General features: G+C 38.3%; 4 protein-coding genes across 7 annotated transcripts; 3 read left to right on the top strand and 1 right to left on the bottom strand.

Annotated features, from left to right (window-relative positions):
* The first annotated feature begins 30,616 nt into the window (after positions 1 to 30,616).
* On the top strand, positions 30,617 to 85,840 carry LOC127432007 (double-stranded RNA-specific editase B2-like). The gene is made up of 8 exons (XM_051682736.1): positions 30,617 to 30,652; positions 34,199 to 34,313; positions 60,149 to 60,317; positions 63,377 to 63,528; positions 63,746 to 63,914; positions 76,581 to 76,762; positions 82,087 to 82,268; positions 83,683 to 85,840. The coding sequence occupies exons 1-8, from the start codon at positions 30,617 to 30,619 to the stop codon at positions 83,857 to 83,859; spliced, it is 1,182 nt and encodes a 393-aa protein (XP_051538696.1). The 3' UTR covers positions 83,860 to 85,840.
* A 915-nt stretch (positions 85,841 to 86,755) lies between these two features.
* On the bottom strand, positions 86,756 to 143,737 carry LOC127431968 (WD repeat-containing protein 37-like). 3 transcript variants are annotated; one of them, XM_051682663.1, is made up of 15 exons: positions 143,541 to 143,736; positions 142,664 to 142,786; positions 139,808 to 139,984; positions 135,714 to 135,810; positions 135,118 to 135,213; positions 133,941 to 134,005; positions 124,519 to 124,654; positions 122,028 to 122,099; positions 121,831 to 121,875; positions 121,083 to 121,159; positions 118,471 to 118,705; positions 117,839 to 117,980; positions 95,235 to 95,369; positions 94,620 to 94,734; positions 86,756 to 91,450 (listed from the first exon to the last, which is right to left on the bottom strand). In XM_051682663.1, exons 3-15 carry the CDS (start codon positions 139,943 to 139,945, stop codon positions 91,319 to 91,321), a joined length of 1,485 nt encoding a protein of 494 aa, XP_051538623.1. In that variant the 5' UTR covers positions 139,946 to 139,984; positions 142,664 to 142,786; positions 143,541 to 143,736; the 3' UTR covers positions 86,756 to 91,318. The 3 variants fall into 3 exon arrangements, with proteins under 3 accessions (XP_051538623.1, XP_051538622.1, XP_051538624.1); XM_051682662.1 differs by having other exon boundaries at positions 142,664 to 142,765; XM_051682664.1 differs by lacking the exon at positions 142,664 to 142,786 and having other exon boundaries at positions 143,541 to 143,737.
* Positions 143,738 to 144,441: 704 nt separating this feature from the next.
* idi1 (isopentenyl-diphosphate delta isomerase 1) lies at positions 144,442 to 151,265 on the top strand. Of its 2 annotated transcripts, none has more exons than XM_051682688.1 (5): positions 144,442 to 144,772; positions 145,261 to 145,425; positions 145,729 to 145,821; positions 149,915 to 150,045; positions 150,238 to 151,265. In XM_051682688.1, the coding sequence occupies exons 2-5, from the start codon at positions 145,284 to 145,286 to the stop codon at positions 150,553 to 150,555; spliced, it is 684 nt and encodes a 227-aa protein (XP_051538648.1). In that variant the 5' UTR covers positions 144,442 to 144,772; positions 145,261 to 145,283; the 3' UTR covers positions 150,556 to 151,265. The 2 variants fall into 2 exon arrangements, with proteins under 2 accessions (XP_051538648.1, XP_051538649.1); XM_051682689.1 differs by having other exon boundaries at positions 144,451 to 144,545.
* Positions 151,266 to 224,062: 72,797 nt separating this feature from the next.
* On the top strand, positions 224,063 to 227,555 carry LOC127431973 (solute carrier family 35 member G2-like). Its single transcript, XM_051682677.1, has 2 exons — positions 224,063 to 224,270; positions 226,081 to 227,555. Exon 2 carries the CDS (start codon positions 226,101 to 226,103, stop codon positions 227,343 to 227,345), a length of 1,245 nt encoding a protein of 414 aa, XP_051538637.1. The 5' UTR covers positions 224,063 to 224,270; positions 226,081 to 226,100; the 3' UTR covers positions 227,346 to 227,555.
* Positions 227,556 to 239,596: the final 12,041 nt, after the last annotated feature.

Here is a 239,596-nt window from a genome sequence, read left to right as displayed (position 1 = left end):
TGTCGAGGAAGGATCGAGACGTGAAAGTACGCATCCTTCAGGTCTACCGCCGCAAACCAATCTTGATGCCGGACGCTCGCTAGAATGCGTCTTTGCGTCAGCATCTTGAACGGGAGTCTATGTAAAGCCCGGTTCAGTACTCGCAGGTCCAAGATTGACCGCAACCCACTGCCTTTTTTCGGTACAATGAAGTAGGAGCTGTAAAACCCTTTCTTCATCTCGGCTGGAGGGACACTTTCTATCGCGTCCTTCCGTAGGAGGGTAGCGATCTCCGCGCAAGGTAGTAGCGTTTTCGTCTTTCACCAAGGTGAAGTGGACACCGCTGAACCTGGGCGGATGCCCGGCAAAGTGAATCACGCAGCCGAGTCGGACGGTCCAGACCAGCCCTTGTGACAGATTGGAAGGCGCAAGCCATGCGTCCAAGTTCCGCATAAGGGGGACCAAAGGGACAATGTCATCGGATGTACCGGCAGGTGGGGCCTCGCGGCGGGGCGGAGCTCGAGGTGCCACACCACGTCATGGCCGTGCTGAGTCTGAGGACATTGAAGCACTTACCTGGCTCCTTGTGACCACCCCTGGAACAGCCTGGGACGGGTGAGGAAGAGGCCTGTCCTCGTGACCCATGGAGACTGTCACATCGGGGGCGGATTTGTGCCACAGCTGGGTGCTCAGGGCGGGAGACTGCCGCTGGAGCGCCAACCTGCCAAATGGAGTGGTGGACAGTGGTCGTGATGCCAGCCGTACACACCGGATACGTGACCCAGGGAACAAGGAAACCACTCTTGCTGAGCTCTTGAGTACTGCAGCCACTTGGGCATGCAGCGCAATTAAATGCAAAAGGTAACAAAAAAGATGAAGATCTGCTTACCAGCTCCAGAGCAGTGGGTTTCGTTGTCCCTGGGTCGCCCGTCTCAAGGGCGCTTTGAAGCCTTTCACGGGTTCTGGGCGGCCGCGAGACGGGTGGTGTCTGCTTCCTGTGGTGGGCTCCACGCCGGGGCCGGGCCGAAGGGGCGGGCTGCGGCGGAGCCGGTGCAGTCACCGCAGGGGGACGCCCTTGGTGATGAGTAGATGGGGTGCGGGATCTTGAGCTGCGCCAGGGCAGGATATGCTGGCTAGCATCCATCTACTGCTCTACCATCGAAAACTGCTGGGCAAAATCCTCGACGGTGTCGCCGAATAGGCCTGCCTGGGAAATGGGGGTAGCAAGGAATCGTGTCTTGTCGGCCTCACCCATCTCGGCCAGGTTGAGCCAAAGGTGGCGTTCCTGGACCACTAGTGTGGCCATCGTCCGCCCGAGAGACCGCGCCGTGACCTCCGTCGCTCGGAGAGTGAGGTCGGTCGCCGAGCGCAGTTCCTGCATCAATCCTGGGGCGGAACTACCCTCGTGCAGTTCCTTTAGTGCCTTGGCGGACTTGCAGGAGAGCCATGGCGTGCAGGGCGGAGGCGGCTTGTCCAGCGGCACCGTAGGCCTTGGCCATCAGAGACGATGTAAACCTACAGGCCTTGGATGGGGGCTTTGGGCACCCGCGCCAGGTAGCAGCGCTCTGCGGGCATAGGTGCATCGCGAGCACCTTTATCCACCGGCGGATTGCCGAATAACCCTTGGCCGCCCCACCATCGAGGGTAGTGAGAGCGGGGAAGCTGAAAAGATCGGGTCCGGGAAGTAAAACGTGCCTCCTGCGACCTTGTCAGCTCTTCATGCACTTCCGGGAAGAAAGGAACGGGGGCGGGGCGTGGCTTTGAGCGGCGCCGCGAGCCCAGGAACCAATCACCGAGCCGCGAGGGTTCAGGGAAGAGCAGTGAAATCCACTCTAACCGATGCTCGCGGCTGCCCGGGAAAGCATGTCATCATCTCCGCGTCAGCCTGTGACTGGGCGATCGACCCCGAAGGGAGGAGCCCAGCTGAGGCTTCCGACTGGACGAGCCCGCTCTCCGATGCTGCGCTCGAGAGCTCATCACTTTCGCGGGCTCCGAATAAGAGGTCGAACTCGCCGTGAGACGAGCCGACGGACTCACCCAGAAGCCCGATTGGGGCAGACGAGCGTGCTGGGGAATGGGAGGTCTGCGGGGGGATACCCGGCGGAGGCGGTCCCATTGGGGTCCCCAAATCGCCCCCAGTGCTAGCCACACTGGCCTCAAACCCGTGGGTAAAAGGACCGAGGCTTTCTTACGAAGGCGAGCCTCGACCGCAACGTTGCCATGGACATATTCTAGCAATGAGAACATGACCATCCACGAACGCTGTCTCCGCGTGAGCAGTGCCCAGACATGAAAGACAGGGATCGTGACCGTTAGAAGGCGAGAGATAATGAGCACAACCAGGAATAACACACAATCGGAAAAGCATCTTTAAAAAGACGCGTCTTTAAAAAGACGTTCCATGTGTGCGCTCTTTTAGAGAAATATATACTCTTTTAGAGGGGAAAAATGCTCTTTCAGAAAATATACTCTCTAGTTTTTCTGCCGAAGCGCCCAGGGGCGTTCTCTGCAGTGCACTAGTGCAGAGGAGGGAGAAGCCGCTGAAATGCGCCATCAGATCCAGCAGAGGTCAATGAACAGTAGTATTCAGCTCAATGAGCATGACCGTTCGGCTCTGAAGAGAAAATCTGAATGAGTGGTTGCATACCAGCTCCTTTTATACCCGTATGTTCGGGGGAGTGGCATGCAAATACCACTCGCCAATTTTCATTGGCCTTTTATCAAGACCAGAGGTGTCTCGGGCTCCCAAGAGTGACCCCTAGTGTCACTACATCGACACCAACGTCGAGTGAGTGACAGATAGGGAACAATGAAACTCACAAGGTAAAACATCATATGTTGTTTAGTTGTAGTGCTTTCATTATAGCAAAGGGTGAATTTAATTTACAATTCACTCCTTTTTGTTTTTATTAGTATTTTTCATACTGTCCCAACTTTTTCGGAATTGGGGTTGTGGAAAGTAGGGGTTGTTGACTGGCATCTAAAGCCAGTCATCGAAAGTTTTTTCCATGATATTTTGAAGCAGGTAAATCAAATGTCAGCGATTACCACGATATTAGACCGCAACAAAGAAGTAGTTAATAAAAAAGGGCATACGAGTCTCAGAGAAAGATTGTAAGGGCAATAATGAAGATATTAATAGAACGTGTGTAGACTCTGTGGTCTGAATTTCCGTCCATCAAATAGGATGTGAAAATATGACATTGTTTCCAACAAACTGATAAAAATCCTGCACCCTGACTACCAGAGAATCAGTGATAAGCCAATTATATTAATTCTGGTTTATGGTCAGTTTAAATTACCAGAGACATTATTAGAGACGCGTCATTTGTATGCATATGAATGAGTGAAATGCCTTTTCATTTACTCTGTTTACTCGAGAACACACATGCACATTATTTGAACTGTCCTGAAAATGGAGTTTATTTATTTATTTATTTTTTGTGTGTGATTTGAGCTAAAGAAGCACAATTTATGATGCAATTGTTGGTAGATTATATTTCGGATTTGAAATACGTTATTTAATCGTAATCTTGACCAATAGTTTTGGAGATCTCTGTCTTTCCCAATTTAAGTCGATAGAAGTTATAATGTATGACAAGAAAATAGCTGCCCGGAGGTACTACAAATATGGCTGCCAAGTGTCCTGACTTGTCTTAAAGGAACTTTGACAGGGTTCCCACGGATCCTTAAAAAGTCTTAAAATTTCTAAAATTCAGTTCATAAAAAGTCTTAAATATTTTAAACGATATAACAAAAGTCTTAATTTTTATTTAAAAAACTCTTAAATTTGGAGGCGGAAAGACAGGAATCATGATATGACCTAATGTGATTATCAAACTTCAAAAGAATATGATTCAATTCAATAAATGCATGCGCTGCGTCTTTCAAAATGAAAATGTGGCACTGTATTTTCTCCATGCACACGGGGGCTTGTGAGTGTTTCCAGCTGTTGCAAAGCAGTTCACAATCATTAAACCATACTGGAAATGTATTAACTGTTGAAGATGATGATATAGTGTTGATGAAATATGACAATGTTTACTTTTAATTATTTATATTGTAATGCACTGTAGATATTGTAGGAGGGCACATTTCATTTCCCTTATTTGTTTGGATGAGAGCTGGAATCAGTGAAGTGCAAACATTTAAAAATAAGAGTCCTTGGGGTATTGCAAAGTTAAAGTTAAAAGTTCCATGCTATGAATCAAATCCCCAATTTTAATATGATAAATATGTGAAAAACATGTCTTGAGTATTTTAAACTTGCATATAGCCTTTCCTGTTTGACTGATAAGCAATGTTAAGGCCATGTTGAATGTGTGCCCCTGCCTGTTTAAGTAAGAGTCTGTGATACATGATTTATTTTGAGATTATGTGGGTTTGTTTTTGGATGTGAATACGGTATTAATTTTATTTGTTCAGGTCTTGACAAAGTTCTTAAAAAGTCTTACATTTGATTTTAAAAACTTTGCAGCAAACCTGTTTGAAATTATTCAGGTTTTTGCAATGTGAAAAAATAAATTTTGACGTACGAATTGGACGCGTTTCTTTTTTTTTTTTTTTTTTTTGGACCCAACATTGTCGAGGCTCCATCAGACATGCTCACACGCAAATCACAAAAACAGTAGTCTACATCACACATCAGTAAGTTTCAACCAAAATAACTTACTAGAGGCACTCTGGCTTTACCAATCTCCAACACGCCACATCGCGTATTCGACATTTTCCTTTGATTCCTTGTTGACCATTTTTGAATTTAAAAAGAACACCTGAAGCTATGAATCAAATGTCAGGTGTGGCAGTCTAGTGGAACTATATCAATATCGAGTGATATATGACCCGCCGGAGGGTTTTCGCAAGGCTAGGATCAGCGCTCACGAGTGTCCAGATTATTGGACCATGACAGAAAGGGCACTCCGTGAAAAGGTTTGGCGCTCTTGCTGTACCCAAGGGTTGGACAATAACAAGACTGCTCATTTCTTTCTCAACAACCTTGAAATGTGACAATTTCTTGAAATTGTGGCACCATGTTGCACACATCATATTTTTACTGATTCTCACGAAACCTTGGAATTTCAGGCAGGGTGTGCTGGTTACCAGGTTTGGCTGCAGATATGGATGGTTTTTTTTATTATTATTTTTTTTTTTTTTAAAGGAAACAGGCTGGTTTGAAGTGATGTCTGGGATGGTGCACAATGCTCACAATGCTCTGTCTTCAAGAGAAACAGAAGGGATGTAGTTTTGATGTGTCTGGTTGATGGTCAGCACATTCGCTTTCAAAGAGGACAACAAAATGCTACTTCACAGAGCGTTTGAATGCATCTCATGTCTTGTAGCACATGGATAGTTCTTATCAAGCTTGTGAAGGCAGTATCTGAGGTATCGTTTACTAGCATTTTTTTTTATTCATAGGTTGATTTTTTTTTGGTTGTATTTCATTTTAATATGTTCCTAACTATGTGCAATACATCAGGTTTTTTTTTTTATATTTATTTTTTTTTATCAGCTGTAAATCAAATATGGCGGCTACTATCAAAGCTCATTTGTTCTCATTGTGTCTCGTGACCAAACTTTATAACACCATGACGCAAGAACCAATGAGCCTTGATGTTATCAAAGTAGCCATCATATAGACCAGTCCTATTGTTTACAGATATTGTAGTGCATGCGCAGTAAGTGGTGTCAGAAAGCTGGCAAACTGTTGTGTTAGATTTGACAGATTAGCCAGCTAGCGCTAGGTAGCTCTTCTAAATATTACTAAAAAAGAATATAGAATAAAATTAGCCTTCAGGTTCAAAGCTAGTTAGGTTTGGGTACACTATTGCTAGTAACACAGGTAGTTATAACCATTAATTAAAAGAAAGTATGACACAAAACCATTATAAATACAGAAATATTCTTAGCTATACTATTATTATAATGATATGAGTTAATAACTATAATAAAATGTTTGCTGCAAACATTGTGTTGGAATGATCTCCTCAGTCCAGTCAGCTCTGTTGATGGAATCCGATAAAAGTGAAGCCCTTGGTTTTTGTCATTGTGATTTTTTAATTTTTTAAAAAAAATTTTTTTACAGCCAACAGTGAAGCACTACATTTTATTTAGCTTAACCAGAAAATTTACCCCTTTGTGCAGTGTTCGTATGTGAGTCGGTGTTCGCGGGTCAAAAATGCCGAACGTGTATGTGTAATAGTTTCCTTTTTTTATTTTTTTATTCAAAGATATGTAAAAACACTAATTTTACTCAAATAAAAACACTAAAGTTGTGCATTTTTAAAGGGATTGTTATGGTATTTAGACCTTATTTAGCTCTAAATTACTAAATTACACCATTCATTTTCATATAAAATAAGCACATTTTATGTTCTTCACTTCAATAAAAAACTTAATTTCAGTAAATTGAAAGAGTGTCAAAACATCACAGTTTGTCATGCATTGGGGTCTCTGGTGATATCAGCTGGAATAAATAAAAACAATTACATGAAATAACAACTATGTTCAGTAGATGGCTCCAGTGCTCCATGCATTGGGTGATCTCTATAAGCCAATGTAGTAACAAACTTAATTTCTCGATATGATCACAAGTTACGCATTGGACATATATTTAGACATTATAAAAAACAATGTTTTTTTGAATTGTAGCATTTTTTCTAAACCACATTTGTTGAAGTGTCAGATTTTGCAATGATGCTCCAATATCAGAATCAGAATGAGCTTTATTGCCAAGTATGCTTACACATACAAGGAATTTGTCTTGGTGACAGGAGCTTCCAGTGTACAACAATACAAAAACAGCAGCAAGACATAGATAATAATAAAAAATAAAAAATAATTATACACATACGTACAAACACACACATACATACATACACACATACACATGGGTAGTGCAAATCTAATACAATCTGTTATGTACAGTGTAAATACAAATCTGTTATGTACAGTGCAAATGTTTTTTTGTTTTTTTGCTTTTTTTTCCAGAGAAATAAAATGGCAGAAGAGGTTGGATGTTTTGGATAAATTTAAGAAAGACAAAACTGTGTATTGCACATAGTTATTGCTCAATGGGGCAATTTAACTGTTCATGAGACGGATAGCCTGAGGGAAAAAACTGTTCCTGTGACTGACGGTTCTGGTGCTCAGAGCTCTGAAGCGTCGGCCAGAAGGCAACAGTTCAAAAAGGTAGTGGGCAGGGTGAGTGGGGTCCAGAGTGATTTTTCCAGCCTTTTTCCTCACTCTGGAAGTGTATAGTTCTTGAAGGGGGGGCAGGGGTCTGATGTCTGATTTTGTAGCTGAACCAAACCAGACAGTTATTGAAGTGCAGAGGACAGACTCAATGACTGCTGAGTAGAATGGTATCAGCAGCACCTGGTGCAGGTTGAATTTCCTCAGCTGGCGAAGGAAGTACAACCTCTGCTGGGCCTTTTTCACAATGGAGTCAATGTGGGTCTCCCACTTCAGGTCCTGTGAGATGGTAGTGCCCAGGAACCTGAGTGACTCCACTGCTGCCACATTGCTGTTTAGAAAGGTGAGGGGGGTCAGTGTTGGGGTGTTCCTCCTAAAGTCCACATTCATCTCCACCGTTTTGAGCGTGTTCAGCTCAAGGTTGTTTTGACTGCACCAGACAGCCAGCTGTTTAACCTCCCTTCTGTATGCAGACTCATCGTCATCTCGGATGAGGCCGATGACAGTGGTGTCATCTGCAAACTTCAGGAGCTTGACAGAGGGGTCCTTGGTGATGCAGTCATTGGTGTAGAGGGAGAAGAGTAGTGGGGAGAGCACACATCCCTGGGGGGCACCAGTGCTGATTGTACAGGTGCTGGAAGTGAGTTTCCCCTGTCTCACAAGCTGCTGACTGTCCATCAGAAAGCTGGTAATCCACAGAGATAGACATGGGAACAGAGGGTTGGTGTAATTTATTCTGGAGTATAGCTGGGATGATGGTGTTGAAAGCCGAACTGAAGTCCACAAAAAGGATATGATGCAATCCCATGTTGACTGCATCATCCACAGACCTGTTTGCATGATAAACAAATTGAAGGGGATCTAGAAACGGTCCAGTGATGTTCTTCAGGTGGGCGAACACCAGTCTCTCAAATGATTTCATGACCACAGACATCAGGGCGACAGGTCTGTAGTCATTAAGTCCTGTGATTTTTGGTTTCTTTGGGATGGGGATGATAGTGGAATGTTTGAAGCAGCATGGGACTTCACACTGCTCCAGTGATCTATTGAAGATCTATGTGAAGATGGGGGCCAGCTGGTTAGCACAGGATCTAAGACATGCAGGTAAAATGCCATCTGGGCCCTGTGCTTTCCTTATCCTTTGTTGTCGAAAGACGCGGCTCACATCATCTTCACAGATCTTAAGTGCAGGTTGAGTAGCAGGAGGTGGAGGAGGGGGGTTGCAGGAGGTGTTGGTGTTTGTGTGAAGTGAAGGTCAGAGTGGGTGTGGGGTGTGAGATTGGGCCTTTCAAATCTACAGTTGAACACATTCAGTTCATCAGCCAGTTGTTGGTCCACCACAGGGTTGGGGGCAGGAGTCCTGTAATTCATAAGCTGTTTCATGCCACTCCACATTGATGCAGAGTCTTTAGCTGAAAACTTGTTTTTTCAGCTTCTCAGAGTATCTTCTTTTAGCCACTCTGATTCCCTTATTCAGTGTGTTCCTGGCCTGATTGTACAAGACTTTATCCCCAACTCTGTAAGCATCCTCTTTGGCCTGATGAAGCTGCCTGTGTTCCGCTGTAAACCATGGTTTGTCGTTGTTAAATGTTAAATAAGTCCTAGTAGGAATGCACATATCCTCACAAAAACTGATATATGATGTTACAGTATCTGTGTGCTCATCCAGATTGGTGTCTGCAGCCTCAAAAACACTTCAATCAGTGCAGTCAAAGCAGGCTTGTAGTTCCAGCTCTGCTTCGTTGGTCCATCTCTTTACAGTCCTTAATACAGGTTTAGCAGATTTTAATTTCTGTCTGTAGGTTGGTAGAAGATGAACCAGACAGTGATCAGATAGTCCCAAAGCTGCTCTAGGAACAGAGCGATATGCATCCTTTATTGTTGTGTAGCAGTGATCCAGTATGTTCCTGTCTCTGGTTGGACATGTAATGTGCTGTTTGTATTTGGGCAGTTCACGTGTGAGGTTTGCTTTGTTAAAATCCCCAAGAATAATAATAACTGAGTCCGGGTATTGTTGTTCTGTGTCTGTGATTTGATCAGCCAGCTGTTGCAGCGCGGCATTCAAACACACGTTTGGCGCGATATACACACTCACCAAAATAAACGAGGAAAACTCCCATGGCGAGTAGAAAGGCTTACAGTTAATAAAGGGCGCTTCCAAATTAGGACAGCACATCTTCTTTAACGTTGTTACATCTGTACACCAACTTTCACTGATGTAAAAGCATGTTCCACTGTTTTCCCCGTTAACTCCGCGGTGCGATCCGCTCTGAACAGCTGAAAGCCCGGCAGATGAAACGTGCTGTCTGGAATGGCTTCACTCAGCTAGGTTTCTGTGAAGCACAAGGCAACAGAGTTTGAAAAGTCCTTGTTTGTGCGGGTGAGGAGATGTAGTTCGTCCGTTTTGTTAGGGAGAGAGTGGAGATTCGCTAGATGAATGCTCGGCACGTTGTTCGAAAGCCCCGCCGACAGAGTTTGACCAGCGCTCCTGCTCGTCTCCCTCGCCTGCGTCTCATAGTGCATTTAAACAACACAGCCGCGCCTCCGAAACAAAACATCCGAATATTCCAAATCCGGGAAAAGATTGACTGGTGTATGTTGTCGAATGTTCAGCAGTTCGTCTCTGGTAAAACTGACCGAAAAAAGATTACTAAACACAGGACAAACAAACAAAAATAACAAAACAATAGAAGCACTCCACATGAGGCGGCCATCCGCAGTGCCATCATGATGTCTATCAATATTTTGTCAAACCTGACCATGCTGCCACATTCAAATCTACTTGTGCTACAAAGAAAAGACAGAGTAATTATTGTGCTCCCTGTCATTTATTTTAAACATCGATGCCATACCATCATAAACTGTCACACAAGGGTCTGACTTCGACTTGTGTGGTTTGTTTGGTATAAACTGTATATACAGGTTTGTCTACACTTGTGAGGGCCAAATGTCCTCATCAGTAGAAAAAATAAAAATAAAAATAAAATAAAATGCTCTTAAATGGGTCAGATGATGTTCAGATATAGTGATGTGCACATGTTTGTGTGATGGTTAGCTTTAGGTTTAGGGGTAGAGTTTGGAAATAGAAAATTTAATTAGCCTGATATGAAATCAATGAATGTCAGTCAGAGATCACTAATATAATCAAACAAACCTGTATGTGTGTGTGGGTGTGTACGTGTGTTTTCTGCACTGTGGATGTTTTATAGTCTCACTGCTTCATTTATATGTGGTTGTTTTCTGCATTGTGTTTGATTTGTTTTATTTTTATTTGACAAATTAATTAAAAAAATCTCAGTATTTAAGTATTTCCTATTCATTTCCCATGGCGGGTCAATTTTGTCCCGAACGCCACAAGTGTCGCTTTTGTTTTACCACCACTTAGACTTATCGAATCAAGTCCAGATTTTGTTTTTGTTTGTGTGTTTAGCTATTTGAGGAAAAGTCACCAAGTCTTTTACCACTCACATAAAGGATACTAGTTTTGTTAAAGAAACAAAGTCAAAATGGGTAAAAAATGGCCCGAACACCACAAGACAGTTAAAGGCAACTGCTAACTTTTTGAGGACTATTGGTCAGCTAAGTACAAGTTGGTTTTAATATTTGCACCGGTGCGACAATGGTATTTTTGCCACTTTTACTACTTCCGACTGTGATGTGGGTGATGATGTCGATAAAGTATTGGTCTGTTTGAGTTAATTAATGATTTGAGAGTGAATGAGGACTTCATCACACAAAGCTATTGTATGGCTATTACAAGAAGACTTTAAATATATTGCATGGCTCATGTTGATTACGTTTAATGTGGTTTTATGGTGTTTTAATTTTTTCTTTGTCCTTTTTCGAGCTTGACAGATTGGAGTTATTTGTTACTTGCAGTATATGGCAAATAAACCCTGTGAAGACTTTAAAAACTCATAATTTGTTTTCCACAGAAGAAAGAAAGTCCTTAGGGTGAGTAAATAATGACATAATTGAAATATTTGGGTGAACTATTACTTCAAGATTTGTGTAGGATACTATTTTTAGTTTAATGTTAGCCTTCCGAAATATTGGTTTCATAATTTATTAGCCAAATCTCTTATGTGGTTTTATATAGGATAAGGGTTCCAAAAGATCCAAAAGATTTCAAAATCTAGCCCTGGTAGCATGTTGTTAGGACAGAAACTACAATTAGCATGGGACAGATATAATTAATTGCCTGACACTTTATTGTGTTGCGTCAAGGAACAATTTAATTCTGAGAAAAATGTAGACATCTTGTTTTATTCCATGTCGTAACAATCTTGTTTTGTGGATATCAGAGTCATTTGTATGCATGATTGGCTGCATTAGCCGGTAGCATTAGCACAGTTTTGGAGTAATGATGCCAGGGTTTTCCATGGCCTTTCCATCCGCAGGGCTCTTCACAATCAGGAGTGGATGTATAAGCATTGTATGAACAGCCCTCACGGTCTAACGAGGGACCACCTGAGAGGCATTCATTAAGAGAACATAACACACTTCCTGTCTATCTGGCAATCTGTTTCTCTTCATCTCCTCATACCTCCTTCGTGTCTCTGTCTCCCATCGCTATCCCCCTCCCGCTCTCCTCCTCACACTCATGATTTCATTCTGAGAGGCAGGTCATGTTATGCCTTTGAAGAAGCCTCTTCGCTGTCCTCTTTATTTGATGCATTATGCATAAAGGCCGTGATGTGTGTTTTACACCCTCTCTGGCATTATTAAGCCATTTTCCCTCTCATCTGCGCTTTTCTATCTTGACACAAGGTTAATAAGGTGGGATTGATGCTGTGCCTTTAAAACAAGCTCCCACTTACTGCGGCTTTGTGTTTACTACTCTGTATACCAGGGCTACACACAGTTTTGAAGAGTTTGGAACTGTGTGGTCATATATCGTAAGTGTAGTGTTGGCTAAGCTGCTTTGAAACTGGAACTTGCAAAGCTACAAGCTACTCATCATTTTAAATAGGGCAAAGGCTATTTGCATTTAGTGCAAATAGTGATAGATAGCAAGTGTTGCACTATGTAAAATGTTACATACTATTTGCACTCCTAATTAAATACTAACATACAGTATCACTGCAGTGTGTTTATACCCCTAAACCTAACCTTACCTTACAAAAAATACAGTGGTTTTACTTATTGGTATTTATTTATTTATTTATTTATATTTTTTCTTCACCCAATTTGGAATGCCCAATTCCCAGTGTGCTTTTAAGTCCTCGTGGTCGTGTAGTGATTCGCCTCAATCCAGGTGGCGGAGGATGAATCCCAGCTGCCTCCGCGTCTGAGACCATCGACACACGCATCTTATCACATGGCTTGTTGAGCGCGTTGCCACGGAGACATAGTGCGTGTGGAGGCTTCACGCCATCCACCACAGCATCCGAGCTCAACTCACCACGCCCCCACTGAGAACGAACCACATTATAGCGACCACGAGGAGGTTACCCCATGCGACTCTACCCTCCCTAGCAACTGGGCCAATTTGGTTGCTTAGGAGACCTGGCTGGCACTCAGCACGCCCTGGGATTCGAACTAGCAAACTAGCCAACTCCAGGGGTGGTAGCCAGCATCGTTTACCACTGAGCTACCCAGACCCCTTCACCATGGTATTTTTTAGTAAAATCATAGTAACAACAAAATTAAACATGGTTACTATATTAACACCATATTATTGTAGTAACACCATGGTTAACTGCATTGAAACTAGGGCTTCTGCCAAAAAGCATGGTTACAACAATATTACTATATAAACTATGGTTAATTTTACCCGGCTCAAACCTTTCTCTCAACACCCCAACCGACACCGTGACCAAATCACTGCAAAGAAATCAGCCTTTATATTAATTTTTATTTATTATTATAAGTAGTATTAAAATAAATATTAAGAGTGGAAACAGGAAAAAGGATGGAAAAAAATTGGGACATAAGGTGGAATTGAACCCCGGTCATCCGCATGAAAAAAGCACATCCACACCATCTTTACACACTACACCATTGCAGCAACACTTTTCCACAACATTTTTAAGTGCAATAGCCACACTGTGTGGCAGGTGCTATTTACACCTAGTGCAAATCGTCACTCCATTTAAGTAGTTCAACTACAATCAATGTATCCTCTTGAAAAAGAGTTAGCTACAGGCCACCAACAAAAAAGCTTTCTCGAAGTTAATTTCGGCAACATTAGGTCAAAAGTTCTTCAGCTCAAATCGGTCAATGCTTACCGAAAATCGAATCACTGTCCCTGGTGACCAAAGCTGGAAGTGTTGTTGAACGTATGGGCACATGTTAGCTTCAGCGTCCGTGTAAATTGTCCATAAAGTGGCACCAAAAGCAAGTTGTTTTTAGTTGTAAATGATGCAATATTGTCATATCAGTATGACCTAACTTAAACACCAATGCTAAACCAAACTGTATGTGGAATAGAAATGTTATCTTAGAGGAAAATGCAACTTCTTAATGAATCAGACTTTATGCTAGAGAGGACAGTTTAGAACAGAACATTTGAATATTGCGTGAGTGTACGTCACTATTGCTGTGGGTGTAACACAGTATGACATTAAAAACAGTAATGCAGCATTTTGAAATGCAACACCAATACTTGAAAACGTAGCTTTACTGTTAAGCTAATAAAAAACATAGCATTTTGTAGCTTCCCTACTTTTAGTAAGTTACTCCTTAACACGGTAAAGCTGTGGTTTTTGTAACTGCGAATCAGGTTTGCGGGCACAGGATTTGTACCCTGGCACCTCGTGGCACACAGATAATGGGTTGAGTGCACACAGAGAGAGAATTAAACCCAAGCAGGGCAATACCGTCATGGTGCCACACTAGACTGTGGCACAGATTGCATCCTAAAAGCTGCTTTTGTATCTATGTTTGCCAGGACCTGTATGATCAGATGGCATCATTGGAGCAGGACAGTTATTGGGCATCAGACCCTGCAACTTACTCATGTGTTCACACACACACACACACACACACACACACACACACACACACACACACAACACACAATTCCAATCAACATCTGTTTTATATGGCCAAATAAGTGCAGGATCAGTCCATCTGTAATAATATGATTATGCACTATATAAATATGATTATGATTATGATTATAAAATCCACATTGCAGGGTTGTTAGTGTGCTTCTGGGTTATAGTCTGGAATATAAAGTTTTTCAGTTTAGATGTTTGAATGTCAATGTGTTTTTTGAAAATTTCAAAAATGTTCACCCTCACAATAAGTCAGGAAGCTTATATGTGCAGGTTTTGACTTTGATGGGAATGATGGACATGTGTGATTTTTGTGATTTGCCTTTTTGCTTGTTTGTGTCTCAGTCCTGATCTAAAATACAACACATCTCAATACAACACTGTATTATAATACAATCTTGATTAATATTGTTATTATTGTATTAAAAATTAGAATATTACAGTTCCTTATTTGAAATCTGGGAAAATGCTCATTTCCGCTGTACCTGCTGGATTATTTTAACTGTTTATGGCAACCTATAACGGCAATATATGAAGCTAGAGTGTTTTTCATGCATATTTCATGACATTTCTGTATTTACATTTCTATAACAGCTGTCAAAATTTATGCATTTAATGCATCCAATTAATTTAAAATGTTTAACGCATTGCGTTTGCTTTAACGTGATTACATTTCTAAAACTGCATTCATCAATTTTCACATTAGATACTGACTTTTTCTTCCAGCTTTCAACTCAGACAAAAAGCAAGTATATTGCATCCTTTGTAAGGTTGAATTTAATAACAACAGAAGCACTTCGACTTTAAACTATCGACTGAAAGTCAAAATACACAATAAATGGGACTGATGAGGGATCGTTGTGGTAGGCCAGCTTGTTCTCCTGTGTTCGGTTTGTCGACGTGCCACTCAGAGTAAAAAAAAAAATCAGCTTTGCACCCCTAGCCGCAGATCTTTTGAAGCATTAGCTAATTAATATCGGACAATTCGGATGGTAGCATCATTACGTGGTCAGTGCCAGTGCTAAAGGCACCTCTGCAGCGCTTTTCATGTGGGGTTCAAAGCGGTGCTTAACGCTGGATATCAAGTGGATAGTCACATCCTGCCAGCTGATTAATATTGTGGAGTATGAGGGTTTAAGAGATTTTAACGGCCATTGTAACAAATATTCAGCCTATGGGGACTCATTTATTCAGCCTCTCATTTAGACTTTGGGAAACATTTGGGTTCCTTGACTTTGAGCTTTTTTAGTGCATTTCTATCTTGATTCTATAGAAGGCTTTGTTTAGAAAATGTCATTGTTACATATGGTTTTCTTTTCTGTCCTAAGAAGGAAATAAATGCATTTTAAAAGAAAATAAATATATACAGTATAATCAATTTTCAGCACTTTCAAAATGTGTGATTAATCATGGTTGTTAAAAATCATGTGATTAATCGCGATTAAATATTTTCATCAGCTGACAGCACTAATTTCTATATTTCAGTCATGACAAGTGTCTGAAAGATTTAGAATGTTCATGTGGGTATGACATACTGATAGGACATTGGTCTTGGCAAACTAGACCTGCTATGCTGCTGCTGCTTCAGAGCAAGTACAGAGACTTTCTACTGCTAGAACATACATACATGCTGAGTTAAGCATGTGGACATGCTGCTGCTGCTGCACAATTAAAAAAACACATGCTGCTGCACAATTAGACATAAATACAATCCCCATGTAGCAGATCTAGACAACTGAAGCTGGGGAGATGTATGGTTTCAGAGAAAACTGCTTACTTGCAAACTAAGAAAATTTAAATGTTAGGCAAAAAGAGAGTACGCAAGTTGACTGGCTACCCGATTACACTTCAAAAGACCTATCAGTTTACACCTTGTGAGCCGACCGGCTTGACATATCACACGTGAGTAGGGCTGTCATGATTATGAAATTTTGCTGCCGATTAATTGTCAAACAAATAATTATGATGATTAATTGTCTGTTTTAGGGCTATGATGATTAATTATCTCTTTCACGATTAATTGTCATATAAATTGTCATATTTCTTAAGGTGCATGTGTGCTTCATACACCTTAAGAAGTCATTTTTACATATTTAACTTCAAATATAGAAATCAAATAATAAAATAAGGATTTATGATTTCCTTTTAAGGCTTTAAAAACTTATGAATGACATGAAAAAATTATGTTTTCAATATCAAAATATTTGTAAATACTTAAAATATGTCTCTTTTTGGTCAATTTTACATTGACGTTGATTTGGAAATCATAAAAAAAATTATAAATATACAGGTATATTTAAAATATATATATATATATATCAAATATAGATTTTAATTATATTTATATTATATCATATTATATTATACTATACTATATTTATTCTAAACTATTTCTGTCCTAATTTCTTTACTTTCACATACTCTTTGATTAAACCCAAGAGCCCTTATTTCTCATTAAGTAAAACTTTTGAGATTTGTTTCATCATTTTATCACTCCAAAGAATAAAGGTGTGCGTTTCCTCCTCTGTCACTGTGTGTCATTAACACTGTGTGTATAAACCCGCATTGACCAGGAATATGTGCCATTACACGATCGTTTAAAGTGAAGCCAGAGCGCTTTGTGTTCACTATCAAAGTTTATATTTGTTCGTTTATACTTTCGCGGGAGTTTGTCGTGAGCCTCTGCTGGCGCGCAGATCAGAGTGCTTGAGAAGTGCTCAGAAGTTCACATGCTCTTCCGGACAGGAGCTGATCTGGTTGACGTCCATGGAGCTGCACAGTAATGCTTGGAGTTCAACTGAATGACACATAAATGGCATGGTGTTCATGGCATTTATATATTCCCTTAAAATTCCCTTGTTTGGCCAGTAAGATGTGATTGAAATTTAAAGTGAAATTACCACGCTTAGATCAAATAACAGTGATCAGACGATTATTTAATAATTATGACAGGCCTACATATGAGTGAGCTGATTGGCTAACAGATAACAATCTCAAGGAACCCTTTCAGCTTGCACCATTCAGAGTTGAATGCCTGAACTTAGTAATTTCTTTAAAATTCTATTATTTGGATGACAATATGTGATTGGAGTTTGTGGTGCACAATAATTGTGGTTATCTTAAATAATTGCATTTAGATCAAATGATAAGAATCAGGTAATTATGTAATAGTATTACACAGCTTTTTGGAATACTCGATTCTGGTTGGTCAGTCACACCATTCAGCGGTCAAATATTTCTAATAAATGACCACACATCCGGGGATTAAATTATATTTCACAGGTCATCCGGGTATTTCGAGTCATCTTTCCTACTTCTCATATCACTCTGCGATCTCTACAAGTCAGCCAATAAAATAATTTCAACTCAAATTAATATTTCATGTCCACGCATTTATTTATTTATTTATTTATTTGTCAAGTAGTCTTGTAATAAGCAAGGTAATAAGCAGGATAATGAGCAGTCAGATGGTAATTTTCACAATATAAATGGCAATAGAACTCTGACACAAACCAGAGGTTGAATTCAGCTGTTTCTAGAGATTCTGTGGTCCCTTTCTCCTCAAATAATACAATTTAAACTCAAATAATTGTTTAATGCCAATTTATTTTTTATTTTTTATTTGGTAGGTTGCCATGTAACAAGCTGGATAATATACAGTCAGCCAGTCATTATCGACATCCTGATGACCCTGTCTGGGTTTATTTTGTGATAATGATCGACGCACTGTTCATTATCCTTTACATTGCGATTGGCCTTATTTGGGTAGTTTTCATTTTACAGGAGTCAAGCCTACAGTAGATAGCTATCTTAACCAGGTCATCACTTTATCAGGTCGACAACTATTTTCCTGATGGTGGAGGTCATTTGTTCCAGGCCACAAATTTGTCATGATCCCTGCAGGCTATGGGGTCAGGTGCACAGTGTGACCCTCAGTTTGGGTGACCCAGCTCTCCTCTGTAGCATGGAAGGAGCAAAAGCCCAAAGCTCTTTAGTCCTGCTATCTGTTTTTTGGTGTTGGGAGCCTTACAATGGGACAGATGAGAAGGCAGCGTGTTTTACGGCATTGGTGCCCCAGCCAGGCTGATCTGAGTGACAGCTCCCCGCTGATAGAGCAGAAACCGTGGCCGGGTAAAAATCTGTCTCGCAGGCTGCAGGGCCATCTGGACCTTCACACACTAAAAGGTTGGGCACGGTTTGAGGCGACATCACAAAGCTGTACACACTTCATTTTGGAAGGGAGGGGGCTTTGTCAGCAGTTTTCTTGTTGCCCCTTTTGGTTTGCATAGAAATAACAGAAAGTGAACTGTAAATCAAAGACAAAAATAAAATTATAAAGCGAAGAAGAGAAAAAAAAGGTATACTTCGGCATAAATGAAAATATTGTAATTATTAAACCTGTATGCTGTTATTTTTTCAGTGGAACGCAAAAGCAGAAATTTTTAATGAAATATTTCGTTCTTCACAACTACTGTTCATAGTACCCAGGGCCTATCAAGCTCCAAAAAGGACCATAAAAGTAGCCATACATCATGTGAGCTATATTTTAAGTCTTCTCAAGCCATAAGATAGGTTTGTGTGACAAACGGACCAAATGTTATTATTCATTATTCGCTGATAATTTGGCCCGCATCTTCTTCCAGATTCAAAAATGGTGTGTTGATGTCATTGATGCCAAAATGTCATTGCTTCTTGTGAGCTTCGGTGATTGGGAAGATCATCAGTGAATAATTACATAAATCTCGGACTGTTCCTCATACAAAGCAATCATATGGCTTCAAGACCAGGAATATAACACATAAGTTGTATCGACTACATTTATGATACACTTATGGTGCTTTTTTGATCACTATGAACTGTTGTTGTACGCTGCAAATGCTGCATAACGATTAAAATCTTATTTTGTGTGTAATGGAAAAATAACATGAGGTTTGGAATGGTATGAGGGTAAAGTGAGTAAATGATGAAAGATGACATTTTTTGGTGAACTATTTCCTTTAATAGCATTGGTTACAGAGAACAAACCAGAGTGAAACGTGTGGCATCATGGGTACCTCCTGGAGCAGGGTTCCAATGATTTTGATTTTGAAAGGACTCACCCTTGGCATCAGGCAGGAGGATGATATAACCATGGAAAGACACTATTAAAACTTAGTGAATGAATTGTTAAATGCCTCTATAAAGTAATAGAAGACATGGCCCCATTTCTTTGCAGGCGCGGGTGCTCTGTTGGGTCCTGATAAGCCGTGGGGTGGGGCGGGGGGTTCTGAGAGATGGCCCTCACATTCGCTGTCGTATGATTGGATTCTCTCGAACTGCAGATTGTAAAACATGGAGTCGTCATGGCCTCACTGCTAGGAAATATATGACACTTGAGTTACATATTGGAAGTAGTTCATTATAGGAATGTTTACACTGTAGTCAACTGAAGAATGTCATTTTAAGGAACAGGTTACTGGTTACTCAATAAAAAGAGAGCTATTGTTGTTATTTCATAATAATATCAAATGTAAAAAAATTAATTATTTTTTTTTTTATTTTCCATGGCATCTGCACATTCAGTCTCATTATTATTAGGTATTTGTACGTAACATTTTAACTTACATTTCTGTATGTTTTGTGTGTTTGTGTGTGTATATATTAACACCATCTAAAATGTAAATATTTTATGTATTTACAACTTTAGAAACATACAAATATTTACAAAACCTTTTAGAATTTGACTGTTTTATACTATTTAAAAATAAAAATGTATGATTAAGTAATGATTGAACAATTACAGAATTTGTATTAATTTTAACATTTTACATTTTTGTTTAGGTTAGAGTGATATAATCCTTTGAAAAATAAGTTGAATTTGTCACCAGAAATCACACAGAACAGAATAAAGGCATTATGATGTCAAATTAGGTAAGTAAATTGTGTTCAATAATGGCATTGAACATTTGATTAAACTCAGTGATTTATAAATACAATAAAATCAACCGATTAATTCTATAAATTAAGTATTGATGGATTCAGTGTAAGGATTCATAAACATATGATTTACGTTTTAGGTGCTGTCAATACATCAATTTTGTACATTTCAGTGTCTATGCAAATGTTATCACGCTTAATGTAAGAAATACCAACAAATACTCATGAGATAACATTGGCACATTTTTGACACTGTACCGCACCAGTAAAGCAGGTTTGACTAAATCAGGTGAGGGACCATTTCACTATAAACAACGGTTCCATTCACTGAAAACACTGTACAACATGACAACAAGCACATACAGTAGTGGCCAAAAATATTGGCACCCATGGTAAATATGAGCAAAGAAGGCTGTGAAAAAAATCTGCATTGTTTATCCTTTTGATCTTTCATTCAAAAAATTCAAAAAAATCTTACCTTTAATTGAAGTAGATCAATTGAAAGGGGGGAAATATCTCATTATTAAATAAATATTTTTCTCCAAAACACATTGGCCACAATTATTGGCACCCCTAGAAATTAATATGAGTAAAATATACAGTTGTGCTCAAAAGTTTGCATACCCTTGGAGAATTGGTAATATATATACAATTTTTAAAGAAAACATGAATGATCAGGCAAAACACATTTCTTTTATTTCTTATGAGATTCATATTCAACTGTAGGTTATAACAGAATGGCACAATCATAAAACAAAACATGGCAACAAAGACAAAAATGAAATCACCCCTGTTCAAAAGTCTGCATACCCTTAGTTCTTAATATTGTGTATTGCCCCCTTTAGCATCAATGACAGCGTGCAGTCTTTTGTAATAGTTGTCTATGAGGCCCCAAATTCTTGCAGGTGGTATAGCTGCCCATTCGTCATGGCAAAATGCCTCCAGGTCATCCAAAGTCTTTGGTCGTCTTGCATGAACCGCACATTTGAGATCTCCCCAGAGTGGCTCGATGATATTAAGGTCAGGAGACCGTGATGGCCACTCCAGAAACTTCACCTTTTTCTGCTGTAACCACTGGAGGGTCAGCTTGGTCTTGTGCTTAAGGTCATTGTCGTGCTGTAAAGTCCAAGTCCCGTGCGCAGCTTTCGTGCAGAAGAATGCAAATTGTCTGCCAGTATTTTTTGATAACATGCTGCGTTCATCTTGCCATTAATTTTCACACAGATTCCCTGTGCCTTTAGAGCTCACACACCCCTAAAACATCAGTGAGCTACCACCATGCTTCACAGTGGGGATGGTATTCTTTTCACTATAGGCCTTGTTGACCCCACTCCAAACATAGCGCTTATGGTTGTGACCATAAAGCTCTATTTTGGTCTCGTCACTCCAAATGACAGTGTGCCAGAAGCTTTGAGGCGTGTCAAGTTGTTGTCGGGCATATTGTAACTGGGCTTTTTTGTGGCATTGGCAACTCGTCCATGCAGCTCATTTTTGTTCACGTATCGTTGTATTGTGCTCCTTGAAACAACCACACCGTCTTTTTCCAGAGCAGCCTGTATTTCTCCTGAGGTTACCTGTGGGTTTTTCTTTGTATCCCGAACAATTCTTCTGGCAGTTTTGGCTGAAATCTTTCTTGGTCTACCTGACCTTGGCTTGGTATCAAGAGATCCCTGAATTTTCCACTTCTTAATAAGTGATTGAACAGTACTGACTGGCATTTTCAAGGCTTTAGATATCTTTTTATATCCTTTTTCATCTTTATAAAGTTCCATTACCTTGTTACACAGGTCTTTTGACAGTTCTTTTCTGTTCCCCATGGCTCAATATCTAGCCTGCTCAGTGCATCCACGTGAGAGCTAACAAACTCATTGAATGTTTATACACAGACACTAATTGCAATTTAAAAAGCCACAGGTGTGGGAAATTAATTTTTAATTGCCATTTAAACCTGTGTGTGTCACCTTGTGTGTCTGTAACAAGGCCAAATATTTAAGGGTATGTAAACTTTTGATCAGGGCCATTTGGGTGATTTCTGTTATCATTATGATTTAAAAAGGAGCCAAACAACTATGTGATAATAAATGGCTTCATATGATCACTATCCTTAAATAAAAGACAGTTTTTTTTGCATGATCAGTCATATTTTCAAAATCAATGGCAAAATTTCACAATTTCTGCCAGGGTATGCAAACTTTTGAGCACAACTGTATCTGAAGTATATTACCCTTCATATTTTACATTGTTTTGTGCACCTGGGTGACTAGGAACATAAAATTGTTCAGCCATGACTTCCTGTTTCACAGGGGTATAAATATGAGGTAACACACAGGCCAAATTCCCTTAATCATCAGTCACAGTGGGTTACACTAAAGAATATAGTTCTGATGTGCAGCAAAAGCTTGTTGAGCTTCACAAAATGGGAAGTGGCTAAAAGAAAATAACCAAAGAATTGAAAATGCCCATTTTCACCATCAGTGCAATAATTAACAAGTTCCAATCAACTGGAGATCTTAAGAATCGGCCTGGAAAAGGACGTGTGTCTATATTGTCTCCACGCACAGTGAGGAGGATGGTTCAAGTGGCCAAAGAATCTCCAATGATCACAGCTAGAGAATTGCAGAAATTAGTTTCTAAAAAATCAGACATCACCTACTTCACCACAAGTTGTTTGGGAGGGTTTCAAGAAAAAAAGCCCCTGCTCTCATCCAACAACAAACTCAAGCATCTTCAGTTTGTCAGACACTACTGGAACTTCAAATGCGACCGGGTTCTATGGTCAGATGAATCAAAAAAAGAGCTTTTTGTCAGCAAACACCAGACATGGGTTTGGTGCACACAGAGATGAAGAAGTACCCGATGCCCACGGTTAAATGTGGTGCTGGATCTTTAATGTTGTGGGGCTGTTTTTCTGCCAGAGGTCCTAGACATCTTGTTCGGATACATGGCATTATGGACTCTATCAAATACCAACAGATAAAAAAATCTAAACCTGACTGCCTCTGCCAGAAAGCTTAAAATGGGCCCTGGTTGGATCTTCCAGCAGGACAATAATCCAAAACACACATCAAAATCAACACAAAAATGGTTCACTGACCACAAAATCAAGGTTCTGCCATGGCCATCCCAGTCCCCTGACCTGAACCCCATAGAAAATTTGTGGGGTGAAACTGAAGAGCAGAGTCCACCAACATGGCTCTCTGAATTTGAAAGATCTGTAGAGATTCTGTATGGAGGAATGGTCTCAGATCCTTTGCCATGTGTTCTCCAACCTCATTATGCATTATAAGAGAAGACTCAGAGCTGTTATATTGGCAAAGGGAGGTTGCAAAAAGTATTGAAAGGGTGCTAATAATTATGGCCAATGTGTTTTGGAGAAAAATATGTATTTAATAATGAGATATTCCCCCTGTTTAAATAGTTTTACTTCAATTAAAGGTTAGATTTTTGTGAATTTTATGAATGAAAGATCAAAAGGTTAAACAATGCAGATTTTTTTTACAGCCTTCTTTGCGCATATTTACCATGGGTGCCAATATTCTTGGCCACTACTTTATGATCATACGTCCCATCACCAGTGCATGAAGTGAACAGGCCAGTATTCTCTTTTATCCCTTTTCTACCTGGTCAGCTAGAAAAAAACTGTTATGCTGCATATTTCATCATCTTATTCTGACTGTGAAATGTCTGACTGATGTTAAACCAATCACACTTTACTTTCTAACGTGATGTTTTGGGATGTTTATAACATCGGCCAGTAGTTAGTAGGTCTCCATATATAATATCTCCTATTCTTACAACTATCTGCCTCAATTTTTTAAAATACCTTTAAAAGATAACTTAAACTTTGTCTGTATCATAATCCTGTTGTGGTGTTAACAAAATTATATAAGCCTGTCAGTTTTAGAATTGACAACTTCGTTGTCATGGCAAAAAATTTGTAAATTTGGATATAACTTTACACAGAAAAGGTTAACAAGTGATTTTATCACTCTTAAGTCATGTTGATACGCATATTGTTTATGTCTTATGGCTATACTTTTGAAAAAGTGAGTATTTTAATGTTAAAAAATTAGCCCCCTTTCACTTCCATTGTAAGTGCCTCATTGTAACCTCGATTTTTGCTTTTTTTTTTTAAAGAAAAGGAGGGACAAGTCGAAATAAATGTTTGTGGTAATCAATAATATGCCACAAATTCTGTCAATTGAGCTTAACTTGTATTGAACCCGGAATATTCCTTTCAAGTTTTTAATTTTTTTTTTACATTTTTTTTTTAATCAGCATTTAATTAAATAATGAAATTACCTTTGGCAATCCCAATATATGGCTGTATTGAGTACACATAATTGAAATCCATGCACATTCTTTATGTGTAGACCTATTATAAAGATTAAGAAATATCTTCAATATCTTCAAAATAAAACAATTACCTACTTGATAGTATCACGCCACCGTAGCTTCTCATCTGTTAAACATATAGTCACGCCTAAAAAACTTACACCATTGGAAGAACCAATGTACTTGTGTTGGGCTGGTTAGTATATTTGATAGCGTCTCAAAGCCAACTCACGTTCAAGTTTGAAGAACTTTGACATGCAAATTAAGAGTGTCGATCAATAGGAAGTTGCTTCATTTGGAAATAACCTAAATAAAATTAATGAATAAATAAAGTGCAGCATAAAAAAGATGCTGCTTGGCAAGTAGTTTTCACAATCGATCTGCCCACGCCTTCTTTCTCCATGCAAAGCTAAATGTAACCGGGCCTTAAGAGTATAATATTAGAGTGGTCCTATTTACGTATTTTATCATATTTAAATCCATTCTGCAGAATCCTGCATTTTCCCCCCAAAATCAGAGCAGAAAATCTGCAGATTCTGTAAATTCCCAATTATTGTATATCAGACATATATGCATTGGTAAATGCCACAAAGCATTTCATATCACACAGATTTTTGGGATTTTTGTTACATTTGAAAACCAATGTATGTTCATAAAATTATAAGAAATGTTCTGCATTTTCTTGCAAATACAGTATTACTGTACATTTTTAGTATGTTGAGCCAGTCGCTAACAGACCGCAGACTCCTAAATGCGAGTTCTCATACTGTAGAGCAAAATCCTGATAGCAGGCAGGAGATTTTTCTGCATAGTCCATACTCTTTTTTTTTTCCCTGCAGAGGAAATGATGCATTGCCAGAACCCTTTTGTCAGCAAGAACCCCCCTAGGAACAGACTTCTGGGTCAGGGATCAGTTGAGAAATTCCTTGTTGACATTTGTTTTCCTGGCACAATATTGACATCTGAGGGAAGGTGACGGCGGCAATGCTACTGACATTCTACATTGCACTGGAAATAAGACTGCTAGAAGGAGGGGTTTTCGAAGAGGTGCAATAAACCCTGTTAAAACATTGTGCCATCGATCCCTTACATGACGCCACATCCACACTAATCCGTTTTCGTTTAACTCCAGTCATTTTTATTTGTATAGCGCTTTTCACAACACACATCGTTTCAAAGCAACTTTACAGAAAATCATGCAATAACAGAAAGTGAAAACTGTAATATCTATAATGTCTTAGAGTCATCATTGTGTAGTTTGATTAAATATGATTGTAAATTGTGTATAAAAATAAATAATTAAATAATAATTGTATTTAGAACCCCTGTGAGCAGCTTAAGGCGACTGTGGCAAGGAACACAAAACTCCATAAGATGTTGGTTAATGGAGAAAAATAACCTTGTGAGAAAACAGGCTCACTGTGGGGACCAGTTCCCCTCTGGCTAAACAACAAGAATATAATGCCAATATTATTTATTTGTGTGCAGTGCAAGTCATGGTTTAAAATTTGTAAACTAAGTAAGTGTTAAGGTCCAGTGTTTAAAATATATATATATATATATATATATACTGGTGGCCAAAAGTTTGGAATAATGTACAGATTTTGCTGTTTCAGTAGGAAATTGGTACTTTAATTCACCAAAGTGGCATTTAACTGATCACAAAGTATAGTCAGGACATTACTGATGTAAAAAAAAACAGCACCATCACTACTTGAATAACGTCATTTTTGATCAAATCTAGACAGGCCCCATTTCCAGCAGCCATCACTCCAACACCTTATCATTGAGTAATCATGATAAATTGCTAATTTGGTACTAGAAAATCACTTGCCATTATATCAAACACTGCTGAAAGATATTTAATTCGTTAAATGAAGCTTAACATTGTCTTTGTGTTGTTTGTTTTTGAGTTGCCACAGTATGCAATAGACTGGCATGTCTTAAGGTCAATATTAGGTCAAAAATGGCAAAAAAGAAACAGCTTTCTCTAGAAACTCATCAGTCAATCATTGTTTTGAAGAGTGAAGGCTATACAATGCTTGAAACTGCCAAAAAACTGAAGATTTCATACAAAGGTATACACTACAGTCTTCAAAGACAAAGGACAACTGGCTCTAACAAGGACAGAAAGAGATGTGGAAGGCCCAGATGTACAACTAAACAAGAGGATAAGTACATCAGAGTCTCTAGTTTGAGAAATAGACACCTCACATGTCCTCAGCTGACAGCTTCATTGAATTCTACCCGCTCAACACCAGTTTCATGTACAACAGTAAAGAGAAGACTCAGGGGTGCAGTCCTTATGGGAAGAATTGCAAAGAAAAAGACACTTTTGAAACAGATAAACAAAAAGAAAAGGTTAGAGTGGGCAAAGAAACACAGACATTGGACAACAGATAATTGGAAAAGAGTAAAACTGGTAATTACAAGGGTATTATGTTATAAATGTGATTTATGAGGACATTTCTAGTGTCCCCATAATTAAAATAACTTAAAAAAAACATACTAACGATGTTTTATTGAAAATGTAAAAATGCAGAAAGTTTTTTGTGAGGGTTAGGGGATATAATCTATAGTTCGTACAGTATAAAAATCATTATGTCTATGGAGAGTCCTCATAATGATAGATGCACCAAATATGTGAATTTACATATGTACATGATATATATGTATTTACCTATTTTATACACACATATATATATATATATATATATATATATATATATATATATATATATATATATATATATATATATATATACACACTAGTGGAATATCCTGTTTTACTCTGAAGGAGGTCACATTACAGTAGTAGAAAGGGTTACAAATATTGTTTCATGTTGACTAAGTTGATTTGTGTGCCATTTAGTGGTCAGCCTGTATATATGTTGATATATCTATAAATTATATAAAACAAATGAATGATAGCAAATTAGATGTTCTGACAGAGATGGTGAAAAAGTTATTTAACACACGTTTACTCAAAATTCAATTTGAGATATTTGAAGAAAGAAATTGTGCATAATCCACTGACCAAGCTGAAACTGACATCATTGGAGCTGACACTTCTGTTAATTGACAAGTGGACACAATTAACAACTAATTGCTGAAAATCTCAAATTGGTCAAAAATCAAGCAGTAGTTGGCCAGTACCAGCTACACACTTATAAGTATTAGCCATTTTTGGTGAAAGAGGACAAGAAGTGTGATGTTTATATACCTTGACAGACTTTTCAAGGGTCTGTTTTTATCTTATATACCCTTTACCTCCTCAGTGTCAGGATTTATGTTGATTAGTGGTCTTTACTAAGGCAAGCATCACTATTACTTTTGGCCATACTTAGAGTTTGGAACATCTTAACCCATCCATTAAACTTGAGCACATAATTTGTGCTAAACTGATAGCTCAAATTGTGTGGCTTGTTTTGAAGAGGTCTACTATTCCTTTTCTACATGATTTGACTTACAATTGTCTAGCGGGTGATAAAATAAATACATTTTAAAATAAAATCCCATTGAATTACATTTATGGTGGGCTTTCTTAGGTCATAGATTTTGGGATGGGCTCTTCTGACTTAAGCCAGTAATAAACCACCTAACAACCACCCCAAACCCCATAGCAACCACCTAGCAATCATAGCACCTTAGCAACTGCATAGCAACGCTCTGGCAACCACCCACAACACAATAGAAAACACATAGAAGCATGCTAAAATCCACTTAGAATTTATTAGCAACCACATAGCATTAGCAACACCCTGGCAACTCCCTGGCAACTCTCTGAAAATCCTAGCAACTACCAAAAAAAACAACAAAAAAAAAAACTCTGAGAACACGTTAGCAACCAAATAGCAACACCCTGAAAACCACCCGCAAAACCCTAATAAATGTATAGCCATGTGGTAAAACCACTCAGAAAAATAAAAAGTATAGCAACACACTGGCAACCACCCATAAAACCGTAGGAAACAAATAGCAACAGGCTAAAATCCACTCAAATTTAGCAACCGCATAGCAACGCCACCTACAACACTCTAGCAAAAGCATAGGCATGCTAAAACCACCCTGAAAACCTGAGCAACCATAAAGCAAAACATTTAAAACTACTCAAAACACCTTAGCAACCGCATAGCAACGCCATGGCTACCACCCACAATATCCTACCATTGTGGCAGTGAGTTGTTCACTGGCAAGCACCACTCACATTTGTTATGAAAAATGTACAAATTGTTCTAATTACCCTTGATTCTCTCTAGGATTGAATGTGTTATCATGAAGGGACATCTCAGCTCAGTGAGGAATGGGTACAATCACTGAATACGTCAGTCCAACGATATACCACACCTCTCTCTTCGAAGTGTGGAAATGTTTGGCGTCCTTCTTAATCCTTTTAATGTCAACAGTAAAAGATGTTTTATTAAGGTGACTTTGGGCTTAGTGTTTAATTACTTCTGAGAGGCATTTAAAAATGTCTTTGCTGCTGGTTTGTCATGCTAAAACTAAAGTAGTGTTTGTGTTTTACTACTAGCTAAAGAGTTGATCATTATTTAGAACAACAAAACCATAGATTGATGATCATTAAAATACAATTAGAACACCTTAGTAACCACACAACAGCGCCCTGGAAACCACCCTCAAAACCATATTTAATACATAGCAACATGATAAATTAAACTCAGAACACCTCAGCAACCATCCAGCAATGCCATAACGACCAAACAAAACACCCTAGCAACTGCCTAGCAATGACCTAGCAACCTCCACATGCACCCTAGAAACTGCATAGCAACATGGTAAAAAACTATTAGAAGACCTTAACAACTGAATCGTAATGCCCTGGCAACTACCCACAACATTGTAGTAAATACATAGCAACATGCTAAAATCCACTCCGAACACCCAACAACCAACCAGTGCCTTAGCAACCACCCAAAACACCTTAGCGACCTCTCAGAGCACCCTAGCAAATATTATTAAAAACAAAGATAATATCTTAGCAACAGCATAACAACACTTTCGCACACTCACATCATAGTAAATACATAGCAACAAGCTAAAATCCACTCAAAACACCTTAGCGACCATCCAAAATACCTTATCAACCACCTAGTAATGTCTTAGCATCCTCCCAGAGCACCCTAGTAACTGCATAGCAACATGCTAAAAACAATCAGAACACCCAAGACACTGCAAAGTAATGCCCTGGCAACACCTGCAACACTGTAGTAAATACATAGCAACAAGATAAAATCCACTTAGAACACCTTAGCGACCACCCAAAATAACCTATCAACCACCTCGTAATGCCCTAGCAACCTCCCAGACAACCCTATCAAGCGCATAGCGTCATGCTAAAAACGACCAGAAAACCTTAGCAACTGCATAGCAATTCCCTGGCAACTACCAAACACTGTAGTAAATACATAGCAACATGCTAAAATCGTCTCAGAACACCCTAGCAACCACACAGTGATTTCCTTAGCAATCACCCAAAACACCCTAGCAACCACCTAGCAAAACCTTAGCAACCTCCAAGAGCACCCTAGCAACCGCATAGCAACATTTTGAAAATAATCAGAGCACCTTAGCAACCACATATCAACGCCATGGCAACCACCCACCACAAAATCCAAGCAAATGCATTGAACTGTATATTCTTTTATTGCTCTCATGTACTATATCCTCCGACTTGCAGTTTTATTGTATTTATAATACAGCTGTCTGTACATTGATATTGCACATTTTCAGTGTCAATCCACACTTTAAAAATGTGTACTCTTTACATATAAATACCTATGAATACTAATGAGATTACATACTGTATTTTTTTTACTTTTAAGCATCCTTTTGAAATGTTGATTAGTAGTCTGCTAGGTCCACAGACAGCCACAGCCCTGTTGCGTTACGACTGTTCTCCGATCAGTTCATCAGCTAGCACATGCTGTGAACAACCTCAGTAAAGAGTTTTTGCATCTGTTTTTGCCCTCTATGTGATTAACCCCCACTTTATTTCACCAGCTGCCTGGACGACCTTTCAGAAATAATAATTATCATCTGGCACTGTGTGTGTATGAATATGTGTTTGTCTTTACTAATTGCCACAAAGAGCAACATAACACTGTCACATGTGGATGTAGTGTTTAAAAAAATCCACTGGTTCGAGAAACAGCTGGCCAGTAGTACAGCGCAGGATGGGCCGAAGCCCCTCTGGTGAATGCAAATGCAGGGTACAGGTTTTTGTTTTTTTTCAGCCTGGCGGGTTTTGCAGTGGTCTGGGCTCAGAGCGATGGACAGATGGTCCATTTGAGACGCCACTCAAGTAATCACGCCGTTTCATTAGCACAAGTGTCTGCGATAAATGTCTGACCACGGGCACGGCGTGGTCTCCTTTTCATCCAAATACTCTATTGATGGGCAATGTTTTGACACAAATTAATTGGGTCAACGTGTTAGTGTAATAAAAAAAAATGCCACGGGAAAGTCACTGTGTGATCATGAAATAGCAAAGCAATTTGCTTGGCTGCTGCTTAAATATACATGATTGGTGATTAAATATGCATGATATATATGATATAGGAAATGTGAAGATGTTTATTTGCAATAAATGATATAGCGGTAGCACTTTATAATAATTATACTTTATAACACTCTAGAATAAATTATTAAACAAGTTTAATTTTCAAATAATAAATTAATAATTTAACTACACTCAAATGTTTTAGCCTGTTTTTTAAGATTTACGCATTTCAGTTTCTTAATAAAATTCAATCAGATTGAATTTTCAAATTTTCACAAAATTTAATTAATAAAACTTAAAATATTACGTTTTTTTTTTCATTTGAAAGATTGTTAAGAAATTAAAATGTATAAATCTTAAAATGTACTTTTGAGTGTAAATTAACAATTTATTAAATTAATCAATTATTTTATTATTAATAATAATTATTAATGTTTATATAATCAGTAACACTACAATAAGGTTCTATTTTTTTTACATGAGTTAATGCATTAGAAATCATAAACTAGCAACAAACAATATTTTTAGCAGTATTTGTTAATCTTGATTAATGTCAATTTATAAAAATACAAAATAATTAATGCTATGTCATAATCAATTAACTAATGTTAACTAATGTTTTAAACAAACTATTACTGAATGACACCTTCAGTCCCCTTTGACTTTCGTTGAATAGAAAACAACAGTGTGATCTTTATATTTTACATACATTTAGAAAAAAACTGAAGTATCACATTGACATAAGTGTTCAGACCCTTTGCAATGACACTTGAAATTTTAGCTCAGGTGCATCCCATTTCTCTGGATCATCTTTGAGATGTTTCTAAACTTTGATTGGAGTCCACCTGTGGCAAATTCAATTGATTGGACACAATTTCAAAAATGCTGAAAATGCATATCAGAGCAAAAACCAAGCCATGATGTCAAAGGAACAGCCTGCAGAGCTCAGAGACAGGATTGTGTCAAGACACAGATCTGGGGAAGGCTAGAAAATTGTTTTGGCTTCATTGAAGGTACCCAAGAGCACATTGGCCTCCATAATTCTTAAATGGAAGAAGTTTGGAACAACCAGGACTCTTCCTAGAGCTGGCCGCCTGGCCAAACTGAGCAATCGGGGGAGAAGGGCCTTGGTAAGAGTGGTGACCAAGAACCCGATGGTCACTCTGGTTGAGCTCCAGAGATCATGTGTGGAGATGGGAGAAACTTACAGAAGAACAACCATCACTGCAACACTCCACCGATCTGGGCTTTATGACAGAGTGACACATAAAAAAGCACCTAAAGGACTCTCAGACTGTGGGAAACAAGATTCTCTGGTCTGATGAAATGAAGACTGAACTGTTTGGCCTCAATTCCAAGTGTCATGTCTGTAGGAAACCAGGCACCGCTCATTACCTGCACAATACCGTCCCAACAGTGAAGCATGTTGGTGGTTGCATTATGCTGTGGGGGTGTTTTCAGTGGCAGGGACTGGGGGACTGGTCAGGGTTGAAGGAAAGCTGAACGCAGCAAAATACACAGATAACCTTAATGAAAACCTGGTCTAGAGTGCTCAGGACGTCAAACTGGGCCAAAGGTTCACCTTCCAACAGGACAATGACCCTAAGCACACAGCCAAGACAACTCAAGAGTGGCTTAGGGACAACTCTGTGAATGTCTTTGAGTGGCACAGCCAGAGCCCAGAATTGAACCCAATCGAACATCTCTGGAGAGACCTGAAAATTGCTGTCCACCAATGGTCCCCATCCAACCTGACAGAGCTTGAGAGGATCTGCAGAGAAGAATGGCAGAAAATCCCCAAATCCAGGTGTGCAAAGCTTTTCGCATACTATCCAAAAATACTTGAGGCTGTAATCGCTGCCAAAGGTGCTTCAACTAAGTACTGAGTTAAGGGTCTGAATACTTATGTCAAGGAGATATTTCAGTTGTTGTTTTTTTTTGTTTTTTTTTTTGTTGTTTTTTTTATAAATGTGTAAAGTTATTAAAATCTGGTTTTTGCTTTGTCATTATGGGGTATGGAGTGTAGATTGATGCGAAAAAAAATAATTTAAAGCATTTTAGCATGCACAAGGCTGCAACATAGCAAAATGTGAAAATGCACTGTGCACCTTCTGAATGCACTGTGTGTGTGTGTGTGTGTGTGTGTGTGTGTCTATTTATATATATATATATATATATATATATATACTGTATATAATATACATTCCAATTTCAAGTTCAGAAATGTAATGAAACTGATTCCTATGTTTATATTATTCATATGTAATAAAAAAAAATGCATACATTCGTAATTGAATGTACATAAATTATGGATCTGTAAAATGTATGCCATTTGTTAATGAAGTATTATTGAAGGTTATTATAAAGTGTAGCTATACTACAGTATGTGATACAGTTTAATACATATGTAAATGTGCATATACAGTACGTACATATACAAATATATAATAAATTGAATATACACTCAAAGATCAGCAGTATTAGGTAGATTACTTTTGAAATCTGTAGTCTGGTACTGATTACAAATTACAAAACTGAAATTGTAATCAGTAATGTAATCTTTTAGATGACACTTTTAGGCAATCTAATCTGATTACTTTTGGATAACAATTTTAATACTTATTTAAAAATACAAATTTTTTGATGACAGTCTAATTTTAGTGTATTTTAAAATATTAAGTTCAAATTTACACTCCTTTCATTTAAAGGTGCACTCAGTAATTATTTCCTCATTAAAAAAAGTTTAACTCCTAAAGACATGAATTGTAATTTAGCAATGTATGTAGGAAATCATGAGCACTCGCATTAAAAAGACTTCAGTCATATCGGTAACCTTATAAAAGCTGTTTTATTCTACATGGAGAGGGTCCACACTTGGGGGCTGCCATGTTAGAATCACATGACCGCCGAATACTACTGGCTTAATCTCAGTAACAGTCCTGTTATTTGACACTTTCACTCATTGATTAAAGTAATCATGACTCACTGTGAATACTACATTTCTACAATGGCAGCTATTGATTTTAAATTATGCTGCATCCAAGCCGCTAGGTGTCAGTGTAAATCCAAGATGATACAAAGACAAAAGTTACTGAGTGCACGTTTAACATTAGGAAACATGAAATAAAACAATGATTTGCAGTAATCTAATTACAAGTAGTTTGACAATTAAATCAAATTACATTTTTATAATCTGATTATTTAATACAGATTACACGAAGCTACAAATTTACCAAGAACTTGTTGTGTTTTGCAGGAGTTTGCAGATGAGATATTCAACCTGGTGCGAGAGAAATACACAGAGCTGGCCGGCTGCTCCTCGCTGCTACATGCGCGTCACAAAGGCCTGGCGGGCATCGTCATGACCAGAGGTATGGCAATGTTTCTGGCTTGTGAATTATTTAACCGGTTCAATATCAAGAGAGAAATCACCTCTGTGTCTCTGTGTATCTTTTGAGTGTGAAGCTTTATATTAAATATTTAGAGCTTTATCACCTTTGAAAAAGAAATAGACAAAGCTGGACCTATATCAGAATTGAGTCAAACAGCAGTCTAAGAATGGACTAAGATGACTGACATGAATAAAAGCCCTATAGATTTCCAAAATGTATGTTTCTGTTCCATTGAAACCTCTTACAATATTAATGAACAGGCTCTAAAGTAGTAGTAGTTCTGTCATCATTTCCTCACTCTCATGGTGTTTCAAACATTTTACTTCTGTGGATCACAAAAGGAAAAGTTGTCCATATTATTATAGCACTATATTCCAAGATTTCTGTAGTCATACGATACATTTGTTTGAGGAACAAGCCCAAATTTAAGTCAGTTTTCACTGAAAATCTTTCACTCCGCCATAGCTATGGGATGAAATTAGACTCAAAATTATTAAAAAAATGTGTGCATACTTATCCGTCAATTTGATAAATGTTGCAAATGTATCTTACAATCCACAGACAAATGCCTTTCAATTTGTGTCTGTATTAAATAAATGTGCTGGGATTTGTACAAATAGTGGCATATTTGTGAACACAAATGTTCCCTTCTCTATAAATGTATCACAATTTGTGGATGCAGCCAAAGGAAGATGTTCCAAATCAAACGCAAAATGGTCTTGTGAAGTATTGAATGTGCATTTGTGGATCAAGCGACATGCATGCATTCATTGATGTCTATTTGTATTGATTCTGTTTGATTCATTTCAATTTTGAGACTTTTGTTTAGCTGTTTTTACCATGACCGACTAACACACAAACAACTACTAATGGATAAGTCCTAAATTTATTCATAAATGTGTTCATATCTACCTATTAATTTGCAAAAACTTAACAAATGTGTATTCCAACCCTCAAAAATGCATTTCAACTTGAATCTGTGAAATGTATCATTAAATAATGTGTTGGAATTTGTACAAAGAGACAGATTTGTGAATTGAAGTGTCCCTTTTTGTACAAATACATCACAATTTGTGTGTGCAACCAAAGGAAGATGTTCCAAATCAAACACAAATTGTTCTTGTGAAGCATTGAATGTGTATTTGTGGAACACGAGATACACACACATTCAATGACATATATTTGTGCCGATTCCCTTTGATTCATTTGAATTTTGAGACTTCCTTTCCGCTGATTTTGCCTTGCATGATCCACATGTAACTTTGTGTGAGCAAAGCAGCTACCACTAGATGGCTCATTTTACAGAAATACCATCAGGTGGGACGTGGTTTATTATGAGCAAGCTTCCACACTTCGAGCAAACAGAGGCTGACATCAGCAGAAAGGATCAAAGGTTTGTCTCAATTTCTCTCATATATAACCAAGGATAATATCATATTTTAAAAGGCGATAAAAGCCCATTTTACAGTCCAAGTCCTGGTGACATTGTGTTTGTGTTACATGTCAGTAGCTTCTAGTTAATAGGATTCAAACACCTGACTGACTCGTTGCTTCTGGCACCAGTCAGCGTTAAAGTCTGCTGTTTTAACCTTAACAAAGTTTATAGACTGGCAGTGGGTTGCGCCAACAAAGAATCTGATAATTCTGTTGCACTAAACTTTTAACCTTGTTTAAAAATAATCACGGTTACATTTGTGAGTACAATGGATCATCTTGTTGGCAGCGCGGTTACCAGTTTCTCCATTGTTTAGGTAATGTTATCTTAGAGATGGAGTCCAGCAAACGGCCAGCTCCCAGCACAACACCAACTCCTACACAAACTCTGAGTAAGCAAAAAAAACAAAAAAAACATTTATCTACTGAATCCCACCTGGCTACGCGGAAATGTGATCGTGGTCGAGCGAAAACTAGAAAGAACATCTGCATTTCTTTCAAATAATTTCAATGATCTTCTCTTTTTACTAAAAGTCAGGTTTATGTCAATGGTAATCTGTAATTATTCAGCAAGGTAAACTACAACAACACATGAAATGAATGCTAGACAATGTTCAAGATAATGCAAAAAGCTCCAATCATTAGTGTAACGTAACTTGGTTATACAGAAAATATATACAATCTATTATTATAAAACAATAGTGCATCGATATATCAAAATGATACTTGTGATGGAATCACATCAATACTGAATTGTGTCAACATATTTATAATGTATAGTCAATTTTATAAACAGCTACTGTCATCATCCACCAAATTTAGCTAACAGCTATTGATAAAGCTGGCTAGCTAGCTAACGCTGACATTGACTGCATTTATATGATAGCCTATGTATCATGCAAAGAAAAGTGATTACTTCAAACTACAGTCTCGCATAGTCAGACCTATATCCACACTTTGTTTTAGCCCTGTTCCAGCACTGGAGGGTCAAATATAATATGTAGTCTCAAAGTTTGTAGTAAAACAATCATAACTGTGTAATTTTAATTATGCTACTTCACCTGTCAGCATGATGCCAGTGAATCACGTTCAGTGTCTTTGTACTTTACGTCATTGTTTTGGCCAATGCTCGTGTCCCTATGAAGTGTGTGTGCGAGCACAAGCAACAGGTAGCTGGCTGCAGTTCACTTAATGGCCACAGCTGTCATTAATAACAAGAGTTTCTGAATCTTACATACTGCACCTTTAACAAAAAAAGTTACATAGTGTAGCTTTAAATATATATGTTCTACATTACAGAGAAATACTAAACCGTAATTATGAGCCTTTAAAATATAAATTTTACAAGCACACGCATGAAGCGAGCTGCAGCGACACCGGCAAAAGTGATTCTGAATGTGTTGAAAAAACCAGCAAGGAGACTGTCTGAACATTTTGTTAATTTATAAAGACAAATGCACATTAGGGTTGTGCTGACAGACGATGATCTCGGGGATCGACGATGGTCAGAGTGATCGCAAATAGCTGATGCCTTTGACGATGTCAAGACGATATTTAGCTCGTTTTCCCATTAATGTATTAAATTATTATTAATATTATTATTATCAAATTAATTTTACAAATAATTTGCCCGTAGACACACAGACACGCGCTTTATTATATTATTAAGAACAGATGACAGAAAAGCCATCTATGTGCATGTATGACACGCTGTTTGTGCGGAGGCATGCAGTCTCGTGGAACACGCGCATGTAAAAGGTTCTCACTCTTTGTTTCTGTCTTCTGATTTTTTTTTTTTTTTTTTTTTTTTTTTGCAAGAACAGTATCGTCTATGAGTGCTGCAAATGACCTCAGACATCTCAGCTCAGGAGGTGCTTTGAGTTCAGTTCACTTTATTTCCACAGAGTTCATTGTGAGCGCAACTCTGCAGCCTATACATCTGTGATTAAAACATAAAATAATACAAAAACACCTCGAACCATGATTTATATTTCAGTGATTATTATCATCATTATAATTATTATTTTTATATTTATAATTGAATTTATGTCTTTATTTGTGTAAGTAATTTTCCGCCTGCATGTTTAGACGGATTCTTGCCTGACAGTAAATGAAAAGGTGTGTATATATATATATATGAAGAGTTGAAGCTGTTATAGCTGCAAAGGGTGGGCCGACGTCATATTAAACCCTATGGATTAAGAATGGGATGTCACTTAAGTTCATATGCGTCTAAAGGCAGATGAGCGAATACTTTGGCAATATAGTGAATATATATATATATATATATATAATTTTTTTTATCACTTCATTATTTTAATTGCATTTTCGTTAAGTTTGGAGTGCAATTTCAATTTAGAAATGTATTTGATTTAAGTTTTTCATTTTTTAAATTAATTAATATAATTTTGAAAGCAAAATCACTAAAGCAAGAATATTCACCTATCCCTCAGCCCGGGGGTTTGCTGATGTAATTGGATATTGCGATATACAGTACTGTGCAAAAGTTTTAGGCACTTGTGAAAGATTTTGCATAGTGAGGATGTCTTCAAAAATAATGCCATAAATAGTTTTCATTTATCACTTAATGTCATACAAAGTCCAGTAAACATAAAAAAAAGCTAAATCAATATTTGGTGTGACCACCTTTGCCTTTAAAACAGCACCAATTCTCGTAGGTACATCTGGTCTCAATTGCTTCTGTCTCTTCATGTAATCTCAGACTGACTCGATGTTCAGTGGGGGGTTTTGTGGGGGCCATGACATCTGTTGCAGGGCTCCCTGTTCTTCTATTCTAATCATTTCTGTTTGCAAAAGTAACGTTTGGGAGTCTAACATTTATATTTCCTATTGACACACTAAAGCTGAAGATATAAATAACCATCTTAAGACAATGCTTTTGTGAAACATCTTATGTGCCTAAGACTTTTGCACAGTACTGTATATATATTGTGAAGGAGGGAACAAAATGAATGTATTCACACACATGATGTATTTTCCCGGACAACGAAATACCCGACCGGTAGAGAATGCACAGATGAAGTAGGTTCTTTGCCAAAGAGATGTTGCCCTTCACAACTGTTATAAAACCATCTTTCAAAAAATTGAACAACACACATTTTAATTGCACTTTTGTTTTTCCAGTTTCCTTTTAATTTTTAGTTAAAATAAATAAAAAAATAAATTTCAAAGTTTGAAATCCAGGTGTCTTGCTTTATTGTGTAGGCCCTAACCCTGCTTAATGTAAATTACCCCATAGTACCACCCAGCGTCCAACCAGCGGTAATACCGGTGTTAGTCAGTTTCCTGTGGAGTTTTTTTTTTTTTTTTTTTTTGCGACCAACCAACCAATCAAAAATTGGTCGACCAAGACTCTTCTCATCAACTAACATTTGGTCGACTATTAGGGGGCAGCCCTACAACTGACATGACACCATGCAGTAACAATGAGGAAGGGTAACCTCAAGCAAAATGCCACAGAGCTTTAGCTGTGATGTTCTATTCCATTGTTTGTGTGTGTATATAAAATGTGTAGAAAAAAGTGAGAAAAATACTGGCACACTGCTGACGTTCCAATTTAATGAAATTGTTTCAACCCAAACAGAACAAACAAACTGTTTCCTTTTGTTTGACCTGATGAAGACCCTTTCGGCATCGAAACGTCATTAAACAATAAAGTTAGCAGTATGCAATAATTTTTTTCCCTTTTTTCTATGGATATTAATTTGTAGATGTACACATGCATTTATTAGATGTGTGTAAACTGTCCTTAAGTGTATTTTTTATATAAAATTGTACCCAAATTTTGTAGTGTTTCGTAGTAACATAAATTGCAATTTGAAACTTACATTATCGCCCCCTTTCCCCCCCTAAAGATGTACCACATTCCTTAGTTGTACAATGAAACTATGTAAAAGACACTTGAGTTTCACATGTTGTATATGTGCATATCAAATTAAATGCCTTTTCAGCGAACTGACTTGCATTTGATTTTTTTTTTTTTTTTTTTTTTTTTTTTTTAACAGACACATTTTCTTAACCTTACTTTAATTGCTTATTATTTTTAAACAAGGTTAAAAGTTTAGTGCAACAGGATTATCAGATTCCTTGTTAGCGCAACCCACTGCCAGTCTATAAACTTTGTTAAGGTTAAAACAGCAGACTTTAACGCTGACTGGTGCCAGAAGCAATGAGTCAGTCAGGTGTTTGAATCCTATTAACTAGAAGCTACTGACATGTAACACAAACACAATGTCACCAGGACTTGGGCTGTAAAATGGGCTTTTATCGCCTTTTAAAATATGATATTATCCTTGGTTATATATGAGAGAAATTGAGACAAACCTTTGATCCTTTCTGCTGATGTCAGCCTCTGTTTGCTCGAAGTGTGGAAGCTTGCTCATAATAAACCACGTCCCACCTGATGGTATTTCTGTAAAATGAGCCATCTAGTGGTAGCTGCTTTGCTCACACAAAGTTACATGTGGATCATGCAAGGCAAAATCAGCGGAAAGGAAGTCTCAAAATTCAAATGAATCAAAGGGAATCGGCACAAATATATGTCATTGAATGTGTGTGTATCTCGTGTTCCACAAATACACATTCAATGCTTCACAAGAACAATTTGTGTTTGATTTGGAACATCTTCCTTTGGTTGCACACACAAATTGTGATGTATTTGTACAAAAAGGAACACTTATATTCACAAATCTGTCTCTTTGTACAAATTCCAACACATTATTTAATGATACATTTCACAGATTCAAGTTGAAATGCATTTTTGAGGGTTGGAATACACATTGAAGGTTTTAAAAAATGTTTTCAAATTAAGGGGTAGAGATGCACACATTTATGAATAAATTTAGGACCTATCCTCTGGTAGTTGTTTGTGTGTGAGTCAGCCATGGTAAAAACAGTGAAATAAAAGTCTCAAAATTCAATTGAATCAAATAGAATCAACACAAATAGACATCAATGAATGCATGTGTTAGGGCTGCACGATATATCGTTTCAGCATCAATATCACGTTGTGCACATCCGCAATAGTCACATCGCAGAACGTGCGATGTAATAGCCTAAGGTAAACATATATCAGTCTACAATATTGTTATTTATTTTTTTCAAAAGGAAAACTAGCATTATATCTGTCTGATATGACCTAATTTACTCCGATTTATGGGTTCTTGGATACACAGAGTTTATTATTTTTTGAATATAAAAGAATTTGGTTGCAAAAAGAAATGCATCTTCAGTTATATGGAAATATTTCAGCTACAGACAGGATTATGTTGACCAAAAACAGATACTTTGTCGAGAGTGCCTTGCAATTGTTGCCACAACACGAGGCAACACGACCAATTTGTTTGATCATTTAAGTCGGCACCACAAATCTTTGTATGCAAAGCCAGATCTGAATGCCGTCCACAGCAAAAAACTATTTCGGATGCCTTTGCCAGTGTTACACCATATAAGAAAGGTTCCAAACAGCAGAGAGAAATCACAGATTCAATAACATTTCACCTCGCGAAAGACATGGTAGCCTACCAATTAACACGGTTATCAAAGAGCATGATCCGGTCATTCGACAAGCGGTAGGTAATACCATCACGCAACTAAAACAAAGTTATTTGTTTTATAAACATTTTATTTTATGTTGTATTTTTGTAAACCACTCAGGGTTGGTGTATAGCTGCTCTTTTCTTTTCTTTTTTTTATGGTTTAAATTAAAAGATGTTTATTGTTTACTTTTCTATTTTCAAAAAAAGAGGGTTGTAATTTAATTTGTAATGTAATAAAATGTTAAATGACTTATTTTGTCATTCACATTAATTCCCTATTGTGATAATGAAACTTCCTCCTTAGTGTAATGCTCCGTTTTAACCTGGTTGGAGTACAGAGATAAAGCCTCCTGTAATCTCCTGGATCCCTTCTAGACACCACACTTCTTCATTCACAAATGAGCCCCTTTATTTTAGGGTAAGCAACATGCATTATTAATATCATAACATGTTAGATCATTGACTTTAGCCTGAATTGATAAAAGAGTATTACATAATTACAATGGAACCATGGTGAATTAAACAGTGTATTAATTATTATAATAAAATAAATTACCCAAAATAAGTCATAAAGTAAAAAGTCATTTTCAGTTTCTTTTTTTTATTTTAATTTTTCATGAAGATGCAGTTCCCTACAAAATCACCCCAATCATTCTAGAATAATTAATTCTTCTCAAATAGAGCTATTCAAGTCATCTGGTGAAGTCATCCTGTATTTTTTTCATATCGCAATATATATCGCAGAAAAACAAAATATCGCAATATCAGTTTTTTTTCCAATATTGTGCGGCCCTAGCATGCGTCACTTGATCCACAAATGCACTTTCAATACTTCACGAGACCATTTTGTGTTTGATTTGGAACATCTTCCTTTGGTTGCATACACAAAGTGTGATGCATTTATACAAAAGGGAACATCTGTGTTCACAAATATGTCTCTATTTGTACAATTCATTTAATTTTGAATTTCACAGACACAAGTTGAAAGGTATTTGTCTGTGGATTGTAAGATACATTTGCAACATTTCTCAAATTGACGGATAAGTATGCACACATTTTTTCATCATTTTCAGTCTAATTTCATCCCATACATAGCTCTCTTTCTTATATTCAAACTGAACCAATGCCTTTTGACATCATTGCCATTTAAATCTGACACCTGATGCGTCATATATGAATACAGGAAAATTTTAATGGTGTGTACAGAAGACGAGAAGATTTTTAGTGACCTTAAAGGGGTCTGTTCCTGTCACAAAGCTATCGTATGGCTTCAGAAGTCTTGGAATACAATGGACGAGTCATATGGGCTACTTTTATGGCCTTTTATTGTGCTTTTTTGTCATTTTTTGGAGCTCAACAGCTCCAGTATGGAAAAGAGCATTCATCAAAAGAAAGGCAAAAATTATTCCTTTAAGAAGCCTTAGTCTTTGCTTCCATTGTTGCTGTAGCTTCAATTTACTGTTATATCTCACCATTATGAATTAAGACAGCTCAGTTGCCTAGCAGTGGCAGGTTGATGTGACATTTAAATGTGTGTGTCAGAGACAGCTGCAGCTTCAGGAGTCATTGCGGGATCAGTATCAAGTTTCTCTTTTGAAGACCACAGCTCATCAATTTAGACTTTAGTGAGATCTGACCTAATCCCTGTCCTCTCTCATTCGCGCTCTCTCGCTCTCTACCGCTCCGTCTGCCTCACAGTAATTGCAGAGCTTGTTTATTAAGACTGTTATCTTCAAAGATCCAGACATCGGTGCCCAAGAATTTGTGGCAGGCGAGCAGACTTGACAGAAACACTGGGGGTTCTGTTCGCTGCTCTTAGCATCTATTGAATCTTTTAGACTGGCACGGGCACCAGTGGAATATTAATGCGGTTCCAACTTTGAACCAAGGGACTTTCGCTGGGGGAGTCATAACCTGTGCGAGAGTGCTCCTCACATGACTCTTATTGGATTTTTTCATCTGGTAACGCAAAAGAAACCAACTCCATTTGAGTCAGATTGTGTGAATAATCTTATTTCAACCTAGCGTGGTACGGATGCTGAGATATCAGGTTTTGAACATCAGATGTACAGTTGAAGGAGTGGTAGATGGAACCAAACGGGTGGACTTACACATTTAGGAAACAGATGATTTTATTTAGAGAAATACTCAAGTGGAAAGACAGATTTGCATGGTGGAAAATGCATATTAAATTCAACCACGGGTGTCTGAAACATTTTCTGTTGACAATTAATGTTTTATATAATTAAAAGTGATATTGCAACTATATTATTATCGTTTGTGTATTTTTTTTTTCATAGATAAACCTCATCATTTAAAGTCAATTTGAAACAGCATTTACAACCCATTTTACTTCTGTTTTGTGGCAGATTACTGAGTGAAACAAGATCATCAACATTTCCCCAAAACCTGTTGTTAATTGCTATTATTGTTGTGGACTTTGTTACTTTAAATTTGAGCATTATTGTTTTTTTGGTTTTTTTTAATGCGCTAACTATTGTGTTATCAAATTTCTAAGTGAAACTGGGTATTAAATCTTAAAAAAAAAAATGAAGGACGGGACTTGAATTTATCCTTCAGGAAGTTGATAGTATCTCAACGTTTTCAGTGGTAATGCTTCTTTTTCAAATTTGTTTTTATTTGCTATTTATGACATACCTTTTATCACATTGCCATTAAACAACATTAAATAACTGTGTTTACTACTTTGGTAATGCATTTCTGAGTAAAACAGTGTATTCAATCAAGAAAAAATTTAGGGTCAGGCTTGATTTAATTCTTCGGGAATTTGATAGTATCTTGACGTATCCCAGAGGTAACGCTTCATTTTCAAATCTGTTGTTCATTGCAATTATTGGCATACCTTCTACCACATTGCCATTAAACAATATTAAATTATTGTGTTTGCTATTTTAATAGTGTATTTTTGAGTGAAACAGGATATTCATTGTGAAAAAATTTAGGGTCAGGCTTGATTTAATTCTTCAGGAATTCAAAACATCTTGATGTATCTCAATGGGAATGCTTCTTTGTCAAATCTGTCGATATTTGCCATTAGTGGCATACCTTTATAAAATTATCAATAAACAACTTTAAATTACTGCGTAAACTACACTGTTATTGTATTTGTGAGTGAAACAAGATATTAAATGTGAAAAAAATTAGCATGGGACTTGAATTTATCTTTCGGGAATTCAATAACATCTTGAGGTATCCCAGAGGTAACGCTTCATTTTCAAATCTGTCATTAATTGCTTTTATTGGCATACCTTTTATCACATTGCCATTAAACAACATTAAATTACTGTGTTAACTACTTCAGTAATGTATTTTTGAGTAACACAGTGTATTTAATGGGAAAAAATGTAGGGTCAGACTTGATTTAATTCTGGAAATCAAAACATCTCAATGGGAATGCTTCTTTATCAAATCTGTTGCCGTTTGCTATTATTTGTGTACTTTTTATCACACTATCATTAAACAACTTTAAAATTACCATGTTAACTACTGTTAATTATTGTGCTATTGTATTTTTGAGTGTAACATGATATTCAACATGACATTTTTTTTGACATATGGCAATAATAGCGCTTCTTTTTCAAACCTGTTGTTATTTTCTTTTATTGCCATGAACTTTATTACATGAACCAGAATCAAATTACTAAGTTAACAATTGGCAACATTTTGAAAAGGCTGCATTACCTACAACAGTAGCTTCAAACTATGCTTAATTCACTATAATGCTATTGGTCAACATTATTTTCTTTCCCACGGCTTAAAGCCTTAGGTGACGTAAGGCAAAAAGGAAAGTTGTTTCAGAGGCAGAGCAAGTCATACAATTTTAATAAAATATTTCAAAGACAAATATTTAGTTTCTTAAGAGTAACGGGCACTGTTGAATCATGCACAAGACGAACGTGAATGTGTATTATGAAAGTAAATAGGGTACATTTTTATTTCATGTTGACTTTATGCATTCGAAATAAACAAGTCATATTTACGCAAACATAACCCCACTACACAGCTCATGGTTTCCATCCGGTGGGAAATGACTCCGGAACGCAACTTGTTAATGGTGATGATGTGCACCATTGTGACCTCATTTAAAATTCAAACATTTTATCATGCAAGAGTGACTTGTAAATGATCAATTCATGAGCCTTTTGATGAATAATGGGATGTAAATGCCTTCTTAGACGATGACCTCAGCCATTGCCCCTGAAGAAAAACGATTTAATGCAAATACAGCGGTTTTCAGAAATAATTGCATTCTGCATTTTCTATTTTGCCAAAATACACACAATTTGTCCTTTTTAGCTGTAATGCATTCATACGATGGGCAAGGAGGAGGCGGGAACCGGCTGAGCAGTCAACGTAAACTTTTAATGACACAAAGGAACTTAACATAACATAAAACACACAGACAGCGTGGCCATGTGCGTCTCTCTCTCTCTCTCTCTCTCTCTCTTGAACTGGCATCCCCGGCTCCTTTTTATCCCTCTCCTGGCTGATTGGGCTGATTCAGCACCGGGTGTCCATTGTGGCGGCCCGGCAACGCCCACCTCCTCGCCACATACCCCCAATGCCCGATTCAGGCCGGAGGTTTCCCCGGATTTTCTCCCCCCCCACCCCTTCCTGGAGGGGAGGTGTTGCCCTTTCCGCCATCCTTCCACCGGCCAGTCTTCCCCACCTCCTGGGAATCCGAGGGGAGTGAGAGGGGAAAGGGAAAGAGCGAGCGGCAGAAACAGAGAGAGAGAAAAACTGGCTCGCCGGTCCCGAACATGCTATCGACTGGTCCTCAGCCAGCTGTGCAGAGGTACTCCGTGACGCCGGATGGCACTGGACCTCGTTTCCTGGTGGACGGCAGCAGGCTCCTCTGCCTTCCGGCAGACGTCAGCGGCTCCTCCATCTCCTGGTGTATAGCAGCGGCTCCTCTGCCCCCTGGCAGATGGCAGCAGCTCCTCCGCTTCCTGGCGGACGGCAGCAGCTCCTTCGTCTCCATGGAGGACGGCATGGTACCTCCGGACCATAACTCCTTGCTGTTGCAACCATCAGTGGCGAGGTCTCTCCAACAGCGCATCCCTCCTCCCTCCTGGGTTTCGGCACCAATGTAACGCATTCATACGATGGGCAAGGAGGAGGCGGGAACCGGCTGAGCAGTCATTGTAAACTTTTAATGACACAAAGGAACTTAATATAACATAAAACACACAGACTGCGTGGACACATGCGTCTCTCTCTCTCTCTCGAACTGGCGTCCATGCTCCTCTTTATCCCTCTCCCGGCTGATTGGGCTGATTTAGCACTGGGCGTCCACTGGTATGGCCTGGCCACGCCCTCCTCCTCGTCACACTAGCCAATCCAAGGTGGTCTATCCTAAACCACTCAAAACAGTGGACGCATAAAAGCCCATCAAATGATTCCTTATGATTTAATGGCCTAATAAACAAGCTGATGAACTGTATTCTTTCCTTGTTTTGTGAAACAAAACTCATTCAGGAAAATGTGGGGGTAATGATGCTTATTAAGCTTATTCAGCATATGGGCTTTCCCCTTACAGAGTCTACTAGAGTGACCCATGCTCTGATTAATAGTGGCTATGTTTGGAACATCATACTGCAATACTACTCACACTGTTATTGCAGTGTGTAGTATGTAGTATGAAGTGTGCACTGTATGTAATTCTTTTTGTGAAATTCTGTGCTTGTCTTACTCTAAAATAATTGCTACTTGGTTCAATATGTCATATTTTAATCCAGTAACATCCATACATTCTACACTGTATGAACATTAATTCATTCAAATGTGGCTTCATTGTCCAAATACTTTATAGGGCTACTGTATGTTTAAAGTACTACAACAATTAATAGAGTTTGACTTTTTTTGTACTATTCTAAAGTATCCTTAAAAAGGAAACAGATTCACATTTTCTTTAGACAAAAGGCACTTTATTGTATGCTTTGCAGGCCTCCTTCTGAGATGTTCCTATAGTGTGTGTTTTAATAGCTCACTTGCCTTAGATACTTTCCCTTTCTTCTTTACATGGCAGCGTGCTGCAGGGTACAGAGAGCAGCAGTGATGTTCACACAGCGGTGTTTGTCTTTGTACCCACCTCACTGGCACAATGTGCTCTCTCAGAGATCCTTATGATTATTGCTCTTCTAAACGTAGCAGTGCCCACAGGCCATACCTCCCCCACATACTAAGAGAAGAGCCTTTACAACAATTTAATTCCGATACTGAGAGAAATTACTACACACTCGCTTGCTTTCTCACTGTCATCGCCAGATTGATCTAAACTATCATTAAATGGAACAGCAAGGAGAGAACAGGGTAACTTTTTAAGCAAAGTGTTGTTGTTGTTGGAGACTGTTAAATAAAGATGCTTGAACATAGAAACCTGGGTACGCTGGATCCCTGCAGTGCATTGCACTGATGAATACTGGGAAAGCTCAAGTAGGGTGGGGTTTTTGATGTTTTAAACTACAGTTGTGCTCAAAAGTTTGCATACCCTGGCAGAAATTGTGAAATTTTGGCACTGATTTTGAAAATATGACTGATCATGCAAAAAACTGTCTTTTATTTAAGGATTGTTATCATATGAAGCCATTTATTATCACATAGTTGTTTGGCTCCTTTTTAAATCATAATGATAACAGAAATCACCCAAATGGCCCTGATCAAAAGTTTACATATCCTTGAATGTTTGACCTTGTTACAGACACACAAAGTGACACACACAGGTTTAAATGGCAATTAAAGGTTAATTTCCCCACACCTGTGGCATTTTAAATTGCAATTAGTGTCTGTGTATAAATAGTCAATGAGTTTGTTAGCTCTCGCGTGGATGCACTGAGCAGGCTGGATATTGAGCCATGGGGAACAGAAAAGAACTGTCAAAAGACCTGTGTAACAAGGTACTGGAACTTTATAAAGATGGAAAAGGATATAAAAAGATATCCAAAGCCTTGAAAATGCCAGTCAGCACTGTTTAGTCACTTATTAAGAAGTGGAAAATTCGGGGATCTCTTGATACCAAGCCAAGGTCAGGTAGACCAAGAAAGATTTCAGCCATAACTGCCAGAAGAATTGTTCGGGATACAAAAAAAAAAATAAAACACACAGGTAACCTCAGGAGAAATACAGGCTGCTCTGGAAAAAGACGGTGTGGTTGTTTTGACTTTTATGTTACAATGTTTTTTATTTTTTTTATTTTATTTAGCAACAAAATCTCAATGTTCTCTCTTTTGTCAAACAAAAAGTGAAGCATTTTACCAATCAGAAATTAGCATAATTGATTCTGATACAAGTAATAGCCTGAATTGTCCAATCACTGCCAACCATGTTAAAATAAAATTATACATTATAAATTCTGAATCTATGTACTGATTACCATTGTCCCATGTCTGCAAACCATGTTTAAACATCATCTGCAGCCTGAAACTGAACTTTTGATTGAATGCACTTGGCTTCAAAGGAAAACTGCAGGATGCTCCCTTGCTCCCTAGCTCCCTATTTAGTGAATGAATTAACCCTCTGGGGTCTGAGGGTGTTTTGGGCCCAGAAGAAGTTTTGACATGCCTTGACATTTGTGCTTTTTTCAGTTGCTTAAAAACATATTAATGGCTAAAATCAGATAACACTGTATTCAGCACAAACTGGGCTACAATAATATGTGAACAATATGTATGTACATGTTTGTATTTTTGAGAAAATAACGTTTATGCGTGGTTTTTGAAAAAACTAAAATTTGAAGTCACTGAAATAAGGCCATATAACACATACTAAACATTTGTTCACAAGACTTTTGAGAACTGGATCTTGTAGCCTAGAGTTTTTGCTACAAAAATGATGTGAAAACCATCCTGATCACTCATTCATACAAAACGTCCTTGTTACTTTCATAACCTCCGTTCCCTGATGGAGGGAACAAGACGTTCTGTCGATGTAGTGACACTTGGTGTCACTCTTGGGAGCCCCAAACACCTCTGATTTTGAAAAAAGGCCAATGGGAATTGGCGAGTGGAATTTGCATGCCACTCCCCCGGACATGCGGGTATAAAAGGAGCTGGCTCACAACCACTCATTCAGGTTTTGTGCTGAGGAGCCGAGACAAGGTCTCGGCAGGTAGTTCAGTATTGTGGCAAGAGGGACACAACGTCTTGTTCCCTCCATCAGGGAATGGAGGTTACTAAAGTAACCAGAACGTTCCCTATCTGTCACTCACTCGACGTTGCGTCGATGTAGTGACACTAGGGGTCCCTATACGAAATGCCACAATAAGCTGAACTGTGTTACGTGGACTGGCAGTGCGAGACGGGCAGACCGCTGTGTGCCTCGTAGCCAATGCACCAGGCCGTCACATAACCTCCTCAAACACTCTTATGAGCGTCGAACGGTCCTTTCGGGGACAAGTTGACTGCCCAAAAAATAGGGGTGCGAGGTCTTGAGCCACGCCGATGCAGGATGTGCTGAATAGCCTCTGTCTGCTGTTTCACTGCCAAGTACTGCTGGGCGATGTCCTCGGTGTCGCTGAACAGGCTGACCTGGGAGACGGGGTCGTCAAGGAACCGTATCTTGTCAGCTTCTCACATCTCGACCAAGTCGAGCCATAGGTGGCACTCCTGGACCACCAGGGTGGACATTGCCTGCCCGAGAGTCCGCGCCGTGACCTTACTCGCCCGGAGAGCGAGGTCAGTCGCAGAGCGCAGCTCCTGCCTCAATCCCGAGTCAGAACTACCCTCATGCAGTTCTCTTAGCACCTTGGCTTGGTGCACTTGCAGCAGAGTCATGGCATGCAGGGTGGAGGCGGCCTGTCCAGTGGCACTGCAGGCCTTAGTCGCCATAAACGACGTAACCCTACAGGCGCTGGACGGGGGTCTCAGGTGGCCCCGCCAGGTGGTGCCATTTTGCGGGCATAGGTGCACCGCAACCACCTTATCCACCTGGGGAATCACCGAGTACCCCCTGGCAGCCCCACCATCAAGGGTAGTGAGAGCAGAGGAGCTCAGAGACCGGGTCCGGGCAGTGAAAAGGTGCATGCCACGACCTCGTGAGCTCCTCATGCACCAGAAAGGGGGCGGGGTGCAGCCGTGAGCGGCGCTCCGGGCCCAGGAACCAATCATCAGGCTGCGAGGGTTCGGGGGGGTGGAGGGTTCCACTCCAGCCTGACACACGCAGCTGCCTGGGCAAACATGGCTGCCAGCTGCACGTCAGGCTGCGACTGGGCGACCGCACCTGAAGGTGGGAGCCCAGTCGAGTCCTCAGCGTCAGACTGGACAGCCCGCTCTCTGATGCTGCAATCGAGAGCTCATCCACTTTGCGAGCGCCGAAACAAGATCGTGAACTCACTTTGAGACGAGCCGGCGGTCTCATCCCAGCGGGGCAAACGAGCGTACTGGGGAATGGGAGGTCCGTAGGGAGTTACCCGGCAAAGTGGCTCCCATTGGGGTCCCAAATCACCCCCAGTGCTAACCTATGCGGCCTCAAACCTGTAGGTAGAAGGACCAAGGTGGGGAGCCGCTGGGGTGGTCTTTCCCTCTAACAAAGGAAAAACCGCGACCGTAACGTTGCCATGGTCACGCTCTCGCAGTGAGAACATGACCCGTCCACGAACGCTGTCTCCGCGTGGGCAGCGGCCAAGCACATAAGACCACGATCGTGGCCATCAGAAGCGGAGAGGTAATGACCACAACCAGGAAATACACTCCGCTAATGCCACTCTTTCAGTAGGAAGAATATACTCTTTTAGCTGCTGAAGCACCAAGGGGCGTTCTCTGCACTTCACCAGTGCAAGAGGGGGAGAAGCCGCTGTAATGCGCCGTAAATCCAACAGCTTTTCGAGGTGAATGGCTCGGCAGAGTAATTCAGCTCAAAGAACACAACCATTCGGCTCCGAAGAGAAAATCTGAATGAGTGGTTGCGATCCAGCTCCTTTTATACCCGTATGTCTGGGGGAGTGGCATGCAAATTCCTCTCGCCAATTCCCATTGGCCTTTATTCAAAATCAGAGGTGTTTGGGGCTCTCAAGTCGAGTCGAGTGAGTGACAGATAGGGAACAATATAGTCATGTAACTTTTGTAAGACACTTTTAGTGTTCGAAATGCCATATGCGAGGAGGCGTGGATGATCATGAATATTGATGTGATTCACACCTGAGGAGACAAAGACCCCTCCCCTGAGAGAGAATGAATGTGAGGAGACTTAATGATTGAATGTATTGTTTGTAGTTTAAGTTAAAAGAAGTAATCTGACTATACATTTTCTTTACATAAATATGTTTTAGATCTGTAAGATTTTTTAATGTTTTTAAAAGAAGTCTCTCCTGCTCACCAAGGCTGCATTTATTTGCTCAAAAATACAGCAAAAACAGTGATATTGTGAAATATTTTTACAATTTAAAATAACTGTTTTCTATTTGAATATATTGTAAAATGCAGTTTATTCCTGTGATCAAAGCTGAATTTTCAGCATCATTACTGCATCTTCAGTGTCACATGATCCTTCAGAAATCATTCTAATATGCTAATTTTCTAATATGGGCATATTTACAGCACATTTTACACATTTACACCCAAACAGATATTTGCAAGCACAAGCTTCGTTGATGATAATGAGGCAGCATAAACACTAGTTAAAATATAATCTAATCATTCATATTATTTTTATATCATATTACATATCATACAGCATACAATTTAAATACCTGCTTTAGCCGAAACAACACTTAAATGTAACTAAAACTTGCCTATTAGGACATATTTCAAATTTCAATACTCTGAATCCTGGCTGGCAAGTCTGGAAATAGTCCAACTAGTAAAATATGCACATGTTTATATAAAATAGCATGTCAACTAATATGTAAGTAAAACTAAATGACTTACTCATCCGAAATTGTCTCCTCGGCTGGATCAAGTCGCTCTTCAAAAGGCAGTGTTGGGGGCGTTAACATTTGCATAGATCACCTCAGCACATTACCGTATGAATAGCGCGCTCTGCTGGTGGGTGTGATCACATTAGCGATAATTAGCTGAGCCAGGAGAAACTGTACATCGCTTTGTTTCATTCAGATTACATTGCAGGAGAATATTTGTTTTAAATTTGAATTGGTTAATTTAAATATAGATATTTTAAGCTTTCTTTAGACATATGTTTCATGTTTGTGTGATAAGTATTCGCAGAGTTTCAGTTAATTTTTGTGACATGTTTCAGAAAGATGCTCGCGGAGACAGAGACGGCTGAAAGCGCACCCTGTTTATTTTCTTTATTTTACAAAAGCACAAGGTTTTGTTGTTATTGTGATTGTACACAAATAAAAGTAGACCCTTTATACTCTTTAATGATGTCTTACACTTATCTGTTTGCCCAAAAATGACAGAGTATTTTAAGTTGGTTCCGCTGTTATGAGGAAAAAATCCAGCAGGACGCGCCGGCGTGTCCGTCGACCCCTGAGGCTTAACCTCCAGTGTGCAGTCTGTCTGCACTGGTCTCAGAAGCATATTTTTTTCAATGTGAAAATGCACAGTAAATATAGGATTTCTAATGAAAACCTTGTGCTATTGTACACATTAGTGTAAATTGTGTTTATCAGCTTGCCGTTTCGCGATAAATTGCTCAAAATTTTAAAAATATCAGATGAAACTAGAGACTCTAATCTTTTGACTCAAATAGGTTTCAATGTAAAAACTTAATTAGGTTTCTTACCAGATTTTTTTTTTCTTCAGTTTTTTAGCCGTTTCTCCCAAAGCCATGTTGTTTTGTCACATGAATCTGTACGCCAAAAGTGTAACCCTTTTCTGACAGCCAAGAGTCTCCTAAAATGAGATCAGTCGGTTTAAATGAAGTGAAATTATGCGTTGCATATAGCAAGGCCAAACTACAACATCTATGCATGTGAACGCGGTGTCGCACGAGGTTAAAGTCACTTTTTGTCTTGTCTGAATGCTTTAATTTTCCAGTGCCACAATATTATATATATCTGTATATATATAATATACACTACCGGTCAAAAGTTTTGAAACACTTGATTGAAATCTTTCTCATGATCTTAAAAATCTTTTGATCTGAAGGCATATGCTTAAATGTTTGAAATTAGTTTTGTAGACAAAAATATAATTGTGCCAAAATATTAATTTATTTCATTATAAAACAAAAATGTTATAAAAAAAAAAAAAAAAAAATTTTTTTGAAATTGATGACTTGGACCAAATAATAAAGAAAAGCAGCCAATATGTGCCCAACATAGATGGGAACTCCTTCAATACTGTTTAAAAAGCATCCCAGGGTGATACCTCAAGAAGTTGCTTGAGAAAATGTCAAGAGTACATGTCTGCAAATTCTAGGCAAAGGGTGACTACTTTGAAGATGCTAAAATATAACACAGTTCTGACTTCAACTGTATATATATATATATATATATATATATATATATATATATATATATATATATATATATGTTGAAGTCAGAATTTTACATACACCTTAGCCAAATACATTTAAACTTTTTCACAATTCCTGACATTTAATCATAGAAAACATTCCCTGTATTAGGTCAGTTAGGATCACTACTTTATTTTAAGAATGTGAAATGTCAGAATAATAGTAGAGAGAATTATTTATTTCAGCTTTTATTTCTTTCATCATATTCCAAGTGGGTCAGAAGTTTACATACACTTTGTTAGTATTTGGTAGCATTGCCTTTAACTTGTTTAACTTGGGTCAAACGTTTTGGGTAGCCTTCCACAAGCTTCTCACAATAAGTTGCTGGTCTTGAGATGTTGCTTCAATATATCCACATAATTTTCCTTCCTCATGATACCATCTATTTTGTGAAGTGCACCAGTCCCTCCTGCAGCAAATTATCCCCACAACATGATACTGCCAACCCCATGCTTCACGGTTGGGATGGTGTTCTTCAGCTTGCAAGCCTCACCCTTCTTCCTCCAAACATAAGGATGGTCATTATGGCAAAACAGTTACATTTTTGTTTCATCAGACCAGAGGACATTTCTCCAAAAAGCAAGATCTTTGTCCCCATGTGCACTTGCAAACTGTAGCCTGGCAGTTTTGGAGCAGTGGCTTCTTCCTTGCTGAGCAGCCTTTCAGGTTATGTCGATATAGGACTTGTTTTACTGTGGATATAGATACTTGTCTACCTTTTTTCTCCAGCATCCAAACATAAGGATGGTCATTATGGCAAAACAGTTACATTTTTGTTTCATCAGACCAGAGGACATTTCTCCAAAAAGCAAGATCTTTGTCCCCATGTGCACTTGCAAACTGTAGCCTGGCAGTTTTGGAGCAGTGGCTTCTTCCTTGCTGAGCAGCCTTTCAGGTTATGTCGATATAGGACTTGTTTTACTGTGGATATAGATACTTGTCTACCTTTTTTCTCCAGCATCTTCACAAGGTCCAATGCTGTTGTTCTGGGATTTATTTGCACTTTTCGCATCAATCTACGTTATCTCTAGGAGACAGAATGCATCTTCTTCTTGAACAGTATGATGAATGCGTGGTCCCATGGTGTTTATACTTGTGTACTATTGTTTGTACAGATGAACATGGTACCTTCACGTGTTTGGAAATTGCTCCCAAGGATGAACCAGACTTGTGGAGGTCAACAATTGTTTTTTTTTTTTTGTTTTTTTTGAGGTCTTGGATGATTTCTTTTGATTTTCCCATGATGTGAAGCAAAGAGGCACTGAGTTTGAAGGTAGAACTTAACATACATCCACAGGTACACCTCCAATTCAGTACAACTCCTATCAGAAGCTAATTGGCTAATTGTCTAAAGGCTTGACATCATTTTCTGGAATTTTCCAAGCTGCTTAAAGGCACAATTAACTGTGCATGTAAAATTCTGATCCACTGAAATTGTGATATAGTCAATTAAAAGTGAAACAATCGGTCTGTAAAAAATTGTTGGAAAAATGACTTATGTCATGCACAAAGTAGATGTACTAAACAACTTGCCAAAACTATAGTTTGCTAATATTAAATATGTGGAGTGGCTAAAAAAGGAGTTTTAATGACTTCAACCTAAGTGTATGTAAATTCTGACTTCAACTATATATAGTTTTTCTGTTTTTCTTTAGGATTTATTTTTCCATAGTGTTCCAATAATCTAATTTCCCTCTATGCATGTTACATGCAGTTATAATGATCTCATGATAGTCATAACATACACTTTAATGCTTCATTTTTTTAAGAATGTGTTGAAAGGTTAGTTTACCCTAAAATGAAAATTCTGTCATAATTTACTCACCCTCATGTCATTCCAAACCCAAATTACTTTCTTCCTCTGAACATAAAAGAAAAAGCATTGAAGAACACAGCATTCACGCTGCTCTTTTCCATACAATTAAAGTGAAAGTGGTCCTGATGCTGCCGAGTTTCAAAAATGATAAAAAGGACCATAAATATGATGCATAAAGATGCTTCAGTGTTGCCAAACATCATTATATCATTAAGAATATTTCAGTTCTGTAGGTCTATACAATGCAAGTGAATGGGTGCCAAAATGTGATGCTCCAAAAAGCACATGAAGGAATCATAAAAGTAATCCATAAGACTCCAGTAGTTAACTCCATATCTTCAGAAGTGATATGATAGGTGTGGGTGAGAAACAGATCAAGATTTTTAATTTTTTGCTAGACATTTCATCTCCCTGCCCAGCAAGGGGCGATATATAGAGAAGAATGTGAATCACAAAAAACTCAAGTAGATGAATGTGAAAGTGATCTGTTTCTCATCCACACCTATCACATCGCTTCTGAATATACTGATTTAACCACTGCAGTCTTATGGATTACTTTTATGCTGACTTATGTGATTTTTTTTTTTTTTTTTTAAGTTTTAAAATGTTGGCATCCATTCACTTGCATTGTATGGACCAAAAGAGCTGAAAAATTCTTCTAAAAATCTTCATTTGAGTTCTGCAGAAGAAAGAAAGTCATACACATCTGGCACGAGGGTGAGTAAATGATGAGAGAATTTGTATTTTGGGGTAAACTATCCTCTTAAGGGCTCTTGTCAGATCTGAATGAATTTGTCAATAAATATAGAGGTTTTGGAAACATTTCAACCCCGGACGCGGAACACTCACTGTGTCTGAAACTGCCCCCTATTCACTATATAGTGCACTATGTCTGTTGTATGCCATTTTGTAGGAGTGTCTAAATTCTGAGTCATCCACTCATCCCCTACTTTTGTTCACTCATTCTTACCCACAATGCACTCTAATTTCGAGTGTACATTTGACGTACACTCAGCGACGGTTAATTGCCCATAATCCACCGCGGGGAAGATGTACGAGCTGGGAGTTTACTGCTTCCTTCACTCCTCCAATGTTTTATTTCATGCTGAATGTATTAAATTACTTTTTGACAAATCATTACTTGATTGAAATAACATAATAAATATAGAGGTAAAACATACAGATACATTTTAAAATGTACTCTATTTATATTTATACAGAATTTTGTCATAAAGAATTCTTTATTTACTAAATAATTCACTGAGGTGATATTATTTTAACTCAGGAGACTGCACACAGTAAAAATTATAATTCTGTGAATGATTTAAATATTCAATTATAACATGTAGGTTATGTTCATTTGGTCGGTTGAGGGCGCTATATGCCCAGAAACGCTACCCATCTTGTAATGGAGTTTAAAGATACTAAAGTATAACAAATAAATACAATAATGTACATTTGATAAAATGTGTTTACTCTTAATATTAACATATAATATGTAACTGTATATTAAAAATGACAAACTGAATGAAGATTTATTGTATTCATATATTATTTAATAAGAAAAACAAGTATGGCCCAAGTATTTTAAAAGTTCATATGTGATGTTGTTTCTGTGACAGCCCCAGAGCTCCGACGCTCGGTGTATACGTCAGCATCCGAATACACTCACTCATTTCGTCCACTCACTGCTGAGATATAATGCACTCACTGCCATTCACTATATAGGAAATAGTGAATGAGTGAATGATTTTGGACACAGCCACTCTCTTCGCCATACGATCGCCTCGTGCCCGCACATCTCTCACGCTCACGCCTCTCTCACCTCACTGTGCACGTGCAGAAATGCTGTCTGTTAGCACTCCAGTTGTCAATCACGCGAATGGCAGGGCAAAAGGCATGTACACTTAACTTGGATGTTAACATGGATTTATACAGTTAATCAGTCGGAAGTAGCTTCGATAGTTGCAAGTAAATGCGTAAATACTGCTCATGACATGCATGACGCAGGACAAAGCACACTGATATATTGCTGCACTAATTAAATAATTTACACTTAGAAACTAATGTCATAAGAGGCTGTATTTAAAGAATCAGCCTGAAAATGACCATCACCATGTCACAGAAAAGCCCACGTTATCATTAGAGCCACAATTTACCTCAGACTCAGTGCTGCCATAAATTGGAGCTTCAATTTTAATCTTGAAATATCTGCTTGTCTTGGTGTTAAATGAAGGCATTGCATGACGAAACTATTCTTTTTTCACTGTGCAGAGCGAAGAAAGTGTTTCACTTTGAAGAGCTTGATGCTGCAGCAGTGATGGACTCGACTTGAGTGACAGTCTGTGATAGCGCGCACAGCTGAACTTCCGCTGTCGTAAAAAGTCCCATTAAATAATCTCTAAATAAATTATGCATTAATTAAAACTAAACCCAGTAATGTAACGACAGGAACACCGCCCATTGTAATGAAGTAATTAAAAAAATGTCATTAGAAATTTACTTGAGTGAGAGTAAAAAGTACCCACTTTTAAACCTACTCCAAAAGTACCTTTTTTTCCAAAAGGTTACTCAAGTAAATGTAACGGAGTAAATGTAGCGCATTACTACCCACCTCTGGGCAGAGGGCAATATTTTCAGCAAATAACTTACATTTTGTGTCTGTTCCCCACACAAACATAGTATTCCAAACTCAGAAAACTTAGAATATATATCGAACAAGTAGTATGGACCACATCAATGATACATTTACACTGCTTTTTTTTTTGTTTTTTTGTACCTCGACAGTCCCAGTCCCCATTCACTTTTTTTTTTTTTTTGGTATGGAAAAGAGTAATAAGATCATACAGCAAAACATCTAATTTGTGTTCTTTGGAAGAAAAAAAAAGTAACACAGAATTGGAACGACTTGAGGAAGAGTACATGTTTCACAGTTGCTTAGAATATCACATAAACCTCAAATTGACAACTGTAAACAAAATGAGCTATATTGACAGCATCAATCTGTCTCTCTCTCTCTCTCTGGCTCTCGTTTCATCTCTTCCTCCTCTTCCCATGGCCTCTCCCCCTCTTTAATCCTTGTGCAGTGAAAGGTGGTAGAATGGATTTCAAAGGCTATGCCTTTAACCCCACCTCAATATTAGTTTTTATTATTGTTATTGCCAGCTACCGTGCTGGTGGCAGCCGGGCTGCGGCGTGCAATTCCGTCTGGGCCCCGACTGATAAAAGCTCATATGTTGCCTCTAGCCTGCAGGTCTGCAGGAGGGAGTGAACACAAAATTTTTGAAGCGATGGGGATTTTTTTTTTTGTTTTTTTTTTTTTTTTTTCAGTGCACAAAGCTTTATGGTTAAGCATGCTGAGACATCCGGTCACACGCTTGAGATGTTCTCAGTTCAGAAATCTGTGCCGTGCCGTGGCTGAGCAGCTGTGAGAGAGGTATGGTGGGACATGGCAGGTGGAGATACTTTTGTGCCGGGCTTGTGGGTTTTATCTTGCAGTGTCTGATGAAAATGTCAAAGAAAAGCTTTGTGCGCTGATGACCAGCAAGGCCACAGCAAGTTAGGAGTCACTCATCCTTGTGTTCAGAACATCAGCAAAGAGCAGACTTTACTGTAGAATACAACAGATTTTTATTTTTATATTTTTATTCTTGATAAAACTCTTGTGTTTGTTTCCTTTTGTAAAGGGTTCATAACTGCTGTATAAAAATAAAGTAGTGGTAACCAACCTCATACATATACATTTCACCTCAAAACTGCAGCGATACATGTAATGAAACAGATAAGGTCTCCTAAGCAGCCAGATTGGCCCGGTTGCTAGGGAGGATAGAGTCACATGGGTTAACCTCCTCGTGGTTGTGATATAGTGGTTCGTGCTCTCGATGGGGCGCATGAGAAGTTGTGTGCGAGATCGCAGGGAATAGCGTGAGCCTCCACACGTGATAAGATGCGTGGGCTGACTGTCTCAGAAGCGGAGGCAACTGAGATTTGTCCTCCACCACCCGGACTGATGTGAGCAACTGCACCACCACGTGGACACAGTGAGCATTGGGAATTGGGCATGTCAAATTGGGGAGAAAAAGGGAGAAAATCCACCACCACCAAAAAAAAATTAAAAATGCAGACCAAAGCTTCAAAATTTGTGAGACTGCAATTCATAACACAACGCAAGTACATGTTGCATTCTAAACATTACTACATGTGGCGCTTTAGCGGACATTTGTGTGAACTGCCCGCTTCTACTGTGAGTTTTCTCTTTCAAGCCAACTAAAAGTCATGGCGGAACAACAGTTTAAAGAGAGTACTGCTGAGCATGTAAGTTAAAGTCCTCAATAATAACATCCAGTTTATTTGCATAGATAGACTTCTGAAGGTAACTATATCGCCCCCTTGAGTACTGAGGTTTGTTACCACCACAGTAATACAAAAACAATGGACCACACTTTGGATAAGTGCTTACATCAAGTATGCAAACTTGCATAAAGTATGGCTTTAGAATTTAACAGATAGTTTTTGACTACTGTACCTTTACAACCTAACTTTGCATATGCTGACTCATTGTATTTCAGGTCTGGATCTGAGACAGGCTCAAGTGGTGGCGCTATCTACCGGCACTAAATGCATTAATGGAGAGTATATGAGTGACCAGGGACTGGTGGTAAATGACTGTCATGCAGAAATCACGACCAGACGAGCACTGCTACGGTTCCTGTACTCTCAGCTAGAGTTACACCTCAGGTAACTTACACACAGTGTGTTTTTGCTTTACTGTGTAAATTTTAATATATGGTAATTATATGTACTGTATATATTCTTTATTATATACATTAAGGTTCCCTATAACGTTATAAAGGAATGCTCTTGGTTAGTTACACTGAGTCCTAACATGTTGCGATGTGTCAAGTAATAAGCAACAGGACATTTTGTGGGTCATTTGGTTTCTATTTCTATTTGTGGCGTTATGATTTATGGTCTCAAAAAAGTCATCCACCACAATTTACTTCAATTTAAGTGTAATCGGATTGCTTTACTGATTACTTCATTGGAAAAGTAATCACATTACTGATTACTTTACTTTTGAGTTACTTTCTAAAACACTTTTACGGTCAACAAATTCAAAACAATGTCTATATTTCCTCCTTGTTAATTGTTGCATGCAAGTCATGCACTCAGCGCAATACGTTTCTCCCTTACAATGACTTTTTATGGGGTGTATGCCATTTAGCTTTTACAGAAACACAAAAAGACATACGTATGAACATGATGTGTTACACGACTTTTTAGATTAGATTACAGTAACGTATTACTTTGTAACTGGATTACACGTAACACTGATCATCAAATATATTTTGATTGGCTGTGATTTTGTAAACAGTCCCTTTCTGGTGTAGTTGCACTTATAATGCTAAGTTATTGCGTTTACTGGCTTTACATAGTCATGACAGGCGACGTCCACATTAATACATTTTTGTTTGAAAACGCATTATTTTCTATACGTTTACGCCTTCCGTTCACACTGAGACTGCATTATTTACAGTGAAAATTGAGCTTTTCGAAAACTTTCTCCCAAGTGGATAAATTTGAAAACGCCGTCTTCGCATTGTAGTGTGGTCAGGAGAAACGGAGATATTTGAAAACGATGACGTATTTGTTGTCATGTGACGCAGTCATGTGATCCATTCAACCCAAAACAATCAAGATGGCGGCCCATGTTGTAGCGGCGTTGTTGTGCCTACTATTTACATTGATAGGGTTGTTAAAGATAAATGTTACTTTGTACAACCTTCACATTGCACTCCTTCAAAGGCAACAGGAAGTTTACTCAGAATTGCTGTCTGGCGATGGTTCTGAGGTCAATTGCATTTCAGATCATACATGGAACGTTAATTTTTTTGCATGTGCAGTTAGGGGATTTAAGAGTTTATATATGTTTCAGTATGGACAAAAAACTTTTGGAAATGCTTGAAAACGGCAGATTGGATGGAGAACGTTTCAAAAATGAAAGTGCTGTTTTAAAATGTATCTGGATTTATGTGGAGGTAGCGTAGAGGAGCGCTTTCCTCCACCAAAAATGGAGCATTTCGAAAACACTCTACATTACTGCATACTTTGGAAAATGATAAAGTTAGGAAACTGAAAACTGAGTTTTCAAATGAATTGTATTAGTGTGGATGGGGTCTTAGTAAGTGATTTTATTACAGTAGTCTCATGTTAGCACATAGTCTGATAACTTATATAACATACTGTATAAACCCATTTAACATATATAGTGTTGTAGATATACTTTGATATATAAAGATATACTTTGTGTGTTTTAACATTTACTCTGCTGCCATGTATTTTGCCCCATAGACTTCCATTGTAAGTGGTAGGACTTTAAAAAAAAGTATTTTTTGATTTTACAAACTGTTTGATTTTACAAACTGAGGGAGGAGTCAAAATAATTTTCTGTAGTAATGGACATGACAAAAATGCTGTCGATCTTAACTTGCATTAATCCTGGAACATTCCTTTATTGCTTTTAACAGGGCCATGGAAGCAAACAATATTTTTGAAGAGAAAATTACTTAAAGGTGCACTCAGTAACTTTTTGAGTGTGTTAACTTGGATTTACAGTGACACCTAGTGGCCTGGATGCAGCATCATTCAAAATCATAGTTTTCAGTTGTAGGATGCCATTGTAGAAATTCACTATTCACAATCAGCCATGATTAATTTAATCCAAGAGTGAAAGTGTCCAATAACAAGATAGTTACTGAGATTAAGCGAGTAGTATTCAGCTGGTCATGTGATTCTAAAATGGCAGCCCTCATGAGGGCACCCCTGCCCCATGTAGGATAAAACAGCTTCTATAAGGTTACTGATATGACTAGAGTCTTCATCTCATGTGAGTGCTCATGATTTTATACATATGTTTCAAAATTACAATTCATTTCTTTAGGAGTTAAACTTTTTTAATGGGGAAAAAATTACTGAGTGCACCTTTAATAGCTTTGCTCATAAAGAATTTGCATTATTATTTAGAATTTGAGCCAGTGTGTTGGAGGTATCAGTGTGTGACAGTAAAGACTCTGAATGTCTTCCTTGATGTAGAAGACTGGTCCATAGAAAACCTTTCTGTAATGTCATATTTGCATACTCGCTGTCCCAGAGTGCATTATCTGCTACTTTTGTTTTGCTTGGTGCAGAGTCTATTTGAAAGATAAGTCATTATGTCCGGCAAATAAAATACCACAATGGCCATCAGAACCTTCCTCAATGGACATATCTAGTGCAACACAACTCCACCCTTGACATCACAGGTCATTTGTGTAATTAGCATTGCTTAGGTGCCAATTAGAGACAAAATGTTGTTGCATGTAATGTGTTCCCTTTGCACAGGTCACCTATTGCACTGTGGTGAAATGTTTTTTGTAAGATGTGACAATGTGGCGGTAACACTAATGATGATGATATGTGTAAAAGTGGGGCAGCACAGCAGGAAACAGTGGTGTCCTCCCTACAACTGACGAGCTACAGATCATCTGGGTTGAAGAATTATAGCTCGCTGTTTTTCAGCCATTTATTTTCGCCTTGTTCTGACAGAGAAATGATTTGAAAGTGTGTGTGTGCATGAGGGGAATGTGACAGTGATGGAACTTGCCCTGGTCGTGGCAAGGCCAATATTTGTCTCCTTTGTGTCTCTGGTCCATTATTAGCAGAAAATGTGAGTGGTGAACACTTTGGAGATGTAACCGTTTCTCATGTCTCCCCTCTCGTGTCTTTCTTCTCACCCGGGGTCTGTGATCGTTCTAAAGCAAGAGGAAAGAGGACTGGGAGCAATCGATCTTCGTACAGCACAAAGACTCCTGTTTGAGACTGAGAGAAAACATCCTTTTCCACATGTACATCAGCACATCACCCTGCGGGGACGCCCGTGTGAACTCGCCCTACGAAATCACCTCTGATTGTAAGCGTCTTTGTCTGTTTGATCAGTCCATTTGACTTTCTTTCTTATTTCCTTTTCTCTTTAGCTGGAGTGGTTTTTTGCAAGACTTTTGTTAGCTACAAAATGTCTGTTAAGCTATCACAGAGACAGAATGTCAAGTCATATACAGATATATGCAATTCATTGTCATATGTTTTTGTCACTCTTTCACTCTGTGTATATTCATGTTGTCACTTAGGGCAAAGTAACAGACACTTGGTGAAGAAGTTTCACAGTCACCTACGAACAAAGATTGAATCAGGGGAGGGAACGCTGCCCGTGAAGACCACAGGTCCCGTCCAGACGTGGGATGGAGTTCTTCAGGGAGAACAGCTCATCACCATGTCTTGCACCGACAAGATTTCCAGGTGAGTCTCGCAACCACTGAAAAGTCAGTCTTGAGCTCCCGAACAAAGAAACAACAGTAATCAAACACGAGTCTTGGCTCTTTCTAGAACATTCTCTTCTGAGGAGGCATTACATGAAAGGTATTATCATGATGTCAGACTGACAGACAAAATGCTTTCAGTGTCATTAGAACGCTTACTGTGTAAAGCTGTATCCAAAATTACAACTTTGTTGCCATGACAATGTAACGGCGGTAGAACCTGTAAGGGATTTTATCACACTACAATCATGTAGAACAGAGATTTTATCACACTAAAATCATGTTAGCATGATACTATTCTTTTGAAACAGTGCGTATTTAAATGTCTATGGAATGGCTTCATTTAATTCTATTGTAAGTGCCTTACTGTAACCACATTCTTTTTTTTTAATAAACAAAGTATAAGTTGAAATAATTTTCTGTGGTAATCAACATTATGCTACAAATGCTGTCGACTGAACCTAACTCGTACCAAAGTCTCTTTCAAGACAAGTCAGTCCACTCTGTGGCCATCTTTGAAATGCTTCTGGGCAGCTATTTTCTATGTATGCATGTGCCATAAAAGTACAGCTCCTATCTACTTGAATGGTGAAAGACCGAAATCTCCAAAACAGCTGGTCAAGATTTCAATCAAAGAACATATCTCACATAAGCAGTTAAATCTGACAACAATGGTATCATAAACTGTGCTTCTTTAGCTCAGAATATACTAAAAACGCTATTTTTTTAGGCTGGTCTAGCTAATGCGCATGCGCATTTTCGAGTTGAATGATATGCGATGTCTCTATCTGAAAGGGGATTGGCTCCTTTACCCGCAAGGCGGAACTTCCTTTTCTACATCCACCATATTGGATGTTCCAATTTCTCCCATTCATTTTAATACTAGTGTTCTGTCTCGGGCTAAATAGCCTCTTCTTGTACTGAACCCAGAACATTCTTGTGAATATAAATAGGTGGAACGAAATATAAATAGGCGGAACAAGAAATTGGATATGCATCTAAATACTGGATCTGTACATTTGGCACTGGAGTATAAATGTAGCTAAAGTCAACATCCATGATGATACTGGTAACAATTCTACCAAACAGGAAGTGCATGTTTTGGCGGACAGTGGACCAACGGTCTCCACTGTGTGATTTTTGAAGCATGAGTGCTGGACAGTGTATTGATTTAAGGTTTAGCTTTATTAGAGGATTAGTTTTTATGAGGGCAAATTAGCTTCATTTAAACAGGCCAACTTTTACATGACATTATAATGACCAATGGAAAGGTTGGTGTGATATTTACCTTGAGGGAGTCAGTTGAAGATGCAGATCTTTGGGACTGGCATTATCCCCATTAGTGTTTAATGATGACTCTTGTACTTAAGCTGTGGCTTTGATAATCCTTCAATAATTAGCTTCAGGGTGGGATACGTCACAGTGTTAATCTTTGTCCTCATGGGAGTTCTGTTTTTGTACATCTACCTTTACCCATGAGAATAGTTTTCCATCATTTACTCTCTCTCTCATGACACGATTAGTTGTGATTGAAAGGGATCATATCACAAAGAGTCAAATTGTGCTTGGTCTTTTTTTTAAATAAAAGTTCATTGTACTATGCAAACATATTGTAACCTTCAGAACTCAAAACTTCCTCCCCAGTCCAAAAAGTAAATTTATTAAAACAAAGCTGCAAAAAGATAAGAGTAATATGTGGGGAAAGTCCCCCAAACCCTGAGCAGTTCCTGGCTGTGTAGCATCTGCCACTCTGCATATCCCTCCAATGGATCCTAACAATAAGAAACAAAGTAACAAGTTAACAAGTCCTTTAACATTTCAGGCTACATCCATATTAATCTGGATTTTCAAAACTCTCTCTGTCCACACTGCCATTTTAAAGAATTTTCCAAAGGTTTCTCATCCACACTGAACCGTATGTAAACTCTTAAATCCCCTTACTGCACATGCGAAAAATCACCGTTCAATATACGGTCTGAAACACAATCGTCCACATCTTCTGTTGCCGGACATCAAATCTGAGTACCCTTCCCGTTGCTTTTGAAGGAATGCAATGTAGGCTAAAGGCTGTACAAAGTAACATGTATCTTTAACAACGCTATCAAAGTGAATATCAGGCACAAAATCGCTGCAACAACATGGGCGGCCATCTAGATTGTTTTGGATTGAATGGATCACGTGACTGTGCCATATGACAACAAATACATCATCGTTTTTAGTTATCTCAGTTTTCCCCATCCACACTACAACGGCAAGATGGTGTTTTAAAATTTATCCACTTGGAAGAGCGTTTTCAAAATTCTCAGTTTCCGCTGTCACAAATGTCGTCTCAGTGTGGAAGAAAGGCCAAAACATAGAGAAAAAGATGCGTTTTCTAATGAAAAGTCTGGACGTGGCCTTAATCTGATTTTAACAGTTTATGCGGCACAATTCAGCGTAGATTGTTGTCAGAAGGTAATGCAGGTTTTACAAAGAGTCTGTTATTGAAAAATGGGTAAGCGCAAACGACTGTAGAACCAACACTTAAATATGCAGCTTGTGAGTAAGCATTGTTACTGATTTCACATCCAAAGAGAATGTTTACAAAATGTCTTATTTAATTGTAAAGGTCAGAAAGAGGGTGGAAAATTGTCATGAAACACAAAGTTATGCCTGCTTTTGGCAGATAAAAATGTAAATAACCTTATAAGTGGACCTTAGGGTTGAAAATACATGATAATACATCACCCCTTTAATGAAGGCCTCATAATGAGGCTGTGGTTAGTTATTGCTTAATAGGTGATGAGAGTGGACAGATATTGGCCAAGGTGTAATGTCAAGAGAGTATAATTACTTCAGTTTCAGACAGTGTGTCTGTTTCACATAGCTTTCTCATCATCACTCGGTCCACACTCTGTGTGAATGCGTGAATCGCTCTACCCACAGATCACACAGCTGTGTTTGAGCTCGCTGCCATACGCTTGATTTAATTACTGCCATCACTTTACTTCTGTTTGTTTATGTACAGTTTCACAACCTGAAAAGTGTGATTATGAACATTTCCGATCTTTCGTACTGTTACACGCACACACATAGGCAGAAGAAATTGCCGTTATCTTATTATGTTATGGAGTTAGGGGTGAGTGATATAAGGGTAAATATTATAAAACTGGTCAAGAATATGTCCGTATCATATTTAACCCAAAAATTAAAAGAAAAAAATATATTTATTTTATAGTTATATTTTGTTTATAAAGACAATGTATTGTGCATTGTAACAGCATTTGTTAAGCACACTGCCCCCCAAAATTCTCATTCTAATATTAATATTATTAATATTAATTTAAAGCAAATTTCTATAGATTTAACTATTATTTATTTGTGAATTTTTTTAAATCAAGATTTTCATAAAATTTGGGGAAATAATGATATACAGTATATTACAGTATACACATTTGTATAGATAAGTGATTCAAAAACTATACAGAAAAAAAAATAATTAAAGGTAATTTTGACTTAAAACAGTGTCCAAAGTAAAATTACTTTCATCCGTTTGAATTAGTTATTTAGCTTTTTGATTTGATTTAAACAATAATGTAAGTTGTAATTAAATAAATGTATTAAAAATACATAACATAATGAGATTTTAGGGGAAAATGTGCTGATAATGGTCCAAAAAAATATAAAAAATTAGATTTTTGCAAAATATTGTTGATTTGTTTTTCTTCTGATTTTGGGGTGAATGTGACCTGAACGTTTTCTGATATTCACCTTAGTATAAAAGCTTGACTGAAATACCAATATTATCTAAGGGGGCGGGGTTTAGCTGATACTAAATTTAACACCACGAAAAAAGTTTTTTTTTATTTATTTTTTATTTTTTTTATTCTAACAAGTTCTTTTTCATTTGCTTCTTCCTTCTTAAAGAAATTAAAACACCCATTATCAACTAATTCTGCAATGTTTTGTAGACTCATGATACAAATGATACTCAAAAATGTAACAAATTTTAACCACTCCTACCTGTAGTGTGTGTATGTTTGGTTAGGTGCAGCAACACAGTCACACTGAGGTGAAGCTCTCTCCCCTGGGCCATTAATTTGACCAATCAGATTGTGTCTCATGGGACCGCAAGGGTCTGATTCTATCTGGCGAGTTCCTCATGTGGGGTGAAAGTAATTACTTTAAGAAAAGCACGGAAAAGAGCATCCCGATCTCTTTTCTGACTGCCACTCCTTTCTCCTTTTTTAGATCCCGGTGAGTTATCCTGCTCTTTTGTTGAGATCACAACTCGTGATCGCCGTTGATGAAGGTCACCATCAAGAGCAGGGCGGAAAAGACGTTTAACATCCTTATAGTCCCTTATAGACCAGCTCCATTCATCTCCACTACCCTCAACCAACTCTCCCTGTTTTTCATCCTTAGCTGCACCTTTTTTTTTTTTTTATCCCATCATCATCTTCCCTGACCTCACATCATTATCCATCTCTCCTCTGTTTCCCCCTCCCTTGCGTCTCAGCTGCCTCCATTTGGCCACAGGAAAGCTGTACGGTGATTATGGGACCTGGAGTTAAACAGACCCCTAAATTTTAGTATTAAACTTTGGCACCTAAACTTTGCACTGTTTGTGCTACGGACATGAATTAACCTCAAATTGTCTGGCTTATTGAAGAGAGGTGTACTATTACTTTTCAAAGAAATAAGACACAATTTTATATGACAGATGAAAAATGATAACAAAAAAAAATGTCCTTGGACTTGCATTGAAAACACCATAGCTACCACCTAGCAGTATCCTAGAGCACAGATCATCCTTGCAATGCTCTAACAACCACCCAGAACAGCACAGAAACTAACCTGAACACCCTAGCAATGCCCTATCACCTGAGAATTCCATGGTAACTAGCCCCAAAGCCTCATCTAACACATAGCAACACACTGGAAACTACTCAGTACACCCCAGCAATGGCCTTAAGCCACTTGAACACCCTAGCTGCTGCCTAACAACACCCTAGAGCCCAGAGCACCCTTTGCAATGCTCTAGCAACCACCCAGAACACCATAGCAACTAATCTGAACACTCTAGCAATGCCCTAATATCTGCCTGCCAACCACCAAGAAGACCCTAGTAACCACCCTCAAATCCTTCGTTAACACTAGAAACCACCCAGAACACCCTAGCTACCACCTAGCAGTACCCTAGACTCTAGAGCATAGAACACCCTCGCAGTGCCCTAGCAACCATACAGAACACCATAGCAACTAACCTGAACACTCTAGCAATGCCCTAATATCTGCCTGCCAACCACCAAGAAGACCCTAGTAACCACCCTCAAATCCTTCGTTAACACTAGAAACCACCCAGAAAACCCTAGCTACCATCTAGCAGTACCCTAGACTCTAGAGCATAGAACATCCTCGCAGTGCCCTAGCAACCATTCAGAACACCATAGCAACTAACCTGAACACCCTAGCAATGCCCTACCATCTTTCAACTACTGAGAATTCCCTGGTAACCAGCCCCAAAGCCTAAGCAAACACATAGCAACACCATATAAACTACTCTGTACAACATAGCAATGGCCTAAAACCACTTGAACACACTAGCTACTGCCTAACAACACCCTATAGACCAGAGCACCCTTTGCGATGCCCTAGCAACCACCCAGAACATCATAGCAACTAAGATTATCACTCTAGCAATACCCTAACAGCTGCTTGCCAACCACCAAGAAGACCCTAGTAACCACCCTCAAATCCTTCACTAACACCTAGCAACATCCTAGAAACCACCCAGAACACCCTAGCTACCGCCTAGTGGTACCCTAGAGCCCAGAACACCCTTGCAGTGCCCTAGCAACCATCCAGAACACCATAGTAACTAACCTGAACACCCTAGCAATGCCCTACCACCATTCAACTACTGAGAATTCCCTGGTAATCAGCCCCAATGGCTTAGCTAACACCTAGTAACACCATATAAACTACTCAGTACACCCTAGCCATAGCCTAAAATGACTTGAACGCCCTAGCTGCTGCCTAGCAACACCCTAGAGCCCAGAACACCCTTTGCAATACTCTAGCAACCACCAAGAACACCCTACTAACCTCCCCCAAACCTTAGCTAAAATCTAGAAACCACCCCAAACACCCTAGCAATGATTTAGAGCCACCCAAACACCCTAGCGACCGCCTAGCAGCACACTAGAGCCCAAAACATCCTCGCAATCCCCTAGCAACCACCCGTAACACCCTAGTAACTATCTCAAACACCTAAGCAATGCCCTAACAACTGCTGACCAACCCCCAACACCATAGCAATCACTTTTCAATGTCATAGCAACCACCCAAACATTGTTACAGAGTTTTGCATGAGCACACACCATTCATGTTTTTTTGTTGTTTTTTTTTTGTTTGTTTTTTTCAGAAAATGTACCCATCTAGATGTGATTATTGTTCAGAGGCAGTAAGGTATGCCGAAATGATTGAGTTGAGTGGATGTTTAATTAAGTTGATGACTGCTTTAATTGATGGCATGAATGGCATGCCTGTGAATATGATCCATCATATTCCATTTGAGTTTTATGTAGATGAACGCATTTTACTGCACAGGAGGTTGGGGGGGGGGTGGAAGCTGGGAGCGAGGGAGGGGAGCAGGGGAGTGAGAGGTGAGGGAGGTTAGGAGGAGGGTACGAGGGAGGGCGAGAGGGAGTCTCCCCCCTTTTATATTTCTGCAGCGGCCAGATGGCTGACTTTTCTTGCATGAGATTGAAAGATGTTTCTAATTCACTGCAATGCGTCCTGGGTAAATTAATGTTGCCGGGCCAAATTGTTTCTGTTTTGGTAGAATTTGTGAGAGAGAGCGAGAATAAAACAATGTTGGCTGGATAGGGTAGTTTTAATTTTTAATTTTATTTCTATTTTATTTTCAATGTCCTTTTAATTTAGTTTAGTTTTCGTTTGGGATGCACCGGTGTATTGGCCGCCGAAATTAATCAGCCAGTTATTGTCCAAATTAAAACCATCGGCAAATCGGTTTTAAGCATGAAAACGCAGATATGAAAAACCGATGGTTCATTTATAATTTATTACAAACACACTTTTTAAAAACTTTTTGAATTCAAATGCACAATCCAGAAATAATGAAAGCCACAGAATGTAGAAGGGTTGGCACTCTTAAGAACATGTAATATTTAATTTATAGCACTGTGTAACAATTTTTATTTTTTTTTCCTGGGTAGTAAGTGTTATTTCCTAATTGCTTATGCCTCAAAAGTATAAAAAATGGCTATTATTACCCACAAACTTTGCTTTTGTGACCAGGACAGTGATATTTTGAAATGTACCTATTTCCAGTGAGAAAATGGACGAATTTGTGTCTTTTCATTCACATAAAGTCAGAAAAAACAACATATGAATCCAAATTAACATGTATTTATACTAAAGTAATATTCAAAGCCGTGCTGGTCCATAATGGTAACAAGTACTCATCTCTTCCCCTGGCTCACTCGGTGCACCTCAAAGAGGATTACAACAGCATCAAGACCTTGCTGGATGCCTTGAAGTATGATGAGTACGGTTGGGAGGTCATAGGAAACTTCAAAATGGTGGCATTCCTGATGGATCTCCAAGGCGGTTTTACCAAGTTTCCCTGCTATCTTTGCCTTTGGGACAGCAGGGACACCAAGGCACACTACCACAGGCAGGACTGGCCACAGCGGACCGAGTTCTCTGTGGGGAGGAACAACGTCAAGTGGGAGCCACTGGTGGACCCCCGGAAGGTGCTGATGCCACCGCTGCACATCAAATTGGGCCTTATGAAACAATTTATCAGAGCTCTAGATAAGGAGTCGGCACCCTTCAAGTACCTTCAAGACTTCTTCCCTAAGCTGTCTGAGGCAAAGGTCAAAGCCGGTGTCTTCGTCGGACCACAGATGAAGGATTTTGGATTCATATGTTGTTTTTTTCTGAATTTATGTGAACGAAAAGACACAAATTCACCCGTTTTCTCATTGGAAATAAAAACATTTCAAAATATCACTGTCCTGGTCACAAAAGCAAAGTTTGTGGGGAATAATAGCCATTTTCTATACTTTTGAGGCATAAGCAATTAGGAAATAACACTTACTACCCAGGAACAAAAATTGTGTTACATTCTCGTTCTCACATTGAGGAAAAAATGTTGCGAAAGTGGCACTTACCTATACATGATGAGGTAAAACCATCTAAAATGCTTTAAATGCACAATACCAAAATTTCAGTAGTCGGTAGTGAAATATGATGATTTTTGACATCAGTTTCAATAACAAACAATAGCCTAACACTAACAAATCTTTTAAGAATTGCTTAAGTTCTCAAGTAATTATTCAAGAGTTGTAAACTGTCAGTAATAAAATAACAATAGAAAAACAATTAATTAAAACTAATTAAAAACACTAGAAAAAAATACAAATTAAGAAAAAGTGCTTTTTAAAAGCTTTAAATGTTTTGAAGAGCAGTATCAAGTATTCAAATAGGCTAAACATTCAGAATGAATGGTATATACTGTAACTACTAGGGCCTACTGATCTTCACTGTATAATTATAAATAATACATTGATACTTTTAAGGCTAAAGTTACTCAGTCAAGAGCAGTGAGTGGTTTTCAAATTTTCTTGTTATGGTTGTTTGATTATTATTATTAACACACAGATAGCAGCAGGTCTTTTAGCTTACATTTATGCTTACAAGTCCGATGTTTTGATACAAATCCATTTTTCCCCACTGTTTACATTGACATTAGACATAACTCATTGTGTTTACATGAATTCACCAAGACGGGCATTTTGGCAAAATTTTGAAGTGTATTTGACCATTCAGTCGCGTATCCGCATTAGCGCGAGATCTCTTGGAATACGCGCATGTAAAGCCCGCACACACAGAAGCCGCATGTCAGTCAAACAGTGCGCAGCTAGATCTCTTTCAAAATGACATGCTCTGGATTATTTTCAACAGCAGAATAAGACTATGAATTTAGTGACACAGGCCTAGGGACAAATATTATTTCTTTTGTTATTTTTTTGTTATTGATGTTTTTAATCAGGCTACCTATCCAGTCGGACAAGTAAAATTCTCTTTCACTTGCCCCTTCAAAAATCCACTTGTCCCGGATAAGCGGACAAGCGTTAATGTCGAGCCCTCCATTACACCACAATAGAACTTATTAAAAGGGCATTTTGTTCCTTTGGTAACTTTTTGTTTTTTCATAATGTGGATGACATTTCGGTGGAATTGCCCAACATATGCATCATATGAATTTGTGTTCTATTATATATGGTACAAACATTTCAAATGTTAGTTTTGTTGTTTTGAACTGCAAAAACAGAAGTGCAATTTTTTTTTAAAAGTACAAATTAAAAATAAAAATTCACATCAATTATCATGTTAGTTATTTTAAATTTTTATCTTTTTATCTTCTATTTATCTTTCATTGTGGCTCTCTTTAAAATTTTGGTCTGTCATGTGTTCAACAGATCCAATCCATGTTCAATGGAAATTATTTATTGTTAGAACAGAGAAAAAGCTTTTGTTTTAATATTTATTTATTTGTAAAAAAGAATTCCTCAGTAAAAAAGTGATCTGATAACAAAATAAGGTAAGTGGCAAAATATCGGCATCAGCTTATAGTTTTTTTTTGTTGTTTTTTTTTTTTTGGTTTTTTGATTTTTTAATCGGTATGGGCCAAAAAATTTCATAGTGGTGCATCCCTAGTTTTCGTTTTCACTCTATGGGTACGTTTACACGACAACGATATACTAAAAACAGAAAAGTTTTTCCTTTGCATTTTTGAAAAGTTTCGTGTACAGACGACAACGTTGTCAAAATGATCCCCGTTCACATGGATCCGCGAAAATGACTAAAAACGCTGCATTATGCATGCCAGGCCAGTAGTTGGCGATGTCACTTTGTAAAGAAACACTACGCGCCTGCGCACATAAGCATTCTTCCACAGAACGGTGAATACAAACAATGAAGATGGCGATCGCTGGTCGTGATGCAGTAAATCTTTGCTGGAGAAGCGTCAATAAACTCAAAATCTTGAGCAGCACAAACACAGTCCTGTACTCCGCCATTGTAGTTTTGAATGTCTCCTGCGTTGTTTTGAACTACTCGTACGCATGCCTATAGACTGAACACATAATACGCGTGCGCATGACATCATCGTTTTCACAAATTCACATTTTTGTATGTTTACACGGAGACAATTACGGCATCATTTTTAAAAACCTGCACTTTGAAACCTGTTTTCAAAAGTTTGCGTTTTCAGGCCCCAAAACGCCATCGTCATGTAAACGGACAGCCAAAACGCATAAAAAGTTTTCTGTTTTTAGTTGAAAACTTTGTCATGTAAACGGCCCCTTAGTTTTAGGGTGGTTTGCACCAATAAGGATTCAACTTAGAGCTAATCCTGGGTTTGTTGATCCAAGTTTTATTTTAATTTGAGTTGTGTTGCACCACTTAATTTTAAATACGGTTTAACAAATCAGAGATTAATCTTTTAACCCATGATTAAAATGGTCATCTGCGATTAATTTTGTCCGCCATGATGGATTCTGAACTTAGCTGTAGATTGTTAGTATACAGGGCTGATGAAGGAGGTTAAGAAAATGTCGCAGCAGCATGTACGTCACAAGCTTTAAAATATGGCATCATAATTTAAGAATAAAGGACCACACGGGTCTCGGATCGACCACCTCCCCTCATCAGCGCCACTATTGTGGCCAGAAATTAACAGCCCATGCTGCCGACTGAAACGAGCATAAGAGAGGAGGGGAGTAACAACAATCACCTGTCGCCCTGTAACCGCTCTCCTTAAATGCCCAAATTACGCTCTACTCTCGCTTCTCCTCGAGAGACCCGTCTTTGTCCCGTGTCCCCACATGTAAAGGATGGGGAAGCAGGTAATCGTGCCACCACCGAAACGAGCCGCCGTACTCGGATTTACACACCGGATTTGAAAGCACACATTGCGGCCAACGGCCCAACATTTCGGACCATAATAAACATAAATAATATGATACACGTCTCTCAGAGGGCTGACGGCACATCCACTGTTCGTTTATCTAGTCATTCATGTTTAATTGTAGGTCAGTTTTTTTATTTAAACCACCTCAGCTGCAAGTTTAAAGTTAATCCCTAACTGAGATTTAAATAAGAGTTTAAAGTACTGGAGCAACAGCATTAAAGTTAATTCAGAATGACTGTAAAATTTAAATCATGATCAAACTGATGGTTAAAATGTAACCCTGATTATTTTTAAACTAGGTTTAAAGTTTGGTGCAACAAAAGTCTCAGCCTTGATTTAATCTAAATTTAAGATTAATCCTTGTTGGTGCAACCCACCCTAAGTGTTTTAAGTGTTTGCTAGTTTCAGTTTAGTTTAAGTATAGTAGGGCTGCCAAGTTAACTTTCTCAGGGCCTATCATTATTTAGTGGCATTTTCATGTTTAATAAAGGCAGGTTTCATTTTGTAATGTACTGTACTGTAATCAAAAATTAAACTGAAAATAATTTGTGGTCGTTTTAATTTTAAATTAGTTTTTAAGTCATAGAAATGTACTTAAGATTTATTTTAATTTCAGTTGATGAAAATGTTTTAATTTAGTTTTCATTTTCATTAACAATAATAACACTGATTGGAAAGATTCCACATGCAGATTATTGCTCAGGTAAACAGATCCATATGTGAGACACTGAGCGAGAGTTATTGAAGAACGGCCCATGTTAACTGACTGCTTGGGAAAGCAAAAACTATAATGACTTATTATTAGTCATGAACAGAGTGAGACTCGCCTGCAATCATTACCGGCATAATAAAGACATTAATTAACCAAAAGAGCAATGATGTAACAATTAGCTGCAAAATATTTGTAAATGATTGCGCTTTTCATAAATGCATTAGCTTGTGAGAGTACTGGCTGTGGTTATAAATAATATGTGTATTCCATCTGGTGAGATTCCGCTTTATGAATTCATGCTGTGATCAAATGCAATTTTGTAATACTGTCATTTTGTCATATACTTGCCATTTAATATTTGCAATTTTTATATTAGAAAACAATATGCACTTCTTGATCTCACTGTATGCTCTAGTCACTTATTAATGCCACACAATTCCCCTTTTACAGAGAAAGAAAAATGAATGAATTATTTACAAACACACAAAAACACATGAATTGTTTCGCTTATTATGTTCTAATGTGGTTATACTGTACTGGAAATTATACTCTGACCCTCAAATAACATGTCCACCTGTGTGTTTATACATATAATTTGCATACATGATACATTTTGTAGTCTAAGCCACAGATGACATGCTTACGGTCGACCCATAGAATTACAGCGCTCACCGCCCATTACGTAATTTCCGGAAGTCAGGATGCAAAGCACACTTTTGGTAGGCCATGAAGCAAAGTCTTGTTTACAAGCTACCAGGCTGATACAGAAATCACTTATGATGAATAAATTGTCAATGAAAATCGCAGATATTAGATTTACTAGAACTGTAGTTGTCCATTTTGCATGTCTTCCTGTCTATGGGGGCGGTTCTTGGGCAGAATGTGCAGCAAAGTGGACCAGACTTTATGGCTGTAGCTACACAAGACTAACCTTTCTGCACTTTCTACAGGTGGAATGTGCTTGGCCTCCAGGGGGCGCTGCTCAGTCACTTTGTGGAGCCAGTGTATCTGTACAGTCTGTCGGTGGGAAGCCTGAGACACACGGGTCACTTCTCCAGGATGATGAACCACAGGCAGGAGATAGTTGGTCCTCTGCCCACCTGCTACCGCCACAACCAGCCTTTACTCAGCGGTTTGTCCTTCAAACCTTTCCTTTGACTGCTCTCATTATTTAGTTTTATGCACAAGGGAGGTCATTAAAATACCCTTAACTAAATTGAATTGCAGTATGTTTAAAAATAGTGGCCATTGTTTGGTCAGTTGGCCGTACCAATTATGAAAGTGCCTGCTGAAGAGATTAGCATGGCTGCATTAAGGTAAAGTGTGTAATTTGCATGACTAGCAGCACCAATCAGAATTTCAAAAATACGTTTTTCAACAAATTTCAAAACATCACCAGTTTACCATTGGTCGTTCAAACAGGTATTACTGCCCCAAACTCTTGCCACTGGTTGAGCCAGTGTTATACTGTGACCAGCATGTGGTTAGCTGTTCTACCATCCTGGCCAGAGTGGTCTGTTTTGCTGGTTTTAAAGGGGTTTGGGCACTTGTCAGGCTGGAAGACCAGCTAGACCAACTGAAGACCAGCTTGGCCATGCTAGGGAACAACCTAAACCAGATTAAGACTGGCAAACCATTTTGGGTTGGTCAAAGCTGTTTTGTTTTTTCAGCAGAGTACACCAGCATAGAAGGGGAACTTTTTACTTGTGACCCTGTTTACTGTTGCCATATCTGACCAAAGAATGTTAAAAATAATGAGAGAAAAGTGTCCACATATGCACCCAAATTTCAGTTATCACCTGACCCAAGCACTCAATCCTCAAATCTTGCCTGTGTTCTTGTTGACGTGACCTTAAGCGAAGAAGGACGCTGTCTATCGCTCTATCATTTTGTTAAGCTGATCTCTTGTGCCTCAGTGTGGCAGATGAACTGTCCTGTTGGATCCACCCCTCCTTCAAATCAATTCTTTCAAACACCTTATCACTGCCATTGAAGTGGAGAAAGATCCATTGACTCTTCCTTTCACGCCCAGTGGGCTGCACGGCTCCGGCATGGCCCCTTTCACCACCATTGATGATCTTCTCTTCCTTTGTGTGGGCTCTCTTGTTGAGGAAAATTGGTTATTTATTTTAAGCACTGGCATCATAAAGGGTTCAGAGTTCCCAAGAAGCAGCCGAGATGCAAATGGCCACTTCAGTCAGCAAGCTAAAGTGAAGCTGTCCTTCAAACACGGATTATATTAGATCTAAGCCATTAAATGCTTTAGAACAGTACTTACATATAATTCACAAAATTGCAATAGAGAGTTCATGGCAAATTTGCCGCAAACTTGCTGTAAATACGCTACTGATAATTTTCACATGCAAATGATCTTTGTGGCAAACTTGCGGCAAATTTTCATTGTTGCCAAAGGTTTGCCAGAGGTTCACTACCGGCGAAAAGCTACAAACTAATGGCAAACATTTGCGGCGTATCAAAAGCTCATTTGCATGTGAAAATAACAAGCAGCAAATTTGCTGCAAGTTTGCAGCTAGTTAAGATTTTTTTTAAGGGTTAGCAGTAGTTGTACTGGATCCGAAATGCAGCAGTCACATTTAGCTAACCACTGTGCTGTGAAACTGTCGAGATTCACCCTTAATAGTAGGAAATATACTCTTGGGAGACTTTAGGGAGGTTGTACTTCAAACATCGATCAAACCTATGCTAAACACTCAAATGCTAAGCACAGCACAGTAAGCATTTAGCAACAGTTGTATCTGAAATACAACAATCACATTTTGATAATTGTTGTGCTGTGAAACTCTTGAAAATTCACCCTAACCCTACCCCTTGGTAGTAGCAAATGCGCTCTTGCGAGACTTTAGTGAGAATGTCCTTAAGACATGGGTCACACCAATATCAAACACTCATATGCTAAGCACAGCACTTTTAGAAAAAATACAGCACAGTTAGCACTTAGCATTAGCTGCATCTAAATACAGAAAAAGCATTTAGTGGCGTCTTGTTAAATGCTCTGCATGATGGATAGACGACAACACCATGAGTGACAGTAAATGATGAAGACTGTTTGAGGGAAAATACAAATTAAATGCTCTATTACAGGCATATAGGGATGAACTGAATGAAGGGAATGAAATGACACCTTGATAAAGAGAGAGCAAGTTCTGAGAAAGAAGCTGTTAGCATTGCGACATAAAGGATATGACTGTTATTTTATCAGGCAATTTATTGTACCTGTTTGAAGGAAATAATTTCCACAAGGATTAAGATGCTTAAATAGAGCGCAACAGTCAGGTTCTGTAAGTCAAAATACCACTAATTTTTTCCAAAGACAAAATTATTTTTAACAATAACTTTTAAACCTTTAAAGATAGACCTACCATGAGCTCAGAGGTTGTTCATCGATGGTATATGCTTCTGTTGAAGCCATCAGTCCGCATTTTTTCAACTTCGTTGTTTAAAAAATTTTGTTGAATTGCGGAATTTGTGCTAAATAACTACACTACCCATAATCCTGCAGAAAAATATCTACCAATCAGAAAGTCGAGACAAATATACTTATTTGTTGAATATCAACTTATATTCAACAACCTAAAATCAGTCGTTTTTAATTCAGTTACGTCTTTCGCAATGCTTCATGGAATTGTAGTTTATTCCCTCATGAAAGATGTTAAGTACACATTATTTCACCTTCCCTTCAAATGAAAGTTTTTAATGTTTTGATTTACTTCAGAGCTGGTTGGTTTGGTTTATGGCTTAGAACTCTTTTATGAAGGATTTTATGAAAGCCTATGGAAAAAAATGAATGGGAAAAATACTTCCGGAACCTAGACATCTGAAAAAATGGGCACTGTTGCGCTGTATTACGCTATATGCGCTCTATCACAATGCAATATAGTAATAAAGGCTAAATGCTGTGTCTTCCATGTAAATCAAGTTTTTGTCCTAACCAACTGCGACAAATGATGAGCGACAGGACATTTTGTCGATCACTTGAGCTGTGTCTCTAATGACGTACTTTCACTATACACTATGCACTCGGCCATCTAGGTGTATGAATTGTCCCAAATGGAACACTGTCTGAATAGAGTTTTTACTACACGGAAGCATTCGCAGTTTGTGGGATGCGATTTGGGACACAGCTAGTGTTTCTACTTCTGCAGCATTGCACTTGGTATCCCCGCCCACTAAGAAATCCCACTGGTCCAAAATACCACTCCACAAAGCTGTATATTAGACATCAAATATGATCTTATTAGCTGTAATTGTCATGTCACGCTGCAGTTTTGTTCATTGTGGTCAGATAAAGTGCTTGTCGCTGGAAGGTTGTCACGCTTGGTTAGGACACGGTGTAAGAGTTGCTGTAAACAAACAAATTTCACGTCTCAATCTGTGAATATTCACTCTGACTTCAATCAAGTTCGCAGTAAACATTTGTACAGCTGCCTTACGTGCCGAATTTTCAGTTTCGTAAACTTGCCACCTTTTTACAACACGCTATACCATTCTGCCTCATGTACAATTGTGCTCAAAAGTTTGCATACCCTGGCAGAAATTGTGAAATTTTGGCATTGATTTTGAAAATATGACTGATCATGCAAAAAAATGCATGATTTATCTTTTATTTAAGGATAGTGATCATATGAAGCCAATTATCATCACATAGTTGTTTGGCTCCTTTTTAAATCATAATGATAACAGAAATCACCCAAATGGCCCTGATCAAAAGTTTACATACCCTTGAATGTTTGGCCTTGTTACAGACACACAAGGTGACACACACAGGTTTAAATGGCAATTAAATGTTTAATTTCCCACACCTGTGGCTTTTTAAATTGCAATTAGTGCCTGTGTATAAATAGTCAATGAGTTTGTTAGCTCTCACGTGGATGCACTGAGCAGGCTAGATACTGAGCCATGGGGAGCAGAAAAGAACTGTCAAAAGACCTGCGTAACAAGGTAAAGGAACTTTAGAAAAATGGAAAAGGATATAAAAAGATATCCAAAGCCTTGAAAATGCCAGTCAGTACTGTTCAATCACTTATTAAGAAATAGAAAATTCGGGGATCTCTTGATACCAAGCCAAGGTCAGGTAGACCAAGAAAGATTTCAGCCACAACTGCCAGAAGAATTGTTCGGAATACAAAGAAAAACCCACAGGTAACCTCAGGAGAAATACAGGCTACTCTGGAAAAAGACGGTGTGGTTGTTTCAAGGAGCACAATACGACGATACTTGAACAAAAATGAGCTGCATGGTCGAGTTGCCAGAAAAAAGCCTTTACTGTGCCAATGCCACAAAAAAGCCTGGTTAAAATATGCCCGACAACACCTTGACACGCCTCACAGCTTCTGGCACACTGTAATTTGGAGTGACGAGACCAAAATAGAGCTTTATGGTCACAACCATAAGTGCTATGTTTGGAGAGGGGTCAACAAGGCCTATAGTGAAAAGAATACCATCCCCACTGTGAAGCATGTTGGTGGCTCACTGATGTTTTGGGGGTGTGTGAGCTCTAAAGGCACGGGGAATCTTGTGAAAATTGTTGGCAAGATGAATGCAGCATGTTATCAGAAAATACTGGCAGACAATTTGCATTCTTCTGCATGAAAGCTGTGCATGGGATGTTCTTTGACATTCCAGCACGACAATGACCCTAAGCACAAGGACAAGTTGACCCTCCAGTGGTTACAGCAGTAAAAGGTGAAGGTTCTGCAGTGGCCATCACAGTCTCCTGACCTTAATATCATTGAGCCACTCTGGGGAGATCTCAAACGTGCGGTTCATGCAAGACGACCAAAGACTTTGCATGGCCTGGAGGCATTTTGCCAAGACGAATGGGCAGCTATACCACCTGCAAGAATTTGGGGCCTCATAGATAACTATTACAAAAGACTGCATGCTGTCATTGATGCTAAAGGGGGCAATACACAATATTATGAACTAAGGGTATGCAGACTTTTGTTCTTTGGTGCCATGTTTTGTTTTATGATTGTGTCATTCTGTTATAACCTACAGTTGAATATGAATCCCATAAGAAGTAAAAGAAATGTGTTTTGCCTGCTCACTCATGTTTTCTTTAAAAATGGTACATATATTACTAATTCTCCAAGGGTATGCAAACTTTTGAGCACAACTGTAATACATTAATAAGTCAGCAGGACCCAAACATCATGTTAAATGCCATGATACTCTCCACTTAAGAATGAAAGAAAGCCATGCTAATTGGTGTAGCGGAGCGGCAATGATTGAGGAGCCTGTGATATTCTTTGTGTCAGGAACCAATGTTTACCTCAAAGATAGCACAGACGACACACAGACAAACTCACCTGCTAATGAAACACTTCGGCAATCACATGCTTAATAGAACCTCCCTTGAGTGCTTTTTCTTTTCCTATCTTGCTGTCTTTCACACTGTCTTCCTCTTCTTTTTTTTCTTGCATGCACATACTTCAGGTCTGAGCAGGGATGACTGCAGGCAGCAGGGGAAGTCTGTGTGTTTGAGTGTGAATTGGACTGCAGGCGACTCACAATTGGAGGTGCTCAATGCATCTACTGGAAAAAGATGGGACTCCGGGGCTCTGTCCAGACTTTGCAAGCTTGCACTTTTTGCACGGTGGATCAGACTCTACCGCAAGGTGAGCTTAGATGTGAATAGAATAAAATATTTTATTTGGAATATGTTAGGCAACTTAGGGGCCGTTCACACTGAACACGCTGTTGCATCCATCTGTGCTGTTTTTGTAAACGTAAACATTTGCTAGACAGACGTCTTTAGCCATTGCACTTTTCAGCGCCTCGTGCAGAAACACCTTGTTTTTTTAGACGCTGTGTCAAGTTGAAAGAACTTTTGACTTATAAAACACATTTCAAGACACCTGCGCTCTGTTCAGTTTGTTGTGCTGCATCTCACTTTTTCAGCACAAGAACGTGTTTGTTCTGAACGGACCCTAACAGTACAACCCTAACCTAACCCCTACATGCAGTGTCGCCAGCTTAAATTGTAAAGTGACTTAAGCCCAAAACATACCCAATGCAAATGAGTGAATGCAGATATTTTTAGCTACACAAGCTTACGTAAGTACAAATTGCATTCTCAGCATTGCTTAGTGTATCCCCATTATGCTTGACCTTCCCTTCTCATTTTAATCTCTCTTTTTTTTTTTTTACAAAATTAGATAAAAATGGGACATTTTCGTATTTTTCCAAAATGATGAGTGAGGTCATGTGACAACAATGTAGCATACTACATAGTTAAAAACACTTATTGTTGCATACTGCATACTATTTTACATAAAATATTTAAGGTAGGAAGTATGCATAATATAGCATGTGCAGTATGCAGTAAGCAGTACTGTTGTATTCCTTTCTGAACAAGTTTGAAATCCCCTTGCTTATTGTACACTTATTGCAGGATCAGTGCTCCTTTAGCAACTTGAAGTCAAGGGGACAATGATGATACTGCAGAAACCTTGCAGGGTTTGACCTCAACCTTTCAATTACCAACCCAGACCTGGTGGCATTTCTCGGGTTAATACAAAGAACTAGTTGAGGATGAAGAATTCAGTGTTTATTAACAGAGTGGCTCCCATTTCTTCAAAGAAAAAAGAATGTGCAAAATTAGGCTCTCATCATGTAAATGTATTGGAGAGATCCGGCTGCTGGCAGTTAAAGTGTAATGACTGGAAATGGTAATCATCTCGAAAAGCACTTGAGCGGCCTCCCATGGCAAATGCTCTGTGCGCGCAGTCAGGGACGCAAGAACATACACGCTAATCTCCAAAGAAACTTTTCTTTTCTCTGAGCCCCTCCGTTCGCCGCACCCCTTTTTGCTTGCGCAATTTTTTTTTTCCGTGTGTGAGTGTGCAACAAAGAAATGCACAAAAGCATGGAGAATGTTCAATTGCTTGTGAAATTTAAATGGAGAGATTACACAGCTGCTCAAATGCCACGTTTGTGCTGGCTCATTCGTTTTGTTTTGCTCTCTCACCATCTCATTCTTCTGTCTGTCGCCCCATCCCTATTTCTTTCTTTCGATTCCTCTCTCTGTAGCTGGTGGTCCGTGGCACGAGTCAGAGTGGTACGTCACTATTGTACTGTGAAGCGAAGCAGGCCGCTGGTACCTACCAGACTGTGAAGCTGCAGTGGCTGAAGGGTCTTCAGGAAGCGGGTTTAGGGACCTGGGTCAGGAAACCTCCTGAGCAGGAAAACTTTGCTGTGACTGTATGAGTGTTGAAGCCTGATCTGGTCGTGATTGTCCCCTAACCACCAAAACCACCTTCAATCTGCCAACCAATTGCCACAGAGGCCCCTTCACACCCCCAGGGTACAGTCAACAATGCTCCACTGATATAAAATCTCCAGTGGGAGTCAACAAGGTTCATTTCTAGATGGTTAACCTAGTTATGTGAAACTCTCGCGAGATTCACATTTGCTGCTACCAAGGTAATTGTGAGGGAGTAGTGTTATAGGATGTTCAGGGTTCAATGACAGTACGCTACCAATGCTGCCGATTGAGTGTAACTTGTAACCATAAGTTAACACAGAAAATGATTTTGATTCATCCCTCAGTTTTTATTTTATTTTATTTTATTTTTTTATGCAACAGCAGTAACACTTAGAATGGAAGTAAATAGAAGTAATATGTGTTAAAGAACTTCCATAAACTGAGCTGTAAAAATGTATTGTCATTTAAGTGGAACTACTTTTCTATTGCAAGACTGACTTCTGGTTATAAATTCCTGACGTAATTCCAGTAGGTAATATTATGTCAGTTTCTGGTATAATTGCATTGGTCCTCATTCAAGAAACTTTCGTAAAGATATGAGTAAATTTGTAATTTGCGTGTAAAATGGACCTTCCTGAAAACTTTTCACCAGATTCACAAATGCTTCGTATTCCAAAGATTTGTTAGTAAAACGTGTGCATGTTAGTGAATTCCAAACATTCATAAAGAGAGAGTGTGTGCACGATTCATTCACAATTATCGTAATCCACGCCCATGAAAACACCATATAGGGAAGGCACCTGACTTAATATCTATGCAGAACAGTAATGAAATCTTTTGTGCATTCACATCGTAAAATCTTTATTTAGCAAGCACAATAGCGTGTTAAAGAAAGTGAGGACTTTCATTGCATGTTTTTGCTGTCATATGATGCTCTTTTGTGTGATCATACAGTTCAAGAAATCAATAAAAATGGTTTGACGTGAGTGTAAAACAGTTGACGCCGGGAGTAGGATGTCCAACACCATTAACCTTCTCTGGTTCATTTCGTAGAGCATCGCCAATTTCTGGGAAAATCATGATGGTAACCGTGATATGCTTGCAACTGGAAGAATCTTCAGAAAAATTAATAGAATGCCTAAAGAAGATCTTTGGCCGAAAAGCTGTAAGATATTACAGATCTGCAAGCAATACGACAGTGTACGGGCTTTTCCTATTTTTTTCCCTGTTGTAGTGTGTTCGCACCTGCCTGCGATGTGTTTATTTATGGATTTAACAGCATTAGCATTGACAATACCTTATCAACTGAACGCGATTTACCTACACTATATTTTGAAACCTAAATTATAAAGCTCATATCAAATAAAAAACAAAACTGTCCAACCAGTCACATTAGAGGGCATTATATTTTTTTAGAAAAATAAAGCACTTCTGCTGGAAAAACGATAAGCAGAGTTGGGGAAAAATTATACTTTGAAAAAACGAATTCAAGCAGTAAAGAAATGTTTCTAAATAAGTACAGGCTATGGTTTAAAAAGAAAGCAAAATCTTTTTTTTTTTTTCCACTAATTTATGTTTTTTTTTTTTTTTTAAGGTTAATTTCAATCCATTAGTAATTTTTTTTCATTACTTATTTAACTTCACTTTTATCAAAACGTAGTCATGACAGTTTGCCTGAATGACCACAAGTTCGGATGTCTTACACACAATTTACATGTGGTCGGAGCAGGTGTAAATTTTGTTCGTACCATCTAACGTTTGGAATATATGAAAACTTTAATGAATCTGAGAATTTACCCCAGAAAGGCTTTACAGACAATTTACACAAAAAATTGTTCTGCTCGTGTTTCATGAATGAGGCCCATTGTGCTGAAGTTACTAGGTTACCGGCTTTATGAGTTGAAATTATTCTCTGTGGTAATCAACATTATGCCACAAATGCTGTGGGTAGATCTTAACTTGTATTGAACCTGGAATACTCCTTTAAGGTTAGGGTAGGGTTGGGTTAGGGTGGGGTAGGGTTGGATGAGGGTAGGGAAGGTGTAGGTTAGGGCTGGGTTAGGGTGGGGTAGTGTTGAGAAAGGGCTGGGTTAGGGTAGGGTAGGCTTGGCGTTGGGGTAGGTTAGAACTGGGTTAGGGTGGGGTAGGGTAGTGGTAAGATAGGGCTGGGTTAGGGTAAGGTTGGCTTGGCATTAGGTTAGGTTAGGTTAAGTTAGGACTGCGTTAGAGTGGGGTAGGGTAGCGGTAAGGTAGGACTGGGTTAGGCTAGGGTTGGCTTGGTGTTGGGGTATGTTAGGACTGGGTTAGGGTAGGGTAGGGTAGTTGTAAGATAGGGCTGGGTTAGGGTTGGCTTGGCTTTGGGGTAGGTTAGGAATGGGTTAGGGTGGGGTTGGTTTGGCATAGGGAAGGGTTGGATTAGATTGGGTTGGGTTATGTAAAGGTAGGATTGGGTTAGGGTGGGGTCGGGTTGGCTTAGGGTAGGTTTGGTTGATGTCAGGGTAGGGTAAGGGTAAGATAGGGTTGTGTTAGGTTGGGGTAGAATTTTGTAAGGTAGGTTTAGGGTAGGTTAGATTAGATTAGTGGTTCTCAACCTGTGGGCTAGGGCCCACAAGGGAGCAAACTTTCAAGGGGGCCTCATGATGACTTAAAATCATTTAAATAAATTAAAATACCTTGATTAAAATCTGCCATGAAATTGATTTTACCACATAAACTGACATCATATTTCTCACTCTGGTGAAAATTAATCACTGTGTGCTGTCTTGCACAAGGTATTTTTTTGAGGAAGGGGTGTGTGAATATTGTCTTGGTCAGTAGGGGGCCTACTGACCAAAAAGGTGGAGAACCATTGGGTTAGGTTAGGTTAGGGTAGGGTAGGGAAGGGTTAAGTCAGGTTGGGTTAGGGTAGGGTTAGAGATGTGTCAGGGCGAGGTTTGCTACAAAACTTCAAATCAACAAAGCGCATGAATGTCGCATGTTATCTCGCGAGAGTTTTCACAGATTGAGGGAAAAGATACAAGAGAAATAGTCACCTCTCTCTCTCTCTCTCTCTCTCTCTCTCTCTACATTGAGTGTCAATCGGCTCTTCTGTAGCTGTCATTCAAACTTGTGTATGTGTTTTAACCTTCGCCAAAGTGAAAGGCAGTTGCCGTCTTGTCATTATCTGCCCGTTTCCGGCTGGCCTGCCCCTGAAGAGCTCCAACACACTGTCCAATTAGAGACCCTGTCAGAGTGATGCGTCCCTTGCTTTCCTCTCTCTGCTTCATTTGAACAGCAACAAAATGAGAAAAAAGAAAAAAAAAAAAAAAACCTGAGTAGGGTTTGACATTGCAAAGACAGGTTAATTCAGCCCCATTTTGGGTGTGCAGTGCAAGGTAATGGTGACAAGCTGATGTAAATGGTGCCATTACGACGAACCCTGGGTCTCTTCAGAGCACTTGCTGTGTTTTGCACCAATACAGCATGCTGCTTTAATACCTCAAAACACGCTCACGTTCACAGGTGGCGGTGCCATTTCTCCGTTGGTTTTCCTTTGTGTGTAAGAACTGCATCTTTACATGGGGCGTTTAGGGCAAAGACCTGCTTGAAAAGGAAAGGGAATGTTCCTGGTTTGATGCAGACAGAAAAGGCGAAAGGAAAATGGAGTTTAATTTGCGCTTTAAGAGCGCAAGTAGAGATCTGTGATTATGGAGTAATTTGTAGTTAATGGATTCATTTACAAACCGAGCAAATTACAAATTGCTCTGTAATGCCCGACCCAACCTATGAAACGCATGCCACTTTACCTGAGGTTTAACCAATGATTCTACTGCAACTGTTTATTTTATTATTTACGTATGTGTCATTCATGTCTTTTATGTAGAATTACTTTTTTATGTATTTTTCTATGCGTGCTGTAAAACCTCATATTATTTTGTCAAATTATAAATATATGTCTTTAAAAATGTTTACTGTTGTACAATTAACATCACCATATTCCATGATTAGTATATTTAAATTTACTGCTAACATTTATTTTAATTCATGATTCCTTTGCTTAATTTGTTAAAATGTTCAATCACACTGTTGTGTTTGAGTAAATGACAGCTCCTAATATATTTTCTCATAGCCTTTTAGCCTGTTTTTTTCAAAGCCGCTTTGTCAGTGCTTGCCAAGATGTCATTAAGCCCCCTTTAAACAGCTGAAATGTTACAGGGACACCTAGTGGTGACAAATATACATATATATATAAATCTCTCTCTCTCTCTCTCTATATATATGCCCCTTCTTTGTGTGTCTCTCATCAGATGTGGTGATATATATATATATATATATACATACATACACTACCGGTCAAAAGTTTTGAAACACTTACTCATTCTTTATTATAATTTTTTCTTCACATTTTAGAATAATAGTAAAGTCATCAAAACTATGGAATAACATAAATGGAACTATGGGAATTACGTTGTGACTAAACAAAATCCAAAATAAATCAAAACTGTGTTATAGTTTAGCATCTTCAAAGTAGTCACCCTTTGCCTAGAATTTGCAGACATGTACTCTTGACATTTTCTCAACCAACTTCTTGAGGTATTACCCTGGGATGCTTTTTAAACAGTATTGAAGGAGTTCCCATCTATGTTGGGCACTTATTGGCTGCTTTTCTTTATTATTTGGTCCAAGTCATCAATTTCAAAAACTTTTTTTTTATTATTTTTAATTAAATTTTAGTTTTATAATGAAATAAATTAATATGGTGGCACAATTATATTTTTGTCTACAAAACTAATTTCAAACATTTAAGCATACGCCTTCAGATCAAAAGATTTTTAAGATCATGAGAAACATTTCAGTCAAGTGTTTCAAAACTTTTGACTGGTAGTGTGTATATACTACAAATAATGAATCTGTCCACCCCAGCTTAAAGTGTGTTAAACTTTACCAAAAGAAAGATGAGGGTGAAACTGAGCATTTGAACCAAACATCTGACCCAGCATTTCCTGTCTAGCTTGTCATCCGAGACTGTAAATGGAAATCAAGTTATTTTATAATGATATGGTTTGTTGAATTTATCACGCTATGACGATAACTTGTAACATCCAATTTGACATTTCAGTCCATAATGGAGGATGTTAGTGCACATGTGTCCCGTTAATGTTTGTGTATTTGTTATTTTAATCATATGAAAAGGTGTTTTGGAGTGGTTTATGTTATATATACATCTTGTTGCAACACTTGTTTTACTTTTGTGTTAAACAGAAACACCTGACAAAATGAAGTACCATCAAGTAATTCCATTTTAAGGCATGATTGAATGGCAATATTGTAATAACTGTACATTTTGTAAAAATGTGTAAAAATGACTCAAGATTAAAAGAATAGCTAAAAGATCACAGTAAAGTGTACATTTAAATTCACAAGCACATGCTGCTAAGGTCTGTAAATTGCACTTCAGTTTAACCTTAAAAGTGAATGTTTATGTGAATAAAAACAGAAAAACAACTTTGCCACCTTTTTTTTTAATTTTTTTTTTTTTTTTAAGTGAAATATGATGGACAAAAAATCATATTGGTAAAAAACTTTTAAAACTCTTTTCACATAGCAACAGTGTATTTAATGAATAGCTGTGCACAATTCGACAGTCTGTATCTGTATTGTTACGGTGTAAAATTGTTAACATTTTTATAGACACTAATCATGTTAAATTGTATGTTTAATAAAAAACAGCAAGAACTAGAATGTTTAAAGAATTTTTACTTTATTCTGAAGCCCAGCAGTGAGTGAATTAGAATCGACATCTCTACATTGTTTTGATGATGCAATATATCATTTGTCCAATATGGTAAATTAGGTTGCTCTAAAAAAAAAAATAATAATAATAATAATTATGGCTCAATTCAGAATGTTATATCAAAGTAATAACGACTAACAAAGTGTCAGATCTCCAACATTTTAAAGGACATTCTGATGAGTCAATTGGCGTACATGATGTTTGCTTGTTTTTTTTGATAGCTGGATAGAAGATGAACGATTTCTATGCAGTTTTGCGTACATTGCAACTCTAGGGTCAAACACACAGTCCAATTACCATGGTCAAAAATCACACAAATAAACATCTTTATCATAATAAACATCTAAGAATTGTTTCGTCTAAATGAAAAGGAACAATCGACACTTTTCCACCAGCATTTCTTATAATGTCCAATGTACTGTAGTTGTAGTAATAGTCCAGTAATGCAGTAACTGCTTGTAACACACCGATGGCAAAGCTTCCATTTAAAGATTCTGAATGTCTCGAATCATTTAAGTGAATGACAGCATCTTCATCGATGTTTTCTGTAGATACAGCGAAGCACAGTGGTTCACACATCACATGTCCAAAACAAGTATGTCTGCAAACATGTAAAGAATCAGTAGGTCACACGAAGCAAATCAACATTGTTTGGTCCAAAAGTACAGACGAATATTACAATATTGAACACACTCACTGCTATAAAAAAAAAAAAATCACTTTTACATAAAAAGTACAGCAGTGACCAGGATGTGAACTCAATGTATTAATCTGAATAACATTTGACTAGGATATTTACTATTACATGACTTGAAAGCCCTTAAAATGAAACTGAACATCAAACCTGGGCTCCAAAACTACTTCACATTACTTGCAAAGCCCTCTTTTTTTGTTTTCATTTGGGTGAACAAGATTACACAGCAATTATACAGCATTTTGCATCACATATTTGACAGAGAGCTGGGTTTGTCATGCAAATGGACTGCCGGCAATACTGCCAGTAGCTGATTGGCCGCTTTAACTGCAGTTCCAATCAGAACATCAAGAAGGTGCAGATCCGTAAATATATTTGCAGATTTCCTTTCACAAAGGCAGAGCGCTCCGTCTCTTTTGCATGTTACAAGCAAAGGCGTGTTTCTATAAAAAGCAAGGCAGATATCTATACAAAAACCAAAAATAATATCTAAAATGCCATCATAAAATAAAAGGTTATCTGTACATACAACAAACTGAACATTGCACGACAAAAATACCACTAAAGTGAAAAGTTATTTAAGTGTAACCACAACAGGCCATGAAGGAACATTTCAGCAACGTTCCTGTCTTGTCCCAGCTTGAATCATGCAAACATGTAAAAACAAGGTAACAAGACTAAGAGTCAGTTCACCACACTATATGACCTCAGAACAGACAGTGCAGAACTAGATATACACAACTTCAATGAAATTAAACATCTGGTACAAGTCTGTTGCCTTCCTCGGACATCACATACATTGTTCAAGGCATGAAAGGATGAGATCTGAATGTGGGACAGTGACTGTAGACGCCAACGTGAATGTACTTTAAATCTACTGCAGGTGTTGCACTGATGAATGTGCTTGAGGAGTCAGTGGCGTTTGTGTGGATGGCCCGTGGTAAGCTTATATACGCATGTGAAACCGCAAATGCGGGTAGCGGGCGTGAACACATCACTTCTCTTGCAGCAGGGCAGGTATGTTGATGTTCCAGCCGATGGCCTGCCGGTCAAAGCCACAGGTGAAAAGATTGCAGGCCTGGTTCTCCTCATTCCACGCAGAGCAGCACACCATGCGGCGATGCCCCTGCACATTAAATGCAACATATTTGTCAGAACACATACAAACATACAAAACTAGCTCATTTGAAATTACAGATAATGGTTGCCTTGCATAACCTATTGAGTTTACTTTTCTGCTGCCGACATGGGTATCTACAAAAACAGCATTCTAATTAAAATGGACCCTCGTCAAAGACTGATTTGAGATGCTCTTCATGGGCAGCAGTTTTGTTAACAGCCACTTATGCGCAGAACAAGAAGTTATGTGAACCACACAAGACACCAGCAAACACTCAAGAATGATTCTGATGTTAGCATGTTAAAAATTATAATAATCGATGAAACTAATCGAAAACGAATTTCATTTTCGTTTAGATGGATATGTGTGGCATGCACCGAGAAGCTCCGTCAATGATGTCACTTTACACTAGTGAAAAATGTGCTTGCATAATGAAACAGGGTGGAGAAATTACCACACTTAAGCTACTAAAATGTATCACTGTAAACTAAAGGCAAATAAAGTGCTGCATCACAGATGTGAGATATTGCTTAAATACAATACAATTACTATTGTATATTCTTATTATTAGTAGCAGTAGTAGTAGTAGTAGTATTACAGTGAATATTACATAACTATACAGCAGTTATCTATTTCTGTTGTAATTGTTTTCCATTTAAATTGAGATTTTATTTTGGTGGAGCTTTTATTTTGAAGTGTTTGTGTTGCTATGACGATAGCTTCTCAATCCGGAAAAGCCGGTCACTAAGTGACTCAAAGTGATTATTAAACTGCAAAAGGCTTCTATTTCATAATAAATATGTAGACTGTATGTGCCTCGCGCTAAAAAGTGAATCAGTGCTCTGCTCACTGTCATCTGCTACAAACAGAGCGTGTGATGCTCATGATGGTGTTTTCCATGTATGAGCCAAGGATCTCTAAAAGGTATGAGAACTTTGTGTCTTTATGTCAGCGCAACACCGGCTTCACACATTCACAAGCACTCATGTTTGAAGTGTGCAGCACATGCAAACTATATATATATATATAAATTAAATCGCAGCTTTTGCAGTTAAATAATCTCACTAGGACATAACATGATTTTAATTTGTGCGCTGAATGTTTACGGAATGACATTCGTACAGATGGTTTTGTTTTTGGTATCAGAGCATTTTTACGAGCACAAGTACGAGTAGAATAAAGGACTCTAAAGTCTGGACATTCAAGAATTAAGAGAAATATTATGGATAAAGTTTTCTTCATGTTTGTATTATATGTTCCCTTCTAATGATGTTTGATATTAGGAAACAAACTGGCCTGGTTTGCCATCATATTTCTAAAGTTTACCTAAATAATTAAGAGCCTGAAAAGAAAACTATATCTGTTGTGGAGTAGGGAACAAACTTTTCACTTGATGCACAATCCCAACTCATTAAAGTAGTCTACTCATGGGTTCAGTCAGAATATTATGAAGAGACGATCTGCACTCCGATAGTAAACTGCTAATGTTTTTATTACATATATTTTTGCCACACAGACCTTCCTCAATGTGTAAAAGGTCAGTCAGAATATTATAACTTAAGTTTTAGTTTGATTTCCCAAAACCTTGAAGAAAAAATACGTCAAATTTCAAAAGGTTCCAGATGTTTAGATGATCAAAAATAACCCAAATATCCAAATATAGACATTTTATTTTATACTGTAACATTTATATTTGTAATATTTTTAATACAAAATGTCTAAAATACAATCATTTATGTTTTTTAATATATTTTTTATACAAAATACAGAAACTAAAATGTGGCTTTTCTATCCAAATAACCGATTAATCGAAGAAATAATCAAAGATTAATCAATCATCAAAATAATCGTTAGTTGCGATTAAAGAGTTAAACTTTTTAAAATTAATACGTGTTAACACTTAAATTTTTCTTAATCGCGATTGACGCAGATACCATTAATAAAGCATAAACCATCAAAAACACTGGTGGAAATAGGTCAGAACCTTTACGATGTGTCCGCCTGGAGTCATTACACTGGCGCACACACAACAACACACACAGAGCAGCGATGGGAAAGGACCTCTTAACGCTATTTGTATGTCAAAAACAAGCCCAGATGGGGCTTGGTGACAGAAAGCAAGTACTTTGCAGCCTCTGTCAGGTGCAATTTAATTACCACAGAAGCACGGCAAGTCTTAACTATCACCAAAATGCAGAATGGGACGTTGTCTGCAGCGCTTTTCAAGTGGAGACCAAAGCGCCACTTGACGCTAGCATTGACGACCTCACGCAAATCATAAATGTGACCACGATTAATATTTTAGAGGATGAGATTTAAATGCAACCTATGGGGAGACAAGGTTCTTTCAGTTAGTCAAACTCCCATTTAGACTTTGGGAAACATTTAATGTTACTTGAATTGGTGCTATTTTAGTGCATTTCTATCTTTATACTGTGGAAGGCTTTGTTTGAAAAGTGTTAATAAAGCATTATATTGTTACATATTGTTTTGTTTTCTTTCCTAAGATGGAAATACATTTCAAATTTCATCACTTTCAAAATGTGCGATTAACTACAAAATAAATGATTCGATTAATCGGGATTAAAAAATTTTATCTACTGACTGCACTAAACATTATATATTACATTATTTTGTAATAGTGGGATTTCTCATTGTATATTCTGATTTCTGATTATATGTTTAAATTTTATCTAATTATCTGTACCTACAATTTGACATAATAGAGTCTAATCCATGCCTATAATGATCAAAAGAAAAAAAAAACTATCAAGGTATATGCAACTCACTAGGATGAGACACTGTCCATAAGACGAATGAAGACTGAAAACAATTCAAGGTGCTGTTTGGTGCTAAGGCTATATTATATTATATTATATTATATTGAGATATTTATGACAATATATTATTATTATTTTTTTAAGTTAGTATAGTATATGGGTGCTATATTATAGTCTTTTATTATCTGATAATATAGTATGTTATCTAACATTACATTTAAGATAATATTTTCAGAATTTATATAATTATCTGTACCTACAATTTAATAAAAAATAAATAAAAAAACACCATCCATAAGAATAACAATTTAAGGTGCTTAAAGTGTGCAAGGCAGTTTGACAGATGTGGAATGAAGAAAAAGAGGTAATAAAACCTCTCTCTGTGAGCAATGTACCTGTCTGTTGCTCCGCGGGAGACGGGCCAAACGGACCCCATTCATGTCGAACAGTCTGACCTGTCTGTTGTCGTGTGGTAGAGCAATGATTCTTTGGTTTGCAGAGACACTTATCCTGCACATTATAACAACAACAAAAAAAAAAATCACTCAACACAAGAAAAAAACTGAATAGAAAATAATAAACCAAGTATCAATCAACAGACATTAATATTACAACCACACATATCCAAATCTAGAGTATCTTCTATAAATAAAATACCATGATATCCAAATTTGACACTTGTGGCTTTTAGTCCATGTCTGTTATCTTTGATGCCATCTATTAGCTAGTGTATTCCTAAAAGTTGACAAAATTAACTGATATAAATAATCAGATAAACACATTTAAAATTTACAGTCTTTCTCATCAGGAAATTTGCACCAAAAATATTATGGATGACTCTCATCCATCCATTTTACTTGGCCTTTAATTTTTTCAGGATACCAATTTTCCAAAGAACTAATTTCTTCAAGTCTGTGAAGTTTGTAAAATAGGCACTTTGTTGTACCTGATTGTTCAGAAACAAAAGTCTCGGGAAGCTGTCTTACACCTCACCAACCTGCTGCTCTTACCTATTAACGGCTGAGTCTGTGCGGATGGTAGCGATCGGAGATCTCATGTTCTTCAAGTCCCACACCTTGACGGTGCGATCATCACTTCCAGACACCACATTGTCTCCCACAGTGAAGACGGCTGACGTCACCGTGCTGAAACAAACAAACGAGCTGTCAATGAAACTTTTCACACCCTCAAACTGCCCTGTGAGCTCCAATCACATACAATTACTCGTCAACACCTCTGAAGCTGAAAATATCACCCTAAACAAATCATGGAGCACATGATTATCATGAGGTAAACTGAGCATACCTTTAAGCACGGATAAAGACAAATTGTTCCAGTGTAACTTTTAGGGTTGTCGCAATACCAATACGGGTAAAATTTTGCAATTCTTGATACCGTAGCAAAAACGAATGTTATTGAACACACTCCTTTATGTAAAAAGTTAAATTTTACTGTCAATTTTAACAAATAAAATTAAAACAATGGCATGTAACATTCAAGTATTTCTCCAAATTAAGCCTGCTTTATTAAGTTATCATTAAACAATAATAGCTAGTCTATTAGACCACATTTACACTAAACAAAAATATATATAAATTATTATAATTTTTTTTATTTTATTTTATCCCCTTTTCTCCCCAATTTGGCAAGCCCAATTCCCACTACTTAGTAGGTCCACGTGGTGCGGTTACCTCAATCTGGGTGGCGGTGGACAAGTCTCAGTTGCCTCCGCTTCTGAGACCGTCAATCCACACATCACATGGCTCACTGTGCATGACACCGCGGACACTTACAGCATGTGGAGGCTCATGCTACTCCTCTGCGATCCACGCACAACTTACCACGCGCCCCATTGAGAGCAAGAACCACTAATCACGACCACGAGGAGGTTACCCCATGTGACTCTACCCTCCCTAGCAACCGGGCCAATTTGGTTGCTTAGGAGACCTGGCTGGAGTCACTCAGCACACCCTGGATTCGAACTCGTGACTTCAGGGGTGGTAGTCAGCATCAATACTCGCTGAGCTACCCAGGCCCCCAAAAATAATATATTTAAACAAATCAGTTTTTTTTTGTCCTGTATTTTTACTAGGGCTGTTGATTTAATGTGTTACTTTAGTGTTAATTATTATTAAAAAAATTAATAAATAAACTGTAAAAAAAAAAAACAATTAAGTAATTAATCATGCCTCCTGACCCGTATGTAAATTCCATAATAAACATACAGTGGCAAGAAAAAGTATGTGAACCCTTTGGAATGACTTGCATTCATGTATAAATTTGTCTTAAAATCTGGTTTGATCATCTAAGTTACAAAAATAAACAAACACAATCTGTTTTAACTAATAACACAAATTATTGAATTGTTCTTGTGCAAATACATCATTCAAACATTCATAGTGTAGTTGTAAAAAGTATGAGAACCCCTAGGCTAGTGATGTAAAAAAAAAAAAAAAAAAAAAATCGAATTAGAGTCAGGAGTTGGCAAACCTGGCATCCAATTAATGAAACACGATTGGAGGTGTGGGTTAGAGCTACTTTGACTTATAAAAAGCACTCAAACATTTTGAGTTTGCTATTCACATGAAGCATCTGTTGACGTGGACCATGCCTTGCAAAAAAGAGATCTCAGAAGACATATGATCAAGACTTTTTGCATTGTATGAAGCTGGAAAGGGTTACAAAGTTATCTCGAAGAGCTTAGATATTCATCTGTCCACAGTTAGACAAACTGTTTATAAATGGAAACAATTTAGTACTGTGGCTACTAGGGGTGTACAGCAAGGCCATCGTCTGTATCTGTATCTGTTCATATGACAAAATTATCTGTATCTGCCTCTGTATTCGGATAGAACCTGATGTGGGCGGGCTTAAATTTGTCAAAACTATATGAAACACCCATTAAATTAAATTGTTATTTTATTATTTTTTTCTTACGAGATGAAGCTGAATTTGTAGGATACATTAACTGTGCAATATGTTGTTAACTGTGTTTTTTTTCTGGTATTTCTGATATTAATATCTGCTGAATTTTCATTTAAGTCTGTGAATGCATGACATTATTCTGCAGGTGTCAAGCAAAATGTGAAATGTCAAGCACACATTTTGCAGTGAATATTAAATACAAATTCAAACATGAAAAGAAATTAAAATAAATCGATATAGGCTACAAACAGGTTAAAGTCACATAAGTATCAGGAACCTTTACAATAGGACACCATTATTTAGTTAAATAATAATAGGCCTAATAATAATGTTAAATTCATATAGCGCCTTTCCAGAGCTCAAGAACACTTAACATACACAAATTTAGCACAGTTTAAAGAAGAAGAGAACATGAGCAGGAATATTCCGAATAGATGAACAGGCTGCTCTATGGAGCATTTAAACCTTTATGGAGCATTTGAACTTTTTTCGGAATAAAGTCTTAACCAGATAATTACCTTAATCACTGAAGTGGATATAAATGTGGTCAACTTGAAGAGATGGATAGACGTGTTCCGACATGAAACCATCACTTCAGGTCAGGGAATTTAACATTGTGCTCAGGTTAAGGCTATAAATGAATACATGGGAATCATTATGAATCGTGTGACACATTAACATAGACATTTCAAGAAGTGGAATGTGTACATGTTGTCGTATCTTAGTTAATGTTACACTTGACAAACTCCACGCACAATTAATGGAGACCGCAAGCAGAGTCGAGACCGCGCCATCTGATCTGAAATCAATCACACCATGCGCATTTTCATTCATAAGGTTTACACTTTAGAAATATTGGCTTCACAGACTCATAAATTCATTGTCATTTTAGATGTTTATTTAAAATGTCTCTTTATCCTTGTGCTTCTTGGATAATCAGTCAAACGAATATTTTTTTCTGTTATTCAAATGAATCCATTATTCGTTTTGTAATCATTATTTGTGCCTTTTTGAATACGGTATTCGGCTTAGGGCACATCCCCAGTGGCTACTCTCCCTAAAAGTGTTCGTCCAAACAAGATTACTTAAAGGGCACGCCACAGAATGCTCAATGAAAAGAAAAGAAACAGAGTGACAGCTAAAGACTTGAAGGATTCATTGGAATTGGTTATCATCTCTATTCATGAGTCTACTATACGGAAAACATTAAACAGGCATGGTGTCCAAGGCAGGACAACACGAAGGAAGCCGCTGCTTTCCAACAAATCATTGCTGTGTGCCTGAAGTTTGCCAAAGACCACCTTGTCACTCCACAACGCTACTGGGAAAATGTTTTGTGGACTGATGAAACCAAGATTAAATTATTTGGGAAAAAATGCAGCACTAAGTATGGCATTAAATGGCACCGAATACCAACGTGAAAACATCATCCCAATGGTGAAGTATGGTGGAGGGAGCATCATGATTTGGGGCTGCTTTTCTGCTTCAGGGCCTGGACCGCTTGCCATCACCGAGGGAAAAATCAATTCCCAAGTTTATCAAGATATCCTACAGGATAATGTCACGGTGGCTGTGTGCCAGCTGAAGCTCAGTAGAAGTTGGGTGATGCAGCAGGACAATGACCCTAAAAATCGAAGTAAATCCACTACAGAATGGTTAAAAAAAAAAAAAAAAAATCCTCCTTTTGGAGTGGCCCAGTCAGAGCCCAGACCTTAACCCAATAGAGATGCTGTGGAATGCTCAAGAGAGCCGTTTCCTCCAGACATCCTAATAATATAGCTGAGCTGAAGCAGTTCTGTTAGGAAGAATGGTCCAAAATTCCTTCTGAATGTTGTGCAGGTCTAATCCGCAGCTACCGGAAACGCTTGGTTGAGGTTATTGCTGCCAAAGGAGGAATGGGCAGTTATTAAATCCAACGGTTCACTTACTTTTTCTACAGCACTGTGAATGTTTAATGGGATGTGTTCAATAAAGACATGAAATTGTACTGTTTGTGTGTTGTTAGCTTAAAGGGATAGTTCACCCAAAAAGGAAAATTCTCTGATAATTTACTCACCCTCATGCCATCTGAGACATGTATGACTTTATTTCTTCTGCAAAACACTTCTGAGATATGTAGAAAAATATCCAGGCTCAGCAGGTCCTTAGAATATGAGAGGATGTGATTGGAAATTTGTAGGTCCAAAAAGCAGACAGTCAGCATAAGAGTAATCCATCCTATCTCCAGCAGTGAAATTAATGTCTGCTAAAGAGAATCGATCACTTTGTGTGCGAAAAAGAACGATATTTGAGTACTTTTTAACTATAAAAGATCGCTTCAAGTCAGGCATTGAAGAATGGCCAAATTTACCCGAGTGCTCCTGTGACGCAAGTGTGGTGGACCTGCTGAGCCTGGATCTTTTTCTACAAATCTTCAAAAGTGTTTAGCAGAAGAAATAAAGTCACACAAATCTCAGATAGCATGAGGGTGAGTAAATTATCAGAGAATTAGAATTTTTGGGTGAACTATCCCTTTAAGCACATTGTGTTTTTCTATACTTGTGACATTAATGAAGATGAGATTTTATGACCAATTAATGCAGAAAACCAGCTAATTCCACTTGCCACTGTACATAGTTTCCTACTATCAGAACAATTCAAGCTTGAAGCACATGTAACTCTGTTTTTATGAGCCGCGTCAGCTGGGGTAAGTCAGCACGTCTCAACAAACCTCACAAGCAGCGCAGCCACAGAATAACAGTTGGCGTCATGAACAAATGAGTCTTCCAAATGTCATACACACTTGAAAGCTGGACGAAACAGGGATCTCGAGACATCATTTTTAAAGTTTCAACTACTTTTAACTGGACACAGTGTCCTAAAAACATGGCGTATATGATGCAGAAAACTAGTGAGATGCTCCAAAAGCGTCCATCTGATGGATATGTACATAATGTAGACTGACATTTAAATATAGCACAGACAGAAGGCAAGAAAGCATCTTGTGAGAACCAGATAGACTGATGAACTCAATTGCAAAATGGATTGCTGTGGAATGTAGTAGGCTTTTGTTCCATGGCATGGGAATAAAACAATATACTGAAATCTAAATCCACTTTTTGTATTGTCTAATCAATGCTTTACTCAACTGCCAAAATAATTCAATATTTCAATCCGAATATCTTAATTATATGTGTGTGTGTGTGTGTTTATTATTTGAATTATGTATTATTTATATTAAATTACACTTTATTTAGTGGCCTTTTTCAGCAAATATTGATTAAATGCGATTAATCGTGATTAATTCGATTACTTAACCGGCATGTCATACAATTTATTTAATTACAAATTTTAAGCAACTTAACTGTCTGTGTTTACATTTATGCCTCCCAATATGGGTATTTTGACCAAGAAGTGCACCTAACCAATCGAATTGTGGCCGTCGTCCTCAATCAATAACGTAGAAAGACAGTTATCGTTAATTAAAAAAATAAAAAAAAATCTATTTTGGTCCTAAAGTATGGTAATATAATGGTCGATGATCTTGGCTGCTAATGCGAATAATCCTGATCAAGAGTCACCCTGGAACTGTTGTTAAGGAGTTGCAAGATGTAGCATTTCTTAAAATTGTGCTCTGTAATAACTGTGTCCTTGACCACAACTCTTAACACCATACCACTCTAGAAGAGATTGTCCCTGAAATAAGTGTAGTGCAAGTCTTTTTGGATTAAAAACAACAGCAAAATGGCAAGATCCTTAAAGTAACCAGCTCAGCACTCAAGTATTCCTCGAAAGCAAGACAGGCCACTCTCGTTCATTGGCATGAAAAATGACTCTGCAGAGTGGCTAAGTGCTAATCTCACAAGGGCTCTGGGGGACTTCATTCTCTCCGCAGTAATGTTGGAGGCCTGTGAACTGCTGTCAGGCATAGTCTTGGCCTAAAACACCATAGCCATCTGTTGCACATTTAGAATTCTGTCATTATTTACTCATCGTAATGTCGCTCAAAACCCATAAGACTTCCTTCCTTCATTCCGTAGAACACAAAAGGTGAATTTTAAAGTCTTCAAAGGATTTATTCACCATTATACAAGAGATTGTCCCTCCAGTCTGTTAAGCTTGAAAAATGTCAACAAAAAAAACACCATAAAACCACCATAAGTGTAATTGATCCAACTTGTGCACTATTTTCCAAGTCTTCTGAAGCGATACAATCACATTGTGCACTTAACAGAACGAAATTTACTCTCAAATCAGATTAAATCATTAATAAAGCGTTTAAAATAAAATATGGTGGCTACCTCGATAACATCAAACCTGGTTTTAGGACCAAACGTCATGACGTTTTGTTGCACGTTTGGTCACAAGACACAATGAGAACCAATGAGGTTTCATGTTATCGATGTATCCACCATATCCGATTGAAGTGCTTTATTAATACGATTTGATCCGAGAGTGAATAACGACTTAAATTTGTATTTGTTCATTGTGCAAAGTGATCGTATGGCTTCAGAAGACTTGGAACATAATGCATAAATTGTGTTGATTTTACGGTTTAAATGTGTTTACATTTACTGTGATTTTATAGTGTTTTTAATTGGTCCTTTTTCGAGCTTGACAGACTACAGTCGTTATTTTCCAGCATTACGGCAAATAAACCCTGTGAAAACTTTTTAAAAGTGTTACATGGAAGAAGTCATACGGGTTTGGAGCGTAAACATAATATTAATTTTTTGGGCGAACTATTCCTTTAAACATTTTGTAACTTTCTGGTGGCATGATAAATCGTCCATTTTGCAGACCCATCATTTTTCCATTTACATCTTTTTGATGCACCATCCGCATAGGAAATAATTTTTTTTGCAGCATTCCCTGATATAGTGTAAACTCCAGTGTCTAAACACCCTAAGTGGCCAGTTCTTGTCGTGAGTGAAATGCGGACCAAATTTTAAGTCCATATTTGAAAGCCAAACTATGCAAGACTAAGTAGCACGTTTTATTAACAGACTGCAAGAATAAATTGGAATTTAAATTGAATATTCCCAACAAATTATATTATTGCTATGATGAAATTATCTCTCCCCTAGTTAGAAACACCACCCTCTGTCCTGTACAGGGCACAAGAACACCAGCAGCCGGGGAAGAATGAGGTAGTGTGCGTGTGTGTGCGTGTGTGTGTGTGAACAGCAGGAAAGTCAGCAGCCCTCAGGGTCATAGCGCACATTTAACTGCTCCGCTCAGCACACACACTTCCATTTAATGGACCTTAATATTTCTAATCTATCACGTCATTCCCTGCTGACATTTCTCTCCTCTTTGTGTTCGCTTCACTCGAGAGAACGAGGGAGAGAAACGGAAAAAAAGAAAAGGGCCGGAGTCGTTGCTCCGCTCGCCTCCAGCCGCGCTAATTTGAATTGACATGATATTAAGGTTTAATTAGGGGCTAAATTCCTCCGCATTAAGGATTTGGGGTTGGGTCTGGCCATATTTAACAGCTTTCCTCGGCTCGCTCCGGCACAGTTCACATCCAAAGCGAAGCGTGGAAACGCTTTCTGACATTGTGGGCTGCCACCGGAAAGCAGGGGTGGGGGCAGAAGTAGGGTCGATAATAGATTAAAAGCTTGATTAAAATCCTATTACAACTCAAATTATATTTTGGGAATGTTCCGTTTCCCCCGGGACCACTGACAAGGAAGATCGAGACTCATTAGGGGAAGTGTGTCTGTGTGTGGTTAATAGAGATCCAGTATGGGAGTATAATTAAGTCTTTAAAAACAATGATGGCAAGTTTTTGTATTTGATAACATGCTATCGATGATGTTGTGAGATATACTGAAGACAGTTTATGATGTTCATTGTTCTTAAAGGGATAGTTCACCCAAAAATGAAAATTCTCTCTCATTATTTACTCACCCTCCCTTAATAAATTCTCCTCCCTGCCCAGTAGGTGGTGATATGCACAAATAATGCAAATCGCCAAAAACAAAAGAAGAATGTGTAAGTGAAAGTGAAGATTTATAGTCAAAAAAGGACTTAAATATTGATCTGTTTCTCACCCAAACCTATCATATCACTTCAGAAGACATTGCTATAACACCTGGAGTCATACAGATTACTTTTATGCTGACTTTGTGCTTTTTGGACCTTCAAAGTTCTAGTCACCATTCACTTGCATTGTATGAACCGACAGTGCTGAGATATTTTTCTAAAAATCTTTGTTTGTGTTCAGCAGAAGAAAGAAAGTCATACACATCTGGGATGGCATGAGGGTGAGTAAATAATGAGAGAATATTAATTTTGGGTGAACTATCCCTTTAATTATAAGACATACAATTAAAATAGCATTATTCTGTGCAGACCTTAAAAGGTAAAGTTCACCTAAAAATTAACATTCTGTAATAATTTACTCACCTTCATGGCGTTCCAAATCCATATGACTTTCTATAATCCATGGAACACAAAAGAAGATGTTTAGCAGAGAGTTTTTCCATATAATTAAAGTGAACGGTTGGGAGCTTCTTCGAGCAGGTTATTTTTTTGTATTAATTTTTTATTTTTTATTTACTTTTTGAGGCCAAGGAACCCCCAAATATGATGATCACCTTGCAAGGACCCACCTTCCGAAAATATAACGCCATATGTTTTCATGTAAAAAGGCCCATTTGAACTGTGTAAGAAAAAATAGTAGTAGTACAAAAAGAATGCAAATTTCAAGAATTCAAAATTTATTTTGTCATTGTACGAAAGCCAAAACAAAATTAAATTAAATTTAACCTGTAAAATAGTTACTATGTATTAAAATGGCAGTGCATCTTTTATAGAAAAAAACAAAAAACATATTTAATCTGAAGATTTATGTCAAATGTAAATTTCAGTACAAATGTGTTAAAAATGTACGTTACGCAATCCCTTGCAATTATTTTGGGTTCCCTTGTAATAAATTAAACATAAAAATGTACTACAGTCATGGTTACTAATCTGTAATATTACTATAGGCCACACACAAACACACACACACACACAAAATTAAAATAAAAAACACAATCATGGTTACTACTACAGTATATTACTATAGTAAAACCATGGATAATTTATTGCGAGGAAATGCAAAACTTATTGCAAGAGAACACAAAACTCTGTAGAATGGGGACAGACATGGTGAGCTAAAAAAAAAAAAAAAAAAAAAAAAAAGCACCATTAAAGTATCATAGAAGTAATTCATATGACTCATGTGCTATATTCCAAGTCTTCTGAAATCATATGATATTTTTTGTGTGACAAACAGACTGAAACTTAAATTGTTATTCACGACAATCACTTAACACGACAGCTCTCAAATCTCATTTGCGCTTCCGCATTTTCAAATTTGTCACGTCGTGATCGGATACAAGCCATGTGAACTGATGTGACACGTTTTTATGCAGCAAGTCTGAATACACGCAAGTGCACGTGAGATTTTCAGAAATAAAAACATACATTTCAGTCCGTTCCTCACACAAAGACTTCAATAGACATGGAATACTGTGCACTAGTCGTAGGGACCACTTTTATGGTTGCTTTTATGGTAGTTTTAATTATTTTTGGAGCTTGACTGCACCTGACCACATTTACGTCCATTGTATGGAAAAGAGCACCCAGCAATCTACTAAAAATCTCCTTATGTTTTTCACAGACAAAAAAGAAAAGACATACGAATTTGGGCTTTTATATTTGGGTGGACTATCCCTTTAAGATTCAGATTACACAGAAAAATGCAAATCACAAATCACTTATAACAGGTTCAGTTCCCATGGAGTAACCTGAGGTTAAGTGTCTTAATCAAAAGCACTTGAGATGGCTCAAGGATCAACTATTGCTAGATTTGAACCTAAAACTTTCTGGCCACCAGTCCAGATCTTTAACCACTAATCAGAGAAACAGGATGAGGTGGGCTTGTCATCCAGTATTATGGTGATCTGTCTCAAAGGAGACACCAGCTGTGATGGTTCCTCAGTGAGAAACCCATTGTGACACATTCCCAGGGACAGCAGGTGTGTCGTCCTCTATCATTCTGAAATCAAAAACACCGGCGATCCTCTCAGATGAGTCCTGACAGATAAACAGAGGCTCTGACAGAAAATGACCTGAAGAGGAAACAGAGGCGGCAGTGGACACTGTGGCCTCTGTGTACAGTGTCTCTACTGTCATGTTTCATTTATACTGTGCCATTCATTAGCATCTGCACAATCATTAGATGATTATGAAGGGAAGTTTCAAGTCCCGGCCGCTGTGCTTTTGAGCGCCAACACACACAAGTCTCAAGTCTTACAAGGCTAAGGGTCAAAGTATGCTTTAGTTTTCCATGTGTCGCTACGTCTCACACACAGCCAGTGATTACCAGGCAATTTGCGAGATGTATCATTACGTGGGTGGTGTTGTATGGAGTTATATATGTGCCAAAACTCAACGCATGCAAAATTGTATTTGGAGCGTGCAAAATGATATTTTGAGCAAACAAAAATGTTCTGTGAGCGCAAGATGTTATTTTGAGCGTGCAGGTTGATATTTGGAGCACAAAAAATTAATTTTGCATGCGCAAGATGATATTTGGAGCACACAAAAATGTTTGCGCGCACAAGATGATATTTTGAGCATACAAAAAGTTATTTTGTACGTGCCAGAACTCAGTTTTGTAAAGCAATGTATCTCCTTGTAAATGTATACATTTTTTGCGTGTGCAAGATCTCGCTCGTTCTCTCTCCTCGTATGTGCTATGCGTGCGCTCGGAACTTTAGACTGCTCGTTTGGTTTTCCAACCGTATTCCGAAAAGTCCAGCCTCCTACATCAAGATTGGCTATTGGGTAGCTCAGCGAGTATTGACGCTGACTACTACCCCTGGAGTCACGAGTTCGAATCCAGGGTGTGCTGAGTGACTCCAGCCAGGTCTCCTAAGCAACCAAATTGGCCATGGGGTAACCTCCTCTTGGCCGCGATTAGTGGTTCTCGCTCTCAATGGGGCGCGTGGTAAGTTGTACGTAGATCACGGAGAGTAGCATGAGCCTCCACATGCTGTGAGTCTCCACAGTGTCATGCACAATGAGCCACGTGATAAAATGTGTGGATTGACGGTCTCAGAAGCGGAGGCAACTGAGACTTGTCCTCCACCACCCGGATTGAGGTGAGTAACCGTGCCACCACGAGGACCTACTAAGTAGTGGGAATTGGGCATTCCAAATTGGGAGAAAATTTACAATAAAAGATTGGCTATTAGAAGGTGCTTACAAGCGCTCTGCGGTTGGACAGTTGAGGTAGCTACAGCAACCATGAACATCTCGGTGTAAATGTAGCAGAAGAGCCAACAGGCACAATACTCCAAGTTCAGTACACACTTAATATACTGTATGCAGTTATCATTACAAAATCCCCGTGGATTATAGACATACCAGGAATACTATAAGGCTTAATTTACTGTAATGTAAGTTTTTCAAAATATAGTAGCCTAAGATCATGCAATGCTAAGGATTTCTTTCTATTTTTTAAAAACTTTTTGCAGTCTCAAACAATTGAGGTTCAATATACTGTACATTTAATTAACCCCAAATTATGACAGGAGACATAATTAGCCTCTTTTCCTTTTCTTCCATTTCTTCTCCTCAATTTTGCCAGAAGGGTTGTGGTAGAATGCATAAACGTCATAAAAACAGCATACTGAATATGCAAACATAAACAGTTTTTCTCATTTATTATCAAGAATAGAATGTTAATTTAGGCAATATTTATAACATTCATAATATCTATAATATACAAGGCTGTCGAAAAAAATAGGAGAGGACATACTAAAGAAGGTGGACAAAATAACATGCTTATTAAAGAAAATAATATTTCATGTAATAACAAAAAGAAGAAGGTTCAGTGGTTGCTGATCTATGGTAGAATGTAATCTGGACACATTTATTTTAATAAACTCGAATATTCTGTTGGATAGATAGAAGTCAACTTAAGTTCCCCCAAAACGACACTATTACCTTAGTCTAAAGAGTTTTACACATGGGAGAGATTAAATTAATATAATTTCAGATGAATTTGGTAGCTAACATGGCCAAGCTAGTAGCTACGTAAGTGTAACTTGGTAACCTAGGTAACCAAATACTAGCCAAGAGAACCACAGTAAGAGAGCTAGCCAGATAGTTATCTAGCTATTAAGCCTATTGGCAGTGTACAGAATAAAAATTATATTTCATAAAGGATAAATAAAAACAGTTAAGTCAACAAAAGAGCTGCTTTCATGTGGTCATAGTGTGTTACACGTTTCCTTTCTCGAAACAAACTACCCCTTTATCCTCTTCCTCTTGTTTTTATTAGCAGGATGATCTGTGGTCTAGCCAACCAAACAAAATGTACCACCTCATCGCTGATTGGCTGAAATTCTGGCACATTATAATGCTGTGACCTTGTTGAGCAAAAAAGCAGTCAAAACTATGAGCACATGCAGAGTGGGTAGTAGGAGAGAGCGAGTGAGATCTTGTGCACACACAATAACACTGGAGTTACGTAAATGTCTGAATTCTGTGCAAATTCACATTCAAATAAACTTCATTCAAGTGCAAAATTGATTTCATCTTTGCAAGAAGATACATTGCTTTACAAAACTGAGTTCACACGTGTGCTAAATACCTTTTTGTGTGCTCAAAATTTCATCTTGCGTGTGCCGAACATTTTTGTGCGCTCAAAATAAAATCTTGCACGCTCAAAATATAATTTTGCGCACACAGAACATTTTTTGCTCTCAAAATATCATACGGCACGCTCAAAATATAATTGTGTGTGCACAGAATTGTGGCACACATATAACTCCATAGTGTTGGTGCAAAAATCCAAACAAAATGGAAGAAAGGCTGATCCTGTGCATATGTAGATGCATCGAGTTGTACGACACAACAAGGGCCTTCAGACTCGTGTTTCCATCTCTGGTCACACTCCATTTTCCATAATTATCTCGGAGAACATCACAGATAAACAGTTTCCAGTAGCTCTAAAAGTAGCACTTTTGAAAGTTTTCTAACACTTATGCCACTAACAGCAGAAAAACAGTGGGCAAAGGCATGAAAGTTTCATCAGTGTCCATATGTCGTAATGCTGTGCTCACGGTGTGTCCTGATGCTCTGGGTTAGTGGAGTGAGTCAGGCATATGTCAGCTGCACAACTCAATTAAACTTCCTTAAAAACTGTACAGGCAGTTTAAGGCATTAGTCTGAATAACATGAACATACTGTACATCTTTTTGTTACATGTTGTATGGCCAATACATCTTGAAGAAAATTTTGCTGTGTGTTCATTTACGATTAAACCAAAAAAATGTAATGCCATGGATCAATATTTACAGTGATACATTATTTTGTAGAGGGGGCCAAAATGACAATTTTCGCCTACGAGTTTGGAATAAAACTAAGGTGGCAGTGTCAATATTTTATTTTTACACAGTGAGAGGTAAAATCAGTTGACATGAGCACCCCAAAAATCCAAAAATTGGGGGAAAATAAACTACTGCTTTGTGTTGTTTTTCCAAAGCTGGAGTGCCTAGCTCCAAAAGTATTAAAGATATCCCAATATACTTTTAGATTTATATGGTTGAATCCCAGAGATATGGGGCTCTCAATGAGGCTCCTTCCATAAATAGTTTAATTTTACTAATTTTCAATGGTCAAAAAACAAATATGGGTCACATGGTATGAAGCAATATAAATATTGTTCCATGGCGTTTAATATTTTGGCTTTTATGCTATTTTGTTTCTCTTTCACCTTTCTTCAGTAAAAAATTATCAAAAAATAACTTTAGCAGAGGGCCTGGGTAGCTCATCGAGTATTGACGCTGACTACCACCCCTGGAGTCACGAGTTCGAATCCAGGGCATGCTGAGTGACTCCAGCCAGGTCTCCTAAGCAACCAAATTGGCTCGGTTGCTAGGGAGGGTAGAGTCACTTGGGGTAACCCCCTCGTGGTCATGATTAGTGGTTCTCGCTCTCAATGGGGCGCGTGCTAAGTTGTGCGTGGATCGCGGAGAGTAGCATGAGCCTCCACACGCTGTGAGTCTCCGCGATGTCATGCACAACGATAAGGTGATAAGATGCGTGGATTGACAGTCTCAGAAGCGGAGGAAACTGAGACTTGTCCTCCGCCACCCGGACTGAGGTGAATAACCGCGCCACCACAAGGACCTACTAAGTAGTGGGAATTGGGCATTATAAAATTGGGGAGAAAAGGGGAGAAAAATGTAAAATAAATAAATAAATTTATAGCCAAAGTTCTCTGGTTGAGTCGACACGGAATGACCATAAAAAAGTCTGTAATTTTAAGAATAAAAGAATGTAATATTCTACAGTAAAACAAAACATTAAATGGTTAACGGGTAGTCTTAACATATAGTATAAGGTAAAAAAAACAATACTATATTTAACAAGACTATACATGTAAAATATATACAGTATATAAAATAAAAATAGAAGTAAAAAGTATGATTTTACCATATAATTAACTGTAAAAATGTGTACTATGTTTAACAAGAGAATACATGTACTTTTTACGGTAAACTATTGTTGTAAAATGGTGAAAAACAATAATCGGGCATTCCCAGAAGTGCCTGCGTAACCAATTACATTTCCCTATATTATATGCAACCTAGTCTCGAAGAATAAACCTTACTATAATTACATTTTTGCAAACTGTGTTTTACATGCCACTTTCTACGCTTCACTGCAGTTTCCCGGTGAAATGAACACTAGAGGTGCTACAACAACTGTGCGTTTTATTCACTGACACACAAGTCACGGCTGATTATGACTTTATAAACACTTATTTTTCACACTGTTACTCGCACACTATGTTATGATATCGAAACACTTTTACTCTAATGCATCATTTGAAAAACTATGACAGACACACCTACATTTACACTCGTAATCAAATGTGATTAACTTCCACGGTAGCTCACCTGACAGAATGTTGGACTTTGGACTCGGAGGACCGAGGTTTTTGCACGAAAGCTAACATGTGACACGAAAGTTTCACAGAAGTGACACGAAATGAAGTGGCGGCTTCATTAAATGCACTTTTTATGTCACATTTGCGTCAAGAACACTATCGGTTAGGTTTAGGCATTGGTAACGGGTCAGGATGTCTGTTGTGTTCACCTTTCATTTGATTCAAGATCACTATTGGTTAGGTTTAGGTTAAAGTTTTAAGATGGGGAGTTATGTTTTACTAATTAAAACTCACCTTTAAAACCTTGTATGATTACAACATCATTTCACTCACTTTTGGCACCCCCAAAATACTTTTCTCTTTTTTTAAGGCTGCATTGCCTACAGTATAATAGTATATTTAATCAACACACATGCAAGGGGTGGGGGATATACAGAACTATGTGAATAATGGCAGTTCCCACTCTGTGTATGTGTGTAAGAAAGACAGATATAGAAAGGTAGTCTTGCATGACTCGTATCATATATGTGTGCTGTGTATGTGCATGAATCCATATAGTCTTGCATGTTCTCAGCATGAATGAATATAAACCTAGCCTGTCTGAAAGTGTGTGTGTGTGGTCTTTAGGAGGTCCTCAGCTCCTGCCAGGACTGCTGCAGAGTTCATTCATCTTACAGTCCCAGTGCAGCAGAGCATTCACTCCTACTGACAGTCTCTCTCTCTCTCTCTCTCTCTCTCTCGTGACTCAATCTACCCACACACACACACACACACACACACACACACACACACACACACACACACACACACTGTATGGCACTCATTACAACCAACAGCTGTCTCTTGTGCCCACACACACAAACATATCTGCATGCAGGATACTCACACACACACGCGCTCACAGACAAAAACTTTACCTGTCAAACATCTTATTAATTTTCTTTCAGTGCATTTCTACTGTATGACAGTAAATGTGTAAGTGTGTGGACTGTTGCTTAGAGCTCAGTGACGAGTGAATTCAGTGTCCCAAAACAATTAGCTGCGTCTCATCATTCAATGAAACTGATGCTTGAGAATTACATCACATGGATTGGAGTTCTTCAGTCTTTAACATCACTTCACACACTGCAAACATACAGCTTGTGTACTACGAGATGACATTAGAGAAGTGTGTTTCCCCCGATCAAGCCTCAACAATAAGGATTCTTTCTGCTGGTTTGGTTGAGCCACCAGTTCAAATTTTAAAGGGATAGTTCACCCAAAAATTCTCTCATCCTTCACCTACCCCTATGCTGTCTCAAACTCATATGACTTATTTTCTTCTCAGGACAATATTTTGAATGATGTGTGTTTGTCCATACAATGCAATTCAATGGGGTCCAAAACGTTCAAGCTCCAAAAAGTACATAAAGGCAGCATAAAAGTAATCCATATCTCGAGTGATTTAATCCATGTCTTCTGAAGCGATATGATAGGTGTGGGTAAAAAAACAGACCAAAACGTATCCCCTTTTTCACTATAAAGCTTGGCATCCATCTAATTGTTACGATCATGAGAAGCTTGATTATACTTCTTCGTGCACCAGGAACTGTAAAAAATCTTCATTTAAGTTCCTCAGAAGAGAAAAAGTCATATGAGTTTGATATGGAGTAAGGGCGAGTAAATGATTAGAGAATGATCCTTTTTGTGTGAACAACATTTTCACTAGCCTTGCCACAAATTTGATAATAAGCCATTTTTGCCCATATTTTGTTTTTTATAAGTGTCAGGAGAAAAATATATATATTTTTTTTTTTAAATATTTTTAAAAGTGTCAGGAAAACAACCGATTTTTTTCTTTTAACACTTACTGGAAAACAATGGCATACAGAACTAAACATTACTGACATGTTTATAATTTTGAACCCATTCTAACTGATAATTCCAAAATTATCACACAACATTTTCACAATTTCAATTTAAATCTGTTTTAAGGTCATTGACAAATAAAGTTGTTAGAGATGAAAAAAAAAAAAAAGAAAACATTTTTTAAAATCTACTTTAGAAAGTTCATTGAAATGTTATCTTTTTGTCCATGTTGGACATAACAATTTAAAAAAAAAAAACATACATTTTTAAAAAAGTCTATTATTTTCTACAAAAAAATGGATTTAAAGGCAGACATGTCAGTCAACATGAGCGAGGAGATTGACAGCAAACGTCGTTAGCTAACGTTAATGTTACCAAACTTAGCTAACGTTAGATTAATGTTAATTATCAATGATAAATTCTGCAGTAACGTTATCTTATACGTTTGCTGTCGTACATTGATAATCAGTTCCACCAGGATTTTGCAGCACTTTTTCATGATTTTTGCGGTACAAAATGACTGACATTGCTGCAGCTTTTCTCAAATTTTGCGATGCAATTTGCGCCACTTTTTGGAGTTGTTTTGCAGTGAAAACTCACAAATCATCATTATATACTTCTGTAACTGTGTTAATTACATTGTAAATTCAATTACATGTAAATATTTTAGTGCATAATAACTGAATATGCAGTTAGCAAGCAAAAAATAAATAAAAAATAAATGTAAAAAATTACACAAAAATACCATACATTTAGGTGAAATCTATGGGTATTGAAAGACCCTTAATTATTTTTGTATTACAATTTTCTGCCTCAGACAATGCAAGAAAACGTATCTAAGTTTAAAATAGATGTACAATAAATGTGTAAACTAAAAACACAAATGAGGATTCAGTAATTAGGCCTGTTGCCATTATTACATTGTCTGATATTTAAATCTGGTATATGGCCATATACGAACAAATACAATTAGAGTTCATGCATTTGAGCGTTTATGTACAAATTTAAATTCCACAAGTGTTTAAAAAAATATGTTACATATATGAAAATTGACATTTTTGTCACACTGTCATATATGTTGCATATACAGTTGTGCTCAAAAGTTTGCATACCCTAGCAGAAATTGTGAAATTTTGGCATTGATTTTGAAAATATGACTGATCATGCAAAAAAAAAAAAAAAAAAAAAAAACCTGTCTTTTATTTAAGGATAGTGATCATATGAAGCCATTTATTATCACATAGTTGTTTGGCTCCTTTTTAAATCATAATGATAACAGAAATCACCCAAATGGCCCTGATCAAAAGTTTACATACCCTTGAATGTGTGACACACACAGGTTTAAATGGCAATTAAAAATTAATTTCCCACACCTGTGGCTTTTTAAATTGCAATTAGTGTCTGTGTATAAATAGTCAATGAGTTTGTTAGCTCTCACGTGGATGCACTGAGCAGGCTAGATACTGAGCCATGGGGAGCAGAAAAGAACTGTCAAAAGACCTGTTTAACAAGGTAAAGGAACTTTATAAAGATGGAAAAGGATATAAAAAGATATCCAAAGCCTTGAAAATGCCAGTCAGTACTGTTCAATCACTTATTAAGAAGTGGAAAATTCAGGGATCTCTTGATACCAGGCCAAGGTCAGGTAGACCAAGAAAGATTTCAGCCACAAATGCCAGAAGAATTGTTCAGGAAACAAAGAAAAACCCACAGGTAACTTCAGGAGAAATACAGGCTACTCTGGAAAAAGACGGTGTTGTTGTTTCAAAGAGCACGGTATGATGATACTTGAACAAAAATGAGCTGCATGGTCGAGTTGCCAGAAAGAAGCCTTTACTGCGCCAATGCCACAAAAAAGCCCAGTTACAATATGCCCAACAACAGCTTGACATGCCTCACAGCTTCTGGCACACTGTAATTTGGAATGACGAGACCAAAATAGAGCTTTATGGTCACAACCATAAGCGCTATGTTTGGAGAGGGGTCAACAAGGCCTATAGCGAAAAGAATACCATCCCCACTGTGAAGCATGTTGGTGGCTCACTGATGTTTTGGGGGGGTGTGAGCTCTAAAGGCATGGGGAATCTTGTGAAAATTGATGGCAAGATGAATGAAGCATGTTATCAGAAAATACTGGCAGACAATTTTATTCTTCTGCACGAAAGCTGTGCATGGGACGCTCTTGGACTTTCCAGCACGACAATGACCCTAAGCACAAGGCCAAGTTGACCCTCCAGTGGTTACAGCAGTAAAAGGTGAAGGTTCTGGAGTGGCCATCACAGTCTCCTGACCTTAATATCATCTAGCCACTCTGGGGAGATCTCAAACGTGCGGTTCATGTAAGACGACCAAAGACTTTGCATGACCTGGAGGCATTTTGCCAAGACGAATGGGCAGCTATACCACCTGCAAGAATTTGGGGCCTCATAGACAACTATTACAAAAGACTGCACGCTGTCATTGATGCTAAAGGGGGCAATACACTGTATTAAGAACTAAGGGTATGCAGACTTTTGAACAGATGGTCATTTCATTTTTATCTTTGTTGCCATGTTTTGTATTATGATTGTGCCATTCTGTTATAACCTACAGTTGAAAATGAATCCCATAAGAAATAAAAGAAATGTGTTTTGCCTGCTCACTCATGTTTTCTTTAAAAATGGTACATATATTACCAATTCTCCAAGGGTATGCGGACTTTTAAGCACAACTGTATCTATATAAGTGACCTTTTTATATCAATAAAAAACATTTATGAACACTTTCAGCATATAAGTGTTCAGCATAAATTGACATTTTCAGACTCGTAGCTGTATTAAGCACTTCAAATTCTAATCACATTTTACTACACAACTAATGGGGATTTTAAGTGAATGTTAGGGATTCTTTGTATAAATGCGGGTTTGTGTGTCTCATTTGCAGCACTCAGATTAAATGCTAGCAGTGATGTATGTGTGCTGTCTGCGGTCCCGTGAAAGTTTAGACAAGGATTTTGAAAGTGAATGCACAACGTAGAGGAGACGAGGCAGAGACGCTTACACTGTTACTATGGAGATGATACAATGGCAGCTGTGCATTTGGATAAGTTGTGACTGCAACAAGCTTTTCAAGCATTTGTTTTGCTGCTGCCAAGCATGAAGGAAAGCCATGGGACTGACTGGGAGTGAGAGATGCTTTGCCAAAGAACAGTGCACAACACAATGTTAGAGATCTTTTATGTTATTATGAGAAGTGAGAAGGCGGGCCGCTACAGTCTAGGTAATTAATGGGAAACACTGTGTGTGTGTGTGTGTGTGTGTGTGTGTGTGTGTGTGTGTGTGTGTGTGTGTGTATATATATATATATATATATATATATATATATATATACACACACACACACACACACACACACACACATACATACATACATATATACATATACACAAACAATTCTTCAAACTTTCTCTTTTTGTGTTCCACAGAAGAAAGAAAGTCATGTTCAGTCAGGATTTACATTATAGGTGAACTATCCCTTCTACAGTAATCTTTGTTAGAAATCCACAAGATCCAAACCAGCTACCAGTGAGCAGAGATATCAGAGAGCGTCCCGTCAGTGTCAATGAAAGTGAAGGACAGTAATTGACTTTGCACGGAGCGGATGACAGTGGGAAGCGTTTAGAAGCACACAGCTAATCTCATTACACTGATTGTCTATTTGAGAGCATTACCCTGGGATCTGACAGAATTATACACGTTAGCCTTGAACATAATGAGCGGCGTGTAATCCCCTGTAATCAAAGACTGCAGCGCCTCCTCACTTCTGTCTTAACTAGCACTAACGACCACACAACTGATTTAACATGGCAGCAAAACACAGAGCGAGAGGGGTTTTACACTGGAAACATGGAAATAAAACGTCACACAGGAAGCTGGCATTGTTTGAACACTTTGAAATTGAGGTGAATACTTGAGTTGTAGTCATTTCTGTAAATGCAGCATTGCCATCTAGTGGTCAAAGTGCAGAGACATTTAAGATGACATTTCATTACAATAGTTTGGCTAATTTGTATGATGGAAACTGTGAACTTCAGTTAAATACATATTAATGTGTGAAACTGGCACTCTGACAACTGCTGAATGTCTGACATTTTTTTAAGAAATTGTTAAAACCAAAAATGCCAATTCTGTCATCATTTACTCACCCATGTTTAAAACACATTCCTTTCTTTATTCCACTGAACACAAAAGGACTTGTTAATCAGGAAGTCCAGGCTGCTCTTTTCAATACAATGAAAGTGCATGGGGACTGGGGCTGTGGAGCTCCAAAAACTACAAACGCACCAGAAAAGTAGCATAAAAGTAGTCGATATGACTTGTGCACTATATTCCAAGTCTTCTGAAGATATATGATAGCTACTTCTCACTGAAAATCTTCCCCTCCATCTCAGTTCTCAAATCTCATTTGTGCTTGCATATATTCAAAATAGGGCTGCACAATTAATGGGAATAAAATCAAAATCTCTCCATCAATAGCGGGTGTGTGGTGAGCATAATGGCGCACTATGGCTGCAGTCGCATCATCCAGGTGGATGCTGCACACTGGTGTTTTTGTTGGTCCCCTGTTCACTGTGTGAAGAGCTTTGAGTGTAGTGTCAGAAAAACACTATATAAATATAACGTTCATTCATTTACTCAAAATCACGATATGACCTTGTGTGATTATGCCTTAGATTTAATAGAAATATAAAATAAATAGTCTGCGTGTGCTGCTCACTTCCGATTTTATGTGTGCTGCTCTGTCTGGTCTGTATAGTGTTAGTGCATTATTACAGTTCTTTCAGAGTGATTCTGAGCTTCACAACTCCTCCTCATGCTCAGAGTATCGGATGTGCTCAGAGTTCGGTTCTATTTGCTTACGTAGAGCATGTTATATTTAGCGCTCCAGATTAACTTTCTTTTAACTTTTGCGTAATGTTTGGTTGCTACAAGTTATTATACAAATAAAATAGCCCATGGCACCGGGTATTTGTGGACAGAGGAGCACACTTAAGGTGTTCCTGCATTTCACGACAAAATAAATGATATATTACTATTGCATAATAATAATAAATATTATATTACAATAATATAATATTCATGTTGACTGGGTTCCAAAAAAAAATTATGATGATGAAAAGTGGGTAAAAACAGGTACACAGGAACAATGTGAATATGAAGTGTTTTTTCTCTTTGTTCACGGTTTTATATTTCTTATTTGTTTATTTTTGGCTGTAGGGAAAAAGGTCTGAGTTTGATTAATTTTAAGAGGACTCTTAAGTCTTTTAATTGGCAGTAGAGCATGGGCAAAACATTATCTAATCTTGGTCAAAAGGTATAACTTAGCTATTACACACTAAAAATAATTTTCGGATTTACACATTTCAATTTCATAAAAAAATCCCATAAAATTTAATTGCGTAATCCTTCACAAAAAATGTGTATATATATATATATATATATATATATATATATATATATATATATATATATATATATATATATATATATATATATATATATATTTAAATATATGTCACGCAAGGTCAATCACCTTTGCGTGTCTCGTAACCATTCACAACATGACATCTAAATATGCAGAAGCGCAAATGAGATTTGAGGTCTACTGCGGAAGGGAAGATTATCAGTGAATAATGACAAAGTTATCGTATGGCTTCAGAAGACTTGGAATATAGTGCATGAGTCATATGAACTACTTTTATGATGTCATTTTTTGGAGCTTGACAGCTTTCGTCCTCAAGTTTGAGGCAAGTAAATAATGACAAAATCTTTTTTTTTTTTTTTTTTACTATTCCTTTTAAAACCAGCACAGCATTTAATGCTCACAAGAGGTGCATTGTGGGAGACAGGAGATGATGTGACTCACTCAGTGTGACCCTGGAAGACGTTGACTGAGTGGATGGAGGGATCTCTGAAATCCCACAGGCGGAAGGTGGTGTCCCTGGATGCGGTCACTACCAGACGCTGGGTAGGATGAGTACAGCAGTGGGTCAACTCCTGGTCATGACCTGCAAACACACCCACATATATGTGACCCTAAAACCCCTGTAAAGGAAACAAGTAAAGCCTCAATGTGGAATGAAATGGAATGAAAATTTTGTCATCATTTGCTCACACTCATGTTGTGTGTTGAAAATTTGAACACAAAATGAGAGCTATGGCAGAAAGGAGATTTTAATTGATGTAAATTTCAGTCTGTTCATCACACAAAGCTATCGTATGGCTTCAAAAGACTTGCAATACAGCACACAAGTCGTATGAAAAATATTCATGACATTTTCATGGTGCTTTTTTGTCATTTTGGAACTCGACCGCCCATTCAATTTCATTATATAACAAAATTTAGCATTTTAACATTTCTCCTTTTGCGTTCCATTCCATTCCAAGACAGTCAGATGTGGAACTACATAAGGGTGAGTAAATGATGACAGAATTGTCATTTTTGGGTGAACTATTCCTTTAACCACACTTTGTCAGAAACATTGATCATAAGTTTACCTGTGAGTGTGTGCACTAACTCAGAGGTCTCTACATCATAGAGGTTGGCGGCTCTATCCCAGGAAGCAGTGACCACCTGCTTTCCACCCACCAGCCAATCAGCTGCGATCACCACCCCCTGATGGCTCTTCAAGGTCGTTGTGGCGACACGGATGGTGGGGCATTCATTGGGCCCATCTGCCTCTCCTTCGGCCTCGTCTTTATCAGAGAAGTCTACGTCATCATCCAGCGAGGCCTGATTTAGAGAGGGGGAGATGAGTGTCAACTTACAGCAAAACTAAAGACCAATTACAAACAAAATAATTCATGTAAATTCTGACAAATTCTACAGAAAACTTAAAGTACACAAAGGAATTGTACAGAGAGCAAGAAAAAAAAAAAAAGACATTTTAATAATTAACCTCTTCAATTCTGCTGCAGTTTTTGGTTGCTGCCTGCAATTTTTCGCACCCAAATTTAAAAGCTCATCTCACACACATACAGTGGACTATTTGCATACAAATGGTCTCATTTGAAAAGATTTCAATAATTCATAAATAACATTGTATATGTTTAAAATCTTATGATGAACATCTTTTTTTTTTTTTTTTTTCATTTTCCTAACTTCATAAGCATGTAATTCTGGTTCTGTTTGCTCTATCTCCCTGCAAAAAGTCATATTTCATTCCACTAGATGGCAGCAAGTACTAGGAAAAAGATGTTTTCCTCTATCACCTTCCATTACATTATACAGATCTGAAATGTAGGGGGCACAACAACATGGGTGAGTGCACACAGCGGCTCATCCATAGACGTCAAGTGTACATATATTTAGAGTGCATAGATCTTCCTCACTGTTCCGTCAAAAATCTCGGTTTTGGAACTGTCTAGAAGCTCAATCGTGATATCGTTGGAAAGCTGAGATCATCAGCTTTGCGATCATGTATAACATTTCATCCATAATAGTTGATAACATATTCTGCAGATGATTTGTTTATCATGCTTTCTCTACTGGACTGCATATTTTGTTCTGAAATTCAGAGACATAACATTGGATTATTTACTCGAGAAAGCTCACAGACAAGTTAACATTGGCTCACTTTAAAGAAAATATCCTAAGGTACGAGTTGATATAAACTTTGTGGCTATTTGGGGCATACAGTAGCAGTAATAAAGCAGACATGAGACGTTTGTGTTGTCTTACAGAGATCATATATCACTTCATGATTCTTTTGATAAACATTCAATATGCAGTGTAATGACAACAAAATAAACTACTTAGTCACATTCCTGAAAATGAGAGCTTTAATTTGATATACAACATGTCTATTTAAGTGCTAAATGAAAAACGACATCATTACCAAAAGGTGGTGCTCATTTGCGTCATACAGAATTTTAGGTCTTATCTTCTTATTTAATTTAACATAAACGCAAAATGATGGAGTTCTGTGAAAAGTTCAGATTTTAAGCTTTCAAATGGTACCACATATGCCTTACTTGTGGATCTAGAGACTTTTATTTTGTAATCCTAAACTTATTACATGCTCCTGGCAACACCCACTGACACGGTACTGTGTCGCAGAGTTGAAGAGAATGAGCACTGAAAGTCAACATGAAACGGCAGTCGCAGCCTATTGCTCCAAATTTCTTATTGGATGCGTCACGTTTGAAGTAATTGTAAAAGAGATGAAAAACACACATCTATGCCCGCACATTCTATATTAATGTGCCAAAGTTGCTACTTAGTATCAACCATATTACTTGCCGAAAGAATAGCCGTGGGGCTTGGGTAGCTCAGCGAGTATTGACGCTGACTACCACCCCTGGAGTCGCAAGTTCGAATCCAGGGTGTGCTGAGTGACTCCAGCCAGGTCTACTAAGCAACCAAATTGGCCCGGTTGCTAGGGAGGGTAGAGTCACATGGGGTAACCTCCTGATGTTCGCGATTAGTGGTTCTCGCTCTCAATGGGGCGCGTGCTAAGTTGTGCGTGGATCGCGGAGAGTAGCATGAGCCTCCACATGCTGCAAGTCTCCACAATGTCATGCACAGCGATCCATGTGATAAGATGCACGGATTGACGGTCTCAGAAGCGGAGGCAACTGAGACTTGTCCTCCGCCACCCGGATTGAGGTGAGTAACCGCACCACCATGAGGACCTACTAAGTAGTGGGAATTGGGCATTCCAAATGGGGAGAAAAGGGGATAAAATAAATAAATAAAAAAAAGAAACATAACAGCTGTTTTTTTTTATTTATTTTTTTATGAATGCTTAAAAAGTGTGCTTGTGCTATCTTTAAAAATAAATACCACTTTGTTTGATTTTTTTTTTTTATATGAGGCATTTCCAGGTTTTCATTGAATGTGGGAATCCTGTATTTGACTGTTTGATTAACATTAGCCAGTGGTCTGCGTGAAAGAATACAAAGACAAAAAAACCTCTTTTCTCGATGAATCATGCATAATTAGGTAAGGAATGTATATTAAGAAAGTAATTTGGCTCAATTTTGATTTCACGTTGAGATTATTGCATGCATGGTCTATTAAATCGATAGGTGATCTGGTGCAGATGGGAGAAGCATTATTAGATCAACCTGAAGCTAAAATATGAAGGTGTGATTATTTTAACACTCACGCTGATGTCTGCCGGGGGCTGGGGAAGCGGCAGCTGTACCATATAACGCCAGATGTGTGCCGTCTGGTCCCCGGACGCTGTCAGGAAACACACACACACACACACACACACACACACACACAAAATAAACACAGATGCACATCATAAAACAAAAGAACAGTCATATATAAAATCATATTAAAATCATCTGACAGGTAGGAGGAGAGAGAGAGAGAGAGAGAGAGAGAGAGAAGGCTAATGAATATCAGTCTGTTGTAAAATATATATATTAATATATATTCCACTGTAAAGAAACAAAGGACATGTGACTTCAGTCATGGGATAAATGACGCATCATTAACAGCATTAGAGTGAGAGATGTGACTGCTGTATCAGCAAGCCCTCAAGTACATTAGACACACTTTTTAATGTGCAATACAAGTTTGTGACCAGTGGATGGAGCCATGGTGCATATGATTTTGGTAATATTTTGTCAAAAATGTAATAACTTTCTCTGACTCTCTTTGACTCTGACATGACTTTCTGCTGTTGTAATAAAGGCTGTGCTGAAAAATACTATTACCATTATTTCCTGCTCAATATTCCCCACTGTGTATATCACTGTGCAGCACACATAGATGCCCAAAGAGGTGTTTGGCTTTATTGCTGCAACTATATTATACTACAGTACAGCTACTACACACTGGTCATACTACAGCAGAGCAGGCATTGTTCAAATATAGATCATCAAGTATGTTGGCAGATTTACCAGTAAGTGCCATCTGCTCCGTAGGGTGGAACTTAATGGAGTTGACTGCAAGAATAGCAAACAAACAGTCATTAGACATATAACAGTGTTAATTAATGCCATACTAATCTCAAGTTGCAAGTATAATTAATTAACAGTTTGCCATGTTTTCCCAGTACAAATCCTCACACACAAGCATACTGTAAAGAGCTTCATACCTGATCCAGCGTGACCAGCATATTTTAACAGGCACTTCCCCGTCTCAATACTCCACAGCATGGAACAGTGATCTACAGTATACAACACAAAAGATGTTAGTTTTTATTTGTGACCATAAAATGAAATCGTAATCATAACCTGACCTGTAAAGATCCAATCTAAATGATCCAGTGTTTACACTCAGTAAAACACAAGCTGCAAAGCTATACAAATGTGAAATACCGTGTGATCGGCTGAATCCCAATCTGCATACTACTTCTATGCACTAACAGTACATTATGTACTTAAAAGGAATATTTCAGGTTTAATACAAGTTCAAATTAATTTTTGTGGCTGTCAATATTATGCCACAAATGCTGTCAATTGAGCTAAACTCATACTGAACCTGGAATGTTCCTTTAAAAAAAATGTAGTAAGCAAGTTCAGTATGTCAGTAATGGAAAACACTACTGTTGATTAAACTGCTAGAGTTATGACAGTAAAAGCAACAAAAATAGCTAAACTTGCGATGGAAAATCTTCCACTAATGTAAAAGCTGTTGGAGGATTTGCAATAGTCACTGCTGTTTTCTTAAGTAGACCGTTTGTACTCTTCGTCTTTGATATGAATCGACCGAATATGACTCAAATCCTTTTTCGATTCAAGTTAAGCTCAATAAACAGCATTTGTTGCATAATGTTTCTTACCCCAAAAAATTATGCTTACTAAAAAAAAAGTGTTACAGATGGAACTTACAATGGAAGTGAATGGGGCCAGTCCATAAATGCTAAAATACACAACGTTTCAAAAGCATAGCCGCAAGACATGAACATGATACATGTAAAAATGATTTTAGTGTGATAAAATAGTTTATTAACCTCATCAATGTAAAGATATTACTAATACCGGTGTTGTGAAAAATCGAGTCCCCCCTGAAAATGAAGTCACAGCAAGTCCATTGGCGTAGGGACCTATATTCACTGCCTGAGTAGAAATCGTTTTATGATGTATGTCGATATAACTTTGTAAATACGACATTTAATGACTTTTAAACCATAAGTTACACATAATAGTATATAACTGAAGTTATAGATTGTGAAATTAAAGATGTGTCATTGTTTGTGTTCTTCAGTTAGCCTAGACTTCAATGACATGCTATTACGATAACATGATAGGTTTTTGCTCAGGCATTACGAACGGTTACCCCATTGGGACTCGATTTACCGGGCGGACTCAATTTATCACGACACCGGGATTACAGGATTTTGCTATCATAGTAATGAAATTGCAATACTGAATATAATTGACCCGCTATATATTAGCAGTCTTTAACTACTATGAACTTAAGCATTTGATACAATGTACTTATTATGTGCATACGTGTTGTTACATCCTACTTACATTTAAAGTACCTGCATTTAATTACATTTTTTGTTACACTGTTAATCTTACCTCTAACACCAAACCTAACCCTACCCCAACCCTTACCCTAAACTCATTACACGCTCCTGGTCACACCCACGGACCTGGTAAGAAAAGAATGAACATCGAAAGTCAACATGAAGCAGCAGTTGAAACCCATTATGAAACCTATTAGTAGGCTCTGATGTCCTCCATTGCCTTCACCTAACCCTAAACCCAAACCCCTAACCCAACCCTTACTGTAAACCCTAACCCAAATCCTACCCGTACCTCAACCTCAGTAGCAGCAAATTTGAATCTTGTGAGAATTTTGCAGAACAAAATGTAGTTATACAGTAAACACATTATATTGTATGTATTTTAATGTTAGTAAATAGTAGTTAAAGACACCTAATATAAAGTGGGACCGATATAACTTCATGCAGATAAGGTAAGTCCGCGAGGTTATCACACTAAAACTTGTCTGGATTTTATTTTAGCATTTCTGGACTGGCCCCATTTGCTTCCATTGTAAGTGCCTTCCTGCAGCCACGATCTATGCTTTGAGTTACGAGTCGAAAAATAGTTTTTTGCGGAAATCATCTTTATGCCACAAACGCTGTTAACTGAGCTTAACTTGTATTGAATGCTCCTTTAAATCAGTGATGTAAACAATCATTCTTATATTGCAATTTTTGCGTGCATTTGGTGCTTAGTGAGGGTTCATTTTGCACCCTGCTTAGGACAGTATTCTGGCCCACTCGTATTGACTGCATGCAAATTGGAATTTAACCATAGATTCCTGTGCATGTACTGAATATGTGTCCTGCTCCATCAATTTGAGTCACTTTGTCCCAGAAACACAGAGTTGTAAGCACTAAAGTAAAAAGGAAAGCATTTCAATGATATCAACCAACACTTAAATTATTATAGCTCAACAACGGTTTGTAGAAACAGTGATATTATTAGAAAGCTGGGGCCTTCCTTTTTACTTTAGTGCACAAAACTCAACATGTGTTTCTGGGTCACAATGCTGGAGCAGGTCACATAGTATCATGCAAACTGAATAATTCTGAGCCGAGTAAGAGATGATGGAATATGGAGAAGTACCGGCTGAGGCCGTGCCCAGAACCAGTGGTTGAGCCCGGGTCACGGCAAGGTCCCATATCCCGTCCCTATGTCCCGCGTACTCCTTCACCAGCTGACACACTGCACGCGATGTGGTGGCTTTGAAACTGGACACAATCTAAAGGGTGGACAGGAAAGTCAGCAAATGGTCTGACACGCATACACGCACACAAACACACAGATCTAACTACAGTACAGAGCGCGAGTAAGCAGCGCAAAAGAATGGGGAAATACCCAAACAATACATGACTGTAACATCTCTACACATCATGTGGTTACACTGCAGGAGTGTTTGAACACACTGAATTCAGTCATACAGACTCAAGAACAATGAAAGTGTAGTCAATACTTCTGAAATGGCAACATTTAAATTAAAACATACAGGCGAGGAAACATAATCTAAAACAAAACAAAAAATGAACACAAGAGCAGCAATAACACCTTCAAAATGTACATTAACTAAATGTAGAACTTCTTTAGAGAGTTGATTTAAAAAAAAAAAAAAAAAATTAACGCAGTGACAAAGTAGGCAGTTGTGGACAGCGTTTTCAAAACTCTCCATTTTCAGTCAAGGAAATTGCTGTTCCAGTGTGGATGAGAGGCGTAAATGTAGTGAAATCGATGCGTTTTCAAACAAAATCTGATTAGTATGGACATGGCCTTGGCAAACAGTAACTGAGGCTATCAGTCCCTAAAATACTGTCTAACATCCGCTTTTTGAAACAAAATGATTGTGGTTTCAAACAACATTGCGAGTAAATGATGACAGAATTTTCATTTTAGGGTGAAGTACTCCTTTAAAAATGCATAAATATCATTGTATTAGATACAAAAAAATAAAATAAAAAATAATATCATCATACACTGCTTAAATGGAGAAAAAAAAAATGAAATACTATTGCTATAGTACTTAGGATGCAAAATGTACATTGAAGACCATTTTGTATGAGACAACATTAGTCATTTTATTGAACTGATGTTAATTCTCACACTGGTTTGATTTGGTCAATAACGTAAATAATAAATACTGTGGCAAGAAAATGTATGTGAACTCTTTGGAATTAGCTGGTTTTCTGCATTAATTGTTCATAAAATGTGATCTCATCTTCATCAATGTCACAAGTACAGACACACACAATGTGCTTAAGCTAACAACACACAGACAATGATATTATTTCTTGTCTTAACTGAGCACATTAACAATGATGTGGAAAAATTAAGTGACCCCCCCCCCAGCTAAACATAACACAAAATAAAGCTACTTAAAGTCAGGAGTTGGCAAACCTGGCATCCAATTAATGAAACAAGATTGGAGGTGTGGGTTAGAGCTACTTTGACTTATAAAAGCACTCAAACATTTTGAGTTTGCTATTCACAAGAAACATCTGTTGACGTGGACAATGCCTCGCAAAAAAGAGATCTCAGAAGACCTACGATCAAGAATTGTTGCTTTCCATACAGCTGGAAAGGGTTACAAAGTTGTCTTGAAGAGCTTAGTTATTCATCTGTCCACAGTCAGATAAATTGTCTAAAAAAGGAGACAATTTTGTACTGTGGCTACTCTCACTAGAAGTGGCTGTCCAGCCAATATGACTCAAAGGGCACACCGCAGAATGCTCAAAGAGGTAAAAAGAACCCTAGAGTGACAGCTCCATTGATTGAAGGAATTATTGGAACTGGTTAACATCTCTGTTAATGAGTCTAATATACGTAAAACGTTAAACAGGCATGGTGTCCATGGCAGGACACCACGAAGGAAGCCGCTGTTTTCCAACAAAAACATTGCTGTGTGCCTGAAATTTATCAAACCACACTGACACTCTTTTGTGGACTGATGAAACTAAGGCTGAATTGTTTGGGAAGAACATGCAGCACTATGTATGGCTTAAAAAAAAAAAAAAAAAAAAAAAGAAAATCCACCTTTTGGAGTGGCCCAATCAGAACCCAGACCTTAACCCAATAGAGATGCTGTGAAATGACCTCAAGAGAGCCGTTCACACCAGACATTCTAAGAATATGGCTGAGCTGAAGCAGTTCTATAGCGATGAATGGTCTCAAATTCCCTCTGAATGTTGTGCAGGTCTAATCCACATCTACCAGAAACACTTAGTTGAGGTTATTGCTGCCAAAGGAGGATCGACTAGTTATTAAATCCTAGGGTTCACTTACTTTTTCCAAAGCACTGTGAATGTTTAATGGGATGTGTTCAATAAAGACATTAAAGATTATAACTGTTTGTGGGTTGTTAGCTTAAGCACATTGTGTTTGTTTATACTTGTAACTTTAAGATGAGATCACATTTTATGAGTAATTAATGCAGAAAACCTGCTAATTTCAAAGGGTTCACATAATTTTTCTTGCCATTGTATGCTGATGCCTGATTTTCCTTGAAGCATGTAAAACCTTAAAAATTTAAGCAATTGCACTGACACTTAAGAGTGAATGCTGCATCACTAGTAGTATCTGCAGTGGTCAGAATAAAGAAGTATTGAGTTACATTGTCATAACTTTATAACAAATGTTATAAAATCACAGTAAACACATGACTTGTATAAAGCAGTGGACTGAAGAAGGTATGCAAGCATGTCAATATGCAGCCTAGTTACTAGCCAGCCCTACTAAGCTTTCAATTTCACTGAAGGTAAGAGCAAACACAGCAAGCACAATGAACTTTTACCTAAGCAGTGAAAATGCTCTTCAATATTAGATAAAACAACACTATGAAAACATATTGGGCTCCTTCCTCACATAGAGTTCTATCTAACATGTCCAAGGTAATGGTCATATAATTCCTCAAAACAGAATTTTGTCATGAAATCTCATTAACTCTTCAAAATGTGATGAAATCAAGTCCACAAAAATTAAATACTAAAGACTTTATTTTATTTAGTTTCTTACTAACAAATGTACTTCCAGTATTTTCAGTGTAAATGAAGAAACATCCTCATCTGGCCTATTTAAAAGAAAGTGTTGTATGTTCTATATGTAGTGCAGATGTCGATTAGATCAAGTTATCTGCAACTGCAATAAATTAATTAACAATTAAGCAAGTAATTGTGTGTGTATATATATATATATATATATATATATACATGTATTTTTTTTTTTTTTTTTTAAGATTTAACAATAAAAAAAAAATAATAAAAAAATTATGCATAGCTGTTCAAAGAATGGAAAATATATTTTAAAAAGATAAAAACTAAATAAACCAACGACTTAAAAACATTGGCTAAACTTTTTTTCAAAAAGGCAAACGGGGCGAGAGACACCCAGTTTTGAGATTTTAAACTTCAGCATTCAATATGTTTTCAATATGTATACAATATGTATAGTGTCTAATAATGCATTAGCAATGTACACTTAAGTTTATCCAATAAAGCTTGACATTAATTGAATCTGTCCATTCTATCCTATTATTAAAATCCACAGGAAAACGGCAGAAGATTTTGTCCAACTTTTAATTGCAGCATGTCCACTGATTTTATGGCATGTACAGTTGTGCTCAAAAGTTTGCATACCCTTGGAGAATTGGTAATATATGTACCATTTTTAAAGAAAACATGAGTGAGCAGGAAAAACACATTTCTTTTATTTCTTATGGGATTCATATTCAACTGTAGGTTATAACAGAATGGCACAATCATAAAACAAAACATGGCAACAAAGAAAAAAATGAAATGACCCCTGTTCAAAAGTCTGCATACCCTTAGTTCTTAATACTGTGTATTGCCCCCTTTAGCATCAATGACAGCGTGCAGTCTTTTGTAATAGTTGTCTATGAGGCCCCAAATTCTTGCAGGTGGTATAGCTGCCCATTCGTCTTGGCAATATGCCTCCAGGTCATGCAAAGTCTTTGGTCGTCTTGCATGAACCGCACATTTGAGATCTCCCCAGAGTGGCTCGATGATATTAAGGTCAGGAGACTGTGATGGCCACTCCAGAACCTTCACCTTTTTCTGCTCTAACCACTGGAGGGTCAACTTGGCCTTGTGCTTAGGGTCATTGTCGTGCTGGAAAGTCCAAGTCCCATTCTTCGTACAGAGGAATGCAAATTGTCTGCCAGTATTTTCTGATAACATGCTGCATTCATCTTGCCAACAATTTTCACAAGATTCCCCGTGCCTTTAGAGCTCACACACCCCCAAAACATCAGTGAGCCACCACCATGCTTCACAGTGGGGATGGTATTCTTTTCACTATAGGCCTTGTTGACCCCTCTCCAAACATAGCGCTTATGGTTGTGACCATAAAGCTCTATTTTGGTCTCGTCACTCAAAAGGCATGTCAAGATATTGTCGGGCATATTTTAACCGGGTTTTTTGTAGCCTTGGTGCAGTAAAGGCTTCTTTCTGGCAACTCGACCATGCAGCTCATTTTTGTTCAAGTATCGTTGTATTGTGCTCCTTGAAACAACCACAACGTCTTTTTCCAGAGCAGCCTGTATTTCTCCTGAGGTTACCTGGGGGTTTTTCTTTGTATCCCAAACAATTCTTCTGGCAGTTGTGGCTGAAATCTTTCTTGGTCTACCTGACCTTGGCTTGGTATCAAGAGATCCCTGAATTTTCCACTTCTTAATAAGTGATTGGAACAGTGCTGACTGGCATTTTCAAGGCTTTGAATATATTTTTATATTCTTTTCCATCTTTATAAAGTTCCATTACCTTGTTATGCATGTCTTTTGACAGTTCTTTTCTGCTCCCCATGGCTCAGTATCTAGCCTGCTCAGTGCATCCATGTGAGAGCTAACAAACTCATTGACTATTTATACACAGACACTAATTGCAATTTAAAAAGCCACAGGTGTGGGAAATTAACCTTTAATTGCCATTTAAACCTGTGTGCGTCACCTTGTGTGTCTGTAACAATGCCAAACATTCAAGGATATGTAAACTTTTGATCAGGGCCATTTGGGTGATTTCTGTTATCATTATGATTTAAAAAGGAGCCAAACAACTATGTGATAATACATGGCTTCATATGATCACTATCCTTAAATAAAAGACCGTTTTGTTTTTTTGCATGATCAGTCATATTTTCAAAATCAATGCCAAAATTTTACAATTTCTGCCAGGGTATGCAAACTTTTGAGCACAACTGTATATACTTGTATCAAAGATTTACACCTGTAAAAATGTGTCTAATTAACTCTATCAGCAAAAAACATGTACATATTTAAATAATTAAAACAAATGATGGCTAACCAAATTCTTGTAAGTTCTTTGAGACAAATTATAAAGTAAATATATTTAAAATCATATTTTAATGTTTGTTTTAATGTCCTGTGCAATTAATTAGTTAAAAATGTGTAATCAGTTCACAGCCCTAGTCGTATCACAATTTAGTACTTAGTGTTTAGAGTACAACAACAATACATGTTGGACAAAAAATAAATAAATGAACATAACATTTTATTTTATGAAATAAGTTAACATGACAAAATTAACTGACAAAATTACCCTAACATCTGAAATCTGCAATCTTAAATTTTAAATAAAATAATAACTTTAAGAGATGATCCATATAACAAATTTTCAGCCTTAAGAGAGCACTTTCAATACTGGACTACACAAGAAACACCAGCTAATGTTCATTTTAACGTGGTAAAGAGCTTTTTGTGTTTTCTCTTCTGTCAAGTCTACAGTCTTGAAGAGGAGGGGTTGTATAAGGGATACCACATTACAGAACTACTCAGCAGGGGGATCAACTTATTATGTTATAAACTGTGATAACATAAATCACAAACAGGGTTAAAGAAAAATGTTATTGTCAGAATTTATTTCTTCAAAAAAAAAAAAAAAAAAAAAAAAGACTCATTTGTTTTAAACTGTCTCAACCGAAATACATAAAAATCATTGTTAGATTTAGTCCACTATCTTGATTCCTCCCAGCCAACACATTTGGCCCTGGTTACCATCAAAACATTTGGCAGTTGCATATTTGTCTTGCTTGTGTGTCAGATTCTTATTGGTCATTGCATATTTAAACTTTCGTTTAATTCAAGAACTAGTATGTTCTCATTCATTTTTGCCATGAAATTATCATCCAATGAGAAGCTTTACACAGCACTAGAATCTTGAATCTAATTCAAGATTTAAATTTGCTCTGGCCAAATGTTTGAATGGGGTCAGATCTGCTGGCAGGGAAGACAACAAACGCCATCAAGTTTCAAAAGCCGAGTCAACTGTTGAGAACTTCTGCAAACGATGCACTGTATGTTTCTGACAAACCTACAATAAACTACTTTTGAAACTATTAAAATACCTACTATGTGAGTGTTGGATAATGTTGAATTAGTGTTTAGATAAGCCCAAATCGATGGCTATTTGGTTTATGGCCAAAGCACATCATTACTGGGTTATGATCCCCAACTGTTGGATAGTTCATGCATTTTGGCACACTGAGGACTGAATTACCCATGAGTCTCCACCCCATAACTCCCAGTTCCCCACATTGAAGTTGCGAGGTCCACCTACTTTCCCCGGGAAAGAATTTGAGCGCTAAATCAGTGAGACCAAGAGAAAAGAACAATTTTAATCTGTGAGGACCAAAACATTTTGTAAAAATTATGAATTTGAATTGCCACTATCCAATAATGCTACAGATCACTATGGAAGTATATTAATGCCAAAAGTCTTTAATACAAAAAAGCACGTTGAATTGCACTAACTGAAAAAAAGATACGTTGGATTAACAATGCTAGCACTGTTAATGAAATGCATTTTTTTTTCAATAAGTGCAATTCAATGTTTTGTTTTTGTTTGTTTTTTTGTTTTGTTTTTTATTAAAGGTGCTGTAAGCGATTTAAACGTTCTTAAGCTTTCACGTGACTAAGCTGCTGAATTAGCCACACCCCCTCATTTCAAAACCCCACCCTCCAAAGATAATTTTGAGACAAAAACCAAGCAAAAGAGCAGCATTGTTTGTTCCTGTGGCTGTCAAATTCAGCAGTGGCAAAATAGCGCCCTCAACTGACAAACATTATGAATCAGAGCCTGAATGATCCGCTTCAAATGAGAACGAGCAAAATGATTGACAGGTGAAAAGCGATTCGCGGGCACATTTTTGTTTGCTGTTTACAAATTCCACAGCTGTCACGGAGACCGGTGAGATATCTCAGGACACTTATTTCATTAATATCTTTAAGGGAGTAGGAACATTTTCTGCATAGTTTTCCATGAGAAAAAAAAAAAAAAAACATTTCGCTTACAGCACCTTTAAAGACATTAATTTCTAGTTCTGAATTTAAACAGGTGCTTTGTTTAAAAAAAAAAAAAAAAAAAAAAAAAAGCAGCAATCAAGTCAAGCTTTCCAACTATCAGCTTTCAAAATGCCCTACTGTTTAATCTTTAAATAAAAAAATAAAACAAATATGCATTTTAAACTTCCACAGAAGATAAAGTGCATACAATGTGTGTGCGGAACTACAGGTAGTTCGTATCATTGAAGCAACCCAGAATCTGAAAGGATAAAGAAGAACTCTACCAATATGCATTTAAGCACAGAATCACTTCATTCACAAAAACACCGAGAAAAAACCTAGATGTAAATAACCACTAATAGTATGTTCTGGGGATGTCAAAAGCACCTGTTAAATCTCATTCCTAAATTAAACATTATCCTAAGCTGTAAGATAAGGACAGAGTTTTAGGCACAAAGTTATTAAATCGTTTCCTTTGAGCCTTTGTTTTCATTGAAATGTCAGCGTTATTATTTAATCAAAATCTTGTTCAATGATCTTATATTATGTGCTAACTCTAAACAAAAGCTAAATGTCAGTTTTGTTTTACATCCAAAAAAAATTCTGTCATAACTTACTCATCCTCATGTTGTTAGAAGACAGAGACGCTAAACAATGCAAGTTCTCGCGTGGGCATGCATGCCACTGTGAACAAGCTTCTCTCATAGCACTCATGAATGCACAACCGACGTCAAGACTTTCACTAAAAAAAATGACTTAAACTTCTGGTTGTTTCTTACCAAAACCTATCGTATGCCTTCAGAAGACTTGGAATATGAAGCCTGAGTCACATGGAATAGTTTTAGGATACATTTAACTTTTTTAAGCTTTAATGTGTGTCATTATCAACTGTTATTGTATTTATATATGGGTTTGGAACAACAAAGGTGGGTAAATTATGACAGAACTACTCCTTTTAAGTCAATACAAAGCTCACAAGGATGTAACGATACCAGTTTTTCAACAGTATGGACAGACGATGGCAGTTATGAATCCTACAATGGTGAAGGCTTAATCATGAGGAAGACCACACTAGAAACCAACGTCTGCAGACAAGCGCCCACTCAAAATTGGAATTTTCTTTGAATTCAAGATAAAAACACACATGCTAAAATCGAATGCTAAAACTGAGCATTTGAATTTTAGATGCGTGCCAAGCACAGACGATGACACTACACGCCACGGCACAGGTATCAAACACAGGGCATGTTGATGCGGTTCACGTGGCAGACAGTACACACAAATGTTAGCAAGCTTTTCCCCTTTTTAAAGAATGAGCAAGGCTAGAGTAAATAATATATGTCCATTGATAATTATTTGGGTCGAATATAATAGAAAATATTCGAGTTGCGCTCCGTGGCAAGGCAGAAATTTGAGCAGCCTCCGGAGTTGTAGGTGGGTGCCGCCAACAGTTGTCGAGTGGCTGCGGCAGTGTGAGCACATTCATAGAAAACAATTGTTTCGAATTTGAGAACACGCCATGTCGTCCGCCAGACGCGTCCGGTGTGCGACCCCCTTAAGATAGTCCTGCCCCCAACTAACGCCATTGGTTGAGTAACGTTGTTGGGGTGGGTATAAGTGGGTCGCTCAAAACAAACACAGGAATTTTTATAGTGCAACCAGACACAGTGTTTCCAGTTTTGGAGAAAATGAATCTATGGCTTACTTATAGTTGTCTCTACATATTAAGCTGGGATAGGAGAAAGTATTTTAACACTGAAAAAGTTACATACTTCAGCTTTAAGCAATGGGTTTTAAAACGCTTTGTCAGGAATGGAGTTCAGTTTGGAAATGTGCATCTCGAGATCCTCGCGTTCAGTTCCATTTGGACACTTTGGGCTTCTTAATATTCGCACAAACTTTTTTAAATAAAAGGAGATGTGTTTAATGGCATTTCAGTTTTGCTGTCAGTACCAATACTGGTATTTTCACTGGTACTGTTGACTATTGACTGCTGACATTTTGGTATGCTGACAAACCTAGCTTGTTTAATTCTAAAGTATTTACATAAGTTAAGCAGCAAATTCAGGACTTTGCTCAGTGATATTAAGACTTTATATAGAGATTAGTGCTGTTTGCCAAGAGAAATATTCGAGCTGGACCCACAGCAACATGTAAGATTTAGCCAGTGTTTCAGCAGGTGAGAACCGCAAAGATATATCGATACCTTGCTTGTGGAGGCCTTGTATGTTGTCTTCAGTTTTTGGGACAGTTGACTAGTGCTGTGACTTGCTGTGAACAAGGAATGAAAAGATTATTAATGAAGTTCAAATAGAGAGTTAGACTTCATCCACACACACACACACACAATACAACTAAATAAGATTAAAGGGACAGTTCACCCAAAAATGAAAATTCTGTCATCATTTACTCACCCTCATGCCATCTCAGATGTGTATGAATTTCTTTCTTCTGCTGAACACAAACAAAGATGATTAGATGAATATTTCAGCTCTGTAGGTGCATTCAATGCAAGTGAATGGTGACCAAAACTTTGAAGCTCCAAAAAGCGCATAAAGGCAGTATAAAAGTAATCAATATGATTCAATTTGTTAAATCCATGTCTTCTGAAGCAATATGATAGGTGTGCGTGAGAAACAGATCAATATTTAAATTATTTTTTCCAAAAATCTCCAATTTCAATTTTAGGAACAAAGGATTTATATATCGATCTGTTTCTGACCCAAATTGATTGCTCCACTTCAAAAGACATACATTAAACCACTGGAGTCATATGAATTACTTTTATGCTGCCTTTATGTGATTTTTGCAGCTTCAAAGTTCTGCTCACCATTCACTTGCATTGTATGGACCTATAGAGCTGAGATATTCTTCTAAAAATCTTTGTGTTCTGCAGAACAAAGAAAGTCATACACATCTGGGATGGCATGAGCTTGAGTAAATGATGAGAGAATTTTCATTTTTGGGTGAACTATCCCTTTAAGTCAGTGGTTCTCAATTTTTTCAGTTCAGTTTCAAGTAATTTACAGCATAAATAATAAATAATTAACAGAATGAATAACATAAATTCGACAACTTATACTTTGTTTGCTAATATTTTTTTTATATCAAACATCAAGCAGGTTAAACTGTTGCCATCCATGTTTATGATCATTTAGGGGATTCATTTCACATTATAATTGCAGTTGCCAAACTTTGTGGTGTGTATGAGACCTGTATAACCCTGAAAAATCAAGAAGCCAATTCAGAGTAACCAGGACATTGCTTTAGGCACACAGTTATCAAATTGTTTTCTTTGAACCATCAAATGTCAGCTTTATTATTTATTGAAAAGCTTATATTATGAGTGCAGACGTTAAACAAAAGCTTTGTTTTGCGTGTACCTTTTGTTTTCAAGGCTCCTTTGCTCAGATCACCACCATCGACTGTCTGTCCTTCTCCATGCAAACGTTCGTTTAGCGATTCAATTTCTCTTCGCACTGCACAATTAACAGCACAATATCAGACCTCAACTGCTGATAAACCAACTAAACCATTGTTACATTAACAAACACTATGTAAACGAGTAAGTTGGTCATTATTGCAAAAAAAAAAAAAAAAAAAAAAAAAAATACAAAATAAATATATATATATATATATATATATATATATATATATATATATATATATATATATATATATGTGTGTGTGTGTGTGTGTGTGTGTTATAGTGTTGGTTTTACTGTGCAATTGCTGAATAATACTATTGAAATACATGTAATTACTATGTATTTATTTTGTAGAGCTGCTTGTACTTACATATTGTTGTTATTACAATAGTATTAATATTAGCAGCATGTAATATGTGTCACACAGATATAGTAAAAAAAAAAAAATTTGTTTTCATCATAACATTAAGTATAAATCATTCAAAAGTGGTCGAGTCATGCACAAAGGATCTTAAATATGATCATGAACAAGTCATTTGGTTATTACTCACACTCCAAGTTTTCAACGTAGAGATTTTCAAACTCGCGTTCAATCTGTCCGAACAGGTCCATTAAGTTGCTTCTTAAGGCCATCGGCAACTTGGAGTCCTAGAAATAAATTTGAAATGATCTGTACTGTAAATACCGAGATTGTGTCATGACAACATCTTCAAACTTCACCAACAACAACAAATGATAAGTGAGTTTCTACTAAATCTGTACCATTCTTTGTAGTTTGTACATAATATTTTGCCTTGATATCTGCCTTAGTTTATACACATAAACATATTAGCATATTTATATAAGAATTATTATAAAATATTATTATTATTATTATTACACATACATACATACATACATACATACATACACACACAACCGGTCAAAAGTTTTGAAACACTTACTCATTCTTTATTATAATTTTTTTTTCACATTTGAGAATAATAGTAAAGTCATCAAAACTATGGAATAACATAAATGGAACTATGGGAATTATGTTGTGACTAAACAAAATCCAAAAACTGTGTTATATTTTAGCATCTTCAAAGTAGTCATCCTTTGCCTAGAATTTGTAGACATGTACTCTTGACATTTACTCAACCAACTTCTTGAGGTATCACCCTGGGATGCTTTTTAAACAGTATTGAAGGAGTTCCCATCTATGTTGGGCACATACTGGCTGCTTTTCTTTATTATTTGGTCCAAGTCATCAATTTCAAAAACGTTTATTTTATTTTATTTTTTATTATAATATTTTACATATTTTTATAATATGTTGCACTGCTTTGGTCAACTGACTCTACTCACATCGAACCTTCATGTTTTTTATTTATTGTACATTTTTATCTCTTTTTACATACATCTCTTTAATTTACAACTTTTTATATCCTTCCGATTATACTTCTCTATTACATACTTCTTTATATCTATATATTAAAATTTAATGCAACAACCTCATTTAGTTGCACCTGTACAATAATAAAGATCTTGACTTACGTAAATTTGCACATACTAAAAATAAATAATTAATAAAACATTTTAAAAATACTAAACAGCACAAAAGGCAATGAAGGGATATTGTAAACAGGTTGTTACTTGGTATCAAAAATATCTGTTCTCAAACTTAATTTATTTTTAAACGACAGACTTTCTGCACAGTGATTAACCAAATTTTACTAAGGAACTAACAAAACATGGAAAATCTGAAAAAGCACAAAAATTAAGAAATCTCTAGACCAAAACTACCAAACTACTCTACCAAACCAACTTACCTCCATTATCAACGATAAGAAGTTCCGAAAAAATTCTTCCAGCCTTATTAAAACTACACAAAGAAAAACAATCCAAAAACAAACATTGCTGCTGTGTAGTTTTGCCCAGTTACATCCATTTTAACTTTTCCACCACAACAAGGTGTGCTGTCATGCCAAGTTAACACAAGGGTTTAACAGTGAAGGTGGTTTGTGTCAACATTACGTAAAAATGCTCTCCACTCTGTCATTACCACACGTGCAGGAGAGAGAGAGATGCCAATTAACACACAACAGCTCGCCGTCTATTCTTATAAAGCTGCTCAATCCTAAAACTTGTGGTCTCCATAGCAACTGGACATAATGACAGCATTGAGAGGGTGAGAGCCGGTATAGTCTGAATCCAGTAACAGTTTACCGAAGGGCCAGCCAATCAGAAATGACCCCACAGAGGAATAGACGGAACAATCGAACCATAGCGTGGGTCGCTCTTTAAAAATGGATGAGGCTATAGACCATAGAAGGGTTTGGAAAGTACAAAGTATACAGTAGATATCTCCCTCCCCACTGAGTATTAATAAAACAGACAATCAAACATTAGGTCTCAAGTCAGACAAACATAAGCTGGACTGCTGTAAACACCTTTTGGCTTATCAAATAAAAATTTCATTTTGAAAAGCAAATAAACTAAAGTTTGGAATGATTATGCATCAGTGATGCAATTATGTGATGCATTCTCAATGTTGCTATAGTGGACATTAGCGTAATCTGTCATAACATGGGCTTGCATTTACCAATCATTTGCACATGCATTTGCATACTTTTGTAAATTAGGCCTACAAAAAAAATCTAAACTAGCCGTAAACTTGCCGCTCGTTATTTTCGAATTTGCGGAACTTCATTTTCGTAAGGGTGTTTCAGCGTGTGAATTATACAACTTACATGGGGACCAACTTTTTAGAGGAATTCCTGGAATACATTTTCTCAATGTGTATCGCAAACCCTAGTTGTCTTTTGCTGTATAAAGCTAGCTACCGCTTTAGCTTGCTGTGCTAGCTAAAATAACATACGCTTGCTTTTACCAATCATTCGCACATGCGTTTGGGTACATTTGTGAAGTAGGCCTATGTTTCAGCGTGTGAATTATCCAACTTACATGAGGACCAACTTTTTAAAGGAATTCCTTAAATAATTTTCGCAATGTGCTTTGCAAACCCTAGTTGTCTTTTAGCAATTATAGCTACCACTATAGCTTGCTCCCTTACAAAAAATCTAAACTTGCCTCAAATTTGCAGCAAATTTGACGCTCGTTATTTTCATATGCAAATGAGCTTTTGATTCGCCGCAAACGTTTGCCACAAGTTTGCAGCTCTTCGCCGGCAGTAATGAACCTCTGGCAAACCTTTGGCAATAATGGAAAATTTGCCGCAAGTTTGCCGCAAAGCTCATTTGCATGTGAAAAGTTTGCGGCAAATTTGCCATGAACTCTCAATTTTCATAAGGGCTGTGTTTATAGCTAGCTAAAATAACATGCGCTTGCGTTTACCAATCATTCGCACATGCGTTTGCGTACTTTTGTAGAGTAGGCCTATGTTTCAGTGTGTGAATTATACAACTAACATGGGGACCAACTTTTTAAAAGAATTTCCAGAATACATTTATGCAATGTGTTTCGCAAACCCTAGTTGTCTTTTGGTGCCCCTAGTTTAGTTAGAAAAATGGCAACAGTCTTAAAGAATTCTGAAACACAATACTGACGTTTTGTGATATTCTTGTGATGTGTAAAGCTCAAAGTATAGTTTGTTGGTACATCTCGCACACAAAGCGTGTGACGCAAATTCCGTCATAAATACTATATGTGCGGACTATCCGCATGCAGCCCAGTTTTTCTAGACACATGGACAGGCCTTTTCTCTTTCTTTGGCAGCAGACATTTCATGCATCCCTAGTTTATTGAAACATTCCTCACGTCAAACATAGAATTACAACTTTTTAGTATTTGTACTTTTCTTTCCAAACACTCTTAACCTTTTGTTTTGACTTCCTTTTGCACCCTGACTACATTTGTTAAACAAACTACCTCATTGCATTTTATTTCAAAATAAAGATGGTCGAACTTCTTTATTGGAAATGTAATACTGACGCCTGATGTAATGATTTACATGAGTAGAACCGTCTCTTATCACTGACATACTACAGTAATGTTTGCATACTGATAACAGACCTGTTTAAGACAAATGTTTTGTGTTAGATGATCTGAATTCCATGGATACATTACAGTATTTAATCAATAGAAGAACTACTCAGTGACAGAAACACTTAACTCATACCACTGTTCAACACATAATGCTTGCACTTTGACATTACATTTCTATCACGACACCACTGTTCACACCTTTTTACACATCCAAACCCGACTCTCTCAGTAAAGACACTGAACAAGTCAACAGTAGCTTTCTTGAGATTTCCAATATGTCTAATGAAATACTTTCCTGAAACTCTCACTGAAAATTCAACTTAATTAAAAAACATACTGGTAATACATTAAGGTTCTATATGTTAACATTAAAATCTAGAAGGTTCTATCTGCTAGCAATGTTGAACAAAACATGATGCATGCATATCCCATCTGTCATGACTTGATGTTTACCAAAAAAAAAAGAATGAAAAAACAATGCTTGGTGTCAATTCTGACAGCACACCTGGGGATGACGGCACGCTCATAACAATGGTTTCTTTCAATATTTGTAACCACAAATTTCAAACCTGGAACTATTAGGTTAGCTCTTGATCATAATAGTTTGCACGAATATTTAAGCAACAAACAAAAAAGAAAGACAAACAAATGGCCCCACCTGTCCCTCCAGCATGTCCCTCTGCATGCCTGGTCTGTCCTGCTCCGTGCTGTTGGTCCTCCGAATGGAGAGACTGTGCGACTTTCGCTTCTGTTTAACTTGACGGGCGGCTGCGCTGTTTCCACTTTCAACAGGCATCACTCCTCAGTGACGTCCTGACGCACTTCCTACCTGAAACTGAGCAAACAAATGGCAGGGTTTGCCCCATCCCACTGCAATGGACGAAAATAATGGGACCTTTGTTGTATACAAAGCAATATCACCTATTCCTGAATGTGAAATGTAAATAACAAGCTAAATATTAAGAGGAAGGTGGATAAGAAGTTTTTGTTGATGCAAAACTTGAGGAATTTGCTATCTTTGCTGTAGGTGTATATTGATTTAATACCAGTTAAGTGTACGTCATAGAAATGATGGCGATGTAATGTTCTGAGGTACTGTGAAGGTGAATCTGACTCCAAATTAATTTATGGTGAATCTAACGAAAATCAAACGCCATATTTTAAAATATATTTTGCACAAAGATTTTTTGTATTGTGACAATTTTTTCATGACAATTAAGCACTTTTAAAGCCACCCTCCACCAATTGCCAGTAGCCTATTGTTATGAGGAAAAAAAAACTAAAAAAATTAATTTCTGCAATGCAATGCAAAAAAAAAAAAAAAAAAAGGTAAATTATTAAATTGTAAAGTAAATTTTTTAACAACATCATGGTCAAATTAGCTTCTTTTTTTCTTTTCTTTATTGTCACATTACAGTAGTGTCAATGAGATTTTTTTACAAGCTGCAAGAATTAGATTCTTTTTTTTTTTTTGCATTGCATTGCATTGCAGCAATAATTTATTTATTTTTTCGCGTTACAGTTACGAGAATGGGATTTTTCACATTGCAGTAAAGACAATAGGATTTTTTTACGCAATAAAGCAGCTGGAATATGATTTTTTCACATTACAGTAATGTCAATAGGACTGGGTAAAAATATAGATTTTCCAATGCATCACCATCTTCATTTGAACAATCTCGATATAGATTTTTAAATCCCAAGAACAATCTTTTACTTACATGTGCAACTCTCTGCCTGTGATTAGTCACTGGCTGGTAAATGTTCAGATTTTCCTCAACACTGATTGAGTGGTATAGAGGCCAAAGACAAAATCCATGCAATTAATTTATCATTGAATAATATCTCTTTTAATATCCTTTTTGTTCTTTACAGTCAATTGTTAAAAAACAACAAAAAAAATAAATTTTAATCATGAATAGTGCAGATGAGGTAAAGAAGCCATTAATTATTAAGCCATAATATTAATTAATATACACTCATTTACAGATGCCATTTACAGAACTGCTGGTTTTCTTAAAGAGACAGTACCAATTTTTAGCACGTGTTCTACAAATCAGTGTAAATAGTTGTAAATAGTATAAATTATGCATCAAAAAATAAACATGAAACAAAATACTATAATATATGCAAAATAATATAATATTTTTTTCTTGGAATACATGGATTTGACCAAAATTAGGAAAAACAAATAAAATATAATTAGTCAAATTAATATTTTCAAATTGTACCTAGTTAGCAGGTCCCTTGTATAATTAACAGAATTAGCTGGGAGAGAATTTCTTTCATATGTAAGTGCAAGGGACATTATAACTGCACATAACTACACGTGTGAATCGATATCGAATCAAAATCGGAATAGAATCGAGAGTTTGTTAATCAGAATTGAATTGTTAAATCTGTATCAATACCCAGCCCTAAACGTCAATGAGATTTTTTTTCACACTGCAGTAATGTGAATGAGATTTTTTCACATTACAGTAGCGAGAATTATTTTTATTATTCACATTGCAGTAATGACATTTTTTTTATTTATTTTTTTTGCCTTGCAGTAACAAGAACAAGATATTTTTGAATAACAAAAACCACAATGTAGTCATTAAATTGTGAGATTGAGATGAGATAGACAATGAGATTTTTTTCGCATTACAGTAGCGAGAATGATTTGTTTCACAATGCAGTAATGACAATAAAAAGAAATTTGGCTTGCAGTAACAAGAATGAGATTTTTTGCATTACAATAACAAGAATTAGTTTTTTTTTCCACATTGCTGTAACGTGAATGAGATTTTTTCACACTGCAGTAACTACAGTGACATTACAGTAGCAAGAATGATTTATTTAAATATATATATACAGCTCTGGAAGAAATTAAGAGACCACTGCAAAATTATCAGTTTCTCTGGATTTACTATTTATAGGTATGTGTTTGAGTAAAATGAACATTTTTGTTTTATTCTATGAAGTACTGACAAGATTTCTCTCAAATTCCAAATCAAAATCTTGTCATTTAGAGCATTTATTTGCAGAAAATGACAACTGGTCAAAATAACAAAAAAGATGCAGTGTTTTCAGACCTCGAATAATACAAAGAAAACAAGTTCATATTAATTTTTAAACAACACAATACTAATGTTTAAACTTAGGAAGAGTTCAGAAATCAATATTTGGTGGAATAACCATGATTTTCAATCACAGCTTTCATGCGTCTTGGCATGCTCTCTACCAGTCTTTCACATTGCTGTTTGGTGACTTTATGCCACTTCTGGTGCAAAAATTCAAACAGATCGGCACCAGGAGTGGCATAAAGTCACCCAACAGCAGGGAAATCTGTTAAGGGAGTTCATGAAGTGTCAAAATTAAAAGTTACATTCACTATCAAAAAAGCAAGCGAGCCATTATCCAAAACAACATACAACAGAAAGTGTTAATGTCAGCTTGAGAGTCTTAAAAATTGTTTATGATAAAAAAAAAAAACATTAAATAAAAGGACATGCAAAAGAAAAACAAATACCAGGCATGAAGAGCAGTGAATGATATACGAAGCTGACACATCCTCAGAAGACTGTTAAAAGTGATGGAGATCGCAGCAGGGGCCCGGGGCCGCAGTCCAGCTCTGAACACAAGACAACACCATCTATCGGTTCACAAACATGAACAGAAAGGGAAGAAAAGCTGCAGGCATGGAGTGCATTACAGCATTCTCACAAGTCACAACCTAATATAACAGGAAGGAAGATGTGAACGGATGAATGCAGGGAGACGGTACAACAGATGAGTATTAGGCGATCATGTTAGTGGGGTTGAACCTTTGCGACTCAAAAAAAAAAAAAAAAAATTAATTAAAATAAAAATCATTATTTATGCACCTGCAGCAACATGCCTTATAACTGTGCTGTCATGCAATCTTAATATAATGCTGAATGCAATTCTGCCAAGAAGGAAGTAACTACAAAGCCTAAAATAAAACCAATGATCCAAGTGCAGTAATCTGAAGGCGACATATCATGTAAAACAGTAATTTCCTTTTTTTATTTATTTATAAGATTTCCATGTACTCTACCCTCCTTTAGAAGAAAGCACTGTTGTGGTGGCATTAGATTGCAATACTATGGTACTATGGCACACATTTGAATCGGATTATATGGAAGACAACACATCCTGTATAAAGAGACTGATCTGTCATATAGTTCCAGCAACATGAACTGATCATTAAACACACAAACAGCAGCAGTCTGATGCAAGGTCATCTGGCCTGCTCACTTACTCACCACTAACACAGTCAAACACGATCAACCAAACAGAAGTGCTGTGATATGTGTATGCATCTCTAATCAGCTAATCCTGCATTATCACAAACATACGCGCTATCAGCCCTCAATAATACTCACATTTATGAGCGCTTCAGTAGATCTGAACGGTTTGGTCATCCGCTGATTGTGGGGTGGCGTGTGTTTGAGTCCTCCAGCATTGTACAAACACACACTAAAGATTTCTGTCAGTAATTAAGAGGGAATTTAATTAGCACTCTGACGTTTTTATCAAACCCAACACTGTCAACCGAGAGTGAAGCAAGAGGAAATGAAACCACAATTGACAGACCTCCGACCGGATGCGGTATTTCAAAATAAAAGCTTCAAAAAAAAAAAAAAAAAAGTCATCTTCCGAAAGCAATGCATTTACTGTAGTGTAGTTGTGTAGTTGTAGTGCTTTCAATATAGCAAAGGGTGAATATAATTTACAAATCACTCCTTTTTGTTTTTATTAGCATTTTTCATACTGTCCCAACTTTTTCGGAATTGGGGTTGTATAGAACTGAGCAGCCACCAAATAAATGTAAACGTTTTTCATTCTAAATTTGAGTGCAAATTGAGTGTATATGTATTTATTTTTTGTATGTTTTTTACAGTTGTTTGTGTGTAATTTTAAACAATTCTATAAAAATATAAAACAACAACAACAACAACAACTATTCTTTATATTAATACTGTACATTGCCCATCAACTTTTTTTCAAAGTGTGTGTTGATGGGTACTATGCAATATTTATATAAAGAATAATTTTTAAAATACCTTTCTTTAAAGACTCTGTTTACTAAATGTAAGATTTAAAATACTGTATTAAATATTTTCTTTCTTTCTTTCTCTCTTATTTAAAAAAAATATCTTTCTTTCCTATTTACTAAACCCGGAAGACAGCGTGACTGAATATTGACCAATCCGGAGACGTGATTGTCCCCAACAACCAATCAAAATCCTTGATACATGACGTCAGTTGTGGGCGGAGCGCCGTTCGTGTTGTCAGACGTTAGCGTCGATAATCAGTTCATCCGTGTGCTGTATGTCTGATGATCCGCGCCATTAAAGAGACACACTGAACACTATCGCTGCAGTAGTGTAAGTGTGTGTGTAGCGTTGGTTTATTGGAGTTGTACAACAGTGTGCAAATGGATTGTAGTGTGATGGCGTATGTATAGTGTGGTGTAGTGTGATTGGTCTGTATGGTGAGTCTGGTCATGGTGCGTTTGTTATGGGCGTTGCGCAGACGCATTCATCTGCAGATCAGCTGCGGCGCGGCTCATGACAGGAACAGAGACACTGCGTTCACCAACAACTCTGTACAGGTTACAGCTGCATACATTATTACAAGATTTATACAACAGACTATTAGCCTAAGCCATTTGTCCTTTTAAATTGAGTGTTTTTTAGCAGTCTACATACAAAATTTAGTTTGTCTTAACTGTATTATTTATTATTATTATTAAGTATCATTTGTTATTTAGTATGCCACTATTGTTATTACGTTTTTGTTACTGTGTTTGGCTGTTAAGATGTTTTGCAAGTATATTCCGTTCAACTATTATATTATTTAGTTATATTATTATACTACTTTTTATTATACATATTATTTGTATATTAGGTGTGGTAAAGTGCTCACCGTTTTTAGGCTATTATTTAATTATTATTTAGTTATTAATATTTTAAGTTATTTATTTGTTAACTACGTTTTACATGTTAAGGTTAATGTATTTGTCTGTTATTAGTTATATGATTATATTTAATATATTTTAATTGTGTAGTTGAATGTGTTTGACTGTCTGTGTGTTTACAGGCAGGTTCAGTTCACCTATAAGGATGCCAGAGATTAACATGGATAATCTGAATGAAAAGCAGGTGCAGTTGCTTGCAGAGATGTGCATTCTCATCGATGACAATGACAGAAAGATTGGAGCTGACAGCAAGAAAAACTGCCATCTCAATTGTAATATTGACAAAGGTAATGTAATTGCATGATATTTTCAGTGTAATATTGCATACAGTTGACATATTTCAAGTGCACATGCAACAAGTGTTTTTATCCATCTCATTGTTTGAATGATTTTAGTGAATACTGCATTTAAGGACAAGTATGCAGAATAAATGTGCAATGTTTCTGTGTTGGTGACGGAATAATAGATCTCCTTTCAACTTATAAAAGTTGAATATTATTATTTCCTAGTACCAATACCTAATACCTCTAATATGATTAACATTTTTGAACATGTAAAATAAAGTTTTTTACTTGCTTCCCCACCTGCAGGTTTATTGCATCGGGCGTTCAGTGTCTTCCTGTTTAACAGTGAGGAAAAGCTGCTCTTACAGCAGAGATCAAACGCTAAAATCACATTTCCAGGTGAGTGTCGTTTATCTTTCATGATCTCATGAAGTTGTGCTATTTCCCTACTTTTTCATAGAAAGTCAAATTTAATACATTTAATGTTTTGTGGGGTTTTGTCCTCATAAGTGTATATTTACAGAGCAACTACTAACACTATGTATTATGAAAAATGTTAAACTCCTGTCTGATCAATTAAACCATTGGTTTAAACATAAAATGCAAATGCCTTGGAGTGCAATATAGTCAAAAATGATACTACAGTATACTATAATATAATTATGTATGCAAAGTCCAAATGTTATAGGCAAGACATTCACTAAAGCAATAAGGAGTGTAGTTAGGCACAAAGTAAAGCTGAGCAATATTCAAAGTGGCTTATAGAGATAGTTCACCCAAAAATGAAAATTCTCTCATCATTTACTCACCCTCATGCCATCCCAGATGTGAATGACTTTCTTTCTTCTGCTAAACACAAACAAAGATTTTTAGAAGAATATTTCAGCTCAGCTGGTCCTTACAATGCAAGTGAATGGTGACCAGACATTTTAAGCTCAAAAAAGCACATAAAGGCAGCATAAAAGAAACACGTATGACTCCAGTGGTTAAATCCATGTCTTCTGAAGCGATATGATGATCAATATTTAAGTCCTTTTGTACTGTAAATCTCCACTTGGTGTTTAACGTTCTTCATGCCTATCAACACTTACTGGGCAGGGAGGAGAATTTATAGTAAAAAAGGACTTAAATATTTAAGTAGTTAAACACACTTAATATAAATTAGACCAAAAATGTAGTTAAATTATAAGATACAACAGGTCAATGCTATATAGCGAATAAAGTGAAAGTTAAGGGTGTTGTTAAACAAGGCACGCAGCAGAAATTAATATATTTTAATAAAAACATTAAGGCCACAAGTTTCATTTAAAACTAGAGCTGTCAGAATTAACACATTAACATGTGCGATTAATTAAAAAAAGTTTAACGCGTTAAATTTTCTTAATTATCACAGAAGCGCACCAAATCTTAACTATCACCAAAATGCAGAATGTGACGTTTTTGTTTGCAAGCGCTTTTCATTGTGAGTTCAAAGCGGCACTTGACATTGACGTTGCCACTTTGACGTGAATCATGAACGTAGCTTCACAATTGCTGTAACAAAGCAGATAGCCATTAATCAACCAGCAGATTAATATTGTGGAGGAGTTTAAGAGATTTAATGCCCATTGCAATGAATATGCAACCTATGGGGAGACTAGTTTTTTCAATTAGTCAAACTCCCACTTAGACTTTGTGAAACATTTAATATTACTTGAATTGGTGATATTTTAGTGCATTTCTATCTTTATACTGTGGAAGGCTTTGTTTGGAAAATGTTATTAAAGCATTATATTGTTACATATTGTTTAGTTTTCTTTCCTAAGATGGAAATAAATGTATTTTGACAAGAAAAGAAGTATATATAGTGTCAAATTTCAGCACTTTCAAAATCTGTGATTAATTGCGATTAACAACAAAAACAATTATATGATTAATCGTGATTTAAAAAGTTTAATCGACTGACAGCACTAATTAAAACATTATTATATTGAGCTTTAAGTGTCATCCTGCTATGGAGCCCCTTAGAGGACAGGGATGGAATTTATTTTCTGAAATAGTTTTGCATAATAGTTTCACAATAGTTTGTGTTCCCTCGCAATAGATTTATCCATCCCTTACAAAAATTAACTACAGATTTACTACAGTAACCATAGTTGAACTATGGTATTTGTATTAAAACTGCAGAAATGTTGTATGACAGCGTTTCACTAGATGCAGAACATTGTAAACTGCAAAAACACCCACTGACACTGTACTTTTGGTGTCAAAATAAAAGCCCCAGGGGAAGTAAATAGTACTGAAAAATATTACTTTTGTATAACACAAATCTAATCCTCAAAATAATAATGATAATTCAGTATTTTACTATAATAATAAACTAGTAATTTAGTGATTATTCAATATTCAACTGGGTTCCAAAAAATAAGTGAAGTCATTTTTGCACACCTTGTTCATTAACAAAAAAAAATGTTTTAGTAAAAATATATGAAGGTAAATAATGCTTTTTATTAAGCTACTATATATCACTGTATATAAAATGAAAATATAAAAGTGCATTTCAGAGAAAATGATTAGATCTCATTCTCCCTTGTGTTCATTTAAAGAAAAAACTGTTGGAAATATGCCTTCAATATTTTTAAATAGATTTTTATTCAATGCCTTAAAAATATTGAATCTACTTGGCTACAATGGCTGTTTGCATGAAATTATGGTTCCTCTGATTTAAAAAAAATCTCGATTGGGAAATTTCTGAGTTAATGCATTATTATTGAATATAATCAATAGGCTGAAAAATATAGAGATATAATTTTTGTAGCCATATCTCCCAGCCCTACATGGAACACAAACTTTTGAGTGATGGCAAAACTATTGCGAGGGAATGCAGAACCTTTTATGAGAGAAGTGGCTCTGTATTGTTTTGCCTGAAGATATACAGTGCATCCGGAAAGTATTCACAGCGCTTCACTTTTTCCACATTTTGTTATATTACAGCCTTATTCCAAAATTGATTAAATTCATTATTTTCTTCAAAATTCTACAAACAATACCCCATAATGACAACGTGAAAGAAGTTTGTTTGAAATCTTTGCAAATTTACTAAAAATAAAAAATGAAAAAAAATCACATGTACATAAGTATTCACAGCCTTTGCCATGACACTCAAAATTGAGCTCAGGTGCTTCCACTGATCATCCTTGAGATGTTTCTGCAACTTGATTGGAGTCCACCTGTGGTAAATTCAGTTGATTGGACATGATTGGGAAAGGCACACACCTGTCTATATAAGGTCCCACAGTTAACAGTGCATGTCAGAGCACAAACCAAGCCATGAAGTCCAAGGAATTGCCTGTAGACCTCTGAGACAGGATTGTATTGAGGCACAGATCTGGGGAAGGGTACAGAAAAATTTCTGCAGCATTGAAGGTCCCAATGAGCACAGTGGCCTCCATCATCCATAAATGGAAAAAGTTTGGAACCACCAGGACTCTTCCTAGAGCTGGCCGCCTGGCCAAACTGAGCGATCAGGGGAGAAGGGCGGTGACCAAGAACCCGATGGTCACTCTGACAGAGCTCCAGCGTTTCTCTGTGGAGAGAGGAGAACCTTCCAGAAGAACAACCATCTCTGCAGCACTCCACCAATCAGGCCTGTATGGTAGAGTGGCCAGACGGAAGCCACTCCTCAGTAAAAGGCACATGACAGCCCAACTGGAGTTTGCCAAAAGGCACCTGAAGGACTCTCAGACCATGAGAAACAAAGATTGAACTCTTTGACCTGAATGGCAAGAGTCATGTCTGGAGGAAACCAGGCTCCGCTCATCACCTGGCCAATACCATCCCTACAGTGAAGCATGTTGGTGGCAGCATCATGCTGTGGGGATGTTTTTCAGCGGCAGGAACTGGGAGACTAGTCAGGATCGAGGGAAAGATGAATGCAGCAATGTACAGAGACATCCTTGATGAAAACCTGCTCCAGAGTGCTCTGGACCTCAGACTGGGGCGAAGTTTCATCTTCCAACAGGACAACGACCCTAAGCACACAGCCAAGATAACAAAGGAGTGGCTCCGGGACAACTCTGGCCCAGCCAGAGCCCAGATTTGAACCCAACTGAACATCTCTGGAAAGATCTGAAAATGACTGTGCACCGACGCTCCCCATCCAACCTGATGGAGCTTGAGAGGTCCTGCAAAGAAGAAGGCTGTAACTGGTGCCAAAGGTGCTTCAACAAAGTATTGAACAAAGGGTGTGAATACTTATGTACATGTGATTTTTTACAAAATGTGGAAAAAGTGAAGCGCTGTGAATACTTTCCGGATGCACTGTAGTACCTGACATAACTAAGCCTAATAGTTGGCTTTTATGGGTGCTGTGCAGTAATACAATGTGATACACAGTAAACAGGTGTTTTTGCATCATGGCTGTTACTATATTGTGTATTTTAGCATGACTGAACGTTTGATACCTTTTGTAACTTGAAGTAAATTTCTTGTCTTGTTTGATTTTTCTTCCAAGGCTGTTTCACCAACACCTGCTGTAGTCACCCACTGCACACTGCCAATGAACTGGAGGAACAGGATGCCATCGGGGTCAGACGTGCCGCACAGAGACGACTACAAGCTGAGCTGGGCATTCCCATGGATCAGGTACTAATACAGGAAAAACGTGATTGAGTGAATGAGAGAGAATATGAAATAGCTTTTAGTTTTGTGTGAAAAATGCATCAGACTGTCAGTGAACAGCTGTGGATGTGCCATCTGAGACTATGCATTGGAAAACAGAAGTCTGTATGTACTGGTTTAGTCTAGGTTACTTGTTATCCCACACCTTCCTCCCAGGTGCCTCCAGAAGAGATGACCTATCTGACCCGCATCCACTACAAAGCCCAATCAGATGGCGTTTGGGGGGAGCATGAGATCGATTACATCCTCTTCATGCATAAGGATGTGGAACTGAATCCAGACCCCAATGAGATCCAGAGCCACTGCTATGTCTCCAAAGAGGAACTGAAGGAGATCCTGGAGAAGGCCAAGAGGAATGAGCTGGAGGTTACGCCCTGGTTTAGCCTCATTGCTGAGACCTTCCTCTTCAAGTGGTGGGACAATCTCCATAACCTCAAACAGTTCATCGATCACGAAAGGATCCATCGCATGTAAACAGCGGTTTTTTTTAGGGCTTAGTTACTAAGGGACACTTAAAATGGTTAGAAGTCTACAAGATCAGCGTAAAAGACTGAACTGTTTGACCATGAGGTGTTTTTGCTGTTTGTAAATGGCTGGACAAGGAGCAGGCTTTGTCATCATTATGTAGGATTAAAGGGATAGTTCACTCATAAATGAAATTCTGTCATTATTACCTCACTCTCATGTTCTCAGGTGGAATGTTAGCCTCAGTCCCTATTCACTTTCATTGGATTGGGGAAAAGAGCAACATCAGCATTCTTCAAAATTTCTCCTCTGGTGTTCCTCTGAATAAATACATTTATACAGGTTTGGAACAACATGTGGGTGGGTAAGTGATGTCAGAATTGTTATTTTTTGGTGAACTATCCCTTCAAAGATCTGAGTAGTTTAATCTGATGGAAAAAAGGATCCATAACTACTTTAGTGACAATGGTGAAACATGGTTATAATATGATGAAGCTGCTACAAAGAGTTTAGAGCAGTTGCTGTCTTTTTCTTACACATGACTTATGGAGGTATTGCTAACAAACACTGTTTTTTTGTCTGAAGTGCCTAGTTTCATATGCGAGTCTATGCATTTGAGAGAATGTTTTGTGTAGATTGACCTATCAAGGTTCACCATGAAGTTTACAATGGTGTAAAGTGATTTTTAGATGTGAAAAATAAAAGTTGATTTCTTTATAGTCTTGCCCTCATATCAACCCATTTCTTGCACCATTTTTACAGACTTAATATTGGAAAATGACAGTCGACACATGCATACATCCATCCTTTGTATGTCCCAGTAAGACGTATCATTTAAAAGAAATATGAATATATAGCCTATTTATAATATAAACTATGTACTTTATGTGAGAGATAATGCACAGTCTGATTAGTTAGATCAGCTGATTGTACATTATCCTTTTAACATGGCTACTTGCCTAATAAATGAATAATTACATGTATTTTGTTATGTGAGAAAATGAGACCACAGAGTGATACAAGAGACACCAAATTAGCACATCTTTGTAGGAAATCAGTTGAAAAAATATCTGACCTCTGGATGCCACAGCTGGCCAATCAGAATCAAGTATTCCAAAGAATCCTGTATTGAACATTTTTAATGTAGGCCTATTTATAATATAAATGTATAAAACCAATATACTGTATGTATATACTTGTTTATATATAAATGCCTTCAAGCAATTTTATCATGTTAAATATAGCAAGGAAAATGTTAAATTATAAATTAAGTAATGTTTGATAATTGTAATATTTTTTATTTTATTATTATTATTTGAATTCCTAAGTTTATTCTTGGTTTTATCCAGCAAGTGGCAGCAAATCCCAACAAACACGATTTAAACCAAAGCTTAAAAAACCAAGAACACAAGAAAATGAAAGGAAAAGTTCACACCCAAAAATATTAAAGTATTTTTTTTTTATTTTTTTTTTTTAAAACAGTAAATTGTCCTCCCTGCCCAGTAGGTGGCGATATGCACTAAGAATGTAAATCACCAAAAACACAAGAAGAAGAATGTGAAAATGAAAGTGGGGATTGATCGTAAAAAAAAAAAAAAATGATTTCAATATTGATCTGTTTCTCACTCACACCTATAATATCACTTCTGAAGACATGGATTTAACCACTGGAGTCTTACACTCAAACAAATTAAGTATCAAGTATAATATATTTTTAAAAAAAAAAGTATTTTTGTCTTGTTTTCCAGTAAAAATATCTAAACATTCTTAAAACGTGATTTATTTACTTGACAAGCAAAATGGGATAAGATATTAAGTCTTGTTTTAAGATAAATCTGACAAAATATGTGAACTTAAAACAAGAAAAAGAAAAATCTGCCACTGGGGTAAGCAAAATAAACATAATTCAAAGGGAAAACAAGTATATTTTGCTTACCCCACTGGCAGAATTGTTTTCTTGTTTTAAGAAAAACCCAAGGCTGGGTTGGTGTGGATGTTTGATGCATGTTTTTACAAGCTGTACCAGTGTAGTCGCGAGTTCAGAACCCAACATGATCTGCTTTTCCATGTTGCTGAATGTGCCGTTATGTACTGATCCTACGTTGGCATCGTTGGCACGGCTACATGTAGTTTCTTTTTCCACGATACTGCAGAGAAATCAGAAACAAGTGACCAAGCGTCCCCACATCAATAAATAATGCAATAAAGTTGGCTTCAGGTTGGACGTTCTCTATTCACAAATAGTCGCAAATTTAGGGGCCGTCTCTAAAGATACAGGCAACATTGGAGCATACAAATCCAAAAGATTTACAAACATTTCCATAACATAGAGAATACAACTTCAGTAACATTTGAAGCAAATGAATTACAGTTATACAAACAACGCCAAAGTGTGCATGTACAGGTGCATCTCAATAAATTAGAATGTCGTGGAAAAGTTCATTTATTTCAGTAATTCAACTCAAATTGTGAAACTTGTGTATTAAATAAATTCAGTGCACACAGACTGAAGTAGTTTAAGTCTTTGGTTCTTTTAATTGTGATGATTTTGGCTCACATTTAACAAAAACCCACCAATTCACTATCTCAAAAAATTAGAATACATCATAAGACCAATAAAAAAAACATTTTTAGTGAATTGTTGGCCTTCTGGAAAGTATGTTCATTTACTGTATATGTACTCAATACTTGGTAGGGGCTCCTTTTGCTTTAATTACTGCCTCAATTCAGCGTGGCATGGAGGTGATCAGTTTGTGGCACTGCTGAGGTGGGATGGAAGCCCAGGTTTCTTTGACAGTGGCCTTCAGCTCATCTGCATTTTTTGGTCTCTTGTTTCTCATTTTCCTCTTGACAATACCCCATAGATTCTCTATGGGGTTCAGGTCTGGTGAGTTTGCTGGCCAGTCAAGCACACCAACACCATGGTCATTTTAACAACTTTTGGTGCTTTTGACAGTGTGGGCAGGTGCTAAATCCTGCTGGAAAATGAAATCAGCATCTTTAAAAAGCTTGTCAGCAGAAGGAAGCATGAAGTGCTCCAAAATATCTTGGTAAACGGGTGCAGTGACTTTGGTTTTCAAAAAACACAAATGGACCAACACCAGCAGATGACATTGCACCCCAAATCATCACAGACTGTGGAAACTTAACACTGGACTTCAAGCAACTTGGGCTATGAGGTTCTCCACCCTTCCTCCAGACTCTAGGACCTTGGTTTCCAAATGAAATACGAAACTTGCTCTCATCTGAAAAGAGGACTTTGGACCACTGGGCAACAGTCCAGTTCTTCTTCTCCTTAGCCCAGGTAAGACGCCTCTGACGTTGTCTGTGGTTCAGGAGTGGCTTAACAAGAGGAATACGACAACTGTAGCCAAATTTCTTGACATGTCTGTTTGTGGTGGCTCTTGATGCCTTGACCCCAGCCTCAGTCCATTCCTTGTGAAGTTCACCCAAATTCTTGAATCGATTTTGCTTGACAATCATAAGGCTGTGGTTCTCTCGGTTGGTTGTGCATCTTTTTCTTCCACACTTTTTCCTTCCACTCAACTTTCTGTTAACATGCTTGGATACAGCACTCTGTGAACAGCCAGCTTCTTTGGCAATGAATGTTTGTGGCTTACCCTCCTTGTGAAGGGTGTCAATGATTGTCTTCTGGACAACTGTCAGATCAGCAGTCTTCCCCATGATTGTGTAGCCTAGTGAACCAAACTGAGAGACCATTTTGAAGGCTCAGGAAACCTTTGCAGGTGTTTTGAGTTGATTAGCTGATTGGCATGTCACCATATTCTAATTTTTTGAGATAGTGAATTGGTGGGTTTTTGTTAAATGTGAGCCAAAATCATCACAATTAAAAGAACCAAAGACTTAAACTACTTCAGTCTGTGTGCACTGAATTTATTTAATACACGAGTTTCACAATTTGAGTTGAATTACTGAAATAAATGAACTTTTCCACGACATTCTAATTTATTGAGATGCACCTGTAGGTGTCAGAAATAATGCACGCCTTTTAGATTTTTGATATAATAATAAAAATAATAATAAATAAATAAAAAAACGTTCAATTATATGTACGCATTTCTATATTCATCAGTATTGTAATAGGCCTTGGTGTCGGGATCTGGATTTTATTTCATGGAAAAGCGAATCAAGTTGGGTTCTCGCGACTACATATTGGTACAGCTAGTAAAAACATGCATCAAACATCCACACCAAGCCAGCCTTGTTATATATATATATATATATATATATATATATATATATATATACAGCCAATAACCTAGAAACAAGGAAGTCTTAAATAATGCTTAAACTAAAGACTCTGCTAACTAAATTCAGCTGACTTGATACATGTGTTCACGGACAATGATAATGGCCTACTCGGACAACACATTGTTTCCTAGAGCTGACAGAAAATACTCAAAGCAGACACAAGCAGCATATCTATCAAACACAAATAATATAATATTGAGCAGCAGCCACCGGAGTTGCATTGGAGTGACGTCACCTCCCTCTTCGAATGATTGGCTAGAGGAGGAGCTGTCAATCAAGAACTAGTGGACCAATGGGGACGCAAAACGCCCCCTTATTTACATGAAACTTTACTCCAAAACCAAGCGCAGAACTTGGAAACAAAAGAAAAGAAAAGTACAGCGTAAGCTTACATGAGCAAAATTGTCATTGATTTTGTTTGCAATTCTGATGACTTTGCTTTAATTTTTTTTTTTTTTTGCAACATATTTTAAATGTGTTTATATGTTTTTGATTTATACTTGTTATTTTTTGATCTGCGCTAATTATTTATTTTTGCGCTTATTATTTTTGTATCTGCACTTATTATTTTTTTATTCACGCTTATTATTTTTGGATCCGTGTAATACATTTGACGGGATTTTGATCCGATAACCCCCGCTCCCAGTCAAATGAAGAGACAACCACTTGCCCTGCCTAAAGATCAAAATTATATATATATATATATATATATATATATATATATATATATATATATATATATATATATATATATATATATATATTCAGTTGCAATCAAAATTATTCAACCCCCTGCCCAGCAATACATTGTGGTGATGTGAATTAAAACACATCAACTAAAACCTCAGTAAACAAAGTAAGTGTTTAATACACATTTGAATGATTTTGAGAACAAAGAGTTCAGTTTACCCAAATTTTAAAATAAAAAATAACAAATTCTCTCCACAAATGTCATGTGAAAAATATTCAACCCCCAAAGTCAATCATTTGTGGAGCATCCTTTATTCTTAATAACAGCAAATAAATGTTTCAGGTAAGTGTTCTCTGGCTTTGGACACCTCTCTATTAGAATTTTTACACATTTCTCATGAGCAAAAGCTTCCAGCTCATTGACATTCTTTGGTTTCTGTGCTGCCACTGCTTCCTTGAAATCCCAACAAAGGTTTGCAATGGGATTTTAATGATGGACTGAAAGGGCCATTTAAGGACATTCCACGACCTATTCCTGAATGAGATTTTGGACAACTTGGGTGTATCCTTGTTGTTATTGCCTTGCTGGAAAGTCCAGTGATCACCAGGCTTCAATTTACACACTGAAGGCATCACATTTTTCATGCCAAAATGGCCTGATACCTGAAAGAATCCATGGTGTCAGTCAGGATAGCCGTTTCCTGCAGCTGCAAACACCCCCATAACAGGATTGACCCACCTCCATGCTTGACTGTGGGGATGGTGTCATTCTTGTCATCACCTTGTCATCTTACTCCAGACGTACTGCTGACCCATGGGTCTAAAACTCATTTTCAGTTTAGTGTCATACGTCTATAAAACCTTCTTCCAGGACTCCACAGGTCTTTCCTACTTCTTTCCTATTACATCTTGAATATTCAAGTCAACATTTCTCTTGGTGAAGTTTTGCTTTCTTCCACACCCCAAGAAGGTTGCTGTTGTACCATATTTAAAAAATGTATGAATGGTGCTGCCAACTTTGTCTATTGGAAATTGAAGTGCCTTGGAAATGTACTTTTAGCCATAACCTTTCTTGTGTAATGAAATAATCTCCTCTATTAGCTTTTGAGACATCTTATTTTTAATTGCATTTTTTGCATAGAAATACATTTTTGCTTACAATGCTAAACTTACATTTTAAAACTTAAATAAGTGCCATTGCAGATTGATGACTTCATTTTGTTTTAAAACAATAACTTGTGTAGCCTTACATATTTAAGAAACAGCTACATGCAATAGGGGTTGAATAAATATGACATGGCTGTATTTTATTTTGAAATATTAGGTTATATATTCACACTATGACTTTGAATGTGTCACTCAACTGATATAGATGTAAAGTTTAAAAATTCTGGGTCATCAGAAAAGCTTACCTTTGTAAACCCTTACTGTCTTGGGGGGGTTGAATAATTTCGATTGCAACTGTATATATATATATATATATATATAAACCTTACTTGATCTTACCCAGCAGGTGGCAGAAAATCCCAATAAGTGCACCATATTAACAGCTACAAACATGGCCGCATGAACCAACCATATAAAATTATGGACAACATTTTAAAGAATTGTGTATTTCTGTCTCATTTTGGGGTCATGTTTTATATCATATTCTTAAGTGTTTAATTTAATATCTGAAAACCTCTTTAGCAGCCATTTCTTACTTTCACAGGCCCAAACAACATTTTGTTGATGTTTCACTTTAAAGGTGCTTGTCAGTGCATGTATGAATTAAAGGCCCTATAGAAAAAGAAAGCTGGCTTTGACATACAAAAGCCCTGCTGAGCAAAATTTCATGCAGGTAAACTGTCTAGCTATATGTGAGAGCTGTGAATCATCCACACACAGCAATACACTGGACATGCACTTCACCATAACATAGCACTGACAGTCCTCATAAATCCATGTCAATGCATCTAAAAGGAGCACAATGGGTTATCTGCAGTTTTGACAGTTTTATTTGAGCATATTTAACCACTATATGGCATAATTTTTCTCATCACAACCAAAATTGCTGTTCAAACCATAGAAGAGATTCATATCTTCATCAAAATATTACAGCTGCTGTGAACGGTAGAATCCCTTCGATTATGCACATGGATTTAGAATGTTCATGGGGGGATGGGTGACAAGGAGCTTTCCAATAATGACCACCAGGGGGTGCCTGCTGGATTAAAAATCTATGATGAAGATCACAGACGTCCAAACACATCTGCAGTGGGATTCAGCATTTATTTTGCATGGAGGTGTTATGTTAGAACCAGTGTACCTTGCAGAAAAGACATTTCTTACCCTGTAATGGTATTTATATGTACAGTGGGGTCTGAGTCAAGTATTGAAAGATCTTCAATTGAGCATACAATATTTCTAATGGAATACCATCTCTTTTCATTATAAATTATAATATCAGCATAACAATTTGAGTGAAAGGTTTTAACTGATAAATGTGCATGGATTTCAGAATGTTTTAGTATTTGGTGTGCCCCCCTTTTGGTTTAATGACAGTATGGATTCGAGCTGGTATGGACTCCACAAGTTTGAGCAAAACCTGATGATTCATGTTATACCAGCATGATTTGAGAATGATCCAAATAGCATCTTGTGTTCTTTTATTGAAGCAAGGAAATATTACCTTTTTAAACAAAGATTTTAACATGGTTAATGTGATCTAGAATCAGTCTTAAAATCCTAAAACTTTGCTTATTTCCAGGTTTAAATGAACCACATGATCACACAGGAAGTCGGCATGTTGTTATCAAGAGTTCTTGTACAGCTAGGATCAGCCAAATTATGCCGACTCACCAACGAGCGCCATCTCCTATCAGACATTTTTGCATGGGCTCTAAAGTGTCTACCTTCCCCCTGTGGCATGATTAGAAGAGTGTTGCATCAACAGCATGGAAGACCCAGGTTCAGATCCAGCATTGAAAGTATTCACTTTCGCAGTGAGTGTGATTTGGAGGTTGTATACTTTTAGAAGAAAAGGTTCCATATAGAACTCTAATTTGGAACACTTAAAATGTTCTATATAGAACCCTTTTTAAGGGTTCTATCAAAAGAACCCTAAAGGGTTCTTTGAGCCAGGTGGGGAAGTTCTATATAGAATCTTTTAGGGGTTCCCAAAATGCGACTGTAACATTTGTTTTTTGGATATGCAAATTGAATAGTTCATATACTATATCATTAAGAAAGTGAAATAACCATATAAAAGACATAATTATCATAAAGTAAAGCATTTTTAATAGTTTGTGTTTACAACAACACATGCAATAATTAACACAGTTCATAATGCAATAGTTATGATAATTGTCTTAATAAATCCACAGGTTTGTAATAATATGCTAAAAGTGGGGGCCTGGGTAGCTCAGTGGTAAAATACACTGGCTACCACCCCTGGAGTTCACTAGCTTGCTAGCTCAAATCCCAGGGTGTGCTGAGTGACTCCAGCCAGGTCTCCTAAACAACCAAATTGGCCCAGTTGCTAGGGAGGGTAGAGTCACATGGGGTAACCTCCTCATGGTCGCTATAACGTGGTTCATTCTCAGTGGGGCACGTGGTGAGTTGAGCGTGGTTGCCGCAGTGGATGGTGTGAAGCCTCCATACTGGATGGTGTGAAGCCTCCATACGCACTATGTCTCTGTGGCAACATGCTCAACTAGCCACGTGATAAGATGCATGGGTTGACAGTCTCAGACGCAGAGGCAACTGGGATTCATCCTCTGCCACCCAGATTGAGGTGAATCACTACACAACCACAAGGACTTAAAAAGCACATTGGGAACTAGGCATTCCAAAATTGGGAGAAAAACAAATAAAATAAATAAATAATATGCTAAAAGTTAATTAGTAGTCATATTATTATATAAAAATCATGAACATTAAATCATTTAACATTAACTATAAGTTAACATTATAACATTATAAGTAAGATTAACAAACAAGTAAAAACAAAGTAAAAATTTAGTATCTCTCTAAATTGCATCTTAAAACTTACATGAATAGGAGTGTTGTGTTTTATCTGTATGAAGATGATCAAACTAGTAATGCTGCACTCCAGAGCCACTGCAAACAGAAATTAACAATTATTTAGTGTCATAAAAACCTTGATGCAATGCAAAATAATGAGAAATAATAGAAAATTTGAACCTTTTATTGCCTCGTTTGTCATTGTGTTGAAGTCAAATGTCCCCTTTGACTTTCACTTCTCGGCTCTGATGATGTTGATGGCCAGAACTTCAGAAGTGCTCTGAATTAGGTGAAGGTCTTTGTTAAAACCCCTGTTAAATTAATATGGCAGCTTTACATAACATTCATATTTTTGTAGGCTACATGACAGTAAAACTAGAAACACCAAATATTCATAAGTTGAGGAATTGAAACATGTCCATCACTTCCTCACTTTGACTTTGGATATTTTACATATTCACAATGCTGTGATGTGCTCCTGGAAACTTGTTTTGTTTTTAAATTGTCTTTGCATCTAGAAAACTTAATTAACACATAACCTGGTATCAAGATTACTTGTCAATCCACAACAGAGATTTTAGTGATTCAAGTGTGAAATGACTAACCTCCTGGCGGAGAATATCGCAGGCCTGGACGAAACAGTTTTGTCGACATTTGTTCTTTATGCTTGCTGAAATAAACGTGTATGTCACAAATGACAAGGAGTTAGGTCAAAATCAAGAGCGTAGCAGTTGTGGGGGAGGTGGGGGACACGTCCCCTGCACTCTTTAAAAAGGTGATTGGACTTTTCCAAGCTAAACCCATACCGAGTCCAAATGGTGGATTTGTATACAGTATTCTTTATGATTTGTTACTTTGGGCTGATTAAGCGACCATCCAGCCAATCACAGGTGAGTTTCATGAGCCGAAACAACCCTTACGTAATAGGCCATCAGTCAGACAGTCTAATCAACGCAGCTTCGTTCATTTCTACAAAGTTGCTTTCAACAATGCTCATTTATCCATGTCTTTATTGCATTGATGTTGATCTAAATTAATAATCTAGAGATGAGGAACACACAAACAAGAGTTATTTATCAGCATATCGTTCTTGATTGGCAGCATTATGTGAAATGCACTGCAGAAAAAACACACATTATAAGTGGATATCAGCGCATGAGTCTTGATTAAGTTATGCTTTTTACATCATGTTTGTGAGGTAATAGTTTGATCGGTTGTTTTTGCCAATTTAAGCAGATTACTAGATCTGTGTTAAATCTGTAAAGTTATTTTTAATATCAACTCCTGTTTTTTGCCTCTATGTTGGTGTGCAGTTGACAAACTGTAGGAAAAAATATAGATCTGCTGTGTTCTTAGAACTCTTAGGCATTTTACTGAAGTGAATAGATATGTAGACGCTTTTTTATACATGAAAACGTATGGACGTTATTCAAATTATTATAAGACTATTACTGTTGTCTTTTGATAAAAGTCATGCTCAGCAGCTCACAAACTGTAGGGAAATGATAGATTAGCTTTGTTCTTCTAATGCTTAAAACCTCTACTAAAGTCTTTTTGTAGGTCTGTAGACATATACGTTTTAAAGGATTAAAATTTTCTTTTGATCGTCGATTCAGTGACTAACTCATTTCACACAAGACACTCATTTGTCACCACCTTCTGGCATCACCAGAAATGGTCACTTAATCATTAAATGGATCTGAACGAATGTTGGTGAATGTAGTCATTGTTGGTGAACTCGAGCCACTTGGATAAATTTAAATCCCACAATGCACAAGCACAGAGTAAAAAATAAAATTGTGCACATGCACGATTGACATTATTCTAATTGATTAAGTACTTTATTCAGGAGCAGCTTGTGCTCAGTCTTTTATTGTCATGTGTGAAACTGAAGCAAGTGCTCCACAAGATGCCCTTTATTTTTGCAGGTAATTTTGCAAAATTTTGCAATACATGAATCTTTACAATACTACAAATATTAAAAGTAAATAATACGTATATATTAATATAATACATTTATCATACTTCTATATTAATATAGACTGTAATATATTAATACTGCACTGTAAGTGTTGGGCCTGTGCGAGCCACTTACTGACAGCTGTGTCCCCCCACTTTTAAAATGACTGGTACACCCCCGGTCAAAAAAAAAACAAACAAAAAAAAAACATAAAATTAATCAACAAATTTATTTTTTTCTCTTACTTACCATGGTAATGTTGCCCTCAAGCTTTCAGCTCAACCGACTTTCCATAACTGTTAAAATGTAAAATATGATGCTTGCGCATTTCGATCACTCGTACAAGTTGCGTGTCTACGAGTGCGCGGCTTAAATGTGCCTTTGCGCTACGTTGATTGGAGGAGGGGAAACAGTGCTACACGCTCATTTTGTTTAACATCACTGTTTATGATAAACTAAATTTTTTGCATCTTTTGTTTAATTATGAGTCAAGAATAGGCTATACCATAGATTGTATATTATTACTAAGATAAATAAGTCATCTAAAAGAGAAAGAACATTGGATCTGATCATATATAATTTATTCTTTTCTAATCAAACCTAAAGCTGTATAAGTACATTGTAAACATTTTATTTTTCTTCAGTACGAAATGCAAATGCAAATGTAGTGTAGTGTCCAAAACTATTTATAAACAAAACTTTCAGTAATGTAATTTATGTATACACACACATACATATATACATACATATATACTCACATTAAGCAATTGTGTGCAAAAAGTGTTCTTTTTACTGTAAATCTTTGTAAATAGAACCTTTTTGGCATAAAGGGTTATTTGGATCTGAGTAAAGAACCTTAGGATTCTATATAGAACCCAAAAGAACCTTTTTTTAAAATTATTTTTTTTACTCCACTGATGATTAGGTTTAGGTTTGGGGTTTGGGTTGGGGGGAACAGTTTATTAGAGCCTGTTCAGCTGAGAACGACTCACTTTTGGCGCCCCTCTGTGGACATTTCACCTGGAAAATGGAGCTTACACATGCCCATACACCCAACAACACTTACTGCTTTGGCCATTGGGGGCAGTGTTTCAAATTTCGGTAAGCACATACCGATTTTACCTAAAGAAACGTCAACTTACTGTTTCCGATTTCACTGTGAGATCAGCCTGAAATGATAAAGGGATGATAAAATGGACCAAAATTTCCCATAGACTTACATTAAAGGAGAGACCCCATCCATATCTAGGGACCATAATATCATAGAAACTTGGTGGTGGGCTATATTGACTTCAGCCAGTAAGCAACCACTTAGAACACCCTAGCAACCACACAACAAGGCCCTGGCAACCACCTACAACACCTTAGCATTGTGGTGGTAACTTTTGCATGGGCAAACATCACTAAGGCGCTGCCTGTCAGCCAGCAGACAACTTCTTTTACATTTAAATGTCAAGGTATCAGATTATATGGACAGACACTGTGAATGGCCTTCTGCATCTCCAGAGCAAAGGAAAAACACATCTGAAGTAGATAAAGGTGAAACAAGAGAAAGAAAGTGGCTAAGAGAAATCTGAAGAATGTATTGGTATTGATTCTAGCTGATATAATCATGAAGGATATTCATTTCATTTTAGAGTGCATGTGTTTGTTTGATCCGATATAGTCCAAGAATCCTATCATTGGTTTACTGTCAGAGTTGGAGATGCTCCATAGACCCACACAAAACGTTTATTAGAATTATTGTACATGTGGACATCTATGGTTTTATGGTTTGATTTCAAATCGTGTGGCTTCCAAATCACCTAAGTGAGAAACCAGGTCATTTGAGAAACCAATACAAATATAATTTCCATCTCAGACATACTCAAGCAAACATTTCCATTAGCGTAGGATTATTATGCAGTGGAAATACTAATAAAAACAACAATCAAAGTAAATGATTGTATACTTCACAATAACTCTGTATAAAAAACACTTCATGTCACAGGATTATTACAGATCATACAACTGTATACTCAAGGTCTCTACACATATTAACTGAAGTGCTGCAATATGAAAATGAAAAGATATGCCACGTTACTTACTAGATGCAGAATTTACTTGATATTCTTTTGCATTTGAACCCAAATTACACCAAATAATAAAAGCAAATCATATGTATAACATTTGTGTCACTATAAGAATGCATTTCTTTACAATACAGTGAACGCATAACTGAGCACCCTCATTTCCAATATGGTTTCAGTCCCTCCTAAAATGTTTGTCTATTTGATGTTTACGTGTCACCATATGTACTTTATAGTACTTTATATATTTGCCTTAGCAAACACCACATATAATGGCTAAAAATTATTTTGTTTTGCTATGTAAATTTATACATATGTTACCATTGCATTACTGATGTAAACAGTATGTATAAACATCTATATTTGCAATCTTTATATTGTCAGCACTCCTGCTCTGATTACAATCTATCTGCTCTGCTCTGTTTGTGCAGATAATTGCATTTTCTACCATGATGAGTAGATTAAATTTATACTGTATCCTGCCCGCTTGGTCAATTGGCATGTCCTACTTCACTGTCTCTGTGAACAAACTATTTCATCATATCATGCAATATAAGCACAGCTCTTTTTTCTGTATAAATTTGTCAGAATAAGAACTGAAAAAATAAAAACCCACTGAGAATTCTGTTTCAGCTCCCTTGAGAGGCACGAGAAAAAATAGAGTAAAGACAAGCTCAAGACATTGCTTACACCTGTGCACCCATCTCTAGAGTCTGCAGTGACAGAACATGCTGTTATTTATGGTAAATGTGGCCTTCAAAGTTATTCTCAGGAAATTGTATCATTTAGGTAACTGAGATAATTGCAGTTGTATCACACAGTTTTGGTGTGCCTTGCAATAAATGATACAACATAACTGAAAAATGTAATAACCTATGATGTTTTTCATGCAAAAATATGTTTTGTGCCAGCTCTGTTACAATATGTAAAATATTTGGGGGCTAAATGTTATGGGGTTAAAGTTTCTAAAATTATGCCAAAACAAGTTTTGTGCCAACTCTGTTACATTATACAATATATTTCAGGGCTGGATGTTATGGGGTTGAAAATGCAAAAATGATGCTAAATTATGCCAAAATGTGCAGATACATGTTTTGTGCCAACTCCGTTACATTATATAAAATATTTCAGGGCTAAATGTTATGGGATTAAAACTGCAAAATAAATAAAAAGATTCCAAAATAATGGCAAAAGGTGCAGATACATGTTTTGTGCCAACATAAAATATTTCAGGGCTGAATATTATGGGGTTGAAGATTCTAAAATGATGCCAAAAGATATTTCGGGGCTGGATGCTATGGGGTGGAAGATGCAAAAATTACGCAAAAATGTGCAGATACATGTTTTGTGCCAACTCTGTTACATTATGTAAAATATTTGGGGGCTGAATCTTATGTGGTTGACGGTGCAAAAATGATGCCAAAACATGTTTTGTGCCAACTCTGTTACATTATATAAAATACTTTGTAGCTGAATGTCATGGTATTGAAGATGCAAAAACGATGCTAAATTATGCTCAAATGTGCGGATACATGTTTTGTGCGAACTCTGTTACACTATGTAAAATATTCTGGGGCTGAATGTTATGGGGTTGAAGATTATAAAATGATGCCAAAAGATATTTCGAGGCTGCATGCTATGGGGTGGAAGATGCAAAAATGTTGAAAAAATGTGCAAAAACATGTTTTGTGCCAACTCTGTTACATTATACAAAATATTTCAGGGCTGGATGTTATGGGGTTGAAAATGCAAAAATGATGCTAAATTATACCCAAATGTGTGGATACATGTTTTGTGCCAACTCTGTTACATTATGTAAAATATTTGGGGGCTGAATATTATGGGGTTGAAGATCCAAAAAAGATGCAAAAATATTGCAAAAAACAACAACGTATTATTTAAAGTCAGTGTTCTGTTGTGGTTTGTTTCAACAGTATATGTTTTTCATAACAGAGTTGAACTATTGGCCTTGACGAGGCCAATAAAAGCAAACATAATTAAATATTGATATAGATTGTAAAAGAAACTAACCTTTGTTTGAACCCCAAAAAATATATCCCTTCCATAAATTTTGAAAAAGATTGAAGCATTTTTTTAAAGGGGGAAATCTCAAAGCATAACATGGTTGAACAGAGAGTGAGGGACAGAGACAAATGTTGCATTCTCACAAAATATGCGAAGCATTAAAAAAACTACATTTCAATGAAAGCATTTTATTTTCATTTCAATAAAATCTAAATTTTCTGTGTTGGTGATGATAAACGGGGATGCCATTTTTTATTTTAAATGAAACATTTCTTTTAATAATAAAATGAATGATTTCTTCTTTTGAATTTCACACTTAAAGTTAAATCTGTCAGATAATGTGACATATTTTAATATCAGCAGTAAGACACTTATTAGGTAGATTCAGCTGATAATGTCACATTTTTACCCAATGACTCATGAGTTCTTAAAACTAGACTAATGCATAATTGAGATGAACATTGTCATAATACATTATGACTGTAGTCTGTGAGTTGTTCCTTTTTGCCATGCCTTTAGCTCTGTATCCATTCATCTTCGAGAATAAGAATAAGAGTGGATGGGAAATGGGACTCAAGGGTGGCCAACTGTGTGTACTGTATGTCTGTGACATATTTGCATTGACACTTCCATCAGCACGCTCTGCCAGGTCTGACCTGCCTGGGAAATGTCTCGTAGCGTTAGTGTATGCTCCACACACTTATGCTTCGGGCTGTAGGCCTCACCATAGAGGAAAAAGGTTGAGATAGAGTCAAATACAGACATGCAGTACTACATGGTATGTTTACACCTCCATAGGGGAAGCTTGGAAATATTACATGTGTAAATGTGGCTGTGGACGCACACTCACACAAGATATCTAGTAATTTAGGTCAGCTCCCTGCATTTTGTTGTAAAGCTTTTATAAGATGACTCACGCACACAAACAAGCACACATGTAGCCCGGATGACGCAAATGGGTGGTGTCTCATCCAAGACTCAAGAGTGGCACACTTCTAAAACTGTCTGTGAGATTATTCCCCAACTAAAAGATCAAGCCAAACAAACAAGATGCAAAAACCCTACTTTTCATAAATAGGGCATAACTAGATGAAAATTGTAAAATGGTTACAAAAAGATGACTTATATTTTAAGAGACCTATAGGGCTCGGTGCTATGTTGAACATTTACGATTTTTTCTCATGATCAATAGGCCAGTTTTGCACTCGCTCCTTGTGCCACAATTTGCAAGTATGAGAGTATTAAGGAAGAGCTCTTTTAACCTTTTGACAGTCACTACAAGGAATACCAAAGGGAACATTTATTTTAACCTTCTTCTAGTGAATAAAATATAAGATGTTTATCATTCTGACCAGAATATTTGTGTAATATTTGGGAGTTATAGGTTAAAACAGTTAAAGGGTTAAAAGCTTTTCTGATTTAAACCTCAGTAACAAAAAAATCAAAAAGGGCAAGGGGGTAGATTTGGTTTGAACATTGGGTGGGGGGGGATGGGGGATTGTATCTGCTAGTCTTGATTAGCAAATACCTGAGAGAGGGCGATTTCCAAATGGCATTTTAGTGCCCTTGAAATGCACTGTGGGAAGAAAACGTCATGGTTACTTGCGTAACCTCTGTTCCCTGATGAAGGGAATGAGACGTTGTGTCGATGTAGTGACACTAGGGGTCACTCTTGGGAGCCCGAGACACCTCTGGTCTTTGATAAAATGCCAATGAAAATTGGCGAGTGGTATTTGCATGCCACTCCCCCAGACATACGGGTATAAAAGGAGCTGGCGTGTAACCACTCATTCAGGTTTTATGCTGAGGAGCCGAGACAAGGTCCGGCCATTTCAGCGGGTAGTTCAGCGTTGTGGCAGGAGGGACACAATGTCTCGTTCCCTCCATCAGGGAACGGAGGTTACACAAGTAACCATGACGTTCCCTATCTGTCACTCACTCGACATTGTATCGATGTAGTGACACCAGGGGTCCCTATACAAAACGCAGCAACTGGCTGAACTGTGTTACGTGAACTGGCGGTGTGTGATGGGCAGACAACTGTGTGCCTCGTAGCCAGCGCACCAGGCCGACATGTAACCTCCCCCAAAATAGTTATGAGTGTCGAATGGCCCTTTGGGGACAAGTCGACTACCCAAAAGATAGAGACAGGCTAGCCCAGTCATGGCCTCTTTTCCCCTTCTTTTTTCCAATCCCTAAATAAGGGGGAATATCCGACTGGGCTGACCAGGTCTAGTCGGGGGGTGTCCCTCCCAAGGGGCACACCTTGCCCAGAGATAGGGGGGGATATTTAAGTGGAAAATACATCACATGGTCTTGCCGACCATGTGGAGAAGTCTCATGGTAGATCCTACCCAACGGGGGAGGAGTTACTACAAACATGGAAACTGTGGCAGAGGGGGCTCTGCCCAAGGAAGACGCAGTTTGCCAACAGGGAAACGAATTAGCGGAAGATATACATCGCATGGGGCTACCTTACAGGGAACCGCAACATGCGGAGCTCCTACCCCCAGAACAGGGCTCTTAGTTAGCACGTGTACTGGGCCGGCAGCGAGTCTCTCCGAACCAGGGAACATATGGCGCACATCTTCAGCTCAGAGGAGGTGAAAGGTGCTATGTGCAAGCGATACACCCGGCTGGCTATCCTGGGCTTATCCGCTTGTATTGCATGCCACTACCCTGGACAAAACCAGTTCCACCCGGAGGTTGTAGAACCTCGCAAATGTGTTTTTGGTGTGTTCCCGCTGCTCTGCAAATGTCTGTTAGTGAGGCATCCCTGGCCAGGGCCCAGGAGGCCGCTACACCCCTGGTAGAATGGGCTCATAGCCCTACCTGGGGTGGAATGTCCTGGGCATGATATGCCATAGCTATGGTGTCAATGAGCCAGTGGGCGATCCTCTGCTTGGAGACAGCGCTTCCTTTCCGCTGTGCACCAAAGCAGACAAAGAGCTGCTCAAAGATTCTAAAGCTCTGTGTGTGATCCAAATAGATGTGTAAAGCGTGCACCGGACACAGCAACGACAGGGCTGCGTCTGTCTCCTCCTGGGGCAGCGCTCGCAGGTTCATCACCTGGTCCCTAAAAGGCATCGTGGGAACCATGGGCACATAGCCCGGTCGGGGTCTCAAGATCACGTGAGAGTAACCCGGACCGAACTCCAGGCACGTTTAGCTGACTGCAAAGGCTCAAAGAGGGCTCTCTGTAGACCCTGAAGAACTACAGAGAGGTTCCATGCGGGAACGAGGCATGGTCTGGAAAGGTTCAGCCTCCAGGTGCCTCTCAGGAAACTGATGATCAGGTCGTGCTTCCCTAAGGACATACCGTCCATTATGTTGTGGTGTGCTGCTATAGCAGCAATGTACACCTTCAAGGTGGAAGGGGACAGCCGCCCTTCCAACCTCTCCTGCAGGAAGGAAAGCACCGATCCGACTGCGCATCTCTGGGTGTCTTCCCGTTGGGTAGAACACCACTTAGCGAACAGACGCCACTTAAAGGCATTCAGACACCTCGTAGAGGGGGCCCTAGCCTGAGTGATCATGTCTACCACCGTGGGTGGTAGACCGCTTAGGTCTTCCGCGTCCCGTCCAGGGGCCAGACATGGAGATTCCAGAGGTCTGGTTGCGGGTGCCAGATGGTGCCCCATCCCTGAGAAAGAAGGTCCTTCCTCAGGGGAATTCGCCGGTGGGGGGGGGGCTGTCGCGAGGAGCATGAGGTCCGAGAACCACGTCTGGGTGGGCCAGTAGGGTGCTACCTGCTCCTCGTCCTCCCTGACCTTGCACAGAGTCTGTGCAAGTAGGCTCACTGGGGGAAACGTATATTTGCGCAGGCCAGGGGGCCAGCTGTGTGCCAGCGTGTCTATGCCGAGAGGTGCCTCGGCCAGGGCGTACCAAAGCGGGCAGTGGGAGGATTCTTGGGAGGCGAACAGGTCTACCTGTGCCTGTCCGAATCGACTCCAGATCAGCTGGAACACCTGAGGGTGGAGTCTTCACTCTCCCTTGAGGGTAACCTGCCATGACAGCGCATCCACTGCAGTGTTGAGGTCGCCTGGGATGTGAGTGGCTCACAGCGACTTGAGGTGCTGCTGACTCCAGAGGAGGAGACGGCGGGCAAGTTATGACATACAACGAGAGCGCAGACTGCCTTGGCGGATAACATATGCTACCGTTGCTGTGTTGTCTGTCTGAACTAACACGTGCTTGCCCTGGATCAATGGCCGGAACCTCCGCAGGGCGAGCAGAATTGCCAGCAACTCGAGGCAGTTGATGTGCTAATGCAGCCGCGGGCCCGTTGCAAACAGTGCCCCGGCCCGTTCTGGAGGCATCTGTCATGACCACGACGTGCCTGGAGACCTGCTTTAGGGGAACGCCTACCCGTAGAAACGAGAGGTCAGTCCAAGGGCTGAAGAGATGGTGACAGACCGGCGTGATGACCACACGATGTGTCCCGTGGCACCATGCCCATCTCGGGACTCGAGTCTGAAGCCAGTGCTCTGAAAGAGTTTCAGTGGAACCGCTGTTTTCTGTTTGAATGCCTTCAAACAGGTCAGCACCGACTGTGTGTGCTCATTCGTGAGGCGTGCTGTCAATGAGACTGAGTCCAACTCCAAACCGAGAAAAGATATGCTCTGAACCAAGAGGAGCTTGCTCTTTTCCCAGTTGACCCAAAGCCCTAATCGGCTGAGGTGCGAGCGCACCAAGTCCCTGTGTGCACACAACATGTCCCAAGAGTGAGCTAGGATTAGCCAATCGTCGAGATGGTTGAGATTGCAAATGCCCACCTCCCTTAACGGGGCAAGAGCTACCTCTGCGGCCTTCGTGAAGACGCGAGGGGACAAGGACAGGCCGAAGGGAGGACCTTGTACTGATATGCCTGACCCTCGAATGCAAACTGGAGGAAGGGTCTGTGACGAGGTAGAATCGAGATGTGAAAGTATGCGTCCTTCAGGTCTACCGCCGCGAACCAATCTTGATGCCAGACGTTCGCCAGAATGCGTTTTTGCATCAGCATCTTGAACGGGAGTCTGTGTAAAGCCCGGTTCAGTACTCGCAGGTCCAAGATTGGCCGCAACCCACCACCTTTATTCGGTATGATGAAGTAGGGGCTGTAAAACCCCTTCTTCATCTCGGCCGGAGGGACAGGTTCTATCGCACCCCTCCGTAGGAGGGTGGCGATCTCCGCGTGCAAGGTAGCAGCATTTTCGACCTTCACCAAGGTTAAGTGGATACCGCTGGACCTGGGCGGACGCCTGGCGAACTGAATCACGTAGCCGAGTCAGACATCCGGACCAGCCATCGCATCCAAGTTCCGCATGAGGGGGACTATAGGGACAACCTCGTCGAACGTACCGGCAGGGCGGAGCTCGAGGTGCCACACCATGTCGTGGCCGTGCTAAGTCTAGGGACATCGAAGCACATACCTGGCTCCTTGTGACCACCCCCGGAACAGCCTGGGACGGGGGAGGAAGAGGCCTGTCCTCGCAAACCGTGGAGACTGTCACATCGGGGGCGGATGTGTGCCACAACTGCAAGGGAAAAAAGGTGGACAGTGGTTGTGATGATGACCGTGCACACCGGGTATGTGACCCAGGGAAGGAGGAAACCGCTCTTTTGCTGAACTGTTGGGTACCACAGCCACTTGGGCATGCGGCGAAATCAAATGAAAAGGCAACAAAAGATTCTCCACCTGGCCCTCCACCAGGGAATGGAGTGTTCATACTACCAGCTCCAGTGCAGTGGGTTTTGTCAACCCTGGGTCGCCCGTCTCAGGGGCGCTTTGACGTCCTGCGGTGGGCTTCACGCCGGGGCCGGGCCGAAGGGTCGGGCTGCGGCGGAGCCGGTGCAGTGACCGCAGGGGGACGCCCTTGGCGACGAGCAGACAGGGTGCGGGATCTTGAGCTGCGCCGGGGCAGGATATGCCGGATAGCTTCCATCTGCTGCTTCACCGTTGAAAACTGCTGGGCAAAGTCCTCGATGGTGTCGCCGAATAGGCCAGCCTGGGAGATAGGGGCAGCAAGGAACCGTGTCTTGTCAGCCTCACCCATCTCGACCAGGTTGAGCCAAAGGTGGCGCTCCTGGACCACTAATGTGGACATCGTCCGCCCGAGAGACCGCGCCGTGACCTTCATCACTTTGAGAGTTCCTGCATCAGATCTGGGGTGGAACTACCCTCATGCAGTTCTTTTAGCACCTTGGCTTGGTAGACAGGAGAGCCATGGCGTGCAGGGCAGAGGTGGCTTGTCCAGCAGCACTGTAGGCATTGGCTGTCAGGGACGACGTGAACCTACAGGGCTTGGACGGGAGCTTTGGGTGCCTGCACCAGGTGGCGGTTCTCTGCGGGCATAGGTGCACTGCGAACGCCTTATCCACCAGGGGAATCGCCGTATAGCCCCTGGCTGCCCCGCCATCATGGGTAGTGAGGCCGGGAACTGAGAAATCGGGACCGGGCAGTAAAAGGTGCCTCCCACGATTTTGTCAGCTCCTCATGCACTTCCGGGAAGAAAGGCACTGTAGCAGGGTGTGGCTGCTTTGAGTGGCACCACGAGCCCAGGAACCAATTATCGAGCCGTGAGGGTTCAGGGGAGAGCAGATGGTTCCACTCTAGCCTGATGCTCGCAGCCGCCCGGGAAAGCATGTCCGTCATCTCCGCATCAGCCTGTGACTGGGCAATCATCCCCGAAGGGGGGAGCCCAGCTGAGGCTTCTGCATCCGACTGGACAAGCCTGCTCTCCAATGCTGCGCTCGAGAGATCATCAGCTTCGCGGGCTCCGAACAAGAGGTCGAACTCGCCGTGAGACGAGTCAGCAGACTCATCCGGAAGCCCAATTGGGGCAGACGAGCATGCTGGGGAATAGGAGGTCCACGGGGGGATACCCGGCGGAGGCGGTCCCATTGGGGTCCCCAAATTGCCCCCAGTGCTAGCCGCGCTGGCCTCAAACCCGTAGGTAGAAGGACCGAGGCTCGAGGCTTTTTGCTCGAAATTCTTCTCCCTGCCCAGTAGGGGGCATGTAAGAGTGTGAATCACCAAAAACACAAGAAGAAGAATGTTAAAGTTAAAGTGGAGATCAACTACAATATTGATCTGTTTCTCACCCACACTTATCATATCGCTTCTGAAGATATGGATTTAACCACGGGAGTCATATGGATGACTTTTATGCTGACCTGTGTGATTTTTGGAGCTTCAAATTTCTGGTCACCATTCACTTGCATCGTATGGACCTACAGAGCTAAAATATTCTTCTAAAAATCTTCTTTGTGTTCAGCAGAAGAAAAGAAGTCATACACATCTGGGATAGCATGAGGGCTAGTAAATTATGAGAGAATTTTAATTTTTGGGTGAACTATCCCTTTAAAACTTTATTCGTGAATCCAGCCCCAGATCTTTATGTTGGCAGAGAGAGAAAGATTGTGACTGTTTAAATCATTCCTACAGGCCACCATGACTGACAGACAGTATACTATATATCTCTTAACTGCCAGTGACAGAGTGTGAGGCCTGAAAACATCCACACATTCCATCATTACTTACAGTAAGTGCAAGCAATAATTCATGTCAGTACAATCTGGAACATGAAGCAGGCTCAAATGCATGAAAAAATCCAAGATACTCTACTTCTATTAAAGGAAGGACCTGATCCATATCTAGGCACCAGAAAATCATAAAGTGTGTTTACATGCACTTTACAATGAACTAAATTGTAACTTCAATTATTTGTCTTTTTAAAATGTCATGTAAAAGCTTTAGTCTGACTGAAATCATACCAGTATGGTTTTTGCTAAATTAAACTAACAGACCTAGATAATGTGATTGCAGCTCAGCTCTGTCCAGCATGTATACTCGTTAATCGCACAAAATTGGCCTTGTTGTTATGTGTATGCTCCGAAAAACCGAGGTGCCCTGTGACGTGTATTTAACCCTGAAGTCAAATGCAACACAAAGCAGGCGAAGAAGAGCAACAACACAAATGTCCCTGCATTTCAAACGGGATAAATCAGCCTCCGAAAGGCATTTCGAAGTGAGAACAATCATGATAGACACACTGTAAGATCGCTTCAAACTGATTTTCCAATAAAGATTGCTTAAAAAGTGAGTTCCGATTAAAAGTTTTTTTTAAAGCCCCACACCATTCAGCCCTCTAAAGCTCTCATAGTGGGTGGTAAAGTCTTCAAAGGGAATATAGGAAAGAAATAGCAACAAAGTGACAGGAGGGCCATGAGATGCCAAGGAAAAGAAGAATAGTAGCAGAAATGTACTGCTTAGTTGTTATCAGCCCATCCCAGACAGCTGAGCTGCAGGAATATGTGCTGTCCCAGCACTATCCCACTGTAATTACCACTGACAGATAGAGACACCCACACAAACACACACAATCTCACAAATATCTGCCTTCTTTAGTCTTTAGTTTGTTTGTTTTTTTCCATTTTTCCTGAGTTGTCTTTAAAAAAAAATCAGACCTCTGTAAGTGGACCAAAGAGTTAAAAGAGTGAAAAAGAACTCATGGCAGGGTTAATGGACATTCAGAAGTAAAATGTCGATTTCCTGTATGATCATCTTTTGAGATAAAAGAGTTCATTGTACTCTTAAAATATATGTAACTTTCTCAAACCTTCCTCTCCAGTTCAAAAAGATAATTTATTGAAACTAAAGGCCAAAGTGAGCCTGATCTCATGAAAATTATGTCACTGTGGCAACATTTTTGCAAAATTATAATACTTGGTAGTGTTCCTTACATGTCTCATGGCAGTTGAAATGTCCACTGGGTGGCGCTAAAAGTAAGTTAATGCTCTATCAAGTTTTAAATCAACAAAACCTACTGTACCGCCCTACCCCTAAACCTCAAACCTAAATCTAACCAATGGTGTCATAAAAAACAATTGTGAGATTAAAAAAAAACTCAATTGCTGAAGCAACCATGTCATTTTGTGGTGATTCTATGACACTTTCGGCTTACTTGTTGACTTGTGTGCTTTTCAGGATTCATAATTCGGTCTTTTACATCACAAGTGCAACACTCTTGAGCTACCATGCAATTTGATCATATTCGAACGAGCTTGTAAATGTATTTTCTTATTTAATGCAAACATAAAAATGTATCATGCGCTATATTACAGTGTTTATGAACTCGTAATCTGTCGTTTTACTCGTGATTTGTGTGAAAGGGATTAAAAGTCATTGTAGCCCCTCTAATGCTCATTTCACTAGAAACTGCCGCGATACGTACAATGAGCCACATAAATATAACGTGATTATATGAGACCATGTTGGTTCTACAGTATGTTTCTTTAGTCCTGAAGAAATCAATCGATAATTTAATAAATGAAACAAGCTCATCGTAGTTGTTACAATTCCATACCAGATTCCAAGTGTGCACAGTAATGCATAGTGCACTATACTGAGCTGATAATATTGCTATTAGACAGAGCTCATCTTAGCAAACAAAACCAACCCGTGACATTTGAGGATATCTAGCAGAATATCCATTTGCTTCTTTCTAGCTGGCTGGCTGGCTGATATTATTAGACTTGATAATACTTTCACAGCCAACATAGTGCATACTGAATTGATGCTTAAAGCTGGACAACAGACTCAAAGAGCCAGACATGGTAGAAAGATAGTGGTCAGCTGATGTGATGGCAGTTTCTTGAGAAACTCTTTTCTCCCCTTTTTCTCCCCAATTTGGAATGCCTAATTCCCAATGCGCTCTAAGTCCTCGTGGTGGCATAGTGACTTGCCTCAATCCGGGTGGCAGAGGACGAATCTCAACTGCATCCGCATCTTATCACGTGACTTGTTGAGCGGGTTGCCGCGGAGACATAGTGCGTTTGGAGGCTCACGCTATCCTCCGCAGCATCCACACACAGCTCACCACGCGCCCCACCGAGAGCGAACCACATTATAGCGACCACAAGGAGGTTACCCCATGTGACTCTACCCTCCCTAGCAACTGGGCCAATGTGGTTGCTTAGGAGACCTGGCTGGGGTCACTCAGCACGCCTTGGATTCGAACTCGCGACTCCAGGGGTGGTAGTCAGCGTTTTTACTCGCTGAGTTACCCAGGCCCCCGAGAAACGCTTCATTGATTTGTTTTATATTCCAAGTAACTGACCCCACCCTCAGTTATGATGCTGTATTCTGACAGTTTAATAGCATACTGACAAACACACCGATGGACAGTGGCGCATTAACGCACAGGCTTATACAGGCTGAAGCCCAGGGGCCTACATCTCCCATGGGGCTCAGCGGGAGGAGCGCGTTTAAAAGCTTTCAGCGGGACACGTGGTTGTTGACATGGTGACAGTGCGCAACCGCTAAAGGCGTCCATGTAGTGCTTGTTCAGTGCACACCAGTTCCACCCCAACCCCCCCTCAGCAGACTAGCGAGCCCATTGGCCCAGAGGTACCTTAAATGCCCCTGCCGATGGGATAGACTGTGAGAGAAAGCGGGTTTGTTCTCATGAGAGCATGATAGATTAATTACCAATTTGCCTGCTCTTCCTAAAATGACTACTGCTAATCTGTTGCCATAGCAACCTGATGTTGTAGTGAAGGATGTGCAGTATCAACAAGAGTCAGTTTTTTTTCTGTGTGTGTCTGAGTGTGATGTTACAGGTTAAAAATGTGAATAGCGAAATGAGCATTTAATTTAATTCTAGACCAAAGGTTGATCTGCTCCCATGAAATTGTTAAAGGGATAGTTCTACCAAAAATGCAAATTCTGTAATTATTTACTCACTTTTATGTTGTTTCAAACAAATATGTATTTCTTCTGTGGAACAAAAAAGGCAATAATAGGCAATTTGTCTCAGTCACCATTCACTTTCATTGCATCTTTTTCGATACAGTGAAAGTGAATGGTGACTGAGACTATTGTTCTGCCTTACATATCTTTCTGTGTTCCATGGAAGAAAGTCAGTCATATGTGTTTGAAACAACATAAGGGTGAGTAAATGATGACATTTTCATTTTTCGGATGAACTATCCCTTAAAATATTCTGCTATACATGCATAATGCACTATAAGCCTTCTCACATTTGGAAGAGCTTATGATCGGTCTATTTATACTGTACCTCTACCTATAAGTGATGTAACTGTAAAAGTGTTGTAGCCTTTTCCTTGGAGAGGGCTGTCTGTCACAGACAGGTCAGAGATGAAGGTAGTAATAAATGTCTGTTTTTTTTCTCAGTCAGGAGGAAAGATGAAAATTCTGAGGTGAACCATCTGTTCTTCAGTTTTCATTCTAATACAGACACCCATGCATAAAGACTAGAGCTTTAAGGGTATAGTTCACCCCAAAATTTAAATTGTATCATTATTTACACACCCTCATGTCGTTCCAATCCCGTATGCTGTTCATTTTCAGTGGAACACAAATATTGTCCATAAATTGACAGTTCATTGTGACCACAGCTCTCCATTTGAAAAAATAAAATAAACACCAAAAAGCACTATTAATGTCTGACTTGTACTCTATACCCCAAGTGTTCTGAAGCCATATGATAGCTTTGTTTAAGGAACACACTGAAATGTAATTCATTATTCACTGGTAATCTTTTACCCTTTCAATTTAACACTCAGGAGGTCAACATGTTGCTACCAAATGTCCCAGTATCCTAACTTTGAGCCCATTCTGAATTGATTACAAGTGTGATCTCCCAACACACATTTTTGCATCAATTCAAATGTGTTTACCATTTCCTGTGGCACTACTGATAGCATGTTGCGCAAGCAAAGTCATTGAGACACTGGTTCTGTTCCCATGGAAACCAGAAAGCAATCGTGACGACATAAACACCCCTCTGCTCTCTCCAACAACTTCTCCAACTCTCACACTCCTCGACATACCAGTATGGGTGGGGGAACAGGTTTCCAAACAACTGGACATTTTCACCACACTCCTCTCTATGTAACAATACTTCTTTTGAATTCCATGCTATTACTACAATGCAACCCTCAAAAATCCATGTTTTTGTCATCTATTGCTCTCAAGTTCAGCTGACAAATTTTCTTGAGGAGCTGGATGTCCTGCTGTCCTCCTTCCCTGAAGATGGTAGGCCACTTGTGGTTCTTTGAGATTTCAACACACACCAAGACAAGCCCCAGGCCACTGAAATTCATGCTCTTCTGGCCTCGTTTGACTTGGAAAGACTAAGCACTACAGAAACTCACAGATCAGACAACCAGCTGGATTACATTTTTACACGTAACTGTACCAACACAAATATTCTTGTTACCCCTTTACATGTCTCTGATCACTATTTTGTTCAATTCAACATGACTCTCCCATCTATATTAAAACTCCGCCTTTGGTTTCCTTCCACCGTAACCTTCGTTCTCTTCCACCCACATGCCTTTCCACTGCTGTCTCTACCTCTCTTCCCACACAAAACTTATTTTCCACCCTGGATGTAAACACTGCAACAGACACAGTAGGCTCTACTTTAACAACCTGTCTAGACAGCATCTGTCCTCTCTCCTCTAGGCCAGCACGTATGACACTGCCCAGCCCCTGGCTCTCTGACGTTCTTCGTGAACTTCGGACTGACCTCAGGGTGGCTGAGAGGAGATGGCGGAAATCTAAAGATCCAGCAGATCTGGGTAAGTATCAGTCTCAGCTTGCATCTTTTTCAGATAACGTCAAATATGCAAAAACTTCCTATTACCAGGACAATATCAACAGCACCACAGACACTCACAGCTTATTTAGAACATTCAACTCACTTCTCTGTCCTCCCCCTCCACTGCCTGACACCTCACTAATATCAGATGTCTTCTCCACCTTTTTTACAGCAACACATTTTCAACACCACACCCTCTCAAACACCCACCTTCTGTATGCAGCTCTTCTATATCTATGGTCTCTCCTCTGACTGACACTGAGGTCTCTAAACTCTTCCTCTCCAACCACCCCACCACCTGTCCCCTTGACCCCATTCCTTCCCACCTTCTCCAAGCTATCTCTCCATCCATCCTACCTGCACCCACACACATAATTAACACATCTCTACTTACATGCATTTTCCCCTCTATATTTAAGCAGACTCGAGTAACCCCACTGCTTAAAAAACCTGCACTTAATCCCAAACAAGTAGAACACTACAGACCAGTCTCTCTCATCCCACTCATGGCAAAAACACTTGAAAGGGCAGTTTTCAATCAGATCTCAGCCTATCTCTCATAGAACAAGCTGCTGGATGACAATCAGTCAGGCTTCAAAAGTGGACATTCCACCGAGACTGCCCTACTGTCTGTCACTGAGTCCCTGAGACAGGCGAGAGCTGGATCCAGATCATCTGTCATGATTCTACTGGACCTTTCTGCAGCCTTTGACACAGTCAACCATCAGATCCTACTCCACCTTCTCTACTCTGGGCATCACAGGAACTGTGCTTGACTGGTTTAATTCCTATCTGTCAGATAGGTCTTTCAAGGTAGCCTGGAGAGGTGAGGTGTCCAAGTCACATCAGCTACTTACTGGGGTACCTCAGGGCTGAGTGCTTGGGCCACTTCTCTTCTCTATATACACAACATCACTCGGACCCATCATTCAGGCACATGGGTTCTCTTACCACCAATGACAAACAGCTCTACTTGTCTTTCCAGCCAAATGACACCACGGTCACTGCTCGAATCTCGGCCTGTTTGGCAGACATCTTGAAGAAACACCACCTGCAACTTAACCCAGTGAAGACTGAGCTCCACGTCTTTCCAGCTAACCCTGCTGTTGAATACAACATCACCATTCAGCTGGGTTCAACTACAATAACACCTTCCAAAACAGTCAGAAATCTAGGGGTAACCATCAATAACCAACTCAGTTTCACAGACCTCATCTCAAAGACAGCAAGATCATGTAGATTAACATTCTACAATATCAGGAAAATAAGACCCGTCCTCTCTGAACATGCCACACAACTTCTTGTTCAGTCACTTGTCAAAACTAGACTGGACTACTGTCATGCTTTCATTGCAGGCCTCCCTGCATGCGCAATTAGGCCCCTGCAAATAATCCAGAATGCAGCAGCACGTCTGGTCTTTAATGACCCAAAGAGAGCGCATGTTACACCACTCCTCGTGTCTTTTCACTGGCTGCCGGTTGATGCACATATCAAATTGAAGGCTCTGATGCTGGCATACAAAACAGTCACTGAGTCTGCTCCAGCATACCTAAAATCATTTCTGCAGAGCTACGCTCCCACCAGAAGACTGCAGTCGGCTAATGAGCAGTGCCTTGTTGTACCAACACAAAAAGGCACCAAAATACTTTCCCGGACTTTCGGTTTCACTGTACCATGTTGGTGGAATGACCTTCCCAACTTCATCCATGAAGCAGACTCACTTCAAAAAACAGCTAAAAACACATCTTTTCCTTGAGCACTTAACCGTTCACTCATAATTTATTTTATAAGCAAATAAAAAAAATAAAAATTAATGATAATAATTTTAATATATATATATATTCTTGTTGCACTCTAATCTGTCTTGGATACTACTATTCTGATGCTAGTGAAACTTTGTAATGCAGCACATTTTATATCACTGTCTCCTTAAGATGAATTGCTTATGATGTATTATTTCTCTTTTGTAAGTCGCTTTGGATAAAAGCATCTGCCAAATGAATAAATGTAATGTAAATGTAAACAATGGTGAGCAGGATTCAGATGTTGCATTTTTGCTCTAAAATTAAATTTTTACTCCAGTGTCGGTTATGTTCAGGATTGACGATTAGGTTAGGGGTTAGAGTTCATAAAATATGCATTCCTGTTGACTATATTACATTATTTACTAAAAATTAACTAAAAATACAATTCACTTTTTGCTCCATTCTGTGGATTTTCACCTTAACAACACTTCCAGCTACAGCCACTGGGGCAGTGGTTCAAATTTTGGTAAGCAAAGACTGATTTCAACAGCAGAACGTTTGTCGCTGAATGATCATTGTGAAGAAATCTGATGTTTAATATAAAGGAGTTAACATGGTCAATAATGCTGACAGGTTGATTATTATTTTCAGGTTTAAATGGGGGGGGGGGGGGGAGATTCTCGATTTCCAATGTAGTCTCAGACATTTGATCTCCACTGTACTGTATAATCAAAATATATAATCAAAACTGAGTTTTTGTGCGGTGATACTAGAATGCAATGCAGTAATACCAGGTTGTTCTTTCTCCTCCCTCCCTCTTGGCACTTGGTAGTGTGTTAACATATTGTGAATCTCTCACATAGTCATGATTTTACAGTTCTCACACACACACTCACTCACTCACTCACTCACTCACTCACTCACTCACACACACACACACACACACACACACACACACACACACACACACACACACATTGAGACCTGATGCGGCAGTATAAATAGCCTAACCCCTGTGGTTAAGTCAACATCTTCATTTAACATCTTTTAGTTACCTGCTGTAACTGCCTGACAGCATTGTATGACAAAACAAATACACACATGCACATGCACACTTACAGAAATGAAATATACTGGTACTCAGCCCTCATGTAACTCTCCTTTGATATTTTAAACCTGGTAAATAAGACTTCAGATGAATCTGGCTGTCTAACCCAGATTAATTACTTACCTTTATATCATGAGTGCTGACAGAGTGCAAAGTACTTTGCCTGCAATTTGCAGAGACAATTAATCGATTAAATAGGCAGAGGCTGTTTACACTAAGTGCATATAGTTACTCCTATTAAGGGCAATAAAAACTAAATTGTTGTCAGTTGTCAGTTTCTCTCAAATTTGGCCCCATTGTAGCATTATTGGACCCATTTAAAAAAACAGCCACGGCAAACACAGTTAAACAACCACAGCAGAACCATATGCGTAATAACACATTGTTAACGTGAAAGCATACAAACAGCAATTCTGGCTGTTATCATGACATTTCTGTACATAGCACATACTGATTATTTAAAATGTATATTATAAGTTCTATTCCAAAAAGTTGTGAGTAAGCTTCCTACCTAGATATTGTAATTCAAATATCTCAGCTTTCTTTTCTTGGATGACAGAAGTGGAACCCGATGTGGTCTTCTGCTGTTGTAGCCCATCTGCCTCAAGGTTCGACATATTGTGCATTCTGAGATGCTATTCTGCTCACTACAATATTACAGAGTGGTTATCTGAGTTACCGTAGCCATTCTGTCAGCTCAGATCAGTTCTTCATTGACCTCTCTCATCAACAAGGTGTTTCCGTCCGCAGAACTGCTGCTCAGGGGATGTTTTTGGCACCATTCTGAGTAAACTCTAGAGACTGTTGTACGTGAAAATCCCAGGAGATCAGCAGTTACAGAAATACTCAAACCAGCCCATCTGCCACCAACAATCATGCCATGGTCGAAATCACTGAGATCACCCCCCCCCCCCCATTCCCATTCTGATGGTTGATGTGAACATTAACTGAAGGTCCTGACCTGTATATGCATGATTTTATGCATTGCACTGCTGCTATGTGATTGGCTGATTAGATAATCGCATGAATAAGTAGGTGTTCCTAATAAAGTTGTGGGTGAGTGTGTATATACAATTGTGCTCAAAGGTTTGCATACCCCGGCAAAAATAGTGACATTTTGGCATTGATTTTGAAAATATGACTGATCATGCAAAAAAACTGTCTTTTATTTAAGGATAGTGATCATATGAAGCCATTTATTATCACATAGTTGTTTGGCTCCTTTTTAAATCATAATGGTAACAGCAATCACCCAAATGGCCCTGATAAAAAGTTTACATACCCTTGAATGTTTAGCCTTTTTACAGACACACAAGGTGACACACACAGGTTTAAATGGCAATTAAAGGTTAATTTCCCACACCTGTAGCTTTTAAAATTGTAATTAGTGTCTGTGTATAAATAGTCAATGAGTTTGTTAGCTCTCACGTGGATGCACTGAGCAGGCTAGATACTGAGCCATGGGGAGCAGAAAAGAACTGTCAAAAGACCTGTTTAACAAGGTAATGGAACTTTATAAAGATGGAAAAGGATATAAAAAGATATCCAAAGCCTTGAAAATGCCAGTCAGTCTGTTCAATCACTTATTACGAAGTGGAAAATTCGGGGATCTCTTGATACCAAGCCAAGGTCAGGTAGACCAAGAAAGATTTCCGCCACAACTGCCAGAAGGATTGTTCAGGATACAAAGAAAAACCCACAGGTAACCTCAGGAGATATACAGGCTGCTCTGGAAAAAGCCCGGTTAAAATATGCCCGACAACATCTTGACATGCCTTTGGAGTGACGAGACCAAAATAGAGCTTTATGGTCACAACCATAAGCGCTATGTTTGGAGAGGGGTCAACAAGGCCTATAGTGAAAAGAATACCATCCCCACTGTGAAGCATGGTGGTGGCTCACTGATATTTTGGGGGTGTGTGAGCTCTAAAGGCATGGGAATCTTGTGAAAATTTATGGCAAGATGAATGCAGCATGTTATCAGAAAATACTGGCAGACAATTTGCATTCTTCTGCACAAAAGCTTGGACTTTCCAGCACGACAATGACCCTAAGCACAAGGCCAAGTTGACCCTCCAGTGGTTAGAGCAGAAAAAGGTGAAGGTTCTGGAGTGGCCATCACAGTCTCCTGACCTTAATATCATCGAGCCACTCTGGGGAGATCTCAAACGTGTGGTTCATGCAAGACGACCAAAGACTTTGCATGACCTGGAGGCATTTTGCCAAGACGAATGGGCAGCTATACCACCTGCAAGAATTTGGGGCCTCATAGACAACTATTACAAAAGACTGCACGCTGTCATTGATGCTAAAGGGGGCAATACACAGTATTAAGAACTAAGGGTATGCAGACTTTTGAACAGGGGTCATTTCATTTTTTTCTTTGTTGCCATGTTTTGTATTATGATTGTGCCATTCTGTTATAACCTACAGTTGAAAATGAATCCCATAAGAAATAAAAGAAATGTGTTTTGCCTGCTCACTCATGTTTTCTTTAAAAATGGTACATATATTACCAATTCTCCAAGGGTATGCAAACTTTTGAGCACAACTGTATGTGTGTATATATATATATATATATATATATATATATATATATATATATATATATATTATGTATATATACTGTATACTGTATGTACAGTGTACCCGCAGAGAGCGTGTCAATGCGAGAGAGAGAGGTGCCACGTATGTAGGATAGACCTAACTGTAGAGAGCTTATGAAGACAAAGCCAAATCCCTGACATTTTAGGGCAATTTTGTAATCCTGGCTGGAAACTTTTTTTCAGGTCTGAAAAAGAGGATGTATTGTTACCAGCATGTTGCTCACTAGGTTTCTAGCCAGAAAATTCAGTGTCTTCTTCTTATTTGACAGTGTAATTATAACCATATTTCCTCAATAGAGAGCACCATGCAAGGCAACACAGCATTGGCACTGCGCATTGATATTTGAAAATTTTATTTTGGTTACCATGGGACATATTAACTTAACTTAAAAGATAAGTTTAAGTCTGAGCTTGTCTGCAATGATTAAGGGCTGCTCTTGCTTGTGTTACAGATAATAAGCATCCACCCTGCTGAAGTCATTACAGAGGAAAAACAGTTTATGAACATAAACTCTCATTAATATTTTCTGTTCACACAGCAGCAGAATATGGTTGCCAGTCCTGTTTGGAGTGCTAAATACAGTTTTGTTCTTACACAGTTCAGTTATGAATGAAAATGGTCAAAGTGATTCCTTTCATTTTTAGGGCTCGCAAACAAATTTTGAGAGTGAGTTTGATTTGCCTGTGCTGTGTAAATGGTACCACAATGGTTTGTCACATCATACAATGTGATAGCTGCTATTCTACAACAGCACCAAAAATGACGCGGATACTCACTATTTGCACATTCATGCATTTACAGTAGGTGGCGCTGATCGACACTCAATTTTATTCTGGAACAGTAGGTGGCGCAATGCCACACTCACCGTATAAAAACCTTGCGTGCGAATGCCCGGTCCAGGTGTGAAAGGGTCCATAGGAATCCATTGTTTCTATTCAAAATCACTAGATTCGCTGTGCATGCTAGTCAATAAACTAATCAACATTCGAACGTGATGCATTGTTTTCTGCAATTGTGATTCCTGCATAAATACATTTATATTGACTCTGTCACGTAAAACGTAATATAATTTTTTCATAACTCTGTAAGGGACCTTCCGAATAGGATCGGGGCCTCTCCGCACCACAGAGGCTTCAGTGTGTCACCTACCAGTGTGTCCCACTAATTTAATGACGTACGCTCATTTACTCAAGTAAATCTATCAGCATTGATCCTCTTTAGTTCCATTAGCCATCCTGGGTTTCCTCCTACTCCGGCACAGCTTTAATTTGATCTTGTAGCCATCCAGAGAGACAGTCAGCTCTTAACAAGAGCTTCTTCGAGAAGACCCCTGCCCCCTTTAACAGAGTTCTCCCAGAGGAGCATAAGCACTCTCCAGCATGCTGTAAGAACAAGAGAGAGAGAGAGAGAGAGTTACATGGATGTGAAGCAGACCGCACAGTGTCATTTGGCTCGTGACCTGTGTAATGGTGCTTTTTCAGCAGCAGGCTCTGTGGTTTGCCTGTCTTTTCAGTGTGTAATGTGCAAGCCTTTCGAAAACACTTTTATCTTCTCCTTCATCCTTTCAGGGAGCGCTATTATCTCTGATGTTCAACATCTTCAACTTCAGTGGCATGTAAGTGAGCAAACATAAAAGAAGAGCTAACCATCCATTATTGCAAAAAAAAAAAAAAATGAGTTGGCCTTCAACTCTTGAAAGCAGCATGTATTTGTATTCTTGGGGTTTTTGTTTCTTGATTAAACCAGGCTGGTTGACAGGTCAAAAAACAAGTTCTTGCTAACAAAGACTGCCTAGCATACTAGGTTTTCTCCATACATTGCTATTGCTTTTGGCAATAAAACCTGGTACACCTTGCAGCTTATTCTGGCCAAGAACCACCCACTTAGACAGGAAGATATTCTAGCATATAAAGCGACCAACAGTTTTTTTTTTTCTTGTTTTTTTTTTTTTTTTCGTACAGTGATTATTTTTTTAATGTAAAATAGTTTATACCACAATAATAATCAATTGTGGAAAACCTCAGCAGTGTCGTTGTGCAATAATGTTTACAAAAACACAGAAGAAATATGTGGAAATGTGTATAGATTTTTTTTTTCAGAATTTTTGCCCATTCAAAAGTAAAAAGTACAAAATTTTTCACAGACATACTGTAACTCTGAAAACAAAGCAGAAAATACAGTTCTGCTTATGAATATCTAGTTTACTTGCAACTCAAAACTTACTTTAATTGTCTTAAAACTTTTTGCAAATCCAGATTAGTTCTCTCAAAGTGCTAAATGTATGAGTCCTTTACCTTGCAGGCAGGACTTTTTTCCAGGTGGAGTGGTGCAACCCGATTGAATTGCAGAGGAGAGGTGTGCAATTGCTTTTTTAAATGATCAGACTTATGATTTTCAACTGGTAGACAATAAGGGTGCTTTCACACTAGAACTTTTGGTGCGCACCTGGCTTTGAATGACGTCGAAGTTCAGTTCATTTTGATGATGAGAACGCTGTTTTCCGAACTTGGGTGCGTACCCACAAACCACACCCAAGCCCTCTTGAAAAGGTGGTCTGAGGTACAGTTCATTTGAACTTGTGATGACGTATAATTTGTGTCTTTGCAGGCTTTCGATCACAATTATTATGGTATAATGCATTTCTCATACCTGCATGTCTCCAAATAAATCCCCTTTAGAGAGCTGCTCACATTCTTTACATCTCTTGCAATACATCCACAGGCTCGCGGCATCATTGCTAGTGCTGTCAGTCAATTTATTTATTTTTTTATCTCGATTAATCGCATAATTTTGCAGGTTTTGAAAGTTCTAAAATTTTACACTATATATAATTATTTTCCTGTCAAATGCATTTAATTCCTTCTAAGGAAAGAAAACAAAACAATATGTAACAATATAATGCTTTATTAACATTTTCCAAACAAAGCCTTCCATAGTATAAAGATAGAAATGCACTAAAATAGCATCAATTCAAGCAACATTAAATGTTTCCTAAAGTCTAAGTGGGAGTTTGACTAACTGAAAGAACCTTGTCTCCCCATAGGTTGCATATTCATTAAAATGGACATTCAATATTCAATATTAATCTGCCAGTAGACTGTGGCTATCTACTTTGTTACAGCAATCATACATCCACATTCCTGATTCGTGTCAGGGCGTCAGCGTTAACTGCCACTTTGGACTCCACATGAAAAGCACTTGCAGACAAAAACATCTCATTCTGCATTTTGATGATAGTTAAGACCTGGCGTGCTTCTATGGTAATTAAATTGTTCCTTTCTTAGGTAAAGAAAAATACTTGATTTCTGTCATTGCACATTCAATTCAGTGTCATTTTGTGCATGTAAAGTTTTGGTGGTACTTTTGGTACTTTAATAACAAACCGAAACTGATGTCTTCTTGAGTTGTTACCTAGTTAAAGTGGTAAACAGCTGACGCTTGTACTCACGTTGATGAGTCAATCAGACCTCGGTTCGGACCCAAATAATATGATGTGAACAGAGACCCACGGGGGAGGGGGGAGGAAACAAACTCAGGTTCGGACCAAACAACTGAACCAAATGTGAAAGCGCCCTAAAATAGGTGAAAATATCCCATAGACCTACACTGAGGAGGCACCTGAAACATATACCAATATTACAGAGACTTTGAGGTGGGCTCTTAAGACTTTTGATGAGAAACAACCAGGCAACCTCCCAGAACACGCTAGCAACCACACAGCAATAAGCTAGAACCAATTCGTAACACCTTATCAACCACATAGCAGCAAATAAATTAATCTTCAAGAGCTAAATTGTGTTAAGGTGTTGGGTTGTTGACTGAAATAAGCACTAGGCTTTCACTGTGCATTTGAATCAGACTTAAATGTGATGAGAGAAAAAAAAGTACAGCTTTACACTCTTGTGTGGATATTGTATTGCATGTGACTGTCAAAAAGAGTAAGAGTGTTTAATCCCCAAACCTGCATAAAAAGGGTTTTCGTACTCATCAGTAAGCCTCACACAGTGAAAGATTTCAGTGTACATTCCTGACTACTAGTTGCCATACTTTTACAGTTTTACTAGGAAACGAAACTATTAACATTATTATTTAACAATGCAAAATATCTAGCAATATATATATATATATATATATATATATATATATATATTTTTTTTTATTATTTATTTATTTTTTTTTTTTACAGTGCACAATTCCTTCTCTCTCTGTTCATTATTTACAGCCAGAGGCCCAGATCTGTATGTAGCTGACAGCCAATACAAAACAAATCCCAGCAGACCCCAGAGGTTACAGTAGGTCAGGACACTATCATGTAGGCTTATTTTTGTGACTGTGACAGGCAGTCAAGAGAAGTCCAGCCAGTCCCCATGCTGACTGCAGACAGGCCATATTCACTCCTCTGCCCTTGAGGATCAGCAGCTGCTGCCCTTGTTTCTTATTCTGACGTGATGCCTCTCTGCATCACACAAATGCTCATCACGCCATGCTCTCATTGGCTAATTGAAATCAGTGTGAGATGCATGAGTCATACCCTTGTGCCTCGTTTATCTGCCTGCAGGGTTAGTTGAGCTTACCTGTCTAGAAAAGGCTAGTTAACATCCATTTTGTTCTGTTTGTTCCTTTGCTACAGGCCATTGTGGCAGAAAGTTCACTTATGATTGGCCAAGAGAGCATGGTTGCTGAGAATTCCTGTGTAATTGCACATAAGTTGCCCTTTGCTGTTGAGAGAAGTTTATGGAATAGAGCTTTCCGATTCGCCCATTGGTTCATGACAATTTGTTGTGAGCCAGTTTGGGAAGAAACCCTATGCTAAGAAATGAACTGTAAAATAGATTTTGACATTTTCAGCCTTCTTACAATAATGTGAGTCATTCATGCAAAAGTCCTTCCCATGATGCCTGGGTGTTGTGGGCGGTTGCCAGGATGTTGCTATGTGGTAACTAGAGGGATCTAAGTGGATTCTAATGCATTGCTATGGGGTTGCTAAGGTGCTGTGTGTGGTTGCTAGGGCATTGCAAGGTGTAGCAGGCATTGCTACCAAAGTATTTCTAGCAAGTCAGTCCACTGGCGGCCATCTTTGGAATGCTCTCAGGAAGCTATTTTTCTATGTAAAGAAGCCGAAAGACCGAAATCTCCAAAACGGTTGGTCAACATTACGATCAAAGAACATATTTCAAATCAGCAGTAAAATCTGACAATACTGGCATCATAAATTGTGCTTCTTTACCTCAGATTATGCTTAAAAAAGCAATTTTCCTGGCTTGTATAGGTAATGTGCATGCACTTTCTCAAGTTGATTGATAGGCGATCTCTGTATCTAAAAGACGTTTGGCTCTTTTACCTTTAAGGTGGGACTTCCTTTCTACATCTGTTGACCGTTGGGCTTTCCAATTTCTCCCATTAATTTTAATAGAAGTGACTCGTCTCTGCTAAATAATCTCTGATTGCTACTGTTTTGGTGCTTTTTTTGTCCTTTTATTAGCTTGAGAGCCCTTGTTTACCATATGCATTCATTGTATTGAAAGATAGTTCAGGGGTTCTTCATATTCCACAAAAGAAAGAAAAGGGTGAGTAAATTATGAGCATACTATTACATTGGGAGTATTCTTATACATTTGGGTGAACTATTCTTTTAAGAGGCAACCTTGTCAAAACAAAGATATTTGGGGATAGACAGGAAATTGTTAAAATCTAAAATGAGACAAATAGTATGGTGAATTCATATTCATGTTAGCCCTGTAATGTCTACCATGAAAATACAGACTTTACAACAAGCAGCCACATAATTTAATTAGGGCTCTTTGTGTAGTTGGAGAGACCTTAGAGAGAAAAATAGGGCATCCCTGTTTTCATCTTGTAAATGATGTCATGCAATTAGGCTAAGCATACATCTCTGTGGTTACATGTCAATTCCCATTTGTTTATGGTGTAGAGAGGAATCTAATGTGTGTGTGTTGGTGTGTGCACTGTTACCCTGGGATGAATTCTCTGTATAGGCAGCAGTCACCTGTGGTGAAAATAGCAAACATTAATCTATTACGATGAAATTAATGCAAACACATGTGAATTGCAAATTGTTGCGATAGACGTTTTGATTTGATAAATTCAAATATAATTTGATTACAACAGTGATACTTTGATAAAACACAAGCCAAGTATATGAAGGTCTTGTGTACCCTGATTAAAAATCAGCTAAAACCAGCCTAAGCTGGTTTGCTGGTCTCCCAGCCTGGTCAGGCAGGTCTTCTGGCTGATTTTAGATGGCTTTGGAGAGACCAGCTAGACCAGCTTGGCCAGGCTGGGAAATCAGTGTAAACCAGCTAAGACTATCTTAAACCAACTTAGGCTGGTTTAGCTGTTCTTCTTTTTTTCAGCAGAGTATTTTCATTTTCAATTCAAATGTATTTCTCACAACTCAATTTTCAAAATTTAATTTCTGTCATTTCACCTCTCATATGAGACTTCACATTGTGCTCACCCATTGCTGTAAACGCAGAGACACACAGTGATCTCATATTATGACTCAGAGGTGGGCTTGTTTTCATCGCTCTAACCATGCTGAGACAGACCATCCCCCTTCCCTAGCATTCACAAGCTAAAAAGACCAGGTAAATGCTGAATAAGTAAATGTTTGTGTTTCTGTGTATGTTCTGTGTTTAGGCCTTTTCCTCTCCATAGTGATAAAGGCATGTTAAAGCCCAGGGCAAGTTTTGTAATTGGGTAATAATCTGATTTTTACTGCTTCTGGTCTCTATTGCAATTCCATGCAATTCCAGGATTCTGCTGCATGACCTTTATTTGGCATGCTAAACCGTTTGACTGTCACAATGTAGCAGACATAGAAAGCTGTTAGTGAGTGTAGCCTGTAGGTTGGTAAAATAATCTACTTCTGATTTAAAATGTGCTAATTTTTGTGCAGTTATTCCCATTTTGTGTTGTGCAGAAGACCAAAAGCCCCTTAAATCCAAGGTAGACCATTATAACAAAGATGTGGTGGCCAAGAAAGTTTGGCCAACAATTGTGTCTGGTCATTATGCTCATACAGAAAAGTAGAATGTAATTCTGAAAGGAATTCTGAGGGGAGATTTCACTAAGAATGAATTGTGCCCAGTAAAAGTGCCAGTTATTATACACACGCCATAAAGGAATTATACAGGTCAGGCAACAGTGCAAATGCACAGACAAAATCTCAGCTGAATGCAAACTGCACACGCAATTACGACCTTGCAGGCTGATTCTGAGCGCTACATTGCAAAGGATTCAGCAGACCACTGTGATCTGACACACCCTGCCAGAACTGTACAGCGTCAATGTGATTCAGACACCTAATACAGGGGGAAGGGGGAGGAAATGAACTCGGGTATGGTCCAAGCAATCAAACCAAGTGTGAAAGCACCACCCTTAAACATGCCAAAAGAGCGCTTGACTACACAGCGCATCTGGATATATTCCAGATTATAACACTCTTCTCCATCATTTGATAATTATTTGATGAATCATTGCTGATATGATCAATAGAAGAGGTACACAAAAATCCCTTTTAAATAAAATTTATTTTAACGTGATGTAAATTGCACCGGGCATTCTTTGTGAATGAAGCGCAATCTACAATCAGCCTAATTTACAAAGAAAGAAGGCATATTTTTGTGGAAATAAATGACATTGACTTAATTTAAATCCTCAAGATGCAGCACAATTTCATTGCTGATCGCACCTGCTTAAACTAGATCACAGTGGTTAATGAATAAGATGCAGCTTTTGGTGCTGAAATACCACACGCAAAAGTGGCACAATTGTTTAGTGAATTCACCCCTGAGTTTCCAAGTGCCAGCCATAAAGGTTGTACATTGTTAGCAAGAGGCTACCATCTGTACCCCACTACTGAATCTGCGACAAAGTGTCCATCATATACAGGCAAATCTCACTGAACAGAATTATATTTCTATAGCACTGAGATCATGCTGAGTTAGGAGGTTGGGATCAGCAGGATTAGGCATGAATTTTTGTGCCATTCCTCACAGGAGATGAGCACTGTACCCACTATTTGCTAGCAAAGCCCAAGGCTGATGGTTATAACAGGCTGGAGGAGAAGATATTGGCTATGGTGAGTCTGCCCCCAGTGAGTGTGGCCCGGTTTCATGTCCGGGTGTTCTTGCATGTTAGTCTGAATCCAGGCAACTGTCTCACTGTGAGGGTGGCAGTGGATATATTGTTAAGATCACAACCCCAGAGTCAATTAAAAACTGGTATGAGAATTCTATGATGGAAGGAATAAACACTACAAAATTATGGAAGCTGCACAGACAAGGAAATCCGAAGACAGAGCTATGTTGACACCCTGAGGATGCCTTATGGATCTTGGTACTGGGCAGAGTGGATGAACCAGTGCCCATGAGCCCCATTGTCAAAGGATGACAAGCTTGGCTAGTTAGCTGTATGATCCTCATTGACTCAACAGCATGGACTGGAGTGAAGTTTGAAGGTATCAGCAAGGGGACTCTTCTACCCTAATGGTCTATGAGCCAGGCCCAACCAAATATTTTAACATGGCCAGTACCAAGGTAATGCTAGTTTCATGCGTATGGTGACATTTTCTTGTACTAACAATACCAGTGGCCATTGCAGTCAATCTGGGAGAATGGCCACTTGATACTGAAGTCATAAAGGCTCATTGCTGTTAAAGTGGGATTTTCAGTCCATGACCTGCAAGTGCACACCAAACAAGGAATGTTTAAATAGGGCAAATAGAAGAACAATTGCAAATGACTTTGGCGCAGGGATTTCAAAAGTGCAGGTTATTCGATACCAAGTCGATACTTGCAGTACTGGTACTGTAATACTGAGTACCAACTCAATTCGCTACTGTACTCACACACTGTCTAACTGTACTGATGGACGTATGGATGATGCAGGGCCTGGGAAAAGCCAAATTTATATCCACCCTCGGGCTAACAAAAGCATTTTAGCAAGTGGCAGGGCCACTGGTAATACAAGGACCTCCCATTAGGCCTACTTGAGGAATCCACCATCTTTAGAAGGATGATGGATTACTAGTTAGCTGCAACTTACCTGAATTATATTATCATCAACTTGGAGAGCAGGGCAGACCAGAGAGTCAGGAATTGGCTGGTGAGCATGACCCGTTAGCCCCTGCTGGTAGATGACGAAACTAACCCATAAATGCCAAAACGCCCAAGCAGGTATAGCTGCAGGCCAGAGATCTCCAAATGGGGGTGGAATCTCCAAAAGATGGAGGTGTAACTTCAGAAGGGGGCAGGGGTTACTCAAAAGAAGGTTGTGCCAACTCCAAAATGGGCCGTCATTTCCACTCATGGTTAGGCTTAGGTAAAGGGTTAGGTTAGGGGCTCCTTATATCTTTGCAGGCGGTTTAGAGCTCCCACCCCTTTTTTGGAGCTCTGCCTGCAGCTATATCTTTCCCCAAAAGCCTGTTTCATTGACAGACGTTTAAAAGTCACTTTCATTAGCCTGTGCAGAGTCAACCAACATCCATGCTGATGGACTGTCACAATGCTCTCATCCTGATAGGTCTGATGACGAAGCTTAGATGCAGAGTAACCTACTGTTGATTTGCCATGAACACTGGCCAACTCACCTGGGACACATACGTTCCTCTTAATAACCAGCAAACAATTATGAAGCACATCTACATTACATACTAATTTTTCCCTTTACATCAAATAGCTGAAGTAACGGCCCTCTGGGGTAGTGTCATTATCACTATGTGTTGAGTCAGTTTCTCCTTGCAGCCCAGAGCACACATCATTTGTCCCTTAATTTCACATAATGAGTTTACTTTTTATGAGAAATGCCTTACAAAACAACATTTATACGCAACTTTTGGAAAGCAGGCAGATGCACATTATGATATAAAAATAAAGAAATAAAAATATCTAATTTAAAATAGAATAATAAACTAATACATTTCCTTTAAATTATGATAATATTTTTTTATAATATATTTAATTTTAAAAACAAAAAACAGCGCCCATAATGCTTAATTCATAAATGTTTCATGCAGCTAGCTGTGTCATTTTTTAAAGAGAGTCGCATTAAGAGAAAAGGGCTGTTGACTAGGCTTGGGATCTGTGCCTTTTTCATGCATTCGATTATCAAAAGATTTTCCAGATGATTATCGATATATACCAGGATTTTTTTCAGATATAAATATGGCTGCTCGTTGCACAATATTCTTTATCTTTTTAAACATATTTCTCAACACAACTTAGTTAAAGTGTGAGCGGCAGGGTAAATTAAAGGGGGTCGCACATCAGACATGTCTGGTGGATAATATAGCATGTTCTAAAATTCAAAACAATTATTTTCTTTGAAGGTGCACACATCGCCAATGCTAAGCGTCAAAATGCCACGGATTTTAATTTTAATATATCGATACCTCAAAAATATATCAATAAAATAACGTGCCGATCAATAATCAATGTTTTTTGGAGGGATTTTCTCCCCTTTTCTCCCCGATTTGGCGTGCCCAATTCGCTCTAGGTCCTCGTGGTGGCATAGTGACTCACCTCAATCCGGGTGGCAGAGGACGAATCTCAGTTGCCTCCATGTCTTTTATCACGTGGCTTGTTCAATGCGTTACCGCGGAGACATAGCGCATGTGGAGGCTTCACGTTATTCTCAGCGGCACCCACGCACCCCACCGAGAGCGAGAACCACATTATAGCGCCCACAAGGAGGTTAACCCAACATGACTCTACCCACCCTAGCAACCGGGCCAATTGGTTGTTTAGAATTGTTTAGGAAGTCGGACTGGAGTCGCTCATCACGCCCTGGATTCGAACTTGCGAGGTGTGGTAGTCAGCGTCTTTACTTGCTGAGCTACCCAGGCCCCCCAATAATCGATATATTGATATTTTCTGACAACCCTACTGTTTACACTAAACACATCGTTGCGCAAAAAAAGCTAGATGCACCACCACAAACATAACTCCTTAAAGTTCTTTTTAACTTCACTCTGTGTCTAAAAAATGCAGCAATACTACACAAGATGGCTTCACGTTGCACTTAGCTAGGACACAGTGTAACCCTTGTTAGGAAGTCTTTTGATATTCTGTTTTACAAGATTTACAAAAATGGAGAGTTCTAGCAAATTTGCTGCAAACTTGCCCCTAATTTGCTGCAAATTTTCCACTCATTAATTTCACATGCAAATGAGCTTTGTGGCAAACTCTTCCTTGTGGGGGCACTGGCTCATTAACCGTGGCAGGCGTGGGCGCTGGCTCATTGACCGTGGCAGGCGTGGGTGCTGGCTCGTTGACCATGGCAGGCGTTATGGGGAACTCTACCGTGGAATCCACTGCAAGAGTGTTGGCCTCCTCCATCACTCCTACTGTGAAGGCTGATCCACTCAGCAGTGTTATATTACTCAATATCGGTTTTAGTCTCGAGACTGGTCTTGAGACCACTTTTTAAAGGTCTCGGTCTCGTCTCAGAATCGACCGCATTTTTACTTGGTCTTTTCTCGGTCTCAGACAAAGAGGACTCAGGATTTTATTTCAAGACTGGTCAAGACCACAACTGTGGGGATATCACTAAATTGCCTGTGCATTGTCTGATTTATTTGTTAACATCATTACTGTGACTGAATGTAAATCTTCCTACTTCAAATGCAAGCAATAACTTGACTCAATTCTAATTTGAAATTTTTGTTACTATTAACGGCTGTCACCCCTCCCTGCCCCCCTTCACTTGCACTCCAAGAAAGTGTGGCTATCTGAGAGATGTCAGACAAATCTTCTGTAATATAGTCTGTCTACCTAAACCAGTGTTTCCCAACCACTGTGCCCACTAGTGTGCCGAGAAAGATTGTCAGGTGTGCCATGGAAAATGATAAAATTCCTCAAAATAAATAAATACTGTTTTTTCCATGTAAAGGATCTCAGTTCGTGGGCAATGGAGGAGTCAGGAGACAACGAAGCAGGTTCAAGGTCAGTCTCTTTTAATTGTCTGCTTAAGCACACACAATTGACGGTAACCATCGATAACATAAAACAGTTTGTACGTAAATTAAAAAACTCTCACTATTAATGGTCGTCATGCTTTCTGGTCACTCTCTCTCTCTCCTCTGACGCTCTGGTGTGCCTTTTCAGGTCTCCCTCCTGCATCACTATAATGAGAGACAGGTGTCAGAGATAATTACGACCCAGGTGACGAGCCTTACCGCTCTCCCTCTTCCGCAGACAGACACATGACCAAGCCCCCATGCCACATACCCCCACCACTGACTCAAGCCGGGGCAACATCCAGCCTGCCTACTCCCCCCCCATTTCTGGAGAGAAAGTCAGCCACAACTATCTGCGCCCCTGGTCTGTGGATCACTTCAAACTTAAAGGGCTGAAGAGCCAGATACTAACGGGTGATCCGCACGTTGGTATCCTTCATGCGGTGGAGCCACTGCAGAGGAGCGTGATCAGAACTGTCTCCCTGAAGGAGAGCTTGCGACTAATAAATAGCACTGGCCGTTCCTCCCCTCCCACCTCCTGCGAGAGCACCGTGCCCAGCCCCCTGTCAGATGCATCAGTCTGCAAAATAAAGGGGAGAGAGAAATCAGGTGCATGTAAAAGTGCATGTCCACTGGACCGAATCGGGAGCCCCCTTTTTAGTAAGGTCAGTCAGCAGGCTGATGACATCAGAGTAGCTAGGCACAAACCTTCGGTAGTAGCCAGCCAACCCCAAAAACTGCCTTGCCTATTTTTTAGTTTTAGGCGCTGGGCAGGCTGCGATCGCTGCGGTTTTGTTAACCTGTGGACGCACCTGCATGTGACCCAAGTGGAACACCAGATACCTAACTTCCACCCACCCAATTGCACACTTTTTCGGGTTGGCCGTGAGTCCCGCCTGTCGCAGCGCTCTCAGGACAAACCTCAGATGTTGCATATGCCGCCGCCAGTCATTACTATAAATGATAATATCGTCCAGATATGCGGCGGCATATGCCATGTGCGGTCTGAGGATCTTGTCCATAAGGCACTGAAACTAACCGGGGCTCCGAATGAACCGAACGGAAGCGTCACAAATTGGTGTAATCCGAACACTTTCCTGTATTCAACACAGAACCGGACCGAGCCGTCACTCTTCGGTACCAGAACTTACGACCATTTCAAGCATTGCCTCTAATTTTTCCTGAACAACGTTTTTCTTGTGTTCAGGAAGACGATAGGGGCGGCTACGAACCAAACAGCAGGGGTTCGAGCCACTTATCCCAATTCTTAGCATCTTCGTGTATGAACTTACGAATCATGTTTTTTAAGGTCTTATTAAATCGTTCGACCAACCCGTCAGATTGTGGGTGATAAACGCTGGTGCGAATCGATTTAATGCCTAATAATTTGTATAGTTTGCGAAGTGTACGTGACATGAATGTTGTGCCTTGATCAGTGAGGATTTCCTTTGGAATCCCCACTCGGGAGATGTGCTGAGATGTTGCGCAGGGGCATGGCTTCTGGATATCGCGTCGCATAGTCCACCATAACTAATACAAATCGATGGCCATGTACAGTCCGCTCTAATGGCCCGACGAGGTCCATGCCAATTCTCACGAAGGGGACCTCGATCAATGGTTGAGGGCGCAATGGCACTTTTGGGGTGGCAGGTGGATTCACCAACTGACATTCACGGCATGCCGCACAACATTTGCTTACGTCGCTGTGAATACCCGGCCAAAAGAAACGGGCCATTATACAGTTCAAAATCTTTTTGTGACCTAAGTGGCCAGCCACTGGGTTATAGTGAGCCACCTGGAAGAGTGTTTCCTGATGGCTCTTTGGTACTAACAGCTGAGTTGTATTCTCTTTGGTCTGAGTGTCCTGCGTCACTCAATACAACCGCTCTTTGATAACAGAAAAGTACGGGTATGTGAGCGCAACATTTGGCTGGAGCTGTTGACCATCAGTTACTTTCACTTGGTCAAAGGCGTGCTTGAGGGACTCATCACGTGACTGCTCCAGAGGGATATCCCCCTCAGGGAAGCCCCTGAGAAAGGGAATTTCCTCGTCTGCATCATCCTGATGCAGAGCCGACGTTGATGGCCCTCCACCGCCTCTCCAGCCATAGCGTCGCACGTCACACACTACTTTGCAGGACCCATCGACACACATTACCCTCAATAGATTTTAAAGCCAGGCCAATTGGTTCCCAGAATTAGTGGATGGGTGAGGCAGGAATTAACCGCAGCCTTGACTCAGGACCAGTGTCCCCACCTCCATCACCGGACACCGATCCTGACTGTGTCCGGCTTCCCCACAGCTCCAGCAGACCAGCCCAGGTCTTCGTTCCGCACTCATGGGGGCGGTCTCACCAACCTGGGGGGGATAGCGGAGGGAGATGGGGGAGTAGGAGGGACAGACACACTCCTCACATACCCACAAAATGATGCTTCATATTCACACTTGTAGTATGAGATGAATGAGCGTGCGTGGGTGATTGTGGAGGACTGGGAGACCAATGGAGGCGTGACAGTGGGACATTCTCAGTGTTTGAACCTTACACAAATCCATTATCTCTGCATTATAAATCACACTTCTCTCCTAACGCCTAGCTGCGGCTAATGGTTTAGACATTGGCTGCAAAGCAGTTCATGATAAATTTCCCTTTGAATTACTTCCTCTCTCTGGTCATTCTGTCTGATAGGCCTCTGTAATTGCCGGATTTATTCAAACCGCTGTCAAACTCATAACCATGTAGCATGTTTGTTGATGACAGAAACCCTGAATGCAGTCTGTCAAAACTGCTGACTTATGCTGAGTAAAAAGAATGAATAGTTTAGAAGGACATTTTTTTTCATTGCTGAGTAAGGTATGAGGAGCATTTTGTATTCCTCATTCATATTCCTTTGTATCCATGAGCTAAAATCAATTTCTGTTTCACAGCATAAACAAATTCCCTGCCTTGCTGAATGAACTTTATCTTATTCAGATTTCTAGTATTTATTTCTGTTTCATGCTTAGTATTATATATACTGTATATATATATTTTAATTTAGCTTCAAATTTATTTTTAAAATACCATATAGCATTCAGCATTTTACCCCTCAACAACAAACCAACATTTTGTTGTTAAGTTTACCGAATTTAAATACCTTTAGATTGTACGAGCTGTTGAATAATTGATATAAAGGGGTATTTGACAAGACAAAATGTAGGATGGGAATTTTTTTTTAACCTAAAACATGTACTTTGTGTGATATCATCTAAATTAACTGGTTATATTTAAGTCTAAAATATTAATTAACATCACTGAATCAACCTGAATATATTAGATTACATCAACAACTAGATCAAGTAAAAGTATTTCTTTAAAATAACAATTGCAGTATACCACTTTTTACAATGTTGATTTTATCCATCAGGAATTGATAGAATCATGTAAAGTACCAAAACAGTGCCAAAGTCGACTTTGTAGTTGATTGTGGAGGACTATTCCCCTCTTTAAACACCACCAGCACCCAGTTTCAAGGAGGCATTTGGACCAGGATGTGGAGGCTGAAGGTAAAGTTCACCCTCAAGAGCATTTGGACATATTGGTAACACTTCTTTTTCAAATCTATCACTTTGTTCTATTATTGCTGTAATTTTACATTTACAGGCATTGAATTACTGTGTTAGTTATTGGAAAGATTTCTGAAAGGCTGCATTACACATGGCGGTACGGTGGCTCAGTGGGTAGCACCATTGCCACACAGCAAGAAGGTTCGAGTCCTGGCTCACCCAGGGCCTTTCTGTGTGGAGTTTGCATGTTCTCCTCGTGTTCGCATCGGTTTCCTCGGGGTGCTCCGGTTTCCCCCACAGTCCAAAAACATGCAGGTTAAGTGAATTGAAAATGCTAAATTGCCCATAGGTGAGAGTGTGAATGTGTACGTCTGTGTGTGTTAGCCCTGGATTGGCCACCTGTCCAGGGTGTTTCCCTGCCTTTGGCCGAGACAGCTGGGATAGGCTTCAAAACCATCCGCGACCCTACATAGGACAAGCGGCTTTAGAAAATGGATGGATGGATGCATTACATACAACAGTAGGCTAAAACTATACCTAAATAGCTATTTGACTGTTGGTTAATATTAAAATGGCTGATGTCAGATGAAATGGACAGTCATTTCATAGGCAGAGCAAGTTATTACATTTTAATAAAAGATTAGAAAGCAAAATTTTTTAATAACCAGGGGGTCGAGTTTCAGCTGGTTACCTACAGCAATTAGCCCATGTTGGTAGATGCTATAACTACACCATTATGCAGGCAAAAGGCCTGTTTCTCCATTGATGGCCATTCAAAAGTATAATGTCATTTTCTGCAGCTCGAGAATAATTAGTTACATGCCAATTACAAAAAATCCAGATCTCAGTGCACATGAGCAAATGTATGTGCCATTAAGATGAATGGAAATGCTACCACTCCTGGGGTCGCGAGTTCGAATCCAGGGTGTGCTGAGTGACTCCAGCCAGGTCTCCTAAGCAACCAAACTGGCCCGGTTGCTAGGGAGGGTAGATTCACATGGGGTAACCTCCTCATGGTCGCTCTCAATGGGGCATGTGGTAAATTGTGCATGGATCGTGGAGAGTAGCATGAGCCTCCACATGCGTAGTCTCCGTGGTGTCATGCACAATGAGCCACGCGGATTGACGGTCTCAGAAGTGGAGGCAACTGAGACTTGTCCTCCGCCACCCGGATTGAGGTGAGTAACTGTGCCACCACGAGGACCTACTAAGTAGTGGGAATTGGGCATTCCAAATTGGGAGTAAATTTAATGGGGATTAAAAAAAAAAAAAGATGAATGGATATGCAAATGGATAGCTCTCTGCAGGTACTGTGTTGGGTAGATTACTTCTAAAATGTAATCTGGTACCAATTACAAGTTACACAACCTAAATTTTAATCAGTAATGTAATCTTTTAGATTTCAATAGTTTAAGACTATACTTAGATAAAGATTATACTAGGTTAAGTAATCTAATCTGATTACCTTTTGATTCATAATTGCATATTTTGATGAAAATCTAATTTTAAGTGAATTAAGTACCAATGTGCACTTATTTCATTAAATATTAGTAAACATGAAATCAACACATTTAAAAATGTAATGTAATCTAAAGCAAAGTAAAAGTATGTAGCATGTAGCCTGTTACTACCCAACACTCTGCAGGTAATATAGACCTCTTTGAGAATAATAATAATTGTTCACAAGACCAAGAATGTGTATTAAGAAAGTAAATTTTATGTCACTTTAATGCAGTGAAGGAAAATGCACTGTACTTAAGCATTGCAAAAGTTGTAATTCTTCATTCACATGCTTTGAGGAGTTTGATGGATTGCAAATGATGAGTCATCTTCTTTTCCTCATTAAACAGAATCTCTCTCTGTGCCTCTCTCGTCCTTTCATTATGCCATCTGTCCCTTTCTATGATGCCAACTGTGTGGGTACCATTATGATGCTTAGCGAAGAGTGGTTTTGATCTTGTTAAATTTAGGCCCAACACATTCTCCATATTGTCAACTGTGACCGACAATTGCGTTTGATTAAACAAGCCAGTTGGTATTTCATATGAGACAACCTACATAAAAGAGCAGAGATTATAGAGCTGATTAACTAAAGCCATGCTGCTAAATCTAAATGAAGATGAAATCCTTTTTGCTGCCTTTAGGTGACATATATTCATGAGATCAAAAAGACACTGTCAAATGCAGCTCAAAAAAGAAAATACAGACAGATCCAGAAAGAAAGAGTGAAAAACAGACATACATAGAGAAACAGTGAAACAAGAGATGAGTATTATCTCATAATAAATGCAAGTATAAACTCAAAGCATATTTTTGTTAATATCTTGATTAAGTAACAAACTCTGTGAAAAATGTTGTCAGGTAACCTAGTAAATGTGCTTTATGAGGTAACATCTAAATGAATTTGGTGACATTCAGGTCAAAATACTTTTTAATATGACTCCAATGAAAGGAATTTTTTTCTGGGTTATAATAAGTAAAAAAATAAATAATTATTTAGGTAACAATTGCAGGTTACCTCTTTTTTCATTGTAACAAGTACAAATTTTGGGGGCTTTCACACTATTGGATCATTTTAAATCCTGGGTTATCCTACTGTAATTTTAGGTTATATTGCTCAATATATACAATTTTCATACTTTACTCTAAGTAATTAATACTGGGTTATCAGGTTCTTATTTGCATATTTATTAGGTTAATAATAACTTTGAAGTACATCACTGCAGTTACCATGTTTGCCATCACTGTTAGACATTTTTAATTTAGGTGCTGAAATAAGCAGTATGTAAAATTTGCTGCAACAAAGTGCAAAGTGCATGAATATTTAATAAAACTGGCATTGTTCAGTGTCTGATTAGTTGTCTGTTGCCATAGCAACAACTTGCCATAATATTCTAACATTGCATTGTTTCACACTGTGTATCATTCATACCACAATTCAGGGTTAGAACACAAAAGTAACCCCTAATTTCAAAAATTTCACATGTGAAAAGTTGCTTAACGCAGGTTTAAAATTACCCTTAATTTGGGGTTTAATAAAATGTTAACTTTAAAAACGACTTTTGTAAAAAATAAAAAAAAAAAAAACATTAGCCCCCGGGTTAAGTGTATGAAAAGCCTATCAGAGTTTTTATAAGCCTGTAGTGTCTATACTGTTCATCATTAAATCAACCTAAATACATTAAGTTATAAAAACAAAACTAATTTTAAGGGTTAGAGCATGTAGAAATAGCTCCTTCAGGTAACAATTGCATGCTACCACTTTTTACAGTGTACCTTATTTGGTATCCTCTTGTTCCTGGACTTGTTTTCCAACTTGAAATTGTTGAGACAGCATTTATTTGCACTGTTTAGATTCCAAAGGCAAATCACAGTCTCTGTATCCTTTGAGGGACTCTAGATAGAATGTGGTTTGCTGATCAGATGAGAGAGAATTAGTAGGTGGATGGAATGAATCAAAGAGCTAAGTTTAGAGAGGAGGTGTTGGGTTAATGTATCATGTATATTATGAATCAGCACTGCTGAGAAATCCTCACAGGACTTGCCTGGACAGCCAGAGTTCATTCAAGTGTCTAATTGGCTCATGAAACAATCATTTCACGAGCACATTTAATAAGGTCCTATTAAGCTGTAATAATTGTGTCCACTAATGATTGATGCTATTAATTATGAATCTAGAAAATAAGAATATGTGGAAGAATACATTGTGGAAATTATGAGGAAAGATGAATTTTTTCAAGCATGAATACAATCAATAGTGATCGTAATCTGGTTAATCTCTGGTTTCTCTTATGTAAGGAATGTGTTAGGTTAAATTCAAATTAAGCTTCCTTAGTTATGTCTGTGATGTAGTCTGCACTTATTATCTGCATTACACTGTACATATACTCTACACATTTTCTGCTATTTCCCTTTGTGTTTTTTGCGCAACTGTTTGTGGAGCCTGCTGCACCATTATTTCAGTTAATTTTTCCCCACAGTGGTCTTTTTTGTGGTATAATATTTGTCAGAAAACCCAGCCGTTAAACCGCTCATAGGACCCAAAACAAACTGATTGTTCGGTTTACAAGTCAATCAGATGGATTTTCCAGTATAAGTGAACAGGTATTGGCCAGAATAAACTGCAATATGGTTTTCAGCATTTCAAGTATATATGACAAAGAGAATGTTGGCATACTGTGAATTAATTGAATGAATTTTTGCTGCTAGTTCAATTTACTTGCTTAAAATGAACTAAAGCAACACAGTTCTAGAACATTTTGTCACAACTTGATTTCCTTGCGTTCTATCAATTTAAATTTGTAAAATGGAAGTTTACTTAATCCATTTGAGTTTAGGACTACATGAATACTTGTTGTGGTGTTTATGTAGCATTGATGAAACTGGGAAGGGGAATTCCATTTCCCAGCATGCTTTTCATGGGAGTCAATAGGGAGAGTAAATGTTAAAATGAAATGTTATTTTATGTGTTTTTGTAAAAAAAAAAAAAAATGAATTTAAAGGGGAATACTTGTTAGTTTTTAATGTTTTGTCATGTTGAGATTTAGAAGAGGTTCTGTTATGTTTGAGTTTTGGGGGTTTCCATTATGGTGAAGAGTAGAGTTTGAGCTAATGATGAGGACAGGAAGATGTCGCACATGAAATTGATTGTTTGCTTTGATGAGCAAATGCTGTGCTAAACATAGCATAGTTACTAAACTACACTCAAAGTCCTTCCAACTAGCATGCTAACATTCACTTCCTCTAGTAGGTACATAAAGAAATGTACAGTAAGAGATTTATGAGTTACATTGACACATCTAATTTTGTTGGTTTACCCAATTCAACTAGGTTTGTGCTACACAAAGTGTTTGTGTTGAGATTGCATAGTAGTTTTAAGTAAAGAAAAATGACCAAAGTTCAGTCATGCAACTCTATGTGGCGCAAGCTGATAGATTCTTTGACTGGATATCTGTTAGCTAATCGGCTCGCTCACATGTGACATGCTAAGCCAATTGGCTCGAATAGCGTAAGTTGATTGGTTTTCTGACTTTTTATTGGGTAGCCAATCATCTTGCGTCTCTCTCCTTGTCTTTTATTAAAATGGCTCAGTTTTGCAGTTAAGATGGTTTCTCTGTAGCATGCTGTGATAGTTATTTCTCTGAAAACACAATTTGCTCTAGTGGCTTGCTGGGGGTTCCTTCTATCAGCTTGTAAGGTAAGGTCTGCTTTGGCCATGACACATAGCAGCACAACTTAAAAAGGTAAGCCTTAGTCAAATCTGGCTGGCACACATTGGTATCTTAGGTCATTAGATTAAATAAATCCACACATAGCTAGTTTTAGTCACTAGTTAAATAATCTCTGGGGCTTTCCTAGCTCAGGTACACATTATAAATTAGATAATTAGCATTTAAGCTATTTGGCTAAGCATGCAAAGGCACACATAGTAATTTAATTCATTAGCATTATGCCACTTGTCCTGTGGCCTAGGCATAGCTATCTAGCACTTCGGAGCAGCAGCAGTACATAAGTCATGGTGACAGATCTGCTTGGTTGGGGGTTTGTGTTTTGTATCTATGTGTTATGCATATGTGCAGCTTCCCTGCTTTGAAGGGGGATTGTTTATGTTCATTTGTGCAGCAGCATGTAACACATGCTCGATGCAGCATGTCTTGCATTTTGTCTCATTGTGCAGAATCAGCAGCATGTTCACATGCTTACACAGTACGCATGTGTTTTTCTAGCAGTAGCAAGTCTCCATACTTGTTCTAAAGCAGCAGCAATAGCATAGCAGATCTTGTCCACAAAGACCAATATCCTATCAATATGTCATACACACATTCACATGCTAAATCTTTCCAAGAGTTGGCATGACTGAACTCATTTCAAACACGTAGAACAACTGACCAAGACTGAATCAAGTTCAGCCAAACAGCAATTTTTTTTAAGTGTGCTTTTGAAGTTGTGTTTTAGAAAATTCACTTGACATTGTCTTAGGAAAATGATCCATAAAACTCAAAATAGGAACGTTATCACCCTCAGATTAGAACATAAATATGGTAAAACCTGTGGCTTTGGCTCCATTGTGCTTTTAGGTTTCACCAGGACAGTGTCATATATTTTTAATTAAAATATATTTTACAAAAAATGTACAATACATTTGTTAATTTTCTTCATGACTTTAATTAATTCTGATGTTTGGACAACAATCATCTAAGTGTCTCATCTCAAAAGAGATCAGGGTAAATGAACTGCAACCATTTTATTTTGTATATGTACTTGTCAGGATTTTTTGTCCAAATCATTCAGCCCTAGTCGGGGTCTTAAAAAAGCCCTAAATCACCTATAGTGTGTGCCGAATCTGGTGGTAATCTACAGTCTTTAAAAATGCGGTGTTTGCTTGCTTGCCATCTGTTTCTTTAATTTGTCAAATGAACAATTTTTTTTTTTTTTTTATAGAAAAAGTCCTGACTCTCCTCTCATTTGTTAGTTTCTTTTTGAGGGTACTTTCAATCCCAGACACTCGAATGAGCAAGTAAACAGAGTGCACATTAAATAAATATGTTTAAGAGATAAAGGAGACATCTCCTCTGAGATGTCTGGCCGTGCTATGTGGAACAGGGTTAGCATTTGCAGGGCTGTCTGGTGTCATAATTGAGACAGATGATGGGGCCGATACTACATTAATGTGGAAGAGAAGATGACTTTAGATGAAATTCATGTAAATCTTTCTCTTAAACACCCAAATGTCCTCTTGTACAAATTGTTCACTGGAAAATCACCGCACTTGATTCACTCTTCATGTCCCTGTCAGCTCTTCAGCAGTGACAACACTCAAGTGCTGCTTATTTGGAATTTGTTCAGAGCACATCTTCAGTTTCAGAGAAGCTCTGAAAAAAGAGGCTTTTTGGTTTCTCAGTACACAATTTACTCGACCAACATGAAGACTCTGAATGTAAATTCAGTTTTATCACTCTTGCCTGCAAGGGTCATAGATAGTGAGTGCAGAAATTAAACAGAATTGAAATCGATTGGGTGCACCTTACTAACAAAGATCAACCTAAAAGAAATGAAACCATAAATCATACACTTTTGAAAATGCAATATATATATTAAACCGTTATATGCTTATCATACAAATTTCATAAGATTGGCTTTCACAAAACCTTTATCCATTCTTGATGCTTTTTCAAAGGTGAAAGGTGTATTGATTCAACAATAAAGTACTTTCTCCAATCCCAGTTCATTGTGCATAGACAACCAATGATGTAAGTTTGGACTACTTGTTTTGGCAAAACTATGGAAGACACTGTGCAGAAATTACGCACTTTTAAGTCCACATTAGAGACAATACCAGTGAGCATGCAACAACAGGTACAGGCCCACTGACAACTGAAGACACATCCAAGTACGTCTCCAGTATCATATTATGTCTCTAACCATGAAGTCATAATAGAGGTTAATAGACATTAAACATCAAAACTAATAGAAACGGATGACTCAACCTTCCAGCTAAGCCAATTTGATATACAGTAACCAGCCTGCACTCAATAGAACATCAATTATGATTGAAAACACAGGGCTCAGCAAAACAAAGACTGTATCATCCACACATTAGGGGGCATGTCTAGACCAGTGGTTTTCAACAGGTTTTGCTTCAGGACCAACACTGGACATCAAGAGACGACCCAACACATAGCCAAATTTGTTTATTGCACAAAGGTAAACAGCCATCTTAGTTCTGGATATTTTTGCCTTTCCATAGAGGTTTAAAAAAACAATCGTCATATGTTCATGAAATAGTTAATGTGTGATTCACAACATTACAAACTTTGGGGGCCTGGGTAGGGAGTATTGACGCTGACTACCACCCCTGGAGTCATGAGTTCGAATCCAAGGTGTGCTGAGTGACTCCAGTCAGGTCTCCTAAGCAACCAAATTGGCCCCGTTGCTAGGGAGGGTAGAGTCACATGGGGTAACCTCCTCGTGGTCACGATTGGTCACTCTCAATGGGGCGCGTGGTAAGTTGTGTGTGGATCGCGGAGAGTAGCATGAGCCTCCACGTGCTGCAAGTCTCCGCGGTGTCATGCACAGTGAGCCACATGATAAAATGTGCGGATTGACGGTCTCAGAAGCGGAGGCAACTGAGACTTGTCCTCCACCACCCGGATTGAGGTGAGTAACCGAGCCACCATGAGGACCTACTAAGTAGTGGGAATTTGGCATTCCAAATTGGGAGAAAAAGGGGATACATTTTAAAAAATGTATATATATAAATATATATTTAAGCAATATCACATGAGCAAGAGTGCGATATGGCCCTACATCAGCACTGCTGTGATTCGGCCGCAGGCCGAGTGCCGTAGGTAATCACAATAGTGCTGATTTAGGACCATATAGCACGATTACGAGTGTGATATTGCTTAAATATATATTTATATATATACATTTCTAAAAATGTATCCCCTTTTTCTCCCAATTTGGAGAAATTATATACAACAGTTCAATGAACAAATAAATTCCAAAAAAGTTAGGAATAACTGAGTATGGTCATAAAACACATTTGTGCATGGAACTACTTTATTATGCGGCGGATCAGAATCTGCCGTTGCTGGTTCAAACCAAATGATGCGTCTAAGCCTCCATTAGTAATTCAAAAATTTCACTTCAGAAATAGTATCACGGCTTGTGCTGTTTCTAACAAGTTATTGGATAAACAAGGATGGATGTGTGTGTGTGTGTGCGTGTGTGTGAGTGTGAGTGAGAGAGAGAGAGAGAGAGATGGAGGGTGTGCGATCACCTGTTGCCACTCCCAAGCAGATATGCTGTCAGCTTTCTGAAGATCAGCTTTTTCAGTGGAAAAGTAGCAATCCAAGCGGGGGTAATTCAACCTATTTCACGGTAGCCGGTGCGCTAGAGTCATTCACTATAGAAACCGCAATGTCCTCCATTTTAAACAGTGTGTCCACTCCATTGTGGAAAGTCTGATAAGAGGTAAGCACCTTCAGTTGTGTAATTAATCAGTCTGTTGTGTCTCTCAGCTGCGATGAGCCATAATGCTGAAGTTGTTTGTTTAAAGCCGTTTAAAGCTATTTCCTAGCTTTAGTAGTGTAGTAATACAAGCGATCATATAGTGCTGTATGTAAACACTGGCTGACGCAGATTCACGTCACGTCACGTCACCTAACTGGCATAAATTATTTTTATTACACATAAAAATTATCTTTTGCCACCACCTGCTGGCTAACATATGTAATGTCGAAAAAATACATGTAAAAAAAAAGACAAAGCTTTTATCACATCTGCACTGCTCTTACACTTTAGTTTAGAATGGCACGAACACAAGCAGAGTGATGCACACACAGTGAAGTGTCCGAGTGTTGATGGTGTCAGACCATCAGTGCTCATGGAATGTCTCTCGTCCAATCAGATTCAAGGACCTGAACTAACTGTAAAAAAGAGGGCAACTACAATCCCACAAAACATTGTGAATGACATAATCAGATTAAAAATGATAGAAAATATAAAACTGTTGATTAAAAGTTGTTGATTATAAGTACAGAAACAATATGTTTAAAGTTTATTGCAAAATATTCAGACATATGTAAGTATATAAGTAGTTTAAGAGACCAACTCAATTGCATCATTGGCAGTGTGTTATGGATTGGGTTGTCACTGCAGAGCTCTTTTGCTGCAGTTTGTTTGCTGCAATTCTCTGATTGGTGTATTTTTTTTATTTATTTTTTTATTTTTTGTGCAGGATCATGGATAATGTAGTTCTTTACCAGGAATTCCACTATTAAACTTTTTTTTTATAATTATTATTATTTATTTTTTTTTTTAATGAAATTGAAATAACAACAACTGATAGCTTCAGCTGAATCATATACCATCAATTAACAACCTCTGTGCTCATGTTAAGTCTGTCTTTAAAGGTCTGTCTTGGGGACAAATTAATGGGATTTTTACTTTCGGAATGAATTCGACTTCATCCTCACCTCTAAAAAGCTATAATGGACATATTACTTTTTTTACTCTCTATATAAACGCTAGAAAATATATACCTGTAGCCTATTAAATCTGCTGTCCTAACTACTATGTACTAGAGCTAGCAATACTGGTAACCTCACGATACAATACGTATCAAGATAAATATGTCACGATTCGATATATTGCGATACATCATGATATCATGGTTCAATTTCCTTATGACTCACATGCTTTCAATTTTATTCTGAATCATACTGGTATGTTTCAGTTTAGTCCATTTTGCTTAGCAATATCGATATGATCAAATTAAGATCACGGTTATTCGTATAATCAATATTTGCACTTATTTAGATGACCTATTTCTTCTTTATTGAACTATTAGTCATGATATGAATACACAAATAGTTGAATAAAAATATCAATACAGGGATCTAAAGTATAGATACAATATCGTGAGGAAAAGTATCTCGATATATGGATATTAGATAGTATTGGCACAGCCCTACTATGTACGATATATTGTTAGTTGCATTGTATTATTTGAATTAAGCATTGTTTTTCCAGTGCTGTCCGCAACTCAATTAGAACAGACCTGCCACATATTTTTAGGTTACTACCCACTGCTCTAACCAACTTTTCAAGTTTAGACTCATCCATATGTACAGTACATCTAAAATGAACAAAACCCCTGATGCTCATATTGCATTATCATGGACCATGGCTCGGAAAAAAAAGATCTCAAAAGACCTACGATCAAGAATTGCTGTTTTGCATAAAGCTGGAAAGGGTTACAAAGTTATCTCGAAGAGCTTAGATATTCATCTGTCCACAGTTAGAAAACTTGTCTAAAAATTTAGATGATTTTGTACTGTGGCTACTCTCCCTAGAAGTGACAATCCAGCCAAGATGACTCAAAGGGCACACTGCAGAATGCTCAATGAGGTAAAAAAGAACCCTAGAGTGACAGCTAAAGACTTGAAGGAATCATTGGAACTGGTTAACATTTCTATTCATGAGTCTACTATACGGAAAACATTAAACAGGCATGGTGTCCACGGCAGAACACCACGAAGTAAGCCGCTGCTTTCCAACAAAAAAATGGCATAACATTCACTTTCATTGCAGCTTTTTTACCGTACCATGAAAGTTTGCCAAAGACCACCATGACACTCCACAACGCTACTGGGAAAATGTTTTGTGGACTGATGAAACTAAGGCTGAAATTTTTGGGAAGAACATGCAGCAATACGTATGGCGTGAAAAGGGCACCGCATACCAACATGAAAACATCATCCCAACAGTGAATTACGGTGGAGGGAGAATCATGATTTGAGGCTGCATTGCTTCTCCAGGGCCTGGACCGCTTGCCATCATCGAGGGAAAAATTGATTCCCATGTGCAATGACCTGAGCTGAAGCAGTTCTGTATGGAAGAATGATCTCAAATTTCTTCTGAACATTGTGCAGGTCTAATCTGCAGCTACTGGAAACACTTGGTTGAGGTTATTGCTGCCAAAGGAGGATCAACCAGTTATTAAATCCTAGGGTTCACTTACTTTTTCCACAGCACTGTGAATGTTTGATGGTATGTGTTCAATAAAGACATGAAAGATTATAATTGTTTGTGTGTTGTAACATTGTTTTTGTCTATACTTGTGACTTTTATGATGATGAGATCACATGTTATGGCCAATTAGACCTGTTCAGCAGAAAACCAGATAATTCCAAAGGGTTCACATACTTTTTCTTGCTACTGTACACATATCAGTGGATATTTTGGATCTGTTTAGGGAAAAACGTATGTCTGAACATATAGAAAAATCATAGCAACCCCAGTTAGAAAAGGCTGCAGGTCTATACCAAGTTTGGTGTATGTAGAGGAGTTACAAATGGAAATGTTGATCTTGTTTTAGGGATTCTAGAAAACACTTAACGGTACATGTTCCCGATTTTTAATGGATTATAAAGGGGTTCATTTATGACTAATAATTCATTTACAAATGCATTATAAAACATTGAGATGCTGTTATAACAACATTCAGAAAATGGTGACTTTCATACAATACCTGCCAAAAAATGAGCCAATTTACTTCACATATGATAACATATCTTCAGAAGCGATATGATAGGTGTAGGTGATAAACATTTAGAAAGTGAAAGTGGAGATTTATGGTTAAAAAAATTACTTAAATATTGATCTGTTTCTTACCACAGTCTATTTCTGCTACATTGTGACATAAATTATATTTTTAATTAATTTAATTATGAATAAGTGTATTGTTTAAGTCTTTATAACATGTAAATTTAAAATGCTAACTATTTGGCAAGTATTGGATAAGGTTTGGCCTTTATGCATGTTGCTATAACGGCAAATAAATTATTTATAATGCATATAAATCTTTAACAATGTGAACATTAATGTAAAGTGTTAGCAATATAAAAGGGTCTTTCTCAAACAAAGTTTCTCCATCATTTACTGTTAAATGAGAGTCCCGCTATTTGATTGCGTCTATATTAAACTTGGTCAACTGTGGTGGTAACCTCGCAAAGGTTCCAGCAATTCCAGTTACGACCATTCCCCAAAGGATTTGTAAAGATTTGCATGTCCCATGTTTCAAGTTGTGGGTGAAAGGGTTTATGTTTTAGATGCTGTCAGAATTTACAAAAATGTACACATACATTTTACTAATAACTATGAATACAATTGAGATCACCTTGCATATACAGATCCAATTTTTTTAGGAGTCTTGTCCATGAATGGACATGCTGAATTTGAACAATCTGTCTTTCATTGTAGACATGAAAGAAAGTGGTGACAGCTGTCCTCTCAGGAGCAAATACGCTTCCCTGAGAGCTGTCTTGAAGGTCTTTGCTTTCTACCTTCTACCAGACACTGAAAAATGAGCAAATCTCCTTCTCCATTCCAAATCTGTCACTTAAAATAGACCAACAAATAGATTTCAGCACATTACTGCACTATCTGCATAGTAAATTGTTAAATAAAATCCAGTCAGTTTCCTTGTAAATCACTAAATGTCCATTAGTGACTATTCCCACATTATACTCATTTAAATTATGAACATTTATTGGCTATTACTTCAAAATTGATGCATATGTTTAATTTCTACCTGAAATTAATACAAATTCTTGTTGAGGTAAACACTGTCATGAAGATTGCTTGATGTCTCTCTTTATGAAAGATACATAAGTACGCTGTAATATATATACTGTGTTTCTTATTAGAACGTAATGGTGCATGTTTTACGAGAGCTGACAAGAAATTAAATGGTCTGGTTTACAACCAAATGAAAGACTGTGTAACTGTATGACAGTGGAAATATGTGAGAATAAAGGGGACTGTGGTTATTCTTTCAAGAAGGACACTTGTAATCAGTGTCAGAAATTTACTTTTACATTAATGGGGCAATATTTGCCCTCTGGATTTGATTTTCAGGGGCATTTTTACCTTTTATGAGGGCATATTTTGTCTAAGTATTTTAAACTGTCAAATACATTAATTTAATAAATTAATTAATACAAATTCTCAAGGTTGAGAATATATTACATTACCCTTAGAATTAAATCAACATTTATTGTATGCCATAATACAAAAATAATAATAATAAAAAATAATAAAAAAGGATTATATTAGAATATTAAGAACAATAGCAGATATTACAAATAAAAAAATAAGATATCATTATGAAGAAAAATTTCCCCCCACATTTTGAATTCCCAGGGCATTTTTGTCTTTTATTTATTTATTTATTTATTTTTTGTGGCATTTTTGCCCTGAGGCCTCCTAAATGTCTGACACTGCTTGTAATGGAGTTTTCCATTGCATTTTCTTCAAATGGTCCAAAAGCATAAATTAATGTCCACACACATAAATATTTCATTCTCTATTCCTTATTCACCATCATTGTTTATTTTGACCAAAACCTCACTGCTGTCATACCAGCAGAAGTGGTGTGTCAATGGGCTTCCTCATTGTAAGATGCACATGTTATATAAGTCAATATCAACAAGAAATCTTTTGTAAAACATAAAAAAGTGAAAAGACAATGAAAGAAAAAGAGGGATTCGCTAAAAAACTGGTGGTGACGTGTGTGAACAGAGGTAATTGGTGTTTGAAGTGTAAGCTCACATTTGTCTATAATCTGATGTCAAAGAGCCTCTGACGCACATTTGATCTTTGAGGCTCATTATTAAACAAGGCTATGGGCAGTCACAGGTTATGGCTGCAAGAGAGGTACAATTAGGACAATGTGGAAATAAAAACTTGTTCTATTTGCTTGCCTTTTATTTTGTGTGTGTTTGATCCATCCTCTTCAAAAAAATAAATTCCCTCATTTCACAGTTGTATTGAAGTCAGGGGGTAGCATGCATTATTTTTGAATGCCAAGAGCACTTTTTTGTGTATTGACGTCTACATATCTTTCCTTTCAACGAAATGGTCTGACTCATTCCTCATTCAAAATTCATTTGAAAGACACATCCATTTTCTCCCTTTTCTGTGTAATATGAAATAATACAGACAGAATTTGAGCATCTCTCAGCACCAAGGTGACTCATTTCCACTGTTAAACAACCTTATTTTAACTACTTTAAAGAAAAAAGCTTCTTTTAACATTTAGCTTGGTACATTTCGCTACAGTAATTAGTAGTATTTGCCAAGGAAAGCATATTACTATTGCTCATAACAAGGGATGGGAATATGAACAACCACCTTATGCTGAGTATTAAATAAACTGTACTGTACATAACTCCCACACCGGTTATAGCTTAAATCATGCAGTTTGTTGAGCAGAGGAGTACTATTATTTTTCTGGTTGATTGGACTTAAGGTATCAATACATTCACGGCAAGGTTTTCCTTCGTTTTTCGCTCAGAGCTAGAAAGAAGGTCGAAACAGTTGTGTCATGATCCTGCTAATTTAGTCTTAGTTTATTGTTATTGTTGTCTCCTCCGCCCATTGGTTATTTTTGTACATGTGTTTGTGTTTTCTCTCTCCTTCATGTCTCCAACAAGTGTCGCTCAGCAGCACAATCAGCATTGTACGCTGGTTCTCGTTGCTCGTTAATAGATCGGAGGCACCTGTCTCCTATATCCTTTATCCCTTTGTAAACCCTTCTCGCTTTCAGTCTTGATCCAGATATTTTTTTTTGTTAGTAATAGTCAGTCGGTTCCTGTTCTGTCCTGTCTTCATTCGGTTTATGTTTTTGCTTTCTGTTTGTTTTCCCCTGTGAGAGTTTTTGTTTATATTCTTTACATCCTGTGTTTGGGTCCTTCCTCAAAAAACATGATAGAACAATTTGGACAATTTTTGACCCAGCGGAGGCAACATGGGCGTTTTTTCGAACCCAGCTCCAGCCCAAGAGAGGTCGGTCTCCTAAGACACTGCCCGGTTTCTGCTATCAGTGTGGTTGCCCCATTGGTGTTTATGCTGAGGAGCTTTCTGATGTGGCCTGCAAGTGGTGTATTGGTGAGACCATCCTAAAACTCCTCTTTTTGTCAGGCCTGGACATGTCCATCTGTCCAGCGGAGCTGGGAGAAATATTTAGCTGGCCCTATTGGGATTTGGTGGATCACTTCTGCCGGCTCGCAGAAGTTGAGCTTCTGTTGCAGAAGAGGAATACCATATCCCAAGACCCCTCTCGGCCTGTGCCCTGTCATATCTCTGGCTCTTGCCGGGCTTCACACTGCCGAGAAAGGAGGAAGTGGGCTGCTGGCCACCGGGAGGCGGAGGAGCCCGCTGCTGACTGCCAGGAGGCAGAGGAGCCTGCTGCATTCCCACAGCAGTCCTTCTGACCTTCCAGAAGAGGAGGAGAAGGGTCCCTGCTTCCCAGTCGCTGCCAGCGCTCCCGGCCACGGAGGCCGTTCCCCAGTCACTGCCAGCGCTCATGAACATGGAGGCCATTTCCCAGACGCTGCCAGTGCTCCCGACCATGGAGGCTGTCAACGAACCTGTTCTGTTCCCTGTGGTTGTCAACGAGCCAGTCCATTTCCCTGTGGTCATCGAGTCTGTCCAGTTCCCTGAGGCTGTCGACGAGCCTGTACTGTTCTCTGTGGCCGTCGATGAGTCCATCCAGTTCCCTGAGACTTTCAAATGTGCATATCCAGTTCTCCGTGGCTGTCGACAAGTCTGTCCAGATCCCTGTGGCTGTCAACGAGTCTGTCCAGTTCCATGAGGCCGTCGACGAACCTGTCTATTTTCCTGAGGCCATCAAAGAGTCCGTCCAGTTTCCTGAGGTTGATGACGAGTCCGTCCAGTTTCCTGAGGTTGATGATGAGTCCGTCCAGTTCCATGAGGTTGACGACGAGCCTGTCCAGTTCCCTGTGGCTGTCGATGATCCTATCCAGCCCCCAGTGACCTTCAACAAGCCTGTCCTGTTCCCTGTGACCACTGACAAGCCTGTCCAGTTTCCTGTGGCCGTCGATGAGCCTATTCAGTCCCCTGTGGCCATCTACTATCTTGTCCAGTCCCCAGCGGTCATCGGCCAGCCTTTTGCACAGTCCAGTGGCCAACATCCATTTGACACCAGCTACCTTTCTGTTGCTCAGCCCACTCACCAGCACCCATCAGATACCAGCCATCAGTCTGTTGCTCAACCCAGTAACCAGCACCCATCAGACACCAGCCACCAGTCTGTTATTCAGTCCGGTAACCAGCACCTGCCTGACCTCGCTCCTGTCCTTGAGCCGCCTGACCTTGCTCTTTTCCTGAAGTCTCCTCCCTGTCTCCTAATCCCACTTAAGCTCTCTCCTGTGTCAGTCCCTTCCCTGCCGGCCGCCAAGCCTAGCCAAGTCAAGTCGCCACGCCAGGTCAAGTGACCAAGCCAGGTCAAGTCGCCACAGCAGGTCAAGTCGCCACAGCAGGTCAAGTCGCCATGGCAGGTCAAGTCGCCGTGCCAAGTCAGGCTCTGTGGTCTCCTGGGCATCTGCTGGCTCCACCCTGGCCAGTCATTCTGGCTTCGCCCTGGTCTGTCCCGCTGACTCCGCCCTGGTCTGTCTCGCCGGCTCCGCCTTGGTCTCCACCGGCTCCGCCCTGGTCTGTCCTGCTGGCTCCACCTAGTTCTGTCCCTCTGGTCCTGCCTCCTTCCCTGGATTTATGTTTTTCTTGTTTGTTTTGTTTTGTGCCATCTGCCTGTATCCCCCACCCTCCCATCCTGATGTTTGGTCTTATGCTTAGTTTTGTTTTGTCTTGTTCGTGGAACACCTGGTAGTCGTTCCTTGGGGGGTGTACTGTCATGATCCTGCTACTTTAGTCTTAGTTTATTCTTGTTGTAGCGGGATCATGACAGTCTCCTCTGCCCATTGGTTATGTTTGTACATGTGCTTCTGTTTTCTCTCTCCTTCATGTCACCCACAGGTCCCGCTCAGCAGCACAATCAGCGCTTTTTCTCTTTTAAAACCCCTCTCATTTTAAGTCTTGTGCCAGATTGTTTTTGTGTTAGTCATAGTCAGTCGGTTCCTGTTCTGTCCTGTCTTCAGTCGGTTTATGTTTTTGCTTTCTGTTTGTTCTCCCCTGTGAGAGTTTTGGTTTGTATTCTTTATTTTTCAAATAAAGCAGATTACACTTGCCTCCTGCGTTTGGGTCCGTCCTCAAAAACCATGACAAGTTGAGCAATGGTATACTGTTTGCGAATATTTAGCAGTTGGCAACCTTTTTGACATGGAGTGCCATTTTTTATTTTCCTGGTCAATGGCTGTGCTGATCTTAAATATTTCTTATATTATGTCATTGTAATCCTGAAATCCCTAGCAGGCAAGCAACAGCGAGAGAGGAGCAGACCTCATTCCAATCTACAGCTTGATGTAATCCTTCTTCATGATCACGCACCGTGTTTTCATCGGCTGAATGGGTGGCTAAACACTATTGAAGTGTAACAAGACTCACGCTGTGCGTGCAAGCCATTCGCGCATCACAAGCCGATCGACTATTTAGCCCTTTTCGGTGAATCACACCTGCAAAATCCAAGGTTTAATTTAGATTTTGAATAGACTTATATTTTTTAACCCCACAATGTGGGTTTATGTTTTCTCTTTTAATCTTTTAATGTAATTTTGAGAGTGACTATGGTTTAAGGAGGGTGTACCTGTATGCTGGGTTGGGAACCTCAAGGATTAATAGTGGTGTTTTCCTTATTACATCACGTGTTGTTCTGAAAGCAAAAAGAAACAAATGAAACACGGAATGTAGGCTGTCATCTGCGCAGCCTGACCAAAGCAAAGTGAACTGAAAAAGCATATAGAGGCAGCATAAAAGTAATCCATTCAACTCCAGTGGTTAAATCCTAAATGTCTTCAGAAGGGATATGATAGGTGTGGGTGATTTTTTACTCTAAATCTTTACTTTCACACTTTTCTTTTTGTGTTTTTGGCTATTCGCATTATTTGTTCATATTGCCACCTACTGGACCGGGAGGAGAATTTAAAGTAAAAAAAGACTTAAATATTGATCTGTTTCTCACCCCCACTTTTATGCTGCCTTTATATGCTTTTTGGACCTTCAAAGTTCTGGTCACCATTCACTTGCATTGTATGGACCTACAGAGCTGAGATATTCTTCTAAAATCTTTGTTTGTGTTCAGCAGAAGAAAGAAAGTCACACATCTGGGATGACATGAGAGTGAGTAAATGATGAGAGAATTTTCATTTCTGGGTGAACTATCCCTTTAAGAGTATTTGTGTAGATTTGATTCTTTAACATGACATGGTCTGGGAACATGTCTCTATGCAGACAATTGTATATATGTAGGTAATTTCCACCAGCTCAGCAACTCGGCACTCCACTGTGTTCATGATGTTTGATCAATGGTACAAAGTTTCCCACTGGCAAGCTGTTTCGAACCCACTGCAACAAACTCAAAAATGTGTTGTTGTTTTTTTTTGGCCAGATTTTGTTCAAAATAATGTCAAAACCATTTGTTTCTTTGATTTCACTAGAAGTATATTGCTGCCTTTACAATTTCATCGGGCAGATGATAAAACGGGCAAAAGAATCCCATATAATTACATTGAAAGAGGGACCCAAGCAAAAGGGACCAGAAAATCAGAAAGATATTCTGGTCCCTATAAGAAGCAACCACTCAAAACACCCTGGCAATTGCCCAGAGCACCTCAGCAGCAGCATAGCAATGCGCTAAAAAACACTAAAAACACCTCAGCAACCACATACAGTACTGTAATGCCCTGGCAACCACTCAGAACACCTTAGCAACCACAACACCCTAGAATTGAGGCGATGTGTTTTGCCCTTGCAAGCACCACTCACATTTACATTAGAAAATATGAAATCTAATTCTGGTGTTTGTCATTCTTCCATTTTTAGTTTTTTTTTTTTAACCACCTCTGCAAATCCTGAGCATTTGACAGTAATCAGTGTTTGCAGGAGCCAAATAGAGGAGGCTTTTCTAAACAGGGAACAAGATCTGAATAATCCAAATCTCTTATTCGCTTCACATAACACAGAATTCGCAAATTGCAGTCTTTGATCTTGCATGGACACTTTAGTGTGTCATCCGCTTTTAGTTTTCGATTCAATCAACACATCATGCTCCAACTTATCCCAAGACATGTATCACTGAAAACAACACCATTCAAACCATTTCATCTCATTGAAAACTGCAGTGTCATTATTATGGGACACTTCATGGGCAGCCAGGCTGGAATTACCTTCCTAAAGGGTTTAATTATAAAATATGGCTTAGTTGACATTTCATATACTGGTCAATTGCCTGCCTATCTAACCTGCTGAAAGCAATATATAACTAATTGCTCATTCCGTTTCTTTCTCTGCTGATTGTAACTGCTAACACGCTACAGAGACTCAACACTTCAATAATTGTCCCATGAGTTGATTTCCCAAGGGGCTGAGGTAATTTTCCCTCCAAAAACCATTGGGTCTTTATATATATATATATATATATATATTCACTTCCTCTAGGCAAACTTTAATGAAAAGCCTTCTAATCTTCAATTTTAAAGGAAACATTGGGTTAAATTCTAGTTAAGATCTATTCCCTGATCTACTCATCACCCAAATGTCTATTTCATGTGTGTGTTGACATCTGGAAGACATATTTTTTAGGTTGTATTCTCATCTGCAATACATCTATTAGACATTTCGGTAACACTTTCTATGAATTCCATATTTATAATGCATTGTAAAGGCATTATACATGCAATATACTGCATTCATAATGTCTCATAATACTCATAATAATCTTATAATAAGTTATAACTTCTCATAAATAATTATAACTACAGCTATAATTCATTATAAGACTTCCCCTATTCATAGTTATACTTTAGAGTATAATGCATTATAACACAAGCAACATCCAGTTTTAAAGCAGCAGAAGTTAATAAAGTTAATCGTATAAGTGCTGTCATGCAAATGCAGCATAGTGTAAACAGTCAAAAGGCTTTATGACATTATCATATTATAAGTGGTCTTTGCCTGCTTTAAGTTACAAAAGCAATTTCATATAAACAGCCATAAGATAAATTTGTCACATACAGTACATTACAAGTCATAATTATACATTGGAAGTTATTTATAAATTAAGTCTCTAAATAAGATGCACAAACATTAAAGTTAATTGAATAGAGTCCAGTAAAGAATTAGTTATATTTGTGTGTTTACACCCAAGAAGATTGGCTACATGTGTGATTAACATACATATTTTTTCTGATATATTTTCTGATATGTTTTTCGTCATTTCAAAATGTACATTGAATGTGTGTTATTTTGTATTTTGTGCACGTGTAATGTATATAACTTCCAGCATGTCTTATAACCACTTAAAAATATCTAATGGTTGATTATAAGAAGACATTGCTTTTGTCATTTTACTTAAAGCATACCTATATATAACAAATATATGTAATACATTATAACTTATGCAGATAAAGTTGGATGTTGCTTGTGTTATAATGCATTAAACTCAAAGGTATAACTATGAATAGGTAAGTATTACAATGTATTATAATTGTGTTTACAATTCTTTATGAGAAGTTATAACATATTATAAGGTGTATTATGAGACATTACTAATGCATTACAATGCCTTTACAATGCATTATAAATATGGGCTTCATTGTAAGTGTTAAAGACGTTTTCTCTCGGATGTTATTAAGACATTCATCAGATATCTTTGAGAAGTTTATGATTTAGAATGTTTGTAAATCTGATCTTTTTAAGAGTTTAGCAGATGTTAATTAAAATGCGATGCTTTCCATATAAAAAGATCTAAAACAAGAATCTCGAAGACGTACGTGTGCTATCTGGGTTGAAAATCTATCAAATGTATATTTTTGACTCATACTCAAAAATGGAAGTATATGTGGCAATACATTTAATTATACAATATTTTAGTGTATTCAAATATGGCGCACAACATGGTCAGATTTCATCATTGACACCAAACGTCATTGGTTTTCGCGTGTCTCGTAACCAAATGTGACGCCATGTTTCAATATGCAAAAGAACGATTTTTGGTGAAAGCTGCTTAAATTTGGTCTTTTTCTCACACAAAACGATATCTTTTGGCTTCAGAAGACTTGTCATATAGCATACGAGTCATATGGACTACTGTCGTGATACTTTTATGGTGCTTTTTTGTGATGTGATGCCTTTGTGAATCATGATTCACTTCTTGTTAACAGATATTCCTGAAAAGTTAGAAATTCTGAGTAGAGGACTGGTGTTGAGTGATATGAAAACGCTGGAGTCAGTCAGGCATAGTTATGAATTACATCCCACCAAAATTAGCAATGTGAGTGATTGTTGTGTCTGGGCAAGCAAGCAGTGGAAGGAGTTACTGTCCCATTGGAGGAGGGGAGTTTACCTCAACAACTCTATTCTGTGTCTCCTCTGGCTTTCCCTCTGTGATTAATAATGCCTCTCAACTCACTGGGCTTTCCTACAGAGAGAGAGAAAAACTATTAATATTGCTCATACTCAGTGTTAGGTGTAATCTGATTTCAAAGAAATTAGTTACTGTAATTTAATTACTTTTTTGTCAAAAAGTAGTCTAATACATTACAATTTACATTTTTGTAAACTGATTACAGTTACTGACTTTCAATTAAATTAATTACTTTTAAAGTACATTACTTGGGTTATGCATATTCACCAAATAATATTATGTAGCATACATTTAATTTACATTTAGAATATATTTATGTTAGTATGTACGTCTGTTTTTGTTTTTATGAAAGATGAATGGACAGGGATAATGAGCAAGAAGGAAATATAAGCATTAATTTGAATTTGTTATTTCAGTAAATCCTAAACAAATTTTCTCACTGAAGCTCTGTAACGTTTTCTATGGCAAGCCCCGAGGAGATAAATATATATTCACACAAATACACAGGGCAAGGTTACTTTATGAATCACATCCTTCTTCAGTCTGTTACGATTGTTTATGTTCATGCGGTACTCCTGTTGTTATTTTGTGGATCTCCACATAACAGGGAAGCGGAGAGATAGTTGGAATGAGCCAGGATGTCTCCCCACTGCCATTCTGAACCGGTGTGTGTGTGACAGAGCTCCGGCTAAAGAGAAGGAGACCTCAAGCACAACATTTGGTAGATGTTTGACACCCTCTGCCAAAATGTATAGTTTTTGAACCGGCTAATGAGATGTCGGTTTTAATATACTGTTAAAAGTACAATTTTAGACCTCTTTGTTGACTGCGCTGTCTGGCGTGACATCGCAGAAACAGAAACCATTCCAAAAATAGAAAGTCTTGTCACTGTCGCTCGTCATGTTTCGTGGCTGGTTAGGACAAAAACTCTGATTAACATCGAAAAGATACCTTTTATCGCGTATCGCGGCCTCGTGGCGTGTCTTGTTACGACACGGTGTTATAGTTTGGATTTGAACTCCTTATCCTAAATACTAATCTTCAGTGTGTAATTTGTACTGCACCATCTGTGCTGTAGATAAAAATGATACCTCGAATAGTGTCAGTTGCTGAGGAGAGGTGTACTATTACATTTCTAAGTGATCTGGCTTAATATTTTTACCTTGTGGATGATCAAAACAGGCAGAAAAATACCCCAAATATAACTTAAAGGATAGACCTGAGCCATATTTAGAGACCAAAATTTCAGAGAGACTTGTGGGGTGACTATTTTGATATAGGGCCAGTAGGCAACCACCCTAGCATTGTGGCGCTCACATTTTCTTTAGAAAATATAAAAATCTTGTTCAACATACAGTACATGTGCAAGGGTTGCTTCAGATTGTTTGAAATTCAAGCATCAAGTTTAAGACTTTATATCTTCCTTTGCTTATATAAAGTCAATGGGCTTTGAAGTAGGACTCTAAAATAAGACTGGGACAGCAAAAGTTTAACTCGATGCACTAAGAAATGTGTGATCCACCAATTCCGAAACTGGGTTCCAACTCTGATTATCTGTGAAACAATGAAGTCAAGAAACTCAGAAGCATATGTTTCTAGAAGTACAGATTGAATGCTTCAATATATTAGACTCCTAACTTTACAGCAAAACAAAAAGTTTTTTAAAGAATTAGTTCATGTAATGTGTCGTCATAGTCCACCATTTGTAACTGATTCCCTCAGACACTGAAAAAAGTAAACCTATGGATCCCATTCATGAAACAGAAGCTGATTTATTTACAGAGAAATGATTGAGTAATTTTACACAGAAAATCGACAATTTGTATAAGATTTTATGAATGTTTTACACAGAAATGAAACAATTTACATATGGAAGGTTATACGAACGATGTACACAGTTCTTAGATATTTGTTGTACATTAAGAATGGTTTTAAGAACAATTTACATAAAAATTAGACAATTAAGCTATGCATGGCTTTACAAACAATGTGCAAAGTTCTTTGACATTTTATGTACTGTAAGAATGGATTTACGAACGATTTACACATAAATGTGACAATTTACGTAAGAATGGTTATATGAACAATTTACACAAAAACATTGACAATTTATGCAAGAATGCTTTTACGAACGATTTACACAGAAATTCGACAATTTACCTATGAATGGCTTTACAAACAATGTGCAAAGTTCTTTGACCTTTTATGTACTGTAAGAATGGATTTACGAACGATTTACACATAAATGTGACAATTTATGTAAGAATGGTTATACGAACAATTTACACAAAAAATGACATTTTATATACAGTAAGAATGGTTTTATGCACAATTTACACAGAAATTCAGCTATTCATGCAAGAATGGTTTTACGAACGATGCACACAGAAATTCTACATTTTAGCTATGAATGGTTTTACAAACAATGTGCAAAGTTCTTTGACATTTTATGTACTGTAAGAATGGATTTACGAACGATTTGTACATAAATGTGACAGTTTATGTAAGAATGGTTATACGAATGATTTACACAAAATGTTTGACACTTTATGTACAGTAAGAATGGTTTTTACCAACGATTTACACAGAAATTCAACATTTTACGTACAGTAAGAATGGTTTTATGAACAATTTACACAGAAATGTAACAATGTATGTAAGAATGGTTTTACAACCCATTCTTACATACAGAAGGTTAAAGCATAATGTGAAAAGCCATTTTGACGTGTTATGGTAATCGCTTCTAATAAATCGAAGACAGTTAAGCAGTCAAATGTAGACAGTCAGACATGAAGTGACAACACTGATTCAACTGATTATAATCCATATTTTCCAGTCAATACATTTTGGACAATTACATTTCAGAAAAAATAAATTGATAGTCAGCATAATGCCCAATTCTTTTAGAAACCAGATCAACTCAGCATGTACTTTGGTTGATGATAATAACTATGAAGATGATTTTCTTAGTTTGAAACAGTATTCACATGGTGTACCCCACCCTTATAGGAAAAGAGAGGCTGTGTCTTGGGGGGCATTGCCTCTCTCTTATACCCCAGAAGAAACACGAGCATCAGAAGTCTTGTGGAGCGTCGCGTGGAGAATGCGCGCATCTTGGAGACGTCCAGGGCGTCCATGAAGGAAACGATGGAGACATGGCAAGCGCAATTCTCCGTATCCTAAAGCCAATTAATTAAAACAATTGGGTTTCATTCTCAAGAGATTTAAAGACCGCAGGATCCTGTCTTTGAGAGAAGCGTGGTGAGTGGAAACAGCTTGATTTAGTTCATTTGATGTGCGACACGGAAACGCATTTTGCGCCCGTCATTTTTGCTGGATGAGAATCTTAAGTATGACGGGATTTCACTGATGCATTGCAAGATTGTGCATGTTTTGCGCATCAATCTATGAAATCGCTTCTGAAAGATCGGAATTATGACACACACACACAAAAAACATAAATGTGACATGTAATATCGTCGAGCAAAGCATAGCCTATTTTCTGCATGCAAAATTCGAAATTTGAGGGAATGCATGGAATTGCATGCAAATACATGCAAGAGAATCAAACAAAACGCACGAGAAATTGTTTGCGAATGAAATAACTGGCTAAAAAAGCATTTTCATTTCGTAATCAGGTGTGCGAGCCATCTTCTCCAATTCAATCTCTCTCTCTATCCCTCTACTTGATCTATTGTGATTTTTAAATAATGATAGATGCATAATATATAATATCATCTTCCTTTTGGGGGAGGTTTATTGCGCGTGAGAGCAGTTGGAGGGGAGAGATTTCAGGCTGTAGCTATGGTTCATAGGCTGTGCCCCCCTGCAGACCACTAATAAATCAAACTCTGTTTCCCCTAACATGATTTAACCTATCTCCAGCCTCATGGTGTGCCATGGGGACAATATGTCAATATGATTAAGGTTATAGCTTTGTGATATTATACGACATTTTTACGAGTTATGAGGTTAGAGGATAATAGGTGGGAGGATATTGTTGTTATTGTTGCCCTCTGGTGGGGCTTTTTGTTTTTGGTGGGGTCTAATATTTGCTTTCAATCAGGTGTATCAGATTGTGTTGGTTGTGTGATGCACTCAAGCCGAATATTGTCATATAAAATGAGGATTCTTGCAGCCCTTTAATCAGGTTTTTGACATTTTAAGAAAAACCAGCTTCATTTTTCATATATCTTATATTCTTATTTTACTGCTAAAACCTAGTTTGTACATTATTTAATGATTGGCGAGTTTTCAGATTGTGATTTTAGCTTTGCAATCCAACTGCAACCCCGTGGCCAGTTTCCTTCCCTATTACATAATTTCTTCTCCATCATACTAAATCAAACTCTGCTTATCTGAGCAGGCATTACAGCACTTAAATATAGAAATTGCTTTACACATGGGGTGGCGAGAAAGAGAGAGTGAGAGAGAAATGGTGAGATAGGCAGGGAGAGCAGTGAGGAAGGAGACCACTGAAGCAGCGAGTTATGAATTATGTAAGATTTTCTTCTGCATGTACGTGAAACCATCATGCAAGCTTGAGTTGGCAAAAATATGCTTCTGTTGTGCACTGTAAAAGATATCTCCACTTCCCATTATGACAATGTTTAGGTTGACTCTACATGCCACATGAATACTCAAAAAATAATGTACAGTATCTTACATAGGAATGTGATACTTTGTGGTATATGTATCGTTGTTTTATACATTTTCAGCATGGGGTTTGGTGGTTGACTGATAACTCAGCTTATTCCAGAAAACCGACAACGTGATAAAATTGCGCTTAGATTTGAAATAATCTGATTATTCCCTGTTTTTGACGTCAAAATGTAAACAGAAAAAAACTTGCCTGATAAAGAAAAACCATTTAAGTCATTTACATGACCTTACACATTGTTGGCTTATTAAGCATAAATGGTTAAAGAATGTGCATGTAAACATGTTCTCTAAAAAAAATTACACGTTATGCCATATTTAGTAAAAAATTACAAAAATTCAGAAAAAATTTATTCATATATTTGTGTCTTTCTGTCATCAGTTAATATTTTGATGTTCATGTGTTTCACAGTTCTTCTGTAGCTGACGAAAATGGATCCGTCCCCAACAAGGCAGCAGTATGGTTCAAAAAAGAGGGTTAAAATTCACCCTAACACAGTCACAGTGAAATACGCCACACATTTTCCCCAGCCGGGCGACGAGGGATACGATGACGCTCCATCTTTTGAGGACTTTGGCTCGTTCATGGACAACAACCCCAGTAAGAGACTGGTGTCAGAGAGTGGTCATGGCAGGACTTTATTTGGCACTATGGATTCTATACCCAAGCCCGAGCAGAGAGATAAAGGCGTGGGTGGTCAGCTTGCAAGCTTCGGCGAAGCCTCTGTCCTAGCCTCGCGTGTCACTTGGGGTGCCCTTTTTGGAGCAGCCATTGCTCATGGCTGCGTGGCTCTCATTACACGCCTGGCAGCAGACCGATCCAAAGTGCCATCATTAGAGCTCATCTTCATCCGCTCTGTGATTCAAGTGTTGTCCATACTGGTGGTCCTCTACTACAAAGAGGCTCCCTTTGGGCCTAAGGGCTATCGATTGCGTTTGTTCTTCTATGGAGTTTGCAACGTCATCTCCATCACGTGTGCGTACACATCCTTTGCAATCGTTCCACCAAGTAATGGCACCATCATGTGGCGGGCAACCACCACGGTTTTCAGTGCTGTTCTGGCATTCTTGCTCCTAGATGAACGTCTTGGTTACACCGACGTAGTGACAGTTGTAGGTAGTCTCTTTGGTCTTTGTCTAGTCATGATCCCCAACATCACAGATGAGGAGAAGTCTGCTCTGGGTTTCTGGAAAGAAGCCTTTGGGTATACCATGACTGTAATGGCAGGTCTTACCGCAGCCCTGTCCATGATAGTGTACCGGGCCATCAAAGAGCGTGTTAGCATGTGGACGGCGCTCTTCACGTTTGGCTGGACGGGAACCGTGTGGGGGGCATCTACAATGTTCATCATGCAAGAACCCATCATTCCGTTGGATGGCGAGACCTGGGGTTACCTCATCGGAATCTGTATCTGCTCCACCGTTGCATTCCTAGGTGTCTACTACGCCCTCAACAAGTTCCATCCAGCTTTGGTCAGCACCGTGCAACATCTGGAGATAGTGGTAGCCATGTTCCTTCAGCTCATCGTGTTGCGAATGATCCCGTCCGTCTACGATGTCTTTGGAGCTCTGGTAATCATGATTAGCGTGTTTGTTCTCACAGGTCTGAAGCTCTACTGGGTTGGCAGGGCCATTCGACAGGATTACCAGGAGATCTTGGACTCGCCGATCAAATGAGAGCTTCAACATTTACTTGAGTGCATGAGGGGGCATGTATATGTGTGTGTGCGTGCAGTGTTTCCCAGCCCCCTTCTCTTACAAATGTGCAATCAATGAATGTCTGGATCTTCTGCGTTTTATTTTCAATTGTGTTGTTGGAAGATGGCCATTGGTGTAATGTCTTTGCTAACTGTTGATGTGTGAAAATAAAAACAAGGATTCATAGTGCCCCTCTCTGATAGCATTGTTTTTTCCGGTGTCATTGAAGGAATAAGATGCAGTGGCCTGTATAGAGTGGATAAGCCTAAATCTATAAATAGAGGGACCAGATACCATATCGACCCAAATGTTCCAATTTCAGCCACACACTTAAAAGTTGGATTTGTTTCCTTTTTGTGTTTTATAGTCCTAGAATGTTCTAAATCAGTGGTTCTCAAGTGGTTTAACCTTAAGACCCAGAGTTATACTCTGGATATCAAGCGGCGACCCAACACAGTACCAAATTTATTTTATTGTACAAAATTTAAAGGAATGTACTGGGTTTAATATAAATTAAGCTCAGTCAACAGCATTTGTACCCTAACCCTAACACTGTAAAAAAAAATAAATAAATAAAAAAATAAAAAAAATCCTGTTATTTATACCAAAAAAAAAAAAAAAACAACAACAAAAAAACTGCCAGCTGTGGTTGCCAGAATAATGATGTAAAAAATACAGTAAAAATGTAAACAGCTTTACAGAACAACCTGTAATTTTTACAGTTTAAAACTGTTGTAATTTACATGACCATGCTGGCACTGTAAAAATAATGGTTCAGTATTATCCTACTTAAATGCATATGACATATCATAAAGTTCAATCAGAGGTAATGCAAAAGTAATCCAAAAGTAATCCTGAAACAGTTAATCTACAGAAAGTGATAATGTAACTGTTTATAATTTTAGTCATGTAACTTGTAATCAGTTCCATATTCCATTTCCAAAGTAAGATACCCTGCATTGGCTACAATACAAAGGTATAGCCACAAGACGTTATAATTTTAGTGTGACAAAATCGCTTACTAACCATATCTGTGTTATATCCAATATTAAAACTTTGTTGTTATGACAACAAAACCCTGTAATCCCGGTAATGGGATTATAACTTTTTACAAATAAAGTTAGTAAGGGATTTTACTACACTAAGGGTGCTTTCACACTAGCACTTTTGGTGCGCACCCGGGTTCAAATGACGTCAAAGTTCTGTTCATTTTGATGATGTGTACGGTGTCACGGTCCTTTCACTCTGTCAGTCTGGGTTTTGATCTGACAGGACCGTGGCATCATCATCCCATGTCCGTCTTGTGTCTGTCTTTGTGTGAGCGTGCTGTTTCGGGTGTATTCCCTGCCGTGCGCTCTTCGGTCTGTCTTGTTTCATATCGGGAGCACAGTGTCTGGATCCTGACTTCCTGTCTGGTTTGGTTTCGGTCTGTGTCGGGATCTGGACACTTGTGCTCCATATCTGTCTGTTATTGACATGAGTGCATCGCGCTTATGTCATCTTGGCAGCATGCACTCGCATCAATAGTTTGTCTGTCTCTTGCGAACACGGGCGCGCCTCACTGGCCGGGCCTTTGTCTTTATAAACTGGGGAGGATGTTTTGAGTTCTGAAATTTACAGTATGTTTTTATAATATAGTTACCTCTTATATGTCTAAATATCAAGAAAAATTTTATTCTCCATGTGACGAGGAGGAGGGCGTGGCTGGGCCGTGAGGATGCATTCCCGGCGCTGAGAAGCACACGGTATGTGTATGTGTGTGTCAATGTGTCGTTATGTTTCAGTTCAGCGTTTTATATTGTAATTAAAGTCTTGTTGATGGTAATCCGGTTACTGCTTCCTCCATTCCTGACCGAACAAGAGGCTTGTCTGCCACACTGGTGCCGAAACCTGGTAAAGGAGGAAGAACACGCCACTGCCATCTGCCAGGAGATGGAGGAGCTGCTGCCATCGCCAGGAGACGGAGGAACCGCTGCCATCCTCCAGGGGGCGGAGGAGCCATTGCCGTCTGCCAGGGGATGGAGGAGCCGTTGACATCCGCCAGGGGGCGAGGAGCCTGCTACCAGCTGCCAGGGGGCGGAGGAGCGGCTAAGAACCATCTGGCGCTGGGTCGACTGGAAGGACTGCGTTTCCTCTTCAGAGTGGGAGGGGAGTAAGTACAGGCCGGATAGGCCCCCAGCCTGAATTGGGCGATGGGGGAGTGTGGCAGGCTGGGCGGAGCAAGGACGGAGAGGAGCGTGGCCGAGGTGTGCACCTGGGGCGAATGATCTCGCCCAGCTGTGAGTGATGACGGCGTGAGTACGTGGGGGATACAGCTGGGAGCAGAGCTGCAGTCTGGAGAGAGATGCCGAGAGAGATTATGCAGAGACACATTGAAACTGTGTGTGTTTATGTCGCTATGTTTTCAGTTTGATGTGGGGTCTGATTAAAGTTCGTTGAATGTGCATTCGGCTCCAGCTTCCTCCTTTTCCTACTGAACAAGAGGCTTGCCACACTGGTGCCAAAACCCGGGACTGGAGGAAGACGCGCCATCAGAGAGCCTTCGCCGCTGATGGAGGATTGCAACGCCGAGGAGAGGATTGGTTTGATGGTACTGGAGTGGTTTCCCCGGCCTGAATCGGGCGGTGGGGGTATGTGATGAGGAGGAGGGCGTGGCCGGGCTGTGAGGATGCATGCCCGTCACCGAGTTGCCCAATCAGTGGGAGAGAGATAAAGGAGGAGCCGGGGATGCCAGAGGGAGGGAAAGAGAGACGCACACGGCCACTCTGTGTGTGTGTTTCAGTTCAGAGTTTTATGTTGTAATTAAAGTCTTGTTGATTGTAAATCCGGTTCCTGCTTCCTCCTTTCCCGATGAACACAAGGCTTGTCTGCCATACTCCATTTCATGACCCCTTTCATTTCGTCATCAATAGCAGTTCACTTCCACAATTTGGTATGATTGCATTCATATCAGCAGCGAACTATACTGGAGTTTACATGAAACGTACCCCAGACCACCTTTTCGCGGTAAGCAACCGAGTTTGTAAAACAGTGTTCACATCACCAAACTAACCGAACTTTGACATAATTCGAACCTGGTTGTGCACCAAAAGTGCTAGTGTGGACGCATCCTAAAATCATGTTAACATGTCAAATGTTTTCGTCTCGTGGCTATACTTTTTACACTTTTTTTTTTAATAAGAGATGCAAGTCTAAATAATTTTTTGTGGAAAACAACATTATGCCACAAATCCTGTTGATTGAGCTTAGCTTGTATTGAACCCAGAATATTCTTTTAAAAATGTCCTTGAAATATGACATTGAAAATTATTATAACTGATTAAGCAAATAATTCAATGCACAAAACATTGTTTATTCTAACTGAAAGTTAACCTGTTTCTAAAGTTGATTGGGACATTTTTTTTTCTTTACTTAGAAAAAAGTTTTGTATGTGGTTTTTGAGGATGAGGGAATGTCATGCAACCTGTCCATTTTGGCATCCACCTAATTTGGCTAGCTTATACCAAGTTATGGATGAATTTCTGCCAAATTACTGTAGAGTTAAAAACACATGGCCTTTGACATCAACAACAGAAGATGTGTGACATCTCTTCCCTTTGAAAAGCTGATAAGCCTAATTATTTTGTTATCCTAACTATACACAATATAAGTTGGTAATATTTTATTATTTGTGCTTGGAATAGTTTTTTTTCCTGCCATCAGAACCCAGTTAAGAATAAATATTTTTTCTGATTTTCAAGATTAGACTCGTTCATATTTATATATATCTAAAGTTAACAAAAACCCTTGCCAAATGTTGCAAAACTGCATTGATTTTTCTCAATCCTGTCTCTGTTTGCCAAGGAGATCAATACCATCCCTGCCAGAGTGATGGAGGGGTTTGTGCTTGGAATTAGGGGTCATGGTATTTCTTATCTCATCAGACTTGAAAGAAAGCCAGAAAACCAAACAGAAGCTATACAAGTTTTTGTTTAAAGACCATGTGACACAATGCTTTTGGAAACAAAGCTACAGTGTCTTCCATTACAATTCTAACACAACAGTTTTCCATATAGGTACACTTATTCCATATGATAGACTGTCACTCTCCAACCACGTTTCATATTTAAGCAATATGATGAATAATAAGTCATGTAAATATGATACATTCACATTACTTCTGTATATTGTGAATATAGTCATGACTAGGGCATCGTTAGGCTTGATGTGCAATGGTGTGCTTGCAAGGCCTTCAGCCATGACTTTATATAAACCAATGTCTCCAGTACTATTGTTTTTTTTTTAAATGGTAGGACCTACTACTGTACATTATTTAAATATTAAGGACACAATTTTTCACTAAAACTTGATTTAAGCTAATTCCTTAAGTGCCATCCTTAGTGCCATATAAGGGCTTTCACACTGCACTTAACCCCAGGGTTATCGTCCTTCTAAACCCCTCTTTTAACCCCGTGTAAGGCAACATTTCACACTTGTAGTTTTCAAAAGGGGTTAGCGCCTTTTTACCCGCGGTTATGAAAACCTGCTCCGGAGCAGGGTTAACCCCGAATTGCGGTGCCAAAGGTATACAGTGTAAAACGATGCGGTGTTAGAATGTTTCAGAAAGTTTTTTAGCAACACACAACCAATCATATAAAGCCTCAGTACTTAAGTCAGTATAGGGACTATATAAGGCTTTTCACACTTGAAAATCATTCTAAACCCAGGGTAGACTGAATCCTGGGTTATCCTATTTCATGGTTTTTAAACATCCGATGTTTCACACTGTACATTCGTAAAACCCGGGTTAACATTCTTATTAGCATATATGCGGTGTCAATAACGATTGGACGAATACAGCTCGCGACGAACACGCAACCTGTCAAAGGAGCTGCCCTTCTGTGAAAATATCACCAAGCAAATCAGCTCTGTTTGTCTTTCTCCTCTGAAATATGCCAAGAAAACACGGAATACTGTCTCTTTATCAAGCCAGTTATTGCCATCACTGTTCGACACTTTACCGGTTTCCCTTCAGACATAAAACAAAAACAACGCATGAAAGTTTCAGCGACTGTGCAAAGCACATAAATACTAAATGAGGTTATAGCTGGCCTAGTTATGTGGACAGGTTTTTCGCATCGTATTCGTAAATATATTGTGTATTTTAGCAAGGATGGAACACAACCAATAGGCCTTATTCACAGCAGCGCCATCTTTGATTTTTGACGGGAATGAAAAGGAGTCTGTAAGGGACTTAGCATCTCCTCAATGACATGCACTGTATAAACCTATAAAAAGGCTCCTAGATCACATCTTATTATCCACAACTAGTGTTGTCTAGAGTTTTTTGTCTAGTGAAATTTCTTGGAAAGATATTTTTTCATCAACAGAACGATCCAAAAACACTTTAAACAACTGCGGCGCTTTGAAGAGAATACCTATCCCTCACAGCCTCATTGTCATTCCCGCCAAAATTCAATGATAGCGCTGCTGTGAATAATGTCTATTACCAACTGATAGAATGGATGTTATTGACTCTGTTAGCATTTTATCTTTGTAAATGTTGGCTCACAGGGGCGCTGTTTGAATTCGGCATGTCATGATCTCATTCCATCGTTCCATCTCTCTGCCCAATCATATAAAGGCATAAAAAAAAAAAAAAATCATAAATAGTAAAATAATAACAATTATATATATACACTACCAGTCAAAAGTTTTGAAACTTTTCGAAACTCATTCTTTATTATATATATATATATATATATATATATATATATATATATATATATATATATATATATATACAGGTGCATCTCAATAAATTAGAATGTCGTGGAAAAGTTCATTTATTTCAGTAATTCAACTCAAATTGTGAAACTCGTGTATTAAATAAATTCAGTGCACACAGACTGAAGTAGTTTAAGTCTTTGGTTCTTTTAATTGTGATGATTTTGGCTCACATTTAACAAAAACCCACCAATTCACTATCTCAAAAAATTAGAATATGGTGACATGCCAATCAGCTAATCAACTCAAAACACCTGCAAAAGTTTCCTGAGCCTTCAAAATGGTCTCTCAGTTTGGTTCACTAGGCTACACAATCATGGGGAAGACTGTGATCAGTGATCTGACTGTTGTCCAGAAGACAATCATTGACACCCTTCACAAGGAGGGTAAGCCACAAACATTCATTGCCAAAGAAGCTGGCTGTTCACAGAGTGCTGTATCCAAGCATGTTAACAGAAAGCTGAGTGGAAGGAAAAAGTGTGGAAGAAAAAGATGCACAACCAACCGAGAGAACCGCAGCCTTATGAGGATTGTCAAGCAAAATCGATTCAAGAATTTGGGTGAACTTCACAAGGAATGGACTGAGGCTGGGGTCAAGGCATCAAGAGTCACCACACACAGACATGTCAAGGAATTTGGCTACAGTTGTCGTATTCCTCTTGTTAAGCCACTCCTGAACCACAGACAACGTCAGAGGCATCTTACCTGGGCTAAGGAGAAGAAGAACTGGACTGTTGCCCAGTGTTCCAAAGTCCTCTTTTCAGATGAGAGCAAGTTTTGTATTTCATTTGGAAACCAAGGTCCTAGAGTCTGGAGGAAGAGTGGAGAAGCTCATAGCCCAAGTTGCTTGAAGTCCAGTGTTAAGTGTCCACAGTCTGTGATGATTTGGGGTGCAATGTCATCTGCTGGTGTTGGTCCATTGTGTTTTTTGAAAACCAAAGTCACTGCACCCGTTTACCAAGAAATTTTGGAGCACTTCATGCTTCCTTCTGCTGACCAGCTTTTTTTAAATATGCTGATTTCATTTTCCGGCAGGATTTGGCACCTGCCCACACTGCCAAAAGCACCAAAAGTTGGTTAAATGACCATGGTGTTGGTGTGCTTGACTGGCCAGCAAACTCACCAGACCTGAACCCCATAGAGAATCTATGGGGTATTGTCAAGAGGAAAATGAGAAACAAGAGACCAAAAAATGCAGATGAGCTGAAGGCCACTGTCAAAGAAACCTGGGCTTCCATACCACCTCAGCAGTGCCACAAACTGATCACCTCCATGCCACGCCAAATTGAGGCAGTAATTAAAGCAAAAGGAGCCCCTACCAAGTATTGACTACATATACAGTAAATGAACATACTTTCCAGAAGGCCAACAATTCACTAAAAATGTTTTTTTTATTGGTCTTATGATGTATTCAAATTTTTTGAGATAGTGAATTGGTGGGTTTTTGTTAAATGTGAGCCAAAATCATCACAATTAAAAGAACCAAAGACTTAAACTACTTCAGTCTGTGTGCACTGAATTTATTTAATACACGAGTTTCACAATTTGAGTTGAATTACTGAAATAAATGAACTTTTCCACGACATTCTAATTTATTGAGATGCACCTGTATACATATTTTTTTTTTTTTTTAGAATAATAGTACAGCCATCAAAACTATGGAATAACATAAATGGAACTATGGGAATTATGTTGTGACTAAACAAAATCCAAAATAAATCAAAACTGTGTTATATTTTAGCATCTTCAAAGTAGTCACCCTTTGCCTAGAATTTGCAGACATGTACTCTTGACATTTTCTCAAACAACTTCTTGAGGTATCACCCTGGGATGCTTTTTAAACAATATTGAAGGAGTTCCCATCTATGTTGGGCACTTATTGGCTGCTTTTCTTTATTATTTGGTCCAAGTCACCAATTTCAAAAACTTTTTTTTTTTAATTAAATTTTAGTTTTGTAATGAAATAAATTAATATGGTGGCACAATTATATTTTTGTCTACAAAACTAATTTCAAATATTTAAGCATACGCCTTCAGATCAAAAGATTTTTAAGATCATGAGAAACATTTCAGTCAAGTGTTCAAAACTTTTGACCGGTAGTGTGTATATATATATATATATATATATATATATATATATATATTTAAGTACTTAAATTGGGTTACTTTTGAAATGTACTCCACTACAGATTACAGAATACATGCTGTAGAATGTAATTTGTAACATATTTCATTAGATTACTCAAGGTCAGTAACATATTCTAAATACTTTGGATTACTTCTTCAGCACTGGTAGATTTTTTTCAATTGTTTTGACTATAAAAACTCTGCCAGTACAGTAAGACAAAATACACATGTTAAAAATACATTATCTGAAAAACCTAAATATCTTATGCAGTGTTGTTTCTAAAACAAGATTAATCTAATTGATCTTGTTTTAAGGATTTTTGAGATGTTTTTACAGGAAAAAAATACAAAATGTATTATCAAGAATAAGATTTTTGCCCTAATATCAAAGGTCTTACTAGGAAAAAGAAATTATGATCTAACGTGAATTTTCTTGATAAAAAATATGATCGTGCCTGGTAACGTGCATGTAAAATGGATAGAAATAGCATTTTAGCTTAGTGTAAAGCTGACAATATACACAAGGTTTATTTCTATTTCTTCTGCTCCAAACTTACTTCAAACTTACTTCTCTGTCTGCTCGTATGAATGTAACACATCATAAGAAAGTGTTTCACCGCTGTTCAAATGCACTTTGGATCGCATCATTTATATGTTTAAATGTTTTCCATCTGAAAGGACAAAATATTAAATGAAACAAATGACAATGAAATGCAAAGTAATCACTTCAGAAATCAAAATACTTTTTGAATGTAACTGTATTCTGATTACCAATGATTTAAATTGTAACTGTAGTGGAATACAGTTACTTATATTTTGTATTTTAAATATGTAATCCCGTTACATGTATTCCGTTACTCCCCAACACTGTATACACACACACACACACACACACACACACACATACTGTAGGCCTATACAGTATATACATCATCATGCTAAGTCTGTAGCAGAGCTCACTAATATGAAATTAGTTCAACTGAAGCTGCTCTGCTTCTGCTGTTTACCAGTCCCACACTACAAAGTTTATATTTAATATCAAAGTAATTGATTCCATCAGGCGCATAAAAGCTGTAGACATGATGGAAACGATGCTTAGCTTGTTGGCAGGACCTGGAGATATTTTTGTAATAAATCTTTTAAATGGTGAGACCATGAGATTTCCCTGTTGTAACACAAGGTGGCACTTTGAAGACTAATACATTTTAATTTTCAGTGGTTAATTCTGCTGAAAATAAATATTCTGTCATCATTTGCTCACTCTCATTTGACCTTAACTGTGGAATGGTATTGTTCATCCTTCATAACATTTGACACATACAATGTTATGTGTCACAAAAAAAGTCATTATAAACACTGAAATGTATTAAAATGACCATGAACTGCTGAGGTAACATGCAAAATTATTAACATGTTATAGGATGAATAATAACAATTAAGCTTATAAATACATAAACAACAGCAGAAGTCAAATTCACCATAATATGTGTAATATGTTCTTGGCATTTTATTCCCATTCCTATTGTTTTATGAATTTGCACATGCTGGGCCACACTGAGTGAAATAAAATTACAATTTCATCTCTGTATCAGAGAGCCTAAACCTTTAAACTCCTCTCACTTTTACTAGGAGTACTGAAAATATGATGTAGAACTATTTGGGTGTAGACAGTGTTCATTCAAGGGACAGGAGAAGGCAGGGCTAGTATGGGACATGTACAGTAAAGTCCATCTGTTTGAGCAGGAAACAGATTGCATCCTGCAGTGTGTTGTGCACCCCTCTAATAGCTCTATCAGCCATGTGTGAGGGACGTTGAATGTGCCCATATCAAAGCAACTCACTCAGGTAAGGTTTGAGATTTGGTCATGACAAATTCACAAGATATGGTCATGTGTTATTGATAATGATACTCTGTAATATTATACAGTATGTACATAATATTTACACAAGTATGCTATAAAACCATGCAATCTCCACCTGAGTAGTGACGAGCATGCTCTGTCTTCTGCAGTATTATTTAAAATGATTATGTAACAGGTAAGATCATCTCAGGCCATAACAGGATAAATCAATTTGACCTAATCTGTTACTTGATTACTGTGATGGACTGCCAACCTGTCCAGGGTGTTTCCCTGCCTTCGGCCTGAGACAGCTGGGATAGGCTCCAGCACTACCCTCAACCCTGCATAGGACAAGCAGCTTTAGAAGATGGATGGATGGATGGATGATACTTGATTAAATTTATATTATAGCAGTAAAAATGTGTGTTAAGCATCTTCTTTAGACAACAACAACATTATATACAATAACATTAATTTCATAGTATATCAAGTATTATTATCATTAACCCTTTGATGCATGGTGTCCTCTACACTGTCCATATCTTTTAAACCCATTTTTAACCATTCTGGTTGTGATGTTACATCTAAATCATGGGTGATTACCTTTGACCCTTATTATTTATAACTATATATGACTGTCCTCTTTGTATATCATTGTGTTTTTTTTATTTATGACAACATACATTCAGAATGACTGATGAAAATAATGATGTACCAAGTCACAGTCTGGAACATACTATTATGCAACAGTCAGCCCTGGTCCTCAAATCTGATTGGAGGAGAGACATTCCAAAAATGGTGGGGATTTAAATTGATTGTTCATTTGATTTTTCACCCTGATTCATTCAGTGATAATTTATTAAGATATATTTATAGAGATATAAATTAGATATATTTGTAACTTCACGCTAGTAGGTGGCGACAAATTAGCATAATTAACGCTATGAGCAGTGTTGGGTGTAATCTGATTACAAAGTAATTAGTTACTGTAATATAATTACTTTTAAAGTAAATAAAGTAGTAATACAATTAAATTACATTTTACATTCTTGTATTCAGATGACAGTTACTGACTTTGAATTAAGATTACATTTAAGTACATTACATGAGTTACACATATTTCACATATGTAAACTAAAATTATTTATAATACATATATTAATTTATATGTTCATATGTATGTCTGTTGGCATTTCTGTGACAGTTGAAGGGTGTGAAACAATGAACAGAAAATATAAACATTATGAATGTAGCAGAAAAACAAAAAACAAAAAATGTTTGTGAAGGGTTTTAGAAAGTAACTTAAAAGTAAAACAATTATTAATGTCGATATTTAATTTTCGATAAAGTAATCAGTAAGGTAATCGGATTACAATTTTTAGAGAAGTAATTCATTTTGTAATGAACTCAGGCTTAGTGATGGGTTTAAATCCATTTGCAGAAGTTTAATAAATCCAAATCAACAGGCAAAGGGATGGTCAAAAATACAGGCAAAGGTCGAGGATCAAAATAGACAGTCCAAATGGGCATACAAGACAAAAACAGTAATCCGATAAACATAAAGTCCAATAAACAGGAAAAAGGTCATAACATGAAGCAGTCACAATGGCAATGGAAAAATACTCAGTAAGGCAGATAAGACTGGCAATACTTCACAATGTGTTGTTGGAAAGCATGGCTCTTTATAGATAGCAAACAGGAAATGACTGTTGAAGAAAATGGAGTGTGATCAGTATTCAAGTGTGGGCTCTCTCTGGTGGTTGGAGGAAGCAGATGTTACACATTTGTACTTGATTTCTTTTTTTTTCTTTTTTATAACTTACCCAACACTAGCTATGAATGAGTCATTCAATTGAATCAGTTGATTCATTAAAAAATACCACCAAAGTTTTTCACCACCAAAATAATGGCAGTGAATGAGAATGATTAGTTCACTAAAAAAGACTTGTTTAAAAACACTAAATCGTTTACGCACAACTCCAGTCGATCAATTAATGTCTTCTGAAATCATTCTGATATCAAATCGATACGTTTGTGTAAAAAATAAATTGATAATTAAAACATTATTAACTTTTAAAAAGGGCTTCCTGCCAGCAGCTGACGCGAAGTGTGACGTAAGCGCTTCGGCAAGTTCACGCAAGAATTCGGAAACGGCTGCTTATTTTACAACAGAAGAAGGAACGTCATGCGAGCCCTGGATGGAAGCGATTTAAAGTTAAAAACTTTTTAATTATCAACTTGTTTCCTACGTACATAAACCTATCGATTCACTTCAAAAGACATTAATTGATCGACTGGAGTCACATGGATTACTTTAATGCTGCCTAAATATGACTTTTGGACCGTCAAAGTGCTGGCACCTGTGTACTTCTATTATAAGTACCAGACAGAGCTCTATCTTCTTCTAAAAATCTTCATTTGTGTTCTGCTGAAGAGAGACAGTCATACACATCTGGGATGGCATCAGGGTAAGTGAATAATGAGAGAATTTTCATT

Source organism: Myxocyprinus asiaticus, chromosome 41, assembly GCF_019703515.2.
Source record: "Myxocyprinus asiaticus isolate MX2 ecotype Aquarium Trade chromosome 41, UBuf_Myxa_2, whole genome shotgun sequence".
Taxonomy (NCBI): domain Eukaryota; kingdom Metazoa; phylum Chordata; class Actinopteri; order Cypriniformes; family Catostomidae; genus Myxocyprinus; species Myxocyprinus asiaticus.
Note: the sequence above shows the minus strand (reverse complement) of the source record. Positions and strands in the feature narration are given on the sequence as shown.

Coding starts and splice junctions, on each gene's coding strand:
- LOC127432007 (XM_051682736.1), top strand. CDS start 30,617: ATGGGCCGAAGCCCCTCTGGTGAATGCAAATGCAGG. Junction 30,653..34,198: donor CTGGTGAATGCAAATGCAGG/GTACAGGTTTTT, acceptor TGTGTTTTGCAG/GAGTTTGCAGATGAGATATT. Junction 63,915..76,580: donor TGCACCGACAAGATTTCCAG/GTGAGTCTCGCA, acceptor CACTTTCTACAG/GTGGAATGTGCTTGGCCTCC.
- LOC127431973 (XM_051682677.1), top strand. CDS start 226,101: ATGGATCCGTCCCCAACAAGGCAGCAGTATGGTTCAAAAAAGAGGGTT.
- LOC127431968 (XM_051682664.1), bottom strand. CDS start 139,945: ATGCCTGTTGAAAGTGGAAACAGCGCAGCCGCCCGTCAAGTTAAACAG. Junction 122,100..124,518: donor TCTGGGCACGGCCTCAGCCG/GTACTTCTCCAT, acceptor TGTATACTGTAG/ATCACTGTTCCATGCTGTGG. Junction 117,981..118,470: donor GTTAGTGCACACACTCACAG/GTAAACTTATGA, acceptor GTGTGTTTGCAG/GTCATGACCAGGAGTTGACC.
- idi1 (XM_051682688.1), top strand. CDS start 145,284: ATGCCAGAGATTAACATGGATAATCTGAATGAAAAGCAGGTGCAGTTG. Junction 145,426..145,728: donor CAATTGTAATATTGACAAAG/GTAATGTAATTG, acceptor CCCCACCTGCAG/GTTTATTGCATCGGGCGTTC. Junction 145,822..149,914: donor CGCTAAAATCACATTTCCAG/GTGAGTGTCGTT, acceptor TTTTCTTCCAAG/GCTGTTTCACCAACACCTGC.